This window comes from Diabrotica undecimpunctata, chromosome 3 (assembly GCF_040954645.1).
Source record: "Diabrotica undecimpunctata isolate CICGRU chromosome 3, icDiaUnde3, whole genome shotgun sequence".
In the NCBI taxonomy this organism is placed as follows: domain Eukaryota; kingdom Metazoa; phylum Arthropoda; class Insecta; order Coleoptera; family Chrysomelidae; genus Diabrotica; species Diabrotica undecimpunctata.
In genome coordinates, this window is record NC_092805.1 from 18,009,443 (window position 1) to 18,267,912 (window position 258,470).

A 258,470-nucleotide genomic window follows, 5' to 3' on the forward strand; every position below is an offset into this window, starting at 1 on the left:
GATATTAGTTGCAGTTAGTTATTAGAAAAAAAATTATAATTGGCCTTTGGTAGATTAGCAAATAAACTTGGCAATACCGTCAACATTTTGAAAACACTAGTTGTCAGATTGCAATAGATATTTAGCAGATTTCAATTTTATGACTATTTTGTTATAATTTTGGGATGAAATGGTACCTGAATACCGCTTTGTTAATGTATTAGCTAGTTACTGGAACTGGTTTAGATCGTTACTACATTTAAATTGTGTGAATTTGTGTATTTTATATACAAAATTTAAATTAAAAATAATGCCTACAATTGTTGAATCAGAAAGGGTGTTAAATGTACAAGAAATGCGGGAAGAACGTTTTAATTTAAGCGATTTAAGTTTTATATACCATTTTTCAAAGTAAAACACTTGCATGTCACGTGTTATACAAAGTGACTTCACTTGTATTTAAAATTTCCAGAACGTCAACCTTAGAGTTCAAATGTTTCTAACACAGCTAATAATACGAGACCTATACGGAACTGCTCGATATTTCATAGGCGTCAACATGGTATAATAATCAAAAAAATGTAATCATCATTATATTGAAAATTTTAGAATTATATTAATTAAATAACCAAAAACATTTGTTATTATTAATAATATAAATTTTATGAAATAACTCTTCAAGTCTAATATTGCACAAAATAATAATTTTAATTAAATAGATTAGATAATTGTACGCAACTGATACCGGAATAGTTCAAATTTTATTGACAGTTCAGCGTGTGGCAAAAGTGTATAAAGTGTTGCTGCTTTTTTAGAGTAAGAATTTTGTTTATGTTTTGATTTCTTACACAATTTGTTCATAATATAATATATATTAATAAATTATATTTATAAATACCTATAAATTTAGACTAATATCTTTAAAAACTAATTATTGTTGTGTATTGTGATTGTGCTATGTCAAAACAAATAAATAGTCTGTAGAAAGCTGATAAGCTTTCATATAAGATAGATAATTTTGAACAAGAAATAATGGCGGGACGTCTTTACTATTACAGCCCTAAAAGAGGTAAGTTTAAAATTTAGAATATATAATTTTGTAATAAAATGTTTTCTAATGGATTTTAGTGTGTCGCAGTAGTCTTAAAACTAAGTGTATTTACTGTTAATATAATAGTTTGACAAATAGTTGACATTTTAAAAATTCCTCACTTACTATTCTGATGGTTTGGCAATGCTGTGGGGTTCTGACGTCGTAAATATTGAATGACGTGCAAGCATTTTTATGTGAAAAATGCTATAAGTGCGTTTGACGCTTTAGTGTGGTGCGTAATTTGATTAAAAATAGCATCCTTAAATTAAGGTTGATTTAAATTATAATAAATTACTATTATGTAATAACTAATAATAATTACAAAGCAATAGTAATTACCTGTTATTATTCTTAGGAAATCTAAATAAACTTATTCCTTTTCCTGTCACAGATGAACATCCGCGAATCGCACAAATATATCCAGACATTTTAAATATAAATTAAACTTTTAATTATAAAGTATAACTATAAACTTATATATTTAACTATAACTATAAACTATAACTATAACCTTTAAACTATAAATAAATTATATAAATGGTCAAATGCACTTGTTGTGTCGAGTATTTACCATAGACGCCTACGGACTATCGAAAACAACCAGAATTAAAGAATAAGCACGTGTTTTTGACAGTTACACAACCAGAATCGGGCATGCGTATACAAAAATGGTACACGCTTTTGGACCGTTGTGTCGCTTCTATGTGTTCGGTTTTTCTATGCTCAGACCACAGTTTATACTATGCTCAGACTACAGAATTCAGAATTATATATTCATACATTCAGAATAACAGACAAAATATGAATGGACAAAAGCAAAAGCAGAGTCTGGTTAGTCTGGTATATACTATATACAGTTATACAAAGAATATAGACGATGTCGCATACATATACCACACTTTAACCAGAGAACTACGGCAACCAGGAGAAGCATTCAGGAGTCATCGCAGCAAATTGTAAATACAGTTATACACCAGCCTTCCACATCTGGTAATAAGGTTACAAGTACATTCAGTACACCTAGTAGTACAACTTTGCAAAGTAAGAAAAACACAAACAATCGTCTGAAATATGCTAAGAATTCCGAGACAAATTCAATGGACGACAAGTTCCTCGAAATAGAAAGAGCCAAATTGGAAATATTGTCCCAATATAAAAATAGAGAAGACAGTGACAGTGAACGCCAATTCCTACCGAGTCTCCTACCCTTTTTAAGGGCTGTACCTCAAAATCAAAAGAAGAACAATTATCTACAAAACACGCGCCCGGAGCAGCATATCGTTCTAATGAAACAATTACATCAACACCGTTGCCTTCTCCAATGTCTTACACGGACACCGATTTCTCCAGAGCATCATTCTATTGTAATGACTTAATATCAACACCACATCATTCTTCATCTTTGAAAAATACAGAATCTTCCGGGGTCTCACAATATTCAAGTGAAAGAAGAGAAGATGTTTCCTATCAACAGCCGTTGTCCATTGAGAACTATATTTCTCACTTCAGTGGCTCAGTGCATAAAACAATGTATTTCTTTTCTTTGTATTTTTAACTAAAGTAGAAACCCTCAATTTAGAAGAGTGATATCAGAGTTTAAACGCGGAATATCCTCAAATTTAAATGTACACAGCGGCCCTCGAAAACTGCCTGTTTTCTCGATTGCAATTTGAGTTTCCTCATAAGAAATTACAGAATATATAAAGTAGTATATTTATTTGTGCTTCTCTATAGTAGACTTGACCAGAAGTTGTCGAACAGTGTAGCCAATTCTTGTTCACAAGTAGTAATTATGGTCATACAAAACCTGTATTCTTCCATGCAGCGATTATTACCGTCATAAAAATACAAAAAAACCTGATCTTTTCAATAGTAAAAATTAAGCACAAAATTGTAATGAAATAAATTTTATTTATATGTTCCGTTTCGTTACATATTTAAATTTATAAAATAAAAATCGATATTTTAAAACAATATTTTTCAATCGTTTGGCAACTTTGGAATTAGCGACGGAACTCTGTTTCAATTCAGATCCACAGAAAGCCGTCAAACTAGTTTTTGTCGAGCGAGTGCCCATCAACAATAGGTTATTTACATTGGCGTATCTGAGAGTAGGGTATTTTATGCGATAAGTTTGTGTTATTGATAAAACGTGTTATTGATAATACGAGTGTTATAGTTTGTCGTTTTATAGTAAATGTTTAGTTATATTCTGTGATTATTTGGTTTGAGTTTTATTGGAGTTGGACGAAAAACCGAGTTGTTCCAAGAGAAGACTGCAAAATTCTGATTTTGATTCCAAAAATGAAATGCCGCAAAAGAGACGGAAAATGTTAACGTCCGAAGAGAAGGTAATAATACGAAACGTTTATGAAGCAATTGTCGGCAGAAAAATGGAATTAAATGTTAGCCAAGCGGTCGACATTTGTAGCAGTTTAACAAAAGTATCCGTTAGCTGTATTTATCGTGTACTTAAAAATACATCGGAAAATAAAAAGCAAGAAAAAGGTAAAACTAGAGGTAGGAAAAGCATTGTTTTGGATGACGAGACAAGGAATATTATACGTCGAAAAATTCATTCATTTTATTTTCGGAATGAAACACTGAAAAATATTTCTCAAGAGCTCGAAAACGATGACTCCTTACCCAAGATATCTCGTAGAGTCTTAACCAGGACCATGCGTGAAATGAACTTTCAACATGTAAAACTCAACAGAAAAAGTATGCTATTAGAAAAAAATAAAATTATTGTGCGGAGAAGAAAATATTTAGAAGAAATACGCAAAATTCGCAGCACTGGACGCAAAATATGTTATTTGGATGAAACCTGGATTAACCAAGGTTGGAAAAGGTCATACAGTTGGAAAAGTTTGGCAAGATTTAAATGTCAAAAGTAAACGCGAATCATTTATAGAAGGCTGATATACAGGATTAAAAGCTCCATCAGGAAAGGGACGGCGTTTAATCGTCACCCATATAGGAAGTGATACAGGGTTTCTTGATGATGGTTTTCTTCAATTTGAGTTGAAAAAAAACAGGTGATTATTAAAGAAATTGAAAGGGAGGATTCAAGAATGGCTTACAGAAAAGGGGATTGCATACGAAGAATCAATGCTTAAAATTTAGCTCCTTGACATTGCACGGTTAAGGAAAATTGAATATCTTAAATATGCTGTAGATGAAACTGCAAAAGATTATGGTGTCAAAGTTCTGCGTCTACCACCTTATCATTGCGAACTTAATCCCATCGAACTTATCTGGGAGCAAGTGAAAGGAGATGTAGCACGCAATAACAAAACGTTCAAATTAAACGAAATTAAGTAACTTTTGATTCAAGCAATCCTCCATGTAACTCCAGCGAAATGGGCTAAATGTATAGGCCACATAATTAAAGAAGAACATCGTATGTGGGGACTTGACACTCATATCAAAGTTTTACTAGAGCCAATTATAATTACACCAGGTGGTGAAGATAATGACAGCGATAGCAGCACTGCATCTTCAGGTTTAGACAGCGAATAATATTTTCTAATAGTTTAATAAGAACATCAGCATAAAAAAAACCAAAAACAAAAAAAAACGAGAAGAACATAGTAAGTGTGTATAGTGTTTGTGTTTAAACACATCAAACATTATTTTTATTTTGTTTGTATAGAATTTTATTTTGTTTTATAGGATTTTATTTTGTTTTGTTTTATACTGTTTAAGTGTTTTGTTCATTTTATTTAATAAGACAATATGGCTCTTGGCAAACACCCATTTAAAAAAAGTATCGCGCCACAAGACATACCTCTGGGGTGGTGTGGAAACTGTCTTAAAATTTGTTTTAAAAAAATTTCATTGTGTAACTGTTTAAGGACGGGTCACGTCAAAAGACGTTTTAGCGTAACTTCCGCGACAGCCGGTTGGCATCAGTAAACTTTCTTCAAAATTACTTCTTTTTTATAGCTTTTTGTTTATGGCATTCTGTATTTTTAGGGGAATGTAGGGAATGAGTAACAAAATATTTATTCATATGTTTATTTATTGACGTTTCGATCTCTATATCCAGAGACCGTTTTCAATTATACAAATGATAGTACTATTTATTTTCTATGGATTTTCGCTTGTCGTTCTGTATTTTTAGAAATGATGTTGGGAATAAGCCACAATATATTTATTCAAATGTTTAATTTACGGACGTTTCGATCTCTATAAAGAGACCGTTTTTAAACATACAAATGACAGATATATTTATTTTTCTATAGCTGCTTGTTTGTGGCATTCTGTATTTTTAGGGAGAAGGTTGGACATAAGCCACAATATATCTATTTACATGTTTAATACATTGACGTTTCGATCTCTATTCCGTTTTTAAAGATAGAAAAAAAAAGAAAATAAACAATATAAGATTATAAAAATATATAATAATAAACAAATAAAATAAATATAACTACCATTTATATCTTTGAAAGCGGTCTTTGGATATAGAGATCGAAACGTCAGTAAAAACTTGTAAATAAATATATTGTGGCCTATTTCGAACATTAATATTTGAAAAATAAAATATAATTAACGTTAAAATAAAAGTAAGTGTACGTCACTGGATTTCCAAACAGCTTTCCGCATTTCTGGGCCTTTAAACGATGACTCACTCTCTCAAATAGTGAAATTATACCATGATAAAATTGAAAATGTTGCAGCTACTGTATTTATAACTTACCTTAGAGTCACACTCAATCGTTCTTCTGGTGAAATGGTCTCACGGAAATTCGACATTTTTTTTATTGGTTCCCTTATGGCATCTAAAATATAGTTAAACGTATCCTCTCCTTTTTCTTCAAATCATCATATAAATGATGAAATTCTCCGAATTCTTTTCGTTTTGCTAATATGTCATTAACCCAACACTTTTTTCTTTTTAATTCTAATCGCCGTCTAACAAGATAACTATTTTCCAAAAGAAAATGATCCATATTATGAATCATTATTATAGTATGCTAATAAATCACTACATACGGCTGACTTAGTAAAAATACAATACGAAAACTTGTCTAGTGGACGATGCCACAAATGCGAAATTATTCCTCCGATTTCTGACGAAAATAATTCGGACGAAAACGCATCCAAAGGACGACCGGCCATATTCTTCTTCCAAATAAGGAGGCAACGCTAACTTTTGTACCAGGAGACTAGCAATAAGTTCATCACACGAAAAATGAATATTTTTTACGTACCTCCCTAGATGTTTTGTAATAGTGGAGTAACTATTTATGCTCGTATTATGTCTCATCAAGCAATTATCTGAGATGAACACGATTGAAGGGAAACTAATGACATCAAATTAGTATTCTCCCATCATGTGGGACTTTGTCAGGAGTTACCATTATTTTAATCGTGGAAGAAGAATGAGACAGGAATAAATAAATAGTGCAAACAAGAAAGACTAATTACTATTACAAGATGAAGGGGAACTTCTGTAAACTGGTAAAATAAAAAAAAAACCTCGATGAAGTTCAGCAAGGACTGAAAAGATACAGCGAGCGAGGAAAATCGGAGCAGCATTGAGGCAAAGACTTACTCCAAAAGAAACTAAAAAGCAGGCACCAAAGTCTATGCAACAGCTACAAAATTGATGTAGTCTATATATACTGTACAATATACAATGTACCGTCTTCTTATAAGAAATCCCTGAATTATTGTGAGCAGCAATACTGGAAAGTCACGCTGAAAACTTTTTATATGTTGTTTTTAGTCATTAGTATGTTTTAAAATTGTCAAAAACTACTGTCATATAATTATTTGACAATTTATTATTAATTTTACCATTTATCAATACGAATCATAAATATAAACCAACTAAACTAACTCAAAATGTCTGACGAAAGCATTTCAAACAAAGAAGATACTGAAAACCTGTTATACATTGCCAGAAAGCTTCAAATTGGCGACGATTCTTATGGCGAAGGTCATCCCTATATGCGAGAGTCTGTGAACTCTGAAGGATCTGTTTCGACATCGGTAGAAAATCTCACAGCGTCTCAGATGGAGCTATTGGACTCTTTGGATCATAGTTTAGGACCACAGATTTTTAATGATTCCAGAATTATGGCAAAGACTCAACCATTTGTAAATATGTTTACCTAATATCATTATTATCATCAATGTTCACTAGTCTATACAGCTATACGTATTTCTTAATGTCTGATTTAAGTTAATCGAGTTTTATAGTCTTCTGCTTTAGCTTTTGCTACTGATACATTAGCTTCATTTTTGACGAATTTTTAAAATCTGTGTCTGGCCTATTTTCTTGCAGTCTTTACCTTTTCTACTGCCAAATCTCTTTGTTTTCAAATTCGTCTTGAGGGTTTTTAAAGTATTTAATTATCTCTAATAATAGGATATATTTTTATAAATTGTATTAAGACTTCCTTTCATATTCCAGCTCATTTTTTCTACTATTTTTGTCCTGCGTAAACCTTCTTTTTATCCTTTAATATACACCATTTGATTTTTTTGTTTTTCTTCGATATTTATCATTTTTCAGGAAATTATATGGTCTTATGGAATGAACTGGAAAGTAAACATTGTTAATCTTACTAAACAAGGCAGGAACGAAGTATTTTATGCCAGCTCTAATGTTCCAATAATATATAATTATTGTAATCAAACTTTGGTCCATTTAGGGTGTCATGTAAGTATCTCTACTTTGGTGTTAAACCGTTTCTAAGTTAGTCGGCTAAGGTGTGATGTTTAGATTATATAAGGTAAATATTATGTTTTAAACAAAGAATGTTTTTCATGTTATATAATAAACTTTTTCAACTTATATAATAAATTTTAAGAATTAATTAAACATCAAAGTCGAGACATGACACATTAGAGCAGTGTTTCCCAACGTTTTTGTGCCATGTTCCACCTTTTTGTGTTTGCTGGGGGTTTAAAAATCTTCTAAAGACATGTGTTGGATTCAGAGTAAAAGAATACGCCCGAATGCATTTTCCCTCTTGGAAGTCGTGCCCTCGGGTGCATCCATGATGCCCTGCCTACCAACTACAACCAACCATCAGAAACACAAGCGCGGGTATTGTCTTATTTAGACCGTCCTAACACGCATGCGTTGCTTCCTTCTCTTCTGTTTTTCGCTTTAGCGTTTATGCCTTTCCCTTTCTAGGACCTCCTTCCTTTTTATTATTCTAGTTATTGCCATCAGGATTTCTTTGTATTTATTTTTTCCTCTTACCGCCACTTCCATTGTGTTATTTGCCTGAACTTCTCCCACCTTTTCGTATAGCTCCGCCCTCTCGTTCGTGGACCTTTTGCAACGGAACGCACCGTGTCGTTAACCCCGCACTCAGCGCAGTTGTCTTTTTGCTTCCCTATCCTTACCAGGTAGTATCTGACAGAGCAGTGCCGTACGTGATTGCTCTTTCTCTCACTAGTAGGTGAATTCTTACACACAGTCTTAACATTCTTAGGAGGAATGGTTGAAAATCTGGGTTCAAAATGGTTTGGAAGATTATGCCAAAATATTTTTTCATGCGTTTCCTCTCTTTTTTTTGGTACTTTCTTCTACATTTACACCTTTATGGTCTGGCTTTTCATTATTCATCATTTTTATTGTTTTTCTTACCTTCACGTTCTTGAAGTTTCTTGATTATTTATCTCATTTTCAGATTCAACGATTTCGAAATCTGATTCTTCAGAATCGCTGTCAGAAGGATATCGATCAATAGATTCACTATCTGTATTCGCTATGTACAAGTTTCGAAGCGCGACATCTAGTGGCATAAATCAGCGAAGGTGTTAGCACTATTAATATTTTAGTCTTTATATTAGCTGCAAATAAAGTGACTTTAAAACTTGTTTATTTAATACAATAATTATTTTAATATATATAAATAATTAGCTTGGAAAGAAGTTTGAATTAATTTTTAACTGTAAAAATTCGCAAGTATATTTTTTTACGTTTAGATTTCATAATTTGACATTTAAAATTGAGGTTATGAGGTTATTAAAAGGTAAACATTGTATGTAGTAAAGAAAATTAATTATTAAATTCCAGTATTACTATGAATATGGATGCAATAATAATAACTGAATTCCAGAAAATAAATCATAAAATACCTTTTCAAACAAATACCATATCCACTGTAAAATACAAATAATAATTGCGTACCATATCAATATTTTGGAGCGACATTAACGCCCGATTTCATAATGACAACCTAAAGCACTTCTTCTTCTTCTTCAAGTGCCCTGTCCGTTGCGAACGTTGGCTATTAACATGGCAATTCTGATCTTGTTTGCGGCGCTTCTGAATAGTTCTACCGATGTGAGCCCGAACCACTTCCTCAGATTTTGGAGCCACGAGTGTCTTCTCCTGCCTGGCCCAGTAGACGGTACTTATCGTGTCTCAATATGTGGCCTAGATATTCAAGCTTAAAGCACACTTTAACTAATGTTCATTTTAGACTAAATTGAACAAACTTGAACCAACATGATTATAATTGAGATTTACATTTTAAAGTGAATTTTATATTAATGAAACTTACACTTAAAGTGAACTTAAATTTAATGTTCACGTCAAACTTGTTACGAAATCGGGCGTAAGAATGCAGAATTTGGGTTATGTCACTTACTTCTGCTTTATTATGATATAAATTCACTTTTCTCGTTGCATTAAATTGTGCTTAGAAGTTGGAAACCGATAGAACTTGAATTTACTATTTTTTGTGGTATTTTTACAATTAATTTAACACAGCATTTGCGAAATCCCATTTTCCTTTAATAATTACTTATGAAATATGCTAACAAAGTTACAAGATTTCACCGCTGCAAGTGCACTATCGTTTTTCGTATCCCCTCCAAGTACTTGCACACAGCGCATAGTTTGGATCTACAGAATTATCACTATTGGCAAATGGATCTTCATCTAATTCTGAATTAAAATCAAAACACAAATCATGGTTCGCAAAGCTGAAAACCATGATTTTTGACATATCAACTTTTGGCAAATAGCCACAGGAGATAAAATACCACTATGTTTAATTTCAATGTAAAATTTGGCTTCATTTACCCAACAGAATTTATTAAATTTCCGATGAGACGTATTGTCCCAAGCGGGTCGAAAAGGTTAATAAGACTTCAGACATTACAATTTAACGTTTATTTAATGTACTTTTAAATGTATGTGTAAAAAACGCCTGTTTATATTTAAAAGTTGACGGATCTTTAAAAGTTTTACAATTTATTACTAGTATTGAATGATAATAACAAAAAACATGCTGACAAGTTAGTATTTGCGATTATTTCCTAAAAGCAATTAATTTGTATTTTTAGCATAATTCAATAACATCTATATCAGCGGATGACCAAGGAAGATGGTTGGTAACAGCTGCTGCCAAAGAAGGTTTTGTGCATATCTGGGATTGGGAAAGGAAGACTGAAAGCGAAAAGCTGTAAGTATATATACATCACTGCTACCAAAAACATGAAAAATGTGACAATTATAGAATTATAAATCTTGTAAACCGCCTACTTTTTAATGTAACTCACAGTAGCACCTACAAAAACTGTGATGGACATTTGGATTGGATTTTGTGATGATTTGGGTACACGAGAAAAGTCCTATTTATTACTCAGTTTCTATTTTCAAAGATACAGAGGCGTTAAATGTGATGTTTATATAATAATTTATAAATTACGAAAAGTAATTCGACTTTACTTGTCCGCCAATATTTAGATCAACATGTTACATGGCATTGGATTAGGAAAAGAGACAGCATCGAATGGCCTTTTTGCTCACCAGATTTGTATTCCCTAGATTTCTTTTCTAGGGATACCTAAAAAGTAAACTCTATAATGCCGATGAATCACTTCGGATCACCGCGAATACTGAGAATGTTTCGACTAAAAGATTTATCATTGTATGGACGCCGCTGGAGATAATCAGTTTCAACATTTGGTCAACTAAGAAATAAGTAATTAGCTGAAAATATTAATTTTAAAATGTATCTTTTTTAATAAATCAAATAAAGTATTGGATCGAGTTTAAAAAATTAAAGAAAAATATAAGAAATTGCAATGGCTCTAGAACGATATTTTATTTGACCCCATTGCAATTAAAAAATGTTAGGGTGATTTTTACTCTGGCTTAGGGATCAAAGTAAAATAATTGAAAATACCGAAAAATATGTCCTCCTTTAATAAAAATCGACGTGTGGTTGGGTTTTTCAAAAATGTTGTCGCAATATCTGGATAAAGTATTTCTACCGTCTTTGTAATCAGGTATTGTCCAATTAAATTATTTATATATATATATATATATATATATATATATATATATATATACATAAATATATATATATATACATATATATATATATATATATATATATATATATATATATATATATATATATATATATATATATATACTGGTATTTAGGCGCCACGCCCTGCCGGTAGGGATCTATGGAGGAGTATCACCGAGCCGCAAGCCCTTATCTCTTGACGTACTGCTCCACCATAGGCCGATCAGACACCAGCATGTTCTATTCTAAGCCGCAAATTCAGAATTCTTTACATTTATTAATAAAACACGCTTTATATTTTAGAATACCGGTGTGGTCAATGTTCGCCGTCTATGGAAACCGTGGGATATATATGACAAAGATAAGTCCAAGTGCCAGATATTTAATTACAATAGGATTTCTTAAAGAAGATACTTATTCGGTAGATATGTGGCTTTGGACTTTGGGGAATGATGTTCCTGAAGGTAACATAAACGTTTTTTTTATTATAACTAATCAATTAACATTCAGTTTGTATTTTAGATTTCTCTATCAATACAGTCCACTCCATAGTGTTTCTCTAACAGCTTTTAACATCTGCAATTTAAGCAGCATTAACTGGAACTCCAGTTGTTCGTCTTTTTGGTGTAAATGAAGATAATGTTATACCTTTTTTTAAAAGTCTTCGAGCGTTGCTAATATCGGATTTATAAAACTCTTCACCGGAGACCAATACAGATTTGCGAAAACGTGTAATAATAAATCTTTTACATTTTGTTATTTGGAAATGAAAGTTTTGGGTGTTTTTCAGAGCAGCCTTTGCCATATCTTTAAAATCTAATATGGATATATTTGAAACAACGCACGTTGTTGCAGTTTCTTCAAAAACTTTCACATATTCATCTGGAGATATAATGGTCTCCATCTTTTTTAATTTTTTTTCTATAACCCCAAACACCCTGTCAGGGGGAAGATACGAATGTCCCGTTACTGGAAATATCAACTCTATCTCCGAGAATATCAATTCTCCGGTACGATGATAACGATGAAATACTTATTCGGCCTTTCTTTATCAAAAGTATTTTTTAAAATGTACTTCTGCATACGGGTATAATTTGTGCTTCACAAGTTCTAACAAAATGTGTAAATGATAATAATCGTTCATTACCGCGTCCATTCACAATACGTTTTCGTTGAATTGGAATTGCCTTGCAATATTTAAAAATGAAACTGTCTTGATAAGTTTTCGTTTCTTGTGCATAAAAAACATCATGGAATTGAGTATGCCTTGGAATTATCTCTTCTGACAATGATGAGGCAGAGTATTTGTTAGAAAAAATTTATAATTATATTTGAAACCGGAGAGATACCGTTATTAAATCATAAGGTTTGTTCCGAGTAATGGTTACGAGTATGAGCAGTAACACATTTTTCGTTACTGAGCATACTCGTAACCATTCAAGAACGGTATTTGTGACGAGTTGGAACAAACCTATTGTAGATAATATTTTAAACGAGATTTTTTTGTTGTGTATTTTATAACTCATCAAACAAAAGATAAAAACAAATATCTGTTTACATTGATTTAGTATTATCCCTAAATTGGTCTAATGTTTTAATGCATTAAGTTTCGCGTATAAAATAATTTTGAGTACAGCCCTGCTTTTAGTATACAGTTGTAAGATGAAAAGTTTCTTACCTTTGTCTTTGCAATTTTACACGTGTTGTATCTTCCTGTCGGTTTGTTCTTTTTCTACTTTGGTTTGGCGTTGTTTCCTCTATTTCAATATCCATATTTCAGTAATATTAACTTAATTTTACAACAGAAAATTAGAAAAAATCCTCCGCGTGGTCGTTAATCGACAACAAGTCCATATAACTGATTCAGAAAGAATGGTATAGTCACGTGATCAACTCCCGTGTACCGAGTTACTATTGGTCGAAATGGAATTGCCCAATATTGAAACTGAAATTGTCAGGATTTGACTAAATTTGAACATCACACTGATTTTTATAGGTAATTTGTAAGCGTTAATATGGATTTGACCCGGTATTAAATATTACTATTCTGAAGACTCGTTTTCAAGGTTTTTACCCACCATAAAAGTACATTTTCTTATCTTAATTTTTGGATTTGACCAATTTTGACTCCAGGGTACAGATATTCTCTCTTTCTCTCTCTCTCTCTCTCTGTATATATATATATATATATATATATATATATATATATATATATATATATATATATATATATATATATATATATATAATATGGCTGATATAATACAGCCTTGTCTTACACCAGCTGTTAGTCTAAAATTTTGGAAAGGACATTGTTAACTTTTACTTTTCCAAAACTATTTTCATCAAGGCTTTTAAGTAGATGAACTAGATGTTTTGGAAATCCCTTATTTTCCAAGATCAACCATAAATAAGTTCAAGCAGTCGACGAAGCATAAATCAGTTCTCACATTAAATTCATATGCCTTTTCTATTATTTATGAGAAATTTAAAATGTACACTTTCGTTCCCAACTGTATTTAAAGTAAAAACCAATTTCTGCGTGTGGGCCTTTTACAGTACTTAGAGGGAAAGTAGCGAATTTTTCCGTGAATAGCTATGTAAATGTTTAAAGAAACTGACTAAACGATTTTTTCCACTCTATAAGTATTATGAATACCTAACTGGAACTTCTCTAACTAACTCTCACACGATATCAAATAAAGTTTAGATAAAAATTAACAATGAGTCTAAAACTTTCAGAGATGTGTGTAAATCCGTAATTTTTGTTTTAGATTCATATAAAGTTCCTAATGTTCATGGATCTCCCGTTCAAATTTGTTTTAATCCTAACATTGAAGAGCACATTATGATCGTTTTTTCGAAGCAGATATTTTTATTACAATGGGTATGTAATACACATTTTACTAATACTATTATATTTAAATAAAATCGCATTTATTTTTTTTTCATACTTTTATAGTAGGTAATACTTTTAGCTGTTCTTTACCATTTGGATTCAGCAACGATTTTCCGCTTTGTCATTTATTTAAATCCAACAGGTTTCCGGCGTGAACCTCTTCGATTATCACTGCGCCGAGCTTTCGACATCCCCATCCATTTTATCAGAAAACAGTCATTGTTGTTCAAAATGAAAACCACCATTCCTAAACGCTCTTGCCTTGCGTCGTATTTCTGATGTGGCTACTTTCAACCTCAGTTCTGCCCTTATAATGTCAGCTGCTTCGATAATCCTTTCCATTAAATGAGCTCTAGTTCGGATTGCAACTTGATAAACAAGTTCTTTGAATCTGCCCCAGATGTGGTAGTCACACTATTCGTAAAACAGGGAGGTAGTACGCTTAGATAATTTTTAAACGTGAAATAGACGGTACGGTTAAATCGGGTGATCAGGCCGGCCAATTGAAATCACCGAAACGAGAGATTAAGCGACCCAGAAATGCTTCCTTTGGAATATCGGTTGTGGCTTGAGTAGCGTTCGCCGTTGCACCGTCGTGTTGGAACTACATATTCACCAGTTCCAATTCATTCAATTGAGGAAGAAAAAATTCAGTAATCATGACTCTGCAGTGCATGCCGTCGTTTGGCCTGGAGCATTCTAAAAAAAATGGCCTGATGACTCCTCCAGCGTAAACAGTACACCACGAGTAACTTTGAGCGGGTATAATGGCTCTTCATTGAGATTCATTCATGATAATTTTCAAAGAAAAATCGTCCTTCTCTTTTCAGTCCATTCAAGCCGAGTGGCAAAATGCCGCAGTTGTATCGGACTGTCAGGAAATCTAAAAAGAAATTCACACTGCGTCAACACAACCCACGAATTGTTGCGCAAAAAAATGGAAACTATTATTCCGCTTTCTTGTGGAGTAAACCGATTCATGGTTCGATTTGTATTCTGCGTTTCTTTACTTTACAAATGTCAAAGCTGAATTGACATTTGACGCCATTTTTAAAAGTTATATCGTGTTTCAATGGGGTGAATACTTTTACCTCACTTAATACAACCAATAAAATTGCAGTGAATGTCGAGGGTTACTGATAACAGTTATGTTGCAGAATATGAACAACGTGACTGTGAAAGCGATTTAGAAATTTAGACTTTTTTATTAAATTTATTTATTGTATCACAAGATACATTACAGTCCATCTAATTTACTTACCGTTTCATGTCATTATCATTGACAGAGATCGAAGTTGACATGGTTGCCAAAGTATAAAAAAATCCTGAATCCATTTTAAATCAAATAGGTCACATAATTGTATAATATTGAATCAAAGAAGCTACCATCTCTTTACAACGACTATTTAAATTCTTACGTGACATTTTTGAAATAAAACACACTAATTTTGTTCTAAAAAGAACAGATTTTATTAAATAGGTAAAAATAAGAGGTAGTCACTTTAAAATTCTAAATAATAAAGTACAAAAAGTGTCAACAACGCAACTGTCAAATAAGTGTTACCAATTTATGCCAAAATACTTTCGTTCGATTACAGTTACAGTGTGTTTCGAACAAAAATGTTCTTCATAAAAACTCTTTATAATGCATTTATTCAAATTAAATGAAACATATTATTGTGTATTTCTTTAAGTTAACATTAATAGAAATCTTTAAATATTATTTCAACACGTATATAATGAAATATGTCTAATGGCTGTAATGCCAGTGTACTCGGCAAAGTGATTCTGAAAAAGAACACACCTACCGCCTAAATATTTCGTGTTGGTATCATGTGACCTCACGGGCTATAACGCGGATGACGTGCAACGGTAAGTAAATTAGATAAAGTATATATTGTTAGTTGTAATATTTTTTATTAAACAAGCATTTTATATTAATATTTTTGAAATATATACCAACGGTTTTAATTGATTTTCTTGAAGTATTACTATTTTTGACTTAACTGAAGGCGCATCTGATCACCGTATCTGCAACATAGATCCAGAGCTTTGCGTTTTCAAATTATTTTTTAACGTACTATAAATACCTTGTTGTTACCTCCTGTATATTGAACAAGTCAAGAACGTTAGCACTTTTTATATACGAGTACCTAATAATAATAATAGTCTCCCGTTTTATACCGCTGTTGCGGCTTTGGGAGTATAGCAGGGTAGTCTGCTATATCTAGGGCCTACGGTATACAGGGAAGGTAACATGGCCAGTGCTACGCTTCAACCGTCTATTATTACCCCTGGTTTTACCCAAGGTACTCATTTTTATTCAGGCTGAGTCGACCTGGGGCCTATAGACTTTTTTTCAATGTCTAGATGTTCTTGCCGGCGGTAGGATTCGAACTCCGGACCACCGGCTTGCGAGGCAAGCATCCTACCGCTTGCGCTACGCAGACCCATAAGAGTACCTATTAACATTAATTCATTCATGCATTAAGGTTATTTATTTATACTACTTTGTAGGATAACGAAAAACAAAAATTCTCTTGTATAGTAACCCCAACATTAATGCATAAGAATAAAATAGGATATTTGACAGGTGGAACTTACGCTGATTCATGTCATGAATGTTATACCAGTAGTAACAAAGGCTGTATAACCATATTCCGTAATACTTTATACGCTAAACGATTCGAAGAAGGAGAATTGGACAATTCGAAAATATTCATTGGTTCGAGCAAAGTCTCCACGGTAGCACTTGAATGTTGTACTACTGTTGATGGGTAAGTCAACTGAACTATTTTTATATTACGTATTAGGGTGGCGTATAATAAAAAACCAGTATTATTATATATCGATTTACAACGTTCTTCAACGCCTTCTGAGTTTCAATGTTCACCTTTATCTCTCATTCCTGGTCTTTTTTCTCCCTGTTTGCATTTTATGACTTATTTTGGGATTCTACTCCTGTTCATGCAAAGAAAACGAAAAATAAAGAAGACAGAATAAGTGATGCGACAAAACGGTTGATGGAAAAGAGACGAACATTTCTAAGAGAAGTAAAGCGAAACACCGATGGTTTCAAAGAATTGAATAAACAAACAAAGAAGGGAGTAAAGAAAGATTTAAGGATCTACAATGAAAACAAGGTAGAAAAATAATAGAAAAGAACCGAGGCCTGAATTGCATAAGATCAAACTTAGGAACGCCTATAATAATCTCAATGAAGGATAAAGATAGAAAATAAATAAGAAAAGAACGAAATCCTAAAAGTTACTCAAACATTTTACCGTGATTTATTTTCCTCAAACAAAAGCCCAGACAACACTGCAAAGGAAGATCTTAAGAAAAAGATAACGAACGAATGTCAACTCAGAAATACTCCCTAACATAGAATTCTTCGAAATAAAACAAGCTATGGCACAACCAAAGAACAATAAGGCTCCGGGCCCAGATAGAAAACTTGTAGAAATGTTGAAGGAGGGGAGTGAAATTATTCTCGAAGAATTGAAAATTTTTTTCAACGAATGTCTTCACAGAGGAGAAGGACAATACTTCTCTTCAAAAAAGGAGATAGGGGAGATCTGAAGAACTATAGACCAATCTCCCTGCTGTCCTAAATGTACAAACTGTTTATGAGAGTAATAACTAACAAGTTAACGTCGAAGCATGATAGCTATCAACCGGTAGAGCAGGCAGGATTCCGAAAGGGTTACAGTACAGCGGATCATCTCCTTACAGTCAGAACGATAATAGAGAAAGCCAATGAATATCACTTGAACTTATACATTGGCTTCGTTGATTATGAAAAGGCATTCGACTCCATAGATCTTTGAGCAATAGAGAGAGCTATGAACAACTGCAGGATAGACTCCCGTTACAAAATGCTTATACATAATATTTACAAGAAAGCTACAATGAAAATACAAATACATGCGAAAACCAAAGCTATACCAATCAACAGAGGAGTTCGCCAGAAAATGGTTGTGATTTGTGACGTATTATTCTAGATCTAGATTTTTCTATGCTCAATATAATAGTCTCTTTAATTACTATTCTAATAATAATTATTATAGCTCATAACAATTTGTTTTGGAATAGTTGCATGATCGCTAGGTTGAATTTTGAACAAATACCCCACATATATTCCATATCCGACAATCACATTAAATTACAGAGATTATTTAATTTATTCTGAAAAAATTTGACAAAAAAATTGATAAAAATTAAAAACTTTTATAAATCCATACTATCAGAAATGAAAATATTGAGGAGTAAAGTTACTTTTTGTACATACTGTACATAACTTATCAATGATTATATTTTTAGATTAATTGTCACTGGAAACGCAAGAGGAGAAATATATTTTTTTAATAAACGAGTAGAAATTTTGTACTGGCTACGAGATTTCAATTTGGGAGCAATCGTTTCGATCAGCTTCAACTTGAATCCTAAATTAAAAATTCAAGATCTTAATAAATATTTTATAAGTTAGTATGATTTCTATAGTTTGATACGAAATTTAATATTTATTTCAGCGATAATAATGACCACACTATATTAAAGTTTTAAAATGATATTTAATTTTGTTTTGAGGGTGGGGGGGGGCGTGGTGATGACCCACGTGAGCCTCCTTATATCCGCCACCGATCAAGCTACCAGTATAGTGAAAGAATCAGCGGACCAAATATATGAAATATGAGAGTCTACGTATTATTTTTCCTTGTTTACTTTATTTGTTTACTCCTGGTTTACTTGTGTTCCATGAAAAGCTAATACGTGGATGGTAACACACTGCGGAGCCCCTCATGATGGCAGGAAGAAAGCTAGTGAAACCTGTTTGTTGTCAGAAACCCAAGTTTCTCCCAAGTGTTGTCATCCTTAGTTTCTACTCAGTCGTCTTAAAAAATTATCGACCTGAGCAAAAATGCCCATACATCCCGGCAAGGTCTCACGATTCTCGGAACTGAACTTTTTAATTGTTTTAAACATCTCAAATTCTCGGCTTATCTGTTTTGCGTATATTTGGAAGAGGTCTGTTTTAATTTCTTCACTTGTATGGTTTATTCTTTACTTGTATAGACATTTTATCAATAAAGTAAAATTTATTAATATTATATTTTCCAGCACCTTCCAAAGAGGACGGCGGAATTTTTAATTGCGATTTTAACGATATGGCTGAAGAACTAGAACTTCTATTCGAACAAGATTTACCAACAGATGCCTCCACGAAAAGGGAACCATTTATTGTCAGAGACTTTTTTGTCGGTAAATCTATATTACTGCTTTTTTATTTTAAAATCCCTGAATGTATAAAGAGTCATTTACAGTATGCTTTAGGATTTTACAATTTGTTAAGTGAGAAATTGTTAATATTAGTAATAGCAATATTATGTAAAGCATAAAAATAGCGGTGTACCAACATATGGAAAGATCCCTCTAAAGTAACTAAGAACAGATAAATCACTATAGTTGCGAGTGATTTAAATGCAAAAGTCAGCAAGGGGAGAGTTGGAAAAATAATGTAGACCAGTGGTGACTACAGAACCGCAATTAAAGAGAGACATTAATCCCAAGTAGGTAATATACACGCAAAAGAAGAATAAAACTAAGGAAGTATTTACTTAACAAAGATGTAGCACATCAAACGTTGGACAATGTTTGAGGCGCACAAAATAAATGAGGACACGTTGTTCAGAATCGGAAGAGATGTAGGCGTGGTTCTCTTTATCATTTTTACGAGCACAGAAACAAAAGATACAATGAGGAGAAGAAAAATTAGGGAGATGACAGCTACTAGGGCTAAACCAGAAATATGGAATAAACAATAAAAAGAAAAACCATTAATAATTCGCGAAAAAGGACACAAAACAAGTTGTTAAAATTTGCAAAAAGTGGCCTTTCTTTGTCGTTTTTGTGAGCGACAAAATCTCCGAACATATGCGAAAATAGATGCATTCTATTTTCGGATATGTTATTGTATAAATTTATTTCTATGAACTTATATTTTTATTTTTTAGCAACTTCACAATCAAATATATATGCTATAGATGTAATAAAACATACTTGTACTCCCCTATTTCACACTGCTGGAGGATATGTAACAGCTATAGAAGTTCACGAAGAATCGTAAGTTAAAGTTTTTGTTAGTTTGTCAAATAAACCAGAGGAGAATGGATACTATTTTTTTAACTGACCATGAGTTTCTGAAATAAAAACATATGACATTAAATTATGTGTATGTGCATGTATGTGTGTGTCTTTTGAGGAAAGGTGGCAAACATAGAATCTTTTTGTGCAGAACATTGTTATAAACATGAATCAGGAAAGTAGAAATCCGAATCTATTCACGAAACCAAAATTCAGATTTTTGCTTTAATATGTGCCTTCTATAAATTGCAAGGCAAAACAGACGATGCTCAAAGATATAAGAGAGATATGGAGATTCTAAAAGTTGCATTCTACGACATATCTTCTCATCCCTCTAAGCAAAAATCTTTGACGAATTGGTTTCTTGTACTCATAAAGACTAAACTGGTACAGAACTGTAATTATATTTTCTTTTGTTATAAAGATGTTTAAATTTTATACACATTGCTCAATACTTGCTCCAATTTTATACACAGTTTACAACAGTGACATTCCCCGCCCACAGCAAGGATCAGAGTCTTTCCTCATATTCGCTGATGATACGGCCATCCTTACCTCGGGCTCTCACAGGGAGCGTGGACAGCAACGGTCTGTATTCGAACGGTCGCAACATTACCTTGACAGAGTAATAAAATGGTGCAACAAATGGAGAGTGACCATAAATCCCTCCAAAACCCAAGCAATACTTTTTAAATCTACATATTGTCGCGATGTCCGGGGCCGGATATCACTTTTGGGAGAAGACCTCATCTTCAGAACCTCAGTTCTCTACTTGGGAGTTCGCTTTACAAGGACTCTCAACTGGAAGGCTGACGTTGAGGAAACCTTAGATAGGATGAGGCAGAGGTTTAACCTCCTGAAAGTGCTGTCCGGCAAACTGGGCGGGACATCTTCTAAAACTTTGTTACATACATATAAAACTTTCGTCAGACCGATAGTCGAATACAAGGCATGCGTCCATATCTCCCTCAAGACACACCAACTCAACCAAACCCCCTATATTCATTCCTCGGATAATTTTTCTCCGGGTGTTCTTCTAATATACTGATTGTCTTTCAGAATTTGAGAGATCGGTCTTTTTTTTAATCTTCTTCTGCCTTTAGGACCATTGTGTAGAACTTTATCTGCTCCATCCGCCGTTGATCTTTGTATGTAACCATAGACAAGCGACGGCTTGTCTATGGTTACATGGAAGTCATATTTACATGGTTATGGAAGTCTTGTTTTATGATCATTTAACATTAGCTTTGAAAATTTGTACCTATTCTATTATCGCTACAATATCCTCTTGAGACCTGACTTGATATTTTTTGTTTTTTGCTGGTTAAATAATAGAATTTGTATGATTTTTAGTATAAAAAAACATAAATTTCTCTAAATTTTTGTTTTTTTGTTAAATGTGAAAAAAAAAACATGTCCATTCAAAAGGACATCCGGATCGCATCAATACATTGGACTATTTTTATTTTTCCATCAGATCTTACATTTTGCTCAGAAGAACCACGACCTAATCGACTTATCACCTTATTCGATGTTACATGAACTGCTTTGGGTATTCTGGATCTCATTATTGTACCAGTTAAAAAATATTTTTGTTTAACATGTACTCAAGTAAAGATAAGGTGGTAAAATATCTATCAGTGAATTCCAGTAAAGGCTACATGCCGAGGGACAAAACACCCATTTTGTTCCATGTATTTCGGTTCTCATGCCTTTTTTTTCATTTATTGAGTGACAGGTTATCTAATTCATTTTCGGATGTTATTTCTATGTCTTGTTCGTCATCTGTACGTTGAGCCAAATCTGATTGCTGAGGCTGATACAATTCTTCATTTGGATCAAATCCGTCATCAGAGTTTTCAGAATTTGAAACGTCTATATATATCCGAATTTTCCAGACATTCTTTCTTTTCCAGTCTTTTGTGGTCAACTTCAGGTCTTAAATATTTTTTATTGCCAAAGACAGCTGAAACAAATAATCTAATATAATATTTATATAATTTACTGTTTTATTTGAGAATTAAAGCTACAGTTGTAGTTTTTAATTAATTTATTAACGTTTCATGCACAATAATACATAATATTTTATGTATGCCTAAGGACCTGATGTCCATAAAAATTGACATCCCCATTTTAGGTAAAAAACAAACTCAAAATGGTTTGCTAAGACAACTACATCACATAAATATATTTATAATACCATATGTTATTGGACTAAGTAACATTTCGGTTAAAAATCTAATAAAATTAGCTATTTACCATCAATTGCTTTTCTACAACTGCTTGCCATGTTTGTCACTTGCGATTAACAGGTTCACTAAGTTAAACTGTGCTCTTAGCAATACGGCGCGCTGTTGTCAGGTTCACTAGTACTGTGTAAATTTAATTCTTACAAAAAAAAAATATATATATAATACGTAAATGTCCATTTAATTGGACATCAAGTCTCAGGAGGATATACGGTAGAGTACGTTGCATCAGCGACGTAAGGATATATGTATTGTAAGAGAAATACAATTTTTTATATCATTTAATATTTTAATTTTATTCTAGAAACCATATCGTAATTGGTTATTCAACTAATAGAATACTTCTAATGGAATATGAGAAAAATATTGTCATAAGTGAATGTATACTGCCTAAATATGAAGAAGAGACCAATAGCGTTATATCGTGTATAAGATACAGTGTTAAATGTAAGTATGCATTTCTTTTTAATGCACAAAGGTAAATTACTTTTGACATACGTCCATCCATTGTTTTTCTGGAAATAGCCACTTTCATCCGTCAATATGTAATAGTGTACACATTTTTTGAAAATAACGAGATCGAGATTTTGATTGTGTCGGTGTGCAAGTATAACTTCTAAGCATATACAGTACAACAAGCGAAAAGTAGTGGGTCATCTGTGTGTATATACAAAAGAACGTTCCATGAGGGAGATAGAATAAGCTTGTTGTCATGCTTGTTACCTTGTCGCATTGTCTTATACCACAGTTGAATGTTTGGCTGAACTGCAAACATGGCGAAATTAATTACTATGCTTTCGAGCATGTCTTTATCGCTTTAAACAACTATTCTCCAGAGCATTCTGTCTCGGAGTCAGTGAAGATGCGGAGCAGGAGCACGTATTTTTTGTGTGTCCTCGTTTAAACTTACTGTACTTTTAGTCTGAAAGTAAATATCAAACAGAAAATTTGACCAGAGATCACAGTAGGAGAAATGCTTTCATCGAAAGCAGCTTGGCATGCAATCAGCACGTTTGCGATGAAAGTCCTCCAGCATTGAAAGGAGGCGAACTGAAAATAGAGACGGTTAGAACGAGAGGAGCAGTGACTTCAACAACTTGAAAGAACAGCGATAGCTAGATCCCCCCCACATGAAGTAATGCCTTACGGTATTTCCGTGGAGGAAACAGAGGTAGAAGAAGGGGACGGGTTTTGTCGGCATTGTAATATACGAGTCCGATATACCAGGTAGTACATCTAGTCCTGATTATACGTAAAAGTATTTCCAACTCAAAACACACACACACACACACACACACACACACACACACACACACACACACACACACACACACACACTGAACTATGAATAATTAGTAACGAGTTATATAGGCTATATTAACCAATTATAACTGCTTTATAATGTTGATTAATGTTTCAGCCTACCATTTAGTATGTGGAAAAACTAATGGTGAAGTTTGGATACTGGAACCAATTTTGTTAACCCCTAGAGTCGTTGAACCATTTCAAGTAACAAAGAACAAGGTTGTAAAGATTAAATTCTCTGAAAGTCCAGTTCAGTTTGCTTATTACGTAAGCCTGTTCAGATTTTTTTATTATGTATAAAAATACATGACAGCTTCGCTATAAGACAAATGTCTTGCTGTATTTTTTGACATAACAAAAGCATTCAATACGGCTTACTATTGTACCACCAAACCATATCGAATGCTTTTGTTATGTCAAAAAGTACAGCAAGACATTTCTGTCCTATAGAGAAGCTTTTATGTATTTCTGATTCTAAATCTACTAGATTGTCCAGAGTTGATCTGTTTTTGCAAAATCAACTTTGTTCGTTAATTATTCAATTATTCTCTTCTAGGAACCACAACAATCTTTTATTTATTATTTTTTCTAATAGTTTACGAACAGTGTTATTGAGTGGAATTGGTTGATATGACTCCGGATCAGTCTTTGTTTTGTTTGCTTTTAATAAGGGGAATATTATAGCCCATATAGGAGGTAAATGTATGACTGCTCCATATTTTGTTCTAGAGATTAAGTAGATAACAATGGCATTTTTTGAGAGATTTGTATGTCCTTTGATTGTAGTTATTTCTAGTAGAGGTAAAGGTCATATTAAATGTAGCCGAGAATTAATTAAACACATTATGCACATAAAGTGAAGAGCAAAAAAAAACGGGAAAATTAGGTTTTTGATATGGTCGACGCCGGGCGCCTTACATCGCCGTTATATATATATATATATATATATATATATATATATATATATATATGACGAATTCGGCCTATACTTTATGGAAGTTAATTTTGTCTAACAATAAAACACTGAAAACTTTTGTTTTGTTTAGCTAGGAAGCCAAACTCAGATACACATGAGACGGTAGAGAAATATATATAAATGCAGCGCTAAGGTCTTCGGAAGCAAAGATACAAAAAGAAATCAGATAAATAGCAAAACAAGAAAAAAGAAAAGGAGCAAAAGTAAAAATCAACTACCAGAAATTAGAAATAGGTGACAAGGTGCTGAAATAGAACGCAAAAGAATATAAACTCACAGAAATTGAAAATGCTCCAAAAAACTAGAAAAAGAAAAATGAACAGATGCAGAAACATTTACATTAATAGCAAGAGAAGAAGAGCAATCAAAAGTTTTTGAGAGGAACATTATCAGAAAAATACTGGAACCAAAGAATGACAACGAAGAAGATGCAAGACAATGGATGAATCACGAAATACAAGAATGGTTGGGTCAAGAGAACATAGTTAGAGCAATAAAAGCTCAAAGAATTAGATGATATGGACATATAATGAGAAGAGAGAAGAGCAATCCGTGAAGTATTATAACGGAATGGATACCACCAGGTAAAAGAACTAGAGGCAGATCTAAACTGAGATGGAGACAAGTGAAAGAAGACTTAAGGAGTATGGAAATATAGAAGGGACAATCAAATAGACAAAAGAATGGGACAAAGGAGTGGAAACAGCGAAGTCACACCAGAAACTGTAAAACCAAACTCAGAATGTTTTCCGAGACATGCCATTACATTTTATTTTTATTATTCACTCACACTAACATTTTCTGTTTGTTTTAAATATTTAACGTTTGGTATTCCTTTCTTCAGGTAGCTGTAGCTTCCTCTGTGGTTATTGTAAGTTGTTGCCCTGGAAACCATCAGGGTCTTCTGACTCTAATGCTACAAATTAGTCACATTGATCCTGTAGTGATCCTTTCCCAAGTTAACATACTCCTTTCCTAACTTGGTTGCACTGTACTGAAGACGACCAATAGTCAAAAATACGTATATATGGTTGCCTTCCATCGATATACCTATTTTTTTTTTGTTTTCCTGTTTTGCGAGACATGTCATTACATTTTACTTTTACTTTACTTTACTCCATCACAATTCGAGCAGGGAATTTCATACACAGCATGCAATTTTTTTAATAGAGTGGTTTTTGTTTTTAGTCTTGTAAAATTTTTTTTTCAAAAGATTGTGCCCTTTATGAGCAACCGTAATGTTATGTTTAGACAGAAGATTTGCAAGTTGTTCTGATAAACCTTTTATATAGGGGAGAGACATATAGTTTTTCTTTACCGTGTTGGTTTTATTGTTATTGTAAAATTTATGCAGTCGCGATTTGAAAGTATTGACGGTAAGGTGGTGTGCGTATGAATTAAGTGTTAGTGCAGTTTTTGCTTTTTTAATGGCCTGAGGTCTATTGATAGGATCGGATAATCGGATAGCTCTATCGGCAAGTCCGATAACTACAGATTTCTTTTGAGACAAGGGATGATGAGAGTTGAAATTCAGATATCTCGACGACCAGGTTTATTTGGTGCACCACGAAGTAGTTATAGTGCTGTTTTCTCTATGTAAAGTCAGATCCAGAAAATTAATTTGACAATTTTTTTTCAACTTCTAATGTCAAATTTAGTTTCTGGTGAAAGGTATTGAATTCATTTAGTAAAATATCCATTTTATCCTTTGGTGCTGCACTCTGCAATATTTATATATATATATATATATATATATATATATATATATATATATATATATATATATATATATATATATCTTTAAGGAATATGACCGTTTAATTTAATATAAAAAAAGTGCACTCGTAAGTGAATGGGATGATTTCGGTCAATTTGGAGATAAAAAAGACAAGAGTTGTGCTACTTTATCTATTTATTGAAGACGTTTCGCCCACTGGTCAATGAGCATCATCAGTTCATCTTTAAAAGATCTGTAGCATTAAAATGTTATTATTGCAAAGAAACATCAAAATATATTTAGTAGATTAATTTTTGATGTTTCTTCGCAAAAATAACATTTTAATGCTACAGATCTTTTAAAGATGAACTGATGATGCTCATTGAACAGTGGGCGAAACGTCTTCAATAAATAGATAAAGTAGCACAACTCTTGTCTTTTTTATCTCTAAATTGATCGAAAACACCCCATTCCCTTACGAGTGCACTTTATATATATATATATATATATATATATATATATATATATATATATATATATATATATATATATATATATTATATAAACTTCTAAGAGTGTTTCTTGTTATTATTTCTTGTTTTAGGATGATAAAAGTACCGTATGCTTATTTTCCTATAACACTGAAGACAGTAAATGGAAGTTTAGGGGAAAGATACGAGCTCATTATCAAGAGATTACCGATATAATGTTTTTACCACAGCCACCCTCAAAACTATGCACCATTGCTAAAGATCGTCATTTGGTGCAATACAATAACAATGACGTGGAGTAAGTACTACACATTTTTTTTATTACAAAAATATATTCTTATATTCTAGCACCGAAGACTTTAACATTGAAAGTACAAATAGAATAGAACAAACTGCAGTACCGATGTGTTTTATGTACTGGACTTCTGCCTCCAATTCTAAGCATACTGGATACATTATCATTGCTGATAATAAGGTACCAGATGATTTATGCTGTTTATTCTTTGACTTTTTGACTTTGACAATCTTTTAGCATAAACTAAAATTTCTGTATCCTGACACTAAGATTCCTAAATCATTAGTACTCGCTCCGGCTTTTGGATGTTTTAAAAATCAACTTATAAGGAAAATGAAGGTAAGGAATTAGTTTGTAATATTATAAAATTTCTATTAAGAATTGGAATAATAATACTGTATTGCGAATGTTTCTAACGCTGCCAGTCAGTGTTGTTAAAACCTAAATGACCTGACGACGCCCCTGTCGTCTTTTGCAAAATTTGATCCCGGCGGCAGCTTGTCGCGAAAGTAAGATAACCAATCCCGCCAGGGCTTATCAAGAAGATATCTGGCTGAAATCAACCCTCCTGTCGGAAAAGAGATTCTGTTTCAAACCGTCGAACTAACAACATGTGTTAACAATCATATATTTGTATCATTTATTTTTATTTCATTATTACAAACAATTAAGATTTTTTTTTATATTTTTACATTTACATTTACATAGAAGTATTATTAACAGTCTTCAGTTCTTTACTAAAACCACGAGAAGTCCTAATAATATTAACCAACAAGTAACCAGCAAAAATTCAAGATTCCGTTTTCCACTGGACAGTTACCTTACAAGAGTGTTATCTGGAGAATGAAGTTTCAGTAAACTCAGATTCAATTCTATAAGTAGGTATAACATCAGTTGAAAGTTGAATGCAAACGGTTATTTCTTAGTAACTTTGATGGTACTTTAGTACATTTGCAGGTAAAAACTAAAACTAAAAAGGTTTTAACAGGAAGTGATTATTTGAATGATGTCTTTGTGTAGGTTGTGTAGATAAATATTGAACTTATGGAGGAGACACTTAATTAAAGAAGTCGTGTAATAGATTATCGTTGAACCGTTTAACATTAGTATCCACTGGGAAATCTATTTCATTAATAGTCATTTTCTAAATTGATTCCATGTTATGTTTGGTGAATATTACCACTTTTGCGAAGATTTGTAGACCTAGATGGAAGCTATTATGGAAATTCGAGAGAAAGAGAACCATAAATAGGTATGGAACAGTAAGGACTGGATATTTGACGACAGCGAAGAACGTGTTTAAACTGATTATTATATGTACTAATATATCAATTTATCTATTTTTTTAAGATATTACCCAATACAAATTCAAGGTATATGATATTCTGCACTGATAGACATTTTGGTATACAGATTGTTCCTCCAGATGGAAATCCTTATAAGTATATTGGCCACCTGGGACATCCTGAGAAGGTATGTTTAAGATATATTACCATAAATTGACAAAAAAACTTTTGAAAATCTATAACTTTGACATTTTTGAGAAACAAATGCAATCTTTACATTGAAGTGTAGAGGTTTTTCTCTTTTTCAAAGAAATTATTTCTCATATAGTTTATTGATGTTTCAATCTCCACTTCGGAAATCGTTCTTAAAATACAAACATTAATAAATTAATCAAATTTTGTTTAATATATTAATCTTTGTATTTTAAGAACGATTTCCGAAGTAGAGATTGATTGTTAATAAACTTATTTTAATCTTCAATTGTGGCTTATTCCCATTAAAATAGTAATTAATATTATTAGCATTCCAAATTTAGCCATACGGCTCACACTTACTCTAAGGGGAAAATTCACTCATCCCAGATACCTAACGTATCAAAAGGATTGAGCTCTGGTGGCACTCTTTCCGTGTTATCGAGCCCTAGGTGACTTGGTATGTTGGAGTATCCCCCAAAAATTTTCGTGCACATCTGGAAGTCTCGAGGAGTACAGCTTTCTGCATGACTTTACAGCTGTTTTATATTCTCTAGGTTGTTTTTGGGAATAACACCAGTAGTAGATAGAATAATAGGTACTGTCTGGGTACTTTCCATTCTCCATTGTCGCCTGATTTGTATTTCTAGATCTTTGTACTTGGCGATCTTTTTGGTGTATTTAACAAGTTAATTATTGGTGTTGGGTATCGCCACATCAATAAGTGTTGTTTGCCTAGTAAGTTTATTAACTAGTATGAGATCCAGTCTATTATGCGCCACCGGTTGGTCTGTAAGCACAGTGCGGTCCCAATATAGCTTGTAGTTGTCATTTTCAAGCATTCTGTCAGGGACGTATTGATAATAAGGAAGATGATTGGTTTGGAGAAGTCCCAGTTTGTCAGCTAGTTCTTGGTGGAAATCTTTGTTACTGAGTCATGGCGTTCTTTATAATCAGTACCGACAAATGCCTGGCAGCCACCGGTAAGATGTTGGATGGTTTCTTGGGCTTGGCATCTATATCGGAATTTGTCATTTGGGACTTGAGGATCTTTAACAATATATTTCAGGTAATTTTTAGTTGGCATAACCTGATCCTGAATGGCAAGTAGGAAACCCTCAGTCTCGGGAAACATCTTTCCTGATGTCAACCAATAGTTCGACGCTGTATTGTCGACATATTCTTGGCTGATCTCATTGAGATGTCACCCAGCCAGAGGTTTACTCATCCAGGTGCGCATTTTTTCTTGCTGAGTCAGGTGGTTTATGAGCATTTTTTGTTCCCTCAGTTTAAGGGGTGTTGTATCATCTACTGCGCAAATTGCTCGATGTAAAGTAGATGTCTCAGCCTGTACCTAAAAATAAGTTCTTAAATTAGCAATTTGTTTATCCAATTGCTCACCTATATCCATAAGTCCTCTTCCCCCTTGATACCGCGGTAGTGTTGTCCTCTCTACTGCACTGCGTGGATAATGTTTTTGCACCTTTGTGAGAAGTGTTCTTACTTTCCGCTGAAGACCCTCTATGTCCGTTTTTGACAACTTTATAATACCAAATGACTAGCTCAGCGCGGAACAGGCGTACGTATTTAATGCCTTAAACAAATTTTTACTATTAAGATATGACGGACTTAGTTGTCTTACTCCTCGTACGAACTCCCAAGTTAGTTCGGTTTTCATTTGTTTATGGTCAATTTTCCACGCTTGTTTTACTCCGAGATATTTGTACATATTATTTTCACCCATTGCTTCGATGTTTTGGCCATCTTGCATATCGAAACCTCCGGGCTGAACCTTTCCTCTGACTATATTTAGTATACGGCACTTGTCTAGTTCAAAATGCATACTGATATTATTTAAGAAAGTGTCTACAGTTTTTAGCATATGATCTAAGTGGTTTCGAGTGGAAGCCATTAATTTCAAATCATCCATATACAACAGATGATTAAGCTTCGCCACAACAGTATTGTCATTTTTGATGCTAAAACCTGAGTCATTTTAGTTCAGTTGCTGGGATAGTGAGTTCATCGCTAAACAGAACCAAAGAGGACTCAACGAGTCCCCCTCGAAAAGGCCCCGGTTAATTGGGATATCTTCATTTTCAATGTTGTTCTTTAGCCAGAAGTTTTGAACTCTGTCTAGTCCAGGAGATTTCCAGTTATGAAGCTCTTTGATAATGTTCGAGACTTCTTCAGTGGTGAAAGGTTCATAGGGAATATTACTGTAGTGTTGACAGTTGTTCGTCGTTCCTTCAATCCATCCAGCATTGTTGTTATGAGTAGCTGGCGTCGAAAGTTGGTTTCCCCAAAACTCATGAATTTCTTCTTGGGTTGGGTGGGATTTATTTACATTTTCTACAGTGGAATTCAGTTTCCTATAGAAAGCCTTCTCTGCATGTTCAAAAAGGATATTGTCATATTTCCGGTTGTTACTCACTTTGTATCTCCTTAGGCGACCTGAATAAACGGGGAGTTTTTGTTTTAATGTGTCCAGGCAGTGTTGAGCTGTGTTGTTTTCTGGATCATGTTATGAGTGTCGTGGAGTGTTCAGAATTATTTCTCCAGCTCTTTTAACTACTTTTTGAGTTTATACTCCTTGAATATATTCCGTAATTTGTCCAATATCCCCACGCAAGAATTCAATCTTCCCCAGCAGTCGTTTTTCTCAGGGTGCAATTCTGTTTTCAGTCCTTCCGATATTAGTACCCCGTCGTGTTCTGATCTTAATGCCCATAACATTAGCAATTGCTGTTGCTGCACAGTAAATCAGCATATGCAAATATTCCAATGCATGGGCTTCCACGATATAATTGGGTAGGACTTCAGTGTTCACAATTTGTAACAGCACACCTAGTTTCTTACAAGAGTTTATTTTTGGTAACGGTGGTCTGCTAAGAGGGTTTGTCCCATTAAACTCTTGTACAGCACGTGCTATTATATTTATCTGGCTATCGTGCAACTCGTTGTTGTCCTGTTGCGTATTAACAGGTTGAGTTTCTTGTATAAGAGGCTCATGAGCCTGTTCATTAGGGATTTGATCTACAACTAGCTCTCGGTTATGAATCCCCGTTCAACTTCGCTTCTGATGGTATCGCGTCTAGTCTCTGAGAAAAGATTATTTCTTATAATTACCCGGTATTGATCTGCTATTCGCTGTTCAGATACTTGAATATCTGGGTATTTCCTACAAAATTCTGCATACAGATGTTGTCGATAGCCGATCGTTTCTCGACCGAGGTTCGTCGCCTTGTAATAGAAATGCAAAATGTTTTCGTTTATCGACATAGTCCATTTCATGCGCTGCCTCGGTCGTCCCGCTTGAGAGCGCCGGCTGATGTTCCAGCGCAGCACCTTCAGCGAGTGGAGCTCCAGTTTGGCTCACTTGTTGTTCTTCTGGTTGTGGGGTTGTAGCTGATTGTATGACAGGGGCCCGCCTCCTGCCTTATTAGTATTATTAATTAAACGTATCTTTTCCAGAACAAAATATGAATGACTCAGTAGATTGAAATGTCAGTTGCTAGTTCAGATTTTTTTCTTAGGCGGCGTAGTTACCCTACCGGACAAACAGTGTGACTTGTCGTCCTAGCCTTTTATATAAATAGGTAATTATGTATAAGTAAAATTTTGAAATTTGAAAAAAATAATTTAGGCGTTAATGGGTTAATATAATTAAAAAATGAGTAAAATTTTGATAATTAAATTCAAATATTCAGCTCTTGTCTTTTTAGATTTAACTTTTATAAAATATTTTAGATTCAAGACTTTGCTGCCTCAAACGATGGAAAGTATGTATTTACTTTTGGCGTTAATGACCACTGCGTCTTTAAATGGAGTGTGAACACAAAGTAAGTTACTCTCTCTGCTGGCACAATATATCTATTATTAGTTTTTAAAACCAACTACAGTAAAAAGCACGATTTGTACGCTGGGGTGCAAAATTAACCGGACACCCAGATTTTGTCAAAAATTGGCGCTTAAAAAAGTTTAAGATTTTTAAGATAAAAGTAAAATTTATTACAAATCAAGAATTTAATAAAGAAAAAAGAATAAAAAATTCAAAAATTTGAAAATCTGCAAAGAAATAGAACTATTTTGTTTAATTTAAAAAATTTTTTAATCAAAAAGATATTTACTAGGGTGTATTACCTCCATGTGAACTAATTACGGCTCTCATTCGATTAGACATACTTCGAATTAAGGTAGAAAATTCTTCCTGAGGGATTTGCTCTCATTCGTCACGAACTACTTGCTCCAAGTCATTAATAATGTAACGAACAAGCTTATTTCGATGTACCCCATATAACGGTTGCATCTCGAGACGATGATGTGTGTTCTAGAATGCTCATGATGTATCGACCAGTTGACAGATCGAGGCTTCATACAAGCGAAAATAGTAGTGGACTATTCCAGATTAGTCTAATACATAATAACTTAGTTGATAGATATTATCGTACTGTAAACTTATAAATAAATATATTTACATAAATTATAATCGAATAGTTAAGTCGAATATATCGTCCCACAATATTCCATGCATGCTCTATTGGACTTAAGCCTGAACTCCTTGGGGACCATCAAGAAATCCCAAGTGGAAATATTGTTGTTCGCAAAAATCAACTACAGGTTAAAAGAAAAAAAAAACGTTATCACTAATAAGGCATAAAATAAAATAAAAAAATTTTTTATCTAAAAATAAAAAAATACATAAAAATCTGAGTTTCCGATTAATTTTGCACTTTATTATATATTTCCATTACTTCGGCTCTAATCCAAAAACATAATAGCAAAATATTCGATGTGTATCATCTCAGAAATTGCGGGAAGTTTATAGAAAACATCAATAATAATGTCGCACTAACAACCAACTATCAATGATATGAAAAGATATTGGATTAACTTAGGGGACGCTATACGCTATGGTGCAATCACAGACGAAAATGACAGCTTTTCGTCAGAAGGAGATAAAATAAAATAATTACGAAATGCTGTAAAGAACTAAAGAAATTTCAGTAGAAAGATAAAAGGGACTAAAGAGAAATAATAACGAGAAACATAAGAGCTTGAACGAAGACACGAAGATGGATAGCTTTAATATGCATAAAAAGATCACAGTTTACTTATACTTAACTCTTTCAGTCCCAGAAGTACTTAGAAGTACCAGTAACCGGAACCATTCTTATATCAGAGTGGAAAAAATATTAAGTCATATTATAGTAACTATATATTTCAATTATTTATCTCATGATATTCTATGAAACAGTTCTTAAATTGATGTATGCATAGAAAAACTTCACATAAAGAGCAAATTGACATCGGTTTAGACAGTATTTTGTTCATACTACAAACACATCTTCCCCTTCGATCAACAAATTTTAGCCAGTGATTTTCTCTATTCGAGAATCTTATTTCCGAAGAAACACTACAATTATGCCGTTTTTTTTCCTCTTGGAGTCTTGTTTGTTCGGTGGGGGAAAGCACAGAAGTACTAGGAAGATCTCTACGAAAATCCAACAATTTTTTTGGAGATGGCTCTAATATTTTTCCCTATAAGGAAATTGTTTACAAAGTTTATTTCTAAACATGCCTAAAAAAGTCGATACCATCATTTTTATTAGATCTTCTGTCCAAATCATAACATTGCCTTAGTTTGTCGTGATGGTCTACACCGTCCATAAATTCGTTATAATCTTTTATTATTTGGGGTGCTGTGATGTTGATATTTTTGCCATCACGTTGTTTTCGTTTCAATGTGGTTGATTCACTCCTGTGAAAGTTTTAAGCAGTGGTGACTATGCAATTATCCTTCCACTTAAAAAAGGTAATCCCTGTATTAGAAATACGGTAGTCAAAGTCACCTCTACCAAGTTTTTTATCTTCTAACAGGTTTTTAGGAAGATCCTTTCTATTAGCTCGGATAGTACCACAGGTTAAAGTAGTTTCAGCTTTCAGTTTCTCCAGTAGTTTTATAAGTGGTGTAAAAGTTATAAAAAAAAATATATTTTTTCCCCAGTCCGCTTTTCTCTAAAAGATAAATAACTCGTTCACCTAAATTATATTTGGAGTATTTTTCTTGAATTTTTTCGTTGTTGCCTTGATATACCTACTTAAAATTTTTTAACAAAGCCATTCATGTCAGAGTAACTCCAGAGCTTATACCCTCTTTTTATCGGTTTCATCGGATTATATTGTTTAATAGGTGATCGGCCTTTAAATTTTATAATTTACTCGTCGACACACATTTTCTGTCCACCACAATAATTACCAAATTGAGAATTTAGACAATCCAGCAAAGGTTTAATTTTATATAACCGATCGGTACTATTTTTTGGCATTAGCGAGTTGTCCTTTACATGCAAAAATCTTAAAATGGTCTGAAACCTATTCCTTGGCATAGTTTCTGCAACAAATGAAACAGATAGATCTTCTTAACTTTACCAATAATTTCGGACTCCATTAGAAGAGTTCTTCCTTGGACATATTCAGTTGTTTTCCCTTTTGTGTGGCATAAATGTTGCTCTGATAAGTTATATCTTCTATGCTTTTATCTAAAAGATTAACAAAAATATCTAAAGCGGTCTCACATTCTCTAAAATGAACTTCTTCCCAAATATAAGTAGCTTCTATATATTAAGGAATTTCTGTGGTTTTTTTCCAATTTACACCATTTTCTTTCTGGACATTCAGGTTTCATGTAGTTATCAGGCTCTTGATCTTGATGTTCATTGGGTTCCTGAATTTGTCGTTCGTTAGATTGGTCATTAAAAACTAATTTAGGGTCTCCATTATTTGCCTCTTTTTCTTTTCAGCAGTAGAAATATCCAGCTCATCATCAACATCTGATTCAACTTTAGTATCTTCTGCATTATCTAATAGAGGCAAAAAATCATCAAAATCATTATTTTCTTTAAGTTCTAACAATTTGGCATCAGTCAAACCCTTTTTTTTCGCCACTCTGGACAATGTCTGAAATGAAAAAAATATATTACAATTATGCCCAACTGTACTCTCAAGTACCAATGAAACAAATGTCATTTTTAGCGACTAAACATTCAAAACCATTTAAAAACATTAATTAGCCTTCCGCAGATAACATAAAAAATTTTAAAATTTTTGATAACGTCGGTCTAACAAACCGACTTTTTCTAAAATAAAAAAAAAATAGAAATTTTTGATAAATATTTGTAATAATATAACTGTGTATATTATTCTCTATACAAATATATGAAATTTATAATTTTTTTGTTGTTTTAATAATTTTAAGGGGGTATTAAAAAAAAGTGCCATTTTTATGAACAGGCTTTTAATAAAATCAAAATAATTATAACAAAAAAAAAAATAAATTCTGGTTCCACTAAAACATAAATCAGTTACTTGTATGTTAATAAACAGGGAAAATAAAATTTTACTCTCAAAATTTACACAGATTACTGAAACTATTCCAAATTTTGGGCACCATAATTTTCAAAACAATGCCTACATAATCCCATCAGATGTTCTAGACACAAATAGTTTTTACAGTTTGCACAAGAATATCTCGTTCTTCGACTTTTTGTAGTGCTGCAGTACGTACATAGTCCATGAGTTTGATTCTGGGGAGCAATATTCTCAGTTTCTATACCACATATTTCAGAAAGACGTAAACGGATTATCCTGGGAATGTTTTGTTGTTGTGTTCGTCAACGAATATGTGGGCTAAGTAACTGAAATCCTAAATTTTCTAAGAATTTTCTTTTATCGATTTTTGTTTGGGTATTCGAGGTGTAAATGATGTAACTATTTATTCCAGCAACGTTCATGGCACTATAAAAAATGACCATTGGCCAACGACGAATTGCACGAGCGCAATTGTAGGCTTCGCACATTTTGTCAACAACGTCGACACCGTCTTTTGTTTTGTTGTAGTCCATGATTATTTCCGGTTTGCCAGTTTCCTCGTCAACAGCATCATCGTATTGCATAGTCGATACTAACAGGATATTTCTTTTTCGTTTTGGAGAATACGAAACGAGCGTACATTTATCTCTAAAAGCAAACATAATGGATTTTTCTGGTCTTGCTATTAACATTTGAGGAGGTATCTCACGTTTATTTTAATGTCCCAACTGTAGTAAGACGGTGTTGCCTTAGTATCTCCGTCAGAGGTAAGCTGATAAAAAAGTTGTCAAGCGTGACATTTCTATTTGATCCCAAGATAGGTGAACAAAGACGAGGCACTAATGTTAAATTCGAAGTATCCCATTGCAATGGTCCGGCAGGCTGTTTCCCTATGTACATTTCTAAATTTGCGGTGTAAAACATTTTAGCGTCCACTAAGGCATATATTTTTATTCCGTAGCGATTCGGTTTTTTAGGCATATAAATTTTGATAGGACATTTACCTCGAAATGCTTCCAGTTTTTCGTCAATCGTGGTGAATGCTGACATATTGTAATGTTGGGACAAATTGGATAGAAACTCGTCGTAAATTTCCCTAATTGGAGCTAATTTGTCGACTTGTACTCTTTCTTGCCTGGTAGCTTTATCGTCGAAACGAATGTGTTTCAACAAAAACTGAAATCGTATCCGGGACATAGTAAGTCTGAATATGTCCATAGCCATTCCGTCTGTCCTAAATAAATCTTCAGCGTTTCTCCGGTTATTTTTACTAGCACCAGAAATATATAAAAGTCCCAATACTGCTTTTATTTCTAATAAATCAGTCGGTCTTAAAGAACGATTTTGTGAAACGTCATAGGCTTACATTTCTATAAATTTGTTGGTGTAAGTAACAATTTTTTCCAATATGTTTGGAGAAAAGAAGCATTCCCATATTTCTGAAGCTTTATTTTTATGCCTTATATCTTCCTTAGGTCCAGGTAAATGTGTGAAAATATTTTCAGCGCGTGTTCGAACATTCCGTGCTGATGCAGGATATTTTCGCCACCTGGTAGTTCCATCTTTACCGATAAGGCAGGGTATTCTAAAGGTACAAGGGGTTTCTTCAAGAATAGGTAAGTTTTGTTGATTTTCAAACTCCTCTTCCGAGTCTATATCCTCAATAGTTTCTATAATATGGTCGTCTATCAAACTCACATCATCATCATCTAGTTCTGCCTCTGAATCATTTAAAACTTCCCCATGAAGCCGCAACAACCATTATTGTTCCCTCTCATAATTCATTATAAACGTATGCCTTAAAATATAATATAAATCAGTACCGCAAACAAAAAATGAAACAAATTAGTCTTACCTCAAAATGTAACGGCAACTATAACGTCGGTTTGCTATAAGGTACTGTGAGGTGCAGCTTGAAATAAAAATTAGCAGCACTTAAACCGCGAAAATTTGAATCAGTCGGTGCGAGAGACATAACGTTATCAGCCGAAGGTTAATTAAACAAAAAACTTACTTACCCTGCTACTTTTTATAAACAAAACACTGTAAATGTTATTGCAACAATAAAAAATACACTTTGAAGGAAGCACTTATAGACAGCCCTGACTATCATAACAATAATACAAACAACTGAAGAATTCGCATTGCACATCGTATGACAGTAACTACGACCAATGAAATCGCATTGTTCAAGGCAAGACCTTGATGTACCGCTGGTAAATAATCGTTTAAAGTTTAAATTTAGTCAGAGTAGATTTAATGTAAAATAAATGAAGTGGTACTTACGTGTACCAGTGGGACTTAAAGATCGACAAATTATAATTTCGTCTGGGATTGAAAGGGTTAAAAGAAAAGACAGCTTAGAGGTTTGTAGACAACAAGAAACTTATTGTAGACAAAGAACAGTTACATATATAGGAAATTTACATCAAAAATGAAAAACCAAACAAAATGAAACCAAAGATATTGAAAAGTGAGGCAATAAAAGCTCTAGAACAAACAAAGGATGGGAAAGTTTCAGGATTTGATGAAATACCAATTGAACTTTTGAAAGTTTTCAACGGGAATATCCTGAATATTAATTTAGAACTATTTACTAAGATATACGATACCGGTCAAATTCCAACGGACTGGTTGGAAGTCTAAGTTTGTAACACTTCCAAAGAAATTCTAAGACGTGCAGCGAATATTGCCTTATAAGTTTAATGAGCCACACCCTTGTATATATAGTTTTCATATAACATACCGATATAGATATTTACATACTCAATTTAAATATTTTATTCTTTAGTGCTGTCGAAACTATGAAACATCTCGGGGGAAAAGAACTAGAACCATTCTATTGTCTTATAGAAGGAGGCTACCACGGGTGGTTGTTTCACGAAATAAAAGACCTGTTTTATTATATGCAAATTTTGCAACAAGAAAATATTGATTTGCCTCGGAGAGTAACGGACAGTATCCTGATTACTGAAATACCAGATCTGTTTAGAACTATTGGATATTATCCATCAGATTTTGAGGTAATAATACATAACTGTCTATTCATATCTAGCTGCTATATTATAGTGAAGTTACATGATTATTTTAAAGTTTATTTTAATTATAAAGAAATTGAATTATCTGTGATATTAACACACAAATTAATTTTAAACAATAAGTGAAAATGAAAACTGGTCTTCGTTTTTATATGCCCTCTCCTCATCGGAGGTTGGCGACCACCATCCACTGGAATTCTTCTCTATCGTATAATCGTGCCGACATTTCTGATGCCGGGTCGTTGGCGTAAGTTTCTCAGCCAAGAGAACTTCTTTTGTCCGATGCCTCCTCTTCTTTCGATCTTTTCTCAACGATCAACTGCAGAAAACCATACTTCTAAAGATATTGCCAAAATAAGCTACTTTTCTTCGCTAACCTGTTCGTTATCTTTATGCATTTGTTCCAAAACTTGATCATTTGATACTCTCTCAATCCATGGTATTTTTAATCACTGCCAGTACAACCATATCTCAAAAGAATCCAGAAGTGACATGGTTCTTGCCTTTAACATCGATCCCTCGAGCCCGTACGTTAGTGTAGACAGTACGTAGCATGTAATGGCACGCCTTGGAGTAGATTCATGTCTTTGTTACAGAATATCTAGTGCTTTCATTTTATCGAACGCACTCCTGGCCATTTCAATTTTAATTTTGACATCATCATCAAGATTCCATTTACGTTTTAGCCAGAATCCCAAGTACTTAAATCTCTTTAGTGTTTATATGTCCTGATTTACTATGAGTATTTTACGTGTGAGCGACGACCATGAATGTTCTTTTCTTTATATTTATTTTAAGACAATAGTTTTGACTTATGTTATTGACTTTACTAGTTCCTAATATATTAGGAACTGTAACCATTTCTCATCATTGGTAAAGAGAATTGTGTCGTCAGCTTATCGGATGAAAACTGGTGCATATTAAAAAAGAAGGTTAAACCATCATTTAAAATTCCAAGGGAGCAGCTTGGTGAGAAAAACTTTCAGAGAAACGAGATCTTCAAAAGAATATGGACGATTTCGAATCAAAAATAAACTATGTTTTTGATCAACTGAAAACAACAAAGGCTCAACCCATAATTTATCTGTATTAAAAGACCGCTTCGAACAGCGAGCTTGAATGCAATCTATGCCAAAACCATCTCACACTGTCCGGTTCTTAAACAATAACTCGATTCAATACCCTCCTAGACAAAAGTATTAAGAGATTAAGACTGGAGTTGATACATGATTAAAGTTTTGGAGGAGATTCAGGTTCTTTTTACTGTTAAGTGCAGATTGCCATCTGCCATGAGTTATGAGGTACTGTACATATTCCTATTTCGTATGGAGGCCCCTAGGGGAACAGGGGCCTCCATACGAAATATAACAAATAACCATTAAAATTGTTTGCTCCCGTGGCTTAATAATATACAGGGCGGGTTGTGAATTCTGTCGTCCTCTTTTAAAAAATCAGTTAATTTTTTTCATAGAAAAAAAATAGAAACTGTAAAATAAAAGTATTTTACAAATTAGACAAATATACAATGAAAATTGCATATTTATTTTTCTCCACACGAGTACTTAATTTGTCATAAAAAAATTGACTATAAATTAAAAGTTAGGCAAAGTGAACCTTAGGTTTAAGAAAATGTAACTTTTTTCGTTGCATAGACATTCGATTATTCCCGTACAACTTTTTTGTCGGAACATAAAATATCTAATTAACCACCTGAGAGTTAAGGGATCATTTCTAATAATGAATGTTACAAGAATCGATAACTTTGTCAATTAATTCTTGTCGTGTATTTATACTTTCTTGAAAAACCATTTCTTTCAATGGACCCCATATAGAATAGTCGCCAGGGTTAAAATCAGGTGATCTAGATGGCCATGCATGAGGCTCCCGCGTCCTATAAACCTATTTATATATGATGCATGTATATATTGACGAACAACAACTGAGAAAGTAGATCGTGCATAAAATACACACCTCGGGCGACTACATTCGCTAGGACATTCGGCAAAACATTTTGTAAGAAATCTAATCAATACATCACTTGTCAACGGTACATTAAAGAACTAGGAACTAATTAGTCGTCTGCCTATTACTATTATTTATTCATTATTAGTTTATTTATATTATTACGTTTTAGCTAGAAAACATGATAATTGACGTAAAGTACAGGAACATGGACGAAACCAACAAAATCAATGAAGATATAAATTTCATAGACTTTGTGAAATTGTACTGTAACTATAAACCTGTATATGGCTACGCAAATGATGACATTGAAGCCGCTTTTAACCTGCTTGTTAGATATCTGAACCCCTATTATGCGAAGGCTCAATCCATTAGTAAGAATGATCTAATTGATCTTCTGACCTCCGGAGGTGAGTGTTCGGGTGTTTTTTTTTTTAACTAAGCGATTGTCAACCTGTGGGAGCACTCTCAAGATAGAGTGATAAACAAAAATGCGGACGAACTATCAAGTAAAAATAAAATTAAAAGAAGTTTACTTTTTTTTAATGGCATAGACATTAGTCATTTAGCCAGTTGCAATAGAAGATTCTCCAATCAGACAAATGCACAACCCTATCCCTAATAGAAAACCAACGGGTAATGAATAGAAGAATATACGACAAGGAAACTTACAGGGTCACTTGCTTCTCGTCTAGGGGCCCATCAAGACATTCTTAGTAGACACACAAAACTGGACCACGGATAAAGTGTTATAACAAAGAAGTATAACGGTGGAGTTCCTACCAGATCATCACTCTGGTGGAACTAGATTCTCTCTATGCTTCATTGTTTCGTTGTTCTTTGCTATTTGTTGATTCTCTTTGTTGTCCTGTTTTAGATGGAGCACCTCTTAAGGACGTAGTTTGTTTTTTTATTGGAGTCGGCATGTGTCGCTGCTTTGTGTTCACTGGTAGTACGCTTCGGTGGCTGTTGTCCTGCGGAGTAGGTGGAATCCGGGGTGGTCAGTGGTGAAAGGGTTGTTGAGCTAAAACGGTCCTTTTCAGAATTTCATTAGTAGAAAATTATACGGTTATAATTATTATGGTAAGTATATAAATGTTATGAATCGCGGAGAGGGCAGTTGTGGCTGTAGCCTCAACAATAGACAGGTATAATTGTACAATGGGATCGGGAAACCACAGAAAACCGATCCCTCCCTGTCGTAGCAAGCCCAAAGTGAGCAATTTAATAATTGCGGCGAAAATAGAGTGGTGTTGCCTCCAGGATATCAATGTATTCGTCAAGGAGTTCATTGCTGGCAAGGGTCAGCAATTTAGTAGGTTAGAATGGTACTTTGCGTTTGGGGTGTCTGTTGAATACATTGTCGAAGGGTGAGCAGGTAGTTTTAATGACATTTTGAGCTGTGAAGTTTTGGCCATTGATGAATTTGATTGTATAACTCCTGCTCAAAGAGGAGAGCCTCTCATTGATGGGCTGGATATTTAACAGTTGATGAATGAGGGCGGAGGGGTAGTCATGCAGTTTGTTGTTTACTCTACACAGGATTCCCCGTTCCAATTCCAGCAGTTGTTGTGTAAAGCGGCGATTGAACATGATATAAAGATTTACTCTATATTCAATCACCGGTCCATCCGAACTTACCACAGAGGGCATTGAGTAAACTGACTCTTCTCCTCACCCTGTTACAGGCTGTAGCCAGATCGGCTCTCCAGTTTAGTGTTTCTGTGGACACCACACCGGGGTACTTAATCTGGTTACGGAGTTGGAGTCGGTAGCCCCAGAGTCTGAGGTCGATTCTTCCGGCTACATAGTGTGTAGTGTATTCGCTGAAATTAAGGTGTCTTAAGAGAATCAATTGAGTGATTCTCTCTTGTGGCATACGCTGTTTTATACGGTTGTCGGCCTTCCATCTCCTCTAGCGCACTAGCGAAGTGAAACTCGGTGGGCGCCTCTAGCGTGTGGTACGAGGCGTGTACGAGGTACGAGGCGTTGACGGGACGTTGCGATGGCTGGCAATGTACATCGTCACAAAAGTGATGAAATACATTATGATGTCAAAAATAAGTGTTCATTCTTAGTAACACCTTTGGGCTTGTCTTGCAGAGCAAAGTCTTTCGAAAAAAGGTGTAGTATAAGAAATTTACACTCTAACCCATCTTTTATTTATCTAAGATCTATGTTTTGTTCTAAAAAATTCAGTTGCTGCTATCGTCAAAAATTCAGTTTCGCAAATATATGATTCAACTCTCAACTTTTTTTATTTAATATCGCATGCATCATCATTAGCGTAGGTATTTAGTGTATTAATGTGACATTTAATATAAATAATGTATATACATAAGTTTATAACATTTGTATCACTATGCGTGTTTTTAAAGTAATTGACAGTCTTTAAGACAAGAAAATATTTTTTGAGTATCTGTATTTTCTTCTAGGTTTATTTTCACACACTGGTTTATTTTTGCGCTGTAATAAATAGTCACGAGTAAGTCTTGTATGGCCAATACGGAGACGAGTAAATATTACTGGTTCTCTCCTTTCTTTTATTTTTGGCTTTCAAAGACGTGGATGCTGACTACGAAGACCAAAGACTTCACACTGCCTTGATGGGGTATTGTTTTAAGTTTGGTGCCAGGTTTGAATTATTTTTTGTTTTAAATAATTTTGTACCAATATGCTACTTTCTTCGGGCACCGGGTTAGTTGATGCATTTTTAGCCAATTTATCTACAACTTCGTTACCTTCAATTCCGTCATGGGAAGGCACCCATAAAAAGTGAACTTGGATGATATTCCATTGAATTAGAGAGTTGAAAATGATAATGTTAATAAGTTTCTGTAGATGTGTCGCTATCTAAATTTCTTTGAAGATCTGGGTTCATTTGTTTTAATATTTTATATCTTATTCGAGTGCATTTGACTTTAATTAAAAGTTTAATAATTGTTCGTAAGTTACAAAGTAGTTGGAGTTTGGGTTATCGAATAGGTAATGTTTTAGTGTAACTTAGAATTTCTTCTACTGTTTTTTTTTGTTTTGATATTTTGATCTGATTTGGTATAGGTCATGGTTACAGAATGGGGAACAAAGAAATCCAAATATTATGTTATGCAGACGATGCTGCATTAATCGCCGAGACAGAAGACGAGCTCAAAAGATTAACACACATTTTCAATACCAACAGCCAACATCGAGCGAGTGTAAACTAAACATAACCACAATCAACCTGGGGTGTCTACTGTTAGCACTCAGACGTGTAACACTAAACTATATTCGTTTTACAAATTCCCATCTGTCAATAAACGCACGTGAAAACCAAACAGGGTCGTACAGAGGGATATTATATGATTTTTAAAAATATTTACTTTTGAAACTATTAATGTAAGAATTTCTTGAAATTTAATGACTGAGCAAAATTTAATGTTCCATTGAAGGAAAATGTGCTAAAATAAAATATTTATTAACTGAGAGATACATAACAAAGTGAACATTTTGAATAAAAAACCAACACGCTACAATTTGAATTTAAACAGACTGGCAAGTTTGGATCTGTAACATGAGAATCCGTCTGGCTTAAGGCAATAAATTTTATTTAATAGCCTCTTGACGAATGAGAGGGCAAATATCAACACGTGCTTATGTTTACAGATGGGAATTTGCTAAATGAATAAACTTTACACCACAATTTCTCCTTAAACTCTTTCCCTTTTTTGATTCTTATATTTTTGTATTACCTAAAAAACCTTATTTTTGTTATTTTAGGAGAACCCTTTACTACTGGCAGTCTTTTGAAATGTTTTAAAACGTTAATGAGAGTGGATAACATTGAAGAAGGGTTTACATTTTTACCAAACGTAAGATTTAATTTTTAAATAAGAATTATAAAACGGCAATTACACTCAAGGTTCCATTTATTTACCAATTGTACAATTATTATTGTACTATATAAAATACATTTTAGTTACTCTCCAAATACAAAATATTTTCTAATAAATTTCTAATATTTTTTAGGATATAAACTTTCAAACATTTTTTGAAGATATTCTTGGTATTGATATGCACCGTGAAGGAATAATGGACATAGAAAGTTCTGACGATGAAGAATCAGCAGTAGCGAAGAATGCTGTTATAACGGTAGCACTAAATGAGTAAAATAATGGACTTAATAAATATTTTATTTTTAATAATTTGCGTTTTAATTATGTATAGTAGCTGAGACAGTACTTTTAGAGAAAATATCATCTTTACCGTAACACTTGTTGCAGCAAAAGTGTTATTACTCGGGAAATATGCAAAATGCATATTAAGTGCATATTTGCGTATTTTAGATAAATTGTATGCATATGCATTTATTAAAAGTGCATATTTTCAAGTATACCACAATATAGACAAATATCAGAACGCAAGTAATGCAATTTAGTAAGATAGGTAAAAATATGGACAGTAAAACGCGATAAGCCGGTTGCCAGCATTAAATAAAATCCTAAATCATTAATCTATATGGTTTTTCGTTACAGTTAGTTCAGTTTGGTGTATTCTTTGGTTCCGTAAAGTTGTGTTTAAGTGTTTATCAAAAGTGTGTGAAAATGCCAAAGCAAAGTTCAAGTAAATCAATTCTTATGAAAAAGTGGATTAATAGTAAAACAGAGTTCAAAATCATTGATGACAACCATGTTGCACTGTTTGTAAAAAGCCGGTAAATATTATGTTTAATTTAATTATTGTTTTAATTTTTAAATATTTTTCTAAAAATATAAGCTAAATATAATTTTACGTTAAAATATAGTTTTAGAATAGGACTGTATTCATTATGAATAACTGAATTTAAAATTATTTTAAGCAAAGGTGTAAACATGGTTTTGACACTGACTTTTTCTTCATAAATTAATACGTTATTTTTTTACATTTAAATTAATTACAGCCGAGACACAATAATTTAAATAAAAAAAATTAATTACATACATTTTTTATATAAAAATGTGACATTTTACTAAAGCCTCTGATATTTTTAAAGATAAATTCTACGATCAAAACTCAAAAAATGGTTTATATAGGCGATACTTCGGGAAACAAGTTTTATAAAATTGTAACACTTAGTGTGCTTGATTAATGTTTTTTGTCCGTTTAAAATTGACTAAGAAAATCGCCCTCTGTCATAATATCCTATATAAAATTTTAATAGAGGTGAAAACCAAAAATTAGGATATTATTTTATATTAATTATTTTAAAGTGGCGAAGTTTGTTGGTTAACTTTTTTATTTCCAATTTTCAGATTGTATGTGAAAAAAAGTTTTAAGTTGTTCAACACTTGGGCACTGCAACGCATAAATCTCGTGCACAAAAGCCTCAAGATTCCGTTCAGCAGCTCATAACTACAAATAAAACGAAAGTTTCTTACCAACAAAATTTTAATAAGGATCTCTGCAGTTTGCTGATTGGTTGCAATATTCCAATTGCAAAATTTATTAATTCATAATTCCAATAATTTTTAAAAAAGTACTGCAATATTGATGTTGTTCCTTCTGCTACGACTCTACGAAAAAAATTTGTAGATTCCAGCATACAATTTACTGTTGAAGCGATTAAAACTGCAATTGGGACTAATCTAAACTTAGACCGACAAAAAAATGTTCCTAATACCGGATATTAGGATAACGGGATAAAATTAGCCATCGAGGTAGGAATCACAAATATATGTGTCTTTTTTTGTCTACATTGGTGCAGTCGGTGTGAGCCAACTTAAAACACTTTGAGCACTGAATCCATTGTTCGCCCGAGAGTCCAGTACAAAACATACATTCTGCTTCCTCTTCCTCAATGTCACACTCCATGTCAGAATCATTATCTAAAATGAATTCTTCATCTTCTTCAGATGAACTAAAAGCTTCCTATTTCTTAGCACTTTTCTTTTTAACCTTGGTTGTCATTGTCTTATTAGCAATAGATTTTCCTTTATTTTTATTTGTTTTCTTAAAAGGCTTATATTTGTCTATTTTTGATTTCGGAATTCCCTTTGAAATACTTTTATTTCACTTCTGTTCTGACAAATTATTTTCTAAGGCATCTTTGTATGGTGCACCCGTAATCAAGGCAGCAGATCCTTTTCTGGCCTTTCTTTCTTTAATACTAGACTTGTGAAATGAAGTGGTGAGTAAAGCGCTAATATCTTGTGGCCGCACTGTTGAATCTCTATTATTAGAAATGTTCTTACATGATAAATCTTCCACACATTTGGTCGTATCAATACTTCTTAGAGGGGTAACATGCTTCGGAGGAGTTACTTGCTTTTCTTGTTCAGCCTCTTGTAGATTTGGAACTGAAACTCGGTCACCTTCCGCTTGATGATGAATGACAAAGTCGTGTTCTCGAAAAATGTGTTTATTAAATGGGCAGATACCGCTCTTTCGAAAACCATTTATAGCGATTTCAGCTGTAGCACATCTTACATAAGCTCTTCCAAGCAATTCGCAAACTTGATGGCAGGTGACTACTCTTCCAGGGTTGTTCCTTAGCCAATTTTCAATTTCCTGCGAGTAGCAGGTTTTAAGAGGCCCCATGAAAGCAAGGTCCAGCGGCTGCATTTTGTGAGTAGAATGCGGCAGCAGACTAAGAATAACCACATGGTTTTAGCGCGTCAAATTTATCGAGTCAATCTTCTGTGTATGGGAGAAGTGAGCATTCAATATTAATATAACTGGATCAGCTTTACTTGGTTTAACGTGGCTAATAAAATGTTGTAACCAATTGGTGAAAATGTGATTCTGAATGATCGAGCAAAAAGACAAAAGAGGGAATGTAAAGGTAGTGGGGGCAAAAATATTGTTAGACAGGAAGTGCCATCTTGAGAGGCCACATTAAACAAGGAAAAAGAGACTCTTTCCTTGTTTAAGAAATCAAATTTAGTTGGGTTATGTTAATGTTGATGTGATTGTTTGTCCCAACTGTCACATGAAAGATTATTAGTATTTTCTATTGAATTTTTTTAACAATTGTTTCACATTTTAGACTATTATTGTTATTATTTAATTAAAACTTTATTCTGTTCTAGTGTTAAAAAAAGTATTTTAAGTGTATCAAGTATTAATATTATGTAATATAACAAATAAATAGATAAATTAGAACCCCTCCACCACTGTATGATTATTGTGAAGTGTCATGAAATTTAAATTTGGCGCATTCGCATTTCCGGATATGTCCGCCATCAGAGGCCACTTTTTTAGTCTCTTTTTCATAACGATTAGATTCCCTCTTTTGTCTTTTTGCTCGATGCTCTGAATCCAGCCAGACACGTCATGGCAGGCAGCTATTGTCCCTGGTGGAGCGCCGTTGAGCAATTCTGCCTTCATATTTTTTCGGGGAAATATAACCATAGGGTGCACAAAACCACCAGCCACATTCATACAGGTAACCACAGTCACTAGTAATCCTCTTTCTGCAGAAGTAACGGCCTCTACCTACTTTTTACCTTTTAAAGTGATTATTTTGGTATGCTTTGATTGTACAGACGTTATACTTGTCTCATCTACATTATAGATTCGACAGGGATTAAATTTCACCTTCTCCATCGCAGGTTCCAAAATTTAAAAAAAAAAAATTTACGTTTTCTTCTGTGAATCTTTTAATTCTGGCAGTTGATAAACCTTGTGGTCTCTTAAACGTTTGCTCAGGATACCTCTTTAAAAATTAACGCAACTATTTGTAACCTCCTTTTTTCTGATTAGTTGAAAACGGATGTTTTAAACTGTTCCGAATAGCTAATTGAAAGGCTAATCTTCGAATATCAGAAGATCGCAATCCGTAAAATCTTCTATCCATTTATAGACAATAATCGACCAAATCCGCTTCAACCACTAACCTGTGTTAATTAGCAACTAAATTATATATAATCAGTTAAAAAAAAAACAGAGCAGCCAACTTTTCTTTACTAAAATTGTATTACTTATGAGTTGTTTTTATGGGTTACACATGTGATATGTATGTTGCATACTACTAAGTAATGCATAAGGAATGTCTAAAAATACAAATGCATTCAAATAACATTGGCTTTGGGGACAGACAGATTCTAGCAGATTTTTTGAAATCAGCTGGGACATATATGTCACCACAGTAATGAAAGGGCTAATAGTACCTTTGTTTGTTTGTTTACTTATTTTTTAAATAAAATATGCTGCTCATTACCTATATGCATGTTTTTTATATCAAATTAAAGCTAATTTTTTTCTTAATATGATGATATAAGTTTGCTTGTGAAGCGTATTTATAATACCTTAGCAGCATATTTTATTTAAAAAATAAATGAATAAAACATACACTAGCCCCCCCTTAACCACCCTAAGTACTTACTACATAATATATAATTTTAAAGTTATCTGTTCAGCAGGGAAAACATGAAAAAGACGATAAAAATAAAAACATGGACTGGTTTTTTATAAAACTAATTTATTAAATATAAAACTAATTACATTTAAGGAATTAAGTGGTAACATCAGTCAGTCTATGTATCACACTGAAAATTTGATAAAAACCTCCATCAACTAACCTAAATACAATACATACATATTTTGAGCAATCTCCCAAACATCAAGTTAAACAGTAAAATATTATCAACTTTCCAACATAGAACCATTGTTACTCAACTTTTCTATGACCAACTTTGGTCTTGGCATTCTCTACCAGGTCAGTAAATATTTTTGATGAAACAGCTGATACTTTGGTCAGGAAACCATTGTTTGCCATTCCGGGAAGTAATAACAAGCATAAGGCGAAAATATATGCCAAGAATAGGTTGCTAATGGTTCCTCCAATCCAAATGAGGATCGACAGTCCGATAATTGTGAGACTGAAATACTAAAAATTTCAATCAATTAGCATATTATTTAAAATAAATATTATATGGGATTAACCACACTTGATTCACTCTTTTATTGTTGTAAACTGTAACAAACTTACCATCTTTGGATTCGTTACCCTCATTCTATAGTAAGAACTAACCAGCAATTCAAATTTCGTTTTATATAGAATGATATTTGTGCAAATCTCCTCGTACTCTTTCTGCTTATAAGTATTCCAAGTTTCTTGCTTATACATTGTAGATACTACTGATGGTAAAACATAATCCCCAACAGTAATCATCAACCCAATTACTGAGATAATGGTCAATAAGTTTGGTTCACATAACCAAAGCAACATAAAAATCGTGGTACAGCCTAAAAATATACATGTATCATCCAAAATTGCATAAAACAATATGAGAATTCATCAGTATCATCAAACACCATTCAATATGTCGGCACACTGATTAGTTATACATATTAAACACTGAGATAAATAAATTTCACAATAAAACTTCACATGAAATATTTATAACTATTTTTCTACTTCAGTGCACAAAAATGACCAGAGGAAATACAAATAATTAATGTAAGTACCTGCTGTTAGAGCTGTTGGATGCCACTGTTTTTCCCATAGTAAAATACTATTTAAGTTAAGAATCAGCTCCCTATATGTCTCGATATTTAATTTGAGCCTTCTGATTTGTGATTCCTAAAAAGAAACATCCAGTAAATTTCGCATATTTATTAAAACAGTTGTATACCATTGTAGGGGCATAGGGAATCTTTATTTGTATAGGATCAGGTAGGGTGTTGGACTCTTCATAAGTTTTGATAAAATTTGTATGAGGAGTTTCCCCCATAATACTACTACCTCTATAATCAAAGTGTCTAGGGGGCGAATGGTGTATTTCTATATCCTACAAATTTTAATAGGGACAATCATAAAAAAATAAGTACAAATTACTACCTACTTACCGTTTCAGACATGTTGTTCGCAACGCAACTCTTGAAATTTCAATTTTTTACTTTTTGGACGTTAAAAATAAAAATTCCAGCCTTTGTTTTGGTTACCCTCACAGCAGTGCCACTTTGGCGGGAATTTCCGTTCCAATGCAGAAAGTCTACCTGATAAAAAATATTTTACTCCAATTTATCGACGCCTAGAGAAATTTTAGCACATACTACTTTAAAAAAAAGCAAACGCCTTACAATAGTAATACGTGTTATCAAATGATTAAAAATACATGTAATTATTCAAAAAACGCAAAATAAATAATTAAAAATGTTGTGTTATTTGGCAACGTAGCAATAGTTTATTACCATCTAATTTAGGCAATTTCTCGAAATTACATCACGTGCATATAAATTATTCAACTATATTTTACCGATATCTGTGTTTACTAAATATTATATTCAATTAAGACATTGAATACAAGTTGATTTACTTTTGCCCTGTATTAAATAGTGATTTATCCCTTTTTAGTTATTTGTATTAACTCAAATACCAGCTGTAGTTACTAACTTCATATTAGTTTTGAAGTTGAGATAGAAGTACGCGCTGTCATTGGTCCACAAAATTTCAAAATGTTTCTGACTGCTCCATAACGCCAAGTTAAAGTTGTTATGGCGTTATTTTAATGTGTTCGTGCTTTTAGTTGTTAGGATTTTTTGTTAAAGAATTGTGATATTTTATACAATGGCTTCTGCTGGAACAGTGGGTATCAAAATATTAATGTTAAATGATATATTTATTAGAAATTTCATTTCAGATGTCAAATAATGTTGAGAACCTCTCCCCACAAATAATAAGAGGGGTTGTAAGAGAAATGCAAGATCTAGTCAATAACCCTCCAGAGGGAATTAAAGTTCAAATTAACGAGGAAGATGTAACAGATATACAAGCTTTTATTGATGGCCCAGCAGGTAATTCACTAGGTTGCAGACACTTTGGTTTTTTATAAACACAAACATGGCTTATCAAAATATGTAGATTAAAATGGATTTTTGGTTTTGATTATTTCTTGATAATTCTAAGATTCCATTTAGTTTAAGCAGCGGATTTTCTAGATCAGGTATTTTTACCATTTATGGACTTTTTATGTTGGAACACAAAAAAATCTTGCTATAAAACCACTACTTTTTGCTATCTATTTATAACAAGGGTGTTTTTTTGGGAAACATGTAGCATTGTTATTCTAAATCTTAATATATAAACATCTTAATATTTTAAAAAAATTATAAATAACAATTTTGACACACCAAATAACAGATTATTTTAATTTTAGAGTGTAATTTAATTAGTGATATAGTTTCATAGTTATCCGACTTTTAGAGTCACTTGCTTAGAAAAGATGGATGGTTGAAAAAAAAAATGCTTGTGTAAAATTTAAAATTATTTGAGCACATCTAATAGCTTTACAAAGCTCACTAACCTGGTTCTTTCCCATTTATAATCTTACAAAATCACAAAGCCTTAAAGCCAAGGTATCAATAACTTATTAATTCTTTACAATTAGTTTAATTTGGAAAACTTTGAAATCCAGGCAGTTTTCATTAGAGTTTTTAGTGAGGGGAATTAACTCTTATAATAATATACTTTCATAATAACAACTTGCTGAGTTTTCTTATATTTGGAAAATCTTGCATTAAATTCAAAGACTGATCACAAAAAATTCAACCAAACTCAGTCTCCTACAGATTAGGTCTCAGTGTAAAGAAATTTCTAAATTTAATTAACTGTCATTACAAACTGATATGAAAACCTTTTTTGGAATTTTGTCAATAGCAAGAGAATGGAGAATTTTATTCCACAGGTAATAGCATTGAATGGTATTTCATCTGAAAGTGTGAAATTGTTTTCTTTCATTTATTTTCCTAGTCATTGTGATGCATCTAAGATTACTTACATAAAAGATTTCTTACACAAGTTTTTGAAGATTCTAAAATGTATATGAGGGATAGCTGATAACAAATCCTTGAAGACATACTGCTAATTTTCCTTGTAGTATTTTTAACAATCAATAAAAGCAAAAAAACAAGTTTTTACCTAAAAAACATTTCTTATACATTTTAGAGAGCCATGGTATTATAAAAGTTGTAGATCTTGTGGTAATCAATGACGCTGGTGAGATATTGCAAAATATTCCAGATAACTTTTTACATCTTCTGTGTATATGTCGTCTATAAATTGGATCATAAAATCTAGATTTCATTTATAATCCCTTCAATTTTCAGCTCTTAATGTTAATGAACAATGGGAATATGATTGTAACAAAAAAAATGTTATCTTGGTTACTATTTTTCATAGATCTTTTAAAACACAAATTGTGCTTTTTTACTACATTTTTCAGTGAGCCTGCTTACAAGCGCGAGACAACAAATATTAAAGTTATTATAAATGTTTCATCATCATCAGCAGTGGCATCACAGCTCGTTATGAGCCAAAGCCTTCTTCAGAACAATTTTCCATTCGCCCCTGTCTCTGGCAACTCTTCTACAAGCTTTAACTTCCATGGATTTTAAATAAATATATGGATAAATGTTTATAAGCTTAAAAGTCAGCCCCTTTTCAAACTTTCCTTTTTAATAAAAATTTTAATAAAATCTTAAAAAGTTTTTTTTTATATACCTTAAAATTGAAGCTTTGAAGAATCGATTGCAATGTATAAAATACCTCTAATAGTCATTGTTTGGGCAAATACAATTGTTTAAATGATCGCTCTCCAGGATAAACAAATTAAATAACTTATAAACTATTTGGTTGATCTGGCTGTAATCTAGCACACTTCAATAACTCATTAATTGTCAGATGTATACATGTCATTTCACAAATAACAGTGCTATTAACATTTTTTGCAATTATCTCGGTCAGTTTATCTATTTTAATTTATAAACTTGCTAAGTAAAGTAACTTATAAGAAACGTTTTATAAGCAAACAATAATTTTTTTACTCAAAAAAAAGCAAAATCAGCTGTACATCTTCACGGATTTGTCATAAGCTACCCCCCATATTATACCTTTTAGAACTTTAAAAAACCTGTATGACTTTTAGGTGAAATTGTTGATTTTTTCACAAATAGACTGAATTATGTGGCATTGAATGCTAATATGGGTCCTGATCCTGTCACAATTTCTGCCATCATGCTTAAAAATTACAGCTTTATTCTGGTACACCCACTCTATTTTATTTTCAACACATCACTTGAACCTGGCTGGTCAGACTGTTGGAACTTAAGTTTTATTACCCTTTTTCAACCCCTTTTATTACTCTTTTTGCTGTTTAAAACAATTTTCTGAATTAAACGCCTATTTCTTATATGGATATCATTCTGAAACTGTTTGATCATTTTTGTGATCTTACTACTGATCGTTTTCCTATTGGGGAACCGTCTCTTGCCGTCTTTACTACTCTTTTTGTTGTCATTCGGCTTATATGATCATTCTATTCTTTTATTTCTTACCCAGTTCTTGATGTTCTCCATCTTGCATCTACGTCGTATATCTACAGGTATGGAAATAATTTTTCGGAACATAGGAATACCAATGCAATAAGTAGATTTCTTGATTTGCAATTAACCAGTGTAAATTTCAAGATAACGTCGCGATGTGCCGTGTCTAATTCAATTGTTCGACTGGATATGCTGTACCCACTGAGTTCTCTGATTTGCAATTAACCAGTGTAAATTTCAAATATCAAGTCGGGATGTTTTAAAATGAATTTATTTGTTCGACTATAATCGACTTGTAATAAGGATTACAATGGAACAAATGAATTAATTTTAAAACATCGCGACGTTATATTTTAATTTACACTGGTTAATTACAAATCAGAGAACTCAGTGGGTACAGCATATCCAGTCGAACAATTGAATTAGACACGGCACATCGCGACGTTATCTTGAAATTTACACTGGTTAATTGCAAATCAAGAAATCTACTTATTGTATTGATATTCGTATGTTCCGAAAAATTATTTCCATACCTGTATACTTCTAGCTCTGTCCCATAGTGTACCTATTACTATCAGGTTTTCAATCAAGTGTTTTCATCTCTGCTGTTTCTAACATCCTTTTTGTCCTCTATGTGTCAGGTCGTATTTCTACCGCTTATGTCATTATTGGTCATTATTCAGGCAACCTGCACCTCTATTTGCTGTATTCAGTTTATCTTCCACTTCTAGATAATAATATTCTCTGCTAGGTAATGTGATGCCTAGATATTTAAACTCTATTACTTGTTTTATTATATGACCTCCAATTTACATCTTAGTAAATTTGCTGTTATAACCATGCATTTTGTCTTTTATGGGGAAATTAACATGTTAAATTTTCTAGCGGTTAGGTATATTAAATTGGTGCAGCATACATTGTAAATCATCTTCACTTTAAGAGAGTAGTATTGCATCATCTACATAGCAGATTATTTTAAGTTGCTTTTCTCCCATTTGGTATCCTTTTTTAGTTCTTATTTTTTTATTATTTCATCCATAATCATACAATTTTATTGTATTTGAAAAATCCCCCATATAAAGGTGAAACGTATTGGCCCACTACAATATTATATTTAATTTAAAGGCTATAGCGGGATAAGGTGGTCAAAATTGCACCATGCTCGATTCAGTTTTGGGTCTGGCCATTCGAAAGGACATAATTAAAAACTGACTCAGTTAAATTTTCAAGTTCCTAAGTGCCTCTGGGGGTTCACTATGGGAAAAAACGTATTTAAAAAAAATAATTTTTTTTTAGACGCTGTATTGCTGCAAAAAATCTGAAAAAATTCATGAAAGCGTAGTTTAATAATACAAAACTGCCTGATTTTTTTCAGATTTTTAGCTTGAAAATTGAGCCCAGGAAAAATATTTGAAATTTTCAGTAATATTTTAGGTTATGTCGGAAATTTTTGGCCAACTTTAAAACAATGTTTTTTTATGGGATTTTTTCTGTTCTTTCGAATGGCATAGGTATTATTATCATTTTCAACGTGGAAAATGCCTAAAAATCGAAAAAACTGCCTTTTTTGGCATTTTTCTGAAGTTCTTGACTCATAACCTCAAAAACATACACATAAATTAATGATAATTCATATTTTTATATGTATTCTTATCTTTATAATCGAAATAAGCTATTAAAACTATTATTTTTTTTCTACAGCATGCTCTAAAAACCGAAAAACTTCGTTTTTTCGGCGTTGTTTTTAAGCTTTCGCTATATAACCTCTAAATTCATTATCTAAATGAATGATAATTTACATTTTCACATGCATCTTTCCCTATACAATCATAATCAGCTATTCAAAGCATTAGTTTTATCTCACAACATTCTCAAAAACCGAAAAACCCCATTTTCTCCATATTTTTACTACATAACCTCAAAAGACTCTGAAAAATGAACCATATTTTTGATATCTTTTAAATAATTATTACAGCTGATCGTACGCAGGAAAACAAAATATTTTTTTAGAGGTAAATAAAATTCATATATTTACTAATTAACAATCTATATTTACAATATTCTATTTAATCTAGATACATTGAATGACAGAATAATTACATTTTATTAATCTTCCTCACTATCCTCGTCGATTACCGGATCAATCTCCGTTTCACCAAATATTTCTGAAAGAAATTTAACTGGTCTAATAATGTCCGATTTGTACCTAGCATTGCTTAAATAATATATAATAGCAGCAACATGTGAGCAGGATCCAACAGTTCTCAATCCATTAGCACAATCGCACGAGTAAAATTGCATTGTAGCCAATAGATTCTGGCTTATACTCAATGTAACATTTATAAATTTTTTTTTGATATGTCTGGATTGTATCAAAACCTTGATAATATTCGGTTTCATTCGGATGTATTCTTAATTAATTTCGTTTCTATCGTTCAATAACTCAACAATAACAATAACGTAGCTAGGTAACATACAGCTTGACCTAACTGGTACGTACCCGAAAAGAATATTTTGAGATCTTTCTCGGTCATCTCTGGAAAATCAAGAATTTCTCGCGATGTTATCTTGGTTGTCGTCGTACTTCGTCTAGACCACCTTGCTGTTTCAGCTTCTTTAGCCAATGTGTTATCCACTTTACTCTAATTCAACATTCTCTGTATTATTAATTTTTTAAATTCTTCATCTTCTTCTTCATCGCTCTTCTTCTTCTTCTTAGCCTTCTTCGTCCATGTTTGGATATATGCCTCTTCCAACTGCTTCCATCGGTCTCTATCCTGAGCAACATATTTCCAATTTGTTCCGGCTATTCTTTTAATGTCATCAACCCATTTCATCTGTGGTCTTCCTCTTGGTCGTTTACTTTCGTAAGGTCTCCTTCTTCATCGCTATATAATCTTTTTCCATAACGGTTATTAAGAAAACATGCAATTCTGCAATATGCTCCAGCTTCTGGTAACAATTTATTATCCAATTTTTGATGGAGCAGCTTATATTTTTTTCCAAGAATGCCGTGGACAGCTTCTACTACCCATCTTAGTTTCGTAACATAACGAGATTCATTAGCTTCAGCTGTGGATAAACTTGGTCTTTTTCCTTTTAATGCAGGCATCAGAACCTTGAAGCCAAGATCTTCTAAATAGGATACGACGTCTCTAAAGCACCTATATACAATACAAACATCACTTTTTTTCATAAGTGACCTTATTCCATTTGGATCTTCCAGAACCTTCTTCATGATGCTTGCATCATTTTCTGTAGCTAAGAATGGACCGGGTGGAAATACAACAAACCAGTCTGTTGTGCAGATGGTAAACGGTTTTATCTTCTGTCCCGAATATGATTTTCTTTGATACCAATTATTTCTGCTTTTTTGGTGAGCTAAATAAGCTCCATCGAAAATTAATGTGAGCTGATCATCCGTCAAATTAAATAACGTTATGGCATAAACAGAAGTATGGTTACGGATTAAGTCGTCTCTCACGAGACTTTTTACTCCAACATATTGTGGCAATACATCTCTCTCGAATGAATTGATTACAGACTCGCAAAAATCAGATACTTTGATCTCATTATCTATCCCGAAAACTGATGAAATAAAATTATTTGTTGATCGAGTTCTTAATTTAACAATAATACTGGTTATTGTTGCCTGTTATTTTAGACACGACACAATTCTGCTGTCAAATTCAAAATCAATTCAAAATAAACACAAAAACAGAGAGCCATTGAACATTTGAGGAAAAGTCCCGCCGAAAAGATAAAGGCCCTAACACGCAAACTGACTAAGAGCGATAAAGAAGACATGGCCCTACACACGCAAACGCACTAAGAGCGATATAGAATGAGAGCCCGATTATAACAGATATACATGGCGTTGGTAGTTGTGCCGCGTAATGTCAACTACCGTGCGGCGCAACTATCAACGCCATGTTTTCTGTTACAATCAGGCTCCCTGGATATACGGGATGTAGGACTAAGACATGAAGGCTAAAACAGTTAAGTAAATATAAAATAAAAGAATAATGTTATAAGCATGGGTATAACGCTCTTGTATCTAAGCGGAAGAGTAAGGCATGGACGAGCGTGGTACGAGCTTATGAATGTATATAACAAGGATCTCAAAAGTCATGGAAATATATAGATATGCGTCTGTGTATAAATGTATGTACATTGTGATATAATATCACGTATATAGATATATTGGCTAGCTTAAAATTCCACAACTTTTGAGTGTACAAGTGCGTTCTAATTCACGATTCATTTTTCGGAATCTTTTGAGGTTATGTAGTAAAAACATGGAGAAAACGGGGTTTTTCGGTTTTTGGAGCATGCTGTAGGAAAAAATAATAGTTTTAATAGCTTATTTCGATTGTAAAGATATATAAGAATACATATAAAAATATGAATTATCATTAATTTATGTGTATGTTGTTGAGGTTATGAGTCAAAAACTTCAGAAAAATGCCAAAAAAGCAGTTTTTTCGATTTTTAGGCATTTTCCACGTTGAAAATGATAAAAATACCTATGCCATTCGAAAGAACGGGAAAAAACCCATAAAAAAACATTGTTTTAAAGTTGGCCAAAAGTTTCCGACATAACCTAAAATATTACTGAAAATTTCAAATATTTTTCCTGGGCTCAATTTTTAAGCTAAAAATCTGAAAAAAATCAGGCAGTTTTGTATTATTAAAATACGCTTTCATAAATTTTTTCAGATTTTTTGCAGCAATACAGCGTCTAAAAAAAAATTATTTTTTTTTAAATGCGTTTTTCCCATAGCGAACCCCCAGAGGCACTTAGGAACTTGAAAATTTAACTAAGTGAGTTTTTAATTATGTCCTTTCGAATGGCCAGACCCAAAACTAAATCGAGCATGGTGCAATTTTGACTATCTTATCCCGCTATAGCCTTTGTATACATTATATATTTGTCATTGTTTTTACTTTTGTACTTTTTAATCTTCCTGTATTTGCAAAACATGGGGGTAACACTGAAAACAAATAAATTAATTATTGCACTGATTTAATTACATTTGGTTTCATTATTACTAGTGACAGGTGTAATATGCAAAATTATCTTCATATTTGTATCTCTAAAAACAATTTTTATTGTTAGATTTGGAAATATGTTATAATAATTGACGTGAATAACAGTTGCATTGATATTGACTTACAAATTTTAGTGTAATCTCCTTTTATAATGACGCACTATTTTTATCGTGGCAATGGTAAAAGTTTAACATATCTGTTTCATTAAATTCATTTTTTATGTATCTAAATCTAATTTTGGATATCAGTTGGTTTATTTCAGGTACTTTTTAAGTAGCATATCAAAACGAAATCAAGTACAGATTTCACATCTGTTTAGTATGTAAAATTATTATTGAATGACAATTTTAAATCACCAGTTTGCTGAATATACTGTGCCTCTTATGTTGTACATTGATATTTCAGCTGTATCAATGTAAATTCATTGACATATGTAGCTAACAGACTAGATCTATATGTGTGATATCCTCAGTTACATGTACTTAGCCTGTAAGAAACTCCAGTTATTGTTTGTCACAAAACTATCTGACCTTCGTCTGTAAATTTGCACTAATATGTTCCACCACCCTCTGTGAGTATGAGCGTAATCAGAAATTCTTGTCTTAAACGAAACATGAGCAAAATATATGTAAAAGAACTATTCACAAGGATTAAAAACAACCACACATTTGTCACAAGTGAGCTGCCTTCCAGCACAATACAGGAAAATAAAAAGATCATTCATTGATAGTGTGCAAACTTCATAGCAGTCTTGAAATTTCGAAAATTTGCCATTCGAGAATTTGGGAATGACTCGTGTGTGTGCCAAGTTCCTTCCAAAATTGTTTACAGCAAAACAGAAAGATTCACTTAAAAGTGGCCCTGGACAAATTGGAAATGGTCGCTAATTTACAGTTACGATCTCGACACAAAGTAATAACAGTTGTCACAACCGAAGCTTCTTTGGAGTGAGCAACGATGTTATTTTTTTTTTTATTATAAATGAGTTGTGCTTCCTAAATATCCACCAAGAGACCAGACAAACAACAAATAATTTTATTTTTAAGTTCTGAAAAGATGACATCAAACAGTGAGTCACATTTTTGAGCGAGTGGTGAGATTCTTGATCTCGATAGTAGTCCAGTACATTGGTCGTACCTTATGCAACAGTTTTTGGCAAAACACAATGTTAGGCAACTTCGCTGGTTTCATTACAGACCCGATACAACACCGTGAGACTCTTATGTGTTTCCAAAACTGAAAGTTCCCCTTAAATGGCAATGACCACACAGAGATGATTCAAACGAATTCCACGATGCTACTGAATGTTATTTTTTGTGCTTAGCCCACCCTTCTGAGATTATCATCTTAGCTATTCGTATCTTATTGGTCCTCGCTCTAAAAAACTCTATGCCACTCTCGAATATTTCTCATCCAGTAAATCCTGCGCTAGCTATACTTTTTTACCCTTGATCTTCCCTTGCATGATAAAGCTTAGTACTTTAGAAGCCATTACAAAAAATGAATTCCAGAACTGCTTCAATGATTTTAAGCACCACTAGTTGGATATCGAAGAACAATGCAATGCTAAGTTACGAACTAAGGCCAGATACTTTTGAGGCAGATCTCGTATTACCAAATTTTATTTATTTGTACGTTTGCTTTAGGTACCCCATATTGTGGAGGTGTGTTCAAAGTAAAACTAACCCTCGGTAAAGGTTTTCCACAGGAACCTCCCAAAGCTCATTTTTTGACAAAAATTTTCCATCCGAATGTAGCTCCAAATGGTGAAATTTGTGTCAATACTCTTAAAAAGGACTGGAAATCAGATCTCGGAATTAAACATATACTATTGGTAGGTTTGTTTGATGATTTTCTATATTTAAGTGAGCAAATATATACTTTTCTATTTGTACAAATAGACATTATCATTTTTGATGACGTTTACAGTAGATTTTAAAACAAATTTATCTTCTTTGTAGACTGTGAAGTGTCTTCTAATTGTACCAAATGCCGAGTCTGCTCTTAATGAAGAAGCAGGCAAACTCCTTTTAGAACATTATGATGATTATTCTCAAAGGGCAAAGATGATGACAGAAATTCATGCACAGGTAAGTCAAATGTTGATGGTAGTATATGGTTGTATGACTATTTATCAGCTTTTCTGCTCCATGACTTCGTTAATATTTTGTCCTTATCCCTGTTGTATTTTTGTGGTAGACATTTGAGCAAATTGTACTTAGCATATTTATAACATACATAATTATTTCAGTTGTTTTTCAGCAATCACTAAATTTTTTTGAATACAAAACATGTATGTGTAAAGTATAAAAGCTCCTTAGATCACAATTCAAATTTGCATCATACTCACAGCATATTTGGCTTTTGGAGTATTCAATTTGTGGGTAAATTCTTGTTTAAAACACAAGAATCTTATATTTCTTCTTCGTCCAGCGATTAGGTATTTTTTTCTTCCTTCGGAGCTTTCCCGTATTGTTCTGTTTTCCTCTGCCTTATTTTGTAAGTGCTTGGGATGTGCCCGTTTCTTTTCAATTCACATATCAAGTTAGCCCTATTGATCAGCGCCATATCAGCAAGTGCTTTCTTCCACTCAAGAACTAGCTTAGAGCTGACTCTGATCACTTTCAAAGACCTTAGCGCTGCTTGACTATCAGAGCAGATAGAGATGGTCCTGCCTGAGCAAGCCCTATCTATTATCTCCTAAGCACATACCAGGATCGTAAAAATCTCTGCCTGAAAGACTGTTACATGAGAGCCGAGAGTCTGGCCAGATTCAAATCCGATTCCGCTACCATATACTCGGCACTTGATCGCTCATCCATTCTACCCATCCGTGAACCAGGTGAGCCCGCTTCTGCATCAGTGCAAGTCTAGTTTTATCCACTCATCCCTGTCAGGAAATTGAACCAAGACAGAGAATGAGAATTCCAATTGGGGGGCCATGCTGTCCTGTACCATAGAGCACAGAACAACAATCGAGGGCCTGTCTCCAAATTTCACAATGGCACATCTGCCCATTTATTCCCAACCAGTATCCAGAGCAGTATGATAATCAGTTAAATATCTACTAAAAACCGCAATATGTTCACGTCTTGAACTATTTATTTTCCATGAAATGATAAATGTAATCTATTTAACGTCTACTGACACCATTAGAGAAGCCACATTTTGTCGTTGAGTTTTCTTGAAGCAGGTATTCATTAATATTGTTCTGAAGCTATTTTCTTGTGGCGTCATAATACAATTTACTATTTTTATTGGTACTGTCACAATGTTACTTTTAAATTTTACAATTTACAATTTTACGTTTCGATTTTCACTTCAAAAATCGTTCTGAAACCCGAAGTAGAAATAGAAATGTCAAAATAAACTTATTTTAAATAAAATTGTTGCTAAAGGTTATGTTCCGTTCCAATGCGAACTAAAGCTGAATCTTGCTCTTCTTTCGTTCCTTGTACTAATCCGTTTTGTGGGAAGCATTGGGACTGAGAGGGTTCATATTTCGCTTCACCAGATGCCAACCCCCTCACCCAAGGAGGGATGTCCGATTGTACTTTACGAGCATGCGTGTCTCTCTAGGTTGGAATTTCTACAGCAAGTGTGTGTTTAAAAGTCTAAAAGTCTAGTCACAAACTATTAGAAGATTCGATGTCTGCTTGTATAAGAGCCCTGGATATACTAGGGCTAAATAAAAGGTCTATCCAGTTTTGCTGAAGAGCTTATATATCGGAGATCTGCCGCCGAAGTCTTGATGACTTGTTTAATAGTTTTTGGAAGATGTACGATAAGTCAAAGTTTTTGGAAGATGTACCATAAGTCAAGTGGATTATTGTACAAGTGTACCATTATTGCAGTCAAATAAATATTGTTATGAGTCACAACGCCCTAATTGCGACCCTGGCATAAGACTAATTGGAGCAGCCGAATTAACCTCTTTATCAGCAACGTCCGAGAACCGTTTTATCGTTATCTTTCTGGAATTTCGTATTATCTCACATCGTTACCTGCTAGCTATTTTAGAACATATGTTTTATTATATAAGGGCTGAGCCGGACTTTGATGAGGAGTCTTAGCGAAGTATTTTTGTAAAACGATACTTGTGCGATTATAGGCGATAGTGTTATAGTCCGCGAACTTTTAACACTTTGCTTTATCCAGTTGCTACCAAAAATAACCAGGGGCTTCGAAACTGCAGGAGATTGGACCTTATTTTCCTATCTTAAAAATTCGTTTGGTAAAAGTTAACCAATAAGCTTCCATGTTGGCTTGTAGTGGTGGCCTATGAAGGGAAGGAGTGTGAAGTTTGAACAATATAGTACTGGGATTGGACCTAGTTTTCTCTGGTTATAGATCGAAGAAAAAAACAGGAGCTCGCATAGGCAGAGCCCCTAAAGTGATTTAGGAAATTGAAGGATGAAAGTTCAGTGCAACTAATTATGTGGTGGCGGTTTCTTAAGCTCCGTTGGTACACTGTACACTGAAATCAAGCAAAAGAAATAGGATAGGACCAATAACAAGACGGGGAAAATATCACCAAAGCTGGGCAATAATGATGATGTTATTTAAAGATCCATTTTTTAACAATATTTGTAAGCTTTATAAAATATTATAACCTGTTATATAATAAACCTTATAAACAAAAAACGGAATATGGCACTCCGGGAGTGACCGAGGAGGGGAAGCATAGTGTTTGTATCGTCTACACACGGAACGATGGTTTTTCATTTAACTTAACTCAATTCCATTTGCGATACGATTTACTTTTATTTTATTAAGAAACACGTATGGGACTGCGTTTACTACTCTACGTAGTGTGTGGTCGCGCGATCTGTCGCTACATTGCGTTTCTTTTGTTTTTACTTTTTCACACTTCAGCGCGATCCATTGCATCGATCAATGCATTCTGTCCATAGCCCACGATAAGAAATCTATGCTTCCAATAATTTGTTTTTGGTGTAGCTCACTTACGTTCCCAAATTTCGAATCCAAAACATTTCCCCTTAACCTGTATTTGGGCGTCTTTCACTTTGTCCTGTAATATTTTCTACAGTAGTATATTTTCAAATATTTATTGTAAATTTGTAATTGATTTCTTTATTATATATTATTTTTCAGCAACACAAAAGCAAAGGTATAGCAGGAGACGGCCCCCTAGCGAAGAAACATGCCGGTGACAAAAAACTAACAGCCGAAAAGAAAAAAATACTAAAAGACAAAAAGAGAACTTTAAAGCGTTTATGAGGTTATGTGGAGTTTACTGTATGATTTGAATCGTTTTCAGTTCATTTACATTTTTGAAATAGTTTAGTTTTTTACAGTTAGTGCTATTTTACAATTTCGACTTCGATTGATTGATTACTATTTTTTATATTTGCACATAACTAAGTAGATTTTGATATTTATATTGACCCACCTACGAAATATTGTATATTCTTGGGTGGAATTTGTCATCATCGTCAATGAGCCTAGTGTTACGGCCACTGGTAAACCCCGCCATCTTGCGTTGTTCTGTGAAGTCTAAGGTTGGTCGCATCGTTAAGGTTAGGCTCGCTTTTGCACCGCCTCGGTAATCTATTTGACAGATGACAAGTATGATGAATTGACAGACGGAAAACAGGACGAATTGACAGTTGGCATGAGAGGTAAAGTGAAAACAATCGTTTAAGGTGCGGTTTTATAGGAGGCTCCATCAGCAGAAACCGAACGCACTCGATTTCCTTTCAAGCTCAGTGCAACTAATTATGTGGTGGCGGTTTCTTAGGCTCCGTTGCAGTTGGCGACGGAAAATTCCGCTAATTTTTCGGCGTTAAGTCACACATGAATTTCGTCGATAACCGAAATGATGTTCAGTATCACAAACAGAGTGGGGGTTTGCTTCAAGTTGAAAAAAAAGGGTAAAATATGTTCATATATGTTAATCGACTTCGTCAAACAGCAACATGCGTTTTATAACAGCAATTTGAAAAAATATAAAGATGTTATTTTAAGAAATTACTTTGCAGCATTAGTCAATATCATATATATTCTTCATCTTCTCTAATAGTAATTTCGCATAGACTTTTCTCTTTTTAATATCCATTTCGATTGAACAATTCCGTGGAAATTGTTGTTTTTAAGAAAACACTTCGTAAATGTTCGCCGTCGGCGACCGAACATTTCCCGTTCCGTTTTTGGTTTGGCTCGACCACAGCTGTATTGGGCAGAATTCACTTGAAAACGTTTAATAGTAAGCCGAGTGTCTATAGTGAATTTAAAACAAAAAATGAAAAATAGAGTTGGGGACCTTTACGTTTTGTAAAACTGAGCTAAAAAAGTATGGGATCAGCAAAAGTTTCTAGTCAACTTCTCAGATAATTCTTTCTTCTCGCCCTCAGCATGTCGGAGGAGTTATTAAATGAATTGATGAATAACTTCAAGGTGATTATCGCGAAGAAAGGTACTCAAATGAGAAATTATATTAGCTCAGTACAAAATTACAGGCTGTACTGCATTTTTAGTTAACAGGAAATACTTTGCGAAACCTCTAACTCGACTAAGTGAAAACGTCTTCTCTCTGAAAACGTGTGTTAACCTACATTTAGCGTATGGCTTTTATCAGCGCGAATTACTATAATTAGTTGTATTTTAACAATAAAGACTTGTTATTCTTCCAATCCTTTTGACAATTATAGAAATTTTAAATGTACATACACAGTATACCTAACAATGAGTATTCTCACTCTGACGCGCTACCTTTGATATCTCTAGGTACAAATTCGGTGACCTTGACGCCATAGTGTGAGGCTAAATCAGTCACAGCACTGCACATATGGACGCGACACAGCCGACTTTGATTTATTTAAAAAAATTTGTTAATAATTAATATAAAACAATTTTATTCCTAATTTAACACTCACCTACTAACATATTTCGGAAAAGAAAAAGAGTTGACGCTGCATTTTCCAGTTATTACAACAATTTCTAGCTACACAAGTGTTACTAGTCTTTTTGTACATATTGAAAAGTTATACAACGTAATTGTCCAAATAAAAATAAACCACTCTTAATTTTAAATAAAATTACAATAATAAGTCTACCCACTAGGAAAAAAATAAATAAGGATAGTTAATCTGTTATAAAAATATTAAATAACTCGTTATGAGTACAGTACAATCCAGATGATTCAAAGTACACAATAACAATGGCAGATTTTACCCTCTGAGAAAATGGCGTCGCTGTCTGCGCAGTAAACATGCGTGTTCTTTACTGGGAATACTGATTGTTAGGTATACTGTGGTATATATTTAGTATAATAACCTCAAAATGATATTCCTTAAAACAATTATGATACTTCTAGGAACAAAATCTACTTTGGTATGTTTTTATTACAATTTACTGATATTTGTAAAAGTTATTCTATTGAATTTCTTGCATTTTAGCAAAATATAATTTCATTTTGTATATCTACTTGTAATATTTTTATACAGTTAATTTTAGTGTTTTAGGTAATTCAATATGCTCTTTAAATTGTTTTTATATGATAATTTTAACTTACATGCAGGGTTTGTCAAAGGCACTGAAATAGCGACAAAGTGTGTATATGCCATATGAGTATGACATTATGTCATTTTTAGGTTTATTGTTTTATATTTCTATTTTGAAACAGCTCAAACATTTTGGATTAGGTATTTGCTATATTAGGTATGAAGCATTATATGCGAAATTCTTAATTAAAAATGAAAGCAACATTTGATTAATAATTCATGATGGAATATAAAGACGAAGAATATTTGACGGATGACACATGATATATTATGATCTGTGGTTAGTGCCAGGTTCTTTTGTCTTTCAAAATTCGTTTATGACAAAATAATAAAAACTTTGATTTTGAAAGATTTCCGTAAGGTTGATCTGCACCCCATAAAAGACAAACTACACATTCAAAAAAATTGAAAACATTTGAGAAGGCATATGTGATTACTAGAAGTATTTTGACAAATTTTGAGCAAGCTTCATGTTTTCGTTTTCGAAAAAACTCTAAAAAACTACTTTTTTCCAAGTATAAAACGGGAAAACCAAACATAGAATTTTGTTAATTTTCTTACAGCTTAAAAATACAATCCTAAGAAATACTTGTGAATTTTTTGAAAATCTTTGAATGTACAGTTTTGCTACAATAGGAAAAAATAATATGTTCTGGCTTATAATAAAGTTACCGGTAAGAAATCGGACAAAATTCTAATGACAACATATATAAAACTGTAAAAGTAGAAAATATTTGCAATAAAACGTTGAATATTTTTTCCTAAACATAAATAATCTCGTTAAAAACAAGAATTATATCTTCAACTGCCGCCACCAAATTGTGTTGTAGAGAAGTGGGTCCATCTGAAACGTCGGTAATATTTATGATCGACAAACAGCACTGTGCTATGTTATAAATGATATCTTCGCTTACTTGGTCTACTAGTAATAAAGTTATCAGCATTAAATGGCCAAGCGGTGTTTGTACGTGGCTTTAACTTTATTTGATAAACTTACTGTCTACACAATTTGGCAACTCAGCCAATGGATGTAAGAATAGAAAATTGTAATTTATGTTAGGGTTTGTAAATATTACAGCCATCATGTACAAATCTATAATTGAGCAGCATGCCGCAGTAGAGCCATCTCTAGGATCAGAAACAAACTAATTGAGGGTGCAGATCAACCTTAATAATTTCCTTTTAAATCTACAAAATAGTAGTAATCAGTCTCACCTTAGTGGAATTTCTGATAAAGTCTTTATTCCTCTTTAGTACAGAAAAATTTCATTCTACATATGTACTTGTAGCAGATATTGTCGTCACTTAGTTGCATAATTTTGAAACTTCACCATATATGCGTCATGCAATTCAGCGTCTTTAAGAAATTTCATCGTTTTACTATCACTTCAATTTTTACAAAGTGTTCATAATCTTGCAAAACGCATACCTGGGATTGCCTGGAAAAATGTAAAAGCAGTCGAAATGTTTTCTCAGAAAAAAAATTCCGAGAAACTAGAGTTTCATATTTATTGAAATTACGTATCTCCACACATCTTAAATGGCAAAGATTTTTAAATCGTTTTTTAAACTATTGAAAAAGTGTTCTATAATTTCACAAAATAGTCGATGATAAGACATTTTGGTGTCAAGTACATATGTCAATTCTAATAGACTTGGATTCGAATTTCAAATTTGTTCGTTTTTGACCACAGAATCCTAACATAAAATAAAATGCCTGTGTAAGGAAATATTTCAGAAAATACATGGAGCAAATACTTAAAATCAAAATCTTGTGTGAGTAATTCTAAGTAGCCTCCTAAGGAATTCATAATTTCAGGATTTGAATTCTTTATGCTCCAAAATGATTTAAAAAAACTCAGTTGGGAAACTGTTTTTACTAAACTCCCATTTTAGTTCTATCTGGTGGGGATATCCGAGGACATTTTTTCTGAATATGACATCTAAAGCATTTGTCGGGTTTTAACATTAAAAAAAAGCAACCTTTCAGTTCAGGCTTTGGAACAATGCAAGCTTTATTATTTCAGCTAGAACCATATTTAACCCGTGAACAGACCAGAAAAATTGCGTTTTCAAAGTTCCAAGTCTTCCCAATTGTTTAACCATTACAGCAGATCGGTAATAACTGAGTGACAAGGCTGGAACCATGTTCCAGATCCACACAAATATACCAAACTAAATATTTCACAAGTTTTAATCTGTTTGATATTGATATGGGTTTCACAGAGCAGACAACGCATTTTGAAGAAATTATATCTAGTTGAGCAATTTCCGCTTTAGTTTCTTGTTCTGAGTCAAGCTTGTAGTTAAGTCAGCAGCCAAGGTATTTGTAAGGGTTTATCTATTCTGATTTCTTTCCATTTATCAATATAGGTAAAGGGACATGCTGCCTCTTTTGGATTACCATTATCTTGGTCTTTTTTTCGTTAATCTTCATTCCAAACTCTAGACAATCATCATTAAGTTGACCTAAGGTTTTTTTCATGTCAGTACTAGTTAATAGGGCAGTGTCATCTGTATCTCTTGTATTTGTTCTCAAATAATTTTTATTTCTATAGAGAGGTTTTCCAAGGCTTTCTTGATCAGTTCCGAGGTTAAACAGCGTAGGGGACAATACACAACCCTGCCTTACTGCTTTACTGGTTGAGTTTACCGAAAGTACAAGCTGAGTATAGCCGCAAATGTCAAAAATTTTTCAGGTTTGGCAGTGTTGGCATGTTTTTATAATGCATATGTTGTATGCTTCAAATATAAAGGGATAAAACTTTTAAAAAGTACATTTTGATTATACTATTTTATGAATTCTGCAATTTTTAATTTATATGAAGCAAAAACGAGTAAATATTTGTCTCTTTCGAGATTAATTGCAAATATCTGTTGTAATCTGGCAACTGCTGATTTGACGATTGCCAAATCTATTCTCTAATCTATCAAAGGGTAATTGCTAAAAAAATTTCTAATAATTAACTGCAATTAATTTCCAAAGAAACAAATATTTACTCATTGCTGTTTTATATAAATCAAAAATTGCAGAATTCATAACATAATATAAACACAATGTTCTTTTCTAAAGCTTTATCTTTTTATATTTGAAGCATCTACATTATAAAAACATGCCAACACTGTTATACCGAAATTTTTTGTTCCATGTTTGACATTTGCGGCTATAATCAGCTTTGTACTTTCGGTAAACTCAACCCCTTTACTTATATGTACTAATATTTCTGGATGTTTGATCGTCGATCTTAATCTTGGCCTTTTGCCTCCAGTATAAGTTTCTTATTAATCTGAGATCTTTATAATCCAAGTTAATATTTTGTAAAGAACTGAACAATTTATTATGATTTACACGATCAAATGCGTTTTCGAAATCCACAAAGTATAGGAAAACATCCTTTTGTTGTTTGTAATACTTGTGTAGCAGTACTTGTAGAGAAACCAAAGCCACTATTGTCCCCATTTCGACTCAATTGGTCGTATTCCACTTCTTCACAGTTTTTGTATAATCTGTCGTGAACTATTTTGAGTAGAATTTTGAAATCACTTATTGAAAAGCATTATATCTTCAAAAATTTGAATTATTATAAATAAATTTGAAATATGTATTTTTAATTTTTTGAAAGTAAATTTTAGTGATGCAATTGTTGCCTTGCATTCATGCACCGTACGCTCTTCTATGTAACATGTTAAAAATAAGAAATAACAGACGATACGGGATAGTTTTGAGTTGGTGGCATACTTAGAAAGGGCGCGTTCTTTCTGTGTTGTTGGAATAGAACATTTTCCCGCTCTCAACCGTCAAAACCTCTTTGTTTTTATTTTGGTTTTACGTTTTTTTTGTTTAGCTACAATAATCTTCCATAAATCTGATGTGGCATATTATTACATTTTTGCAAATCGAGTCGTCTGTGTAACTTATTGTATTATATTTTGATTTTAAAAATTGTTAGTTCATAGCACAATTTTACGAACGTTTCGGCAATGACCATCTTTAGTGCCACTTTTTTTATAATAATTAATCATCCCAAAAAGAATAGTTAATTCTTAAAACAAGTATGAATTTAGTTATTTCCATTTTATCTTTTAGAAAAATATGCTATTTATCACAAAAAAGGTTGTTTATATTTTAACAAAAAATCAAACTGTAGATCTTAGTTATCGAAATGTTTGTGAAAAATAGTATTTTGAATTAACAAAGAATACGGACAAACCAAGGTTTTAAACCTGGAGTTACTGCTATATAAATATTTATAACATGATTAAATTAAAAAGTTTAGTTAAAGGTGCATTTTTGTTTGGTTTGACAAACCTTTTGTGAACGAACTAAGGTGAGCGTATTCAAATGATTATTTTTTTGTTTTATGCGTGTCATTGATGTATAGTTTATTAGGAATATATTACTTGATCACATACAATGCGTTTTTGACAAAATTTGACAATTTTACTAGACTAGAACGGTTAAGTCTACGAAAGTTTACGTTATATTAATCAATTTTCATAAACTTCTTTTCACATCCTTCTTTAAGTTGTAGCCATTTGTTGAGTTTTGAGCACTTCGAGAATTGTTAAATGCCATTCAAGACAAATCTGACAGTTGCCAGGATTTATTCGCCCAAACGTGACAATGTTATGGAAGTATTTATTGCAATTTGGATTAAAAAACAAAGTTTGTGTTTTTAATTAAATTTGTATGAAACATTTTAGTTGGGTTTATTTGGAAACAAAGAATACTAATCAAATTACACAAGGAAAATCAAAATAACGTTACAGCTGATGATAGATAAAAGCGCAGGAAGGGGCGTTTGCTTTTGAAACGGTTGACTAGATTGGAGACATTTACAAATTTTAAATTTGCCGTTGGCGTACTCTTTTTACAGGACTGTGTATCAAAAACAGAATTTTGCTTTTCTTTTTTATTTTAAGAAAAAGGGTGTACGGTTTTTTTTGCTGAATTACACCAAGGTGATTAAAAGAACAGAACAACTGTGAAATTGATATTTTGACAAAACTGAAATTTTTTTTATCTGGTTTTCACGACGTCCTAGTTTTCATTCTTGCCTGTCATTACAATGCTTGTCCAGTCTGAAGATTCCTCTATGGCATTGCTCTTTGAACGCCTCCTAACCATGTCTTTGGTATTCTTCTTTTTATTTTTTCAACTAGCACCCATATTATTATGTAGTTAGGAAGTCATCTATGATCCATTCTTTGGATACGACCATACTAAAAAAGTTGACTGCGTTCAATTTCTTCAATAATAGTTGTTGAAAATCTCATATTTTGTCGTATTTGGTCGTTGCGTATCTTTCCAGTTTTGATTTTCTGGCAGATCTTCGCGAGAAGTCCAGAAAAAGACAATAAGCTACATTCTAGGTTTAAAGAGATGTTTTGTTTCTCGAGAAATATTTTTGGACTAATATGACATCTATGATGGTTATAAACTGCTAACAGATGGACAACGTTCTGATAGATCATTTGGCAGGTGTGCCAACTGTTAAAAATAAAAAAAATTTCCAAACTAAAAATATGCTCAGAATCAACACTTCACTTTATCTTTTAATCAAGAATTAATTGAACAATGTCATGGATATTATTTGTTTCAGTTAGTAAAAATAATTAAGAATTAGCTGTTTGGCATCCCGAAAAAATTATATTGTTGGGTCGTGTTTTTGAACTTTACATTCGTTATAAACCCACGAGTGTCATTTTGTTTCTTCCAGTTTATAATTGCACTATCTGTACTATTCGTAGCCATCTTATTTGCCTAGAGATCTGTCGGTTGGTCCAGTTTAGTATTAGAATTTTCGGTGCTCCTGGGAACAGTTTTTTTCTGGGAAACAGGATCTTTTCTATAGATATCCCACAAAAAATACCAACAAAAAACATAAAAAACGGCTTAGGCCAACAAAAAAAATTTAGAAAACACTAATAAAAACCGGCGAAAGCCAACAAAAAAAAAGTAAAAACAAAAAACCCGGACACGTAGGGCCCAAACACTTGAGCACAAGTCTCCGAACTGGACGTAGCCCGGAGCGGAGGCTTGAGGCCCAAGCAAGCAATTTTAGATTCGCCGACAAGTCACTAGAGGATTACAGAAATAAACCGCATCACGCTGTCCTGAATTTGAATCACGCTGTCCTGAATTTGAATCGGTTAGGGAACTATGTTGGAGTTCTATTACCCAGGACTCCCACATGAAGAGCATTTGGCTGATAGTTGTGCTCCTATCGCGCATCAGATTGCTATAGGGGGAAAGGGATGGTCTGGAGCATTGGAGCAGGGTGGAGTGACTCCTGTTTTACTCGAGGTAATACACCTCGCTCCAATGAATTGTTACACCCGAACGTAATTGTAAGGGGTGAACATGTCTCACAATCTGGGTTTAATTAAATTGCTTGCTTGCGGAACAGTTTTTGTATTTCTTAAAGTTGAGATGCGTAGCTTCTTCAAAACACGAAAACTCTGTAGACTCACCAAAAATTTAATTACTGAATCAAACCAACCGAGAGATTATTGAGCGCACACAATAGCTTTAAATAACATAGATACTCCAGCAAGGTCATCACTGATCGTTCGTAGTGACAGGAGATTGCACCTAGACCAGTTTCTGCATTGCATTTGATAATAACAGCAGTAGTTCTACACAAAACGCCAGGAAAAAACTTAAATTCTAGATTACGGTCTATAATGCCGAATTTAATACAAAATTTTAAAACATCTTCCGAGAAGGTCGACACGAAAAGCTTTTATGCTTTATATCTAAATTAAACGTAATTCTTTACGTAAACACACGTTAAAACAGCAGTTAACTCTAAACAAAAATATTTCATCTTTCAGAGAAACGGGCTCCGTGTTTTTTCGAGTGTAGCAAGCGTGGTGACACTAACGTAGTAAGGAGTCGTTAAAGATTTAGATCTTGCCAATCAAATCGTTAGGTCAGCTGTACAACAAGGTCAGGATAGCCTTGATGATTTCCAATCGCCGATAGGAGTGGCACAAGAAGAAGAAGAATCAAATCGTTGTAAAATTTCAGTGTGTGTACCTATTAATTCCCAAGTCTCATATAAAGAAACAACTGAGTATCGATTACTAAATAGTTGATGTTTTCGGCAGTTATATTTAATAAAGATTTATAATAAACTATTTTATTTAATGGAAATATACCACAATTTTAATAACTACAATAACCTCACATAGAATAATATCGTTATGTAATCTCATTGCTCTTTGGTATGCTATATTGTTTCCCCATCTTCGCAAAAAGTTGACGGAGCTCTTAGAATGTGTCAGTTTTATTACACAAAATATCTTTAAAGTATATCTAAAAAATAACTTAAATTGTTCTGAAGCTATTTTCTTGTGGCATTTTAATAATTAAACAAATTTTGTTACTTGGTGAAAAATTCTTCTATGAATTTAATTTTATCTGACTCATTCATATTGACAATTCAGACATACATTATACATTTTAAAGTAGACGACTTTAAAATGATATTGCCAATATTATTGAGTTGGGACGACTTTGTGAGACTTCGATTACATGAAATCAACTTTAACTGGAGAATATCCGTCAGAAAAATCATAGCATGTGATTCGTCTTTAAGCAGACAACCACATGCCATGATGACAGTAAAATTCTTCTGTTAGTGATTACATAGTAAATCATGAGGAAAAAAACAGGAAAAAAATCTCATAATACTATCCGGACATGGTAAGTATTGGTCGTACATTTAGTTTACTGTCAATAAACACCAAACTCTGATTTTATATGTTTGTTATTTAAAAACATAAATTATATATCGTCGATTTGTTATTGACATAATGAGACCCGCAACTTTGATTTTTCTTTTAAGACTATACTCGGACATTTGTTTCTTTTAGGACTATACTTGAATCGTTCCATTGAACCCTATGTTCATGTTTCCATGCGTGTTTACATATTTGAGATCTATCAAATTCTCTATTTTTAATATAAGATTGATGTTCACTTATTCTAACATTTATTGGTCTTGATGTTTCACCTAAATAAAACTGATCGCATTCACAAGGTATTTTATAAATAAAATTCCTTGTTTTTTTTGTTCATTGTTAGGTTTAGTTTTAGATAAAATAGATCTCAATGTGTTTGTTGTTTTGAATGTTGTTGAAGAAATGTTCAATTTATTTCCTATCTTTAGTTTTTCCTATAATCCTTGTATATATGGTATTGTTATTTTTATTATTTAAAATGATATTGCAATATTGTCAATATCGTTTTAAAGTCGTCTACTTTAAAATGTATATTATATGTCTGAATTGTCAATATCAATGAGTCAGATAAAATTAAATTATTAGAAGAATTTTTCACCAAGTAACAAAAAAACCAATTTTTTTTTAATTTATTTATGTTTTGTATTTTGAGACCGATTTCGGAAGTGGAAATTGAAACGTCAATAAACTTATTTTAAGCTTAAATTGTGGCTTATTCCCAATAAAAATGGTAATTCTTAAATACCATAAAAATTTATAGATTTGTATGATCAAGTATTATATTTAAATATTATAGACAATTTTTTGGAAATTTAGTGGTCTCTAAAACACGACTTCGACTACTTTTTTATCTAAAATGTAAATAGTTATATAATTTGTTGTAAGATATAGGTATATTCATTATCAGCGTGGAAGAATAATATGCTTAGGAAAAACTGTTTAAAGTTTGGAGGAATGTAACAAGAGCTATGGTGTAATAATCATTAATTTATATACAGAGTGGCCTAAAAGTCTGGAAACGACCAATTATCTCGTAAATTGCTAGTCATCATTTTACAAAATTTGAGGTACATCTATTTTGGGGTACGGAGATTCCATATTTGATATTTGCAATGTTGCCAGATTTGCCGTTTCTCTTATATTAGTAACTTTGGTTTTTCAAATTCATCACCTTGTATATTCAGTCATTATTGGAATCTCCTATTCAATAAGAGTTCAACCAAATGTAACACTTATGACTTTATGTACCTAGTCTGGAAGGTCTTAAATACATAAAACAGTGCAAAATATGTAGATTTTAATAAATTTACATATTTAAATGTAGAATGCTGTGCTTTTGACATTTGTTCACTATTTACATTATTAACTAAAACTGACAGTAGTTGTGTTTTGAAAAGTTCTGCAAGATACATTGCTTCTTTAAAATGGCTCAACGAAAAATAACGAATTACTATTCTAATGATGAGACGGTACGGTGACAGAAAAAGATCTTATTGTGAAGTAGCGAACTTGTTCAATGATACTTTCCCAAACCGTTCTCCTATTCATAAGGCGACGGTACAGTAACTGTAAAGCGATTTGAGGAATCTCATATCCTCACGCAGGGTTGCACAAGTACATGATGTAGGTCGTTCTTCAGTCTTACGTGTATTACGTAAGATAAATTTAAACCATACAAAATTAACTTATTGCAAGAATTAAGTGAAGATGACTTCGATTGTAGATTAGAGTTTACTGAGGTAATGATGGATAAAATTGAAAATGATGAAAATTTCGTTAACAGAATATGTTTTTCCGATGAAGCAACCTTTACACTGTGTGGAAATGTAAATCGACACAATTTAAGGTACTGGAGTGACGTAAATCCACACTGGATGCGTGAAAACCGTACTCAAAGACCACAAAAATTAAATGTATGGTCAGGTATAGTAGCTACTCAGTTAATTGTGCCATTTTTTATCGAAGGAAATTGAACGTCAGATAGTGACGAAATGTTACTTAGAAATGAAATTGTACCTACACTGAGAAACTTGTTTGGGGCCAATTTTAATCAGATATGGTTTCAGCAAAATGGAGCTCCACTTATTTTGGTGTAAATGTTCGGCGTTATTTAGATGAGATATTTCCTGGACGATGGATTGCTGGACGAGGTAGAATTCAATGGCCTCCACGTTCACCTGATTTTAATCCTATAGATTATTTTTATTGAGGATACTTGAAAAATTCAGTTTACAAAACTAAACGAGCAAGTCTTGCAGGGCTAAGGCAGCGAATTATCGATGAATCTCAAATATTTCTAGACAATCGTGGAGAAATGTGGTAGTCGTATTCTATCATCGATTAGGGTACAGTCAACTCACAAATGGAGCACATTTTAAACACTTGATAAAGTAACCATTATATTAAAAAATGTTGTAATATATCAATTGTTACGTTTTAATGTAGTTGAAAATAGTTAGTATTAAAAAAATTATTGAGACAATTAAGCGTTGCCAGACTTCTGTTTTATGTATTTAAGACCTTCCAGACTACATAAAATCATAAGTGTTGCATATGGTTGAACTCGTATTGAATAGGAGATTCCAATAATGACTGAATATACAGGGTGATTTGGCAACATTGCAAATATCAAATTGGAATCTCCGTATCCCAAAACAGGTGTACCTCAAATTTTGTACAATTATGACTATCAATTTACGAGATAATTGGCCTTTTCCAGACTTTTGGGCCACTCTGTATATCATAGTTGTTTATAATATCTATCGATATGGTTAAAAAAAAAATCAGGTTGATTTTTATTCCAAATCGGACATTTTAACCATATAGACATCTGTCATTTGCCAACCTCCTTCCTTTCACTACCACAAACCTTTAATTTTAAATAGGGCATTTTTGAATTAAGGCATCTGTTTTTTTTATATTAACGCTATTCTCGTTAAAAGTATCAGTTTATTGAAAGTGTTATACCTCTTAAAAACTAAACATAATTTAAATTTTTTTCATTATGTCAAAAACTGTATTAAAACGAAATTGGAAACTTTAAAAACAACTGTTTTTGTGATAACATTTCATTTTTAAGTCGAATTCAGTCTTATAACTATTCTAATGAAAATAAATGGTTATAAATTATGTTTAAGCAAAACCTCAGATTTGAAAAGGATGGATGACTCCACAAGATGACTCCACAGGATGACTTCACATAAACTTGTTAAATATTACGTTAAAACTTACAACTAAAATTTTACAAGTGCTAATAAATCAGCCGATGAACAACAGGGTTTTCGTAGTGGAAGATCGTGTACAGATGCAATATTCGTTATATAGCAAATTACTGAGAAATCACTAGAGTATAATAGACCACCGTTTCACAGATTAAGACTCAAATATGTAATCCACCTTCTGTATAATAGAGAAGTTCCCCTAAATATTATAAAAACTATCGATAACATCTACCAAAACAACAAAATGGAACTTACAGACCCTATAGAAATAGGTAGCGGAATAAGACAAGGAGATTCATTTAGCCCCATGCTCTTCAATTTGATCATGAATGAAATCATCAAAACCGTTAAGAAAGGAAGACGATACAGAATGGAAAACAAAGAAATCAAAATACTCTGTTACGCAGAGTAACAGAGTAAATATGACAATCTCATCTCAGAAAACTAAAACAATAGTAGTCAGCAAAGAACCAACCAGATGTATAATAGAAATTTATGGCATCAGTATTGGACAAGTAATGGAAATAAAATACCTGAGAATTACACTGTCTAGCTATGGAGACCTGGACAAAGAAGTGAGAGATCAAGTACAAAAATCAAATAGCCTAGCAGGATGCCTTAATAACACTATATGGCGAATAAGACACATTGGTACTGAGATGAACTCAAGAATTTATCAAGCCAGTGTAAGACCAATAATGACATACGCCTCAGAAACAAGACTCGATACAGCCACAACGCAAAGGCTACTGGAAACGGCAGAGATGAGAGTACTGAGAAGAATTACAGGAAATACGCTCAGAGATCGAAAGAGAAGTGAAGACAGAAGAAAATGTAACGTACAGTGTATAAATAATTGAACACAAAATAGAAAAAAGAATGGAATAACCACATAAGCAGAATGGAGGAGACCCGTGTCGTAAAAATAGCAAGAGATAATTCACCAATCGCCAGAAGAAGTATCGGACGACCGCGCATAAGGTGGATTAACAACCTTTCATAGAGGTATTAATCTGCCAATGAACAAGCAGAATTGCTTATAGAGAGGAAGAAGAAGATAAATTTGCGATGTTTACCCAAAATTCCAAATAAGAAAAGTTATTTTTGGAAGCTTTTCAAAAACATAAAAGTAAAAACAAAATATTTTGAAATTTGCACTTTTCCTGCACTCGCCATATTTCGAAATATGTTTGGAATAATGTTAAGTTAAGTTATTAATGATAATTAAAATATTGTTAAAAGTAGTCGAGTTTTAAGGGCCACTGTACAAAGAATGTAACTGAGAAATGTACATAATATATTATTATTTATGATTAATTTTCTTTAGGTGTAGCACGAGGCACCACAGTGCAATTTATCGTTTTATTTATTTCACGGTTTTTATCAACTTTAGAATGTGTTTTTGTGTAGTTTGTGAAGTTATTTATTAATAAATTTATTACTCTGTCGAATATAAGTAGTTATTTCTTTAGCCTTGGTCAAAATGGAGACAGGGATTGATTTACAGGGACTTGAATAAGTGTATAACTTGTAAATGAAGATTAGATCATTAAACATGACTACAAGAAAATACGGTAACTAAAAACCAACAAAGTCCCAGAAAACAACACTAACTGCAGGATGTTTGGAACATAGAGGATCAACTTTGGTACATGTTTTCTATCAGCTGATCTGCCAAATCTGGAAAGAAGAGCAATTGTCAACTCTCTGGAAAGAAAGTGTTATATTCATACACAAAAGTTTACCCATTTAAAATTGTCTGGACTGAGATCATTGCTTGATCTATTTTGTACTGTATTGTTCTCCATTCCTCTTGATCATTCTGCTCATTAGATGATTCTGACGGTTTTTAATTATGTGTTGGCGGTTGTACATAAGTAATATAGTAGAAGCCACAGTTAGAATGCAGTGCAGGTAAGATAGGCAATGTATTTCTTACGAGAGAACGGCCGACCACGTATCCGGTTTGACCCGAGCGGCGCATCAGGGCCGGATTTAAGAATCAACACTGGAATATACGCGCAAACAACAATTGCCTACGGCTATATAAAAGACTATCAATATTGCTTTAACTAAAGCATGATTCAATCATCGATGTATAAATAAGAGAGTTACATTGTCAAACCAAACAATAACATGAAAAATGCTATAAAAAAAGTAAAATATATCAAAAACCTATTGTCGATAGCTTATGTTATGTTTTAAACATGTCTCTTTGTCGATTTGGGTACTGGCGATTAGACCAAAAACTTGTTGGCAAAAACTATGAAAGCTCAGTTCTATTTCATTTTCGCAAGCGGATGAAAGTACCTACATCAGTGTGGTCCAACCTCAGGCACGCAGGCCGCATGCGGCCCGATGCTCGTTGAACTGCAAAAATATTGCCATTGATAACTTTTACCTGTTTCAACCCTGTCTAACTTTCCGTAATCTTAAAAAAGTATTTAACCTTGAACACCCACTCCCGTTGAGCGGGCAGTTAGCTTCAGTCAGCTGCACGTGTCGTGTTGAATTAACAGTGGCGAATAAATTGAATGGTAAATTTAGAATGAGTAGTGCCAAAAAACGCAAAATTTTCAAAGAGAATCTTACGTTCTAAGAAAAAGATGAGGTAGTGAAATCTCGAATAAGGAAAGTTTTCCATGATTTTTTTTTAAACACCACCAACCCTCGACAGCATAATAAACAGAGTGAACGATGATGGGGACCTACCAGCTTTTTCAAAAACCACATTTTGTAGGCTATTAAATGACACGGGTTTTGAATATGGTAAAAGAGATCGAGATTTGATAATGATGGAGAGAAGAGATATATCCTGAAGACACAAGTACCTCAGACAAATAAAAACATTGAGGAAGAAGGATAATGTAAACCTGGTATATATCGATGAGTCTTGGACTAACGTCGGTGCTTTAGTCATAAAGGAAAGGAAGGACACAACGATCAAGAATTCACGAGATGCCTTCATAAAAGGGCTCTCTACTTGACTGAAAGTTCCAACCCAAAGAGCTCCTCGGTTTATTCTTCTTTAAGCAAAACTGGTTTTGTGGCATGGGCTGAATTAAATTTCTTGCTCAAGAAGGGAACCGCTGATTACCACAACGAAATGGACGAGGATCTATATGAAGAATGGTTTGAGAAGACTTTAATTGCAAATTTTGCCGAAAGACAAAGAAAACGTCGTTTTGGATAACGCGTCATACCACTTTTTGATTTCCCGAAAAAATTGTGGAACAAAAGGCAAATCAAGGATTGGCTAATCGAAGAGAACATTTTTTCGAGGAAGATTATCTAAAAAGTGAATTACTGGATACTACAGCCGCATTTAGAGAAGAGTACGACTAGTACAAAATTGAAACAATTGAGTGTGTAAACAAGGAAAGAGCGAGAGTCTCTTTCCTTGTTTAAGAAATCAAATTTAGTTGGGTTATGTTATTGTTTGTCCCAACTGTCACATGAAAGCTTATTTATATTAAAGTTTTTTAACAATTGTGTCACATTTTAGACTATTATCGTTATTATTTAATCAAAACTTTCTCGTCTAAGACTCATTCTGAAAAATATTTTATAGCTACTGTTTTGTGACCTTATAAAAAAACATGAAATATTTTCTTAATTAAAACAATCATTTATGAATTTTGGTCTCCTTTTCATAACGATTAGATTCCCTCTTTTGTCTTTTTGCTCGATGGTTTGGTGTTATTGTCAGTGACGTGTTTTTGGAAAAATGTACATCAGGGACTGGACCGATGTGTTTATACGTGTCTACAACCGCTGGCGCGGGGTTATATGGGACGCTGATGAGGGCAATTTGCATGAAAAATGACTAGGCTTCTATTTGAGAAAGCACTGGCAGACAGCACTGGGCTGTCGTAAAAAAGTCTGCAAAAAATAAGTTAACATGATGTCACTCATTCATTTGTTTGGTTTGTTTTCTGTAGTTCGTTCCTGATTTACCTATTTATTGTCTACTTTTTATCACTACCGATTGGTTTTTAACTAATTTACTTTGACTGTTAATTTTTCGTACCTAATCTTGCAAATAAATATGAATAAGTATAAGATCACGCTAGGCGCGTTGATGGCATATGCCAATATTTATATGAAGGATTTATGAATTTTTTAAATTTAAAACGATTTATATTGGAGCACAGTGGTAATGAAATATAATAGCTATAATTGAATTTCCTAAAAGATACTACTGCTACTACTAATACAGCGAAAAAGAAAAAAAAAACAAAATTTATGTAAAAAATAATTTAATGTTTAGTTCTTGGCGTAAATTTGACGTTTAAGGTTCTATCTTTTACTTTCAAAAATATATCAGCTGAGAGTTCAATTTCGTCAGGTCTTTTTTGGGATTTTAATGTGAAGTGCCTGATTATCCCACACAAAACTACTTTTAGCTCCAACATCGCATATTTCTGACCTGAAAATAAAAAAAAATATTTGCATAGTGGGAAAGCGAAAGTTGATATATGTTACTGGCAAAGTCTTTTTAATACAGTCATTTTACGTTTGAAATATTCCATAATATCGATTCCCGAATATCGTTGCTACTGATGGTAAAAAAATTGTTGACTTTTGTTGAAATTGCCACTCACTTTTTTACGGTTTTTTCAAATGCAAACATAACTCCTCCTAAAATATTTTTCTAGTCAAATTAAAATTAACTGTCCTAAAAAACTGTCTGTCCTGAAAAGAACGTTTTTCAAAACAAAAACAACTTCAGCTACAAATTCCACCTAATAAAAGATATCTAATTTTTACCGTCGAGTTGATGTAAATTTTATTTAAAAATTTATTTCGCCCGCGTAACTGACATTTAAAAACGCCGGCGCCGGTCACTTCAAGCGTTGTTTTGAGAGAACTGTTTAAGAAATGTAGCTGAGATCATTTTGAACACTTTTGATCAACATTTTTGTTCAAAGTTATCTCGGCTACATTTCTTGTTTGAAACAGCCCGGAAGTAGGAGTGGAAAACTTTTTGTATATTTTTTGGGGATCCCAAAATTGACATCCTCAGCAAAATTCAGCTTGTTCTTATGATTTTTAGAGGTCAAATCTCTGACGACTGGACAATAAGTAGCGAAATATTTTGCGCAGAAGGCATCAATATAATATACTAAGATGGAACATGTTGATATTTTTACGTGTAGCTGATCACCGAAGGAACTGACGTCATATTATCAACAACAATGTTCGACGTGAATTTGACAGGCGATTATTGTGAAAATAGTTATGCCCGATATTTTAATGTTAAACTAGACTGAGCATGCCAGCAACGAGCAGTGACGACGACATCTTTCGGCGGTTGTTCGATCTGTCTCTCTCTAGCGCATTGAAACTCCCCACTCGCTCTCTTCCGGCCAAAAAGAAACGATGCTATACTTACTTGATGTAAGATAGAGATACAACTAACAATGAACAAAAAGATGGTGTCGTCACTTAGCTCTACCGACACCTTGGCCTATGTTAATATATACGTCTATGGTAACAGTATGTGCTATGTAAATAATTTAACGTATTCTTTTTGGTAAATCAATAAGTTCGTTAGATTTTTAATGATTTTTTAATTTTACAGTGTTACACATGATTATATCTTTTATTCAAATGTAAATAACAACGAAAATAAATAATTATTGTACCTATATATGTACCAAAAGAATATTTTTCGCACACCACTGATATTTCTGAAACAATCGTCGGCCATTTTTATCGACTACTTTGGACGCAAATATTTATTCATAGGTTCTATCCATGTTCCATCCTTAGTATATTATATCAATGGTAGAAACACTATTTGTCATTTTACCACAAAACCTGTTTATGATAGTATATGCAAGTATATGCCTAAAATGACATGCCTACTGAACATTTTTTTAATAACTTTTGCTTTTAAAATAAAGCGGCATAAACTAAAGAACATAAATTCTAACTAAACATTCAATGTATTATTGTTGGAGGTATCTCATATTAAGACAGTGCCCCCTGATGAAATTCAATATACCTATACAATTTCTACTTCCTGCACTAAACGGAATATAAGCAAAGGGACTTCTTTTAGCTGTGACCTCCGGCAGAAATCTATCAGGATCGAATTTGTCTGGGTTCTCCCATATTTCTGGTCGCCGGTGTACATCAAATATGTCTATAAAAATGTTACATCCTTTAGGAATGACACATCCGTTTTTGGTTTTAATATCTTCGCCAGCTTTTCTGGATACAGCATGAGCAATCGGGTATAGTCGTAAGGCTTCTTTGATACATCTTTCCAAATATTTTAGCTCTCTTAATTGATTAAAAGTTGGTGTTTTTGACTTTCCGAGAATATTAACAGTTTCTTCATAAATTTGTTCCTGTAACATATTTTAATAATGAAATAATCATATACAATATATATTTTATTAAAAGCTGTTGTGTTAGTGTATTGAGTTGCACAATTAGGTATAGTAGAAACAAAATTACAAATACCTAATCTAAAAAATTATATTTTCAAATAAATTAATAAAACTTTTACATGTACTTATTGAGTTTAATTATTTTATTTTTATGGTAATTTATGTTTATTATTGTATATTAGTTCACTCTAATAAAATTTTGGTGTATTATAAGTTGCATAATTAATAAGAAGACCTTTACAAATAATTAAAACAGATATTTATTAATTAAATAGATTATAGTGTGTGAAATGCCATTCAAGTAACATTAATTTACCGATAGAGAATGAGCTCTGCCAAAAAGGAGACACTTAATAGGTATAAATCACGACATTGTTTTATTGACCATCCAACACAATGGCAATCGCTGTGACATGTTACACGTTTCCACCTCTATATTCATTTCACAGTAGGTACGAATTGTCGTAATTGTTACATTGCCATTAAAAATTTCAAACGAAGTTCTGAAAGAATAAACAAATAATTTATAAAATGCCTATTACGTTGTATACCCTCCAAGAAAAAGTGCAACTTGTAACATGGTACTTTCAGGGTCGTTCGATGCGCGAAGTAATTGATTTATTTATTGTTGCCTTCGAAAATAAACCCTCACCAAGTGTTACAACAGTTAAAAATACCGTTAAACATTTTCAAACTTCGGGATGTGTAAACAGTTGTAAAAAGTGTCATGAAGGTAATTAACCACGTGTTAGACCTGTCGATAAGGAGCGTCAAAACAGGGATATTGATATTTGTGCTTTTGTGGAAGCTAATGAACCCTGAAATAGTGTACAAATTGCTAGGGAAGTTAACGTGAATGCTCGAACTGTCCAGCGAGTTATCAAAAGGAATGGGTATCACTGTTTTAAGATACAACCAACACAATATCTGTTTCCGGAAGATAACTTTAGGCGGAAGGAGTTTTGTGAAATTATGTTAGATAAACAGAATGAAAATGTACACCTTTTAAAAAATATTTTATTTTCTGACGAATATTTATTTTCATTACATAAAAAACAGAATCCATCCGTTGTAAGGTATTATTCTCGGAAAAATAAGCACCTCAGTGTTGCAGTGCGAACGCAGCATCCGCAAAAGTTAAATGTTTGGACTGGGATGTTAGGCGACCATATTGTCGGTCCATTTTTATCGATGAAAACCTAAACGGGTCCAATTATTTAAGTACAACTTTTACAGAATGAGATCATTCCGGTAGTTCGACGCCTTCCCATTAATTTTCAGGAGGTTTATTTCCAACAGGATGGATGTTCGGCTTACAACTCTAGAGCAACTATTGACTTCCTCAATCAAACGTTTCCTGATCGACTGATAAGTACACGTGGTACAATTTAATAGCCCACTAGATCCTGTGACTTAGCGCCTAACGATTTCTTTTTTTGGGGTTTTCTCAAAGCCCAGAGCCCTTAATTCATTAATCTGCATTCCTAGTCTTTATTTTTTGTTAGGTACATTTTACGAAGTTTGTAGGTTTTCAATTAGGTAGGTAGTATTTTTTAAGTTTAAGTTTGGAAGAATTTGATTGTTTTTTTTATTTAAAAGTACAAACGATTCTTATTCTGATTTTTTTCTTTTTTCTTGTCTTATTGTTATAAGCTTTGTCCATAAAATTTGTACAATTTTCAGTGACAATAAAGCATATTAGGTACTTATTTACTTACTTATTTATTTGTATTGCTATTAAGGCTAAAAAATAACCAAAAAATTATTTAGTTTTAGAGCATTATAATAAATATACTAGACGTGGGATTGCAATAAATCTTAATTTCAATGGCCAACAAAACAATGTCGTTATCGGGGAGAGTGGTTCACAGTGAGACGGTTTTTAGTCATTCGAAATTTTTTCACAACTTTGTTTTATGTATATTGAAAACAAACAAATAATCCTGTAAATTGGCCTTAATTTTACAAAAATACAGAACAGAAATAGATTTAAACTTGAAAACATAAGTGTAAAATTTTTTTTTGACATTGCCAAATATCTCACTGTGTCCCACAGTGGTCCATATTGAGACACACAGTGGTCCACAACGAGAGATCGTTCATGTAGTGCGCCAAAATTCACTTCAACTGAACACAATTATTTTGCCTCTTTGTTTTTTCATATAACACTGGTACAGGTAAAATCATCAATATGTCTTGGGTTAAAACACTAGCAACTTTAGGAACATTTGGATAAAAGAACTTATTTATTTTTTCTTCTCATATAATTGATCTTATATTCGAAATCATCGGAAAGATTAGTCAAAATTTTGCCAACAAAGTACTTTACTGACTTTTTTCTTGCGACCTTTACAAGAATATAGTCATCAATGACTGTATTTCCATCCAGTTCTTCAAATCCTTTTATTGAAGCATTAAGGTCGGCATCATATTCAGATTCAGAGCTATTCAGGGATTCTGCTTGGTTACTTAAAGAACTATTTTCGGATTCGATAAATCGTTTTTTTACTGTCGTAGCTCTAGCTTTGCGTTTTCGGCGTTCTTTGTTTGGAAGTACATTTTTTTTTGGAAAGTCTCTTGGAATGGAACTTTTTCCGTATTTTCTGTTCTCCACTCGTTTTTTGGAGCGACTTTGGGGTAGCCTCGAAACTCTTAAGGACTCTAGAACGATTTTATTGTCATGACGATTGCTTCAGAATCATGGTCAATAGTAAGTGTTGTTATCACAATATAAAGATTCAAAGTAGGGTCCTTTTCCCCATGTTGTGCATTTGTGCAGGAATCTGAAACTAGAGATGCGATAGTACCATTTGAAGATGTTTACTGTTCATGCCGATCTGTGACAAAACTAAGAAGGAAATCTTATGTAAAAACATCCTGATCAAAAGGAAAATACCCGATTTATGGAATCCTGATATTATATTAATCGAAGTCATTGAATACTAAAATGTACTCGTAATACATTCTGGTATATTGTACATGGTCATTGGAACTCCGGGGTGATGCATGAGCCAAGAGTCGACAGCTCTCTTATAGTGTACCTTCAATGAAAAATAAACGCCAACATCTAATGGTTCTAGTGTATTACTGTAATGGGGCGGAAATGTTAAAATGGTCACTTCATTGGATTTGGCAAAATCCACACATTCAAATGAAAGATAACTTTCATAGTAATCGTCAGCAAGGATGTTGGATTTCTGATTAAGGAATTTGTATGGTTTATGAAATGACACATAACTTTCACAAGAGTTGCAAGTCCTCAACTACCAGTTTGCGCATTACGAAGCATATATGATTTAAAATGAGCCCTACGAAATATAATAGCTGGTGGAATCGTATTTCCTGAAGCACTTATGAAGCGGCAGGTCGTTGCTAAAGACCCTATTTCAGCACTAGTTACTTGACTCACTTATTTAACTCCTTTGCAAGCGATCACTGTTTTTGGTTTCTGTACAGTTGTCGTCCCAGTTTCATCTAGATTTCATATTCTAAAGCCACCCGCAAAAGCTTTCGTACCTGCTCAAGACATTGTGCAGTTTATCAAAGAAAACATTGACACATTATGTTTATTGAAAGATGTTGTACGCAAGAGACTACATCCTTCTGGTTGTCTGATGACATATCATTGTTATAGTTTTGATCCTCATCCTCATATGTACCATTTCTATGTTTTCCTTCAAAAATTAGTTGCAGTTGTTGGTATTCCTTGTGGAGCATTATTTTTATGTAAAATAATAAGTGTTTATGATTATAATAAGTGTTTTGCTTTATTTTATTAAATATTTCAGTGACTAAAGTTTAAAGTTCGTTTTAAAAATATACTTTACCTGTATATCGGGCTCATTTCCTAATGCAAACAAGATAAAAGATAATGAAGTAGCTGTAGTATCATGACCCTACAAAACAATTAATATCTGTAAACTCAAAGTACAAAAAATTTGGCAGTCATTTCATATAAAAATATTTACAATAAATATTTAAAAATAAAATTCGATGTAGTCGCTTAAGCACAAATGCACCCAATTAAGCACTTTTTTCTTTCAGGGTACAAAGACAAAAAGATCTAAGAAACAGCACTACTGAAGAATAGTGTACAATACACATGGACAGATTTAGATATATCAGCTAGGAACTAAGAGAAAAGAAAAGAGCCAAAAAGAGAGCCAGAAGAACAAAAAACCAGAAATACAAAAATAGGGTACACCTACTAAATCGACAAGTCAAATAGGTACTACTAGAACATAGGAACCAAAAGTTTGACAATCATTAACAAAAAATAGAATAACTGGAACATCACATAGAGAAATAAGTGAGCTAGTCAGGAAAAGCTCACCAATAAAAGCACCTGGTCCAGATAAAATAACAAACAGAAATCTGAAGTAACTTCCAGCGAAAAGCATTGTATATTTTTAACAAATATAATAAACGTAATATTAAGATACATGCTCTTCCCAAACCGGTGGAAGGAAGCCCACGTATTCATGATACCAACGCCTCGAAAAAATAACATATTTCCGCAAAACTATAGATTGATTAGCTTACTTTCAGCAGTCGCGCCTTGAATGATTCGACCACGTCCTCCTTTCTTCTTGCAATAATGGCGATGTCATCGGCGTACGCTAGTAATTGTACGCTGCGATTAATAATAGTTCCTCTGGTTGTTATTAAAGATTCTCTTATTGCTTTCTCTAGAGTAATATTGAATAGAAGTCATGATAGGCTGTCTCCTTGTCTAAGTCCTATCTGAGACTGAAACTTTTTGTAAACTCCGTTCTGCACTCAACTTTACACTCGACTCTTGAGAGGGTCGCTTTCACCAATTTTACTAAGTATACTAATATGCTGAATTCTATCATGGCCTTGTACAGTGCGTTTCTTTCAACACTATCATAGGCACATCTAAAATCAACAAACAGGTGATGAGTATCAATGCCATACTCATATGTTTTTTCCAGAGCTTGCCTTAGAAGGAATATTTGATCTTTCTTTACGAAATCCACACTGATATTTACCTATTATGTCTTCACAATATCCCGATAGTCGGTCGTAAAGAATATATGCCAATAGTTTGTATGGTACGTTTAGGAGGGTTATTCCTCTGTAGTTGTCACATATTGTTTGATCTCCTTTCTTGTGGATAGGTACAATTATACCTACATTCCAGTCTTCCTGCAACTTTATTTGCTTCCAGATCTACCAGTCTACATATACAGTATGTCAGGTTTTTTTGCCATACTTTAAAAGTTTCGAAGGAATGCCATCTGCCCCATGAGCTTTGTTTTCTTTCAATTTTTGTATAGCTTGGATGACTTCTACCTCTGTTGGGATGTTATCTTTCTCTCTTTCGTCGTCAATGTCCTCGAGTTGGATTTCTGATTCGTGGAGCCCTATCTCACCTCTTATAGTTAGCCTTTCCTCGAAGTTTTCTGCCCACCTTTCTAGTATCTGGTCCTGATCACCAATGATCTCCTCTGTTCTATTTCTAACGATTGATAATCTTGGTTTGAATTCTTTCCTGTTCTGGTTAATCCTCTTGTAGAACTTTAGTATTTCTGCTTGTGCCTTATAGTTCTCTAGTTCTTTTAGTTGGCTCTCTATATCTTCTTTCTTCTTTTTTTTAAGTATTCGTTTTTCTTCTCGTCTCAGCTGCCTATACTCTTCCTCTGTTTGTCTCGTTCTTCGCCCTTGGAGTCTTCTATATGCCTTATTTTTTCTTTGCGTTGCTTGTGCGCACTCCTCATCGTACCAGTCTGACCTTAATTTTTTACGTTTTTTGCTTTCCGATAACTTCAGTTGCCACTTTTTCCAATACGGCTCTACACTGCCTCCAATAGTTGTTAATATCTTCAACTATAACATCCGTGCAGCCTTCCAGCTATCTCAGGTTTTTTCAACGCTTCTACTTTAAATCTTTCCTCTTTAACTCCTTTTTCTTTCTTTGCATTGGAGATTCTGCGATAAAATACAGGAACCTATAAACAACCTACAGGCAGCACAAGATACATTAGAAGATTGGAGTATCCAATGGAAACGACATACATTCAAAGAACACACAGGCAGTTCTCTTCAAAAAGAAGACATAGCCCGGAAGAACAGTTAATATTGCATGACAGACTCATCAAAGGGAAAAATGAAGCTAAATACTTAGAAGTCACAATGGATCAACGTTTACACTACACGTTAATGCGATAGTGCAAAAAACAGACATGGGCAGAGACGAATCAGAAGAACAAGCAAATTAGCAATGAAAACCAAATTAAGACTCATAAATAGCATCATAATATCCATAATAACATATGCATCACTCAATATTTATTATAATACTATTTATTGTTAGAATCTATGGTTCTAATCCATATAGTAATACCGAGTATATATAAGTTTATATGAATTGATAGCGAACATCCAATGATTAAGAGAAGTTTGTGAAGAGTTCAATATTCGTTAAAAATTTGATAACACATTTTATATTAAATATAAATTTCTCCTTCCTTATTATACTCGTTAGTTCTTTTTTTCTTCTGTTCAGTATTTTAATTGGACTAACCGGTTCTTCTGCATTTGTTAAACTGCAAAGTGTTTATTAAATTTAACTCTTTATTTTATATTACCAAAAAGTCTTATTACCAACAAGTCATATAACCAACAAGTTGGTAATATCTCATACTACCAAGTCAATATCTACAGTATAGTACGAATTGGCAATAAAAAAGGCAAAAAAATTAAAATAAAGAGCTTAACCGAAGGATAGAGAAAGCATAGAAAATGAATAAAAAATCAAACTTAACCGCTACGTATGTTTTCAGCGTTCATAAAAATAATGCTTTATCGAAAATTACTTACTGCAAAAATGAACGTATCGACTTCTTCCCTAATTCCAGTGTCATCGATATCTGCACCATCCTCTCTAGCTTTCAATAGTAGATCCAATAAACCTAACGACTTTTCTTTTTCAAAATATTGTTTGTCTTCTTGGATACGTTGCTTTTTCTCAGCGAGAACGCTGCTAGAAAATTCTTGTAAGATTGAAATAACTTCCATGCTCTTTCTGTATATCCAAGTCCATTTGTAGAGAGCGGGAACGAGAACTAATGGATTAGCAGCTTTAGCTGCCTGTAGTTCTAAATAGTCTCTGGCAGCATTTTTGTATTTCTCGTAATTCTTGTGATCACATACAGGAAGTCCTACAGATGTTTCTAAAAAGCGAGAAATATAATACTTAAATAAACAATGTTATACTGCTTTGTTGGTTAAGTTTATTATTTAATCGCAGAAAATCACAGATAATAAATTGTTTCTTAATGTTTTTTCTTAATAGACGGACTCGTAGAGAGAAAGGCAGAATCCTTAATCAAACTTCTCACTTAAGCGAGTGTAATTCCTACGTTCCATCTACTTTGGAAGACACAGTACACACCACGCAAGTCTAAATAAAGCCAAAACATTCATTGTTAACTTCGTAAAGACACTTAGAGAGGACGCATTGTAATAGGCATTTATAATTTCTAGTAAATGATATTACTTGTTTTTAAGGTTTTAAAAACAATTCATTTTTCGTTAAATCTGTTTTATCGTCTGGTACAAGAAAATAAATTGTGTATAAAATATATTAACTAAATGATATTAAGAAAAATATACTCACCACCGACGCAATACATAGCAAAATCTTTTGCTAAGTCTACTACATTAAGGTAAGACTTATGGCAGTCTCCTTTTAATCTGCCAATTAGTCGTTCTGTTTCTGTATTGAAAGCATCTACAGATTTTTGCAATATGTTAAAGTGATAAGCTGGTGTCAGTAGTTTTCTCCTTTTGTGCCACTTTTTTGCTAAAACATAGTAAGACTATTCTTTTTTATTCTTATATTGAAAAATAAGTTAAGGGTGAATGAATAGTATACTAGCATCTATGTTCCTTCAACATGTTTCCTGAATCGTGAATTTTAAATTAATAATTTTTTAGCATAACTACACAAGATATCTGTTTATAGTTTGGGGGATTCAGTAACGTAATCATTTAAAACGGGACCATTTTGTAAGATGATTTGCAATTGCATTATAAATTAAATAATAAAATATAATATAAATAATAAAATAAAATAATAAATTAAATGGATTATATGGCAAGTTCTTTACCTTTCTCTATTTTAAGTTATTTTTAACACGCCACGTATACGATTACGGGTTTAAACCAAACAATTATATTCATGTCAATTATTATCATATTTAAAATTATTACTAGAAGAGTAAAAAAAAATTGATTAATTGCGAAAATTTAATTTATTCAGGACTTTTCATTACTTTTTCACAACTTTTTAGACTACTTTCGAAATTATTTCATTGAACAATTGTCCTGTTCAAAAAATTATTCAGTAAAACTTTTTACTAAATTTTGAAACTTTCCATTTCGCCGAAACTTCCAAACTATGACCTTTATCTTTACTGTCGTTCAGTCTGTGGAACAGAGATCACAACCAGTCTTCTGTGTTAAGATCTTGATTTTGCGTCTTTAGACGGATCCTGATCGTTTGTTTATCAAGCTCTTTTTCGGGGACGCGAGTAAGAACCATGGGGCCCTTGGGCATATTATTTGGATCAATTATATTTAAGTTTGCTCCCTCCCACAGGACCTCAATAGTCTTTAGGCCTTCAGTCGTCAATTTTTTTGTAAACTCGTTAACACAGTTCACCCACAGGGCCCCTTCGCTAAATGATGTTTTATGGAACTGCAGAAGTTCATTTTGATCTTCGATAGGAGTCTCATCAAGTGCTTGCTACAGTTTGTTAATGGTTAAATTTGCTTGAGCCCGATCTAGTTGATTATCAGGATGGTGTCTGTGTCCTATCACCTTCTGAATACTTTTGACACGGTGCTTTATGACCTAGTCTGCTCGTTAGAGCCCCTTGGTTTCTTAGCAACTCTGTTACGAGAGGGTTATGGTATTCTTCCGAAGTCTCTTTTTATCTCCGGCTGTTGCTGATTTGGTTTTTTGGAATTTACTATGGTCCATGTCCCAGCAGCCATTTTTGCCTTGTTTCTCATCTTCCTTTGTTGAGATCTAGTGAGGCATTATTTGAAACTAACTTATTCATTTTTTAATTTGAAAATCCGAAATTATACATCACAATTTCGAATTTTTAAATTGTCAGAAATAATTCTTTGGTGTAAGTGGTAAAAAGCAATTCTAGCCTACGTAACAAGATCAGGAATTGTTTTTTGATCGAAACACCTTACAAATTTTGGAGCTTTCTCTCCAGGTGATTGACTTTTAATTAATTTTATTTATAGTTTATAAGAAGAGAGCCCTAATTATATTATTTGTAAATTTGTACATATTTAAATTAAAAATTTGAATTATAATATTTTTTTTCTAAAAAGATTCATTTATTAAAAGTTAAAATAATATTTTATTTTCTTCAAAAAATTTTATAAAACGCAAAATTTTAACGGTATTCTACGACCACGCGGCATCTACATATAAAAATATCCAAAGTTGCATTTGTTACTCCATTCTTTCTTATTTTAGAAGCAGTAATAGCGCTGACATGACGGCTCCCTAGTGTTACAAATACAGAACTAAAATCATGATCAACTTCTCATTATTTTATGTGTAACCTTTGCCGACGCTAAAAAATGATAGTGAAAGATTTTTCTATATGCGTATTTATATTCTTTGTATTTATCTATCGACGCGTGCTTTAAAATTCATAGAAGTGACACTTCAAAGAAGTAGCGTAGCTCTCTAGCTATCTTTTAGTTTATCTTTAATATTCTTCTTCTTCTTCTTCGCGCCACTAGGATTACTCCTGTTTGTCTGCCTCTTATTATGTTACAGTCGTTGTTGACTGTACATTATCTTTCCACCTTTTTGGCGGCCTTCCAACAGGTCTTCTGCTATACGGCTTATTGTTTTTACAGATGTTCGCTAATCTATCTGGTCCCATTCGGTTTACATGTTCGTTCCAGTTTTTTTTCTTGTTTTTATCCACCTCTTAATATTTTGAATTTTGCATTGTTTGCGTATACTTCTGTTGGTTTGTCTGTCTCTTATATGCCCGCTATTGATCTTAAGACTTTCATTTCGATATTGTTGATTTGTTGTTCCGTCTTTCTTGTATCGGTCCTTGTCTCCGCTGCATATGTTAGGATTGGTCTTACTGTTGTCTTGTATACTTTCATTTTGCTTTCCGTGGTCAGATATTTGTTTCTCCATATGGTTTCTCTAATTGAATCTATTACTTTTTCTATAATTTTGCCGTCTATTTCTGATCTTTACTGATCACTATACATTTAGTTTTTTCTACTGATATTCTCATATTAAGCTTGTGAACCCCGTCTTTAATACTTTGCGTTTTTAACAACTGTAAACCCTAATTTTTGACCGTTTTTCTTAGGCAAGCTTATATTATCATATTAAGAAAAAATTAGCTTAATTTGATATAAAAAACATGCATGTACGTCATGAGCAGCGTATTTTATTTAAAAAATAAATGAACGAACTAAAATTTTTGTTCAAAAATTAATTATTATTAATTTAATTAAAAATGTGGCCACTTTTTGACTCATTAATTATTATCCATATATTCTTCTAATTTTAAAGCATGTAAAAATGTGAGTTTGATTAACTACGTTATGAACGTAGTGATCCTGCAGTGGGATCCCGGCATTAAAAGACTATCGTTGTGAAGATATAAGAATTAAAATGATACTAGGGCGCCATCTTTAGAGAGGTCTAGCTATCTTAAAAAGCATTTTTCGATAAGGTCATAATGAGGTCACGTCAAATAGACGAAAAATGAGTTTTAGAATTTGAAGTTTTCTTTTGTAAAGCGCGTTTATAGACATCCTATGTAACTAGATTGTACAAAAAACAATTATAGGACAATAAAATCTTCATCTAATATATTTTATTAGAACCAAACAAATCGTGTCAACCAATGGAGGAATATTAGGAAGGATATAGGTACCTGACATGTAATCTTATACATACCATTAGTTACAAACAGGCCATCTCCTATCCAGTCCTTGAAGAAATCATATACGAAACTCTTGTTAATGTGCACTTTGCTATTTAGAATTGTCTAAAAATAATTTAAAAAGTAATGTTAAGTAATATACTTATTAATAGTAACTCCAGTAAATTAATTTCTACGAAAAATTAAAAATAATTCATAATTAAATGTAAAGTTCTTCTTAGTAAGTCAAAACGAAAGGGTCAACAATATTAATTCTTAGACAAGTTTCTGCGCCGAAATGAGAAGTCCACCTAAAATACAAGTCCCACAAATAAGAATTAAAGATCTCTCGTTCTTTCACTTAAATTGTGAATCCTGATTCAAACTATTTTAACAGTCATAGATTTTTTATATTAGGTTGAAGTATATTTTTCTTAAGTATACTGATATATAAGAGTAAAACCAAAATAATATTACAGCAGATAGGACTCAAACTAATGCAGGCACAGCCGCTGAATCGATTTCAGATCAATCTTCTACGCCGCAGCTTAACATAGTGTAGCTTATATATACATAGTAGTCTATCAGCTGTCATAGCTAAGTAAATCCATTTTAAAAAATTTTGCGGTTTTTTAATTATCTGGTAAATAACTTTTAAAATTAAATTTGAATCCGCTCAAAATTAAAGGATCAATTCATTTTTCCTTCTTTTTCATTTTAAATTCTGCTCATTTAAGTTTGAAGATTGGGCTTTCTTAAGCCTTATTGTATGGAAAAATACACCCAAAGTACCTTTCCATATCGACATCCTCATGCAAAAGGGATGGGGAAGAGGGAACACACAATCCATTCTGTTATCCAAATGTTATCTAGCACCGTTTAGGACATATTGCTTTATCGGCATAGAACCTTTAAATTAAGCCTTATTTAACAGTGTTTTCTAGTCTATCATCTAGTAAAGACATATCATGTCGCCATGGGACATTATCAAAAAGTTATCTACTTGCTAAAATACCACTCTAAAGCAGTAAAGACATAATTATGGCTGCTGTGGCAGGTGCTAGAAGACAACAAAATTCCACCGATTTATATAAATGCAAGTAGGATAGTAACAATGTAATAGAAAGTATAAAGAACTCACAAGTGAACTAAGACGGAGACAAACATAAAATCTAACTGATTCTGATAGAAACATAATCTTGGACAGAGTAAAATAAGAACACGAATAGAATACACAGAGAAACATTAAATACAAAAGAGATAACACCTTTGAGCTAGAAGAGGAGTTAAATGATTGACCAAGAATATTACAGGAAGTTTATTCTGCAATATTACAGCTAAAGGGTGGTGAAGCAGCTGGCCCCGATAATATACAAGCAGAACTACTCAAACTAATGGACAACGAACCAATAGCAATAATCGCAAAGGTATTCCACAACATATACAACTCTGGAGAAATACTAACAGAATGGCTGAAATCTGAGTTTATTGTACTTCCAAAAAAACCAGGAGCCGAAAAATACTGTACGTTAAGCTTCTATCTTTGCTATCTGCTTAATTATTCTTAAGATAATCCATAAGAGAATTTACAAGCTGTATAGAACTCAAGTTTCCTTCAACCAGTTGGGGATCATAAATGCTGTTGGTACGAGAGAGGCTTTATTTTTAGTACAAGTCTTACTCCAGAGATACAGATGCGTCAATTGCAACGTATACGTATGTCTAATTGATTACGAAAAAGAGTTTAATTGAATACAAGACGCCAAGATGATGCAGATACTAAAAGAAACAGGAATTAACAACAAAGATCTGAGAATAATAGGAAACCTTTATTGTTGTGGCCGAAAAGAAAATTAGACTGGAACCCGACGCAAAGAAGATGGATAGGAACATCTGCTACAAGATAGAAAACATACATAGGAAATGCTATGATAGACAGATACCTCAGAGTGTCTGGGGACTGTCAAGGTGACTGGGAAAGTAGAGTGCTGTGAAAGACGCAAACGGTGAACTCATAATGGGAAAGAGCCGAAGAAGAAGAAGAAGAAGAAGTAAATGTTATATATTAATCCTGTATTGGAATAGTAGATACTTCAGAAAAATTAGACAGGCTTGGGCGAGGTTATGTCACGTCGATAAGCAGCTTCGAATGTCCACGCTGCTATGATTAATTGAATTATTTGTAACCGTTTTATAAGTAAATAAATAGTTATGTTTTGTTAGTCTGTGCTTCATTAAATACACGACAGTAAATTTAATATTATCTTAGCGTCAACATATAACACGTTATATAAACTCATGGACACAAATATCGAATATTTTGGAATTTTTTAATTCTTTTTTTGTAGTCACTATTATTTCAAAATAATTTTAGATTACTGATTTTACTCTATAGTGGGCTGATGTACTCAATTGGTTTGAAATATTTTGACGTTTATTTTGAAGTTTATTCAGCGTTTAGTGTCATTCGTACATTTTAAAAAACCTTCTTCACGTAAATGAAAAACCATGGTAATTCGGTTATTTTTAGTTTAATCTATTAAGTTTAATTAAATATTGTTTTGATTGAAGTAAGTTTAAAACAAATATGCCACCAATTCGACACTGCGATGAAGCCCAAGCAGCACATATTGTAATTTTGTACGAGGAAGCGTATTTGCGTCCGTGCGTGCGATATACGGAATCTCAGGAGTAGTCAATATACAGTTTCAAATATTTTAAGAAGGTACCATGAGACAGGCAATTTTGTACGAAGGCCTGGTCAAGGACGCCCAAGGTGCATAACCGCAATTGATGACCATTTTTGGTTCTTAATTCTACAAGAAATCGCTCATTGACATCAATGCACCTCAGAAATGGGCTAATAAATATCAGACAAGTTAATGTGAGTTCAAAAACAGTTAGACGAAGATTAAAAGAAGCAAACTTAAAGCCAAGACGCCCTGCAAAAGTTCCTCGTCTTCTCCAAAATTATAAAGCTCGTCGTTTAGAATTTGCAAGAAGACATATTCATTGGAATATCGACAACTCGAAAAATGTTCTTTTTACTGATGAGACCAGAATAATATTATATAATCCAGATGGTCGAAACCACGTCTACAGAAGAGTTGGAGAATGACTCGCCACTTGCAATCTTGCCCAGACCGTTAGTTTTGGAGGTAGTGGCATAATGCTTGGGGAGGTATTAGTTGGGAGGGACGCACCGCACTTGTGGAAGTGATTGGACGGATGACTGGTGATGCTTACGTTCAAAATATCCTGCAAGATCATGTTTTGCCATATGTTGGTTACATTAGATTTGACAGATTCATGTTAATGCACTATAATGCTCGACCACATGCCGCTGCCATGGTGAGTAATTATCTTGATGAGATCTAAATCCAATAGAGCACATGTGGGATAAGCTAAAACGCTGCATACGACAAACAAATCCCGTTCCAAATACGATAGAGCAGCTTCAGCTTGATGCACAGGATAATTGGAATGCAGTTTCCCAAGGGTATATCCAAAATTTACTTGCAAGCATGTCTAGAAGGATACAAGCAGTAATACGAGCTAGAGGGGAATACTCGTTACTGAACATCCACTTGTTTTAAATAAAAACACCTGTTTAAGCAATTTAAGTTAGCATTTAAGTTTAAAAAAAAATCTTATTTACCTTGGATTAAGCAATATTTTTTTTGTGTATTTTAAAAATATTAAAATGTTAAAAAGATAAAATTTAAAGTTGTACTTACTTCTATATCATCAGGGCATATCACATAGACGACAACAATTTCAAAACACCATAATTTAAATAGCGGATAAAACTTTTTGGCATTTATCCGATCTCTTAACCATAATTCCTCTGAAATACATATAAACAATTTTATTTACAACTATTAAATTATGAGTTAACATTATTAAACTGCTTTTGGGCAATTAATAGTATTCATAAATATAAAAAACAGCGAGAGTTATTAATTAACTCATTAGTATGTAAGTAGATAAGAGGAAGATTATCAATCGTCTGAAGACGAAGAACAAGGAGGATTTAAAGCAGGTCGTTCATGTACAGATAACATCTTCTGTCTTAAACAAATTATAGAAAAGAAAATTGTGACAAAGAGAGAGTTACATATGACTTTTGTAGATCTTGAGAAGGCATATGACACAGTCCCGCTAAATAAACTATGGGAAGTCCTGGGAACAACAAACATACATCAAACATTGGTTAGTGCTCTCAAAGATCTATATTATGGTTCAAACTCCCAAATGAAATTCGGAAACCTCTTAGCTGAAAAATTTGCAGTTACTAAGGGTCTCAGACAAGGATGTTGTATCTCTCCGACTCTATTTAAGATTTATATCTCTGCAGCTCTGAAACAATGGAAAAGGAAAGTCAAAGGAATGGGTATACAATTGAACGATCAGGATTACATATATACTTTACAGTTTGCAGATGATCAGGTGGTGATCCCAAATGACAAAGATGACATGGAATACATGCTTAGAAAACTAATCGAAGAATACCAGAAATGGGGATTAAATATCAATTTAGAAAAGACAAAATACCTCTCAATTGGAGCTGAAGCAGAACAACTCGATATCGATGACAATCAAAAAATAAATCCATGCAACGAATATAAATATCTGGGCGTCATCTTCAACCGTAGTGGAAAAGACGAACGAGAAATAGAACATCGAATTGTACAAGCACGAAGAGCTATAGCATGTTTGAACGGAGTTCTATGGAGTAAAGAAATATCAAAGAAAAGAAAATGGAACATCTATGAGACAATGGTTAAAACTAGCCTACTTTATGGAGCTGAGACATGGAGAATAACCGAAAAATATAAGAAAAAGGTCGAAGCCACAGAAATGGATGCCATCAGAAAATCGATGAGAATATCAAGAGCCGACAGAATACGGAATGAAGTGATAAAACAACAAATGGGTATAGAGGGCACTATAGTTGAGGATATTGAGAGAAAACAGCTCATATGGTATGGGCATGTGAGCCGAATGGGGGACGAAAGATTGCCTAAAAAAACGATGATGTGGCAACCCCCAGAGAAGAGAAAACGAGGAAGACCACCACAGAGCTGGAACCTGGGAGTTAGGAAAGCGATTAGCGCTCGAAATCTGGACGAAGACCTAACTCAAGACAGAATACAGTGGCGTTTGGGAGTCGGACAACGTCGTAAGACGTTATAAAAAACCGAATATATATATATATATATATATATATATATATATATATATATATATATATAGTATGTAAGTCACTGTAACTACTATCTAACCATTGTTTTATTTAGGATAAGAAAATATTTTTCATATACTTTTATCTATTAAAAATTGAAGTGAAAACTGGCTGATTTTTAGAACTTTTGTCTGCAAGTTATATCATTATATTTTATCAAAAAACTTTTATCCAAAACGTTTAACTGCTTCTTTTCAATTATACAAGTATGTTTTTCGATACTACACAATTTCAGCTACAAATTCCACTCAATAGCATCTTCATGGAGGCATTTCCCCTGGCGTACAATCTTTTGTAATGTAAAAGTTGAAATTTAGCGTTTTTAAGGCATATTTCAAATGTCTCATATTTGTTACCAAAACTTAAAACCGAAATTTCGTGTTTGAAAGATTTGGCTCTAAAAGTGGAAATTCTATAGTGACCAGCCAATAAAAATGATAAATTTTATGAATGAAAATCATAAAAAGTGCTCAAAATTGCTCAACGTTTATTTATTTAACAATTTATATATATATATATATATATATATATATATATATATATATATATATATATATATATAAAAATGTATATATATATATGTATATATATATGTATATGTATATATATATATATATATATATATATATATATATATATATATATATATATATATATATGTATAAAAGCGCTGACACAACGAAAACGATAAAAAATGGGAAATAACAATATGTCGGCCATGTAATGAGACATCAGGGAGGTATAACCTTTTACACCTCATAATACAGGGCAAGATCACCGGAAGAATGGGCCTAGGCAGAAGAAGAAAATCCTGGCTCGGAAATCTCCAAGAGTGGTATCAAAAGACATCCGCTATGTTTCGATCTGCCCCAAACAAAGTTATTATTGCTAATATGATCACCAACGTTCGGCAATCGAGTAGGGTACTTAACCCTCCTTTCCACGGGTGACTTTCTTGTGACACAAATCCACGGGTGGGGTCTATCAGGACCTAATTTTAAACATCCTATTTCTCATCAAAAAAAAATTTTTTTTTTAATATTTTTAAGGAAACTTACTGATATAACGTTGTACTACCTAAATGTACATATAATATGTGTATCAATATGTATTGGTATAGTTTACTGCGAAATAACTAACACCATTATTTTTTTACAAGAGTTTACTAAAAAAATTATGAACGGCAAAATACAAAAGAAAAATATAAAAAAAGACAACATTATTACTCTATATACTTACAGTAATACAAGTAAAAACTAAATATCCAAAATTAAAATTTGAAACAGAAAATAGAGGGGGTTAAATAATGTTAATTTTAAAATTAAAGACAGTCAAGATTTCCTTTCACGCAAAAATAGTCTATGTATCTGTTGATACGTATTTCGCTTTAATAAAGCTCATCAGAACAGTTATTCATAGGCTTTCTCAACGTGAAAATTAATCTTTTCCTGTCTTTGTGAAGCAACGATAAAATGGCTTCGAAACGGACGCAATAGCGACATCTGATATTAAATCCGTAAAATAGTTTCGAAACACAATTCAGATAACTGCCTTAATCTGAACCTTCTATAAATGCAAGGTATAACAGACGCTGATAAAGATGTTAATAGAGACATGGGGAATCTAAAATTTGCATTCCACGACATGTCTCCTCAGCTAAGCAGAAATCGTTAGCGAATTGGTTTCTTGTACTCATACAGAGTAGATCCGAATAAAAATAAAATTAAAGACAGTCAAGATTTCCTTTCACGCAAAAATAGTATATGTATCTGTTGATACGTATTTCGCTTTAATAAAGCTCATCAGAACAGTTATTCATAGGCTTTCTCAACGTGAAAATTAATCTTTTCCTGTCTTTGTGAAGCAACGATAAAATGGCTTCGAAACGGACGCAATAGCGACATCTGATATTAAATCCGTAAAATAGTTTCGAAACACAATTCAGATGTTAATGTTAATTTTGTTTCTATACAATCAGCACAACACGCTTATATATGTTCCATACAAAACCAGTTTTTACACAATTGGCAAAAATGTCTAGTTTTTCTTTTTTTACAATACTTACACATCCCCATTTTTTTGGGGCTGGGTCATCCCTCGTCGTTTGCTCAATTCCAGAAAATTTTGCAGCAAGTAACCGTGATGTTCTCGGTATACGCATATTTGGTGCTCGTATTTTCATTTTTTTTTCTGGACTACCGCAATTCCTAAAGACTTCAGAAACAATTGACGAGAAGACCGAAATTCTGCATTCGTATTATTGAATCTTAGTATATAATAAATGCATTTATAGCTGCAATGTTAGCCAAGCCATAGCATAAAACAAGAAACGCCCACTCACGGGTGGGGTCTGTCAGGACACTTTTACAGGTAGCAATTGAAGGAATTCATACAATTTCACCAAATTATGCTAAAGTGTACTATTCATTGCCATTAAAAGGTACACCGAGTGTAGAAAAAAAAATACAACAAAAAAATTGAAAAAATTAAGCAATTTGATTTATAGCTGTCCTGATGGACCCCATCCGTGGGAAGGAGGGTTAAAGAACGAGAATACTCTTAAAATGTAATACAGGGAAAGTCAAAATACAAATTCGCAGTATTTTTAAATGCATCATCCGGTATTTTATATGAAGATCATAAACTCAAGTCAGTATAGTTTAATTTGTGTCTTCTTCTTCTTTAGGTACCGTCTCCTCTAAGGAGATTGGTAATCATCACAGGTATTTTCACTTTTGAGATTGCAGCTCTGAACAAGTCGACGGAACTGCAATTATACCACTTTCTCAGATTGTTGAGCCAGGAGATGTGTCTTCTTACAATACTTCGTTTTCTCTGTATTTTTCACTGCATTATGGTTTGTAGCAACACATATTTATCCCCTCTCATAACGTGGCCGAGATATTGTAACTTTCTTATCTTAATCCTATTCATGATTTCCATTTCCTTTGTCATCTTTCTGAGGACCTCAACATTTGTTATTCGGTCTACTCAACTTATTTTTAATATTCTTCGGTAGGTCTACATCTCGAATGCTTCAAGTCGATCGTTCACTTTTTTCTTTAAGGTCCAGGTCTCCACCCCATACAGCAGCACCGAAAACACATATGAACGTAATATTCTTATTTTGAGTTGCAAACTAAGGTCTCTACTGCATAATACTTTTCTCATCTTATTAAATGTTACTCTAGCTTGTCCAATTCTCATTTTTATTTCTTCTGTATACTCGTTATTTTCATTAATAATTGTATCAAGATATCTGTATTTTTTACTTTTTCTATTGGAACCCCTCTTATGTTTAAAATATGTCTTGTTGTTGTGTTTTGGAAATTGTCATACATTTTGTTTTATTAGCATTAAGCGTTAGTCCGCTTTCCTCACTAGCATTTACTACATTATCTAAAAGTGTCTGTAGATCTTGTATATTCTCTGCAATTAGTATAGTATCATCGGCATATCTGATATTGTTGATGGGTCTGCCGTTGACTTTTATTCCAATTGTTACATTTTCGAGTGATTTTTTAATTATTTCTTCCGAATATAAATTGAACAATAAGGGGGAGAGTATGCAACCTTGCCTTACGCCTCTTTTTATCTCTACTTCCTCCAAAAGTTATTTGCCTACTCTGACTTTTGCTGTTTGGTTAAAGTAGAGATGAGTTATTATTCTAAAGTCTTTTTTGTAAATGTGTTTATCTTTTAGTAACTGTATAAGACGGTTGTGTCGGACCTTATCGAACGCCTTATTGTAATCAATAAAACAAACATAGAATGGTTGGTTTACATCCATACATCTTTGCATGAGGACGTTAAATCCAAATAATGCCTCTCGTGTACCCATGGCATTCCTAAATCCAAATTGGGTTTCAGTGATGTCTTGTTCCACTTTTCTGAAAATTCTTAAATGGATAATTTTTAAGAATATTTTTAGTGTGTGACTCATTAGACTAATTATACGGTGGTCATTACATTCCTTTGCATTAGGTTTTTTTGGTAATGTAATAAATGTTGATTTGAGCCAATCTCTCGGAATAATACCCGTATTGTATATAGTATTATATAAGTCTACTAATACATTGATCTGATCTTCTGATATTAATTTAATTATTTCAGTTGAAATTGTGTCAGGCCCCGCAGTTTTATTAGATTTTGCCAGATTTATTGCATGTATTAACTATTTCATCCTTAGTTATATTTGGACCTATATCATGTTCCTCGCAATCATTCATGCTATCTTGTTGTATCCTGTCATCCTCAAACAATTCTTGTACGTATTCTCTCCATCTGTTTAGTTTACCTTTGATATCAGATATTATTTTACCATTCGTATCAACCAGGGTGTTACTATTGTTGGACCGTCTTATATCTGCTAATTCTTTAATTTTTTTGTGCAATTCAAAACTGTCATGATTTCTCTGGAGTTCTTCTATCTCTAAACATTTGTCGTTGTACCACTTCTCTTTAGCTGCCCGTAATTTTATCCTGATCTCCTTGTGTGTGGCTTTGTATTCGTTTACATTTTTGTTTTTGTATGATCTTCTTTTGTCCATTAGTTGCCGGATCTCATCTGTCATCCATGGAGTCTTAGCTTCATCGATTTTGTGACAACTCAGCGTATCTTTAATTGGCATCATTAATGTGTTTTTAAATGTTTCGTTGGAATCTTCATTATCATTGATTATTGTTTTGCTTAACTCTTCGTTAATTTTCAACGTTAGTTTTTCTTTTATATTCGGGTGTTTTAGCAGAGTGCTTATTTGTTGTGTCTTTTGTTGATTTTTTATTTTCTTTAAGTGGATTTCGAATTTTACGATTACTGGATTGTGGTCTGATGATACATCTGTTCCTGGATATGTCTTTGCCGATTTGATGGAGTTACAGTATCTCTTATTGATAAGGATATAATCTATTTGGTTTCTGATAATTTTTTCTTTGCTATCCATAGGTGATTTCCATGTATATAATCTACGTGGTGGTAACTGAAAGAATGTATTTGTCGCTATCATTTCAAACTCCTGACAGAATTCCGTCAGTCTTTCCCCTCTTTCGTTCCATATTCCGAGTCCGAATTCACCAATAATGTCTTGGAATTTACCTCTTCCTAATTTGGCATTAAAATCCTCCATTTTTATTGTTATATCTCTATTATTGGTGCTGTCTATAATGTTAACAGTGCCCATTGTTATTGTTATATCTCTATAATTTGTGTCAAATGCCTATAATTAATAGTTTTGGAGATATCTTAAATATTAGTAGAAAAAGGCTTATTTTATGAATTAAACTTATTATATTTACTAATTTCCTATTTATCTTAACCATCTTAGCAACAGACAAAAAATAAAAAAAATGAAATAAAGAAATAGTTGTTTTCATTGTAATAGGTGTTCCCTGTTACAATACCCTTCTAAATGAGCTCCCATACAGTCGATTAAGAGTTGAGGACGGTTTTCAAATGAGTTTATTGACAATTGTTAACGAACAATATTTTTATTTTTTCAGCACTTCGGCTATTCATACATTTTTATGTTTAAATATCTTTCAATAATACTTCTTTATAAGTAAATTAATTCATGGTTAATTCACAGTGCAAGTCATAATTTATACATTTATGTGCGAATACAAAAAATCAACGATTCATTCAAAAATGTGGAAAATTAACATACGGTGACATCAGAACTGGAGGAAGATAAAGATACTATAAAATATTATGCTGATTGACGCAAAATTATGATATTGAAAGATTTGGTGAAGACAGTAGGATGTTAAGGTTGCATATTTTAACATAATTTCCATAAGTAATTTAAATTTAAAGTTAATGCTTCAACTTTTAATGTTATTAATTGATAAATGTGTTATAGATTTTCATTACAACATCTATGATATTTAAAAAGGAGCTAAGAGTTTTTGTATGAGAGGGATATATTAATGTTGATTTCATTGTACCTAAGCATTGGACCCTTATGATAGTTGTACGTTAATACGCAATACATAAGTAATTAAGCAATTAAACAAGAAAATAGACAGAGGAATTGTTTTGACAATCTTGGTGAGTATTTCGTACAGGCTTGGGATGCCAGAAGAGCTCTACGTCAATTTCGCTTAGCATTTACTTTCAGAAATATCAATATAGATATTTCAGGGTGGCTGCAGTCATAAAGAATGGAGTAGTAGAACAAAATAAGAGAAAATAATCAGAGATCATCAGATCTACCAGAGTCCTAAATACGTAGGTCAAAAGCAGCAATGGAGGACTATAAGGACAAGAGGCGGATAGAGAGACGCATGCTTAGAGCAAAGAAAAGAATTTTTTATAAACAACTTTGACATATCAAAGAAATGAATAGCATAAATGAAAGTAGGATGTTATATAGAAACGTCATTCACATGATTTAATTTCTGTAAATATTTTGTAAATAAAATTATATACAAAATACTGCTGAGGCCGGTCTTCACATACGGGGCGGAAACATGGACTCCGCATTCTTATTCTTAGCGTGCTTGTCCGTTCCGAACGTTGGCGATCATCTTGGCTATGATGACTTTGTTGGTTGCTATACGAAATAGCCGTGTTGAGGTCTTTCTATACTATGCTCTCAGGTTAGCAAGCCAGGATATTCTTCTTCGCCCTGGTGCCCTTTTTCCTTTAATTTTACCTTGCAAACTGCATTGAAGTAGCTCATATCTGCCTTGATTTCTCATTATTTGTCCTAAGTACTGCAGCTTACGGCTCTTCACGATGTTGACCAAATCCGTAGTTGTGTTCATCCTCCGCAGTACTTCTTCATTGGTGACTTTGTCTGTCCATGGTATCTTCAGGATCCTTCTGTATGGACAAAGCTCAAAAGCCTGAAGTTTTGATAGAGTTTCCGCCTTCAATGTCCACGTTTCTACTCCGTACAGAAGCACTGAGTACACATAACATTTAAGGAGCCTTATTTTTGTGTCTAGGGTGAGGTCATGGATCTTGAATACAGAACTCATAGTCAAGAATGCACTTTTTGCCTTTCCGATGCGACATTTAATCTCTTGGGTATTGTCCAACGACTCATTAATTATAGTTCCCAAGTAGTTGTATTGTGAGACACGTTCAATTCTCATTTGGTTTACATACAGATTTGCTCCAGTTATGTTTTCCTTGCTGATGATCATTAGCTTGGTTTTGCTGGTGTTTATATCCAGTCCATATTTTCTACTTGTTTCCGTTATTTTGTTCATTAAGTTTTGCAGCCCTTCTATAGTATTGGAAAACACTATTGTATCATCTGCATACCGCAGGTTATTGAGCTTGACTCCATTTATTGAGATACCTTCATCAATATCTTTTAGGCCTCTTCAAAAATGATGAAATGGACTCCGCATACTATCATACACATCTGCAACAGATACTCCGCAAAATATTTAGAGCTATAAACGTTCAAGAGCAGTGGCGCAAAAGATTTCATTTCGAATTATACCAACTCTTTAATGAACCAGATGTCGTAACGTTCATTAAAATACAGCAACTTAGATGGTCCGGACACATAATAAGAATGTTTGAGAACATGATTATTGCTAAAAAGCTAACGACAGGAACACCTATAGGAAGAAGAAGCAGAGGCCGACCGCGAATTAGGAGGTTAGATGGAGTTGAGACCGACTTAGGGATACTAGAGATCAGAATATGGCAACACGTTGCCAGAAACCAAACAGAATGGTGACTAATCTTAGAGTAAGCCAGAATCCACATATGATCGTCGTGCTAAAGATGATAATGATGAATTATTTTCCCATGAAATCATTTTTTTAAGACCACTCACTTATTTATTTTTACTAACCGTTAGATTTGTCGTATTTGCCCGTAATAAACCTTTCTATAAATTGACCGCTTTAATACTTGTGCCGTACGGTCTGCTTGAATCTTTGTACTGTCCCCTAGAAGGTTTGACCGAAAATATACCGTTATTGATTTAAATATCTGTACCGCCACGGCTTGTTTGCAAAATATCCCATTAGGTCTATCCACCTTGCTCTTTTGACCAAACTGTCACCGAATTTGTCTGTAAATATATAAACTAATTCCTTTTTACCTAATTCCTATTTACATACATACCAAATAATGGTATATCCCTATGTAAATATTTCTCTATAAACAGGAATATCTTTTCGAGTTCGACTAGTGTGTTTTAATACCACTGTCAAAGGCTAAGATATTTCTTAGACCTTTTTGTACTTCTTTATATGTCTATCTTCTGTTCTAGTTTCTAGTTTCTCCATTTATTGAGGATCCAAAGTCAATCCAACGCATATCCAACATTACACCAAAGTCAATCCAACGTTGATACAAACGTAATTCCAGTGTTAGTTCAAACGTAGTCCCAGTTAGTTCCAAAAGTGATCCAAAGTTAATTCCAAACGTAGTCCTAGTTAGTTCCAAAGTTAACCTCAAGTTGGGAATATGAGTCTCTCCTAATTCTGCGGCCATATTTTTCCTTGTTCGGATCCTTTGTACCCAAGAGTTGACTACACCGTAGATCAACGTCCAGTGATCTACTTTACAGCTCAATCTGAGTTATTGCAAGAACTGGGTTTCTAAAAATTCATCATAATTTATCTTATCAACCCCAAACGGAAAAGAAAGGGAAAAATCTAATACTGGCAAATAACTTTTGTCATGTGGAAGAGCATGTAATTAAAAAGAATAATAGTAAAAGTTATGATATAAAACTTAGTCATCAAGCAGCCTGCAGTTAGCTTGAAGCCTTTTGATATATCTTTAAATTAAATTTTTCCTATTTCAAATGTATAAAAATGAGATTATGTGATATTTACTTTTTCATATTAATAGCACGAATCCATCTTTTTCGTTTCTCTAATTTATATGTAATCTTTTAATTCTTATCTTATCTAAACCTATAAAAACTACACTCACTATGTTTGCTATTATTAGCACAATTAAATCCGCAACATGTGTTTGCACCCATTTTTGATAAAATTTATGCTTAGAAAGATATGTCCAATTTTGTCATATTTCGCCGCTATGCACGCTGGCATCGTTTCAAGGTACCCCTACCATAGTTACGCACGGAGCGAATATTTCCTTTTTTTGTCAGTTGCTATAAGTGAAGTTATTTCAAGTTAAGAAAGTTACACAATAATACGAGAGACTGTATTTAGCCGTTACTTCTTTTAAATTTTTACTAAAAAAAATATTTGAAATAAAAAATGTAGCTGAGATCATTTTAAATAAAAATGTTTATAAGCACTTTTTATGCAGAATAAATCGTTCTCTTAAAAACAACTACATCCAAAACCGTTTTCTTGGATGCATCTGTCTGTTAAACGATTAAATAAAAACATTAATTTCTGCGATTTTTATTCAAATTTTAAATGTCTCATATTTGTTGCCACAACTCAAAATTGAAATTTTATGTCATAGGTTTTAAAGATTGATCTCTAAAAATGGAAGTTTTACTAACGACTGGTCTATGAAAGTGAGAGTCATGAAGTAAAAAATGGTAAAAATCGCGCCACATTTATTTATTTAACACCTTTATAAAATCTGAGTTTATTCTCGGCAAAATACAAAAACTGCATACGAAAGCTGAACTCTTTACCTTTAAAACGCATTTTGGATCAAAAGATATCGAATTTTTACCGTCCAGCTGATACAAATTTTATTGAACATTGATTTCGTGTGCGTACTGACATTCAAAATTGACGGTAGCTTCAAGCGTTGTTTCTAAGAGAACAGTTCATTCTACGCAAAAAATGCCAATAAACAACTTTATTTACAATTACCTCAGCTACATTTTTTTTCCATAGCTAATGTTAAAGTGTTGCTATAACAACTGTTTTGAGTACATAAAGTATCACTTTATCCGCAAGGGTAGATAAAGTGACACTTTAACAGCAAGAGTAGATAAAATGTTTTAACTTTTTTTTATTCAATAAAATTTACAAATTCAGACACATTAAGAATTAAAAAAAACTGAAATTTTACAATTAACATTATTAGAAATATCTATTTTTGGATCATCACAACTTGTACTCGTTTGCTTAAATACTTGATTCGAGGTACTGGATTGATTTTCTGGTCCGCTAAGTATACACTTGGATACAGCAATCTTATTGCTTATTGACTCTTCAATGTAAGATTCTGCAACAGATGACGATTTCCATCCACCTAAACGTTTAACTTTTAATAGATCAGCTCCAGAATTTTCGAACATAGTAGCTGAAGAACGACGGAAACAATGCCCCGTGTACATTTCTGAATTTGCAAGTTTCAAAAAATCTGCAATCTTCTTGGGGATATTATATATAGTGTTAATCCCCACCGGTTGAGTAGTGCACTTTTGCTGTCGGTAATTTACAAAAAACTTACTGTGAGGTACGTTTTTGGGGCGCAAGGTAATATACTTTCTCACAATTTTCAAGAAACTCAGTCCACTTTTCTTGTCAGTAATACAAAACGACCTTTCCTGCTTGGTTTTAGTATCAGATAATGAAACGATTATCACCGATTTTCTGTCGTCCACGTTAAACACTTCTAACTTGTACAATTCATCGGACCTAGTCGCTCCATGCACACAAAAAATAGCAGTAACCTTCATCAACAAATAGACGTCATCAGGAGTTTCTGTCAGAAATTTAATAATGTCATCTGACTCACTTTGTTTCCTCCACTCAGGTTTTTTAGTAAGGTGGTTAACTTGCTGAATTTAGAAATGTCACAATTTTCATTCACCAACAACGTACGCTTCAGCATCGAATAATACGACCATAATGACGATGGCATCGCTTTCTTCGACTTTTCAGAAAAATACGCCAGAAGTATTTTTTCACTCACTCCATTGATATTCTTAATGCTTTTCCACTTTTTAAAAGACTGGTATTCTTTCTCATACATCATCCTAGATTTTTGTGGCAACAATAAACTTTCTGCTTCCAACGCTGCATTTTCTACATCTAATGGCAGGTTTTCCTTTTCTTGTGTCAATTCTTTTTCGTCCATTTCGTATTTATTCACTTTGTACAGAAAACGCAACAATATTCTCCGCAAAAACCAAAACGTAACATTTGTTTGACATTTGTTGACAGAGTAATTCATATCCCTAGCAACGGAGCAACACAATTGTGATTTTTGTGCTAAAAATTACAATTTTCTTTGAAATTCTATTTTTCACCTGAACTTGCTATAGAAAAAAATGTTGTATTGCACACGACGATAAAATCGCATTATTTTCTCGAGCATAATTAGCGTCTCGACTGACGTCTCGACGCTAAAAAACGCTCTCGAAGATAAAGTACAATTTTATCGCCTTGTACAATAAATAACTATTATTTGAAATATTTTTTTCTACAGCGTATAGATCTCTAGCAAATCGATTTTTTTGCGTTTTACCCTCCTACGAGGGGCTTTTTAGAGGGAAACCCGTGTATTAAAGTGGTAAACTTTTTACATCTTTTTTGGATTCCCAAAATTAATATTATCGGTAAAATTCAGCTTGTTCGTACGAGTTGTAAGGGTAAAATTTCTAACGACTGAACTTGAAGCAATAGGTAGAACTAGAAATCAGATGGAAATTAAGGGTTAAAACCAACTGATATTTTTCCTAAGCATAAAAATTCTTCAGTTTTTAATGTCATTATACTGAAACCGAAATTAAAAGGAAGCCTCTGTTTCGGAAACATATTTCCTGATGTCAACCAATATGTCGCTGTTATTGTCTACGTTGTCTGGACTGATCTCATTGAGATGTTGCCCGGTTTAAGCAATTTGCGTAGTCTTCGCTTTATCAGTATGTTATCTATTAGATATTCTTCTTCTTCTTCAAGTGCCATCTTCGTTCCGAAGGTTGGCGATCATCAGGGCTATACGTATTTTCGAAACTGCTGACCGAAACAATTCGTTGCTGCTACAGCTATACCATTCCCGTAGATTCTTTAGCCAGGAGTTTCGTCTTCTTCCTATGGACCTTTTTCCTGCTATTTTCCCTTGCATAATTATTCGAAGCAGTTCATATCTTTCGCCTCTTGTAATGTGTCCCAAGTATTGCAGTTTTCGTTTTTTGATCGTAAATATGACTTCCTTTTCTTTATTCATTCTTCTCAAGACCTCGACATTTGTGACTCTCTCGGTCCATGATATTCTCTATTAGATATTAATCCATGTTAAAAGATGCACTTTGTTCCCAATACAGACACAGATTAAAATAATGATGGTTTGAAAATGTGAATCTATTTGCAAAAGATAAAAAGAAAAAGCCTTACTCACAATTATAATTACGATCTTTTTGATTTAATTTTTTATCTTTTGTAAGTCTTTTCTTTTTTCATTTTACCTTTTGTAGATTGAAATAACTTCTTTGCTATTTAAATATACTTTTTTAAATTTAAATGTATATGCGTTTAATTGCCGAATTGAAGATGAGTTTTAAGGAATGTTTTTTTTGCACAGCTTAATGTAATTATAAATTTAATATCAGTTTATCTAACAAGAATGACTACTTATAGAGCAAGAGTAAAACATATTTCATAATTTATTATTCAATGTTCGTAGATAAACATTAATTTATAAAAAAAGAATCACTTACTTTCAGTAAATATTCTGTAGTGGGTGCCAATTATAGGAATCCCTTTAGGTCCTGGAATTTTCCAAATATGCTTCCAGAATTGTGCATGTCTTCTTCTTCTTTCAAAACAATATAAAAACAACAATCCTAGCGCTATAAATAAGAGTAACATGGTCGTATTAATTCTAAGATTTACCAACAATAAAATAATTCAAAGATAGTTAACATCTACCAACACATTGTGTAGTTCCCTTATCAATTCAATATATAGTCGTATGTCAATGTAATATGAATGTATTTCCACATATAATAATCTGCATAGCAAATTAAAATTTTTTCCAAATATTAAGTACAGATTTTGATAATTATTTCAAGTTCACATGAAAATTTCATGACAAGGTGATTGGCTTCATAATTAATTAAAGTGACTCATATTTACAGCGCCCGTATAAAGATTTTAAGTTTCTCCCCCATAGGCTATTGATTATGTTCAAAAACATAGGCTAAAAGGAACTACAATAGAGAAAATGATCATAACATAATGTGATTGGCGAACTTATCTCGGATACTTTAAATCCTGAATACTTGCAGAAAACGTCATTATGAAGAGGAAAAATAAGTGTTTTTTTTTTCTGTAAAGCAATGCGTATACTAACTATAGTTATGAAACAAAAAAGAAAAACCGCGTTTTTTGCTTTGTTCAAATGGTGACCTTCCGATAGAAAATTTAATTTTGAACAACTTTTATGTAGATATTATACAGTGCTAGTCAAAAGTCCGTTCCCCCTTGGTATCTTTTGAACGGTTATACTTATAATAGTGAAATTTGGAGGGAGGTAATAAACAGACGTAGGCTTCTTAACTAGTCATAACAAGTGACGTAATAGTGACAGATGACGTTACAGCGCCACTGTGACAGATAATTTTAAATAGAACCTTATGGGAAGTGATACCTCGTTTGAAAGGTATTGATAATACCTATTTAACCATACTAATTTTATTTGAGTTTAAGCTCAATTTGATGAATAAATTAAATAAATACTAAAATTTAGTTTCGCATTTAATTCATAAATTAAAACCTCCGCCTCTGGTTACTTGTCAAAAAATTGACGTTTTTCAATTCTCTAATTCTTTTCACGTCAACGTCAACTTTTTTGAAAATTAACCAGAGGCGAACGTTAGAATACTTATTAATCAACCTACAAAACTACCTGCCAAACTACAACCATTTTAATATACCTAGGGCCGGTTATTCGAACGCTAATTAAAACCGAAATATTTAATTAAAATCAAATATGTCAAATTTTGAGGTTATATTGACTGATTTATTTTATTCAATTTTATTATTTTGCGATTTAATTTAAAATAAACCATAATTAAACTCTTTCTGATGTTAATTTCATGTTTTTATTTATAAATGAATAATAATAATAAGAAATTTTTAATAATTTTGACAGCTGCTGTGACGTATTTGCCTGTAATTAAATATCTTATTACAATCAAGTTTTGATTAGCGTTCGAACAACCGGCCCCTATTCAATCAAGCTAATTTTGTTTGGATTTAAGATGATTTTGAAGAATAAATTAAATAAATACTAAAGTTCTAGTTTGGCATTTAATTAATAAAAATTCTAACGTCCTCCTTTGGTTATTTGAGGAGGTGTCAATCAAAATCAATCATGCCCATAAAAATCAAAAAATAAGTTAGCAGCTGTTTCATAATATAAAGAGTGAATCCTATTCTATGGTGTTTTCGGTTTCGGTTAAAAAAAATCATGTCCTGTTTAAAATGAATACACAATATTAGGTTCCCAAATCAAATGAAATCATGTCCACAGTTGGTTTTAATCATACCACCACATGTCCATTCAGCTAATAGGAGTGCCCTGATTTGGTCACGTGATTTGACCATGTCAACACATTGTCTGTGTTTTCCCTCTAGGTTATGTCGATAGCGAGTATTGAGTTTGTATTGCACTGTGGTTTAATTTTAATATTATTATAGTAGTTTTTATTAAATAAAATTGAAATTTTCCATGGATGAAGAAAACTTAGTGAGAGTAGGCGATGCCAATGAAGGATCTCGTAAAAATAAAAAGACTGTGGATAAAAAAACTAGAGCCAAGCTTAAGCGATATAGTACTCCAGTGGGATGTCGTGTGTTTGTTCCATGTAAACACATGAACAAAGGTATGAAATGTGCATTAGTTAGGCCTATAGATGCTATTTTTGTTCGAAATATCCTCTACAAAATACCTGACAAAAACACGCAAGATAACACCATTGCCAGTTGGATAAATCAACGTAACATAAAGCGGCGAAGGCCTAGGCCTACCTCTGAAAAATCAAAGGCTAAAAGTTTTAGTGTACAATATTCTATACTTTCATCAACCGGTAAAGTTATACCTGTGTGTAGGAAACTTTTCATGCATATTACCATGGTGAAGGGAACAAGATTGACTAATATTTCTAAAAAGGTGAAAGAGGGAAAGGCTGTTAAGGATCAGAGGGGTGGCGATAGGAAGAGTCACAAATCTGCTGCGAACAAGGAATCAGTCCGCCTTTTTTTGAGAAATTTAAGAGGAAAAGAAAGCCACTATAATCGAAAAAAATCGAAAAGGATTTATCTTGGTGCAGACTTAAACATTAAGAAGTTGTGGCTAATATACAATGATTCTGTACTTGATAATCTTAAAGTTAAGAAATCTATGTTTAGGAGAGTTTTCAATGAATTAAATATCGGATTTTCATCACCAGCTTCTGACGTTTGCAGTACATGCAATAAAATAGATCTTCAGCTGAAAATTGAGAAGGCTAAAGCTGTGAAAGACTTGGTAGTGGTCAACCAATTTATGATGGAGAAAAGAATACACAGATTAAGAGCTAATGCTTTTTATGGGCTCTTAAAGGAAAACAAAGAAAATGAGGTTACTTTCTGTTTTGATCTCCAGCAAATTAAAGCACTTTCCAAAACTCCTATTCAAGACGCGTTCTATAAAAGACAATTAAGTTTTTACTGTTTTTGCATTGTAGCATCAAACGCACAAAACCCCATATTTTACGTATGGACTGAAGAACTTGCAGGAAGGGGTGCGACCGAAGTTTCATCTGCACTTATAAATTTCTTGAACTCCGCTAATTTTTCAAATGTAACAAGACTGAATCTGTTCTGTGATGGGTGTGCCGGTCAAAACAAAAACAATGCCGTTGTTCACACATTAGTGTATTACTTAGGATCAGTGCAAAATGCTTTAGAGAAGATTATTCTAACATACCCTGTTCACAGGCATAGCTTCCTCCCCGCTGACCGGGTGTTCGGAAGGGTTGAAAAGTTACTCAGGAAGCAGCCTACCATTGCAACAAAGGAAGAGTACTACAATGTATATAGTTCTGTTGGAGAAGTACGGAAACTTGGAGAGGATTGGGGATTGATTGATGCTAAAAGTTTGGCTACACGATTTAAAAACATTGAAATGATATCTGAAAAGAAAAGGATTTTTGTGAGGAAAGAGAAAGCTGTCAACCGCAATGGACAAGAACTTACTGTTATCAAAGTGAAATCGGCACAGAATTTTAGGTTTGAAAGTGATTTTGAAACCTACAACAAGCCTCAAAAAAAAAGGCTGGCATTCTGCAAGGTCGTTCTCAACTCCTGTAGAGTCACTTCCACTAAGCAATATAGTGAAAGCAGCTAAGAAGAAGGACGTGGAGACGTTACTTGTGAAAATGTATGGTGATGACTGGCGGAAACATGACTTTTTATCTTGGTATAAGACCATAATAGTGGAAGTCCAGGACGACGAAATTGATGCTGACGAAGTGGACGAATCCTGTGATTGTCTAGAACCTGACATTGGACTACACATTTAAACATTTATATTTTGTGGAGTGTCGTTGGTAAATGTTAGCCATTTTTCAAGATATTTTTTGTAACAATACAATAGATATTTTAAGTAGTCTAAGAGTTTTTTTATCAACCCCTTCTATCAACGTCCATGAAGTCCAATCAAATAAGAACATGTCCTTTTTTTAAAATGTATTTACAGGTTTATTTATACCTTCAGATTTGAAATATTTGCTAAGAGTCAGTTAATTTCAATAAATAAAATGATATATGCTAATTTATCCGATTTTTCATGTAAGGTTATTTACTAATACGTTTTTTGCGATTTCCCTAAAACTTCTTAAGGTGGACATGATTGATTTTGATTGACACCTCCTCATTTGTCAAACAAGTTGACATTTGCCAATTCTCTCGTTGTTTTTAGTTTGCAAAATCCTTTATAGCCCAATATTTAGTTTCTGCTTAGTTTAGTAAATTCTCTAGTTACTTTTAGTTTGCAAACGCGTTTATACCTGAATATTTAGTTTCTGTTTCTGCTTAGTTTAGTCAATTCAAGTTTAGTCAAGTTGTTTTTAGTTAGTTGCTCTTAGTTAATATTTAGTTTAATTATTGTTTAACGAACGTTTAAATTTTTATAGAGGCAGAATGGCAGGTACTTTAGTCTTACTTTACGTGAGTTCCATCTTTGTTGGCGAGCCACAAATCTTCGAGAGAACATCGATGAGGACAGTTTCTGGAATTAAGAGGGTGTTCCATATTCTGTGTTTCTCCACAGTCACAGTTCACATCATCTTGGTTTATTTTTCCCCATTTTGCCATGTTTGATCCATGGACTGGCCGGTCCATTGAACCTGGGGAAGAGGAAAATACTCAGGCGGTTCATCCTGTACTGTTCCAAGCTTTTCCTGGATTTTAGTCGCTTTAGTGGTGTTCGAGCTTTGTATAGGGCATGCCGCTCGTCCGCTATCTGTTTAATTTTCTCTATGTGCTCTGCAACGCCTCTGTGTAATGAGGGTTCTGCAAAACCTGCTGCTTTATATAGATTTGAGAGTGGCGTTGGTTTCATGCACCCCGTTACTATCCTGCATGTCTCATTTAACACAGTATCAACTTGTTTGGTGTGGGCAGATCTGCCCCAAACGGGGCACGCATATTCAGCATTTAAGAAACACAGCGCCTGTGCCGTTGTTCTTAAAATGCCAGGATTTACTTCCCGTTATGTTTCTGAGTATGCTGTTTCTAGTTGTTACTTTCCTTCTCGTTTTTATGCAATGTTGTCTGTAGGTGAGGGACCGATCCAGAGTTACTCCAAGATATATGGTTGGTTTATGTGTTCTAATGTATTACCATTCCACGCAATTTGGAGTATTCGCTTAGCTTCCTTTGCGCGAAGGTGAAAAGCGCCGACTTGGGTTTTAGAGGGATTGGGTCTCAGAGAATTCTGCAGTTAGTACGCTGTCATTGTTTTTAAGGCATTTTCGAATTTCTTCTCCTTCTTCTTCTTAAAGTGCCTATCCGTTCCGGATGTTGGCGATCATCATGGCTATCTTTACTTTATTTATTGCAGCGCGGAACAGTTCAGTGATAGTCGTGTTATACCACTTTCGTAAATTTTGAAGCCAGGAAATGCGTCTTCTTCCCGGTCCTCTCTTACCATTTACTTTCCCTTGGAGAATCAGCTGGAGAAGGCCGTAACGTTCTTGATTTCTCATTACATGTCCTAGATATTCCAACTTTTTAGTTTTGACGGTCATGAGAATTTCACATTCTTTCCCCATTCTACGCAGGACCTCCACATTAGTAACTCTGTCAACCCAGGATATACGTAAGATGCGCCTATATCACCACATTTCGAAAGCTTCGAGCCGATTCATAGATGCAACAGTCAGTGTCCATGCTTCCATTCCGTAGAGCAGAACTGTAAATATGTAGCAGTTCAATAGACGGCATTTTGTTTTTAATGATATGTCTCGACTGTTGAAAATGGTTCTCATTCTAACGAATACTGCTTTTGCTTTTATTATTCGCTGTTTAATTTCTGTTGAGTGGTCCCATTGGCTATTTTAATTGGTGCCTAGATATGTATATTGCTCGACTCTTTCGATATTCTGTTGGTTGATTGTAAGATGAGCGTTTAGTATTGGTTTTTTACTAATTGTCATAAATTTGGTTTTCTTTATGTTAAGAGCTAGTCCGTATCTGTTGCTGACTTCTGTTATGCGATTTGTTAATATCTGTAAGTCATTCAGATTATCGGCAAAAACTATAGTGTCATCTGCATATCTAATGTTATTCAACCATTCACCGTTTATTAGTATTCCTTTCGCACAACCGTCTAAAGCTTCCTTAAATACCCATTCAGAATAAAAAATGTTGAACAACAATGGAGACAAAATACAGCCCTGTCGTACTCCACGTTCTATTGCAATTTTATCAGTTAACTGGTCTTCTATTTTGATTTTGGCCGTTTGATTGTAGTAAATGTTTCTGATAATTCTAAGATCTTTGTTGTCAATTCCAATTTCTTGCATTAGAGTCATTAATTTGTCATGTTTTACTCTGTCAAATGCCTTCTGGTAATCTATAAAGCATACGTATATGTCACAATTCACATCCCTGCATCTCTGAAATAGCACCTGTACAGCAAAAAGGGCCTCCCGTGTTCCCAGAGCATCACGAAACCCGAATTGTGTTCTTGCTAGTTGTTCCTCACATTTTGTATATATTCTTTTGTGAATGACCTTTAGAAATGTTTTAAGTAAATGGCTTATAAGGCTTATAATTCTATAGTCTTCGCACTTTCTTGCATTGGGTTTTTTTGGAAGATTTATAAAAGTTGACACTAACCACTCTTGGGGAACCACGCCCGTATCATATATACTGTTAAATATATTTGTCAACCATTTTATGCCATCATAGTCCATAAGTTTTAAGAATTCTGAGTGAAAATTATCAGGGCCTACTGCTTTACCATCTTTTGTGCTTTTGATGGCATATTTTACTTTTTCGACTGTAAATGGTGGTCCAGATTCGCAATTGGTGTTTGTTGTAATACCAGTGTTACTTCGTATATCTTCAAAAGTTTTTTCTACGTATTTCTCCTCCACTTCTTCAAAACTGTTTCCATGATCACATATTGCATGATCGTCAGCATAGAGGAAGTGCTTGGATTCGGTCGGCGTAGGTTGGTCGTTTGTGTATATATTGAAGAGCATTGGCGTACTGTAGCCGACAAAGTAGCAGCTGTGTTAATAAATTGGTAAATGTGGAAATAATTTCCATGCAGCGGAACGTCTTTTTAATGAGAGGTACCCAAATCGCCCTATATCGAGAGCTTATTTGAGGAAGCTTCTTCGGAAGTTTAAACAAACATGTAGTGTTCAAGAAGTCAAACGATCTGGTCGACTTGGTAGTGAATGGTAGTGAACCCTACTTCTTCTACAGTCCAAGTTGCATATATCCATGGAATCAGTCAAAAGACTGATCATAGATCATGATAACAGCATCGAGTGTTAGCTGAAAACAAATTTCATCCATACAAATTAAACATTGTGCACCAACTTTCAGATGATGACCCCGACCGAAGACTAGAATTCTGTAAAAATATGTTCAATAAAATTAACCAACAGCCAATTACATGAAAACAATTTGTTTTAGTGACGAAAGTACTTTTTCTCTCAATGGAAATGTTAACACACATAATGTGAGGTATCGGAGTGACACAAATTCTCACGTCTTTCGTGAAACACATACTCAATTTTCAAAAAAAAAATATTTGGGCAGGTATTTTGGGAAATCACATAGTTGGGCATGTTTTCCTCAATACTAACTTAACCGGTGAAGTGTTTCTGGAGATGTTATAAAATGCAATTGAACCGTTATTACTTGAAATTCTGGAAGATAATCCAGATGAATTCCATTATGGTGCAGTAAGACGTTACCTAGATAAGGAATATCGTGGTAGATGGATTGGACGACGAGGTACGATAAAATGGCCAGAATGGTCACCGGACCTCACACCATTAGTTTTTTTTTCTGTGTATATACTTGAAATCTAAATTTTACGCTACAGCACCCGACAATATTGACTTAAACCGGGCGACATTGAAAGAACGAATTGTTGAAGAATGTAGGGCAATTTCCCCCGACACATTTGAACGAGTACGGCAAGAGTTTAGAAATAGGATGCATTACTGTCAGGAAGTAGATGGAGCACATTTTTAACACTTACTATAAGAACTGGTTGTTAAATATTTATTAATTAAATGAGAAGCTACAATTTTAGTATTTATTTAATTTATTCATCAAAATGGCCTAAACTCAAACTATTATGACTGAATAGGTATTTTTAATACCTTTTACACGAGGTATCACTTGTTTTGTGTCAAAATTTCACTATTATAACAATAACCGTTCAAAAGATATAAAGGGGGGAACGGACTTTTGACTAGCATTGTATATCTACAAAACGTGCATAGAATTCACCCAAGTGTACCCTAGCGCATAGGGACTAATTCACCTCTTTCTATAAAACGCACCCCTTCAAATGGTAGTACTCTGCGGTTTTTTCATATTTATGAGGACCATATGAAATAATAAAAGTCCTTTAACGTTGTAGTTCCTTTCTAAAGTACATAATCAATAGCCTAATAGTGTAAAAAAACCATTTTAAACTGCTCTGTACACAAATTGAGTTCCCTTGGCAGTGAAAAGACATTTTATTACACTGTTCTAGTGATAAACGAAGAATTTTATCTCGACAATCAGATGGGGTCCAAATTGCGGTGTACCTCACATTATTTATCATTATATAATCAGAGTAGGTTGAAAAAAAGATATCGAGTTTATTCTCTTTCGTAAATAAAGTTGAAAATGATCGTGTTACTGATTGCTGCAGTTGTAGCTTTGGCTTATATTTTTTACCGGATAAATAAAAAAGATGACATATATTGGAAACACATCTTAGCAATTCCGGGACCCAAGTCGTATCCTATTCTTGGAACGGAGATCCATTTTGAGTCTGCAGGTAAATACAAATATCCAATAAAATATTTAATCAATATTATAGCTGGAATTCGTTTCATAAAATTTCATTTGCGAAAATAAAACAATGTTTTTTTTGGAGATACTTTAAAATTATTTTGCATGTTCAAAATATTCTGATATTTCTCCGAATCAAATTGTTTTTTTTTTCTGCAGATGTGTCAAAATTTATATGGCGTAAGAAGTATCCCTATGCGGCGTCGGCTTCCCTAATTACAGTTTGTCATAAGTTTTTATGTTGGGCAATACCAATATCAATCCCCTTTATCGATATGCCCTGCCTAAGCGTCTACCCGAGGTCTTCTTTGATCTTTCTCTTCTACTTCTTCAAGGAACTCGGAGATCAGCAATTTTTCATGTTGCTCGATTAACTTCTCGACGTTTAACATGCCCAAACCATTTTTACCTATGCTCTCTCATTTTGGCATCAATTGGTGCTACTCCTATACTTCCCCTAATATACTCATTCTTAATTTTATCACGTTTTGTCGCTCCACTCTATCTAAGCATTCTAATTTCCACCACATGCATTCGTTGTTCCTCTTTCTTTTTAACTTCCCACGATTCAGTTCTGTACATTTTAGATGATATTTTTTTATTTTTATCCCAACAATCTGAAGGTATGTTGTACTACAATCTGATCAGGAAGATCAATGAGCAGTTCTACTATAATATAACTTGCTACAGTTGTCATTTAAAGAAATATAGTTTTATTCGGTAATGTTTCTATAGGTACTAACTTACAGTGATCTTAACACTTTACACACGTATATTAAGCTCGCACAAAGCTTTGCTTTTACACTAACTATTGCCACTTTATAGACGTTGTTCATGTCTGCTTGCACATTTGGCAATTATTGGTCCACTATCTCCATCCTCAGTTCTCGGTGGATGCAACATTTTTTTACCCACCATGAAGCATCAACGCTGTTTCAGAATAGTACCCTATCCTGAAACCTCTATATCTCTTCAATGTTGTTTTTACTGGCGCTTCCCCAGGGCTGTGCGCCGTATATCCATACTTCTTCTTCTTAAAGTTCCATCTCCTATCGGAGGTTGGATATCATAACGGCTATGGTCACTTTGTTGGCTGCTGCTCCGAAAAGTTGTAGTGAACTACAGTTAAACCATTCTCTAAGGTTCCTCAGCCAGGAGATGCGTCTTCTTCCTATGCTTCTTCTTCCTTGGATCCTTCCTTGCATAATAATTCTCAGCAGCTCATATTTTTCTCCTCTGGTTATGTGACCCAAATACTCTACTCTAGTTTTCTTCTTTTTATGCTGTTCATAATTTCTAACTTCTTCTGAAGCTACTTTCTTGTGGCATTTTAAATTAATTACTATTTAAATGGGAATAAGCCACAATTAAAGGTTAAAATACGTTTATTGACGTTTCAATTTCCACTTCGGAAATCGTTCTCAATGTGGCTTATTCCCATTTAAATAGTAATTAATTTAAAATGCCACAAGAAAATAGCTTTAGAACAATATTAAGAAACCGTTATGGGCCCAGCGTTATTCAAAATTCTAACTTCTTATTTAGACGTCGTAGTACCTCAGCATTGGTAATCCTTTGAACCCACTGAATTTTTAATATTCTTCTGTAACACCACATTTCGAACGCTTCTATTTTTCTTATGTGTCGTTTCTTCAATGTCCAAGCTTCCATTCCGTATAGTAAAATAGAAAATATGTAACATCTTAGAGCCCTCAATCTGAGATGCAACTGAAGGTCTCTGTTGGTAAGCATTGTCTTCATTTTCACAAATGCTTGACTTGCAGTTTCAATTCGGACTTTGATTTCTCTGCTTTATTCATTTTTGTCATCAACTCAGGTTCCCAGATATTTGTATGTCTCAATTTTTTCTATTTGGGTTTGCTCTATCATTAATCTTTCATTTCAATGTTGCGTTTTTGAGACAATTATAAATTTAGTTTTTCTCTTATTTATTTTTAGTCCGTATCTAATGCAATAATCGTTAACTCTATTTACCAATTCTTGTAGCGATTCCAGAGTGTCTGCCATTATAACGGTGTCATCAGCGAATCTTATGTTATTTACTATTCTTCCGTTTACATAGATTCCATCACCCAGATCCGCTATCGCTTCCTGGAATATGGCTTCACTGTATACGTTAAACAGTAATGGTGACAGAACACAGCCTTGTCTTACTCCTCTCTTTATATCTATATTTTCGGACTTTTGTTCTTCTATCTTTATATTGGCCTTTTGATTCCAATACAGATTGATAATGATTCGTAAGTCTCGTCTGTCTATATCTTTGTGTCTCAGTATTTCTATTAGTTTTTCATGTCGGACCCTGTCGAATATATATATCTATACTGGTTTTATTATTTGTTTGTAAATTAGTAGTTTGTTATCAATGCATAGTTTAGAATTTTTTGCAAGCATCCAGTTCATCCTTCTAAATTTTATGTTGAGTTTTTCTCTCTTCTTTTTAATGTGAATTTTCTAACGCAGTCCCTTATTGAAATGTAACCCCAGGTATTTTGCAGAATCTGTATCAGGGAGTTAAATTTTCTATTCTTATGGGTTGGTATCTATGACTAGTTTTATTCATTGAGATCTGCAGTTTTCTTGCAGCTTCTTCTTGGTCTACTTCAGTTGATAGGATAGCTTGATCGTCAGCGAAAGTGCCTATAATATCTTCTTTAGATCTGGAATATAATTATTGTATAATTGGCAGAGTAGCGGCTCCGGTATACTACCTTAGTTTAAAAAACATGATCACACATTTAAAAATAACATTTATTTGGGTTAGAGGCCATGTAGATATACCAGGAAATGAAAAAGCTGATACTCTAGCTAAGGAAGCAGTGCAGAATGGAGTCTTTTGCAATATTTATACAGTAAGGGATATATTTAACTAAAATAAATTTAATAAAAAATAAAATAAGGCTGAAATGGGAGAATATTGTTGAAAACTCGCAAAATATATATTTCCAGATACACCCCACTTTATCACTCCCACCCCAATACATATTCAATTACTCGACTACCAAATTCTTCTCGGCAAGTGTATTTCGCTTGAAAACGAATCATGGTCGATTGCCGTCGCATTTATTTAAGCTTGGAATATTATCGGCACAATCCTGCAGTTGTGATATAAGTTCTTACGGAGATTTTAACCATATTTTCTTTGGATGCAACAGATATTTAGAAAAATCTAATAAATTAATTCAAACTCTTATTAAAATGAAATATTTGCTTCCGTTAAGTCTATCACACATTTTGGCAACTGCTAATAGAGAAACCTTAGAATTGCTAATAAGTTTTATTAAAGATGTAAAAGTCGAAATATAAATTAGTATAAAACTTTAGTGATTTATACATATATCTAGAAAAAAGTAACAAACAAGAACAAAGAAAAATATCTTTAAACATAAATAAAACATTATGTGGCTGATGGACTTGTTTCCGTGCCAGATCTTTCACACACACACACACACATACTGCTTGACTCCGAAGAATATGTTTATAATGTAAGATTTCAATAATTGAGAGTCGTGTTTTGGTAGGTAGTACTTCTTTTAGTTTGTGAATGAGGCCCTTGTGCTATACTCTATCAAAAGCTTGAGAAGCATCCAGAAAGACAGCAAAACAAGCATTCTTTACTTCCACTGCATGAATTGTTGAATATTAAACAGTGAATATAAAATTCAATCCAAAAATCAATTAAGATCTAAACGAAAAGCAAAATACCATGTATTTTGTTTTGGAACAATTCATTTTTAGTCCGCTTTCTTGTCCCACCATGATAATGGACTTAAGACATTGCAATCCATGTAAGTCATCGCTCAAGATAACCGTGTCATCTGCGTATCTGATGGTATTTATCGATGGTGGCAATCGTCTATGTATATATATATATATATATATATATATATATGTATATATATATATATATAAATATATATATATATATATTATATATATATATTATATATATATATTGTATATATATATATATATATATATATATATATATATATATATATATATATATATATATATATATATATTAAAATCCATTTAAAGCTTTACAGTTCATATTTTTGAATAATAAATGTTCTAGGCGAGAATATAAGATTATCAATATAAACACTAGATAAAACAATGAGACAGTCTAGTCACAAACCACTTGTTAAAAATAACATCCACTTAAATCTTGAATTTTGATAGATGATAGATATTGGTTATCAAGACCATGTACTGATTAAAATCATATATAGAAATAAAATTTCTAAATATATTGACAAAATATCAATATTATTATTGCCACATTAAGACAAATGTCTCTTCTTCTTAATCTTAAGGTACCTTCTAAATTTAAGAAGGTTGGGGATAATTACAACAAATTGCTCTCTGAGCTCTTCTTTAATGCGTGTCCATCCCTGTCCAGTCTCTTAGGCCTGGCGCATATTGAATCCAGCCGAGGCCCAACACACGCTGAGGCCACGGGCGACCCGTGCATTTATTTTTCTAGCGCAGCGCATATTGAACCCATCCGTGAGCTGTTGTAGTTGCTAAAATGACTTCAATCGAGAAGCATTGATGATCTCGAACGAGTTCAATCAGCTTCTCTATATCCATCTCGGAAACAGAAACAAGTAAAAGTAAACAACAGGAAGTAGTGGGAGTGAAACACGCACGTCACGACCCACGAAAACTGTATGCTGATGACAAACCTTTCCACGTGTGGCCGGCGTGTGCATGATCTGGTCGTAGAGTGGGTTCAATTTGCGGTACCTAGCTTCTAACCGTGCTTTACAAAACTGTCCACGCATTTTGCCAGCGTGTGTTGGGCCTCAGCTGGGTTTAATATGCGCCGGTCCTTACACTCTTTAGCCATGAACATTTTCTTTTTCCTGGTCCACTTTTTCCTTCCACTTTCCCTTCCATTCGGAGTCGTAGGAAGTTATATTTTTCTTCTCTAAAAATATGTCCTAGTTTTGTTTTTTACAAAGTTTAGTTCTCTTTCAGTTCTCATCCTTCCCATTGTTGATCAATGATCTATCTCAAAAGCTATAGGTATATAAAGGATAAGTGTGTTGTTTTATTGATATTGTTGTTTTATTTATTTTATTGATGACCTTTGAAAGCTTTTTGAACTATGTATTTCAGTGCTAAATTAAACAGTATTGGTGTGAGTCCTCTTCCCGGACCGGGAAGAAGACGCATTTCCTGGCTTCAAAATTTACGAAAGTGGTATAACACGACTACCACTGAACTGTTCCGCGCTGCAATAAATAAAGTAAAGATAGCCGTGATGATCGCCAACATCCGGAACGGATAGGCACTTTAAGAAGAAGAAGGTGTGAGTCCATCGTCTTTAAATCTCATCTCCGCGACGGAGGTGGGCAGTCAACATGGCAATTCTAACTTTAGAAACAGTTGCTCTGACAATTTTTCTTATTTGATGTATATCAGTATAGCCCATTACACTCGATTAATCCATGTGTTTTTTGAAATGGATCCCCTATCTGCCGTTGAATCTGTACTTGAGCCACTGTATCCACTGTATCCATAATCATCATTTGCATGAGCCTAAGTTGATTGGTCCCTATTTCAAATTATAATATTTTATATAATTGTACCCTATTTAAAAAAGCAATAGGCTTTTAGCTGCTATCTATTAGAAAAGCTTCTTCTTCTTCTTCTTAACATACCATACACCAAAGTGCGTAGGCGACTATCTCATTACTAGAATTCTGTTCTTGGCGGCGTGACACAGCTCGCCTGTATTGTGTATTCCTGTCCATTCTTTAATATTCCTTAACCAGGATAATTGTTTGCGGCCGGCTCCTCTCCTACCTTCGATCTTCCCTTGTAGGATTAACTGTGGTATTTCATATTTTGCTCCTCTCAATATGTGCCCAAGGTAACCAATCTTGCGTTTTTTAATTAATTCAAAGAGTTCTCTTTCCACGCCGGCTCTCTTAAGGACGTCATCGTTTCGAACTCTATCCACCCAAGGTATGCGCATCATTCTTCTCAATGACCACATTTCAAATGCTTCAAGTTTGTTGATAGATGTTTTTTTCAAAGTCCACGTTTCCATGCCATAAAGCAAGATGGACCATATGTAGCACTTGACCATTTTGTAGCGTATTTCGAAATTTAGGTTTTAATTACATATGAGCGGTCTGAATTTCACAAAAGCTTGTCTTGCCATTTGTATTCGGGTTTTTATCTCTTGTTGTGGATCCGATTGGTCATTGATTGTGGTGCCAAGGTATTTAAAAGTTTTCACGCGTTTTATGCGATCGTCACCTATGCATATTATCGGATTTTCTGGAGGGTTTCTGCTAATGACCATATATTTCGTTTTCAAAATGTTGATTTTGAGGCCATATTTTTTACCTATGTTATTCACCCTATCAAGTAATAACTGCTGATTTTCCAAATTATCAGTTATAATCACTGTGTCGTCCGCATAGCGTAGGTTGCTAATTGGTATGCCGTTCACCTTAATGCCTAATTCCGTGTCTTCTAATGCTTCCGCAAATATATTTTCAACATATAAATTAAAAAGCATCGGAGAGAGTATGCAGCCTTGGCGGACACCTTTCCGGATTTCAAATTTATCCGTATATTGGTCTTGATCAATCCTCACCTTTGCCATTTGGTTACAGTATAGATTCTGAATAATTCTGATCTCCTTCTGGTCAATGTTGGCCCTATGTAGTAGTTCCATCATGATATCATGTTTAACATTGTCAAATGCCTTCTCGTAGTCGATGAAGGTGAGGTAGACATCTTTTCGTTGATCTAAACAGTTTTGTATTAAGGTGTTCAAACATAAAATTGCCTCTCTTGTTCCTAGTCCTCCCTTAAAACCGATTTGTGTTGATCCGCTAAGTTCTTCTAGTATCTTGTACATTCTTGAGTGTAATATCCTAAGGAAGAGTTTCAGCAAGTGACTCATTAAACTGATTAAGCGGTGTTCATTGCATTTTGTGGCATTAGTTGTTTTTGGGATCATCACAAAGGATGACTGCAGCCATTCTCGCGGAATGTAACCAGTATCATAAATTCTATTGAACAGCTTAACCAAGATTTCGATATTCTCCTCGTCTATTAGTTTTATTGCTTCTATATTAATTTCATCTGGACCTGTTGCTTTATGCATCTTTGTGGTTCTAACTGCATATTCTATTTCACTTCGTATTATTGATGGCCCTGATAAGTTTTCGAAAGGAAGTTTGCGCGTTGGTTGTGTTGGTCTTTCGTCATTAAAAAGTCTTTCTGCGTATTCTTTCCACGCCATTGCTATCTCCTCTTCTGACTCTATGTATTCGTTTCTGTCGTTGCGTATTCTTGTTCTGTGGTGGCTTTTGTGTATATTCGATATTTCTTGTTCTTCTTATGTAGTCCAACACTATCTCCTTTTTCCTGCAATTGTTCTATTTCGTTGCACCTTTCCACCATCCAACGTTCTTTTGCTTTCTTAACCTTCTGGCGAATTTCTTTGTGTATCTGTTTGTATTTGTCTTGATTACGTTGTTGTTTATGTTGTCTTCGCTTTTCCATTAGATCCATAATTTCGTCCGTCATCCATTCGTTATGCTTTCTCTTTCTGATCTGTGTTTTAACTTCCCTGTTTATTGCCAGAATCGTTCCTTTAATATCATTGACCATCTCTTCGATATCATCATTTTGTTCTATTATTCGCATTCTTTCATTAATTTGATTTGCATAACTCTTCTTAGGATTTTCGTCTCTCATCAGTTCTCTTGTATTTATAGGCGTGCTGGTGTTTGTATTTGTTCTCTTAATTTTTGCTAGTTTCAACCTCACATCTGCTATTAGCGGATTATGATCGGATGCAATATCAGCACCTGGATATGCTGCGATTCTTTTGATAGCGTTACGAAATCTTCTGTTTATTAAAACGTAGTCAATTTGGTTTCTAATTATTCGATTTGGACGGTCTCCTGGTGATTTCCAAGTATATAACTTACGAGGCGGGAGCTGAAACCATGTGTTCATGACGACAAAACCGTTCTCCTGGCAGAATTCACACAACAGGTCGTCTCTTTCATTTCTAACTCCAAAGCCGTACTCTTCAATTATGTCTTCATATCTTCCTTTACCCACCTTGGCGTTAAAGTCGCCCATTATTATGTTTATGTCATCTTTCTTTGTTAGTCTTATTGCTTTTTCCAGATCTTTATAGAACTTAGTTATTTCTTCTTCTGACTTATCTGCTGTTGGTGCATATGCTTGTGTCATATTTATGTTTACTGGTTTGCCTGTCATTTTGATCAACATGATTCGATCGGAAATTGGAACAAAATCTGTCACCGATTTACTGGTCTTCCTGTCAAGAGCAATAGCCACTCCATGTCGGTGATGTCTATCTGTTGGGTCACTACACGAGTAATAAATAGTAATCTTATCTTTCGTAATCTGTCCAGATCCAGTCCATCGGACTTCACTGACTCCCATTATATTTATTTTCAGCCGATTCATTTCGTTTATAAGGTTGTGTAGTTTTCCTGGTTCGTAAAGACTATTAACATTCCATGTTGAAATTCGTTGGATATCATCAATTTAGAAAAGCTGCTAATACATATATAATCGGTTCACAATTTGTCGATAGCTCACTACAAGTTTAACCCTAATTAGAGAACTGAAATACAGAGAGAATTGGTAATACGATGTAATAGTAAAAACCAACCTGAAACTGACATTTAAGATGTTTTCGACTAACCCACCTTGTATCTGAAGGAATACAATACAGCAGTTAACCTTATAATCCGATTACGAAGGTATTTTGGTTACAGATGACCGACCAGTGTCGTAGAGTATATGATTGAAACATTTATTTGAACTAAATAAATATATTTTTTAAATTGTACTTATGTAAATTGTATTTTTGTTTTAATAAAACTTCTTTATTTTATTCAAAAATAAAAAGTTTCTTACCATTTGTAAAAGATACATTTATTTAATTAAAAGGAAAGGCGCCAAATGTTGCCTGGCAAAATTTTCAATGTGTTTTAAATGTAGGGTACTTGGGGGTAAAAACACGCACGGGGCAAAAGAACGCACCTCATTTAAATTTGCCGCTAATGTCCAGTTTCTAACGATTTTAGTTACAAACGTTTGGCAACATTGTGCCATATGTGTGTTCCAAGTTGAAAGCTGATTCAAGACGTTGTTTACAAATTATGAGGTAAATATTATTTTTTACTATTACACTGTAATATTGGCATAACAAAATTAATTTGTGATAAAATCAAATTGGCATTTTTCATTGAATTAGTTTATTCGGGTGTTTTCTTGGCTTGATTGTAGGTTATTATATTAAGAGTTTTCGATTGAGGTTAGGTCTTTTATATCTCAACAGGTGGTTTTGACAGTGTTGCAGAATGGGGCAAAAATACGCGAGAGTTATGGGGCAAAACTTCGAATGCGTATTTTTGCCCCGTTATCGTAAATTAATTTTGTTTCTACTAATTTTGGAATTAAATATTCAATTCATCTAAATCTTGGTTTCTTTTTTTTTTTTCAGAAACTACAAAAGAAAATCAGAGCGCAAGCCTTTGACAGAAGTTATTTTGTGTGAAGCTCGTGAACTTATTAATAATGGCGTTTCTATACGTCAGGCAGCAAAAGCTGTGGGATTTCATGAAGCGACACTACGGCAAAGGTTGAAAAAAGGAAATGGTGTCCAGTCTTTAGGCAGATTTAAAGCAGTTCTAACCAAGATCCAAGAAAACGAAATAGTTCAGCATTGCAAAGAACTCGACAAACGATTTTATGGAATGACGCTGAAGTCATTGCGTTTTTTAATTTACTCTTATTGTGTAAGAAACCGTATTGAGCATCCATTTTCACCTGTAAATCATTTGGCTGGTCGGGACTTCACTAGATCGTTCATGAAAAGGAACCGACTATCTTTACGTGTTCCACGAAAAACCAGTATTGCTAGAACTATGAGCTTCAATAGAGTGCAACTAGCTCTGTATTTTAATATTTTGAAGAACACCATAAAAAAATATAAGTTACCTCCCAACCGTATATATAACGTCGATGAAACGGGCATTCAGACAGTCCCAAACCATCTGCCCAAACATGTTGCCCCAATTGGAAAGAGAGATGTAGCAAAAGCTGTAGCTGCCGAGCAAGGACAAACTATTACGGCTGTTTGTTGTATGAGTGCAACTGGTCACCATGTCCCTCCATTTTTCTTATTTGCTCGAAAACGGATGAATTTTCTTCTAATCAAAGACGGGCCCACTGCCTGCGACATGGCTGTTACTGATAGTGGTTACATGAACACTCCCACGTTTATCAAGTACCTGGAGCATTTTAAAAAACATACAAGTCCAACAGAGGAGAACCCCGTTCTCCTGATTCTAGATAATCATGTATCGCACACAAGTCTTCAAGCAGTAACATTTGCAAAAGACAATTTCATCCATTTATTAAGTCTGCCACCACATAGCAGCCATAAGACCCAGCCACTCGATCGGGCATTTTTCAAACCATTAAAAGCTTATTATGAGAGCGTCGCTGACAGCTGGACCAGTTCCCATCCAGGACAGGTTCTCTCCATTTACCATGTAGCTGGTCTCTTTTCCACAGCATTTGCAAAAACTGCTACTGTAGATATGGCAAGGGAGGGCTTTCGGTCTACTGGAATCTACCCACTAGATAAAAATATTTTTTCGGACGTAGATTTTATGCCAGCGGAAGTAACAGAGCAAGATTTAGGTGACGATTCAGACGATGAAGGTCATGTTTTTATTCGGTTTCAGCAAGAAGAAGAACTTGTTACTGATGCGATAGAGCCCCAGCCGTCATCAAAATTGGAAGTCAGAATTTCTGTACCTGGTCCTTCAAATATTGAAAAAGAAACTGTTCCTGACACGAAAGAGCCCCAGCCGTCATCAAAATCAATTTTAGCTTCAGATATTATTCCCTTCCCAAAAATTAAGATAAAAAGGAAACGAACTAGGAAAAGTTTGAAGTCAACCCTATTAACATCGACGCCTAATAAGGAGCGACTTTTAGAAGAACAAGAAGAAAAGAAGGAAGCTGAAAAAGAGAAGGAGAGGAAAGCATTACTGAAGAATCAAAAGATCAAATCTCAAAGTGCTAAAGTTCGTGCTGCCAAAAGGAAAGTTTTCGACGAATCATCATCTGATGAATCAGTAGCACTCTCCTATCAAGAAAGTATTGATTCTTGTGACATTCATTTTTCCGATAACGATGAAGAGCAAGACATTGATGTTGTACCAGATATTTTACCTGATGACTTTGTTGTATTGAAGGTTTTTGGAAAAAAATCATACAGATTATTTGTCGCCAAAGTCTGCCAAGTAAATGATGATAGTTATGAAGGGGTATTTTTTAAGCGACTGCCTACAACATTCCGTTTTCGTGAAACAACGGAAGATGCCTTTTTTCGAAAGGACGATATTGTTTTAAAGCTTTCAAAGCCAATAAAAACCAGCTCTTTCAGATTTTAAAATTCAGTGGGATTCTCTGATGACCTCGTCAAATACTCTTCTCTTTTAGATTAACGTCTTGTATTTTATTTTACGTTTGGTTTTTTTCAATAAAATTGGTTTCTTTTAAACGCCTACCATCTCTTTTATTTGGGGTTTTATACATTTTAGCTTTGGGGCAAAAATACGCACTTGCGTACTACTGCCCCATTTGTAGGGGCAAGAGTACGAAAATGCAGATTTTTCAAAACTTTTTTTTTTTAATTTGTTAGTGAACTTATAGAACTACTGTCGATACTTAAAATGGAAAAACAATATGTAAGCTCTCCTGTAATAATATTGGAAAAGTTCTAAACTGTTATAATTTCTGAAGACGACAGGAGATAACGAAACTGCGTGTTTTTGCCCCCAACTACCCTATCCATTATTTTCGAATCCGGAGAAAACTAATAAATATTTTTGAAAAATTCGCAGAATGAAAGATTACATTATTACTGAGGGCAGAATGTCCCTGAAAACTTCTACAATGTTTATTTTAATATGTTATGTAAAAGGGGTGAAAATAAAAGAGAAAATATAGTATAATTTTTAATTGAAAATATTGCATGCAAAAGAAACTTTTTATTTATTCTAATAAATATTTGGTTCTGCCTTTAAATTTTTCAAAAATGCTTTTTAGTTTTCTCAGGATTTGAAAAAAAAATGGATACATTTAAAACATATTAAACATTTTGACAGGTGACATTCTACGCATTTCCCCTTTAATGCCTTACTATTACAACTACTATTACTTACCTTATATAATTACGATTAGAAAACTATTGAAATTCAAAATAGCGGTTGTAAAAATAATTAGCGGTTGTGTCTCTACGGTCGCATCAATTATGTTATCAAGATCCCACATTTTTTTACAGAGGACGTTTTTAAAAGAGACAGAGCCTGTTCTAAGCTGTACCATCCAATATATCAACGACATAGCTTGCCCATTGCGGTTGTTCATCTAATAGCTCCAGAAGACATTGAGGTATGAAGATATTTTGAATTTTTTTAATTTAAAAACAACGCTCAAACATAAAACAATCGTTTATTCTATAAAAGTTGTTTACGTGGATACATAAGTATACCGAGTGTTTCATTAAGATTTGTTCATATATTGACTGAAGAAACATTAGCACAAAATACGAACATTTAACCTAAAACATTTAAATAAAATATTTCTCTTTACCGAGATACAGAGTGTTTTAGTACAAATATTTTAAAACTATTTTAGTCCATTGTTTTAACACCTTTCAATCTTTTTTGTTCAAACTTGACAAACAGTTTACACATGTTAGGATGCTTTAATTAATATAGTTTAACTACTGCTAAAATATAGTTTTGCGCTGTTACCAGAGGCGTGCTGTAGGGATAGATACTTCCTTTTCCCCCCTCACAATCTATGCCACTGTAATAATTATTTTAGTATGTTCTTTTAATTTTTCGTTAATTTTTATGTAAATATGCTTTTATCTCAATACGATAGAGTAAGTAGTTTTCAAGTTATTTACATTTAAAGGTAATACATTAATACCTTTTAAAATACCTTATCTTATTTTATCGCTAACATCCATTTCAAATGATATTTTTCAAATGTTTTAGTTCATAAAAAAAGCAGAACTATGATTTTTATTACTTCTTCTTTTTCTTCGCGTGCCATATCAGAATTATCCTACGTTGGCGATTACCATTGCGAAGGCTTCTCGATCTTCTGAAATATGGAATAATTGTCCTGCATTTGATATCCGAGTCCATTCTCGAAAGTTCCTTAACTAAGAAACGCGTTTCTTTTCTACACCTCTAAGGTACTCTATTTTGCCTTTAAGAATCAGTTGTAATATTTTATATCGACTTTCCCGTACTATATGTCCCAGATAAGACATTTTTCGATGTTTAACAGTCTTTAGCAGTTCTCTATCTTTGTTGACGCTCCTTAGTACTTCTTCATTAGTTTTCGTTGCTGTTCAAGGTATCTTCAGCATTCGTCTATGAATCCACATTTCCAATGCTTCAATTTTGTCCATGATCGATACCTTTAGCGCCCACACTTCTGCGCTATACAAAAGTACGGACCAAACATAACACTTAACCATTCTTTGTCTTAGTTCTAAACTGTTGGTCCGTTATCACAGTTCCCAAATATGTCATTTTGTGGACTTTCTCAACTTGGATTCCGTTTAATTGAAGCTTTCCATCGGGATGTGGGTCACGACTAAACACTAAAAATTTGGTTTTGAGTTTATTTTTATGCCCATTTCCTCTCCTACCTCGTGAATACGATCAAGCAGAATTTGGAGACCTTCAATTTTATCTGACAGAATTACTGTATCGTCTGTATATCTAATCGCATTAAGTAGTTCCCCGTTGATTTTTATTCCATATGGTTGTCTCTCAAGTACCTTTTTAAATAACTATGTTGTATGGAGATTTCATCGGTGTAGTTATCTCCAATTTTTACGATAGCGGTTTAATTCCAGTACAAATTCATCTATTTCGATATTTTTCAGTATTTGCATTAATTTTACATGCTGTACTTAATCGAATGCGTTTTCGAAGTCCACAAAACATGCAAATACATCTTTTCTTTGGTCTGGGCATTTTTGTAATAGGATGTTAAGCGCAAAAAGTGCCTCCCTGGTTGCCATAGCATTTCTAAAACCAAATTGGGTATCTTCGAGATCTTCTTCGCATTTGAGTCTAATTCTGTTGTGAAGTATTTTTAGGAAAATTTTAAGAGTGTGGCTCATTAGGCTAATTAATCGATATTATGAGCATTTTCTCGCATTGCGTTTTTTAGGTATTGCGACAAAGATGGATTTGAGCCAATCTGTGGGAATCACTCCGGTGTTGTATATTGAATTAAAAAGTCTTACTACTACTTTTATGTTATCATCCTCTATTAGTTTCAGAAACTTAGTTGGTGTATCATCTCAACGCCAAGCTTTTCTAATTTTAGCATTATTTATAGCGTGTTCTACCTCACATTTCATAATTTCTGGGCCATCAGTACAGTTTGGGTAGAATTCGGCAATATTCCTGTCATCTTCAACTTTCTTTCGTGCTCATTTACAATAATTTTGTTATTATTGTCAACGAGTACAGAGGGAACTCGTTTTTTAAATAATGTTACTTATTTCTTTTAGTTTTTGGTGCACATTAAATAAGTCGTGTTTAGATATTACATCCTCCATTTCGTCGCACCTTTCTCTTATCCATTTTCTTTGGCTAATTTGATCTCCTTTTTTTATTATTTTCTGCAGGTGTCTATATTCTGTTTCATTAGATTTTATCAGTCGACGTTGTTCCATTAGTTCCATAGTTTATACCAGGTGTTTGCAATGATCATATCATTTTCTTTACAAAATTTATACAATCTCTGTCCTCGATCGTTAGGTTGTCCTAGACCATAAGGACCTGCAGTCTGACCTCGTCGACCTTCCCCAATTTTTGCATTGAAGTCGCCTATAATATATAAAATTTCGTGTTTATTAAGTTTTTATAAGATATCTTGGATCTGATTATACAATTTCTCGACTTCATCGTCATATTTTCTATCTGCAGTCGGGACATAGATTTAAAGTATGTTAGTTTTAAATGGTTGAGTATTTATTTGGAGTAATATTATTTTATACAAGACTGGTACGAAATCGGTCACATATTTACTCAGTTGTGATGTTTCTAATACATCTACACCAAATTTTTATTGCACTAAAACAATTTTCCTTGGTAAGTTTCAGATCGAGTTTGTTAATAAAATGACATAAGCCAAAACTATTGAAAATTTTTTTTATTTAGACTACTGCAACAATAAATCAATTTAATACATTTTTAAAGTGGCCTACTTTCACTTCAATACATTTTTGAATTCCATCAGAAAAATTTCCCCAACCTTCAGAAATATGTTCGGTTGATTTCTAATAAAATTTTGCGGCATTCTCTATTCGTTGCCATAATTCTTGTCGGGTATTAATTTCTTGAGAATACACAAGTGTCTTCATATGTTTTCAAAAATAAAAATCTATGGGATTAAAATCAGGACTTCGAGCAGGCCATGGAAACTCACTTTCTCGCCCTATCCATCTATGAGTTACAGATTGTTCAAATAATTTCGCACCAAGGGAAAATGAGGTGGGACACCATCTTGCATAAACCAAATATTCTTCTTTGGTTTAATGGTAACTCATACAGTTCATCAAAAAGGGTATTTTGAAGAAATTCCAAATACGAATTGCCGTTGAAATTTGGTGATAATTCAAAGGAACCTATTAAAAATGTTGAAGTAATTTTTCAATTTCTATGGGGATGAAATCTCTTTCAATGGAAGGGAAAAATTGAAAGTTTTCTTTAAATATAATTATTATAAGTATATGAATGTATCTATTTATTTTTTGTCCAGCACTGGACACAACTGGAATTTTAATAAAACCAACTAAAACATTTTTTTTAGCTCATACTCAATAATTCCAAACATATAGAAAAAAGTGCTTTCTACGATTTCCTTCACAGTTGGCTTGGAAATGGACTACTAACCAGCAAAGGTAACACATTTTAAAATAGGACATTGATCGTCCTAGAGACTTTAATTTTCAAATCCACATTGTTGTCTATTTCAGGTGCAAATTGGCATAAAAGGAGGAAAATCTTAACACCTGCATTTCACTTTAACATTTTGCAGGAGTTTGTTGACATTTTTAACAAAGAAGTTAACCATTTAGTAGATGTCTTTAAAACAAAGTGTGATCAACCCATTGACGTTATCAAACCAATCACGGAATTTACTTTATATTCTATTGGTGGTGAGTTATTCGTAGTCTTATTTTTATTATTAGTTGAATATTTACAGTGTATTCGTTGTAGTAATATGTTCTTACTTAATATGTTCTGTAAGTATTGTTTTAAAGGTCTAATTTTATTACGACTTTCCCGCCTTGTTTCCCTCACAAATTTGAGGACGCAGAAAAGTAACTATAAAGCTCTTCTATCATATTAAAAAATATCACTAGACTTATTAACGACGTTAGACAGCGTTATTAACGACGAGATTTAATATTGTTCTGAATCTATTTTCTTGTGGCATTTTAAAGTAATTACTATTTAAATGGGAATAAGCCACAATTAAAGGTTAAAGTACGTTTATTGACGTTTCAATTTCCACTTCGGAAATCGTCCTCAAAATACAAACATTAGTGAGTAATAACTAATGTTTGTATTAATCTCTAATTCCTCTTGGCATTATAATATCTTCATCTTCGTCGCTACAATCACTTTTAAGGTCTTCTATATTAGAGAAGCCATTTCCTAGCTCTTCAAGAAGTTCATTTTCCGTTAAAAATTTCCTCTTAGACATGATTTGCTGAAACAAATAAAATATCTTAAAAAAATAAAACTTTCCTTTTACACAATTGTCTAAAATTGGAGACACCATATTTTAGAGACCTGTTATGGTCACCCCAAGAGATATATAACGAAAATATTTATATACATCTAATAATATTTATATTTGTACACCAAATAAAAACATAAAATTGACTAGATGACCAATAATTTTTGATATATTTATGGAATTACAAGGGCTTACCTGGATAGATCGTGTAACTCAGTAACCACCATGTAAACAGCTCTTATAAATTGATGCTTCTCTATGCTAGAAGTAGAGATGCCACTTTGGAACAGGATCTGTTCTTTTCGAAACAGGTTTTTATTTGGAACAGGTTGGAATATATATTGATCAATAAGTTTTCCTGTTCTAATATAACAGTTTTTATCACACAACAGACCAGGAGACCAGTGTATACTTGACTGCGGTGAATCGCAGCTAGTAGCGGTAGTGATGACAACACTGGCGCTGTCCACAACGTTTGCTATATTTCCAATGTCACTACTTACACACATAACAGATTTCTGTGGAATGTTCACAGTTGGATGCTTTCTTTCAATATGTTTTTTATGTTTGTTATTGATGATTTATACGACATTTGTAACTGACACATATTACACTTCGCAATCGTGTTGTCAACTATGGTAAAAAAGTTCCAAACTGGCCTACTTTTATTGTGCCTTGATACACTTTTCATTTTCAATAAAGAATTGGAACTCATCATAAAAGAATATTTTACTTAAAAGGAAAATAACACGTAGGTATTAAACCAGGCAATAAAACCAAAAAATATAGACTTGTCACCTCGGGGGAACAAATATGGGTCTAACCACCTTCTGATATCCCCGGGTGCTCTGTAGAGGGCTTCGAATATACTGTCGAGAGCTCCTCTACTTAAGTCCATTTTCGGGTCATGGACTTGGAAAATATTTATATCTTCTGTGTCTTGCCTTAAAAAAGGCAAGACAGTTCTTACACAACAAATTCCTCGTCGAAAATGGTACATTAGGTTGTGGTCTTCCGATGGCTTGTCTTGAGAAAGACAAGATATTTTCTTACATGACAAAGGATTGTCGAAATAAAAACACCAAGTTAAAGTTGAAAATAACTCTCAGCCGCAGAGTATGGAAAATAGAACAGGAGCAGAGCCCCGAGAGCACTAAGCTCTCGGAGAGCCCGTGAGGAGCTGACCTGCCTGACCTGAAAATCGCCAATATTTATATGTGCCGTTTGAGCGATAAATAGGGATTTCCAGGTCAAGAGCCAATGGGAAAATTTGAGGCGGGGCGATGCGCATCGAAATGCGCACTAGTCCACAGACTATGGCATTCGATGACAGACTAGCCTATATTCTTTGATAAAACTATGTAAAATTTAATTCTACTGCGACTCGCGACAAGACTTTAAACTTTCAAAACATACAACCACAAATACAATGGTCTATTCAAGTCTATTGTTAACACAACAACCTTTCTGGAACAAACCGAACCGGTACTGAAGAAACCCGTACGTAACACAGTGTTAGAGTTGGAACAGTTTGGAACTGAAGCAGTTTTTTTGAAACAGATAATTTTTGGAACTGAAACAGCTTGTAACAGTTATTGAAAAACCCCTGTTCCAACCATCCCTAGCTAGAAGTCACTTTAAACTAGGCAGTACTTATTACAGAATGTCTGTGAATGCATGATATTACATAACTGTAAAACGAAGCCAACTGTGGGTAGGCCGGATATTTGAAAATTATGTGTACAATTGTAGACGCCATGAGCAAAAGGGTTAAACGGACTGGCTGGGACTTTGGGTGTACCAACAGCTACAGTACGTAGAGATATACAGGACTAGAACTGTGAAAGTCATTAGCGATATTAAGAGAGAATCCTAAAACAAACACATGGAAAAATCTTCATTGGTGGACCATGTACACAAAGAACAGAGGTATTGCTCCATATGAACAGGAACAAACTGAGAACAGTAACAGGTATGTTAACCGGACATGCACCAGTAAGAGAATTCCTGAATAAAATAGGCATTTATAATGAAGACCTTAACTGCAGACTCTGAACTAAGGAACCAGAAACTGCAAAACATGTATTATGCGATTGCGATACGCTAGACCACAAAAGGCTAAAACTATATGGGCAACCAAGAGAAGATCCTGGTATATTTAGGACACACCAAGCAAAAGACCTATACAAACTTTTACAGGGTACAAAAATTTTGGACTGGGTGTAGGAAACAACAATAAGCTTCAGCTTCAGTGATAACGGAGATTTGTTGCATCAGACGGGTACAGGAAAAAAATAGTAGACAATAATGGACCGATACAATTTGCACTACACTCCAATTTCTTAAACTGATATTTTTATTACTATTGGTTTTATTTTTAAAAATACGTAAAAGATTTTGCTTGATTAATAAAAATAGATGCGACCTGCGGCCCGGTCATTATTTTGGCCATCCGCGTGTGGTGCACATGTAAATTTTAATAACAGGTATGAGATCAGAGTCTTTTTTAACAATTTCTGTCATGTTTCTACAACAATTGTTTACAGATAATAAACCCTTTGTTCTTTCCCCTATTTATAAATTGTTTTGACAGTTGTGACCACAAAATCATACAAATCTAATCCTAATCCTAAATTTTACTTTTTCTACAGAAACTTCCCTTGGTAAAGACCTTCGGGAAGAGCCTAGTTGTGGCGAGTATAAACAAGCTGTGTATGAGTATGGAGAAAATTTCGTGTATAGAATGGTCCGGCCATGGCTATATATTGATACGATCTTCAACTTTACTAAAGTAGGAAAAAGAAATCAGGAAATAGTAAAAGTTTTACACGATTTTTCCAATGGAATTATCGCTGAGAGATATAAGCTGTTTAAAAAAGACGGAACCATGAGTTATTCTGAGAGAAAAAGATTGGCCTTGTTGGATTTGATGATTAAAGCGAAATATAATGGTGCAGACATTGATGATGTCGGTATTAGAGAAGAAGTGGATACGTTTATTTTAGGCGTAAGTAATTTTTTATTAAAATGTTTTATACTGAAAAACTATAAAAACGAAACTTCCAGTGAAAGCAGGCACACACAATTTTTGAATTTTTTTTTTATATCAGTAAAGAATTAAAAACATCATTGCCACTACACAAGATATTTGACCTGTTGCAGAAATCTGGCTTATGCCAGATTTCTGTAACTGCTATAATATATATATATATATATATATATATATATATATATATATATATATATATATAATATATACTGCTATAAAAAGTAAAAGGTATTCTGAGATAGATAGAAAGAGAGAGATAGAAAGAGAGAGAGCGAGAAAGAGAGAGAGAGAGAAGAGAGGGGGAGAGAGAGAGAAACAGAGAGAGAGAGAGAGCGAGTGAGATGGAGGTTGAGAAAAAGAGATTTAGAGAGAGGAGAGAGAAACAGAAAACACTATTGGTAACACAATTTATTATAGGGGAGAGTTAGATATGTACATTTAAAATTGAAACATTTTACAATAAGTAGAGTGGAGTGAGGCTATGTAAAAACTAGTTGTCTTGGTCAAAAATAGGGTAAAATTTTGGGGTTTAAGTATACCGAATACACTGAATGAAATTATAACACTAGTAGAAGAACAAGGTTTTAGGTCGGGAAGGTTATGCACCGACGCTATATTTATCATGAGGCAAGTACAAGAGAAATTATTAGAATACAACAAACCGGCATATCTGTGTTTCGTGGACCCTAAGAAGGCATTTACTCTGGTCAAATTAAAGAACGCTATTCGCTTATTGTAGCCAAGAGAAATACCTCTAGGAATAATCAAAACGATCAAAAATATCTACCAAAACGACACAATAAAAGTAAAAGTAGAAGAAGAACTAACTCATCCTATTGAAGCTGGCAATGGGATAAGACAAAGAGATTCTCTAAGTCCTCTATTATTCAATCTTTTTATGGATGAAATAATAAAAAAACTAAGAACTAAAAAAGAATACCAAATGGGAGAAAAACAACTTAAAATAATCTGCTATGCAGACCACGCAATACTGCTCTCTCAAAGTGAAGATGATTTACAACGGATGCTGTACCAATTTAATATTCCCGTCAGAAAATTTAACATTTTAATTTTCTCAAAAAAAAAAACAAAATGCATGGTTATAACAGCCAATTTACTAAGGTGTAAATTGGAGTTGGAAGGTCAGATAATAGAACAAGTGATGGGTTTTAAATATCTAGGCATCACATTATCTAGCTACGGAAAGCTCGAAACAGAAGTGGAAGATGAAGTGAATAGAGCTAACAGAACCGCAGGCTGCCTGAATGAAACAATACGAAGAAATTAGAATATCAAGAAAGAAATGAAAGGCAGGATTTACAAAACATCAGACCAATAACGACAAACACGGTAGAAACACTAGATGACACAGAGAGGACAAAAAGGATGTTAAAAACAGCAGAGATGAAAACACATAGAAATTGATGCTAAAACACTATGGGACAGAGCTAGAAGTACAGATATATGACATAGATGCAAGGTGGAAAACATCAAGGACTAGTTAAGAAATAGAAGAGTAGAATGGAACACTCAAAAAAAAAAGAAAAAGAAGAAACATACAGAGTCAGATCTCAAACCAAGATGAATTTAAATTATTGTACATATAAATGAATGGAAGTAGCAGGTAGCAGTAGGAGAGCAGGTCACATATTCAAAGAGGAATGTTACGTCTAATTTAATAAATGTAATTAAATTTCATCTTCACCCTCACTTAGCTGTGTCATTTTTGTAATCAACCAGAACTTTATGAATATGATAAGTAATGATGAAAGCTAACATTGACGAGTTTAAATTTCATACATTGGGAAAAATAAGCCTGCTAGGGCTTAATAAGAACGAGATAAGAAATATGAGAAAGCAAAACAGTCGCAAATAGAACAGAATAAAAAAATAGTATTGAAAATAAAAATTGTCGGTGATATTTTGAAACGAAAATTCATAATCGGCTAATCTATCACAAAAAAAGAATTTAACCTATGTACATTTTGTATGTAAATACTTTTATAAATAAATATGAAATATTTACTATATGTTAATATACCATGCGGTCCATATGTATACAGTGTGCCCGTAAAGTATGGAATAAATTCGATATTTCCTAAATGAAAAGCCTTTTTAAAAAAATCTAATACCCTGTATTTTAGGACATTTTTAGATCGATAAAAATGAGCTGATTTCAAAAAAGTATAATACTCGGATGTAATGGATATAATTTGAAAGATATGCGCTTAGAAAATAAATTATTTATTATCAATTGCAAAAAAGTAGCCTACTTCTAGTTTTGGTAAACTGTAATTATTTTTAGTAACGTTCAATAACAATTAAGTAGTACAATAATTGTATTAATTCGCGAATGTTCTATATTATTGCTTAGAATTAATTTTAAGTAGAAATGAATTTGAGTGTAAAGCAAAGAATTTAAATACTCATGATGATTGGGTATGGAGACAAATCACGAACTCAGATGGAAGTGTGTAATTTATTTAATGATAAATATCCAGACTCATCACGCAATCAACAGTAAGTAAGATTAAAATGAAATTTCGAGAAACTGGTACGGTTGAAAAGTCACGCAAATCAGTTCGTCCCTCTGTAAATTATGCTACAACATGAGATGTTCTACTTGCTTTTGAAGAAGATGCACACAATTCTGTTCGTAAGGTTGGTAGTGATCTCGATGTTTGCAAAACAACAGTACACAAGTACGTAAAAGTAAGTAAAGTAAGTAAAATGCACAGTTGTACAGGAATTAAACGAGGATGATCCAGATAAAAGAATACAATTTTGCGAAATAATGATGGATAACAGCCCTCTCTTGGTTCAAAATATTATTTTTCTGATGAGGCTACATTCAAATTAAATGGCAAGGTCAACCGTCAGAATTGTAGATACTGGGCAAAAGAAAACTCCAACTTTATGCGGGAACATCATACACAATACCCGCAAAAGGTAAACGTATGAGCTGGCATTGTAAGAAATAAAATCATTGGACCCTACTATTTCGAAGGTAATTTAAACGGGCCAGCATACGTTCAGTTTTTAAGTGGTTACCTCGTACCTACTTTAGTTAATTTATTCCCCAGTACAATAAATTAATCTTGGAGGTTTTGTTAAAAGTTTATGGTTTAAACAGGATGGTGCGCCTTCGCATTATGCTTTAGATGTTCGAAGGTACCTCAACGAAATTTTTCCGAATAGGTGGATTAGAAGACGTGGACATATTGAATGGCCAGCGAGGTCGCCACACCTCAATCCTTTGGATTATTTTATGTGGGGTCATTTAAATAATGTTGTTTATAAAACGAAACCTGCAAATATTGGAGATTTAAAAACAAGAATTTGTAAAGAAATAAACAATATTTCTCAAGAAAGCCTAAACAAGGTTCTACAAGAATTTGTACAACGTTTGGGTTACTGTCAAATACAACAAGGGCTACAATTCGAAAATTTAAGATTAAGTTTAGTCATGTATTAATTACTGGATTACTTTCAAGTTATTTATTATAATTTATTAATATTATAAATAAATAAAAATTAATTTTCTAAGTGCATATCTTTCAAATTATATCCGTTAGACCCTCAGTATTGTACTTTTTTGTAATCAGCTCATTTTTATCGATCTAAAAATGTCCTAAAATACAGGGTGTTCCATTTAAAAAAAGAACCGATGACGTCATCACTGTAATGTGTATCACCTTGTATAATGAAATTTTATTGTAAAATGTAGAACATTAAATTTAAAAATCGACGTGTTTTAGATTTTTTAAAAAAGGCTTTTGATTTAGGAAATATCGAATTTATTCCATACTTTACGGACACACTGTAGAATAAATTCATTTTTAGCATTATTATGAACCATTATTATGAAGCATTATTGTGAATAAAAACCTTTAAATACCAAAGGGGGTCGTGTGGTACCTTGTTAGAAAGTAGTCCTCTGGTCAGCAATATAAAGTTTTTGAGTTTGTGCATTCATAAAAAAAGAATTAAAACAAGAAAATTGAAATATATCGGACATATTACACGTGGAGAGAAATACACCTTGCTCCAACTGATTATGCAGGGAAAGATCCAAGGAAAGAGAAGCATAGGGAGGCGTAGAATGTCATGGCTGCGCAACCTAAGAGAGTGGTACGGATGTACATCAAATGAACTTTTCAGAGCAGCCATCTCAAAAGTCCGAATAGCTATGATGATTGCAGACCTCCGCCGCGGAGATGGCACTTGAAGAAGAAGATTCATGACTGAGAAAATTGATTTTTACAATTAAGTTAAATGTTCAAATCATGAATGTGTTGCTTGTGTGAGTCCATTTCAAAAGGTAAAAGAAATAATAAATTAGAAATTAGACTTACTCACAATCATGATTGTGAGTAAGTCTAATTTATTATTTCTTTTACCTTTTTAAATGTTCAACTTGACCACAATTATTCACTTCTTGACAAAAACCGAGGCGATTTTGTAATTCTCGTACAACATTTTGTATGACCTCGGGGGTTATTATGTTAATTTCCTCCCAATTTAATCCCAACTTTTAAATCAGCAATATTGCTTGGTCCATTAAAATATAGTTTAGAAATAATCAGGTATTTTCGTATCTGTTCTGCTAAATATTAGGGAAACAACTTTGAAGATAATAAAATATTAGTCAAAAAGCCAAATAAACAATTGATATGAATCTAGTAGGCTGCTGTCATTTAGGTATTTAAAGTTACTAAAAGACGTCAGTATAATATTTGTGCGCGTATTAATTTTAATTATGGCTCATTTGTCCGAGACTCAAAGAATAGACATTTTAATTATGATTTTTTGTGGTAATAAAACAAGAACCCAAAAGAAGGTTTGTGAAATGTTTAATAATAAATACCCTGCTCAACAAGTTTCGCAGTCTACAGTTAGCAAAATTGAATAGAAGATTCGTTATGCTGAACATGTAAAAAATATTGAAAAACCAGGTAGAAATGTTAAATTTACTGATGCAAAAAAGTTAGATGTGCTTCTAGAGATTGAGGAAAATCCGCAGAAGACAACTCGAGAATTTGCCCCTGTCAATGATATAAGTAAATCATCTATTTTAAGAGTTTTGCAAAAAGAAAAATACCATCCTTACAAAGTTCAGTTGGTTCAGGAGTTAAATGAAGATGATCCTAATAGAAGGCAAGAATTCTGTGAAATGATGATGGACAGAATGAACGCAGATTTGCAGTTCATAAACAAAATAGTTTTTTCTGATGAAGCGACGTTTCATTTAAACGGAACGGTTAACAAACAAACCTGTAAATAATGGAGCAGAGAAAATCCTCACTGGGTGTGTGAGACTCCCACGCAATTTATTTACATTTTTTAATTAACTTTTTAGTATTTACGAATATTTTTTTTTGACGTTAATCATCCAAATGAGATAGATCGATCTATTTACTACCAACAAGACAAGAGCTCCACCGCATTTTGCACGTAAAGTTAGAAATTATTTAAACGAGGTTTTTCCCAATAGGTGGATTGGAAGACGTGGAACGATCGAATGGCCGGCTAGATCCCCGATTTGACTCCTCTCGATTACTTCTTATGGGGTTATTTAAAATCTAAAGTATATTTTAATAGACCAAATAGGACTGCTCATTTAAAAATTAGGATAACGGAAGAAATTAACAAAATAACCCCCAAGGTCGTACAAAATGTACGAGAATTCAAAAATCGCCTCGGTTATTGTCAAGTAGTGAATGCTGGTCATTTTGAACCTTTAATTGAATTGTAAAGTACATTGAAAAATACATTCTAAATATTATGTGACATTATTATCTTCATTCAAACTAAAGTTTTGTCATAGAGACATTATCAAAATTTTATATCTTAAAAATCAATTTTCTCTTATAATTCAAAGGGGGTGCTGGAGGGGTATAATATTTTCATACTGTGAATTATTATTTTAAGAATAAAAATCAACCTGTTTCAGGTTTTTTCACATAGTACATAATAAGGCTAAAAATGAATTTATTCCATACATATGGACCGCATGGTATGCACGGATTTGGTGTGAAACCAATTTGTTATGTTTTTTAATGAACATAAAACAAATATAAAAAGTGGTATGCTTACACACATTAATAATTACAGGAAATTGTTCTGTTCAATTTTTTTAAGTCGAGGAATGCCAGACACTGTGATCTTTGAAACTATTACTGGCCTAAAACGGTTAACAAACAGCGTAGAAATAGCTAGCAGGTTTAATGAGTATTTTATTGAAAGCAATGAAAGTATTATTCAAAGCATTGATACTTCTGAAACATGGTGTAATGTAAATAGTATTCTATATTTAAATTTTGAAAAATTTAAAGAGCTCTCTATGCAGGATTTGCGAAAAATTGTTGGCAATTTAGATAATAAATTCTCACTACATGAAACGTTAAATTGCAGAATGGTAAAGGAAATTTTTGAAACCATTGGGCACGTTATGTTAAATTTAATTAATACATCTCTTACTACGGGTAGAATTCCAGATGTATTAAAAATAAGTACTATCAACCCTATTCAAAAAATACCCAACACTATCAAAGCTGAAGAATTCCGACCAATCAATACTTTACCTCCCATAGAGAAAATATTAGAAATTGCTGTTTATGAACAATTATTAGAACATGTAACATAAAATAAAATTTTAATTAATAATCAAAACGAAAAACGAATCCTGCGAATCAGCGTTACAAGTTGCATTATGTCACATAAAGAGTAATTTAGATAAAAATTAAGTACGTAGTCGGTGTATTTTTTGGTTTAAAAAGAGCTTTTGAGACCATTGACAGGACAATAATGATTTCTAAACTTAAACAGTATGGTATAGGAGGTACAGTAATTGCGTGGTTAGAAAATTATTAACAAAATCGCAAACAGAAAGTTCGATTTAAAGACCAATTGTCATCTGAAATGGATAGTAATACAGGGATTCCTCAAAGTAGTGTATTAGGCCCTCTTTTATTTATTCTGTACATTAACGATATCGATATTTTTGTAATTTGTGAATTTATTAATCTTTTTGCCGATGATACTCTAATTCTGTTGTAGTGATGAAAATTTTGATGTAGCTATTCAAAAAATGAACACTATTTTAGATATAGTTAATAAATATTTAAAAATGAATAAACTGAAGTTGAATGTGAAAAAACAGAGGCAATGGTTTTCACAACTAAACATAAATATAGCTTGCTTGATTTTGAAATCATAAATTTAAATATTAATAATGAAAAAATTGAAATTGTCACAACAGTTAAATATTTGGGATTCCAACTTGACAATATTCTGAGTCACTTCGACTACGTTCATAAAAAAATATCAAAAAAACTTTATTTTCTGAGTAGAATATCTCAAAAGTTGTCAATGGAGTCAAAAATAACAGTATATAAAACAATTATTCAACCTCATTTTGACTATTGCTCACCAATCTTATATTTATTTAACCTTAACAAACTTAACATGCTACAAAAATTACAGAACCGTGGAATGAGAATAATTCTTAAAATAAATCGCCGTACCCCAATTGGGACGATGTTAAATGTAATGAAATGCAAAACCTTTATAAACTAGGTTTTAATATACAAGAAATTAGCATTGTTTTGTTTGAATGAATAACATGACAATTACATATGACATTAACTAAAACTAAGATGACAAATGACAAACACAGTTCACAGACCACAGGACATTCACCCCAACTTTATTTTTGAACAAAGTCTTTAAGGTAAGCAGGAGTGTTTCTTTCCCTGGTACCTCTTCTAATAAGACTGTCTTTATTTTCTTCCTTTAAAACAGTTTTAATATTACCTTGATCTTCCAGAACGTTAACAGGAGAAATATTTGGATTTTCCTCACATATACTCAATCTAGGGCTTGGTGAATCTTTGATAAACTGTTCATTAGAAACCGCAGATTCCGATCCACTAACACAGTCCAGTAGAGATGAATCTCCTCGTGGTGCAAGTTGTCTTAAGGCTACTGTTGTTTCTTTACCATCTTCACGTCTAACAACAGCATAGTTTGGATTTGCTTCAATTAGCTGTACTTCTTCAACGAGGGGTTCATATTTGGACTGCCTCACATTTTTTTTCATAAATACTTTTCCGGGGGTTATCCACCATAAAGGAAGCGCAGCTCCATTTATAGCTTTTCTGGAATGATGAAACATTCGCTCATGAGGGGTACTGTTTGTAGATGTACACAAAAGAGAACGAATTGAATGAAGAGCTATCTCAACTACTTCTTCCCACTGTTCAGTTTTTAAATGTTTAGATTTTAAAGCAAGAGAAATAGTTTTCCATATAATTCCATTATATCTTTCTGTCTGGCCATTGCCTTCAGGATTGTAAGATGTTGTTCGGCTTGTAGGTATTATTTGTAAATGGAGAAATGTTTTGACTTCTTGAGACATAAATGCCCACCCTTGATCTGAATGGATATAACTAGGCATTCCAAATAAAGACACTTCACAACAGTTTTCGCTAAAACATACAAAGGGGAATCGAGAATATTCATCAACAATTGTTAGGATATATTTGTTATGAGATCTAGATGAAAGCGGTCCTTTAAAATCCAGAGACAATCTTTCAAAAGGCGAAGTAGCTTTAATTAATCTCCCTTGAGTTTTCAAAAACTTTGGTTTTATTTCTGCACAGATAGGATAGCAATTGGTCATTTCACGGACTTCATCAATAGTATATGGTAAGTTACGTGTCTTTATCCAATGGACCATTCTGGTGATTCCTGGATGACACAAGAATTGATGTAGTTCAAATAGACTTGGTCGAGGATTTATTGAACAGCTCACTCGTGAGAAAGTATCTGGCACTACATTCTCAACTCCTGGTCGGTACTGAATATCGAAACTGTAGCATGATAATTCAAGGCGCCATCTGATAATCTCATTTTTTATCTTACTAGTGTGGCGCATATTGAACATAAAAGAGACAGAATTTTGATCAGTTATAAGTCGAAAATGTTTACCTATCAAGAAATGTCTCCATTTTCTAAGAGCTTCCACTATTGCATAAGCCTCTTTTTCCACTGATGAATGATTTCTTTCACTTTTTGATAAGGTTCTTGAAAAGAAAGCAACAGGTCTTCCTCCTTGGCTAAGAGAAGCAGCAATACAAAAATCTGAAGCATCAGATTCAACGATAAAAGGAATCTTGTCATCAATCGTAGTAACGGCTGAAGAAATAATTTCTGATTTAAGAATTTGGAAAGCTTTAGCTGCTTGTTCTGTTAAAGAAAAAGTATTGCATGTGACTAGTTTTTGTATCTTTTCTGAAAATTGTGGGATAAATTTGGAATAATGTGCAAACATTCCGACAGCTCTCTTTAGTGATTGTGAATCGTTTGGTAAGGGTAACTTCTTTAATGGTTCAAGTCTTTCAGGATCAGGTTTTAAGGTCTGATTTTCTATTTGATAACCCAAAAGTTTGATTGAATTTAGTGTATAAGAACTTTTATTTTGATTTATTGTTAGATTGTATTTCTTCGCTACTTCCATAAATTTATTAAGATTTTCATTATGTTATTGTTGATTTAATCCACAAACCGTAATGTCATCAAGATATGCATGTACACCTTTTAAATATTCGGATTTAATAATACCATCGATAACCCTTTGAAAACAAGCCACTCCGTTGGTTACCCCAAAAGGAATCCGGCAAAATTGATATAGTTGGCCGTTGGCTTCAAAAGCAGTGTATATTTTCTCTTCATTTTTGATTGGAATTTGATGGTATGCATTTTTAAGATTAATAGTACTGAAGACAGAATATCTTGCTACTTTTCTAACAATATCTTCAACATCTGGGAGAGGATAGGCATCTAAGTAAGTAAATTTATTAATCGTTTGTGAATAATCTACCACCATTCGCTTTTTGTGTGTTTCACTTTTTGTAATAAGTACTTGTGCACGCCAAGGAGAGTTGCTTTCTTCTATGATTCCATTCAATAGCAGATACTGTATTTCGTCAGATATGAATTTTCTATCTTCAGTTGAAAATTTTCTTGATTTAGTTGCCCTCGGTTTGCAATCATTTGATAGATTGGAGAATAATTTGGGTGGCTCTATATTTAAGTATGCCAAACTACAAATGTTATCTATACGATCAATAACTAAAGGCATTTTTGAGCCAGCAAAAGTGATTTCTAGAGAAGAATGTTGTTTAAGCAGGTCATGACCTATTACTACATCAGCACATAAATCTTGAATTATTGATAATTTGACATTTTTATAGGAATGTTCGTTTATTTCTAAATTAACAAAGCAGTGTCCTGAGATAGTCGTTCTGAGTGCTGTTGAAACCATTATTATGCTTGCATGACTTCTAAATGTTTTCACGTTTATAGACAATGCATAATTCTTACTGATATATGACTCAGAACTAGCTGTGTCTATTAAACTTTCAGTTGTATTTCCATTCACCTTTATCTCAGTAACACTTTTAGATAAGCATTGAGGGGCAGCAGCAAGATTTCTAAAATTGGAACTAGATGTAGTAGTAGCTAAAACAGCAGCTGATACTGAATTGGGCATCTGAAGCCTACATACCTTGGAAAAATGTCCAACTTTCGAGCATTTCTTACAAACTTTGTCTCTAGCAGGGCATAGGCTACGAGGATGCCTTTCAGTTGATCCACAAAAGTAACATTTCCAACTTTTCACAGCAGCAGAAGTATAATTAGTGTGCTCTCTGGTTTCGGAAGAAATTGCATTCATAATTTGTACAGGAGTTGTATAAGCCTCAGAGTGTTTTGAAGCTGACTCCAGAGACTGGGCTTTCACTATGGCATCTTGCAGAGTAATAGTGTTGTTTTCTAGTAAACGTTGTCTTATGTCATTAGAAAGAATGCCATTAATAAAAGAGTCTCTTATATAATCTTCTCTATTTTGGTCTGCAGAAACGGCTAGAAAATTACAGTCTTTGGAAAGCACTTTAAGATGTTGAACGTATTGACCTATATTTTCACCAGTTTGTTGTTTTTTTGTCATTAGGATATGTCTGGCAAAAATTTCATTTTTGGGTTTAACAAAAGCTGCTTCGAGAATACTTTTGGCTTCAGAATACTTTCTACAATCAGAGATGAGTTCATAGATATTGTTGCTCACGTAATTTACCAGTAGTTTGAATTTCTCCTCCTCTGAAACATCAATCACAGAGGAAATAAAGTTTTCAAAGGTAGCTTTCCAATGCATCCATTCTTGAGACGATCTAGGAGAGTTAGGATCTGCATCGAATCTGTCTGGTCGTAGTAGCTTATCCATATTCGATATTTCTTGTATATTAAATTGTAATGAAATGCAAAACCTTTATAAACTAGGTTTTAATATACAAGAAATTAGCATTGTTTTGTTTGAATGAATAACATGACAATTACATATGACATTAACTAAAACTAAGATGACAAATGACAAACACAGTTCACAGACCACAGGACATTAAATACTCTAATACCATGATTTTGGTCTTCAAAATAGTAAATGGCTCATCACCTGAATATTTCCAAGAATTCATTTCTTTCAACAAAAGTATTTATTCTTATAATACCCGAGATTTAGATGACATATATGTACCTAGAACTATGTATAAAAGTACGATGAATTCGCTCTTTTTTAAAAGCTTCCTTAAATTTAATCATTTACCTACATCAGTAAAAAAATTCTCAAGTCTCAATAATTTCAAAATGTTACTTAAACACTATATCAAAAATTTATAGTGTACTTTCTTTATATTATATGTATATTAGGATTTTTCTATTTAATGTATGTAATGGGTGTAATGAGTCATACCTGCTTAATTAATTATATGTTTTGATCATTCCCACATAGTATTTAAATGAACCTTACGTTGATAATTTTAGTAATTGACTGAAATACTAATAGTCATTCCCCGACCTTGAAAAATCACAACTTCAAATAAAAAACGAATTCACTTCATATCATATTCATATTATTTAACTAGACAGAAGTTGTCTAACCGTACATTTGCCATATGTATTTATAGTTACATTTTGCGATATATATATATATATATATATATATATATATATATATATATATATATATATATATATATATATATATATATATATATATATATATATATATATATGTATATATATTGAAATGATTTCAATATGTTAAAAAGGATACAACTTAAATGGATTTTTATATGAGTTTGTTGTTCATGAATTTCATGAAGCCATCACAATGTGGGTTCGACTCTGAAATAAAAGAGAGAAAAAGATTAGTAAATTGTTAAATAAATTAATTTTGACTTACCTGGTATAGTGTTAATAATTTCTGAATAGTATAGTTGCCTAGTGTATAGGTGAATAGTCTAAACCTTAAAAAGAACAAAAAAAGAAGAATTCTTAAAAAATATTTAAATATAGAAATTTTGAAAACGTCAGAAAATAAACTGTCAAGCAAGTCTATGGGAGCTAAATTAATAGGGGTTTTGTTAAATAAGAAATTACAATGATGTGGAGATGAAAAGAATAAATTGTATTAGCATTGTAATAGAATAAGTTTTATATCTGAACATTTTTTTTTATAAATTCCCAAATTAGATGTGATTAAAGTGATTATGAGAAATTAATGTGGATTGACAAATGTGTCAGAACAGGACAGTTTTATGGTTTAAAAAAAAAATAGAAGACGAAAAGAAAAAAGAACGTTGGTTGCTGTTAGCAACGAATGATAAATTTTTTTGGGAGAGGCCGACAAGAAATTTTGAAAAGGAGTCCTGAAATTGTGGAATAGGTCGGGAGTGTTTTTTTAACTCGTCTAAAGAGAATTTTAGTTTTTCCACAGTTTCCACAGCAGAGATATCCAGAATTTGTTCCAGAGAGTAAGAGAAACAATTTAACTTATAACTTATTATTGGAGTACAGAAATGTCATTTAAATTGAGAAAATTAAAATTCATGAATTAACATAATTGCGATAGGCCTTAAAAAAATTGAAATATTAATGATCATTAAATTAAAAATAGAATAGTACGTACCTTAACTTCCGAAGAGAGGATTGATATTCCAGTTTCACCAATTATTTTGCGAGTAGTTAGTTTTCTTTAAATAAGTCAGAACTGTTTTAAAGTAAGGTTGGATAATAATTTGGGGATCATTTGAAATTTTGATTATATTTGAATGCAAGTTAAAAGTCAGCGGAATAAAGTGTTCATTTTCTTTTCTTTATAGTTCATTTAAACACTTTATAAAGTTGCAATATTTATTTAGTTTTTAGGTACTTGTATAGAGTCTCCACATTTTGTAATAAATTTTTATTGTCACGACTCTAAACCACATTAAGATTTATACGATTCCTATTTTTGTAAATTTTTAAAGGCAACCCAAGTTGCAGACGAATTTTATTGTTTATATTAAATTTGTTCAATATTAATAAATAACGTGCTTCATTTGGGTTAATTTATCAAAGGTCTAAAGTAAATTTTGATTTAATTTCTTTTTGAACTCTACCAGGAGACTACAGAGTCGACGTCACACAGTGACAGATTGCTTAGAACACATAATTGAGCTAGCTGAGGTATCTATTAAATTAAACAACGAACCATAGATTTTAAAAATTACAACATTTATCATAAATAAAAATAAAATTAATAAAATACAACTTTATCAATATATATATATATATATATATATATATATATATATATATATATATATTATATATATATATGTATATATATATATATATATATATATATATATATATATATATATATATATATATATACATTTAATACATATCATCATCATTCTCAGCATATTCTACGGATTATTGTGCAGCTTATTGAGTGACGTTGAGCTTCAATATAATATTTTTCTTAAGTGTCCAAGTTTCTCCACCGTATGTCATGATTGGTAGTATACACTCATCGAATGCTTTTCTCTTCAGATGGAGTGGCATCTTCGATTTGAATATAACTGCATTTTCTACCAAAACATGCCCAAGCCAGTTTCATTCTTCCGTTGGTTACCTAGGGTAAGGAGCCAGATTTAAGTATTAATTGTCCCAGGTATACATACCTACTCGTCTACTGTCTCAAGTGCAGTGTTGTTTATTATTTCATCTTAGATATCTACTAGCACGTTGTACATGGTTTTTGTTTGTGTAAAATATACCAAGTACTTTGTTTTCTGCAAAATAAATAACAAATGATAAAATTGATATTGTATTGGCTTTTCACCAAAGTTTTTAAAATATTGTTCTTTCCTCGTCTATATACCAACCTTGGAGGTTGACAACGATCATGATAATTTTGTTGCTATTTTGGGTACTATTTTGCTTCCATTCTTCCTTGGCAGATAATATTTATTTTCCAATTTGCCTGTTAAGCTCTTTATATCTTGACACGCTTTTGTTTTTTATCAGGCGTCTTTGAAAATAATTTGAAAGGTATATACAATAAATAAAGTTAATCAAATGAATTTGGGAGTAAAAATTGAATGAAATTAATTTTCACAACTATCCACATATCTCTGTAGTAATCAATTTAAAGGTGACGAAGCTTATAATATACACATCATGGATAAGCTTCGAGTAGAGAAGCAAGTATAGGCAATTTTTATCAGATACGTTTGCCAATTTAGTGTGGCTGGTGAACTTAATAAGCCATAGCCCATAGTTAAAGGTTATTCAAACAGTAATGTTACCGTGTTTTACCACTCTTCTTACTTAACATTCTTATATACAACCTATAATCTAAAATAAATGTTTTTACTTTTAGGGTCATGATACCACAGCCATTTCTTTATGTCATACTTTGATGATTTTAGCAAACAACCCGGACATTCAGGTAAGATGTATTTCATAATATAAGACAAGGGTTTTGCAAGATAAAATACAAAATTAAAACTATAGTGAAAGTATTTTCTATCAAATTTTTTATCTTAACAATTTTTATTAAAAAACATCTTTTATATTTTTATAAAATCTGTGGTATTGTGTTTTTAAGGAGGAAATGTATCAAGAGGCAATCGCAGTAGTGGAAGACCTTAAAAATCCCACTTACGCCGAATTGGGAGAACTAAAATACATTGAAAGATGCATAAAAGAAAGCTTAAGGTTGTATCCCAGTGCTCCCATGATTTCTAGAGTACTTGGGGAAGAGGTACATACCAAAACTGGATACACAATTCCAAAATCTGCCGTTATCAGCATTTGTATATACGATACCCACCACAGTCCGCAGTATTACGAAAATCCAGAAAAGTTTGACCCTGACCGATTTTTGCCGGAGAATATTGCTTCACGACATCCTTACGCTTACATTCCGTTTAGTGCTGGAAGTCGAAACTGTATAGGTGAGTATATGACAAATTTTACATCTATTATAGTCCAGCAAATAAAAAATGAGTCATGAGCGTGATCACTTACGTTTATCGTATCGTATCGAGCTATCTCCATGAGTTTCACCACGAAGCGTATTAGTAGCGGAGAAAAATACGTATATAGTCAGTATGGTCAGTATATTTTTAGTTTTCTCAGAGTTATAAGTACATTGGGGGTCTAGAATCCTCAAATTCAACTGCTAGCAACTTTGGCATAATTCTTACTAATATTCGATCGATTAGAAATAAGACAGATGAGTTATTTTTGTTTCTGGAAGAATTAGGGTTTCCCCAGTTAGTTGCAGTGACGGCTTGAAGTTAATGAGCCAATTTTCATTCAAGACTATACCACAATTAATAGGTATGATCGTCCAAGTTCAGCTCATGGTGGCACTCTGATTCTTTCTAATAACAATGATTTTTCTTCAGTCTCGAAATATGACTATTTGCTGGGCGAAAACTACTTCGAATTTTCTTTGTTTAATAACAAGAAATTTAACCTATACATTATTTGCATTTATAGATCACCTAGCTCTGATACTGAACTATTTTTTCAGAGCCTGCTAAATTTGTTAGATATTCTGCCCATTAAAAGCAGAAAAATTTTATGTGGTGATTTTAATATTGACTACGCTGCTGTTTGTGCGACCCAACTGTCTTTGGTAACTATTTTTGAATCATATGGTCTCACAATGCACGTTAATTCTCCAACAAGAATCTCAAAAACATCATCCTCGACAATTGATTGTGGTTTCTGATTTTCCACCCGCTGACGTCCATTCTACAGTTATTAATGGGGGGCTTTCTGATCATGAAGCGGTATATACCAAGTTTAGCAGTTTAAAAACACCCCACTCAAAAACCCGACGATTAGGTAGGATTTTTTCCCCTCAAAACTTTCGTAAATTCTATAATTCATGCTTGACTTCTGACTGGAGTTTTTCTTTTGGGGACATTGACTGTAATGTTAGTGATTTTCTAAATAGAGTTGTATCTATTTTTAATAAAGCATTTCCTCTATTAAACATCAGGCCAAAACATCACAAACCTTGGATTACCAAAGGTATTCGTATATCTGCGAAGAATACGCGTTCTCTGCTATATATTAAAAAATTTAATGACAGTATCCCCATCTCTGATTATATCAATACGTACAGAAAATGCTATCTAAAACTACTCAAAGTAGCCAAAAAATCCTACTTTTATAATCGCCTAACAAGCTTCAAAAATATTTCAAAAGAAACTTGGTCAATAATAAACGATTTTCGAAATAAAATCAGTGCAGCGAATCAAACCTTTTCTTTTCCTAACCCCGAAAATCTAAATGATTACTTTGTTAATGTGAGTAAAAATATAACCTCAACTATTTTGTCACAACAAGATCCAGTTTCCTATCTCCCTAATTCAAAAAACATTGCTGATACCTTCTTTTTAAGACCAGTTGATAAGACTGAATTCATTCAAACAATTCGTAGTATAAAAAGCAAATCGTCCTGTAGTACAGATGGATTATCTATTAAAATTTTCTCAAATCTTCCGCATAATGTATTGGAGGTCATGGTCTCGCTAGTAAATGATTCCCTTGAAAAAGGTACATTCCCTAACTACCTAAAGACTGCCATCGTTATTCCTCTTCATAAAGGTAGAGACAAATCTGATGCCTGCAACTATAGACCTATTGTCTTGTTACCAGCACTATCAAAAATTATTGAAAGGCTTATAAAAGTTCGACTTATGCCCTTTCTCCTTAAACATAATATTTTATCGCAAAATTAGTTCGGCTTTTTGTCTAATAAATGTACTAGTGATGCAATGTTTTCTGTGTTACATGAGGTATATCTATCACTAAATAGTAACCTCTCCTCCGCCACCGTTTTCTGCTACTATTCCAAAGGCTTTGACTGCGTAAATCATGACATTCTATTTAAAAAATTAACTTTCTATGGAATTCGGGGTGTGTCTTTGAATTGGTTCAAAACTTACTTGGTAGGTAGGAAACAATTGGTTAGAATAAAAGACACCGACTCTAGTTGTAAAGACATTGAGTGTGGAGTACCCCAAGGTTCAGTATTAGGTCCCATTCTTTTTTTACTTTTCATTAATGACATCACTTACTTGAAAATTAAAGGGAACATTTTTCTATTTGCTGATAATACAAGTATTACTTGGAGCAGCTCTAATATTTCAACGCTTCATTCAATTATAACCGCTGATTTGCTTATAATCAAGGCTTGGTCAGACTCCAACTTACTTAGCTTTAACGTGGATAAGACAGTAGCATTATCTTATAAAGGAGTCATTCAACCCTTGCTTTTGAATGAGAACCAAATCAGTATCGTTAATTCCGTGAAATTTCTAGGTATTCTTGTCGACAGCGATCTTAAATGGTCCTTGCATACTCACTCCTTAAGGAAGAAACTATCCTCAGCTTGCTTTGCAATAAGATCTGTTTCGAAGGAACTAAATTTATCTTCTGTCAAAATGGCATATTTCTCATTGTTCGAGTCCCATCTTCGATATGGGCTTCAATTTTGGAGTTCTAGTACAGCGGCCCAATTTGATACTATTTTTAAGTTCCAAAAAATAGCAATTCGTTATCTGTTTGGTCTCAAACAAACAACTCATTGTAAGACCTACTTCAAAAATCACGGAATTTTGAAGCTTCCCTCTTTATTTATTTTGGAAACGGTTTGTTTGATTCGCGAGCATCTAAACATTTTTCCCGATAGACCTGATCATGGCTACTCCATTAGAAATTCGGATTGTAACGTTTTTTTACCGATCCCGTCCACTCAGCTAGTAAAGAATTCTATTCTATATAGTGCAAAAAAACTTTATAATCACCTTCCAAGAGAAATTAAACACGCAACATCTTTCATTAAGTTTCGTAAGATGACAAAAATCTATCTCTCTGAAAGACCATATTATTCAGTTGACGAGTTTCTTAATGTATAACAAAGAAACAAAATTAGTATTGTTTATAATTACATTTGGGTGTCTCAAGCAGTGACTACAATTTGTCTCATTTGTTGTTGTCTGTACAAATTATGTAAGTAATACAATAATTTTACTAATTTAAAATTGTATTGTTCTGTTTTTTTATTATATTTGTTTTTGTTTTATACTTTTTGTAATTTTTGACTGATTTTTTTTAGCTTTGTCCATAAAATTGTTCAATAATTTTCAGTGACAATAAAGCATATTTCTATTCTATTGTGTGCTAATATACAGATGCCTTTTACATTTAAGTAAATATCCTTTCTTTTTTTCTTTCTGTTTTAATCTGAATATTTTCATCAAACCAATCATTTGTTCTTTTCTTCTTTGTTTACCTTCTATGCCTAGTTATTCTTTAACTCCTTCTTTCATGATGTTTCTGCACCCTTCCCACGCTTCATTTATGTTTTTATGTTTTCGTCTGTTTTTTAGTTTGATGTTTGTATTTTGTTTATATTCTCTATTTTTATTCATATCCTTGAGTTCTTCTATATTGTATCGTTCATATTTAGAACCTATTTTCTTTTTTATGTTTAAAATTCTGAATTTTACTCTACTTTCAACCCAGTAGTGAACAAAATCGGTATTTGCTGCTCTCCTGGTAGAAATGTTTATTGGATTCGATTGGTGTCTTGACTCTACAATAACATGATCTATCATATTTACTGTAAGTCTACTGTAAGTTTACTGTGATTTTCAGGTGCCTTTGTGTATATCTTTTCTAGCGAAGTTAAAATGAAACAATCGATTCAAACAAAACTACTATGAAAAAAGAAGACATTACTCTGTCTGATTTTCAATGCGCTTCTGGTAAGTTGTCGTTTCATCGTTTTCGTGGTCTTCCTACTGATCGTATTCCCATTGGGGAACCACTCCTGCCGTCTTTACTACTCTATTTGTTGTCATTTGGCTTATATGATCGTTTTATTCTAGTTTTCTATTTCTTACTCAGTCCTTGATGTTTTCCGCTTTGTATCTACGCCATATATCTGTACTTCTAGCTCTATCCCATAGTGTTTTACCATAAATTTTTTTAAGTGTTAACTAAAATTTTTAGTTTTTTATTGACGCTTGTAAAATAAAAGTATTTGCTTCGTTGGCTTGTAAAATAAAAGTATTTGGGAAGAATGGACATCTCTGTATAAATTGTTTTGATAATAAAATAATCAAAGTACAAGTTCCTATTTACGGTAGGGTTTATACAGAGATAACCCTTCTTCCATTTTATTTTTCAGGTCTCATCTCAGTTGACAGGCCAACGCAACGTTACCAAGCAAACAAAACTTACAACTAAATACACATCAAACAGATGAATCAACAGCTGAATTAGCAGGTAAATCAACGATGCTGCAATTACGCAACGAAGCAAATACTTTTATTTTACAAGCGTTGTTTTAACAGGGCTTCTAAATTGTAGACCCTCTTCTGAATCAGAACTAGTTTCCTTAATTTTAACAGGAGTCATTTGGGAACTTGAAGGGTCGACAATTTCAGAATTACAATTTTCCTTAACTACTGAAGGTTCAGGTGGTCTGTAGTCAGTGGATTATTTGGTTATTCTAAGTTTGTAGTAATTAAAATTCTTATTTGTTTGGGAATTTCTTTATATTTACTGTTATATTTTTTGTTGTGTTAGCCTCTCACATTCATCATTTCTAATATTTCATCAGTCATCCAAGGTTTTTTTGTGTTTTTGAAGATATCTTCGGTTTGTTTAATAATGGTTTTTAATTAAGACCTAAACTTGTCAGTATCATTTGATTCTTCTCTTTCTCCTCTTTAAGTATTTCTATTCCTAAGTTCTCGACCATATTTCTGATTAGTGTGAGCTTTTGCCTCGTTTCTTCTTTCTTCAGTAAGCTCATATCTGGTTTTGGTTCTCTCTTTTTTTATTTAATTCTTTATAGTTTATTTTAAAATTTGACTAATGCTTTTTTCTATAGTTTCGATGTTGTTAATTTTGTTTGCCCCAAACATCACTTTCATAGTTCACGTGCCGATCTGAATCATTGGTTTATATATATATATATATATATATATATATATATATATATATACATATATATATATATATATATATATATATATATACATATATATATATATATATATATATATATATATATATATATATATATATATATATATATATATATATATATATATATATATATATATATATATATATATATATGCTGTCACTATTTTTCCGGGTTTGACTCCGCGTTGTAAAATGCTGGTTTTCTTGAAAACCATTGTTTTGGCGACGTTTCGGCAAGGTCTCACTTGCCATTCTTAAGCCTGGTGGATCTACTTCTCGTCGTTACTCGATTAGTACTGGTCGAGACCAGTACTAATCGAGTAACGACGAGAAGTAGATCCACCAGGCTTGAGAATGGCAAGTGAGACCTTGCCGAAACGTCGCCAAAACAATGGTTTTCAAGAAAACCAGCATTTTACAACGTGGAGTCAAACCCGGAAAAATAGTGACAGCACATATAGCTCCCGCGGAAACCTCAAAACAAACATATATATATATATATATATATATATATATATATATATATATATATATATATATATACACCGGTATTTAGGCGCCACGCCCTTCCGGTAGGGATCTATGGAGGAGTATCACCGAGCCGCAAGCCCTTATCTCTTGCCGTACTGCTCCATCATAGGCCGATCAGACACCAGCACCATTTTTTTTAATGTTGTAAATAATTGGTTTGGCCTATCTGAAGGCCAAATATGTAAATGTAGTTTGCATAGTCATTGTTCTTGAGATGTCCTTAAGGATCTTTATTGTAGTAGTCATACCGTAATGTTCCAAAGCTTTATACCGTTAACTGTTCCGAATAGTTCATCCATCTTGAGGTAGATTTCCCCACCCCAACACAAAAAAGGTTCTCCTTCCATTTACCAGTTCCTTAACTCGTTGCTATTGACTAGTAAACGTGAATTACTTATAACGGTGGTATACGTGGAGGTCTCCTCAAGATTGCGAAGGAAATATTGTGAGGAACCAAATCGACTACATCACAATTAACAAAAGATTCCGTAATGGTATTCTAAATGTAAAAACGTACCCAAGCTGCGACATAAAACTTGTCAAAACAAGGCTAAACCCACTCAGAGAATAGCATGGAGTAGTGCTGACCAAGGACAGCAACAGAAGTATGAAGACATAGTAGATACGCAGTTAGAGTCTAAGACAATAGCTTCCACTAAGGAGAAGACAATAAAAGATGCAAAAGATGCAAAGGAAAATTAAAAATACTGTCTTGGAGGCAGCAGACCAAAGTATACAGTAATGTATACTGTAATATAATAAAATAAATGTAGCTAAGAAAGAGTGGATGAAAGAAAAATGTAAAGAGGTAGCAGATTTGTGAATGAAGCATAAATAGAGAACTACACAGAAAAGTTAAAGAAGTAGCAGGAATATGGACACCCAAACACTTATCGATTGTAACAAACAAGAAAAACTAAATGGAATTAGACCCTGAAAACAGAAAGAAATATGGCAGCAGTATCTTAAAGATTTGTTTGGTGATCAGAGAACAGAAGAGCCCCCACAAATAGATACAGATGAAAAATTAAACATTCTCACCGAAGAAGTTTTGCAGGCAATAAAAGGCGCGAAGAATAACAAGGCACCCGGCAAAGACCTAATAACAGCCGAACATTTTAAACACCTAAGTGATAATGCTGTCAGGAAATAAACATACCTCTGCAACATTATGCATGAACATGGCATAATACCGCATGACTGGCTAATATGCGGTATTATATAAAACAAAAAGCAAGGAAATGTGAAGACCATCGAACTGTATCCGTAATTAGTCATGCCGCTAAGATTTTTATGCGAATAATTTATAACCAAATTCACAATAAGTGTGAAGAATACCTAAGTCGTTCTCAATATAGTTTTAGAAAGGGTACAGGCACTAGAGAAGCAATTATGGGATTGACACTGATTGCAGAAAGGTATCTTGAGGTTCAAAAACGGCTGTATGTGTGCTTTGTCGATTATAGAAAGGCCTTCGATCGCATCAAACACGGAAAATTGATTGAGGTGCTGAAAGAAGTAGGGTTGGACGGACACGACATAGCTATCATAAGTAATACATACTGGAACCACACAGGATGCGTTCGAACAGAGAACGGAAACACCAAGTACATCAACATATAACGAGGAGTGCGTCAAGGGTGCATTTTATCCCCCCTATTATTTCATGTATATGCCGAACATATAATTAGAGCTTCTCTTGAAGATCGCCCTGAAGGTGCCAGAGCCAATGGAATCATCATTAACAATATAAGATATGCTGATGACACCGTAGTATTAGCAGAAACAGAAGACCAACTAAAAATATTGATGAACGTATTATCAGAAGAAAGTCACAGGCTAGGCTTGGACCTTAACTTTTCCAAAACCAAAATTCTGGTATTCCACAAAAACCCCCATGAACAAGTTACACCTAACATATAAATAAATGGTATCACCCTTCAGAGTTCCCAAAGCTTCATATACCTGGGCAGAGAACTAAATAGTCAACTAGACCACTCAAAAGAAATTAGAAGATACATTGAAATAGCAAGATCTGAATATGAATATGCGTAAAATGCTCTGTAACCCCAAGCTATCAGTCTCAATAAGATTGAGAACACTAAAGTGTTATGTGTGGTCCCTACTACTATATGGCTGTGAGACCTGGACATTAAAACAATATGACGCCAACAAATTAAATTAATTTGAAATGTGGATGTACCGCCGAATGCTAAGAATAAGCTGGACCAGCAGAACTACGAATGAAGAAGTACTGAGAGCAATGAACACACGCCCTTATCTGGTCAATACTATCAAAATTATAACGACGTCATATCTAGGACACGTAATGCGCTATAGGGAATTTGAGCAGCTCCAGGTAATATTAGAAGGCAAGATTGAAGGTAAAAGGGGCATAGGACGAAAGAAAAAATCCTGGCTACAAAACATCAGAGATTGGACCCACACAACAGAAAACAAATTAATTCACTAAACCCAGAACAGAGAGAAATTTGCCATATTGATCGCCAATCTCAACAGAGAAGGCACTTAGGAGGAGGATTTATAACGGTAATCAGTCGGTCGCTCGAGACTCATTAGTTATCTAATTTAGTTATTGAAGTAGCCAGTAAAACTGCTTTGGTTTTGCCTCATAGTATCCAATATTGGACCGGTTCAGGATCAATTCCAGTACGCCACAAAATAGTCCTGGAAATGCAGTTTGTATATACCAGGAATGTTTATCGGATCCGTAATGTTCAGCGTTATCAGGGGTACCTCGTCTAGAATGTGTCTCTTCACCACACATTACGGTCTTTATAGAGAGAGGCTGAGGCTCAATTTTAAATAGCTATATTCGCTTCATCATTTATAAATATTATTAATGGATTTTTTTGTTTCAGGACAAAAATATGCAATGTTGGAGCTGAAAGCTGCCCTGTGTGGAATACTTTGCAATTTCAAATTGGAAGCAGTTACGAAACCTTCAGATATTATCCATAAAGCAGATATAGTGCTAAGACCGTCTAATGAAATAAAAGTTAAATTTGTACTAAGAACGCAGAAGAAATAGTTGTGTAGGGAGAATAGTTATTCATCACTTCCCAATATTTATTAATTATCATTTCATAATATTACCTATAATGACTTAAAACTTATGTTGTATCACTTATGATCACCAATCATCTGATTTTGTATTCTTAAATCTTGTTGGTTATGCAGAACCTCGAAATTAAGTTTTGTTTATTTGGATGATATAGCATACATTTATTTTATTGTTAATTTTATATTATATTAAAAAGCGGCAATTAAAAATATATTAATTTTTTTTTCTTTTGTGTCACAAAATGTATTTTCCAAGTCTTCTTGTTTATAATCCCAGCTTTGCCTACTTAAAATCATAAAGTACGCTTGTATGTTTGGATTTTTCAGCGTCTTAATGCCTTCCAATCAGTCGAGTAATATAAATGTTCACATCAGGAGAGGAGCAAATACGGATTCTGATCACTACCTGGTCAAAATTAGGACAAAGGCCAGAATTTCAACTATAATAAAGGAAAAAGGTTTTAAACATGAACCACACAATGTAGAAGGACTCAAATATATGAACAAAAATTTAGTGAATATAAAAAAATATAAACAGCAAAGTAGAAAACAGACTCTAAAACATGAAAACATAAATGAGGAGTGAAAAGAGTGTGAAAACATTATAAAAGAAGCAGGTAAAGAAGTACTAGGTGCAAAAGATAAACAAAAAAGAGCAAGAACGAATGACTGGTTTGACGAAGAACGTGAGATTATAACAGAAAGAAAAAACAGAGCATATAGCATATTTACAGATGCAATAAAGGCACTGAATCTGACAAGTAGAGAGGAGATATAAACAACTCCGCAAAGAGGAAAAGATAATCCACCGAAGAATTTAAAACCCACATCGTGGTGGAGATATGTTGTTAATTTGTTTGTTCTCAATATGGTCTCATGAATTATAATATATAATATATGTAATATATATATATATATATATATATATATATATATATATATATATATATACATATATATATGAAAATTACTGAGTTCTCGGGAAGAACCGCGTTGAGAATTTAAAACTCGACGTTTCGGCACCCATTTTGGAGCCATTATCAAGAGTGATACGGTTCGGTTCGAGTTCGGGGTCTCAATCTGCCTACTCCCCTCACTCGAGACGTACCAGTATCGTGTTCTATATTGCAAGAACTGTCTCTCGGCACTGAGGTCTCAATCTGCCTACTTCCCAGTGTCGAGTGGGGGAGTAGGCAGAATAAAATACCGGAAGAATGGAGAACGAGCGAACTAATTCTACTATTCAAAAAAAGGAGATAAAAACAGCCAGAAAACTACAGAGGTATAAACAACTAAAATTGTACAAGTGTTAATAAATCAGAGGATAAGTTTAGCAGATGAACAAGAGGGTTTTAGTAGTGGAAGATCATGTACAGATGCAATATTCGTTATAAAGCAAATTACTGAGAAATCACTGGAGTATGATAGACCAGAATTTCTGTGTCTGATTGACCTAAGGAATGCGTTTGACAGAGTAAGACCCAAAGATGTAATCCGTCTTCTGTATAGAGAAGTTCCCCCAAATATTATAAAAACTATCGAAAACATTTACCGTAACAACAAAATGAAAGTCAGAACAGATGGACAACTTACAGAACCTATAGAAATAGGTAGCGGAATAAGACGAGGGGATTCATTGAGGCCTCATGATCTTTAATTTGATCATGGATGAAATCATAAAAACCCTTAACAAATGAAGAGGATACAGAATGGGAAACAAAGAAATGAAAATATTCTGTTACGCAGACGACGCAATATTGATAGCCCAAGATGAAGATAGTCGGCAAAGACTGGTCCATAGATTTAACATAAGAGCAAAAGAATTTAATATGACAATCTCATCACAGAAAACTAAAACAATAGTAGTCAGCAAAGAACCAACCACATGTAAAACATCATCATCATCATCTTGGTGCTACAGCTCTTAGAGGGCCTCGACCTTCTCAAGCTTTCTACTCCATTCTATTCTGTCCCTCGCTTGCATTTTCCAGTTGCCGACTCCGATCTTCTCGGCATCTTGTGTTACCCCGTCCATCCACCTCAGCTTTGATCTACCCTGTCTTCTCATTCCCACGGGTTGCGCTGTTAGAATCTTTTTTATCATGTTTGACTCAGGGGCCCGGGCTACATGTCCTGCCCACTGCAGGCTGTTTCGCTTAATTATAGTGGTAATATCTTTACCACCAAACGTATTCTTGTAGATATTCTGCAGTTCAAAGTTATATCTACGCCTCCATATTCCGTTCTCACAGACCGCTCCGAATATCTTGCGTAGCACCTTTCTTTCAAAAATGGATAGAGCGGATTCATCTGTTTTCGTTAGCGCCCATGCCTCTGATCCATATGTGAGAACGGGGACTATCAGTGTCATATTACACTATCTAGCTATGGATACCTGGACAAAGAAGTGGGAGATCAATACAAAAAGCAAATAGACTGCCAGGATGCCTTCTTCTTCTTTAGGTACCATCTCCTCTAGGGAGGTTGGTAATCATCACAGCTATTTTCACTTTTGAGATTGCAGCTCTGAGCAAGTCGACGGAACTGCAATTATACCACTTTCTCAGATTGTTGAGCCAGGAGATGCGTCTTCTTCCAATACTTCGTTTTCCCTGTATTTTTCACTGCATTATGGTTTGGTATGGTATGGGTATTTATCCCCTCTCATAACGTGGCCGAGATACTGTAACTTTCTTATCTTAATCGTATTCATGATTTCCATTTCCTTTTTCATCTTTCTGAGGACCTCAACATTTGTTATTCGGTCTACCCAACTTATTTTTAATATTCTTCGGTAGGTCCACATCTCGAATGCTTCAAGTCGATCGTTTACCTCTTTCCTTAAGGTCCAGGCCTCCATCCCATACAGCAGCACCGAAAACATATATGAACGTAATATTCTTATTTTGAGTTGGAAACTAAGGTCTGTACTGTATAATACTTTTCATATCTTATGAAATGTTGCTCTAGCTTGTCCAATTCTCATTTTTATTTCTTCTGTATACTCGTTATTTTCATTAATAATTGTACCAAGATATCTGTATTATTTTACTTTTTCTATTGGAACCCCTCTTATGTTTGAAATGTCTTGTTGTTGTATTTTGGAAATTGTCATAAATTTTGTTTTATTAGCATTAAGCGTTAGTCCGCTTTCCTCACTATCATTTACTACATTATCTAAAAGTGTCTGTAGGTCTTGTATATTCTCTGCAATTAGTAGGTATAGTATCATCGGCATATCTGATATTGTTGATGGGTCTGCCGTTGACTTTTATTCCAATTGTTACATTTTCTAGTGATTTTTTAATTATTTCTTCCGAATATAGAATGCCTTAATAACACTATATGGCGAAACAGACACATTAACACTGAGATGAAGTCAAGAATTTATATAGCCAGTGTAAGACCAATAATGACATATGTCTAAGAAACAAGACCCAACACAGCCACAACGCAAATGCTACTGGAAACTGCAGAGATGAGTGTACTGAGTAGAATTACAGGAACTACGCTGTGAGATCGAAAGAGAAGTGAAAACATTAGAAGAAAATGTAACGTACAGTGTATAAATGAATAGACACAAAATAGAAAAAAAAAAAATAATGGAATACCCACATACGCAGAATGGACGAGATCAGTGTCGTCAAAATAGCAAGAAATAAGTTACCAATCGGCAGAAGAAGTATCGGACAACCGCTCAAAAGATGGAGTGACAACCTTCCATACAGGTATCAATCCGCCAATGAACAAGCAGAATTGCTTATAAAGAGGAAGAAGATGAAGAAGAAGATGTAAAGACGCTTTAATTGACAAATAACATGCACGTCTTTTTGCAATAAGTTCAAAGTGCAATTGTGTTTTCGAAGCAGTTGTTAAAAATTGGAAATGGTAAAGTCGCTATTGACACCTCGAACTGATTCATTTTGTTACCCAGAGATTTCTGATACTTAACAAACTCGAAAGAGGAGCTTATTGAACTTTGATCCATTATTTAATTTTAAGTCGGTACGAAGTTCGGCGGGTCAGCTAGTAGTTGAATATAATTTGTAGCATTTGTAAATTCCTTAATATATATTGAAATCCCCTCGTATATGTATTAAAAAAACGAAGAATAATTTCCATGCATTTTTGTTTCCTATCGTACAAGTTAAGTATTTTCAATCCTCTTTGCGTTGATATTGATTGCTTCCCGAGGTCGATTATAAAGCATTTTAGAGTTTGTTTATTATTTCACAGATGGTTATTTCCTCGGTATTCTTTGATCGTTGAGCCGCTCGATACTGCGTTTTAAATAAATATTCCCGTTTAGTGTTCTGTTTATACCAAGTTAAGCGAAGGAATTTTAAGAATTTACTCACTCTCGCTGAGGCGTTGTCAGGAACAACTGCTTCCAGCGTTTAGTCTAAAAAAATTTTTTCTTCAAATTTTTAATATCTTCGTCCTTCGTCCTTTTTTATGGGAAAATGTGTAGCAGTGTGAAGTTAATAGTTACAGTTTATAGTTTTAAATGAGGTTTGGAAGAATCGTTGTTTCCATCCTCGTTTTGTTTGTCCCTGGTCGTCGTTCCAGACCATAGAAGCAGTCCTTTTGTTCATGTGGCACAGAGTTTAACCTCCAGAAATTTTAGTAATTCCAGTTCTAACCCCAGAAGTTTAAGTGCATTTTTTTGTGAAATCAAGGCAATTTTTTTGTTTTAAATTTTAAAGTAACGATAGACATTTTTTTCTAATAATAATAATTGCTTTCATAAGGATTTGTAAAGAATTTGTAATAATTAAAAATATCTGTCTTAGGGCGTGGTTAGCTGTCATTTTAATTGTTCTATTTTAAATGTTCATTTTAATTGTTCTATTTTAAATGTTATGTAGCGGGTAAGTACTCCTCCGCAATCCCAGTGGAGAATAGACTTACTTCAGGGATGCGACCCTGCCCTACGCGAGCCTTGATTGTCTCAACTCCTATGGAGAGAAATCATGTCCTAAACCCATTCCTACCCAATACCTACTATCCTACCAATTTCCCAAACCAACTCACTAACCCGCCTGGCAAGCGTGGTGTTTAAATGCCAAAACCCCTCAGCATGAATAGACATTCAAGAAAAGGGCCCTCAGTCCCCGGCAGCTCGCTAGTTCCCAACCAAGGTAGCGGTAGGATTCACGGACAGCGGGCAGAGGGTGCAAAGAATCTCCGGGATGTAAGAGGCTACCAAGAACGACGAACGCTGCACATAATTACGTATAATGTAAGAACCTTATCCAAAGATGAAAAAATGACGGAACTGGAGGAAGAACTCAGACATGTGAAATGGGATATTATAGGAATTAGCGAAGTCAAAAGAAGAGGTGAAGATCAGGTCAAACTAAAATCAGGCAACATATTCCACTATAATGGGGAAACAGAATCGACAACTGGAGGAGTAGGTTTATTAGTACACAAAAAATTACAGAAAATGATACAGAGCATTGGCTGCATTTCCCCAAGAGTTATGTATATAAATCTAAGACTAAATAAGAGATACAATCTGAAAATAATCCAGGTATACGCCCCCACCAGCGATTACGAAGATGAGATTGTTGAAGCCTTCTATGAGGAAATCGAAAGAGCAAAAAAGCAGGAACCGGCCCATTACAATCTGATAATGGGAGATTTTAACGGGAAACTCGGAAGGAAAAAGGACGAACAAGAAGTAGCAATCGGAGATTTTGGAATCGGAGTAAGAAACGAAAGAGGCGAAATACTTACCAACTTTCTACTGCAACACAAACTGTATGCAATGAACACCTTTTTTAAGAAGAAACAGAGTAGAAAATGGACGTGGGTTAGTCCAGATGGAAGAACTAAGAGCGAATATGATTATATAATAACAGACAAAAAGCAAATTATTCAAGATGTCACTGTACTTAATAAACTATCAGTAGGAAGCGACCACAGACCAGTAAGAGCTAGAATAACGATAAACCTACAAAAAGAAAGAGCAAAGATGATAAACAGTGGCAAACGCATAGTTTGGAATTCACCAAATCAGCCAGAATCGTACATAAAAAATATAGCAGAAACTTTACAGAGTAATAATCCCAAACCTCTAAGTATCGACGATCATAATAAATTAATAACAGACTCGGTTAGAAACGCACAACTCAAATTCTGCAAGAAAAATTACACCAAAAGTGAAAAGATTAGCAAAGACACAAAAGCTCTCATGGAAATACGACGAAACCTAAGCGAGAAAGAAAAGGGAAACAAAGAAGAATATAGAAAACTAAATAAAAGAATTTCAGCGGATATTAGAAGAGATATAAGAAGATATAATACTAATGTAATTACTCAAACAGTAGAAAAGAACAAAGGTTTAAAGATAATGAAAAGAGAACTCACACAAAGTAAAAAAGAAATATACAAGCTAGAAGATAAAGACGGAAAGGCAACAACAGATAAACAAAACATTCTGAAAATAACTAGAGAGTTTTATAAAGACCTCTATACCAGCCAAAGATCACAAGAAAATTTACCGACACGAGTAAAGACTCTCATAAATCAGGGATCGGAAATACTTTTACCCATTACTGTGTCAGAAGTAAGATCAGCTTTAAAGGAAATGAAGAACCATCGATCGCCAGGTGACGATGAACTCGTTATTGAGGCAATAAAAGCAGGAGGAGAAATTCTATTAAAATCAGTAAGCGAACTGTTTAATAAATGCTTACATGCGGGTACGATTCCTAAAGACTGGAACAATGCAGTGATAGTCTTGTTACACAAAAAAGGTGATATTACTAAATTAGAAAATTATAGACCCATCAGCCTCTTGACACATATGTATAAACTCTTTATGAAAATCTTAACAAAGAGACTAACACCTAAACTAGATTTCTATCAGCCCAAAGAACAGGCAGGCTTTAGGAGAGGATATGGCACAAATGACCATTTGCACACCATAAAGATCTTAATTGAAAAATGCATCGAGTACAACATACCACTGGTTCTTGCATTTGTCGATTACGAGAAGGCTTTTGATACTGTAGAGTTTGAAACCGTACTGGAAGCCCTAAATCAAAGCCGAATAGATTACAGGTACACGTCACTAATCAAAAACATCTACGAGAACGCTACATCAAGTATACGACTACACGAAGACACAGAAAAATTCAGCTTAGGTCGAGGAGTAAGACAAGGAGACAATATTTCACCAAAATTGTTCACGGCAGCTCTAGAGTCAATATTTAAGAACACCCAATGGCAAGATATGGGCATCAATATAGATGGAGAAAGATTAAATCATCTGAGGTTTGCAGATGATGTCGTATTAATCGCAGATAACTTACAGGATACGGTTTCTATGCTACATTCGCTTAAAAGTCTATCTGAAAGAGCAGGATTAAAGATAAACTTTGAGAAAACTAAACTTATGACAAATCTCGTAATGAGTGGAAATATAACTATCGACAATAATACCATACAACAAACAGACACTTACAAATATCTGGGACACGAGATCAAAATAAACAGAGACAATCAAACAAATGAAATACAGAGGCGAATAGGCCTGACATGGGCAGCATTTGGCAAACTAAGCCATATTCTAAAAAGTTCAATTCCCATGTGTCTCAAGCGAAAAGTTTATAACCAATGTGTTTTGCCTGTACAAACTTATGGAGCAGAGACTTTAACACTCACGCAGAAATCTGCGAATAAACTAAGAGTTACACAACGAGCCATGGAACGTGCAATGCTGAATGTGAGCCTCCGAGACCACATAACAAACCGACAAATCAGGCAAAGATCAGGAGTTCAAGACGTCATCGAAAGAACCACGAGACTTAAGTGGAACTGGGCAGGACACTTAGCCAGAACACAAGATGGACGATGGACAAGACGAATTATGGAATGGAGGCCCAGAAATTATAAAAGAAGCCGAGGACGACCACCGACTAGATGGACCGACGACATAAAAAGAGTAGCGGGAAACTGGCTACAAGCGGCCCAGTGTAGAGAACACTGGAAAGAACTGAGGGAGGCCTATGTCCAGCAGTGGACGGGATTGGCTGATTGATGATGATTTTAAATGTAATGTTGACACATGACAGCTCGTTTTATTATTTTTGGCATTAATTTGTTTTGGTTTTTAAATAAGGTTAACCTCTCTAATAGTTTTATTTTAAAGATAATTCTTTATTTGTAACAATTTCTTTGTAAGTTTTGTAGCACCTCCCACTTGTAAATAGAGTTTGTAAACAGATGGGACATGTAAGTGTTTCTTTGTTATTTTGTTATTTATCTCTGTAACTATCTATATAGTAATTTATGCCATTTATTTTTGAATCTGTTTGTGGTGAGACAACAATAAATGTTTGATTTATTTCTCTAAACCATTTTTTCATTTCTTTAGAAAAAAAGTTTATGTCCCTATTATAAGTTTCATTTAAAAAGATATATTTTGCATTTCTAATAATTATTCCAATAGTTACAACTAGTTGTTGTAATCATTATAATTTGACACGTCGAAGCGGCGTCCTTATTTTAAATAGCTAGAGCTCATTCCTGTTATTTTGTTTGCTCATTTGTTTCAGGAGATTTATGTAAGTAATCCTTTATTTCATTTTTGTAGTTGCCCCAATCCAATTCCCTTGCCAGTCACTTATCCACGACCCAACTACTCCAAATAAACCCTGAGTGCCGTTCGAATAAGTTTCGTTTATTTTGCTTGCCATATCTCCACCCCAGTAACTTCTGTCCCAATTTTCAACCCCTTATAGCAATAACTTATGTGGTAAGCAAAATATTTCGTTACAAATTTAATGTTTGATAAAAAATAGGGAAAATAGAACAAAAATGGTGTGGGTAACGAACTTTGACAAATCGCATTTCGGATACTATGCATTCTGAAGACTTCTACCCAACGCCAGTTTGAAAATACCTACAGGATAGAAGTTTTTTTCGGTGAAGCAATGCCTATACCTATGCTCCTGCGGAATAGTTAAGTTAATAGGTTTTTGAATATATTTTTGCCAAAAAAAAATATTTTTGAATTTAGAAGGTGACATTTCGATAGCAAATTTAATTTTTACCAATTTTTCTGTAGATGTGTAAAAGCCCTTTTACGTTTAGTTCCTTTCTAAAGTACATAATTAAAAGCCTAACAGTGTAATAAAATGTTTTTAAACTGTACTGTAGAAAAATTGTATTCACTTCACAGTCAAAAGACATTTTATTACACTGCCAGCAGCAATAAACGAAAACACCTTGTATGATACAGCATTTTTATTTCAAGATTTTTCAAATTATCAATATTTAATAATTTATAAAACAACCGGTTTAACCTTGAATATTATCTCGAGAATCAAATGGGATCTAAATTGCGGTGTACCTCACATTATTTATCATTATATATTCGGAGTAGGTTGAAAACAAGAGATCGTGTGTAATCTATTTCGAAAATAAAGGTGAAAATGATCGTGTTACTGATTGCTGCAGTTGTAGCTTTGACTTATATTTTTTACCGCATAAATAAAAAAGATGAGACATATTGGAAACACATCTTAGCAATTCCTGGACCCAAGTCGTATCCTATTTTTGGAACGGAGATCTATTTTGACAATGCAGGTAAATACAAATTTCCGATAAAATATTTAATCAATTTTAAACTTGGAATTCGTTCTATAAGATTTCAGTTGCAAAAATATCTATGTTTTTTTTTATAGATGCGTTAAAATTTATTTTCATGTTCAAAATATTTCGATAGTTTTCTGAATCAAATTTTGTTTTTTTAACAGATGGGTTAAAATTTATATTGCGTACAAAAGATCGATATCGTACTGATGGTATTCCTCGATTTGATCAACTATATTGTTCTGAAGCTATTTTCTTGTGGCATTTTAAAGTAATTACTATTTAAATGGGGATAAGCCACAATTAAAGGTTAAAGTACGCTTATTGACGTTTCAATTTCCACTTCGGAAATCGTTCTCAAAATACAAACATTAGTAAATTAAACAAATTTTGTTTTTTTGTTACTTAGTGAAAAATTCTTTTAATAATTTAATTTTATCTGACTCATCTATATTGACAATTCAGACATACATTATACATTTTAAAGTAGACGACTTTAAAATAATATTGCCAATATTGTTGAGTTGCGTTCCTGGGACGACTTTACTTATAAGAGAGTTCATTCGATTACATGAAATCAACTTTAACTTGAGAATATTCGTCAGAAAAGATCATAGCATGTAATTCGTCTGTAAAAAGACAAACACATGCCATGATGACAGTAAAATTCTCCTGTTAGTGATTCCATAGTAAATTATGAGGGAAAAACCAGGAAAAAAACCTCATAATACTATCCCGACATGGTAAGTATTTGGTCGTGCATTTAATGTACCTTCAATAAACACCAAATTCTGATTTATTATGTTTGTTATTAAAAAAACATAAATGATGTATCCTCTATGTTCAATGGAATGATTCAAATATAGTCCTAAAAGAAACGGATGGTAAAAAGAGAAAAATCAAAGAAGCGGCTTTAATTATGCTAAATGAGACCAATTGTGTCGCGAATTCCTCGGCAGAATGTAGTAGGATCTGGGTTACCCATATTGAAAGAGGAAGTTATTAAAAGGAAAATACTTACCATGTCGGGATAGTATTATGAGGTTTTTTTCCTGGTTTTCCCTCATAATTTACTATGGAATCACTTACAGGAGAATTTTACTGTCATCATGGCATGTGTTTGTCTTTTTAAAGACGAATTACATGCTATGATCTTTTCTGACGGATAATCTCAAGTTAAAGTTGATTTCATGTAATCGAATGAATTATCTTATAAGTAAAGTCGTCCCAGGAACGCAATTCAACAATATTGGTAATAATATTTTAAAGTCGTCTACTTTAAAATGTATAATGTATGTCTGAATTGTCAATATAGATGAGTCAGATAAAATTAAATTATTAGAAGAAATTTTCACTAAGTAACAAAAAAACAAAATTTGTTTAATTTACTAATATTTGTATTTTGAGAACGATTTCCGAAGTGGAAATTGAAACGTCAATAAACGTACTAACCCTTTAATTGTGGCTTATTCCCATTTAAATAGTAATTACTTTGATCAACTATAAGTATATTTTTGCCACTTTTTGTTTAAATACCTTGGTGTCCTTGCTGACCTCGTTTAATTCTATTAATCGATCTAATTAAAAAAAGATTATCGACTTAAAAATCATCTATTCAAATTATTATTATAAAGAAGGATAGCTTTTAAAGTACCTATATAAATATAGGGTTACTTGGTTGGCCTCTCATAGTAACCTGAAATGTATACCAATGTATTTTGCTTCAGTTGTTAGTCTTAATAACGTACACTAATTATTTTATCCAAATTTATCTCCATGATGGTCTTGATGGAGTTATTTAAGTTCTTTTTTTTTAACGCCTCTGACGATATTTCCACGATTCGAGCTCAAATATGGTCCGGAAAAATAAGGCATTTCCGTGACTTTGGCCCGTGCAAGTATCTGACAATTTTTTTGAGTTTTGTGGACCTCAATAGCCTAAACCTCTATTTTTCTGCAGTGGGATCGGTGGATTTTTTAAATTATTAACAATTTAGACAAAACAAAAATGCACCATTTTAAGGGGACTTTTATTTTCTAAATTGGAAAAAAAGACTATTATATTTATGGTCATATTTTTTTTATTCATTGATAAGAAGAATTTGAGGTATACAAAAAATTGTTTTTTTTGACAATTTTGATTGCTTTTACCACTGCAGAGGGCATCTTCCAAAAGATGCATTTTAAATTGGGAGACTCTTTTCTGCTCCCCTGTAACAATTTTTTTTAAATTCCAACGCAATTCAATTATTGAGACTTTACACTAATAAATAAACCTTTAAAAAGTTAATTTTTTTTATGTTTTTAATGTCTTTATATGCGATTTAAAAAAAAAGGTCGAAAAAACGCATGTTTTGGGGGTGAATTTATCCCTGTACTAAAAAGGTGGGGAAGTTTTTAAAAATTTTTGGAGGTTTATGTAGTAGTTGTATATATAAAGTATCAAAAAAATTTTTAGTTTACTGAGATTGGTATATTATACAGATTTTGAGAAAAACTTCTCCCAGTTTTACAAAATCTTTTTCTTAGGGTGCCATTTTCTTAGGATAGTTGGCGGTCATCATTATTATTTGAACTCTGTTCACTGTTGCCCTAAAAATCTAGTTATACTTACCGTAAAATGGGGTGTAGTTGACCGTTTGTAAACTTCAACTGAAGATATATCCTTGAAAACAAAATAAAATAATATGTATCATATATTTTTGTATAATATGTGTATAAATCATAACTTTAATTTTAGTAGAAAAAACATTGGGTATTTTAAAAAACCGAATTCAGAAAACATAAATTACTTGTTTTTGTTCAACTTCACCCTGAATGGAGCGAAGTTGACTGCCTATGGTTTTACTTAATAAAAATGATTTTTAGTTAACTGGGGTGAAGATAAACACACTCAAATGATTTTAAATTATAATAAACATTTTAATAAAAACTTTTTATTACAAAAAGAAAGTTACTTATTTAAAATTATATGCAGACAAGTCCAAAACAAAACACAACTCGCCTCTTAGGCAAATTTTTGGCGGAATTAATACTTTTTTATGTTACTTAGAGGAACATTGTCTTCGTCTAGAATATCAGGCCATATAAATTTTCCCAATTTTGAGAGTTTAAGGAACAACATTAGCTTCATAATCTTTAATGCTGAAATTTGTCTTACAAAATGTTTAATATTCTTCTTAGCTTGATATTCTATTGCAACCCATGAATTTGCTTCTATATTATTAATGTGAAAGTATTCTGTTTCCTCGGCAATATTACTTTGAATGTCTGCAACTTCATGGTCTTCTTGGTCAAAATTTTCACTCACGCTCTCTGTTCCGGAACTTGCTTCATCGCTTTCTTCCAAAATTTTTTCTTTACAATTTGTGTCTTGCTTGTCAGGCATGTTACCGTCGTCAATTTCTTTTTCTGGACTGTCTATATACGCAACTGATCTTCCAGGTATAATATTCAGTTTCTTTTGTTTTATTGTAGGCTCACGTTTTTTGGGATTTCTCTGTTCTTTCAAATAATCTAATAGTACCTCTGATACATCAGCACTGTTTCGATTAGTGGTTTGCTTCTCACTAGGAATTTTTGCTAAAAGTTTATCTTCAGACACAGGACAAATACCACAAGCATTAAACCCCGTTCTAGCGTTAACTGAAGCAGACGGCGCGATTTTCTCAAAAAGTTTTTTTAATATTCTCGGAAACAAACTTTTCTCAACAAGCGATGAGTTTGGATTGGCTTTCTTTCACTCTGCAGTAATTGTTTCCAATAATTCATCATTGGTCCAAAGAAGCTAACGTCCAGGGATTGGTAAAGAAGCGTTACATTTGGTGGAAGACAAATGAAAGCAATGTTATTATGTTTACAAATATTGAGCACTTCTTTTGACTCAAAAATGACTCGAAAGATTGTCTCCTATTAAGACCTTCTTTGCTACAATTAAACGAGCATGAGGCAAAAATATAGTCTTAAACCAATCGGTAAAACAAATTGCATCAAACCATTCATGATTAGATCGATTATAACGCGTTACCTTTACTGCAGCATTTCTTTTCACAACATGACAATGACGTATAATACGAGTATATCTTTACCCCTTATATATTTACTCACTCCGTAAGGTATTTGTAATTTTCTCTTAATGTCCTTGGACAAGAAGCGCGTGTTTCTCTTTTTTGTGTTAAGATCACGCTAGAAATATTACTTGTAAATTTTATTTTTAGGCAAAGATATGTTTTAATAATAACATAGGTACGTTATAAGTGACTAGCTGATTATCGAAGTCATTCAAAAACCTGTTTTATAATTGGAACTAAATTGGTTTATGCGAATACACGTATATACAGGGTTGGATGTCCAAGAAGTGAAGTTGAAATTTAAGGATTTGAGGGTTTATTACAATGGTTTGATGATTGTTCTTACTTCATTTTTAAGTATTTTCAAGGAGTAATTAATTAAAACTGATTGAAAGTTATTCAAAGGTATAAGGTCGCAAATTAGTTGTAATAAATGTCTGTATGCAATTAAGAGGATAGTATGTTGAATAATAAAATACTTTCACTTTCACCTTTTGTTTGCTTCTATAGTAGCTTTAGGTATAGTAGTATTTTTGTCATGTTAATAATGTAAATTTTATTTTATTGTTATTTAAATACATTAATATATATTTTTTCTTTTACAGAGAATGTTTTTAAAAGAGACAGGGCCATGGCTAAGATGTACCATCCAATATATCAACGACATAGCTTGCCTATTGGGATTGTTAATCTAATAGCTCCAGAAGACATTGAGGTATGATAAATCTATTACTGGACAAAAACTGATTTCTTGAATTGTTTGCAATTAAATGCAATGCTCAAACATAAAACAATCGATTCATCTAAAAAAGTCGTTTGTGTAGATACATAAGCAGTTATTCAATCAACAAACTTTATTGACGTCTTGAAAATACAAATCATTCACCAATTATCGTTTAAAGCATTTCGATCACTTTTAAAATGTCATTTGTTTCACAACTAAACTTCAATTGATTCTTTCAAACTTCAAACTGAGAGGAGAGCTAACCTTACATACTTTTCTTCTTTTTTAGGCTATCTCTTTGACAGTTCACCCAGTTAACTTTGGGTGAAACACTTTTGTCTTGCTTCAGCAATGAGTTTACACTTATATACCTTTTTATCTGACTACAGGGCATTTAGACAATGCAACCAACTGAGAAAAAATATTATAAAGACTTGTATGTCCAAAAGAATAACATCTAACTACATGTGTGTGATAGACCCGTAAGCACTATGGACAGTCTTGTCTGTACATTATTGTCAAAAGAAAGTTTATTTTTTAGACGGTCGGGCGAAATATTTTAACGATGTGATTACAAGATTTAAAAGCATATCTTAGATTAAATTAACAGTTTCTGTAATCTCAATTAATAAAAAATAACATACTAAATTCTTAACGTCATCAATTAAAATAATTTATTCTAAAAAATACGAAAAAGTCCAAGGGTGCAAGATCAGGAGAGCGAGGTGGCATTTTTATGGTACCCTTTGTACTAACAACTCTATCTGGAAACGTAATGTTAAAAAATCTAACACCTTCCGTGCATTGTGAGCTAGACAGCCGTCTTGCTGCAACCAAATTTCATCCTATTAGTAGGTAATGCTCGAGCTGCTGGAAATATGTGATCTCTCATGAGATCTAGGTATTTACGACGACACAAAGTGTCCCCAATGAAAAAAGAGCCAATTACTTTGTCACCCAAAATATCATCCCAGACGTTCACTTTTTGACGGTATTGTGTTTTGTAAGAAATAGTTATGTGCCTATTTTCTGTAAAGTACCCTACGGTGGATTGTGATGGCCAGTTAAAGAAAAAGATGACTCATCTGTAAACAAGATTTTTTTCATGAAATCTTCGTCACGATTAGTGCGTTACATCAAGTCCTCACAAAACACTATCCATCATTTATAACCAACAGGGAAAATTTAATGCGTTTTTGGCAATTTGTAGTAATGGTACTTGTTTCTTTTTAAAATATCTTTCTTGAAATTCAATTCTTGACACAACCAGTTTTTTCAAATTTAAAAATAATATTGTGAATTGTAGATTTTGTTGGTACAGGGCCTTCGAATTGAAACGAAAACCTAATGATTATATCGTTGGCACTTCTTCCAGAATAATGCCATTTAATAATTTGAATTTTATGTTCAGTTGTAAAGGTTATCATTTTCCTAACTTAAAATATCAATTTCTTTATTCTGATTTTTTTGCCAGAAACCAGAATTACTACTATTGAAAAAATAAACGTATATTTTTAACGTTTCCGTTATCAAAACTGAATATCTATTTGACAAAACTATAATTCAATCTAATAGGTGTCTCTTAGATTCTATCTAACGAGCTCGTATGTCGGTACTAATTTCACACTATATTCGGTCTCTCTCTGTTAGCAGAACAACTTGATACTATTTTTTTCGCACTAATTATGCGTGCTATTAGCTTAGGTGTCAATGTCAATGAACATTTTCAAAAATGTTAATGGCTTAAAAATTACAACTAGGAATGTGAAAACGGTATCGAAGTTTTACACAAAGACAAAAGATCCTTTCACAATACAGGAGTTATCGAATGTAGTTTACTCTATACCTTGTGCCAATTGCAACAACGAATCCATCGGAGAATCATCTCGTAATTTCCACAGTAGGGTGATCTCACATCGTAGTGACATGAAAACCAACAAAATAAATGCATGTGCACATACAGAACCTGTAATAACTCGGAAACATGAATTCAATTTCGAGGATTTCTGTATTTTGACAAAAGAAAAAAACCATGCAAAACGTGTTTTCTTGGAAATGTATTTCATAAAATCTAGTACATTTTGCATTAATAAAAAGTCTGACATAGATAAATTGAGCAACATTTATTGTTATTTACTGGAAAAACATCAAAAATAAAATAAATATAAATGTCTAAATATTCTTGTATGCATAACTGGTTGCATACCATTAACACAGGTTAATAATTAAAAATTAAAACTACCCAATATGGGCCTCTTGTTTCTTGAAAATAAATACAATATTGAATACAATATATAACTAATTACATTTTAATCATATTGTTTTTTCTTTCTGTTCTCTATGTATCAGAGTTAAAACATACTATCAAAAGATGTCATGAAATAAACTAAGTTTTACTACCCTGACCAAAATTTTTAGAATGTATTGTCCATTATTATATTTTATATTTATGTTGTTAATGTTGAGTGTCAAAGTTTATTTTAAATAATCTCAACGACTAGTAAGTTGCATTGACGAATTGTGATATTTTGTAAATATTTAGGTACACATTTTTTATCTATATTACAGTGTCTTGAAAGGAATAAAACAATTCCGAAAGCTTGACAAAAAGTCAAAAGAGTGTTTCTCTAACATCTCAGCCAACCTTCTGACTGCAGGCCTAATAAACTGGTGGTTTTGTTTATATCGACAGTCACTAATATCCTGTATTTCTTGTATATACATATACGTGTATATATCGATCTTCGCTGTCAAAACTATAGAGGAATCTTCTTGCTGTGTTGTGGATATAAAATATTCAGTAATATGCTTAAAATAGACTATAGCCCCTCGCAGAGAAGATAATCGGTGAATATTAGGCAATATTTATGGCAAACAAGAACATCAGTTCAATTTGCGGACGAACAAGTAGTCATCGCACATATAAAACTATACTCTATAGTTTTATACACGATAATAATATAATCTTGGTACAGTTATGTTAAAAAAGTAATGAAACATTTCTGGAATTAAAGAAAAAAAAAAAAATAAAGTAAATTTTTAATTCCTATGGACAAAAAATAAAATGAAAACATTGAAAGTTTTCTTTAAATATAAATATAATAAATATATGAACGTATCTAGCTATTTTTTGTCCAGTAATATTTAAAAAACATTAATTTTAATAACAATTTTAGTAACAATACCATCTAATATTTTTTTTTCAGCTCATATTAAATAATTCAAAACATATAGAAAAAAGTGCTTTCTACGATTTCCTTCACAGCTGGCTTGGAAATGGACTATTAACCAGCAAAGGTAACACTTTTTAAAATAGGACATTGGTCGCCCTAGAGACTTTAATTTACAAATTCAAATTATTTTCTTTTGAAGCGAAGCTTCAATACTGGCGTTTTATTACTTTTTTTCTATAGTAAAATGCTGAAGCGAGCGTTACGGAAGAAGCGCCACGAGACGGCGACATAGAGTAGCGTCACGAAATATCAGTCTTGACATCGATTAACTACTCTCCATCAATTCGTTTCTAGTCATCATATATTTTTTAACGTTAGTTGTTAATAAATTCCTTTAAAATTATACTCACATTGTATTTTTAATTATCTTATTTATTTTATATATCAATTAAATTGATTACCAAATGATATTTATTTATATTCCAGTAATAATTTAATATCTAGACTGACTTTGACGGGTTTGTCAGAAATAAACAATGTATGATTTGGTGATACGTTAGCAGGTGGCGCTACTAACAAACATATTCATTTATTGAATTATTTTAGTAAATATAGTAAATACAATTTGTTCAAAATAAAAACAATAAATAAATAATAAAATTGCTTTATTCAATTTTAAAAATATTATTTTAATATAACGCACGTATATAATTTGTTTAAAATATAAATAATAAATATATAATAAACTTACTTGATTCAATTTTAAACATATTATTTATATTTTAAAAATACAGAAAACATTGTATGAACCTTCGCGCTAGTCTACAGTACCACCTACTGTAGCACCTTTTTTTAATAAAAATATCTGTTTTAGGTGCAAATTGGCATAAAAGGAGGAAAATCTTGACACCAGCGTTTCATTTTAATATTTTGCAGGAGTTTGTTGACATTTTTAACAAAGAAGTTAACCATTTAGTAGAAGACTTTAAAACAAAGTGTGATCAACCCATTAGCCTTGTCAAACCAATAACGGAATTTACTTTGTATTCTATTGGGGGTGAGCTATCATTATTTATTAATATTAGAGTCTTATTATTTTTATTGTTCCGTGCATCCTTCATGAAATCGCTGATTTACTGATTTCGTCTTCACATTGGTGTTTTTTTTTAATTTTTGTTTTTCCACTTCCAAACATTCAGTGATAACTGATTTTAATTTAGCTTTTTTGCGTATTTCATCATTTTCTGCCTCTCGCGTCTCGGAAAGGTATAGTGATATCAAGTCTTAATCGCTTGTATTGTGGTTCTTCATCTTTCTCTGTCTTAAACCGCTAGAGATGCTTCGTGTAAACCATAATCCACCCAGCGTGTGAGAGATCTTCTTCTTGTTCAACGATTAATTTTTCTTTGCCTTCCGTTTTCCTTGAAAAGCGCCCAAAATACTTGAGATAAAATTGATTTATTTATGTTGACAATTTTCTCGTGTAAGCTTTTAGTTTTTTTATAATTGAAAAGTTGATGCGAAGCTATGTGTACAATATTCGCAACATTTTTCCATGCATCTACATTCCTGTAAATATTTTTTTTTTCAATTTTGTTATTTAAGTATTACCAGAGTTAACATTTGTATTCTGATCTCTCCTTTTTTTATTCAGTCTAGTATAGTATTCTGATAGCATCTTCTTCAGAATTCTGGATTTTATAATATCACTATGTTTCTGATCTAACCTTTACGTTATTCAAGTTGTCTCGTAGTCTATGATATCCAATTTTCATCTCTCCTTACAACGCCATGCAGAGGAGTCATATCCAGTACGGCTTCCATCATTGCTGTGGATGTGTTCCTCAACGTCCTCATGATTCCAAGGCAAGAAAGTTTTTATACCTTGCCTTATTTTTTTGTTGCACTTGTAACCATACCACTGTTAAAAAAGTAATAGGCATGTCACAAATCCACCATCGGTTCAATATATAACAAATCAGAGCAAATTCTTGCCTATGCTTCTGATAATATCAATATTGTTGGGAGAACGGAAAACGCTGTACGAGAGGTGTATATAGCACTAAAAGAAACCGCTATAGAAATGAATTTACTCCGAGGTACTTTACTTCGCCAGGTTTCGAGGATCCATTTCTTCTAAATTTCAGCTTATATTGATCCTTATGTTTAAAGGAACTAAGGTCAGAACCTGTTGTATTCTTTGACTGTGCTATTAAATTTGTTACAGACTCAGATGATTAGGATATTTGCATAGTCTATAATAAAATGTCTATCGTTACTAAGATTAGCTACAGACCCATCCTTAAAAATATTCCAAAAGAGAGGTGCTTCGACTGCCTCTGGCTAACTGTGCTGCATCTTTTGGTATTTCACTCCACGTACAAGACGCACCTGCTCTATACTTATTTAGCCCTTGATGTTCCTGATATAAATGAGATCAAAATTATCAGGCGCAGAGACTTGCCAGGTTTAGGGGTATGCTTTATGCATAGCAATAAAGATGCCCATTTAATTGTATATGTCCGATTTTGTGATTATATAATGGCAGTCGAAGAACGTCTTTTAAAAACAACAGCCCTCACTTTGTTTAATATTTTAAATGATTTTATAATTAAAACAAACATAGACTGAAAAAATCACCTTGGAATATGCACTGATGGTGGCTGTACAATATCTGGAAGATTTCAAAGTGTAGATACACTTTTGAAACAAAGAGTTCCCTAAAATCAAGAATCTTTAATGCACTTTGCAAAGTTGTGGGTGCAGAATATTTAACATTGCTATTTTAATGCGAAGTAAGATTTTAATTACTTATATTTTTTATAATGTTAGAATAAACACCATGCTACTCTTCTCCATGGAAATATAATACAAATAGACTGAGTATTGCAATAAAGCGTCGTTCCTCCCATTACGACGGAGAAAACTGACGCAAAGCAGTACCTGCATCTCTTTCTAATGGGTCGGGTTTATCGACCACACGTCGACAAATGACCCATTGGTCATTTAGGTCACGTGGTCGATAAACCCGACCCATTAGAAAGAGTTGCAGGGACTGCTTTGCGTCAATTTTCTCTGTCGCACTGGGGGAACTGACCTGTTTTGCTGAGCTGAGTCTATTTGAATTATATGTCTATGTGCTTCTCTGTTACCAAGGTTGTGTATTACCAATATTTGACCTATTACTGATCTTCTTCGAAAGCCACATTGAAAATCTCCTATTACCCTTTTAGGTTAGATTTAATAGTGAAATCATTGTAAGAATGGAAAAATTTTAACTTATAACCTCTTTTATGAATTGGATAAATCAGAGTCTTTTCTAAAATTTTTTTTCACAGTTCTGTAACGACTATTTGATTATTAAGATAATAAACTGTTTGCTCTTTCCTACTTGGTGATAAATTTTTATCACAAAAGCAATACAAAACTAATCTTAAGATTGATTTTTTCTACAGAAACTTCCCTTGGAAAAGACCTTCGTGAAGAGCCTAGTTGTGGCGAGTACAAAGAAGCTGTGTATGAGTATGGAGAAAATTTCGTGTACAGAATGGTTCGGCCTTGGCTATTTATGGATACTTTCTTCAACTTGACGAAAGTAGGAAAAAGAAATCAGAAAATAGTAAAAGTTTTACATGACTTTTCCAATGGAATTATCGCAGAGAGATATAAGCTGTATAAAAAAGACGGAACTATGAGTTATTCTGAGAGAAAAAGACTAGCCTTGTTGGATTTGATGATTAAAGCGAAATATAATGGTGCTGACATTGATGATGTCGGTATTAGAGAAGAAGTTGATACGTTTATTTTAGGCGTAAGTTATATTTCTATTAACATTTTTCATATTGAAAAACTATAAAAATTAAATTCAAACGTTAGTTTTTACAGTTTGAACGTTAGTTTAGTTTATCATAGAGAATGTAAAACGTCATTGCCACTAGACACTAAGCACTTGGTAGAACCTACATAAAAATCGATAAACACTATAAAGTTGGTAAAGATAGGAAGAGAGGAAGAGAGAATGGGACATAGTGAGAGAGTTCTTGAATCCTAAGCATCCACTAGTATAAGTGGGTGCTTACCACGAGGCGCCGACCCTCGCTCCGACCATAGGATCGTACTATATTATCAATCGAAAGGTAAAATAAATGCATTAGTTTAAATGCGAGCGTTCACTGTCACTTCTATGATCTAGGGGAGGATACGATGCGATGGTCTCCGTTATGAAAGTACCCTTAGATTCCTGAAATTTGTCGAGATATTTTGAGAACTGTAGTATTGTAAACAAATATTTTTAGAGGTCAAATAATATAAAACCAAATCATTGAAAATACAACTATATACAGTTAAGTCCACTGTTCTTTACCCGTGCGTCACCATTTAAAACATACGAAAACATCACAGCAAGTGACAGAAACTGGCGTCTGCTCGGATCACGGATTGTATTATAAAATTTAACGTTATCAAATAAATAGAATGTAAAATGTTAGTTTTGCTTTAAAATTTTGGTGAAGAATTACCGCTACATTTGAAATAGCAGAGACATTAAAAACAATTCAGAATGGGCTTCTTCTTCTTCTCATTGCGCCGTCTCCTTTCGAAGGTTGGCGATCCAAATGGCAATTGTAGTTTTGGAAACTGCTGCGCGAAAGATCTCTGCGGATGAGCGGTCAAACCATCTCCTCAGGTCTTTCAGCCACGAGTTCTGGCGTCTTCCTACTGATCTTTTTCCCTGTACTTTTTCTTCCAGTATAACTTGAAGTAATTCATATCTTTCGCCTCTCAACACATGACCCAAGTATTGCATTTTCCTCTCTTTGATTATTCTTAGTAATTCTTTTTGTTTACACATGCGTCGAAGTTCACATACATTAGTAACTCTTTGTACCCGTGGAATCCTCAACATTCGTCTGTATATATACATCTCAAAGGCATCTATTCTTTTTTCTATTTCAGGGTCCATTGTCCAACTTTCACAGCCATACAGTAAGACAGAAAAACCGTAACATCTGATCATTCGGATTCTAAGTCGACTAAGGTCTGATCTTGTAAAAAATGTTTTCATGCTCATGAATGTTTTCCTTGCTTGTTCGATTATTGATAGGATTTCTTTTTTTGTATTACACTGACTATTGATATTTGTTCCCAAATATTTTATGGAATTTACCTGTTCTATTATTTGACCCTTGGCATACATCTTTATTGGTGTCTTTGAAAATACTAAAGTTTTAGTTTTGGAAACGTTTAGATGTAAACCAAACATTTCGCTGTGGCGAACTACCGCATTTATTATATTTTGTAGTTCTTGTGCGTTGCATGCTATTAAGACGGTATCATCAGCATATCTGATGTTGTCTATGCTGATTCCGTTAATCTTAATTCCGCCTTGGACCTCGTCTAATGCTTTTCTGAATATAGACTCCGAATACAAATTAAAAAGTAGCGGTGATAAGACGCAACCCCGTCTCACTCCTCGTCGGATTTGTATGTCTTCGGATGTTGTGTGCTCCATTTCAATTGTTGCCGTTTGGTGCCAGTATAGTTCTGAGATAATTCGCAAGTCTTGTTCGTCAACTCCAGTTGTTCTCAGAATTTCGATCATCTTTTGATGGTTAACGCAGTCAAATACTTTTCGATAGTCAATAAAACATGCATATACATCTACATTCATGTCTCTGCATCGTTGCGTTAACACATTTAAAGAAAAAAGAGCCTCTCGTGTTCCCAATCCGTTTGGAAATCCGAATTGAGTGTCACTTATCTGGAACTCGCACTTCTTGTAAATTCGTTTATGGATAATTCTGGGAAAGGGCTGATCTATCAGAAAAAAAGAATTTAAGTCATGTAGGTACATTTTATATGTAAATACTTTTAAATTATATGAATTTATTCACATTTGGTGCGAAACCAATTTGTTGTGTAATTTTATTAACATAAAACAAGTATAAAAAGTGCTATGCTTACACACATTAATAATTACGGGAAATTGTTTTTGTTAAATTAAGCGCCAACGCTATGAGTCATAGCTAATTAATTACGTGTTGATTATTAGCACATAGTAGTATTTAAATGAAAGCTACCTTATGTTGATAATTTTAGTCATTTGCTGAAATACCAATAGTCATTCTCCAACCTTGAACAATCACAACTTCAAATAAACAAATCAACTTCATTTCGTATCATATACATGTTTATACTCGTAATATACTATAATAATATATATTGTACTTACATAAAATAGTAGTTGTCTGACTGTAGATTTTATTTATTTTCTATATGTTCGGGATATATTGATTATTATTTAAGATTATGAATAATGCTCAATATAATATTTGATACAGTGTGTCCGTAAAGTATGGAATAAATTCGATATTTCTTAAATGAAAATCCTTTTTAAAAAAATCTAAAACACATCGATTTTTAAGTTTAATGTTCTACATTCTACAACAAAATTTCATTATAAAAGGTGATACACATTAAGGCGATGACGTCATCGGCTCTTTTTTTTAAATGTAACACCCTATATTTTATGACATTTTTAGATCGATAAAAAGGAGCTGATTCCAAACAAGTGTAACACTCGAGGTCTAATGGATATAATTTGAAAGATATGCGCTTAGAAAATAAATTATTTATGATCAATTGCGAAAAAGTAGTCTACTACTAGTTTTTAGTGAAATTTAATTATTTATAGTAACGTTCAATAACAATTTAAGTAGTACAATGATTGTATTAATTCGAGAATGTTCTGTATTATTGCTTAGAATTAATTAGAAGTAGAAGTGAATTTTAGTGTAAAGCAAAGAATTGAAATACTCATGATGATTGGGTATGGAGATAAATCGCAAACTCAGATGGAAGTGTGTAATTTATTTAATGATAAATATCCAAAAAGACCCATAACGCAGTCAACAATAAGTAAGATTGAAAAGAAATTTCGAGAAACTGGTACGGTTGTAAATCAGGTCGTTCCTTTGTAAATTATGATACAACATTTCGTGTTCTGCTTGCTTTTGATGCACACACTTCTGTTAATAAAACTTGAAAAATGGCACCCCTTTAGAATGCACACTTGTACAGGAATTAAACGAGGATGATCCAGATAAAAGAATACAATTTTGCGAAATAATGATGGATAACTGCCACCGAAACTGGGCAAAAGAAAACCCCACCTGGATGCGGGAACATCACACAATACCCACAGAAGGTAAACTTATGGGCTGGCATTGTAAGAAATAAAATCATCGGACTCTACTTTTTTGAAGGTAATTTAAACGGACCAGCATACCCTCAGTTTTTAAGGGGGTATCTATATACATAGTAGAATATAATTATAGTACCTACTTTAGTTAATTTATTCCCCAGTAGAATTAATCCTGGAGGTTTTGTTGAAAGTTTATGGTTTCAACAAGATGGTGTGCCTCCGCATTATGCTGTAGATGTTCGAAGGTATCTAAACGAAATTTTTTCGAACAGGTGGATTGGAAGACGTGGACATATTGAATGGCCAGCGAGCTCGCCAGACCTCAATCATTTGGATTATTTTATGTGGGGTCATATAAAGAATGTTGTTTATAAAACGAAACCTGCAAATATTGAAGGCTTAAAAACAAGAATTTGTAAAGAATTAAACAATATTTCTCAAGAAACCATAAAGAAGGTTCTACAAGAATTTGTACAACGTTTGGGTTACCGTCAAACACAACAAGGACTACAATTCGAGCATTTAAGATAAAATCATGTATTAATCACTGGATTACTTAAGTTATTTATTATAATTTATTTATAATTTATTAATATTAGAAATCAATAAAAAATAATTTTCTAAGCGTATATCTTTCAAATTATATCCGTTAGACCCCAAGTATTATACTTTTTTGGAATCAGCTTATTTTTATCGATCTAAAAATGTCCTAAAATACGGGGTATTACATTTAAAAAAAGAGCCGATGACGTTCACCTTGTATAATGAAATTTTATTGTAAAATGTAGAACATTAAATTTAAAAATCGACATGTTTTAGATTTTTTTAAAAAGACTTTTCATTTAGGAAATATCGAATTTATTCCATACTTTACGGACACACTGTATAATAATGGTATTTATGTTATGATAGGATGATAAAATATTAGATCATTATCATAATACTTATTGTTGTTTAAAGAATAAAAAAGAGATGGATCAATAAGAAAACTTAATTAATTTCTCAAGGTAATAATTAATAATATATTAAATGTAAATTAACTCATTTTAATTGAAATACAAGGTGTTTCAGCTTAGACTATCTTCTTCTTCGTTAACCATTTTCCATCCACTACGCACCATTGCTTCTATCTTTCTCTATCTTGCGCCAATCTAATTCACTGTTTGACTGCTCTTATATCATCTACCTATCTATTTTGAGGTCTTTTCAACCTTTCGTCATCCTCTTTGGTCTACATTTTAGAATTCTGCATTTTATCTGTAAATAAAGATTTTAAAAACAATATTCATTATTTCTAATACACAAAGAAAACACTGGTGCTGCACAGTGGTACAACTGTTGTACCACCCTCTATATGTCAAAGTGACAGGTTTTTTAAATGAAATTTCTTATTTTTTATTTCTGTTGATTACCAACTCCAACTTAAACACAAAAGATGTTTCTTATTTAATTCTTTATTTTGTGTGCAACTAGGGTCTAGAATATGACTTCTGTGCCTCAAAGAGATATATAACCTATGATCTGAAATAAATATTTTTGCTTGTAGGGTCATGATACCACAGCCGTTTCTTTATGTCATACTTTGATGCTTTTAGCAAACAACCCGGACATTCAGGTAAGATAATGTAATTCACAATATAAGACAAGAGAAAATACAAAATGAAATGTATAGGGAAAGTATACATTTCATTCTAACTATTTCATTCATTCTAACATTCTAACATTTCATTCTACACTCTAAAATTATATTTAACAATTTATGTATATTAAAAATATCCTTTATATTTTGATACGAAGTGTGCTGTTATGTTTTTAAGGAGGAAATGTATCAAGAGGCAATCGCAGTAGTGGAAGACCCCAAAAATCCCACTTACACCGAATTGGGAGAATTGAAATACATTGAAAGATGCATAAAAGAAAGTTTAAGGTTGTATCCCAGCGCTCCCATGATTTCTAGAGTAGCTGGAGAAGAAGTAAAGACCAAAACTGGATACACAATTCCAAAATCTGCCGTCGTCAGCATTTGTATATACGATACCCATCACAGTCCGCATTATTACGAAAATCCAGAAAAGTTTGACCCTGACCGATTTTTGCCAGAGAATATTGCATCACGACATCCTTATGCTTATATTCCGTTCAGTGCTGGAAGTCGAAACTGTATAGGTAAGTATTTGCCAAATTGTTCATTAATTTTCAATGATACACGTCTTAGTAGTATATTAGAACATGTTTTTTATGTAGTGGGCAGATAATCTAGTGCACCATTCTTCTGGAATTTATGGTTCTTTTCAGGTATTGAAAAATATTCTGTAACTTTTATCTATCAAAATATTTTCTCCATGTTGTGACGAGTAGCTTTACTAGATACCTGACTCAGTAAAACATGTAAACTCAATAATTTAAACATGTTTTGGTCAATACCCAAAAACCGGAGACTCATTAATTTAGGTAAGAGTTGGCCGGTCGATAACTATTCGATACGGACAAGGAACGGGAAGCCTTAGGACGGGTAGGACGGTTTAGCCTTAGATTACTAAATCAGTACTCCAGCCTGAACTCCCAGGACGGTTGGTCTTTGATCAATACTGAAAGGCCCACGGATGAAGCTCTTATATATCAGTTCTCTGATTCGAACTCGGTTCTCTGGTATATCTCTTCCGGTATTTCATCTTCAGCGTGCATCGTTGGTAGTGGTAGGTATCGGTGGGAGTGCGTATTTACAGAAATGCGCAAGCCGTCGGCGAGCGCTGGCGACGCCATCTTTACAATGTTTAGAGAGTTCTGCTGAAATGCCTTCGATATCTGGCGATCTATTGCTGTTGCAATAGATCATCCAGGTATACGCACCTACCAGTGCCCAAACAGACGAAGAAGTTGAATGGTTCTACGATGACGTTAACACTGCGCTAGAAGAGGTAACCACCAACTATACCATACTGATGGGAGACCTAAACGCAAAAATAAGCCACAAGCAGGATGATTCGGAGTTTGTACTTGGACCTCACGGATATGGCGACAGAAACGAAAGGGGTCAAACTTTTATAGCATTTCTTCTGCAACACAGACTATATGTCATGAACACCCATTTTAAAAAAAGCCCCCAAAGAAAGTGGACTTGGCAATCACCAAATGGCTTGAACAAGAACGAAATTGACTTTATCTTTACTAACAAAAAAGACGCTGTTCAAGACGTAACTGTATTAAATCAATTTTTAACCGGAAGTGACCATAGGATGGTTATAGCGAAGGTAGTCTTGAACGTAAAGAAGGAACGTAGAAATATGGTAACAAGGACTAAAAATGTTACGTTCACTGCGATTACTAATACAAGGGCATACCAGGAAGATATAGATAGAAACCGTCAGAATGACGTGCAAGATGAAACCGATATTGAACAACTAAACGAAAGGTTGGTGGACGTTCTAAGGAAGGCACAGAAGAACTGTCAAGTGAAGCAAACAAGGAAAAATGAAAAACTTACAGAAGGCACAAGGAACCTAACGCAAAAAAGAAGGGAAATAAAAGATAAGCATACAGTGAACATCGCAGAGCTGAGGAATTTAAATAAAACCATTTCAAAAGCTGTTAGGAAAGACATAAGGGATTTTAACAGTAAAGAAACAACTAATATCATAGAACAAAATAAAAGCCTTAAAGTTCTAAAACGAAAGTTGAAGACAGGAACCAGGAACATTTATAAGCTAAAAAATAGACAAGGACATGCTGTATATGAACAACAAGAAATTATAAAAATTATCGAAGAGTACTATAGAAAATTATATCGTCGAGATGCTCATATTCCAGAGGTGGAAATCCCAGCCATACAAAATCAAGAATCAGAGGAACTTTCAGATATAACCGAAGAGGAAATCAAATCAGCGTCGAAAGGTATGAAGAACAGCAAATCACCTGGAGAAGATGGCATTGTAAGTGAAATGCTAAAATAAGGAGGCCAATGGCATTCAAATTTTATTCCAATATTGTCAGGCAATATAATTGGGGTGTAAGGATTTTTACATTGTGAAATAAGGTGCTCTATATCTTCCATTGCTACAGTATCCTGGACAAACCATACAGCCTATAGATAACTGCTTGATTGTATTTATACTCAAACGCTTATGAAACGTACCATTTTAGTCTTTTTCCACTTGTCTTGATGAAATGTTTTCATGTTTTCCTATCACCCTTCCTTGGCTAGAGCTCTTATTTCTTTGAGAACGAATGGCTGTTAAATTTTTGACAGCAGATGGTTTACTATTTTCTTTCTACTACACAGTTTAGGAAAGAAACGGGAAATCACCACCTTCCCAAAAAAAGTCACAGTTTATGTTCAGTTTTTAAATCTCTGGTCGGTCATTGCATCTTCGAGATCTTCTCTTCATGACCGTCTTGGTCTACCTCGTTTTCTTTTAGTGGTAGGAGGCCATTTTTTCACTATGCCTATTTTCAGACATTCTCTGCAGCTGACCAAATCAGTTTATTCTTTTGGCTTCAATTGTGTCTATTATGTCTAGATCAATTCTATTTCTTTCCGAATATAGTTGTTCCTTGTTCTCTCAAATCTAGTGAGCCGGCAATATCGTCTCAAAGAGTTAATTTCTATGTCTTTAATTTTTGATTTGTTTCCTTGATTTATTTTTTAAATTCATCATGTCTAATTTTTCATCAGTCATGTATGTTTTTTTTTGCCTGTTGATTTGTGTTTTTGGAATTGTCTTCAGTCTATTTAATTATGTTTTGTATATATTTATAATCAGTGTGACGTTTTATTTTTTTTGTTATTCGTTGTAGTTTATTTTTGAATTTGGCTACAAGCAAGATGCAGTCGGTGATATTAACATCTTCTTCGGGGTATGTTTTTGCCCATATTGACTCTCTAGAACATGACACTATTTCGGTATCGTTGATTAATTATAATAATTATGGGGTAAATCTGATTTCTGATGAGGCAATTTTCCTTATGTACGATTTTCACGTGTATAATTTGTCAGCTGGTAGTTTAAACCATGCATTCATATTAAAAATGTTCTATTTTTCACAAAACTGTACTAGTTTGTCGCCTCTTTCATTCCGTAGTCCCAATCCATTTTCTGCAATGATGGTTTTATTAAGATTTGTAGATCTTTATTAGGCAGGTATAGGCAGGTATGGGCAGGTAGAATGTTTATCGGCATTCTGGTTTAGATCTGTAATGTTCAGCATTATCAGACAAAGATACCTCGTGTAGATTGTGGCTCTTCGCCACGCATTACGGTTTTGACTAGAGAGAGGCTAAGGCTCAATTTTAAAGAGCTATATTCGCTTCATCATTTGAGGAGGTGTCAATCAAAATCAATCATGTCCACCTTAAGAAGTTTTAGGGAAATCGCAAAAAACGTATTAGTAAATAACCTTACATGAAAAATCGGATAAATTAGCATATATCATTTTATTTATTGAAATTAACTGACTCTTAGTAAATATTTCAAATCTGAAGGTATAAATAAACCTGTAAATACATTTTAAAAAAAGGACATGTTCTTATTTGATTGGACTTCATGGACGTTGATAGAAGGGGTTGATAAAAAAACTCTTAGACTACTTAAAATATCTATTGTATTGTTACAAAAAATATCTTGAAAAATGGCTAACATTTACCAACGACACTTTCCACAAAATATAAATGTTTAAATGTGTAGTCCAATGTCAGGTTCTAGACAATCACAGGATTCGTCCACTTCGTCAGCATCAATTTCGTCGTCCTGGACTTCCACTATTATGGTCTTATACCAAGATAAAAAGTCATGTTTCTGCCAGTTATCACCATACATTTTCACAAGTAAAGTCTCCACGTCCTTCTTCTTAGCTGCTTTCACTATATTGCTCAGTGGAAGTGACTCTACAGGAGTTGAGAACGACCTTGCAGAATGCCAGCCTTTTCTTTTGAGGCTTGTTGTAGGTTTCAAAATCACTTTCAAACCTAAAATTCTGTGCCGATTTCACTTTGATAACAGTAAGTTCTTGTCCATTGCGGTTGACAGCTTTCTCTTTATTCACAAAAATCCTCTTCTTTTCAGATATCATTTCAATGTTTTTAAATCGTGTAGCCAAACTTTTAGCATCAATCAATCCCCAATCCTCTCCAAGTTTCCGTACTTTTCCAACAGAACTATATACATTGTAGTACTCTTCCTTTGTTGCAATGGTAGGCTGCTTCCTGAGTAACTTTTCAACCCTTCCGAACACCCGATCAGCGGGGAGGAAGCTATGCCCGCGAACAGGGTATGTTAGAACAATCTCCTCTAAAGCATTTTGCACTGATCCTAAGTAATACACTAATGTGTGAACAACGGCATTGTTTTTGTTTTGACCGGCACACCCATCACAGAACAGATTCAGTCTTGTTACATTTGAAAAATTAGCGGAGTTCAAGAAATTTATAAGTGCAGATGAAACTTCGGTCGCACCCCTTCCTGCAAGTTCTTCAGTCCATACGTAAAATATGGGGTTTTGTGCGTTTGATGCTACAATGCAAAAAGAGTAAAAACTTAATTGTCTTTTGTAGAACGCGTCTTGAATAGGAGTTTTGGGAAGTGCTTGAATTTGCTGGAGATCAAAACAGAAAGTAACCTCATTTTCTTTGTTTTCCTTTAAGAGCCCATAAAAAGCATTAGCTCTTAATCTGTGTATTCTTTTCTCCATCATAAATTGGTTGACCACTACCAAGTCTTTCACAGCTTTAGCCTTCTCAATTTTCAGCTGAAGATCTATTTTATTGCATGTACTGCAAACGTCAGAAGCTGGTGATGAAAATCCGATATTTAATTCATTGAAAACTCTCCTAAACATAGATTTCTTAACTTTAAGATTATCAAGTACAGAATCATTGTATATTAGCCACAACTTCTTAATGTTTAAGTCTGCACCAAGATAAATCCTTTTCGATTTTTTTTGATTATAGTGGCTTTCTTTTCCTCTTAAATTTCTCAAAAAAAGGCGGACTGATTCCTTGTTCGCAGCAGATTTGTGACTCTTCCTATCGCCACCCCTCTGATCCTTAACAGCCTTTCCCTCTTTCACCTTTTTAGAAATATTAGTCAATCTTGTTCCCTTCACCATGGTAATATGCATGAAAAGTTTCCTACACACAGGTATAACTTTACCGGTTGATGAAAGTATAGAATATTGTACACTAAAACTTTTAGCCTTTGATTTTTCAGAGGTAGGCCTAGGCCTTCGCCGCTTTATGTTACGTTGATTTATCCAACTGGCAATGGTGTTATCTTGCGTGTTTTTGTCAGGTATTTTGTAGAGGACATTTCGAACAAAAATAGCATCTATAGGCCTAACTAATGCACATTTCATACCTTTGTTCATGTGTTTACATGGAACAAACACACGACATTCCACTGGAGTACTGTATCGCTTAAGCTTGGCTCTAGTTTTTTTATCCACAGTCTTTTTATTTTTACGAGATCCTTCATTGGCATCGCCCACTCTCACTAAGTTTTCTTCATCCATGGAAAATTTCAATTTTATTTAATAAAAACTACTATAATAATATTAAAATTAAACCACAGTGCAATACAAACTCAATACTCGCTATCGACATAACCTAGAGGGAAAACACAGACAATGTGTTGACATGGTCAAATCACGTGACCAAATCGGGGCACTCCTATTAGCTGAATGGACATGTGGAGGTATGATTGAAACCAACTGTGGACATGATTTCATTTGATTTGGGAACCTAATATTGTGTATTCATTTTAAACAGGACATGATTTTTTTTAACCGAAACCGAAAACACCATAGAATAGGATTCACTCTTTATATTATGAAACAGCTGCTAACTCATTTTTTGATTTTTATGGACATGATTGATTTTGATTGACACCTCCTCATTTATAAATAAGATTAATGGATTTTTTTTTTGTTTCAGGACAAAAATATGCAATGTTGGAGCTGAAAGCTGCTCTGTGTGGAATACTTTGCAATTTCAAATTGGAAGCAGTTACGAAACCTTCAGATATTATCCATAAAGGTGATATAGTGTTGAGACCGTCTAATGAAATAAAAGTTAAATTTATACCAAGAACGCAGAAGAAATAGTTCTGTTGTGCGAATAATTGTTCATCACTTCTAAATATTTATCACTTGCCATTTCATATTATCAACTATTCTGACTTATTATAACATATCATCACTTATAGTCACTAATCATCTAATTTTGTATTCCTAACCCTCGTGTAAACGTTGGTTATGCAGATCCTCAAAGTTAATTGTTGTTTAGTTGGATGGTATAGTAGACATTTATTTTATTGTTAATTTTATATTATATTAAAAAGCAATAAAAAATAAACCAATTTTTTAATTGTTTTTTTCTTATTTTAGACCTGTCAGAATTAAGTATCGGTTCTATTTCATATAGAACAAAGCACAAAGCAGCTGTCGTCATTTCATATGACGACAGCTGCTTTGTGTTATTCCTGTTATGACTTTATCTGATTACTTAAAAAGGGGCAGCTATGAACTATAATTTCGTATGGGGGAAAGTATGTTGTTTTATGGATTTATACGTCACAATTATTAAAGGCTGCCGTATTTGCATATGCTGGGTCTAATAAAACTACAAATACTTTTAATAAATATAGAAAGGAAGCTTTCTATAAAGGAAGCTGGTAAAGACTGGTTCTATGGGAATTTTAAAACGAAATACTGAAGTAAGTGCCATCGTCAGGAACCTACCAGTGTTAATCGAATTATTGTCGAATTTAATGCCAGCGAATTAAAGACGTTCTTTCATGATCTGGCGCCAACAACGACAAATAAAAATTTCGTGCTCATGGAATATTCAGTGTGGCCAAAACAGGCATAAATACAGTTCACAAACCTAGCAAAATACTTGCTTCTAAGGGCATTAAACAAATAAGAGCTGTCACCAGTTGGGAACGTGGGAAGAGCATAACTGTTTGTTGCTGTATCAGTGCAACAGGGCAGTATTGTTCTAGTAATAATATTTCATTGGGTTTAATACATTTATTTAAACATACTTTTTAACAAAGTCTCCAAGAATCAACAATGTCCCAAAACCCATGTTCTAACAATGATCTTGACAAGTAGTGACAACTGACTAAGAGTCTCCATACATTGTGCCTAGAGCCCCGTGACCGTAATCATAACCTACTGATATGACATCTTTCCCCTTACATTTGATAGTCCTTAAAACGCACTGGAGGCCTTTTGATTCTAGCACTAGTTCTATTTTCAGCATTCATCTGGGAGGTTGAAGGTTCCTCTACTCCACAACTCTGATTCCCAGATGAGGAGTTTAATGATCTATCATTATGTGCGAAATCAGTATTCTTCTTAATTTCCGCTTTAACTAGGGAAGGCCTCAAGTGATAACTGTTTCGCCTGACCACTTCCCCATTTTCTTTCTGCACTAAATAAGATCTGGGTGCCTCATCTATTTTTTCCAGAATTTTACCTGGTCTCCATTCTCTACCCTCTCTGACACCTACATTCTCTCCTGGCACTATTTCTCTTCTTACCTTGGTGTTTCTATCATAATAATTTTTATATTCGTTTCTTTTTGCCTCTAGTTTCTCCCACTCTTCCTTTAGATTAACGTCTTTGTGCTTTTTATTTGATGGTAGCTTCGATCTAAGAACCCTGTTAGTCACTAATTGGGCCGGTGTTTTATCTGTTCCATTTATTGGAGTATTTCGATACTCCAGGAGCGCCATATCTAAGTCGTCACACTTTCTAAGCATGTTTTTTGCAATTTGAACGGCTCGTTCTGCCTGCCCATTAGACCGTGGATAGCGGGGACTGGACGTTACAAACCGAAAATCCCAGTCTTTAGCAAATTGCTGACAATGCCACGAATTATAAGGCATGTTATCTGATATGACTTCATAGGGTATTCCGTGTGTTGAAAAAAATTTTCTTTAACTCCTTGATGACCACCTGAGAAGTTTTTGAATTAATTTTCACTATATCGAGCCATTTAGAAAAATAATCGATCAGAACTAGATATGACTGTCCACCATAATCTAATATATCACTTGCTACCTTTTCAAAAGGTGCTTGAGGCAACTCTCTAAGTAATAGTGGTTCTTTAGCATTGTGACTTTTAAATATCTCACACTTGCTACAATTTCGTACCCAGTCTTCTATACTTTTGTTCATTTGTGGCCAATGTAATATCTGTCTTGCTCTCTGTTGGGTTTTCTGAATGCCAAAATGACTTGAATGCAATAATCTTAGCATGCTCTCTCTCAATATTTTTGGGACTATAACTCTGTCTTTGTAAAATATTAGTCCGTCAAGTAAATATAGTTCATTTCTTATATAATAATAATACCTAATTGAATCGCTTACTCTTGACAAAGTTTTGGGCCACCCTTGTATACAATATTTCTTTACTAGTTTCAGATCCTCATCAGCATCCACTTCAGTCCTAAATTGTTCTCTCTTCTCATCAGTCATGTCAATAGTATGAACTATTTCTGTAATAAATTTATCATCATCCACTTCATCTTTTATAAAATTCCTCGATAATAAATCTGCCACATGCATGAACTTGCCTGGCTTAAATTTTACCTCTATGTCATATTTAGATAATCTTACCCTAATCCTTTGTAATCTCGGCGACATTATGTCCGCAATGCCTTTATGCATTAATGCCTCCAAAGGCTTATGGTCAGAATCAATTTGCACTTTCCTTCCGTAGATAAAATTGTGAAATTTATTGCACGCATAAAGGATTGCCAAGAACTCCTTTTCAATTTGACTCATATTTGACTCTGCTTTCGTTAGCGCCCTAGATGCAAATGCTACCGGTCTGTTATTCTGTAAGAGACAGCACCCCAAGCCATTACTACTACTGTCAGTCTGTATCACGGTTGGTAACTTCTCATTGAAATTGGCAAGCACACTACTTGACATAATTACTTCTTTTATTTTATTTAGTGCATCAGAATGTCTATATGTCCATACCCATGCATTACTTTTTTTAAGAGTTCTCTTAAGGGCGTGGAAATCTCTGACAAGTGTGGAATGAATGCCCTTAAATAATTTACCATTCCCAAAATTTGTTGTAATTCTTTTTTATTTTCTGGATCCTTCAATCTTCTTATCGCTTCTACTTTTTTGTTGTCAGCTCTCATCCCATCTTTATCAAAGATATGACCCAAGTATCTAACACTTTCAACGCAATATTGTATTTTGTTTGGGTTAAATTTTACATTTAGTTCTCTAGCCCTATCTAACACCTTATTCAGTGTATTATTATGCTCTTCTATTGACTCACCACAAATTAATAGATCATCGAAGTAGACTATACAACCTGGAATATCTGCAAAATTTTCAGAATTTAATTTCTGGAAGTATTCAGGTGCTATGTTAAGACCAAATGGCAGGCGGCAAAATTTATATGTGCCAAATATAGTGCCAAAAGCACATAAATTACTGGATTGCTCATTCAGTTCTACTTGGTAAAAACCCTCCTTAAAATCTAGAACTGTAAAAAATGACTTACCCTGTAACATTGAACGAATCTCATCAACAGTAGGTATTATACAAAATTCCCGTTCCAATGCCTTGTTCAGGTCACGAGGATCTAGGCAGATACGTAATGATTTATCAGTTTTCTCAACAATTACCAGGTTACTAAGCCACTGCGTAGGACCATCAACCTTTGCTATGATTCCTCGCTTTTCAAGATCAATTAGTTGATTATTAAGTTTAGGCTTGATTGTAAGTGGGACTCTACGAGGTGGCCTAGCCACTGGCACTGCATTTTCTTTAAGCTTTAAACTACATTTTTTCTGAAATTTACCTAAACCTAAAAAAACATCCTTATTCAATTCTACAAATTTTTCTTTAGAATGCAGTGTTATGTTATCAATTTTATTAATTAAATCAAGCTCTATGGTAGAACATAAACCCAAGATAGGTGTTGATCTTTCCTTTACAACAACAAAATCTAATAAATGATCAATATTTTTATATTTACAGACAAGTTTTATTATACCCAAAGGAATGATCTTAAAACCACCATATGTCTCAAGTATGACCTTAGTTTCTTTTAATTCATTAATTTTGCAAACTTTTTCAACAAAAACCTTGGGTAAAATGTTAACCTGTGCCCCTGTATCTATTTTAAAGGGTATATCAATGTTATTAATTTTTAAATTTTCCATCCAGTCTTTATTATTTTTATTCTTAATTTCATTAACAGTGATTGATGAAATCATAAAATTATCTACTTCATTATTTTCACTTTCTTCCACTTGTACCTCTCTTACTAACCTACCATGATAACACACTTTATCAAAATGCCCATATTTACCACACTTTCTACACTTTTTTCCATATGCTGGACACCTCCTTGGTCCATGGATACTCCCACAGTTTCTGCAGTTAAATTCACCTCTAGAAGAACTTGCACCCCTGACTGTTTGGACTGAATTATGCCCCTGCTTGACTTTACTTTCAATTGATTCAATTTTCACCTTCTCTAAGCTGTTCTGAACTTCTTTTATTTGAGCTTGGGATACTTCATGCATTTTACATATTTCAATAGCTTTAGTCAGATCTAAATTAATTGTTTTTAACATGCTTTGTTGTGCATCCTTACTATTGGTACCTAATACTATTCTATCTCTGACCATTGAAAATGCTTCAACACCAAACTCACAATTTCTTACTTTATTTTTTAAATCTGTTAAAAAGTGGTCAAAAGGCTCTCCTTCTTCTTGAATGCGCTTATAAAACAAATATCTTTCATAAACCACGTTTTTTCTAGGGGTAACATAAGACTCAAATGCTTCCAATACATCTGCTAGCTTTCCTTGTTGGACCTCTGTTAATTCCAAACTGTTATAAATCTCAATGCCTTCTTCTCCAATTAAATTGAGTAAAATTGCTACCTCAACTTCATCACTTTTACCACTTTTTCCTGATGCCATCAGATATATTTCAAAACTTTGCTTAAATCGTTTAAAATTTTCGGCCACATTGCCTTCAAATGATAATGGATTTGGTAACCTTGCTTCCATGATTTTTGTTTAATATCCTACTGACTGCGCCAAGTAATAATATTTCATTGGGTTTAATACATTTATTTAAACATACTTTTTAACAAAGTCTCCAAGAATCAACAATGTCCCAAAACCCATGTTCTAACAATGATCTTGACAAGTAGTGACAACTGACTAAGAGTCTCCATACATTGTGCCTAGAGCCCCGTGACCGTAATCATAACCTACTGATATGACAGTTCTGAAGCTATTTTCTTGCATACAGGGCAGTATGTTCCATGACTAAGTATATTGTTAAGTGTGAGCCCGTAATACAAATACTAAATTGTACTTTGATTACTTTATTATGAAATATCTAATACAGAGATGGGAAAATAGCTTGCTTCCATTTTCTGGTTACCTGTCACCTGTCGCCGTTGACAGCCCAACGCAACTTTGCCAAGGAACACAGAAACTTGCAATTAAATACACGTCATATATATCCAGTATGGGAATGCATCCATCGTTAGAGCAAGAAGGGCCGAACGGTTCCATTTATAAATGTACTAAGTCTGGGTGAATGTCTGTTGCATATGAATAGTCCATTTTACAGAACACACAAAACCATCAATAAAGGACCCATTCTTATTGATCTTAGACAATCATAGTGTTTTTCTTTAGGAAGTTACGATTTTTGTCGTAAAAATGGCATTATCATGGTGACAATACCACCCTATATGTCGCTCAGAACCCAACCACTTGATCTCACAGCGTACAGTCCATTGAAAGCAGCTTTGTATAAAGAATATGATACATACGTGAAACACCATCAATATGAAAGACTAACATCTCTGCAATTGATTCGACTATTTACTCAAGCATATTTGAATATTGGTAATGTAAAAAAAGCAGTTAATGGATTCCTAGCAGCTGGCATTTGGCCTTTCAATTCAAATGATTTCAGCCAATTGATACAGAAAGAGGATGAAATCCCTCCTGACAGGATTTATGCCGAACATGATAATAAAATACAGTGATGGAGCCTGAAAATTTAGGAGCACTCAGCTTATTAGATATTTCTATGAATTTTAATGAGTCTCTGGTACCTAGAAATACAGGATCAACTGAGTTCGATGACGATGTACGTCCACCAACATCAGGAATCTAAAATTGAGTACTTTCCGAAAATCTAGAGCTAGATAAAGTTCATAATCTACTTTCATAGACGCCAAGAACTACTTATTAAACTCAGACAGAAATTCAGCACGTTAAACAACAAATTTTTGTGGTATCTGAGAAAAATAAAACACCTGAACGCATAATACCTTTTAGTGAAATATCCCCAGTACCTGAAAAGAAGAATATCCCAAAAGGAAAGGGAAAAGGTAAAAGGACAAAACAGCAATCAAAAGTGAATACTTACCTCAACAATTGTGAAATCTGTGTTAAAAGAAAGTGAAAAACAAAAAAATGAGCTACCAACTAGAAACTAAAAACACGGACTGAGACTAGTACAAAAGGAATTAAAATAAAAAAAAATAAGACAAATTGCAAAGAAGTGTATCATATTCTGAGTCTAAGGGAGGACAAATGTTTTTGTGACAAAATGTGATGATGAAGAAGAGTTAGATGAAGATTTTATTGAAGGAAGGGGAGGTGAGGCTGTTGTTGAGGAACTATGCATTATTTGCGGTGATTTCAGCATAGATAAAGAACTATGGTACACGTGTTTAAACAGTGAAAGGTGGTCGCATGCTTTGTATTCGGGATATAATTCTGTCAATAAATATTGATGTAGTTTTTGTACGTAGGACCTAGTAACGACTTATGATAGATAATGATAATAATTTTTATTTTTGTTATTAAATAAAATATAACTAGGTAAAAGAAATAAAATAAGACTTACTCACAATCAATTTAATTTTACCACCAAAACGACCGGTTTCGCTTACTAAACTTTGCTAAGCATCTTCAGGTCTAACGGTACCAGGTAAATTAAATGATGCCGGTACAAGAATTATTAATTAATGATTCGGAAAACATAGTTCAAACTATCCTGGATTGCTGGTGATGGGTAATCATCGGTTTTATTGTGGGAAGTTCTTGAGGGGAGAGATATTAACAAATGAAATAGGAAGTAGGTATTATGTAATTGTTTGTTAAATGAAAGTGATGTTTTATAATATTTAAATTATTAAAAGATATTTACATTTATTCCATAGATATATTTTAGAAATTTGTGTTAATTTATTGAATTTTTTTATAAAGGGATAGTTATATGACAATAAATGAAGTTAGATGTATAATTTTGTGGGTGTGCAATTGCTTTAACTTGTAATTATCAAATTTTTGATAAATTGAATTTGGTTTCTGTTTTGGTAGAAAATTGTGATATATTAAAAATATTAAAATTAAAATAATTAAGGACTGTTATGTTATGTGAACCTACCTTAATATTTGTAAACCTACCTTAACATGAGTGACAGGTGAAGGAGATGGACAGCGGACAGGAGGAGAAAAAGATGGCTCGTTAGATATAATCATGTATTAAGTTTAGTTGGTCTTTAATAAAAGATATTAAAAAGAAACTGGTCGTCAATATTATTAAAAGCCCACAGAGACAACGTAACATGGTGTCAGAAGAAATTCAGGTCAGATTATAGCAACGAGTATAATAATAGTCATACAAAAGTCGAAACATGGTCTAACAGCACGTGGTTGGTTTTAAAAGAAATTGAATTAAAAACGGTCAAAAGATAAAGTTCAGCCATGTCGGAACAAGATTCTATAGAGCAGAATCAACCTGTCGTTGTAAAAATAAAAAGTAACGTAATAGGAAATGAAATCCAACCATTGTCAATGCAAGGAAATTTGGCACACAACTGGGGAGAGTGGAGCATAAATTTCAAAATATTTTTGAGGGCCACAGGTTTAGAGGAAGAAAACGATGCGAGAAAAGTAGCTTTATTATTGCACTATATTGGTACAGATGCAAGAAATATTTACAAGTCATTTGAGGTTAACATGGATACTGTAACATTTCAAGAAGTTGTAGGGAAATTTGAAAAATACTGTAACCCGAAGAAAAATTTAACAGTAGAAAGACATTATTTTCTTACTAGAGTACAGAAAGATGGTGAAACCATTGAAGATTTCATGACTAGTCTAAAGAATTTGAGTTTAACATGTGAATTAGGAATTTTAAAAGAAAGTTTGGTGTGTGACATGTTCATTATTGGTTTAAATCCTAAATACCATTCAATTAAGCAAAAACTATTGCAAGAAGATCTGAAGACAGAAAAGGTATTACAAACTGCTCAAAATATAATTACAACTCAAATGCAAGCACAACAGTTAAATAAAAATTCAGAAGCAGTGGATACAAAGTAGAGAAGAATAAAGATGGTCGAGGTCCGAATTTTTACCAAAATAGTAGTTACAAGAGTCACAATTCAAATCATTCAAGGTATAGAAATGAAGTCCCAGGTCCAAGTTGGAGAAATGATGATAGTCAAAGGTACAACATAGATGGTACGAACACAAACAGTCAAAGTCAGGTAACGAGTCAGAATTTTAAATCAAGATATAATGGATGTGCAAATCAGAGTAAGAATAGTGAAAATAATCAAGTGGTAAGAAAAGTTTGTCAAAGATGTGGTGAAAACCATAGAAATAAATGTCCAGCATTAGTAGCTATTTGTCATTATTGTAAAAAACAAGGTCATTATGCAAAATGTTGTCAAACTAAAAGAGTAAATAAAATAAATTTAAGAGAAAGTACAGTACAATCATCTAATAATGGAAGTGATCCATGTTTTGTTATTAAAACTATTAGTCAGAATAGTATTAATCAGAATTGGTCAATTGTAGTCAGAATCAATAAAATAAATGTAGTATGTTATTTAGATACAGGTGCACAAGCTAATGTGATGTCAATAAAAAATTTTAATGAGGTTAATGTAGAAAAGTTAGAACTGGTACCTACATGTATAAATTTAAAGTCTTTTTCAAATGATGTCATACCTATAGTAGGAAAAGTAAATTTGTTATGTGAAATTGAGAATAGGTTAGAAAATATTGAGTTCATTATTGTGAATTTGGAGTGTCAAACAATTTTGGGTCTAGATACTTGTCATAAATTAAAATTAATTAAAAGAGTTGGTCTAGTAAGTCATGAGTCTATAATAGAGAAAAATAAACAAGTTTTTACTGGTCTAGGTTGTCTACCTAATGTATGTCACTTAGAAATTGATAAAAATATTAAACCTATAATAGAACCGCCAAGAAGAATACCTTTTTCTTTACATGATAAATTAAAAGAAGAATTAAACAGAATGTTGTCTACGGGAGTAATAGAAAAAGTCAATGAAGCAAGTGAATGGGTAAATTCAATAGTCTTAGTCGAAAAAAGTAATAAAAGTTTGAGAGTTTGTCTGGATCCCCGTAATTTAAACAAAGCTATAAAAAGATGTCATTATCCTATACCAACATTTAATGAGATTAGGTCAAAATTAGCAAAAGCAAAATATTTTTCAACACTAGATGCACAGTCAGGGTTTTGGATGATACCATTAGATTTAGAGAGTTCTAAGCTATGCACATTTAATACACCCTTTGGAAGGTTTAGATTTACAAGATTACCTTACGGTATAAGCTGCGCTCCTGAAATTTTTCATAAAGTAATGAATGAAATAGTTGGAGACATAGAAGGAGTTTGTTTATATATAGATGATATTTTAATTTATAGTGAAACTTTGGAAGGTCACAATAAAATACTAGAACTAGTACTAGAAAGGGCAAAACAATTCAATTTAAAATTCAATATGGACAAATGCAAATTTCTATTATCAGATATAAAATATTTGGGTCATATTTTTAGTGCAGAAGGCATATGTCCAGATTCTAGTAAAATAAGTGCAATTTGTCAAATGTCTATTCCTAACAGTGTAGCTGATATTAGAAGATTTTTGGGAATGATTAATTATTTAGGTGAGTACATAGATAATTTAGCAGAGCGTACAAAAAATTTAAGGTTGTTATTGAAAAAAAATATTAGTTTTCATTGGACAGAAGAGCATGGAAGAGAATTTGAGTCGCTTAAAGAAATGATTAGTCAAACGCCAGTACTAGCATATTTTGATAACAATTTACCTTTAACATTATCAGTTGATAGTTCACAATTTGCAGTTGGTGCAGTGATTTTACAAAACAAAAAACCTATAGCATATGCATCTAAATCTTTGTCACAGGCTCAGTCAAATTATGCACAAATAGAGAAAGAGTTATATGCAATCCAGTTCGGATGTACTAGATTTAAACAATACATTTATGGTAGAAAAGTTCAAGTTGAAACAGATCATAAACCATTAGTCAGTCTTTTTAAAAAACCATTATCTGAGGTTCCAGCACGTTTGCAAAGGATGATGCTAAACTTACAGCTTTATGATTTAGAAGTTAGCTATACTCCAGGAAAATTTCTTTTCATCGCAGATACATTAAGAAGGGCACCAGTAGAAGGTCCAGATAATACTGATAGTGGAGATGAAGAGTTACGTATACATGGAAGTTTATTAGTTAACAATTTAGCTGTGTCTTCAAAGAAATTAATGGAAATACAGGCAGCAACCAAAACTGATAGAGTTTTACAGTCAATAATAAGATATTATAATGAAGGTTGGCCAAGTTCAAAAAATAAATTGGAAACGGAGGTTAAACCGTATTACAATTTCAATAATGAAATACATGTTGTGGATGGATTAGTCTTTAGAGAAAATCAAATAATAATTCCTGAATCATTGCGTCAAGTTATATTAGAAATAATTCATGAAGGACATTTAGGATATGAAAAATGTATTCGACAAGCACGTACAGTAGTTTTTTGGCCAGGCATGACAGTAGATATAAAGAATAAAGTTGAACAGTGTCCAGTATGTATTAAATATCATAGATCAAATAGTCCAGAACAACTATTACCACATGAAATACCAACTTTGCCTTGGCAGAAAATTGGTGTTGATTTTTTTTATTATAGTAAAGTCACATATATATTATTAGTAGATTATTATTCTAAATACTTTGAAATAGCGCCTTTAAATAATACTTCAGCAAAAGAGGTCATTAGTACAATGAAGTCTATATTTGCGAGACATGGAATACCATTGATCTTAATGTCTGATAATGGTCCCCCATTCTCATCAAAAGAGTTTCAGTCATTTTTAGTAGATTGGGACATTACTTATCAAAGTTCTAGTCCTTATTATCCAAAAAGTAATGGTTTGGTAGAGAGGACAGTTCAAACTGTAAAGAATATTTTTAATAAGTGTATAGAGTCAGGCTCTGATCCATATCAGGGAATGTTGCAATACAGAAATACAACGTTAGAATGTGGTTATTCTCCAGCACAGTTATTAATGTCACGTAATTTAAGAATGAAATTACCTGTTAGTGAAAAAATACTCATACCAAAAACAATTGATAGGGACGAATATAACAAATTTATTAAGGAAAAAGAAAGGAAAGTAAAAGAATATCATGATAGGTCAGCTAGAAACTTACCGAATCTGTTTGTTGGAGAAAATGTATTTTATAAAAAGGTTCCATCATCACCGTGGTTACCAGCTACTGTGATAGAAATAGGTCCTTTTCCAAGATCATATGTCGTCAGAACACCTGAAGGTGTACATTATCGTAGGAACAGACAACACATATTAAAGCCTGCCAGTACAATTAGTAGACAAAATAGTGAGGTGATAGTTAAGCATGAAAATAGTACAGCAGCTAGTTCCAATTTGTATGAGGCTCCAAATATGAACAACGGTACATCAATTTCAAATCAAAGTTATGACAATTTAAATGTTAGCTTAAATAGGTCACATAGACCAAATGTAAGAATCAATTTTGTACCAGGAGTGGTCGAATTGTAAATAGACCAAAAAGGTTTTCATTTTCAGAAGAGTAATGCGGCAGTGTAGTGTTGCGGGTAGATTTAGGTTGTTGGGATAGTTTAGTTTTTTTTGTAAAAAAAAGGGGCATGTTATGTTATGTGAACCTACCTTAATATTTGTAAACCTACCTTAACATGAGTGACAGGTGAAGGAGATGGACAGCGGACAGGAGGCGAAAAAGATGGCTCGTTAGATATAATCATGTATTAAGTTTAGTTGGTCTTTAATAAAAGATATTAAAAAGAAACTGGTCGTCAATATTATTAAAAGCCCACAGAGACAACGTAACAGGACAATCAAAGGCACTTAGGGACAAACAGAACACAATCAAAAAGACAAAACAGACATTAAATTTAAAAGGGGTCACTTATTGGTACTGCATCAGTTATTAGGAGAGAAACTGGTAAAAAAGTTAGTTTTTTTTGGACTCACACAGGCAACACATTCATAATTTAAAATATAAATGTGTAAAAACCATTTCCAGTGTTTTTATTATGGTTAATACAATATTTGTCGGTTTTCCATGCTTTCTCAGAATGCGACACAATATTAGTAGCTTACAATATCGGCAAACTTAAATTCATCAAAATTTTACAGAAACATCTCTTTATATGGTAAGAATAAAGATAATTCTCTAACAGCATGACACACAGCATTGTAGAAACAGCTCGTTTCCACAATGCTAGAGTTTATCACCAGGAAACACTGCGATCCTGAAGATTGGGGCTGAAAAAAACCTTGGAAAAATTTGGATATCAATCAAAACTTTCAAAACTCAAGTACTCCCAGAATTTCTAAAATTATTTTTTGTAGATGCAATGGAAACTGTGAAAGTATGTGCGGTTGCTGACTAGCAGGCCTTAAATGCTCAGCAGTGTGCCTTAATTGTTCTCATAAAACTGTAACGATAAGACTACCAAGAGAATTGAAATACTATTATAAAATAATACCTCAATCAACCATTGGAGCTTATCGTCTGTGCTTCGCCTAGCTCAGTCTCTCAAGTGTAAATCCGTCTTGTCTTAAACTATGAATTAAACCATTAAAATTTAGCTGGTAACAAATAAAACAATGATTTAACTAATCATATGCATTCAACACAAAACAAAGCAAAAACAACCCTGCCTAGAGCTTTACAATAAATAAATTTGGAACTGATACTTATGGCATCGATATGCTGCTTGCTACTAATTATATGTTGCCTCCAGATTATGTGGGAAGGTCCTGTTGCCGCCACAGCATGTGGGTAAGCCTTACATAGAGCTGCAGTTGATTAGTCCCATAAATTCCATATTATTCCATGAAATTCCAGAAATTATTCAATAAAATATCCAATTAACTCAATAAACTAGAATATAATATCATTATTAGCCAGACATCAAAAGGGGTTAGCTTTCTTGCCAATTATTTTACCAAAATTACAATTAAACAAATAGCAAATGGCAAGGATAAAATGAAATAAAATTACTATTAAAATTAGTTAAATTTTGTAAGATTCCTACATACATAAAATTGAAAACATGGCTTTAAAAGAAGTGAGGTTATAAATATTGAAAATGTTGTCAAAATTATAGAATATAGATTACAATGAAAGTACTCACCCCAAGAGATTTCTGCAGACGATAAAATGAACCTTATAATATTTTTTGCCTTATTTTATAAATTTCAGAAACAGATAAAAAATAATATCCCACCACGTTTGAAACAGTTGATTGACAGAAAGTAAGTGGAAGACTACAAAGAAGTTTAGCACCGATGCCATGGGACGTATGTCTATGATGGAATTAGCTCTTCTGTCAACATAGAACAGAATATTTAGTCTACCGGACAGAAAGAGAGGGGGCGAATATTTATTCTACAGGAAAGAAAGAGAGAGAGGCCGCCAACTATTTTTTGAAGAAAAAATAGTAAAAAAGAAACTGAAGGTGAAGAAATTAATAAATTAATAAAGAAATTAAAATAAAATAATTATTTAAATATAAATGAATAAAGATGTGATGTTTATAACGTCACAAAACAAAAATTGGTCCAAAAGAAAATTTGTTCAAAAATTGTTAGTTATTTTGTTGTTAATTTTTTTTCCGTCGACCACCCATTTATGATTAATTTTAACACCCTCAAAATCATTGATTAATGGCCCCTATTAATGAATGATTTTCTATTAATGAACGATTTTATTATAGGCAACACAACATACATTGCTTGTATAATAATTTAACCACATTTAACGCTCTGTAAGTGGCAGTGACCTGTGGTGTAGGCAACCAAACATATAGGTACCTATTTATATTCCCACTAAAAAATTATTTAAAATGACATAGCCGCTGTAAGTACTGTCTGTCATTGTATGTCATTATTTATCGTTAAGTAAATAAAAATTTAAACTAAGATATTTTTATTTCTGAAAAGTTCGGTCGACGGAAAAGTTTTGTAACGAACTCGTGAATTAAAATGGCGATTAACAATCTCGAACATTAACGCACTCGCTTCGCTCGCGCGTTAATATGTCTCAATTGTTAATCGCCGTTATTAATACACTTGTTGGTTAAATAACTATTATTTTTCATTTTACGGTTGTAGACAATTTAATTTGCTTGAAATAAGGTAATAAAATTTTTTGTAGTGTTGCTAGTTTACGTTTAAAATCCAGAGAAATGATTAAAATTAAACAAATTTCTAGTGAAAATTACTTTATGAAAAAGCCTCTATAATATTGCTCTGGTGTTATTTTAATGCAAAATGACCAAAAAGAAAGTTATAAGGCCCAAAAGAAAATTTGTTCAAAAATTAATTTTTAGTTATTTTTGTTTATTACTATTTTTTTTTTCATTTTTACAATAAAAAGTAATAGAAAGAAAGTTGTAGAAAATTTAATTTGCTACAAATAATTTTACAAAAAATTTTCTGTAGGATTGTTAATTTACGAGAATCAGTGCGAAAGCCCTTTGCCTCCTTTTTCCAAGTTGGCGGACGGGTAACCCCACAAACTTGAACTTAAGCTCATACGAACCATTCCCAGACATCAAAAAAATAAAATTGCGTCCTCTCAAAAATTTAATCTCAATGTAACTTTTCAATGAACTGTAATTAATTTTACATAATATAAGTATGGTTCATTTTGGTTGAGTTCGTATTGTTGAGATTTTTGTTTTTAAATTCAACACATTTATTAAAAATTGCTGCAGTATTTGTTTAAGCCATTACAGTATGTTAAAACAAAACAAAAGATTAAAAACATTTAAAGTATTAGGTTCAGAATACATTGTACATAAAAGGTTTATATTACATATAGATATATTTTTACATAAAAACAGTGAAAAATTATTTTCTAGGAATAAACTTAACTCTAATTTCGTTAGCTGGTCTAAGAACAATGTCAGCCTTAAATCTCATCTCTGAAGGTCTTGTTACAGGTTCCAGCTTGAAATTGTGTATCAGTCCACAAACAGCCGTTTTCAGTTCCAACATAGCATATTTTTGTCCTAAAAACAGTTATAATACATAGTTTATATAGTATAATAGTATACTTTATTCGCTCCGTGCGTGACTGACGCGACATCTGCCGCCTCCATCTGACAGTTTTGGACCTCCCAATTTCCGGTTAAACATTATGTTAAATAGATACGAAATTGACAAGTATTAAAAATTTTTTAATTATGTTTTTTCAGTTTATGTACAAAATAAATTAAGTATTAAAAACTGGGTTTCTAAAAATTCATCAACTTTATCTTTTCAACCCCAAATGAAAAAGAAAGGGAAAAATGTAGTACTGGCAATTCAAGTTTTTGCATGTGAAAGAGCATGTAATTAAAAACAATAATAGTAAAAATTATGATATATGTAAAAGCTAAAGTCGTCTGGCAGGCTGCAGTTAGCTTGAAGCCTTATGAAATATCATTTAAGGTAAATTATTTAAATTTTTCCCATTTCAATTGCATAAAAATGAAATTATGTGATATTTAATTTTTCATATTAATAGCACGAATCCATCTTTTTCTTTTCTCTAATTTATATGTAATCTTAAGAAACCTATAAAAGCTATTTACACTCACTATTTTTGATATTATTAGCACAATTAAATAACTTGCCATAAATAATTTGCACCCATGTTTGATCAAATTTATGCGTAAAAAGATCCAAAGGGTCCAATTTTGTCACATTTCGCCGCTACGCACGCTGGCATCGTTTCAAGGTACCCCTACCAGGGTCACGCACGGAGCGAATACCCGTGCCGGCATAAACTACATTTTATGGCCCGCACAGGCATAAAGACAAACAAAATTTGATAATTTCTTAATAACACTTATTATTAAAATAACAAAAAATGGAATTAAATTCTTATAACTGCATAACATTATTTAGTAGAATTCAAGTAAATCTGGCAATTCTGGGAAGATTCAGTGATAGATTTGAAATTTTCACTTTTTGGGTTTGACAGTCGCAGATGTTCATTTGTTACCAAATCATTACCTTAACGACGGTATTGCTCACTCTATTATGATAAACTGTCTGAATTTTTAGGAAATTTTAGATTGTTAATACAATAACAAACTAGTAAGACATAAAAGTTTGTATACACTGTGGGCAATAATAGATGTGTATACCCTCAGGCGACTTACAAACACGAGGGCCTGAGTCGTGGGGTCTTTTTTTCTTTAGCTTCAAGGTTGGATAACATAATTATCTTTACTCTATATACCGCTGTTCCAAAAAGTTCTATTGAACTACATTTAGACCAGCCCCTAAATTTTTCAACCATGATACTACCTTCTGCCAATACTCCTTCTTCCGCTTATATTTCCCTGATTTATTAATCTTTGCATTTCATATCGCTGTCCCCTCATTACGTCTCCAAGATATTGTAATTTTCTTATTTTTATTGTGTTTATTATTTTGTATTTTTTTGCCCATCTTTCGCAATACTGCCGTCTTTGATTTTTTCTGCGTCCTATTCTAAGCATTCTTCTGTAACACCATATTTTATTTTCTTTATGTATTCTTGCTTAAATCTCCAGCTTTCAAGTCCATATTGTAGTATCGAAAACACGTAACATCTCAGAGCTCTTACTCTCAGCTCTTAGCTAAAGTCTTTATTTCAGATAATTGTTTTTAATGTGCCTCACTTAGAGTTCACGCTTCCACTTCATACAATAGCACTGAAAAGCTATAGCAATATATGTCATTCGAACGCGAATGTCAATACTACGATCGTAGCAGTATAATATAATTTGTATGATATATATATATATATATATATATATATATATATATATATATATATATATATATATATATATATATATATAAGAAATGTAAAAGAAAGAAAGTAAAAGATGACAAACAAAATTTTTACTATCTGTACCTAAGTTTTAAAGAATTTTAAAATGTATTTTGTCCACTATTTTATATTTTATGTGTGTGTTATTAATGTTGAGTGTCTATGCTTTTATAAATAATCTCAACGACTAGTAAGTTGCACTGAAGATTTGTGATATTTTATAAATATTTACATTTGTTTTCTCATTACAGTGTCTTGAAACCATTCCGAAAGCTAGACAAAAAGTCATAAGAGTGTTTCATTAACATCCCGGCCAATTTTCTGACTGCAACCCTAATAAACTGTGTTGTTTGTATATATATATATATATATATATATATATATATATATATATATATATATATATATATATATTCGTAATCTCGTATCGCCACCATATTAATGCCTAAATGGATCAACAATACTTCTTTATGCCACTACCATCTTGATTGTTGGAGAGGATATATGAAAATACATATGAATGTATATGAAACTGTGATGTACGTATTTATTCACTTCTATTTACAACGAGGTAACTTATATGGTGTAGAAAGGTTGCAAAATAATAACAGATGCAGAAAAGATGTTGATGAAAAAATTATGTTAAGGTTCTTCTTAAATATCGTTGCAAAAAATTACTTTGAAGCCACAGACAGATGAAGAATTTGTCTGTTTGTGATAACTCGTAATAATTTACGAGATTTTCAAGAATTACTTTGTAATAATTACATATATATTGTTCTGAAGCTATTTTCTTGTGGCATTTTAAAGTAATTACTATTTAAATGGGAATAAGCCACAATTAAAGGTTAAAGTGCGTTTATTAACGTTTAAATTTCCACTTCGGAAATCGTTCTCAAAATACAAACATTAGTAAATTAGTCAATTTACTACATATAGTATTTATCGATTTATACTTAATTTACATTTTTTTAATTTAGAACTAATTCACGCTGTGGAGAAAAACTATACATTCATAAATGTAGATCCTGCCAGTCGCCATTTACTTTCACATTGTGAGTTTTTTTTATTGGTTATGATTTTTCCTGATGATCATGATGATTCTGTATTAATAGGGATTACAATTTGTTATACTTGTACTAGTTAAAAATCAATTACTTGCGACAAAGCAAAATATATTGTAATGATTCAAAAAAACTTATTAAGTTTTAATTCACGTATTTCAAGTAGTTTTATGCATTCTGTATAAGATTTAATTACGTCTTTCATTTATATATTCAAACGTTAGTTTATTATAAATACTTAAATTTCGAACGGAGAGTATTATCAGTGTTTATTTATACAAATTTTAATTACTCTGAAGCCGCGACCTCTTTAAATCGTGTTCTCTGTAAGAATAACGTTTAACATAAGCACAATATTTGCCTGTTTACAAATCGCCCAATCCTCTGGCATATTCCTCTAAATGCCACCAATCGTTTGGTAGATCGAATTCGCCATGTAAGGTAGATTTTCATTTTTTTTAAGTAACATTCAATATTAAGATCATTTTAAAAATGTTTACCCGGTTATCGAGAGAAATTTATTTTAAACTTTTTATAAAGTGGTAAGAAGTTATTAATTTGCAATGGACATTCCTGTTGTAAAATCTAAATTAATATGTCCAGCTAAATATATGTTTTGGTTAATAATAAATATGGCTTGTACGTGACAACAGTGTATTTTTGATTTCTCTAATAATCTTTTTTTCTCTTGGACCACACATAAATAATTGCTTATAGGTTAGCTAAAGGAGCATATGAGGTAGGTGTGATTAATACTCTTTATTTGTCTATATCTGTCAGAGTAGTAAAATCACAAAGACTAAACTGGCTTGGTCACCTAGAAAGAATGCCAGATAATTGAGCTGTAAAAGTAGTCCAGAGATGGAAGCCCCAAGGAAACAGAACAAGAGGAAGGCCCCATAAAAGATGGATAGACGAAGTAGAGAGGGATCTTAAAACCATGAACATCAGGCATTGGCGAAGGAAAGTATCCGACAGGGCAGAATGAAAGAACATTGTTAAGCAGGCCAAGACTCACAAAGGGTTGTAGCGCCATTAGAAGAAGAAGAAGAAGATTTGTCTATATATGTATATTGGTTATTATTTACTGATATTTGTATATATAAGCATTTTGGTTTTGAGTTTTGTCACTCAACAAAAGACCAAATAGCGCCCTTTTTGGAAAAATTATTTAAGATTTGTCTTGTTTATTCCATTATCATCTCCTATTTTTTTTTCTTTTCAATTTTTCAATTTATGTGCTAGTAAGAATGATCCAAAGAACCACACCCATATCTCTTCCAATTCTGAGCAACGCAACCTCGTTTATTTTGTGAACACTGTACATCGTGTGATGTGTTACAATATTATTATTCAAGTATAGGGAAAAATTACGACAAATAAAAAAATATCAATATCCGAGTGATGAATATAACATGATACAATCAAATAAAACAAAACACTCCCAGTGTAGTAGAAAAAGTATCTTACCTATGCAATTTCTGCTTCCAGCACTAAAAGGAATATAAGCATATGGGTGCCTTCCAGATATATTTTCAGGTAAAAATCTATCGGGGTCGAATTTTAGAGGATTTTCCCAAATTTCTGGATTACGATGTAGGTCGTAAATCAAGATAGCTACAGTACATCCCTTTGGAATAGTGTAGCCAGTTTTGGTATGTATTTCTTCTCCTGATACTCTTGAAATATTGACAGCGCTTGGATATAATCTTAAGCTTTCTTTAATGCATCTTTCAGCGAATTTCATTTCTCCCAATTCGGCGAATGATGGTTTGTTTGGGTCTTCGGATACTGCTTGTATTTCTTGGTAAATTTCTTCCTGCAAGTGAACAAAATTTTTTATATAAATAAATAACTATTGATATAAAATAACAAATAAAATCTATAAAATACGCAGTAAAATTGATAACGCAGTTCTCTACGAGCCTTAAAGAGCTTGTACATCATCAGCATTATATGTTAAGCATTAGGAAATATTACACTGAAGATTAATGAGACTAAATGAGGACTAAGCACCGAGCTCTGATACAACACTACTTTTACATGAAATTTATCAGTTTCCGACACACCTGTCCCAACACTAGTTGTAACTCCTTCATGGACGTATCTCACAATCTTCGCATATTCACCGGAAACTACTTTCTTATTGAGCGCCCACCACAGAACGTCTCGAAAACTTTATCAGATGCTTTCTCAAGATTAATGATTTATTTCTAAATTTTTGTCAGCTGTTGAAAATTATATCTCCTGTAACAAGAGTTATTTTTGGATATTTATGTTTCTTGCGTTACCCGTCTACAATTACTCTCATATATTTTCATGGTGTGACTAAATTTTATTGCCCTCTAGTTTGTGCAATGTTGTATATTTCCTTTGTTTTTGTAAATATATACTATTATACTGTTTCTTCATTCATCTGGCATTAGTCCCATTTCCATAATTCCATGAAACAAACCTGTTAGCGAACTCGTTATTATCTTTGTTAAAGCTATCCCTAGTTTTCCAGGTTTTTGACTCGCAATTTTTTCGTCCATCATGGATTGACTTGAAATTTCTACAGAAGGTAGGGAATAGCCCAAGAATCATTTTCTATATCATGCCGCTGTACGCTAAAACGTTGGCGGTGGTTGCCACTCCATCCCGGGAGTGGGAATTTTTCATTACATTTTAACCATAAAAATCGATGGAAAAAGTAATTTTATTCTTTACATTTTCTTCGTAAAAATAATATTTTTCAAGTTATTCGCGGTTCACAGTTTTTTCGAATAGTTTTTCGACGAAAATATCGAATTTTTTAGAGTTTTTTTAAAAATAACTCCAAAAATATGCATTTAATCAAAAAAACTTTAAATATTAACATTGCATCTTTTAGAAACGCAAACAAAATCCTTCTTTTTTATAATTTTTCTACGATCAATACAAACCGGGATACGGCATGTTAAATGTTAGCTTTTTTCGTCAAATGCGTAATTTGAAATATTCACAGCCAAAAAACGGGAAAACTTTTTAAGTAAAAGCCAAAAAACATGAAAACTTTTAATTTTTTTTATACTAGAAACTTTTTTTACAGTAAATATTTAGCAAGGTATAGCTGTTTAAAACCTCTATTTACGAGCAAACACCCCCTTATTCCTCACCTCATTTAAAAACTAAGGGATCTTACGGAATTTAATTTATATAGTCTTACAGCTCTTCAAAAAACCCTATATAATTATTTGTGAAAAATCTTTTTATCACCAAAAGTGAAGGAGCTATGTTTATAAAACGAGTTTTTTCTTGGAAAAATTCGAATAGCCGGCTTGGGAGTGTAATAGAGCATTTTCAATGTATATAATACCACATAACCGGTTTTTCGGCAGTAATACGTTATATGTTCCACTTTCTCCATTAAACTCGAAAGACAGATTGGGGGTGGTATTTTAAAGAAGATTGTTTACATCCCATGCGCATGAACAAGCCGCCTGCACCCGATAAACTTTTGAAAATGATTTTTTGCCAATGCAAAAAACGGTGTGGCGCGCAGCGTTTCATACTGATGCAGGAAATTTAGGTTATACTGCAATCTGAATTGTTCTGGGTGCTCGGGGAAAGATTGCAACAATAATCCACCATTTATAGAAGAAGACGAAGATGACATCGATCTCGATGAAGATGACTAAGAAACTATTTGTATTTGTATTTTTAAATTCGTATTTTTGTGTAAATAAATGCTTTTGTACGTAATTCTACTTTTTTTCTGTATAGATCTATTAAATTACTTATGAATATTGCAATGTTATTAAGGGTGGTTCTTAAGAGTTGAAATATTATGATATTATATACTAAAGCATAAAACAATCATTATTTAACCAATCTCAACCAAATTTTACCCACATTAAGGTTTACAATGTTTTTATATAATTTTGACAATAAGAGCTAGTTTACACCTCTAAAAATAATCAACGCCCTTGAGCATGATAGAAAATATGAAGTACATGGTGAGATAATCATAATCCCAAATTGTTATGCAAATTTCCTGGCAAATAGATTTACATACGCTTTTTCTTTAGCTTTTACTACTTTACAGCTACAGCTAGTTTCGCTTCAGTTTGGAGACCAAAGAAGATAGTTTTGAAGATTTATTTATACAGTTGTATATTTATCTTTCATTTTTCTTTAAATTCGTTTGACCACTACCAATTCTCTTTATTCACATACTTCCTTTCTGATAGTTTTTCAGTTATTTCAATAGCAGTAGGTATCTTTAATAATACCCGGATCCCGTTAATTTTTCTACTACTTTTGCCCCGAATAAACCTTTTCACTTTTTAACATCCAGCGTTTGATTTTTTGTGATCCTATTGGATATTTTGCTTTACTACTTTACTACGTGATATATGATAAGTATGACCGTCTCAAAATAAATTACATATTATACTATATTAAATAGTTTACCTATGATCAACCTTACCTGAGCTTCCTGTTCATTAGCTAAGAGCATTAGAAGGTGACCCAAAGCTACAGCTGTAGTATCGTGACCCTATAACATTAAGAAAACAATATTATTTGCAAATGCATCAAATACATGAACAAATTCATTAAATATAGACAAATATTTCGTCTTGATTTGCATCTTGTTTTAATTACGAATAAACGAACGACTAAATGAAAAGATATAACATCAATCAGCATATCAGCTTGTTATCTCATTTTTATAAGCTCTTTATGAGAATAATTACTAAAAAACTGAGACCTAAGCTAGATTTTTACCAACCACTAGAGCAAGCCGTATTTAGGAGTGGCTTTGGAACGAAGGACTGTACTTATAAACTGTAATAAAGTTCTTGATAGAGAAAGTTACGGAATACAACAAGCCATTGATATTCATATTTCTAAACTTTGAAAAAGCTTTTGACAATCTACAGCATAGCTTCACGTTAAGAGCCCTTACACCTCTTTGCTTTAAGTTAAACTAGACTGCATTAATCATTGAATGACTGAAAGGTTTGGTATTTACCTCCGACATACGAAGGGAAATGTTCTTTATTCCGTCTTACCAGCAGGTCTGTCTAAAGAGCTAAAAATAGCGAAACACCTGTCACAGAATGGCAGGTTTGACGGAATATGAATATTCCTTTTCGTATATGATTTACACACACACATACACAAACATATATATATATATATATATATATATGTTTTTTGTATTTTCTCCTAACTATTTAAACAATAATTGTCCACCCACGTTCTCTTTCTGCTCGTGAAATGTGACTGAAATCAAGCCTGCAGCGACGACTGTTTTAACATGTCGTCCTTCATTTTGTTTTTAACTTTTAACGTATTTAGTAATTTTAAAGTGTTTTTTTTTAACAGTAATTTTTAAAGTTTATTTGCAACTTCAGTATATCATGTTATTTAACGTTGTTGTTTCTGCCACGAATCTTACATTCGGGTAAGTTTTTTATAGTTTTTTATAGCCTTTTTTTGGCACCATTCAAACTGTTACAACATAGTAATTTTCTTTGTAGACCTTGATAAAGGTGGCAAAAAACCATTTAAGCTTGGATTCAGAATAAATAGTACGCCTTAGCAAAGCTCTGTTTTTATTGACTACCACACCCAAAAAGAAAAAAGTATTTACATATATTTTTTCCAAACTAGTCAAAAAATTTTGGACTACTTTTTCTTATATATATATATATATATATATATATATATATATATATATATATATATATATATATATATATATATATATATATATATATATATAGGTATATAGTTTGTTATTTCGTTATTTCGTGACCCTGAATATTTAAATAGAAACTTTTTTATTTCCTGGGTTTGTCGGTCTGATGTAAATAAAACTATTTAATTTGCCATTTTCAATAAGCACTTTATTTTATTTTATAAACATTACATTTTACAATTAAATTTTATGTCTACACTTTTTAAAAAGTTTAACATGGATTAAAAAATTGGTATCTGACATTGACAGTTGACATCTGGCAGGTATCTTAAAATATGACTGATGCAGGGTCGTACTTTAAATATCTCCCATAGTGCATTTAAAAAACAACTCAACTTATTAAATTATGATACATATTGGAAAGATCTTTGATGTCAGTCTTATTATTGATGAAATTTGGATCTTTTTTATGTGAATCATCTTCAATATGCATCTTTTGTTGTAATTTTGTTTTTTTTCCAAAATCTGTACATTTTCAAAATCAAAAGAATGGCTGTTTTCTAGAGAATGTTTGGCTAGGGCTGTTGTGTTTAATGCATTGGTTTGTACACTATGTTTGTGTGCAACAATTCTTCTATGTAGGTACTGGTGTGTTTATCCAATATATGTTGAATTACAGCAAACATTTTTGACTGATATCAAAGATTTTTCTCATATGTATCATAATTTAATAAGTTGAGTTGTTTTTTAAATGCACTATGGCAGACATTTAAAGTACGACCCTGCACAACTCCTATTTTAAGATACCTGCCAGATGTCAACTGTCAATGTCAGATACCAATTTTTTAATTTATGTTAAACTTTTTAAAAAAGTGTAAACATGAAATTTAATTGTAAAATGTAATGTTTATAAAATAAAATAAAGTGCTTATTGCAAATGGCAAATTTGCCGAAACAAAATTTCTATTACTTACAGCTAAAATAAACGTATCTACTTCTTCCCTAATTCCCACATCATCAATATTGGCTCCATTATATTTTGCTTTAATCATCAAGTCCAACAAAGCCAATCTCTTTTTGGCGAACTGAGCATCAGGTCCCTTCTGCAACGATTCATATCTTTCTCTAATAATATTATTGGAAAAGTTGTGTAGAGTTTCACAGGTTTTTTGAGCCTTTTTACCGATTTCCGTTAAATTGAAAAGGAATGAGCCGTGAAGCCAGGGTCGAATCATCCTGTAGATGTAATGTTCGCCGTAATCGTACACTGCTTGTTTATATTCTTGGCATTTTGGGTCGTCACGTAAATCTTTTCCCAATGAAGTTTCTGAAAATTACATGCAATCATCAGTATAAAAAACATATAGTGAAATATACAGGGTGGCCGATCCTAAAAAATTTGCTTTATAGGCATATGCCAAGGAGGATGACTACCAAGCTGATGCCACAAACATGAATAAGAAAAAACATAAGGGATTAAAAAGAACAAATAAAGAACAATATGAGAATAATGACACGGAACATCAAAAGCATTCAGAAAAAGAGACCAGGACATAGTTAAAGAAATAAAAAACCACAAAATAGACATATGCGCAATAAATAAAACACGAAAGGAAGGCACGGGACAGCAATAGCTAGAGAAATATCTCCTGGTGTGTACCTGAGTCCCTAACAACAAGGTCAGCGAACATGTCATATGTGGGTAAATAGGAAGACACCTCCGGACAACGGACCCTCTTCACAACGCTCCAAACAAAATTTACCCTCAGTTTCTCTAAAAAATTATTGTAATTTTACCTGCCAACAATGGACAGCCAGGTAAAGGCGATTAAAAGATTAAAATTGGGGCTCCGGAAATCCAAATATGTACATAACTTATTGTAGCCATAAAACTAATTATATAAGTAGGTACTTATGGTCATAAAACTAGGTACTTTAGGTACATCGAGTTTGATTTGGAAAACCCCATTTTAGAAGGTATTCATTTTTTGTACCCATTTCTAATTTATTTGCGATATTCTGATCTAATGGAGGCCATACACGTTAGGGTTAGCATGATGGTTTTAACCTTGCATGCATAACCGACAAGTATAACCGAGTTCCATATTACAAATACACGTTAGGGTTTGCATGCATAGTTTTGCAGTTCGTTAAAAGCACAGATATTAGCCATGAGTTCTCCATTTACGTTGACATGGTTTTCATTAAATCTTTGTTTTACTCCTGGAACTATTTCATTTCCGATTCGTGCATTAAAGTCACCCATAAGAATTAAGGCTTCCTTATGAGGTATATTATCCAGAATGGTTTACAATTGTTTGTAGAATGCGTTCTTAGAATGCCTCTCGTTCCTCCTTAGGTTTGCAGTCCTCGGGGCTATAGATAGATATGACATTTAATTTTTGGTAGTCCATTGTGATGTTCATATGTAAGTATTATTCTTTCGGAGATATAACGGCAGTTATTTATGTTGTCTTTAAATTTTTTATGGACAAGTATACCTAAACCTGCTTGTGCTCGTTCTTCTTTCTTCACTCCACTGTATGCTAGAAAATGTTAATGTAATATCTGATGTAAATCTAAAATTGATGATTTTTTTAAGAAGTAATACCTACCTTTTTGAAATTAGCATTTTGTTTTATTTGTGTATATGCTTATGCAAATATGTACGAAAATGTATAATTAAAGATCAAACAAATCGAAACCTCTTTTTTATTTCAATTAATTAAGCGATAACTCTACACAACGGACAACTGTAGACATTGGACAGTTATTTCCCCCGTTGGTGTCCGTTATGGAGAAGTTTCACTGTAATATATGAAAACAAAACAAGTTATAAAATTAGGGCGAATACCTGAGGAATGGAAAACCAGTATTATAATTTCATTGTTTAAAAAAGAGAAAACAAAACGACTCCAGAAATTGTAGATGAATAAACCTGTTTCGGTCCATTTTGAAACTCCTATCAAGAGAACTGAAGAGTACGTAATCAAATTAATATTTAAGATAAATAACCAGGATTCACTAGCAGAAGACTTGTAACGATGCAAGTAAGCAATTTAATTAAACTTACTTGTAACGATGCAATTAGCTACTATCTAGATATTTTTCTGAAAATTCTTTCTCCATTGTATTAACTACTAAATTCTAAAAGGATGATTACTTACCTCCAATCGAATACAAAGTAAATTCCGTTATTGGTTTGATCACATCAATGTATGGTTTGTTGCAAGAAGATTTTTTTATATCTTCAACTAGAAGGTTGACTTCTTTATTAAATACTTCTACGAACTCCTGCAAAATGCTAAAATGGAAAGCAGGAGTCAAAATCTTCCTTCTTTTGTGCCATTCTTCTCCTAAAACGTTAAAAAATGTTAATCATTTTAGCGATCACAAGCTTGTTTTATTTATAAAAAAAATTCTAAGTAAAAGTCCGCATATATTTACCTTTGCTAGTTAAAAGTCCTTGTCCAAGCCAATTATGAAGAAGTTCGTAGTATACATCTTTTTCAAGATGTTTGGTATTATTCAATAATAACTGAAAACATTAAAGTGATAATAAACAAAAATCTTTGAGGAACTGTTCAATTATATCCAAATATAAAAGAAATAAAGTTTAATACTTCGCCATTGCTGGTCTCAGGTCCGAATGAGAAAGTAGAAGGAAGACCGGTAAGTGAATGAATAGCAGTAGTCATACCACACCAAGTGATTGCTGTTAGTATATGCCAAGCTATAATGTAACTTACAGTCTATCCGTGTGAATATAGGTGAACAGAAGTTTACAGTGCCCTAACACTGGACTCTTAAGATATAACAAATCATTTACTACTATAAAAAATAAAAAGAATTCAGGGTTTTCTGACTAATATATAGAGGACCAAATAGTCGAATATTTAGTCCAATAGCAGACTCCCAACTAGAGATAAAGTACCAATAGCTCCCAACAGAGTGACCTCCCACATTGTAGTAACCTCAAGAGCACCTAGAAATCGTGACCACACCACCAAAGTAAAAAAATAACTAAAAATACTAAATTTTGCATGCCCGCCTATATCTGAATACTCTGACGAGTTTACTTCAGAAGAAATTATTTCAGAAATATCAGAAATTAAGTCTGGAAAGGCACCCAGCTGCGATAAAATTCACCCAGAATTTTTATTTCACTGTGGCAAAGAAGCTAGAAAGTGACTGGCTGATTTCTATGCAGATATGTTAAAATCAGGAGAAATCCCTCATTCACTTAAAAAGCCCACCATTATAGACATACTAAAACCAGGAAAGGCAAATGATTAGCCCCAAAACTACCGACCGATTGCACTGCTGAGCTGTGTCTATAAACTGTTGGAACGTTTAATCTACAACAGACTTGGTAGAAACATATTTGAATTGATACCTATTGAGCAAGCAGGGTTCAGACCTAACCGCAGCTGCACAGATCAGATCCTATCCCTAACAACACATATTGAAGCAGGTTTTCAAAGAGAGCAAAAAACATCCGTTGCTTTCATTGACCTATCAGTTGCATCCGATACTGTCTGATTACAAAGACTAATCTGCAAACTAATCCGTGCCATCCCACGTCAAAAGGTAACTAAACTCATTGATAGTATGCCCACCGACAGACCTTTTCAAGTCACAATGGACAACTTTAAAAGTGTACAAATAAAGCACAGCATTGGACTGCCACAGGGATCTGTTTTGACACCCTTACTGTTTATTGCGGACCTACCTGGGACAACTTCGCAGTAATTTGGCTACGCTGACGACCTGACCATTAAAGCAAGACATAATAACATAAATATTACAGAAACAATACTAACGAATGACCTTGCCGTTATGTATGGCATATGAGGTAGATGTGTTGACAGCTTATATAGATGGGAAAAAGTCCTTACTCCTGAGTCTGACTGCGGTGCATAATGACAGACCGCTCGTCACATTGTTGAAGAATGCCCCCGAAGGCGATACCTTGGAGTTTTTGATGAGTTCCTGAATGCGACCGAAAATGTTTTACATTATATTAATGAAACATTAGATGTTCGTTTGTAATATTCCGTGTAACGTTTTATATTGATTTTTAAGTATGTGTTCTTATTGTATGCCATACGATAAATAAAATGGTGCAACAAAAGGCAAATGACTAATGATTATATACGTAAGACGTAAGATCAATAGACAAGACAAGAGTCTTATTGACACTTTAAAAAAGTTAGAAAGGGATACAATGTGATTGAAGAATAGAATATTTAGAAAGAAATATAAGATACCTATACAATAGCTGCCACTTTACAGAGCAGAAATTTAGAATAGGAGCAGCAGTCAACAACATAGTTAAGCCAATATTAATATGATTATTTTGTAAACTAAATTGTTTTCAAACTTTTTGTGTTTTCTTTATTACTTACTTACTTCTGGGGCCTCGTAAATATTTTATTATAAACAAAGTTTTATTACATACCTCAATATCCTCTGGATTGGATAAACATATATAAGCCAAACCCGATGCCCATCTTTTAAATATCGTACCATACAACTTAACATAGTTCCTGTCCCTCACAAAAGCTTCCTCTAAAAAAAAAAAAACAAATTACGACATAAGAACTAAATTTTAATATTGATTTTATATTTAAATAAAATTTGAAAGAACTAAACAAGGAGAAAAGTCTATCAAAACTATATTAGATGTTGCTAATTTAATTATTGTCGAATGAAAATCAATAAATATTATAATGTGACTATTTTTTATTTTAGTAAGATAGTAGTCTTGATGTGTGTGCTAACAAAAAGGTATACCAGTTAGAAAACCAATGAAAGACCTCTCCATTAGTAACAGTATTCTTTCTTTTAAGTTACCATCATCTTTCAAAAATTGGTGATCATCATAATATTTTTTTTGTTTACTGCTGTGTTAAAAGTTAAATGGATAGGTAACTAAATCACTCTCTTTTGGAACAGAAGCTTTTAGTATTTTTTCCTTGTCGTTACGTTATCGTCATGTTTGTTGTTTGTAGCTTAATGTTATTGTTTAGTTACGTTTCTTCTAAATCACTTTCTAAATCTTTAGAGAGAGGGGACGCTTTTATATTGTAGCTTTATGAAGACTTTTAGCTTTCGTTTTGTGTCTTCTATCATCACAAATGTCTCGCATTTATAACATACTATTCATCGTCATCAGTAGCTCCACATCCCCTTCTGGGTCCTGGCTTATTCTAGTATTTTCCGCCATTCGTCATGCGAATCTGCGCCATATGTCATTTTCTTTCACCCCCTTATATATGTGTCTAAGGATTTTTCGTTCAAACGTACCTAATAGGTTCTCATCGCTTTTCGACAGTGTCCATATCTTTGATCCATATAGTAAGACCGGTTTTATCAGGGTCTTGTATATTTTGCATTTGGTTTTTTTTGTGATGTTGTTAGATCTTAGATGTTTAATTAGTCCATTATATGTTTTATTAGCGATATGTATTCTTCTCTTAACTTCTTCACTGACATTGTTATCTGCGGTAACTAGTGAACCTAGATATGTAAAATTTTTGACGCTTTCGATGTTATAGTCTCCTATTGTCAGATTCTGTAAGTTTCTTTGGCCTGTCGATTTGCTGGCCTTCATGTATTTGGTTTTTATTTCGTTAATGTTTAGGCCACTGCTTTGTGCTGCTCTTTCTATCGCATTAAATGCTTCTATCGTCTCTCTTTCGCTTCTAGCTATGATATCAACATCATCTGCAAATGCCAATATTTGTACACTTTTTGTTATTATTGTTCCTCTGGTATTGACTTTTGACTCTCTAATTATTTTCCTAATGTGATGTTGAATAGAATACAGGATAGGGCATCTCCCTGTCGTAGGCCCGTTCTCACATGGATTGTATCTGTTAGTGCGTTTTGAATTCGAATTTTGCTTTGTACTTTAAGTGTTTCTTTTACTATATCAGTATGAGTATGAATATGAGTTGAGTTGGAATGTTAAACTCTTTCAGTGCATGGATCAGAAATTATCGATGGATGCTATCATAAACATACTCAAAATCAATGAAAAGATGATGTGTGTCTATTAAATTCACTAGTCTTTTCCAAGATTTGCCTCAAGACGAAGATCTGATCCATTGTGGACTTCTGTCTGCAGAAACCACATGGATATCCCCCAACTATTTGTTCTGCATATGGTCTCAATCGGTCATACACAATATGTGACAGTATTTTATATGTCACAGTTAGTAGCGTTATTGCCCGGTAGTTTTTACATTGAAGCTGATCTTCCTTTTTATGTAGTGAGATAATTACTCCGGTATTCCAGTCTTGTGGCAGTTGTTTATTATTCCATGTTCCATAATTCTGCGCTAATGTTGTGTAATCCAGGTGACTTGTTGTTTTTCAGTCTGGTAACTGCTTCTTTCATTTCAGCTACTAAAGGGAGTTCTTTCTCTGGTATCTATATATAGTGGATCTTCGTTTTTTTCCAAATTTTTCTTTGAAGAATTCTGTCCATCTTTGTAATATTTCACTCTAGAGTTACTATTTCTCCTTCTTTGTATCTGTACATCATTGTTCTTGGTTTAAATTCTTTTCTACTTTTGTTAAGTTTTGGGTAGAATTTTCTGTTTTCTGATGGTTTATTTAGTTCTTACATTTCTTGAAGTTCTCTTTCTATGTGTTCTCTTTTCTTTCTGCGATGTATTTTCTTCTTTTCCCTCCTTAACATTCTATATTCCTCCTTTGCCTTTCGTGTTCTATGTCATTATTGTAGTCGTTGATATGCATTATTTTTCCTCTCTGTATAACATACTATTGGTCTGATAATAGTCTTGTAGACCCTGATTTTCGATCTTCAGTGTGTGTTTTTGGAGCGGAACACATAGCCGAGTGAAAAGTAAACTTTGTTTCCCTTTACTATTCTTTTAATTTCTGGTTCTTCCCATCCGTGTGGAATGCAACTTCCAGACATGTGATACTTGCGTTTGTTAGTTAGTTGATAGACCGTATTTCAAAAAATCTGAATTCCGTAAGAATACTTGTCAGAGCACCAGCTTTAGCGTGAGCAGCCTTTGGAAAACTGCGAAACACACTTAGGGCTTACATACCAATTAGCCTCAAAAGAAAAGTATTTGGTCAATGCGTATTACCGGTCATGACCTATGGGGCGGAAACTATGACTCTAACGAAGACTACGGCTTCGAAATTGAGTGTCACAGAGACGATAGGAACGGTCCATAGGTATGATACTCCCGAGCGCGAAATTGGGACGAGTTCCCGTATTGCGTCATAATGAGAGTGATTTTAAATATTCCTCGTAAGAACGTTAGCAATCGGAACACAATTAATTTTTAATTGGCAATAAAAAGTCATTTTAATAGATAAATAGTTTCTATTGAACTATTTCGGATTTGTTGAAATATAGGTGTTTTTTTATTTTGATTGAAAAAAATAATAAATAAAAAAGTGTGAAAAAAAAAAAATCTGTAAAATAAATTTGTTAGTTTTTTTGTGTTTTTCGCTTTTTAATCCTAGAAAGGTAACCTTCGTGGATTTTACGAGCTCGTTTTTGTTGTATTGTCTTATTTGGCGAAAGTGTCGAGGAGGAAAAAAGCCTTCGTCTAGTTGCACGTAAATGGAAGAATATAATTGATCATTAATTATCTGCACTAAAATCGGAAATCAAATCAAACATAAGGTTTTAAGTTACAATTTTTATTAAGTTTCTTTTATTTCTTATATATTCTTTAAGTTTTAGGTTTAATTTCTTAATTCTGAAATACATTCGAGATCGGAAGAACAGATGTTTGCCTTTGTAGTTACATTCAATGTTCTCCGATAAGTCAATTATTAGTCTTTGTAAATAATTTTTTCCTGACTTTGGGCCTTTTTTTAGCTGTCTTTTTAGCTGTCTTTTGGTAAACATCTTATCTACTCCTGACTTCATTTCTGTTAATTCACTAATTCACTTTAAAAACACTAAAATGCCTATTAATCAACTTAATTCTCACAAAAACAATGTAAAATCTTTTACAAGCTTACCAAAGACGCCAAAAGTTAAAAGATTGATAAAATTCCCATTATAAACAGATGTATTACATTATTATTGCGGGACCGAATAAGAAACGAAATGGCACTGGGCAGGTCATGTAGTGGGAATGCACGACTCACGATGGACGAGCAAAATTACAAATTAGACGCCAAGAGCAGATAAACAGATAGTAGAGAAAGACAACCTATTTGTTGGGCTGACGACATCAGGCGTATCACCAAAAATTGACAACAAAGAACACCAAATCGTAAATAATGGTGGACTTTAAAGGAGGCTTATGTCCAGCAGTGAAAGTGATAAATGAAGGCCCGATGATGATGATCGTAGATTGACAATTTCCCAGAAAGCACCTTAACTGGAATGATGATGACTGACATCACGTATTGTTCACTGATACATCGAGATATTACTTATATAGCTCAGATAGACGTGTAAGAGTTATTCGACGGCCAAGAGAATGCTATGCATAGTACAACATACGACCTACGACTTTATTCAATGGAGGATCTGTATCGATTTGGAAAGGAATTTAATGCATGATTATGCACTATTCAGGGGTCTCCAATTATATTCTTTAAGGGTCCGTTTCGAAAACTACTACACTTCCGCGGTCCAGACGCTCGGCACTAAACCAGGCGGTGGCGTAACCGGGGGGGGGGGGGTTACCCAGAAATTCTTCAGTAGTTGTAACCCCCTCAGGAGATCATTCTGGTTACGTAGTTGAAACCAGACAATTATAAAATTCCACAGAATGATTACTATGTCAGAAATATGCAAATTGAAATAAAGTTATTATGAAATACAACATCTATTAAGAATTTCAAAATTTGAAATACAAAAGAAATTCATTTTATTATGGTTCTATTACCTGAAAGTTTGGATAAAACATTTTAGTTTTATTATAGACTGGTTTTTTTTTGTCAACAACAAAAAAAAATGTTGAACATTATGTGTATCTAGGTCATGTTATCAAACTAGGAAAACCAAATCAAGATGCTGAAATTAAAAGAAGAACACAACTGGCATGGGGCGCTTTCGGCAAATTAGCATATATCTTGAAAAATACCTCCATTCCTGCAAACTTAAAGAAAAAGGTGTATAACACACGCATACTACCAGTTTGTACTTACGGCTTGGAGACAGTAGCCTTTACCAAAAAATCTGCTAAAAAATTAGAAACAACGCAAAGAGCAATGGAACGAATCATGCTTGGAATATCACTAAAAGACAAGATTAGAAACACCGAGATAAGACGTAGAACGAAGATTAGGGATATTGCGGAAGAAATTGCAAAAATGAAATGGCGCTGGGCAGGTCACGTAGCCCGATATAATGACAACAGGTGGACACGGAGAATTCTAGAATGAAGACCAAGGACGACAACAAGAAGCATGGGAAGACCTCAAAAAAGATGGGTAGATAACATAAGAACAGTGGCAGGCAAACAGTGGATTAGATTGGCGCAAGATAGAGAAAGATGGAAGCAATTGGGAGAGACCTACATTCAGGAGTGGATGGAAAATGGTTGACAAAGAAGAAGAAGATAGACTGGTTACTAGGTACGTCATAAATATGCAAATTAAAATTATTTTAAATTAAAATTTTAAATTAAAATAATTTTGGTGTTCAGACAGTTTCTCTATTGTAGTTTGCTAAAAGATTATATTTAGGTAGGAACTTCCTGAAATTTTGGAAAACCGTTTAGTTGAAGCATGTAGTTTAGATTACAAGTATATCTATATAGTATTAGTACTGTGCATTTTAATAATGTAAAGATATTTATATATTTAGATTTGATTATAATTTTACACTAGAATTTTATTACTATATATTGAATTTAACGGCGGTTCGCAAAAAACAAACTCACGGTCCGGATACGGACCGCAGTCCGCCATTTGGTGACCACTGCACTATTATATATGTTGCACGTATGGTAAGCGATTATTTGGACAAGGTGGGTATACGATTCATGAACTTGCCACCCTGCAGCCCTGATCTAAATCCCATCGAGAATTTGTGGTATATATTAATCGTCAACTCAGAAGCATAATACATTTAAGGTGGGGCATTACTTTTGGATAGTAGTATATTATTACACATTACGAAAAGTTATATTTTTTGTTAAAATATAAAATGGTTTTTATGTGAAGTGTGAAAATTCAGCATATCTACTGGTTTATAAAATATTTCGCGAGACTACCATAACATAAAATTGTTTAATCTCCGCCAATACTAATTTTAGAATCAAATCAAATATTCCATTCATGCTAAGTGAAAATTTAGACTGTTACATAATCAATAAAAATACCAGCTGGATACCTTGACGACGCAGAATTATTTAAGCCGAATTTTTTTTAAATTGGATTTATGGTCCTGTCCGCTATTACTGGTTGAACAACACTGTTGGTGTATTTTATTACCAGTATTTAAGAGTAGCCATATTTGATTAGGTAATAAAAGGAGATGTTAGTTTTCGCTTCGGCGAATCTTGCTAATTTACAACACTTTTTTAAGCAGCTATAATGCATTCAATAACCTTGTGTGTTGTCTCCAATCTTATGTATTAAAAATTCGATAGCAAAACTGGTCGAATTTTATCTCTAGAATATTATATTAAACTTAAAAAATAATGTATCTTAAATGTTCTTTTTTTTACATATAAAGGGTAGCCCATCTCTCTCCCTCCCTCCCTCTCTCTCGTTTTCTCTCTTTGTAGCTTCATAATCTTTCGTGGGTCTTCTCTGTCTGTACGACTTTCCTTCATTTACTTCGCTTAATCTTATCTTCTTGTCAATTGTGTGTACCAATCAAAAAACCAAAACCACCACCTCCGGTTGTAGCAGAAGCTTTTCAAAGTGCTGTTGACCTGAGCAAGCTCCTGGGTTTTCTGTTGACCTGGCTGAGGCTGGTGTTACCTTCACCATGAAAATAATAAACAGTGAGGTTATAACAATTAATACAGCCAATAGCGATCATTACAGAGCTTTAATAGAGAAATTAAATACGAGTACCCTTTCGTACCACACTTATGAAAATAAGCAAGAGAGGCCAATTAGAGTTGTTGTTAAGAAATTACATCACACATGGCCACCAGAGGAAATAGTAAAAGACATACAAAAACGACAATAAAAAGCCATTAAAGCTGACAAGAAATTCAAATGGAAAACTATAAATTAACTAGATATGTTTATCCTAACATTTAGACCGGATGAAAATATAAATAGAATTTACGGCATAGCAGACATACTCAACATAACAGACAGTACGAGAGTTAAAATCGAGCCATTAAGGAGTTCCAGATTAGTCCCTCCATGTAAAAGATGCCAGACTTACGGACACACGTAGAAATATTGTAAAAATGAGTCAAGATGTGTAAAATGTATTGGTAAACACCTTACTAAAGATTGCCAAAAACCACCGGAAGATAAACCAAAATGTGTTCATTGTGGAGAAAACCATCCTGAAAACTACCGTGGATGTTATGTAGCTAAAAAATTACAAACAATGAGAAACGAGAGAACAAACAAAGACAATGTTATAAAAGCGCCCCATGAGATTATTGAAAGCAAAAAACTAAAAACGGTAGGAGTCAGTGAAAATAGAAGTTACAGCGATGTAACAAAGAATGCAAGGAGACCTGCACCATCCAAACAAGAAAAAGAAACTGATATTACATTAAAAATGATATTGGAAAAGCTCACCAAGATTGATAACAAAATAACTCAGATCGATATCAGAGTTATTAGATTAAAGCATAGCGCTAAAGGAGCTATTCCGAAAATCAGAAATGGCTAAGAACCTCCGATTCATGGCGTGACATTGAGAAAATTTATCTATGTCCTGAAATACTGAAATAAAGGACATAGTTTTAGTCAAAAACGAATATAACCCAAAGCAGGCAATAGTTGTGCAAGTCGATTTTCTCGAAACGCGTTTTTTGAGTTGTCTCACTATTATCGCCGGAAGACATATATATTATATGCCTTCCGGCGTATATATATATATTATATATATATATATATATATTGTTATGATGTGTTTTTTGTTTGAATGATGAGCAATGAGTATTTTTAATAATATAATATATAGGGTTTTTATCGCGGTTCTCAAAGAATTAGCTTGTAAGTACTTTTTTAAATTATCTTTATTATAACTATTATGAAACACACATATATATCTAACCTAGTCAATGTAAATTTAAAATAAACTATCTTTAAACTGATATTCTTATAAAACTAATTAAATTCTATAGACAATCTAAAATTTAAACAAACTATCTTCAAAATTGAAATTGTTATGATATTAACTAAATTATATTAACAAAATTTTGTACCTTTCTTTCACTGAATGCCTAAATGAACTGTTTTCCACTATATATATTCTAATCACCACTGAAAGTCTTCGTACTTCGGTTATCCTTGTTTTTGTGAAATTTCTTTTTCCAATTATCAGCTTCTACTAATTTAAGATATATTTTTCTTCACCAGCATTTATATACCACCAATCAAACTAGCAAACAGCATTTATATTTATTCTTCTTTTCAATATACCAATATCCAATTATTATAAGTTGATTTATATTAATCTCCAACCATAATATAATTTAATTTCTTCCAATATACTTTTATAATCTCCAATAATTATTTGTGTATAATTATAAATGTGCATTCATTATATGCATAATTTTTAATCTTCATTTAACTCACTATATTAAACAATTCGACTATTTGTACCTGATTCACTGACTCCAACTAACTTTCATATTTCTTACTAAACTTTTCTGACTGACTTCTTGAAAATTCTGAACAATTTACTTCAATATTCACTAACTAATTGTATCTTTCTACTAACTTTCATAATAAACTGGCCTGACTTCTGACTAAAAACTTAAAAACTGCCAAAAACTCTTCTGACTGCACTATCTAAAACTTTTCTGACTAAAAACTTTCAAAAACTGCCATCTTGAATCCAAATCACGGGTATTTATATCTTTTCGATATTCTAGAACCATCTCGTAATAGATCATGTTCCAATTTGTTCTATTTAATACTTGTCTGAATTTTCTGGAACAAACCATTTCGCAAACATGGCCATCTCCGGAGATCCAGAGAATTCCATTCTTTTCTATTAATAATTTTGTTTACATTTAGGCTTTTCAGATCAGAATATATAATTAAATTAGTAACTTAACATTCTAATTTAATAAAATACACATTTCAAACAATATATTATATAACCCCACTTTATATTCCCTTATAATAACAGATAATTTCTATCTGTCAAATTACTCCGAGAGTATTTTTGGTTGCCTATGCACATGGCTCACTTATATATATTTACAATATTAAAATACAACTTTTTACAATTATTATATGCTAATTTCTTAAAATTGCCCTCACATAAATAATTTTTATAAAATTCTCTAGTATATAACTTATTTAAAATAATCAAATACTTTTTTATATCTAATATTATGTAGTATATAACTTATAAATTATTTTCTATAAACCCCAATCGTCACAATACCCCAAAAATAATATTTAAAATAAATAATTTACTTATTATTTTTTTAAATATTAATTTTCTCATACCTTATTAAATTTAATAAATCAAATTTTTTTTTTTTTTATTTAAAATGTGTTAAATACATCCCTGTTCGCTGTCTATGTCAAAACAGAGAACAACGGAGCACAGTTCGGCTATTCTATGGTCAAACTGTCATGTCAAATGGAGCAATGGATGCGATATCAGAGAATAAAATATAACCTTAATTAAAAATATAATAGATATGGTGTTCTGTTTATTTATAGACAAAATCTAGGAATTATTTCCATTCAAAATAACTTTCATCAATATAAATTGGTAAGTTTTACACTTTTTATAAAGACATTTACACAATCAATTCTGTATCTAACCCCAAATTATGATTTTTAGGGTACCAAACAATTTCCATATGTACAAAATTCAACAAGTATGATGTCAAATTTATTCACAACAAAGAAATCTACCATCTATCTATGAAATGGATCTATCAGTAAGTTATTAGTGTTATTATATTTGTGTTAAAGGTATAGAAATCATTATTCAATGTCTTCATGATATTGAAAAATGTCGTTGATATGAAATATGCCTCTTAGTCTGTTCTCTGCATCTATTAACACATAACTATTTAGTCCATTCTGATTTTCAATTGTATATGGACCTTCAAACATTGGTTGTAATTTCTTACAACGATTTTCTTTAACATTACTTTTTCTAAGTGAACGAATTAACACTAGGTCTCCTTTTTGAAATGTGATTGGTTTTTTTATATTTCGATTTTGTCTTCTGATATATTTTTCAGCTTTCCTCCTAATTCGGTTATTCACTTTCTGCATTACTTGTTCTAACATATCCTGATTATATTCACTAATCCACTTTCTGTTTCCTATATGGCCAAACATTAAATATTCTGGTACTTCCTCTGTATTCAAATTATGTGTATTATTTAAAAATTACTCTACTTGTGGTATATGTTGCTGCCAAGTTTCGTGTTGATTTTGGCACAGTATCCTTAAATATTTTATAACTTCTTTAATATATCTTTCTGCAGGATTTGCCTGAGGATGTCTGATACTTGTAAAATGAATGTTGATTCCCTTTTTCTCACAAAATGTCCGAAATTTTTGGTTGTTAAAATATGTAGCATTATCTATTATGCAATTTCTAAATGGTCCTATTTCTTCGAAAAATTGATTAATATATAATTTTAATGTTTTAACATTTGTTCTAGAGCAGGGATATAGTTTAATAAATTTTGTATATAAATCAACTATCACTAGTATATGCTTTTTTCCTGTTGGACTGAGAACTAAATTTGAAATAAAATCCATGGAAACTGTATTTAGTTTTTCATATACAACATTAGATTTATATGTGTTCTGGTTTTTGAAATTCTTTTCTTTGTTTAGTTGACATATTGGGCATTGGGTAGTAATTTCCTTTGCTATACTTATGTCATTCTTTGCAAAATAATTGTCCCTAAATAGCATCCATAGCTTTCTTGAACCAATATGCATATAATTGTTATGTAAATTTTTCAATATTTTCTTTGCTAAAGTTCTAGTTATTACATATACTTCTATGCCATTTATTATTTTATAATATACTCCATCTTTCCTAAGGACTTTTTGTTTTTCACTCAAATTGATCTGATCTCTTATAATTTCTTCTTTAGAATATAATCCAGTACTTTCTACTAATTGATTTAATCCAATTTTTATTGTTCGCTGCCCTTTTTGTGATGTATTTTCTAACCTTGATAAAGCATCTGCCACTATATTGGATTTTCCAGAAATGTATTTGATTTCAAAGCAGTATTCACTAAGTATTAGACTCCACCGATGTATTCTACTGTTTCCATATTTGTTATTTAATATAGACGTTAAAGCTTGGTGATCTGTTTCTATTGTAAATTCATTACCCAACAAATAAAATCTTAATTTTGTGACACAGTGTATTATACTTGCTAGTTCTAATTCTGAAACTGAGTAACCCTTTTCATGTGGCTTTGTTATTCTTGAAATGAATTGTATTGGGTATTCGACCCCATCATGTATTTGTAATAATACCCCTGATAATCTCTCTATTGATGCATCTGTTCTTAATATGAATGGCTGTGTATAGTCAGGATAGTATATTTTCAAATTTGACAGAAAAATGTTTTTAATTTCTTGGAATGCTAGTTCTCTTCTCTGATCCCATCTCCATTTTACACCTTTTCTCAGTAGTTCAAGTAATGGAATTTCTTTTATACTTAGATCTGGTATCATCCTTTTATAATAATTAATTATTCCAATAAATCCTCTTAAAGTTCTTAAATTGTGTGGTGTTTTATATTCCTGAATGACTTGTGTCCGTTCTGGATCCATTTCGATTCCCTTAGTGTTAAGTTTATAACCTAGATATATGACTTCTTTTTGAAAAAATGTACATTTTTCTTGATTTATTTTTAGTCCAACTTTGTCTAATCTATTTATTATAATTTTTAGGTGTTTCTCATGATCTTCAGCCGTTTTAGAAAAAATTAATATATCATCAATGTAGTGAATTACAAAATGTTCATATTGATCCAAAATATCATGAAGACATCTACATAGAGCACTGCAAGATGATTGAAGTCCAAATGGTACTACTTTGAATTGATATACTACTCCATCTATCTGAAATCCTGTATACTGTCTACTTTTTCTTTCTAGAGGTATTAACCAGAAACTATGCTGTAAATCGATTTTAGTGAAAAATGACATTCCTGTAATTCTTCCTAATATTCCATCTATACTCATTGGTGCTTCAAATTGCTTTTCAGTAATCTTGTTAATATTCCTTGCATCCAAACATAACCTGATTTCACCTGATCTTTTTCGTACTACTACTATGGGGTTAATAAAACGTGTGTCTGCCTTCTCAATGATCCCATCTTCTAACATATTATTAATTGTTTTGTTTACTTCTTCTCTGTATTTATATGGTATTGGGTATGATTTTGTTTTAAAATCTTTTTCCTCCTTAACTCTTATACTATGGATATAATTCTGTGCAATTCTATTTTCTTTATTGACAAGTCCCTTGTGTTGCTGCAATATGGAAATGACTATTGATTTATATTCTTCAGGGCAATTTAAAACTTTTATCATATCTTCTTCTTTACAAATAAAATTATTCTTCATTATGTACTCATTATTCCTTGCTTCCAATTTTACGCACTCCGCCTCGTAGACATCCATCTGCTTAAAATTTCCATTCCTTAAATATTCACTACCATAATTATTCTTTACATTCTTCTGGGACATTTCCCTATCATCAAAATACATTTCTTCTTCATAAACATCATTATTTTCTTTTAATAATATCCTATCAACTCTTATTCCTTCTTCCACCTCATCTTTCTGCATAAATTTAATTATTTGCCCTTCCAAAGTTACCATTTTTTCTTCAAAATCTATCTTTACTTTCTTCTTTTCCAATTCATCATTTCCCATTAATATATCAACACATAAATCCTTGACAATAAATCCTTGCATATTAATTTCTTTATTAAAAATATTAATTTTAAAATTGGCTAGTTTATCAATTTCACCCAACTTCTTATTATTTGCACCAATAATTTTAATTTTTGGAATCTTTATTATATCTGATAGTTTTAATGTATTAAAAATAAAATTCTCCGAGACTAAAGTACTTTCTGAACCAGTATCTATCATAATTTTAATCATTTTATTTTTGGCCAAAGCATTTATATAAATTAAATTAATAGATTCAATAATTTTATCCTCATCTAAAGAAATAAATTCAGAAGGTTTTTCATAATAGCAATGGCCTAACTTGTAATTCAGAAAGTTTACTGCACAAAATTTTGATTATTAGAATTGTCAGATTGTATCTGACCACTTGGATCTGATGTCCTATGTCTTTCCCTACTATGACTTCTACTCACATTTTCTTGCCTTGTACTATTTCGTTCCCTGTCTTCGCAGCTTCTATTCCTTCGAACACAATTTACCTGTCTGTTATAGTTAGGTTGCTCTGTATTTCTTCTATTGTTAAAATCTTGTTTATTATTATTAGTACTGTTATTAAAATGTTGTCTATTATAACTAGTATTGTTATTAAAATTCTGTCTATTTTGATTACTATTATTATTATTAAAATTTTGTAAACTATCAACATATCTATAATTATTATATGATTGTCTATATTGTTGATTATCATTTCTATTATATTGAAAGTTACTATTGTTTTTTCTGTTATTATTATTACTTGTCATATTGCCTCTTTGTATTCTTTGAATAAAATTAATAAAACTATTTATTGTTTGAATATTTTGTACAGTTACGGTTTGCACAACATCAGCATCAAAATGTCTAGATACATTTAAGACTGTTTCATCCTCTCTAAGTGGTGGTTCTAAATATTTTGCAACTGTTATCAATTTCAATGCATAATCTACCATATTTGATTTTAAATTTTGATTATACTTTCCAAAATATAGAATTTCTCTAAACTTGGCTTGCTCTAATTCACCCCAATAATAATTTAAAAATTTATTTTCAAATGTTTGAAAATTATCTAAATCATTCTCAATACTAGCAAACCAAGTTGCTGCATTGTCATTTAATGTCATTCTAATATAATCTTTAATATCATTAATATTATTCACAAATCTTAATTTATGTTTTAAACTATTTATGTATACTCTAGGATGCAAATTTTTTATATTACCAGAGAATTTAATCCCAGTCTCATTTGTTAAATTTAAGTAAGGTCTCCCTATGTCTCTCATTTGTGAAATATCATCTATTCTCTGTTCCACATTTCTTATTTGATTACTATTTATTTGGATATTTTGTTGTATATCGTCTAATTTTTCTTCTGTGTTTCTCCTGTCTTCGTTAATTTTTACTTCTAAGTTACATTTCTGTAACTCTATTTTCTGTTCTATATCTATTTTATTATCTTGAATAATCCTCTTTACTTCTGTCCTCTCATTGTCTATCCTTTTCTTGTAGTCATTCCGTATACTTTTTATTTCATTTGCTACTTTTTTCTCTGCAGCTTCAAGTTTTTTATCCATTTGTTTTTCCATTTGTTTTACAATTTTATTATTATTATCTTCTATTTTCTTTTCTAATTTTCTATAATTCTCTTCCAATTTCTGTTCCATTTTTTTCATGTCTTCTTTGACTTCTTGTGAATTCTGTTCCATTTTTTGTTCTATTTTTTTCATGTCTTCTTTGACTTCTTTTGAATTCTCTTCCAATTTTTTTATGTCTTCTTTGACTTCTTTTGAATTCTCTTCCAATTTTTTTATGTCTTCTTTGATTTCTTTTGAATTCTCTTCTATTGTCTTGTTCATCTGCATCAATAATGACATCAAAGCTGCCATATTGACATTTTCCTCTCTTTCTGGATTCATTTCTGCAGTATCTTGTGGAACTTGAACTAAACTCTCCTCTTGTATAGGTTGTGTTTCTACTAACACATCTTCTTCATTCTTTTTGCTTCTTGTACCTTTTTTTCCTTGAGACATTTTGAGACTTTACTTGTTCAAATATAATTAAAATTAAAATCTATACTTTTTCTTTCTACTGATAATTAATTTAATTATATGAGAGCACTTATCTTCCCAAACTAATTCTTTTAAATAGAGAGCCCCACGTTGGGCGCCAAATTGTTATGATGTGTTTTTTGTTTGAATGATGAGCAATGAGTATTTTTAATAATATAATATATAGGGTTTTTATCGCGGTTCTCAAAGAATTAGCTTGTAAGTACTTTTTTAAATTATCTTTATTATAACTATTATGAAACACACATATATATCTAACCTAGTCAATGTAAATTTAAAATAAACTATCTTTAAACTGATATTCTTATAAAACTAATTAAATTCTATAGACAATCTAAAATTTAAACAAACTATCTTCAAAATTGAAATTGTTATGATATTAACTAAATTATATTAACAAAATTTTGTACCTTTCTTTCACTGAATGCCTAAATGAACTGTTTTCCACTATATATATTCTAATCACCACTGAAAGTCTTCGTACTTCGGTTATCCTTGTTTTTGTGAAATTTCTTTTTCCAATTATCAGCTTCTACTAATTTAAGATATATTTTTCTTCACCAGCATTTATATACCACCAATCAAACTAGCAAACAGCATTTATATTTATTCTTCTTTTCAATATACCAATATCCAATTATTATAAGTTGATTTATATTAATCTCCAACCATAATATAATTTAATTTCTTCCAATATACTTTTATAATCTCCAATAATTATTTGTGTATAATTATAAATGTGCATTCATTATATGCATAATTTTTAATCTTCATTTAACTCACTATATTAAACAATTCGACTATTTGTACCTGATTCACTGACTCCAACTAACTTTCATATTTCTTACTAAACTTTTCTGACTGACTTCTTGAAAATTCTGAACAATTTACTTCAATATTCACTAACTAATTGTATCTTTCTACTAACTTTCATAATAAACTGGCCTGACTTCTGACTAAAAACTTAAAAACTGCCAAAAACTCTTCTGACTGCACTATCTAAAACTTTTCTGACTAAAAACTTTCAAAAACTGCCATCTTGAATCCAAATCACGGGTATTTATATCTTTTCGATATTCTAGAACCATCTCGTAATAGATCATGTTCCAATTTGTTCTATTTAATACTTGTCTGAATTTTCTGGAACAAACCATTTCGCAAACATGGCCATCTCCGGAGATCCAGAGAATTCCATTCTTTTCTATTAATAATTTTGTTTACATTTAGGCTTTTCAGATCAGAATATATAATTAAATTAGTAACTTAACATTCTAATTTAATAAAATACACATTTCAAACAATATATTATATAACCCCACTTTATATTCCCTTATAATAACAGATAATTTCTATCTGTCAAATTACTCCGAGAGTATTTTTGGTTGCCTATGCACATGGCTCACTTATATATATTTACAATATTAAAATACAACTTTTTACAATTATTATATGCTAATTTCTTAAAATTGCCCTCACATAAATAATTTTTATAAAATTCTCTAGTATATAACTTATTTAAAATAATCAAATACTTTTTTATATCTAATATTATGTAGTATATAACTTATAAATTATTTTCTATAAACCCCAATCGTCACAATATATATATATATATATATATATATATATATATATATATATATATATATATATGTATATATTATATAGTATATATGTTCTATGTTTCCGATAATATTCTTCTTCCTCAGCCTGACCCTTCTCACAAGTCACTGCTCCATACCATCGTATCTTCTTCATTTAAACCTTCCTCTTAAGTCCTCTGTCTCACAATCCTTTCATCTTCTCCTTGGTTTTCCTCTTTCCCTTAACTTCTAACAGCTCCATCATTCATCCCACGTAGTTATCATTTCTATATCTGATGTGATCAAATCATAGCAGTCTTTGTTCTTGAAACTTTTGTGAGACTGCAGTCACCTCAGCTCTTTCTCCAATCACGTCGTGCCTGATCTTGACTCTTTAAGTCTCACCCTACATCCACCGTAACATTTTAATTTCAGCTAATAGCATCTTCTTTTATGAAAGCCTCTTTACACACTATACTAACTATACCAACCCAGGCCTCACCATACTCTTGTATATCTTTCCTTCCAACCCTCTGCTGATTTTTCGTTCACAGAGTACCCCGTCCTTCGAGTCCAGTTAAATCAACCAGCATGTATCCTGTGGGCAATTTCTCGATCTAGTGCCCCATTTCCGTTATGTAGGAGCCAATCCTTCTACTTGTCCTAGTTTTTCCCAAACAATTCGATTTCCCCAACCATTCCAGTTCCTCCCAACCAGATATACTCTGCTTTCAACCTTAAACCCTGTCTCTTCAATAGCTCTTCTCCATTCCTTCAACTTCTCCTCCAACATTTCTTTGCTCTCTTTCACTAATACAACATAATCTACAAAGAGCACTGACCAACAAAACCACCTCCCCTACCTTCTCTGTCATTACATCTATAACCAGATTAAAAAGGTAGGGATTAGTATAGAGACTGATGCAAAGCAACTGTCACTGGAGAACTTTCGGCCAATCCGACACAAGTTCTTTTTACAAGTATGTTTCCGAGAATAAATCTGTCGAAATGTTGTCAAGCTAAGCGAATTGGCTATGTATTAGTTTGAGACATGCATCCCTTCTTTATCTTCTTAATTACCTTACCTAGAATTCTCAGCCGTTGCTTGTGATTGCATCTTTTTCCATTTTTGTTATGATTTTATTATAGACTTTCCTCTGTTTTCGTCTCATTATTTGTCTAGTCTCAGCTCTTTGCATGTTAAAAATTTGCCTGTTTTTGTCGTTTGGGCATTGTAACATCTTTACTATGATTTAATTCTTGGAATCATGTGCTAGTTGGTCTTCTTTATCATACCAGTGTTTTCTTTTTGAAAATTTCGTTTCACCTTATATTTTTCGCTGCATTTTTTACAGCTAACTTTATCTTGATTCAACACTTATCTACTTCTAAACTGCGAGTCATAAGCTAGGGATATGGCTTAATATTAAATAAATAATAATACAACCATTATATAACTGTATAAATCAATTAAGTCACTTATCTACATTAACAATTATGTACATTAACAATAACTTATCTACATAAACAATAATACAACAATTATATAACTGTATAAATCAATTAAGTCACTTATCTACATTAACAATTAACACTAGTTTTTTGTTTTTTCTTTCAAAGAAATAAATATTTAAATTAAATTTTGTTTTCAAACTTCCACAAAATTTATTTTAAATTCTTATCACTACAGCTGTTTCGGCTGATTGCCTTTCTCAAGTGATCTATTTTTGGCATGCGTTTACACTTTATAGTCTTTAACGAAATAGGTTGAGCAGGGGAGAACTATTTGTCTCAAGTTGGTCATTCAGAATTATATTTGTGTTTTTTAATTTGTTAATTTCCATAGATTTTAACAAAGATAGCTTAAGGCCTTTATTTTGAATGTGAAGAATTTTAAATTCGTTATTAAAAGAATGATTATGATCTAGAAGGTGAAGTGCGTATGTAGAATCTGTTTTTCTATTATTAAAAGCCCTTTTATGTTCTGCTATTCATTTATTAAAATTTCTACCAGTTTGACCGATGTAAGTTTTTGGGCAGTCGCCACATTTAAGTTTGTATACAGCTGTAGTGATAAGAGTTTATAATACATTTTGTGGATGTTTTTGAATTTCAGTGTTTTATTGTGACTATATATTAGTTTGAGGCATGTATCCTTTCTTTATCTTCTTAATTACATTGTAGAATTCCCAGCCGTTGCTTGTGATTGCATCTTTTTCCGTTTTTGTTATGATTTAATTATAGACTTTCCTCTGTTTTCTTCCCATTATTTGTCTAATCTCCGCTTTTTACATGTTAAAAATTTGCCTGTTTTCGTCGTTTGGGCATTGTAACACGTTTACTCTGATTTTATTCTTGGAATCATGTGCTAGTTGGTCTTTTTATCAGTGATCATACCAGTGTTTTTTTTTTGAAAATTTCGTTTCACCTTATGTTTTTCTCTGCATTTGTTATAGCTAACTTTATCTTCATTCAACACTTATCTACTTCTAAACTGTGAGTCATAAGCTAGGGATATGGCTTAATATTAAATAAACAATAATACAACAATTATATAACTGTAGAGTAGAGTAGAGTAGAGTAGAGTATTTATTTAACTGCATAACATATACAAATATTGTTTGTAGCAAGTCAAAAAGAACATACATAGTATTAAAAAAACGAATATAAAACTTAACGTAAATAATATATACAAACAAGAACACATATAATAAATAGAAAAAACATTTATGGCAAAGTTACGGTAAGCAGTTCAGTCGATGTTCTGCAATGAGTCATATATTCTTCCGAGCAGTAAAAACAATGTTTCAGAAGATATTTTTTTATAACTTTATCGAAACTATTACAGCTTAGCTGTTTTATACTTTTTGGTAAAATATTGTAATAGTTATAATTAAGACTATTTTTTTCTGAAAGACTTAATCTACAGCGATTTGTTCGTAGGTAGTGACAGTTTCGCGTATTGTGAACATGGACATCAGACTGCTTTATTAAATGAGCACGTTTTCTGTGAATTTCAGTTAAAACTTGAAATATCAACAGACTAGGTAGCGGCATAATTTTGAATTTGATAAAGAAAGGTCGGCAGTGTTCTAGATAACTAACCCCTGCTAAAATCCTGACAGCTTTCTTTTGCATTCTAAAAATTTGAAGAGCATTTGTTGAATTGTCCCATATAATTACACCATAGTTTAGATGAGAGTGGAATAAGGAAAAATATGTCATTTTTAATGTTTCAAAGTTGACAACCCTTGCTAGTTGGCGAATAACAAATAATGAACTTGATAGTTTTTTCTTAAGTTGTGAGATATGAGCCGACCAGTTAAGTCGATTATCTATGGTTATTCCCAATAGTTTAACAGTCTCTTTGTTAACCAGATCATTGTGTAAATTACTTGCAGATATAACCAAATTTTGCGTTTTATCAGAGTTAAGTTTTAGTTTGTTTGCAGCAAACCATGAACTAGATTTTGTAAAAACTTCCTCATGAGACATTTTTAAATCATCATTATTTTTTCCTGATACAACGTATGTCGTATCATCTGCGAATTGTATGGTTTTGTACGGAGATATGAATTTAGGCAGATCGTTGACATAAATAATAAACAAAAGAGGTCCTAAGACCGAACCTTGTGGGACTCCATGTTTATATAAATAAATAAATTAAGTCACTTATCTACCTTAACAATTAATACTAGTTTTTTGTTTTTTCTTTCAAAATTTATAAGTTGTTTCTAGTTTATTACCCCATGAAACGAAGCCGAAAAATCACTTGAAAAATCGAAAAATTAATGTGAGCTATTTTTTAACTGGAATATATGTGGAAAGTCAATAATAAAGGCGTATTATCTCGTAGTTATCGAAACTTTTACTTCGTCATGACATTTTTTTTAATTGCCGTATTGCCAGATTCCAGTAAGAGCGTAGGAAGGTATCCATTGAATTCTGACAGGCAACGGTGGGGGAATTCTCATTTATATTTACATCCATCCTCCTCCCATACACCCTCTCTCGCTCTTTGCACAACAAAACGGTCGGTATCATCGCTCCCATAACATATAGAGCGTTATTTGAAACTGTCGTATATGCGCTAGATACCCTGAGGAGCATTCGCTTTTGCGAAGTCTCCATCAGCTTACCGTATTTCGCAGTATTTAGTACGCTACACCACACGGGGGCAGCGTAGGTTACCACCGACTGGAAACTCCATTTAACACCTTTTTTTTGGTGCTACCTGGGTCTCAATATTTGGCATCAGTCGTATTAACGCCCCCAGATTTCGGTTCGCCTTCTCTACCGTCTTTTGGATGTGTACTCCGAACCTTAGTCCTTCCGACAACCAGACTCCTAGATACTTAATCGATTTAACCGGTGCAACCTCCACGCCTTCCACTATAAAGCAAAGGGAGGATTTTTCCCGGCTCCCTTTGAGAACTAACACCTCAGTTTTCTGAGGCGCTAGCTGTAGATCGTTCTCTCTGATTCACCTACTAATGCGACGCAGGGCTGAGTTAGCCGCATTAGCCATGTCCATTTTCTGACTCGCCTTCGCAACCAGTGCGAGATCATCGGCATAAGCTACAAGAGTGCATCCCCTTAGTATCTGTAGCCTCAACACCCCGTCGTATAGGACATTCCACAGGATGGGACCTAGTACTGAAACCTGCGGGACACCCTGCGACAAACTGATGCTGGTATCTTTTTCTCTTATGGACCTGTTAGTAAAGTATCTGTCAATTACGTTGGCTAGGTACTCACTAAGGCCCAATTCTCTCAGCATGGACATGATTTTTTCCCATGATGCCGTATTAAAGGCATTCTTGACGTAAAGCATGATGAGAGCTACCCATCTCTTTGTATCCTGCGTAACTAAAGAAGTTACTTCTGTGACCGCATCTATGGTGGACCTTTTGGCCCTAAAACCATATTGGCGGTCTCTCAGCGCATGCTTTTCTTTTAGCTCTCGCTCAAGGCGGCCTTTTACAAGCTGTTATGACATTTAAGCAAAACAAGCGACTTTTTTTCATTAATCTCAATATTGTGAAAAAACTATGCATTCTAGATAAAAACACTTAACAGATGACTGTCTTGAAAATACTTACTCTTTAAAATGAGACTTTCCAAATTAATAAATGTTAATAAACAAAAAAGTTATTGCAAATTAAACCCGAAAGTTTTTCAAGCATGTTTTTCAATTGTTTATAATTATTAAAATAAACAATAAAAATATTTAATTATGCGTGTTTCTATATAGTTACTATATTTGTGTAAGATGGACACAATCGGTCAAGTAGATTATAAACAATTATATTTGTATATCCCATTTGAGATAATAAAGGTCATTGTCAAATGGTTGTACAAGTACTTTGTTAATAATTAGAATGATTTTTTTGGTCTGATTCTCTTTATACTGTCTCAAATTTTCATGTTTTTTAAAAACTACAATATTTTCTAATGATTTACTTACAAATAATAGATGCAGAATGAAGTATCATTACAATTATATTGGCAATATCCCTAACTTATGCTGCGCAGTATATTTTTTTTGTCGGATAATTTGATTAAGTTGTACGGCAATTTCTGTTTGGTACTTCTGTTTGTACGTTTCGACCCTTCCTAATAAATCTGCATAACTATGGTATTAAATAGTTACTACATATTTATAGTTAATTAAAATGTTTTCCTATAAATGTATTTTTGTTATTCAATGCTAAATAAACAATAACCTTTTACTTACAGTACATGTTCTTTTTATTAAAAGTGTCCTCGTGTTCGAATTATAATACCAAAGGACAAAAACAAAGATAAACAAATACATTATTAACCAGGGTTAGTGATATTAAATGCTGTGTCCTTGAAAAGTTGTTAACAATTACAAACCTTTAATGATTTATTATATGGAAATAATGTGTGCATGCGATAAAATGAGACAGTCAGAGAACACATTAGTTATTTATAGAAGTGCTAATAAAAAATAAAATAACACACATGATCAGAGAATCACTTTGCAGCTAAATGAAAATAAAACCATTAAGTTGTAACAATTTTAATGCTATTTTTGAAAGCTTTGATAAACATTAGAATAAAAACCACTGGATGGCATTAAAAATATTATATAATATACCAAACACTCTTGTTATAATAAAATTTTTCGGTCAACAAATGTACATTTATATCAAGTGACCTTTTTTGACATTCGTACGACAATAATTTATATAGACCAGGGTGGATCTGTAAAAAATCGACTAAATCTGAATGTGAGAGGTGGCATTCGGATTTTTGCGAAATAGTTAGTTGATAACGTCAATATGATCAATGGGATGGGCAGCGTTCGGCAAACTTTCTTACGTTCTAAAAAATCAAACAATCCCTCTATACTTAAGAAGCAAGGTATATAACTCCTGTATAATACCGGTGCTCACCTATGGAGCACAGACATGGACATTTACACAGGTCAATACCGGATAACCAGAACAAAGACAGTAGACGCGATAGAACAAGCAGCAAAACTGAAATGGAAATGGGCTGGATACAATGAACGTCTCCAAGACGGACGATGGAACAATGCCATCGGAAAGTGGCGTCCATACAATGCAAAGAGATCAAGAGGCAGACCACAGATGAGGTGGAAAGATGACATCAGGAAACAAGGAGGTCCCAAATGGCAGAGAACAGCTCAAGATAGGGAAAGATGGAGAGAACTGGGGGAGACCTACATCCAACAATGGAAGGATAGAGAATAGGTTCAAAAAAAAAAGTCAATAATAATAATAGAGTTATCCTCCCTCTCAAATTGGTCAGGAACATTAATAAAAAAATTAAAATATTTAAAAATTACTAAAAACATCGGTTTTTTCCTACTTTCTTTGTTTATAACTTTAAAACAATTCATTTTGGAGCAATTTCGTAAAGGTTAAAAATGTTTCGATTAATTACCGCTGCTACAAAATAGCAATAAATACAAAGAAAGAGGGGGGGGAGAACAAGCCTTTTCTTATTCAATGTTTTTCAACAACCACTTAAATTACACTAGGACCTTCATAACTTGTCTAAAAAATCTTTATAACATAGTTAAACAGTCCTCCAAATTTTATTTAAGTCGATTTAACAAATTTCGCATAATAATTTTGCAATCTATTTTTTTTTAATGTTTTTATATAATACCTGTACCATGTAATACCTTCCTTAATATTGGAAGTGAGACACACGTCTCAAAAATAAGAAAGTGTGGGAAGAAGAACAAATACAAGAGGAATATTGCACTAGAATCATGTGTCCACTGTACAAAAAGGAAGATTTGTTGGAATGTAAAAATTAGTCGATTATAACTCTTTTGAACACAATATACAAAATATTCTGTAACACCCCGTACAGACGTTTAGCAGCGATTTTAGGCCAGGCAGGTCATCAATGACCAGACTACCAAACTGAGAGTCACGCAGAGAAGAATGGAGCGGTCCATGTTAGGAATAACTCTGTGAGGCAGAATAACCAACGAAGACATCAGGAGAAGAACCGGAGTGACTGACATCATCGAGAAGATAGCCAGACTAAAATGGAGATGGGCAGGACACATAGCCAGAATGACAGATGGGCGATGGACAAAGAGGTTATTGGAATGGAGGCCAAGGGAAGACAAGAGAAGCGTCGGTCGACCACATATAAGATGGACTGACGATTTAAGAAGACTGGATAAAAACTGGATGAGAGCGGCGCAAGATAGACGGGGTTGGAAACATGAGGAAGAGGCCTATGTTCAGCAGTGGACTCTTGAGGCTGGATGATGAAGGTCATCAATGACCAGACTTTTATGCTAAAAATCGATTAATTAAACATTAATACGTTTCATTACTTTGTGGATTTTAAGTCAGCGTACGATAGCGTCATAAGATTTAAATTATAGGAAGTCAGGAGTGAACTTAACATTCCCCATAAATTAATAAGACTTGTAAAAACAACTATGAGTAAAGTGATCTGCAGAGGGCAAATACAAGGCGATCTGTCACAAGAATTTGAAACAAATACGAGGTTACGGCAGATGAAATAGATGTTGAGTTACACAACAAGGGAACAATCTTTAATAAGTCAACACAGACTATGGCTTTCGCTGACGAATTCTTCTCTCTACTCTAAAGTCCTCTACTTTTCCTTATCTTTATAAATAACATCACTAACTTAAAAATCGATGGAAAAATTTTCTTTGTGCTAATGATACCAGTATTACCTGGAAGAACTCTAATATTGCAACGCTTCATGCAATTATAACTTCTGATCTACTTAAAATAAAAACCTGGTCCGACTCTAATTTACTCTCTTTTAACGTGGATAAGACAGTAGCATTATCCCATAAAGGAGCTCTTCAACCCTTGCTTCTTAATAATAGCCAGATCAGTATAATTAATTCTGTAAAATTTCTTGGTATGACAGCAACCTTAAATGCTGCTAGCCTTAGAAACTAGCTATAGAAACTAGCCTCAGCCTGCTATGCAATAAGATCTGTTTCGAAAATAACATACTTTTAAATCCGTAAAATAGTTTCGAAACACAATTCTTGATTTTCAAATTTTTAATTTTATTAACATACTTTTCTTTGTTCGAGTCTCATCTTCGATATGGCCTTCCTTTTTGGACTTCTAGTACAGCTGCCCAATCTGATGTTATTTTTAAACTACAAAAAAGCGCAATACGGTTTTTTTTTACCCTCAGTGCAATAACACATTGCAAAAGCTTCTTCACAAATCATAGGATTTTAACTCTTCCCTCTCTATATATTCTAGAAACTGTTTGCTTCATTCGTAAATACCTACATGTTTTTCCAGCAAGACCTAGTCATGACTACTCCACTAGAAATTCAAAGTTTGATGTGTATTTACCGATCCCATCCATTGAGTTAGTAAAGAAATCTATATTATATTCGACAAAAAAAATTACAACCATCTCCCTTTGCAACTCAAATCTACAACTTCTTTCCTAAGTTCCGTAAATTGACAAAAGCCTATCTATCTGAAAGACCTTATTATTTAGTGGAAGAGTTTCTCAACGAATAATTAAAAAAGTACAGTTCGTTTTGTACAAGTAACAAAGTATTTGTATATATATTTGGGTATCATATGCAACAGCTTAAACTTATTCGTAAACTGGTTCAGGTTTTATTATGCAATTTGCAATATAGTGAAATTTTGCAATGGATTGTATATTTTATTATGTTTTATTCTGTGATATTGACGATTTATGTAATTTTAGTAAATTTTAATTGTTATTGTTATTACTTATTACTTTTTTTTAACTTATATAAGCTTTGTCCATAAAATTGTACAATTTTCAGTGACAATAAAGCATATTTCTATAATTGGATTTGATCCGTACCACACGAGGACTTAAAGAAATGGTTTCCAACTATTTAACGGCCGCATAAAATATGGGTCTTAAAATACCAAAATGTTGGCGTTGATGCCAAATAACAAAGATAGAGCTAGAAACGCCGAACAAAACTTAAGCATATACCACTATAATATTGAGGTAGTATATAAGTAAACCTATCTGGGTTCACTCATAACAAGCGATAATGACACTTCTGAAGAAGTAAAACGAAGGGCACTGATAGCGAACAAATGTTATTTTGGACTAAATAAACAGCTAAAAAACAAAAATTTAAGCCAAAATCCAAACTAACAATATATAGAACACTCATCCTACCAGTGTTGACATATTATGGGTCAGAAATATGGACCATCTCCAAAACAGACGCTACCTACGAAAAATAAATCTATACAAGAATAACAATCTATGAGAATGATATTTGGAATAAATAGCTAATGCTAGAGATGTAATATTTTTCATAAAAATATTACGACTGGCGAAATAGACTGGGAAAGATCGAAGCTCAACGAAGGCTGTAGCACTGAATGCCGTTGAGAATTTTAAAAATGGAAGCCAAATTGAAGGAGGATGCTATATAAAGCTACGGATAAGAAAGTAAAAGAAGAAAACAGATATTTTTAGATATTTGCTGTTCAAAATTAAAACAACGATGCCTCTAAAACTATAGATGGAGTGGGAGCAGCATTTATGTCTAATAAAACAAAAATATTAATGAAACTCAGCCGAGTTAACCGCTATTCTCAATGCAATAAATTTTGTGGTAGAAAATAGTATCAAAAACCCTGTCATTATTACGGATTCCCTAAGTTCTGTAATTTCCCTAAATAACTTATATCCTAGCCATCCAAATCTACTACTTATTAAATCAGCAAAGCCAACTGCAAACTATGAACATAAATGTCAACTTTGTATGGATTCCTTCCCATATCGGAATTGCTGGTAATGAAGAAGTAGATTCCTTGGCAAAACTAGCAATCTCGAGTCCGCAAGCTGTAGAAATCAGAAGCATTCCACATCTAGATATAAAACCTATAATCAAGAACTTAATAATCAATGATTGGCAGACTAAGTGGAATCAGTCAACATCCAAACTACGAGAAGTAAAACATTCTATATTACCTTGGAAATCAACCCCAAATAAGCGTATACATCAAACCATCCTATCATCCCATCACCCCAAACCCCATCACCCATAAACATCTGCTGGAGAGTGAATTAAAACCATAGTGCTACGTATGTGATATTGTGCTCAGTGTTCGCCATATTTTACTGGAATGTCCTTTATATTGCATGGAGAGATTTCAATATAAATTACAAAATACCTTACAGGCAATATTAAGTTACGGAAATGATATGAAAAATTTGACATCATACTTATATTCCATAAATGTACTAAATAAATTGTAAAACTTTAAATTGTAGAACGCCAATGACCCTATGAGGTTGAGGCATAAATAAATAAAAAAAAAATAAAACAAGTACACTGAGTTTCTCAAAATATTAATTTGTATGACTAAATGTTTGTTAGAATTATGATAAATTTTTTTTACTTTAGAATGTGTTTTTAGAATATATATTATATTTTGGTTTACGGAAAACTGGGAATGAACACCGGCAATTTAAAGAAATACAAAATAATATAAACTTAGTTGAGTGGTTGAGCAAATATTTGACTAGAAAATAAATAAATCAACAATTTCTATGTTTTAAAATCTATAACTTGATTCCAACCACTGTTTTAAATATTTGATAGACTCAATAAAACTTAAAGAACATTAATTTTATAAATAAAATATTTACACTTTACACTAAAACCATTTTCACAGAGAAGATTATTGTTTTGCGCTGATGTATTGATAAAATCTTATCACAAAAAGTTTAGCTTACCTGTAGAATCTAAATGATATTCCGTTCCTACTAACGGAAATCCTTCAGGACCCGGAATGGCCATAATTTGTTTCCAGAAGTCCTCATTTTTCTTTTGGTTGAAATAGATAAAAGCCACCAGGGCCACAATAGCCGCGATTAAAAACCAAAACATGTTTTTATCCCCTAAACTAAACTAATTCAAATTCTAATTTGGGCGACCTTGTATCAGAACGATTTATTAAAAAATGAGTTGCGAAATTGAGTGTAGCTATTTATATGTGTGGTTATCCTGCCGCTTGTTTAGAAAATTAAGACCGAATAAACGGGGATGGTTCAAGGTTATGTCAATACATATCTATTGCAGGTCCTGCAATAAAAGACAAATTTAGTAAGGCGGTTTTAGGCCTTCAAAGCTATCTAATATGAACCTGGAGAATTTGCAAACCAGAAGAGCGATTATAAAAACATTATTTAATTAAATGTCGTAAACGAGTTATTTATTATTTTGGATAGTGTTTGCTTAAATTTCAGATAAAACAAAAGTAATAATCTGAAGGCAATGACCCGTTGCATTATTAGATAAAACATTTGACTGGTTTTTAGATTTGTTATCCCATAAATTTTAAAACAAGCCGTAATATATTTATTTGGTGTCCTAATTTTTTTAGGAGAAAAACTGCTGTTATTAACGCAGTTATAACTCGGTACCTCGGAGGTAAAGGACACTATGTCCATTTTCTTACTTTTTCAGGAGAGCAGTTTTAAAAATTTTTAAATTTGTAATCATTAAATACTCAAATGTTTCTTATATTTAACCAAGATTAATATATTATTATTGTGGTGTGTATAATCGTTTTTCATTCCATGAAGTTTTATATACCTGAGGTTTACCGTTCATTATTTAAATTTTTTTTAAAAATGTGTAGTTGGACATAGTGTTGTTTACCTCTAACAACTTTTTTAAATAATGTGGCATTGCATGTTAAGGTCTTTACGAAATAAACAATACAAACATATTAAACAGCCTATACTATTATTTTATTAGAGGTAAATATTATAATGTTATAATAATTAAGTAAAATTATAGACGAGAAGTTTCAAAATTGTTAAAGATGCTCCATATCCTCTTCATCTTGTGGGAACAAAAGGCAGTAGTGCAATTAAGTCATTGTATTTTTGTTTTGTGATTGGTAATGGGATTACTGAGACTTGATTTAATTGGGCTGGAAACGTTACTTGCTGTCTTCGATACCTCATGAAGTCCACTTCATACATATTTTGATTATTGAAATCGGTCTTATAAAAGAACTTTCCAATGTGTTCTTGTTGGACTTGTAGGAAAACACATGTTGACAGTAGAACAGGGTCTTTATTAACATTTTTTTTTCTATTTACAAAAGGAGGATTAGATGACAATTTCTTATCGAACAGCGTTTTGATGTTTTTGAAATCTGCAAGTTCCATATTGTGCACTGTGTATTTACCTGATGTTTGCCTAACTAGTTGTTGCCAGTCCCATGGTGTTAAAATGGCCAAATTGGAGAGTTTCTTTATTTTTCTTTCGGTTAAAGCATGAACAGTGTCTGCTTCCATATGTGTGTGCCCTTTCAGTAAAAACTTTTGAGTGATCGTCTTTATTTGCAGTATCCAAAAATAGCACATTATAATACTTATATTTTTATTTTGTCCATAGCAGTTATTGGTCCAAAGAGTGATGTCCTCTACTTGACTACCTGGAATTGTATTGTCAGCCCATTTCAAAATTGACGAGGCAATTTCATTTGCACCTCGGGTCCCTTTCGATTCGTCTCACATTATACATTGTACAGAAGAATCACTGGCATCATGTAATGTAAAATTTAATGTCCAAAGCTTCCTTTTGTAGAAACTAATACACTTGTTTGTTAGTGGTGGAGGCAAACATTTTTGCAAATCACCAGATAGTGCTTTGTATTTTGGTGACTCTTTAGCTATTATAAAGTCCAATTGTTTTAAGTTATACCGGGTTTTAGATTCAATTAGGTGAGCATCATAATCAGCCTGTACACTGGTTAGTTCATCTGCAGTAAGATTATTTTTTAATTGAGCGGTGAATGTACTGCATGTATCGCAAATGTCTCTTTCGGGCGGTTTAAACGACAACTTGAAGTCTTTATTAAAAATATCTGCGTACAACCACTTTTTTGCTCTGAGCTTTGGATCGACATGTCTTTCATTGCATTCATCAATGTACAGTTGTTATATCTTTTCTATTGTTATATGTTATATCTTTTCTAAGTTTTGTGCCCAGATAATCTCTCTTACTCCTTTCTCTGGAATAATGACTCTCGTATTTTGGGAAATATTTAATATGTTGATGTATACTATTTATGGTTTCGGTAGGAGTTTTATTGGTTGGCGTGTGTCTACCTCTTTGATCAGTTTTTAATAAACCTCCTGGCTCAATTTTTTTCAACATATTTACTATTACTAAATTAGATATACAAAGTGTGTTTAAAAACATAACCTTGCACACCTTCAATAGCTGATTGTTCACTGTAAAATGGTAGTGTAGTGTATTATTTTTAGATTTGTTAGAATTTGGATCTTTTTTTCTTGATCGAAGAGTAGGTTGGATGTCGAT

The 258,470-nt window shown here is 32.9% G+C and overlaps 7 protein-coding genes across 8 annotated transcripts; 4 read left to right on the forward strand and 3 right to left on the reverse strand.

The window, feature by feature from the left end:
- The first annotated feature begins 6,763 nt into the window (after positions 1 to 6,763).
- On the forward strand, positions 6,764 to 45,445 carry LOC140435499 (cilia- and flagella-associated protein 251-like). 2 transcript variants are annotated; one of them, XM_072524234.1, is made up of 20 exons: positions 6,764 to 7,180; positions 7,599 to 7,745; positions 10,394 to 10,512; positions 11,671 to 11,831; positions 14,142 to 14,254; positions 16,784 to 17,043; positions 18,590 to 18,750; positions 19,388 to 19,528; positions 20,281 to 20,389; positions 22,964 to 23,106; positions 24,080 to 24,231; positions 27,262 to 27,446; positions 27,497 to 27,623; positions 27,681 to 27,782; positions 28,794 to 28,916; positions 32,672 to 32,763; positions 39,084 to 39,315; positions 41,465 to 41,702; positions 45,052 to 45,143; positions 45,301 to 45,445. In XM_072524234.1, exons 1-20 carry the CDS (start codon positions 6,926 to 6,928, stop codon positions 45,439 to 45,441), a joined length of 3,093 nt encoding a protein of 1,030 aa, XP_072380335.1. In that variant the 5' UTR covers positions 6,764 to 6,925; the 3' UTR covers positions 45,442 to 45,445. The 2 variants fall into 2 exon arrangements, 1 of the variants encoding a protein (XP_072380335.1); XR_011950167.1 differs by lacking the exon at positions 41,465 to 41,702 and having other exon boundaries at positions 6,765 to 7,180; positions 45,301 to 45,438.
- A 4,267-nt stretch (positions 45,446 to 49,712) lies between these two features.
- Arl6IP1 (ADP-ribosylation factor-like 6 interacting protein 1) lies at positions 49,713 to 51,401 on the reverse strand. Its single transcript, XM_072525374.1, has 5 exons — positions 51,100 to 51,401; positions 50,886 to 51,041; positions 50,719 to 50,833; positions 50,240 to 50,496; positions 49,713 to 50,137 (listed from the first exon to the last, which is right to left on the reverse strand). The coding sequence occupies exons 1-5, from the start codon at positions 51,109 to 51,111 to the stop codon at positions 49,919 to 49,921; spliced, it is 759 nt and encodes a 252-aa protein (XP_072381475.1). The 5' UTR covers positions 51,112 to 51,401; the 3' UTR covers positions 49,713 to 49,918.
- A 278-nt stretch (positions 51,402 to 51,679) lies between these two features.
- LOC140436501 (ubiquitin-conjugating enzyme E2 S) lies at positions 51,680 to 72,066 on the forward strand. Its single transcript, XM_072525375.1, has 5 exons — positions 51,680 to 51,838; positions 51,894 to 52,047; positions 61,272 to 61,459; positions 61,587 to 61,715; positions 64,741 to 72,066. Exons 1-5 carry the CDS (start codon positions 51,821 to 51,823, stop codon positions 64,864 to 64,866), a joined length of 615 nt encoding a protein of 204 aa, XP_072381476.1. The 5' UTR covers positions 51,680 to 51,820; the 3' UTR covers positions 64,867 to 72,066.
- A 10,288-nt stretch (positions 72,067 to 82,354) lies between these two features.
- LOC140436505 (cytochrome P450 4C1-like) lies at positions 82,355 to 113,529 on the reverse strand. Its single transcript, XM_072525379.1, has 8 exons — positions 113,295 to 113,529; positions 99,212 to 99,321; positions 95,510 to 95,600; positions 92,162 to 92,347; positions 91,363 to 91,715; positions 88,347 to 88,415; positions 84,129 to 84,477; positions 82,355 to 82,547 (listed from the first exon to the last, which is right to left on the reverse strand). The coding sequence occupies exons 1-8, from the start codon at positions 113,443 to 113,445 to the stop codon at positions 82,378 to 82,380; spliced, it is 1,479 nt and encodes a 492-aa protein (XP_072381480.1). The 5' UTR covers positions 113,446 to 113,529; the 3' UTR covers positions 82,355 to 82,377.
- An 8,377-nt stretch (positions 113,530 to 121,906) lies between these two features.
- On the forward strand, positions 121,907 to 166,362 carry LOC140436503 (cytochrome P450 4C1-like). Its single transcript, XM_072525377.1, has 8 exons — positions 121,907 to 122,143; positions 134,558 to 134,667; positions 138,127 to 138,217; positions 138,293 to 138,475; positions 141,714 to 142,069; positions 156,882 to 156,950; positions 157,110 to 157,458; positions 165,937 to 166,362. Exons 1-8 carry the CDS (start codon positions 121,990 to 121,992, stop codon positions 166,104 to 166,106), a joined length of 1,482 nt encoding a protein of 493 aa, XP_072381478.1. The 5' UTR covers positions 121,907 to 121,989; the 3' UTR covers positions 166,107 to 166,362.
- Positions 166,363 to 175,504: 9,142 nt separating this feature from the next.
- LOC140436502 (cytochrome P450 4C1-like) lies at positions 175,505 to 199,268 on the forward strand. The gene is made up of 8 exons (XM_072525376.1): positions 175,505 to 175,738; positions 180,420 to 180,529; positions 183,745 to 183,835; positions 184,586 to 184,768; positions 187,167 to 187,522; positions 192,459 to 192,527; positions 192,730 to 193,078; positions 198,837 to 199,268. Exons 1-8 carry the CDS (start codon positions 175,585 to 175,587, stop codon positions 199,004 to 199,006), a joined length of 1,482 nt encoding a protein of 493 aa, XP_072381477.1. The 5' UTR covers positions 175,505 to 175,584; the 3' UTR covers positions 199,007 to 199,268.
- A 14,856-nt stretch (positions 199,269 to 214,124) lies between these two features.
- Positions 214,125 to 256,226, reverse strand: LOC140436507 (cytochrome P450 4C1-like). Its single transcript, XM_072525381.1, has 8 exons — positions 255,866 to 256,226; positions 228,338 to 228,447; positions 226,324 to 226,414; positions 226,044 to 226,232; positions 223,851 to 224,203; positions 221,659 to 221,727; positions 218,679 to 219,027; positions 214,125 to 214,348 (listed from the first exon to the last, which is right to left on the reverse strand). The coding sequence occupies exons 1-8, from the start codon at positions 256,017 to 256,019 to the stop codon at positions 214,188 to 214,190; spliced, it is 1,476 nt and encodes a 491-aa protein (XP_072381482.1). The 5' UTR covers positions 256,020 to 256,226; the 3' UTR covers positions 214,125 to 214,187.
- Between the last annotated feature and the right edge of the window lie 2,244 nt (positions 256,227 to 258,470).

Coding starts and splice junctions, on each gene's coding strand:
- LOC140436502 (XM_072525376.1), top strand. CDS start 175,585: ATGATCGTGTTACTGATTGCTGCAGTTGTAGCTTTGACTTATATTTTT. Junction 175,739..180,419: donor GATCTATTTTGACAATGCAG/GTAAATACAAAT, acceptor TTTCTTTTACAG/AGAATGTTTTTAAAAGAGAC. Junction 183,836..184,585: donor TGGACTATTAACCAGCAAAG/GTAACACTTTTT, acceptor TATCTGTTTTAG/GTGCAAATTGGCATAAAAGG.
- LOC140436505 (XM_072525379.1), bottom strand. CDS start 113,445: ATGTTACTCTTATTTATAGCGCTAGGATTGTTGTTTTTATATTGTTTT. Junction 95,601..99,211: donor TATGCCCTGATGATATAGAA/GTAAGTACAACT, acceptor AATTATTTTTAG/ACAATTCTAAATAGCAAAGT. Junction 84,478..88,346: donor GAAATGAGCCCGATATACAG/GTAAAGTATATT, acceptor AATATGTTACAG/GAACAAATTTATGAAGAAAC.
- LOC140436507 (XM_072525381.1), bottom strand. CDS start 256,019: ATGTTTTGGTTTTTAATCGCGGCTATTGTGGCCCTGGTGGCTTTTATC. Junction 228,448..255,865: donor ATATCATTTAGATTCTACAG/GTAAGCTAAACT, acceptor TTTTTTTTTTAG/AGGAAGCTTTTGTGAGGGAC. Junction 214,349..218,678: donor TGGAAGCAGAAATTGCATAG/GTAAGATACTTT, acceptor AACTGTTTTTAG/GACAAAAATATGCTATGTTG.
- Arl6IP1 (XM_072525374.1), bottom strand. Junction 50,834..50,885: donor TTCCCTATGCCCCTACAATG/GTATACAACTGT, acceptor GTTTCTTTTTAG/GAATCACAAATCAGAAGGCT. Junction 50,138..50,239: donor GGGTAACGAATCCAAAGATG/GTAAGTTTGTTA, acceptor TGAAATTTTTAG/TATTTCAGTCTCACAATTAT.
- LOC140435499 (XM_072524234.1), top strand. CDS start 6,926: ATGTCTGACGAAAGCATTTCAAACAAAGAAGATACTGAAAACCTGTTA. Junction 10,513..11,670: donor AAGACTGAAAGCGAAAAGCT/GTAAGTATATAT, acceptor TTTATATTTTAG/AATACCGGTGTGGTCAATGT. Junction 27,447..27,496: donor TACAATAACAATGACGTGGA/GTAAGTACTACA, acceptor CTTATATTCTAG/CACCGAAGACTTTAACATTG.
- LOC140436501 (XM_072525375.1), top strand. Junction 61,460..61,586: donor GAATTAAACATATACTATTG/GTAGGTTTGTTT, acceptor TCTTCTTTGTAG/ACTGTGAAGTGTCTTCTAAT. Junction 61,716..64,740: donor TGACAGAAATTCATGCACAG/GTAAGTCAAATG, acceptor ATTATTTTTCAG/CAACACAAAAGCAAAGGTAT.
- LOC140436503 (XM_072525377.1), top strand. CDS start 121,990: ATGATCGTGTTACTGATTGCTGCAGTTGTAGCTTTGGCTTATATTTTT. Junction 138,218..138,292: donor TGGACTACTAACCAGCAAAG/GTAACACATTTT, acceptor TGTCTATTTCAG/GTGCAAATTGGCATAAAAGG. Junction 156,951..157,109: donor CAAACAACCCGGACATTCAG/GTAAGATGTATT, acceptor TGTGTTTTTAAG/GAGGAAATGTATCAAGAGGC.